Source organism: Zonotrichia leucophrys, chromosome 2 (assembly GCF_028769735.1).
Source record: "Zonotrichia leucophrys gambelii isolate GWCS_2022_RI chromosome 2, RI_Zleu_2.0, whole genome shotgun sequence".
Taxonomy (NCBI): Eukaryota; Metazoa; Chordata; class Aves; order Passeriformes; family Passerellidae; genus Zonotrichia; species Zonotrichia leucophrys.
The window spans coordinates 132,095,949-132,383,503 of NC_088171.1; the positions used below are offsets into that span (position 1 = coordinate 132,095,949).

Here is a 287,555-nt window from a genome sequence, read left to right on the forward strand (position 1 = left end):
ACCAGATGTGCTCATCCTATTTCATCCTATTTCCCATCTTCTCTGTTGCCCCTTCATTGCTCTACTGAGGTCTACTGCCAGGTCCTCCCATTTTTCTCTTTACTCCTGCTGACCCTCTTCTCCTCTGCAGAACTACAAACCAAACAGCTCCCAAAAGAACTTTTCATTAATATAATTTATTAGCTAAATCGTTCCTCTGACCTATTTCTTGTTCAACTAGCATATCTCCCCATCCACTCAATATAATTGGCACAGCACCTGAACTCTGCTGCTGGGGTTTAAATGGCCTGACATGTATCACTGAGTCACAGGATATTAAGAGAAAGGTGAGAGGATTATTGGCATCCTGCCACTGGGATCAGATTGGATTTCTTGTCCAGCCACTGAAACATGTGGTTGTATAAAGAAGGTTTACACAGGCTTGGTTTAGTCCTCACTCAAAGCTTGACCACTTGAAAACAGCATGGGACTTTCACTAAGGACTGGGGACTGGGCCATGTAAGGAAGCCTTTCTTGCATACATTGTCCTGTTGATTTTTGGAAGGGGATGATCTGCTTGAGGCTCTGCACGTGGGGCTGGTCAGGAGTGCTGTGCTGGGGCGCTCTGGAGCTGGAGTTGCATCAACACTTTTCTCCTGCCTGGCTGCAATGGTTCATTGCAAAACCCATTACCAGCAGCCTGGCCTTGTCTGCCGGTCTGTACATGGTCCCAGGTACTCCCATTGCTGTGATTTCTTATTTTCCATCATGGTTCTCTCACCAATGATCCTCTTGCTTCTAGTTTAAGGAGGTACTAAACACTAGGCTGTAGGTTTTCACTGGTGATTAATTTTGTTGTGTAATCTTCTCTCCCTTTTGAATTATAAAACATCAAAGGGTACAAAACACAGCCACCATCCTTGCCGAGAAACATCCATTCTTTTTGTTCTTTTTCCCGGGAAAAAAGGCCTGCTGACATCATCTGCCTTGCTCAGGATCTTTGTAATTGGCCCCTGTCTTTTTGGCTCCTCCTTCCCTCATCTCTCATCCCCTACTCCATACTGAGAGGTAACCAGGGAAACCAGAAACCATGGCAACCCAAAGCAGCATAATTTTTCTCTGAGGAAAAAAATATAAGCATGCAAAATCCCTTTAATGTTTATAGCAGGCGACTGGGTCTGAATCTTCTCTTTCCCTCCTCTTTGGTGCGAGGAAGCCGTGGGCCTGCCTCCTCTTGCTGGGGCTGCCCTTGCCGCGAGCCCTGCGTGAAGCTCACCCCCAGCCCCTTGCTTCACCCACCAAATCCCTCAGCTCCCTGTGCCCCCACAAAGCCAGAGTGGCAGCAGGGCTCAGGGTCCACCAGAGGGCTGGTCCTGACCCACCAAGAGCACCCAGACACTCTAAGGCAGTAAATCCCAGGTTACAGGGAGCATCTGTCCCCACCACCAAGTGCTCCTCAGTCTTGAATACATTTCTCAACAGGACACAGAGAAGTGTTTCTTTCACTAACTGAAGATGGAGAGCTCAGGCCCAAAAAGTTTAGGGTCTGGTTTTCAAAGGATGAGCCAACTGGGCACTTCTCTGTAGCTCTGGACATCTTTTCCTTGTTACAAAATGAGTCTGTGATGAAGGATAGAAAAGTGGGTCCTCCCACACCCACTAAATTGTTCACCCTCATATTCCAAAGTGTCTGGATGAGAGACAAGGATTCTATCCTGCAGGGCAAGGCCAAGAATGTAGGATTCCAGAGCACAGAATAAACATTTTTATTACTTTGTAGTATAATGACAGTATTGGAGTGGTGCTATCATCACTGCTTCTCCAAAATGTGGGAAAGAAGGGCAGCCAGCTGTGGAGGGGGAAACATGATGGCTCTGTTCTCTCTCTCAGCTTTTCCCTCAGAATGTGGCACAGGGTGACGCTGCCTCACTGCTGCTCAGTGCCCATCAGCAGGGCTGTGCTTAGGAATAGGAAGCATCACCCTTGGGCAAAGCACTCAGGGCTCAGCCCCTGCCCCCTGTCCCTTGCCCTTCAGCCAGGCCAGTCTCCTCATGGAGGTGATGGAGATGGGATGGTGGTAAGATCCCAGTCCCTTGGAAACCCCCAGGCCACTCCTTCTGCAAAGGGCTGCTGCAAGTACTGTTCTTGGTAGGGTACAAGAGGTTTTGGAATCAGCTGCGGAAGCTTCAGGCAGCCTGCCCAAGACTGCTCAGAGGCTAAGTCAGCAAAGAAATAACTAGCAAGTTTTGCTACTCTCAAAGTGTACAAGAGACAAAGTGCTTGACTTCTAGCTTGTTTCCAAAATAGAACACTGACTGTAAGTTGCCTTCTTTAGGAGAAGAATGATGACAGAAGTAATAAATTGTACACGTTTATTTTTGCAGAAGAGGGAATGTCAGGCAGTGGTTGGGATGAAAACAAACAAACCCTGGCAAGCAGCTATTTTTATAGAATAGTTTTGTGTTGAAATTTCTATAAGTTGGCAACAGAGTCATCATGAGACCTTTTATCCAGATAAGACTATGCCAAAATCTTCAGGAAACATCTTGCATGTCAATTTGTTTTACTTACAAAACAGAGGAGAGGGAGGGAAACGAAGGCTTAGGGAAGGGAAATGTTTGCAGACGTGCAGTGTCTGCTCTATAAGGCACCAAATGCTTTTTATTCTGTGGATGTAAATGGGACTTTTCCCAAACCTGCCTCTTGCTAAGTTCACATCTGCGGTAGCTCCAAATCGGTCCTTGCAGCAGATCTGCTTGCAGCTGGGGGAGGGAGGTGTCACCAGGCCCAGTAAGCAAAGTTCACCAACCAGAAGGACCAGTCTGGGATATCTCACCTTTAAGGCCAATGAACCTGTTGAGAGAAGATTGGCTCTCCAGCCCCCCCAAATACAGTTGTTTTAAAGAGACATTGTCAAAACTCTGCTGATAGTGTTGTCCCTGCCTCCTGCTTCCCAGCCAGTGCCCAAACAAGGTCTGTGCAGGAGAAGCACTGAGCCAAGAGGACATCTGCTGTGTCCATGACTGCAGCTCCAGGCCCAGTCCTCTGGGAAGCGGCTTCTTTATCGATGTTTGCTGTGTGTGTTTGACATCTGCGAAATTTCTGGACTTTCTTAGACTTCACTCTATGCCATGAAAGCATTGCTGTGTGCATGCATGCATGTGTCTGTTCCTAAAACCTGTACTCTGAAGAAAATATTTTAGATTTAAATGTTGGCACATAAAGAAAAATTATTTTGTGCTAAAAGAGCCCTTGCCGTTGCCCCAAATAGTTTCTGGCTAATATGACATGTCAAAAATCTGTTTATCAGAGTTATTCTGTTGCAATCTGTCATCTGTTGGAATCTGCTGGCAGAGGGGAGGAAAGGGTTACCTTCCATGTGAGAACGGAAATCTAAGACGGGAGCTTTATAACTGGCTCCGTGATGTGAACATTAGATAGTAATGTCTCAAAAGTAAACTATTTAGGCAGCTCCAGTTTCCATGCTAAATTGACTCTAGTGTGTTTGTAAGCAAAGGGACAGCTGCTTCCTGAAGAGCCTCTCTTAACGCTTAGAAGGATTAACTGGTTTTGTGTTGAGATTATTGAGATCATCTCGATGCATTTACTTTATTCTGATTTGTTTTCTCATTTTATTTATTATTAATAGCTTCACTTTAGAAGCATCTTTTCCTTGACTTTACTCCCTTTGTTCAAACTCAATTTCTTTGAGTAAATAGGTCCAGAGGGGAGTCAGAAATGGATGTCATCTAAAAGCTTGACCAACTCCTCCAAATTTGCCCATAGATCCCTTTCTAAAGATTCATAGTAAATTTTTCACTTTTCACATTTTCATGCGCTTTTGCTGCTGCAAGTAGCTGAGCACAGAGGGAAGTTTTCAGAGCAGTGTGTGAGTAGCACACATTAAGTCTTCTGAGTATTTCTGAGGTTTTTTGCAGAGGTCTCACCTGTCCTGAGCAGCAGGTTGGTCTCCTCTGAAGTGCTCTCAAAGGACCTCACATGTTCACCCAAAAGCACATGCCTTATTTACATTCAAGGCATGGCTGCACCATGAGGTTAAATTTAAAACCCCTCAGTCACTAATTAGCTTCTGTGCCCATTGCATACCCATGGAGCCCACACCAGGTAGACAAAAGACATATGCCAAGCATTTGGAGACTGAGGGAGAGGGAGAGAAAATAGAACCAAAGCTGGGGCAAGATATGAAGAAGGAACATAATTCATAGCCATGTCCAGGATGGGGCAGGGTCAGACACATTGAGGGAGCTTAAAAGTCTGTCTGAAATGACCAGAAGCAATCAGCAATCACCACAACCCTTCCAGAGTGAAGGGTCACAGAGAGCAGGTGAGGAAGAAGACAAGGGCAAGACAAGAGCCTTAGGAGGTGCCCATGTGTGCCCCCAAGGAGCCAGAGAGGGCCCTGCTTGAGCCTGGTGCTGGGCAGTCTTGCAGCGTCGCTCCCTTCCAGACAAGAAGGTTCACGTGCACAGCCCTGGGCTAGAGTTCATCCTGTGTTTTTCCTCTCAGGACAAGTCCTTTGACAACATGACTTCCAGCCTTCACAATGGATCTTCAGGTGAATCTTCATAGCTGTCATAGAATGACACAAAGAGGTGATCTTATTCTGTGACATGGGACTCAGCTGCCTCTGATGGACTTGTGTTTAAGCATAATATCATCCTCCTAGGTACCTCTGCTTGTTGTCTTCAGGATGTCTGAACTTCTTCCTTTGAGGTGCCATTTCCCTTACAATCTCTTTATTCCATTATAAAATATATCAAATAATTCCTTGGGCTCCTGATAGTGCTTGCAACTGGGGATAATAAATCTTCATTCTGTACCTAGGTACAACTGGCTGGGATATTGTCCATCCAGTGATGGGTGCAATCACTGGCTGGGTGTTTCTGCCACATGGAGAAGATGTGTCTGTTTCCCATGCAGAGGGCTCGAGTGCATGCTCCTGATGAAGATGAGAAGGAGGAATTAATCCCCTGATGAGAGCCCTTGGAGGCTTGGTGCTGGAGCTGGAAGGCGTGAGAAATGATAAGACATTGATTGCTCTGAGTCAGCAGCGGACGCACCCTTGCTGCTACCAACTGGTCTATTAGCTCTCCCACTTGTTTGTTACCTAACTTATCTTCCTGACTCATCCCAAACCCAGATGACACCAGAGACAGGCAAACTACACACCACTGCCCCTTCGGCAGCCTCTGCTGCACCCTCTGCTGCCCTGTAATGCCCACGAGGATTAACAACTCTTCTTTGCCAAACAGGGGGAAAAAAAGGTAAATACATTGTGAGTGTAAGGAGAAGAGGGAATCCTGGAGGCAAAAAATAAGCTAGGATTGCTCCTGGGAGAGGAAGAGGGTTTTTTTAAAAGAGATAATTCCCTTTTGTGCACTTCTGCTAAAAATGTGTCGTGTTGGCACCAGTCTCATATTTCAGTGATGGTGATGTGCTCACTGTGAACCTCTGTAGCAGCAAGGCACAGGTAATATGCAGTACAGTCTTTCATCTCTCTCTGGATATGACAGGGTTCTGGCAATACTGAAGGTCAGGTTGACATTTCACAGTGCCAGATTAAAGCCAAAGGACCAGCATGGGGGTCATAGTCACCCCAGTCCTGGAGGTCTGTGTGAGCATCACCATTGCAGCCAGTCTCTGCTCCTCTCTGGTTCTGAGCTCATTTGGACTCAAAATAGTCTCCTAAGCTCCTCTGCAATTCCTTTTTAGTTAATATGCTCTAAGATTGGTGCAGCAGTAATGGGCATGGAGATACAGAGAAAAATGGGAAAGGGTACAGAACACTTCCATCTTCTTCCCTGGGATCAGGTAACCTCAAACAGTCATGGGCACCTTTGAAGAAATCCAGTAACTTCCCTCTTTCTCTGAATTTGCAAGGGGAAAACAAGAGATGGTGTGTCCTGCTGGGAGAGAATAGCACAGGGAGCAGATCTCACCTTCCAGCACATACTGTGGGAGCCAATGGGAATCCAGTCAGGCCCAAGGAAACTGCAAAAGGTAATCACATGGGCTTTGGTGGGACTTGATAGCAGGTGGAGCTGGGGATGGGGTTGGTCCAGGTTTGATGGGCATGGTCTCCTCTGCCTTCAGACAAGTGAGTCCATCTCCAGGAGGGGGACAGGTTCTGCTGGAGTGGGCTTGCATCATCCCATAAATGCAGCAGGATGGCTTCTCTGGCCTGGAGATCTGGATCATATTTACTCTGCATTTTCAATGTTCAGGGTAGTCTTGCTGGTTGTTGTAAATTCAGCAGCTCCAGGTTTTAATTCTTGGTGCAGTATTCCCACCTGCTTTGTGAAGTCCCAGTAGCCTGTCTGAAAAAGGTGTCTGGTCATCTTCAAAATGGTGTCCTATTGCTTACAAGGAGCTCTGTGGATGACCAAGGTGTTCCCAGAAGCAAGGAGGAGACCTCACCTCCCTGCTCTAATGAGCAAATATCAGCATTTTGTACCAGGCATAGCAAGCTCCTTCGGACTGCAATTTTTCTTGCCTGGGACAGAAGTCCACAAGTGTCCTTTCATGTTTGAGTTTTGACAAGGAGATCCTCAGCAGCCTCCGTCTGAGGCAGCTCCCCTTTCCTGCCCCTTGTGAGGCTGCAGTGCCAATTCAAAGTGCACATGAAAGGCTCAGCCTGAGAGTATGTGCTGCTGCTATTGCACATGTGAAAACTGAATTCATTGCAAAGGAGAGAGAGTTATGGGGAAAGAGACACACTTTCAGGTTTGCCCCACTCTGCTGCTCTTGGAGGCAGAGGCATTCACCTGAATTGAATCATCTGCAGGAGGTGAAGCTGGAAGTCTGAAAACCATTCTGCTTATCAACTCACAAATATGGGGATGTGATTTCATGTCACAGGCTCTGTCTGGGCTGGCAGAATTTGGTGCTGGCTGGGCACAGGTGAAATTTCAACTTCACCTGCTGTTAAGGTACATGAAGTTTGCTCCATGTTTTGTAGCTTCTAAAATCTATGGGAAATCTCTTGTTATTCAAAGTAATTTCTGCTGCAGTGAGGGGATGCTGAACATCCCTGAATAAACTGCTGGGAGGCTGTGTTAGGCAGGTAATCCTAGACCCCTGAGTTTTCCGTCCTGGAGTTTCAAACTTTGCCTTTACTTTTTTTTTCCCCCCACATTTTTCCACTCTCTCTACAGCTGAAGTGACATGGAAATCCTTATGCATAAATATTCAGGACACTATTTAAATAGGCAGCTATATCTTGCAGATCATCTGCTTTGCTATGTTGCAAATGTTGCATTTGGTATTGTGTAGTGTTAATTATGGATATGTGTTGCATCTAGTCTGGAATAGGCCCACACTTGTCAAGAGATGGCAAGATATAATCAAAGTGGATCGAGTTCACAGTTCTTCCAATTCCTCAGCAGGGCTTATTTTTTTGTGAAAGCAATATATTTGCACACTATTCCCAATTATGGGGATATCTGACCTTGCAAGAGAAGCACTTAGATGGCTGTAGCACACCCTATTACTTATCACTTGCTCAACTGTATTGGTAAATTAACCAGATGGATCCAAACTATCCTACAGCCTAGTGTGAAGGAATATTCAAAACTCCAAATCCAGATTCCAATCTGTTAACAAACAACAAGCTTATGTAGTAAAATGCCAAACAAAAACCTTGTCTTCAAAAGAGTTTTCCACTGGGATGCTCCAAATCCTGGGCCAAGCTGGGGTTGGGTGCTGGGACACTGAGCAGCCCTGTGGTGCCTCCAGAAGCTGCTCATGGGAGCTTTCTCCAGAGGCTGAACCCACTGGGTGCCAGACAATGCTGGGATCTGCATCTGTTTGGCCAAGTCTTGGTGTAAACCCCTGCATAGTGGGATGAATTAGGCCCTCAATGGCTACAGAAAGGCATTGGAAATAAGAGTTTATATTTACACAGTACATTTCATCCCAAAGGACCCTAAATCACACTGCACAAACTTTACATAAACAGCAGAACCGAAATGCAGCTGCGTCAGGAATGGAGGGTGGCAGCCAGCTGGCATGTGTTAGCAGGACAAAAATAAGCCACTATTTTTGGCCAAGGACATCAGGGCAAACCCCTCTATTGCAGAAGTGCCTACCAAACTTCAAAGTGCAGTTTTACTCTAAATAGTCATGGTGGATAAAATAGATCTTTTGTAGTCAGTTGACTTGTTCCCAGGCACATCTGGGGAATTCACTCGCTAAAATAAGGATTTTCTACATTTTATGACAGCTAAGGCTGCAGAACTTCTTCACCCAAGATAGCACATTTCTACTCCAGTCACATTTGCAGAATTGGAAGCCTTTTTCACACAGACCTTACTACTGAGGATGCAGAAAAAGCTGCTCTGGCTCTCTCTGCTGAACTTACCCTGAACTGGCACATCTGGAAATTAACATATTCTGTTGCTAGCTAGGCAAATCTGATGATTAGAAAGACAAATTTTCACTGTGCCTATCAAGGTAACTTTTCAGAATACAACTGACCTTTAAGTACCAGCGTGGAGAGGCCAGGACATTTAAAGATCTTGCCACAAAGCCCTCACAGAGCAGGCTGTGCAGCATCTCTCAGATGTCTGGGCTATCCAAACACTGCACAACACTGACAGGCATGGCTCCTTACAGCAATGTCACCTATGAAATGCACAGTATTTTTACAGATACACATTTACTTTGGGGCCAGGAAGGTATCTATACCTACAGAATGCACTGCAACTCAGAGAACCCTGAATAAACCTCCAGGATAAATTGCCCTGTGGCAACTGGTGGTTCCCTGTGGGCCTCCTCCCATACCTCCATGTGTGTTAAAGCTGAATCCTGCACTCTGGCATTCACCCTCCTGAGCCATCTCATTGTCCTGTCATGCCATTTACCTACTGTTAACAATTTTTACGTGACATTTCTCTCTCAGAAGAAGTGTAGGGAGCCCAAGTAGGACATACACTGCAGGGTCCTGTTAGTAAGGCTTTGATAAGGTTGCTTCCACGAGCCTTCAGGTTCATCAAAAGGCAGCATTAAAGGCCATTTGGACTCAGAGCAGGGCTGCAAGGGAGGCAGGCAGCATTTCAGGTGCCCAAAGCACTCTGCCTGCTCTAGGTTCCCCAATTTTTTACTCTCTCCAACTTTCTGAGGCAGAACATCAGCCTGTCTTTGTTGTAGAGGTACTCCATTCCTCTGGCCATATTCATGGCCCTTCTCTAGACCCACTCTGACAGGTCCATATCTTTTCTCAGCTGTACTCCAGGTGGTGACCTCGTGGGGCAGGCAGAGGGGGAGAACTGCCTCCCTTGACATGCTGACCACAGCTCCTTTGAGGTAGCCCAGGATGCTGTCAGCTTTCTGGGCTGTGAGCACACACTCTTGTCTCATGCCCAGCTTTCATCCCTGAGAATATCCAAGTCCTTTGCTGTAGGACTGATTTCAATGACTTCTTCCAATCTGTGCTTATATCTGGGATTGCTCTGAACCAGGTGCAGCCCTTTGCATTTGGACTCGTTGAATTTCAGGAAGTTCTCATGGGCCACTTCTTGAGTCTGTCAGGTCCCCGTGGAAGTGACCCTGTCCTTCTTTTGGGTCATCTGTAGTGCTCAGCTTCAGGTCATCTGCAAACATGATGAAGGTGCCCTTGACCTCCCTGTCTGTGTCACTGATGAAGATACTGAAGAGCACTGGTCCCAAGACAGGGCCCGAGGGACACAGCTGATTGCTGGCCTCCACCTAGACACAAAGCCATTGATCACAACTCTCTGGCTGCTTTCATCCAGCCAATTCCTTATCCACTGAACGCTCCACCCACTGAATCCATGTCTCTTCAATTTGGAGATAAGGAAATCATGTCGAACCACACCAAAGGCCTAACAGAAGACTACATAACTGATGTCTTTTGGTCTTCTCTTGCCATCACTCCAGCACAGGCCACCAGATTGATCAGGCGTGATTTGCTCTCAGTAGAGATGTGCTGGCTGACACCTCCTTCTCTTTTATGTGCTTTAGCAGATTGTCTAGGAGGTTCTGCACCATGGTGTTCCCAGGATCAGCTGCTCTGTAGTTCCCTGGATCTTCTTTTTAAAAATGGGAGTGATGTCTCCAGTTTCTGGTCACCAAGGACTTCCCCTGACCATCATGACTTTTCAAATATGATGGAGAGTGGCTTAGCAACAACATTGACCAGTTCCTTCAGGACCCTGGGATGCATCTTCTCAGGTCCCATAGACTTGTGGCTATTCAGCTTCATCAAGTGATCCTGAACTGCTCTTCCCTTATACAGGGAGGGGCTTCACTCCCTACCACCCATGCAGAGGGTCAGGGACTTGGGAGAAGTGGGACGCCTGACTATCAGTGAAGACTGAGACAACTCATAGACTACCTCAGCCTTCTCCATATCAGTGTCACCCTTCTGGCTTATCACAGGGGCTACACTCTCCTTGGCCTTTTCTTTTCTGACCTATGTCCTTATGGAATCCCTTCTTGTAATTCCTTACATTTCTTGCCAAGTCCTGTTCCAGCTTTGCCTTGGCTGTCCTGACCCCATTCCTAGACATATGAACCGTGTCCCTGCACTCTCCCCAGGTCACCTGTCTCTGCTTCCACTGGTAGTGCATTTCTTTCTTACTGCTCAGTCTGAGGAGCAAATCCATGTCAGTTTCTGGCCTGCCTTGCTTGATTTCCTGCACACTGGAAGAGCACTTCTGCACTCTAAGAAAATGGGCCTTGAAGAGCTGCCAGCACTGGTCATCACCTCTGTCCTTAGGGACAGTTTCCCAGTGAATCTTATTCACCAACTCTTTAAAGAGCTGGATGTTCACTCTTCCAAAATTCAGGGTTTTGACTTTGTTCCTTTACAGGCTCACACTCCTTGAGATCACACATCTCAAGATCTGGGTCTGAGAGGGCCTGAGAGTGAAGAAAGGGAAAAATAAAGAAAGAAACATTTGGTGACCTTATCTGAGCCCCAAGAAATGTGGAAATGTGCAGGACAGGGGCGTGATGCTCTGGGAGGAGCAGAGTCCAGGGAATGAAAGACAGATGTCTCCCTTTTCAAAGAACCAGTGCAAAAACTGTTCATGGAGGTGGATCCACCTTTGATGCTGTGAGCAGATTGCAGAGCCATGACACACCAAGTCACATGTTCCCAAGATTCCTGGAAAGGAAATCTGGTCACACACACTGCAGGACTCTCCACAGCATGCCAAGAGCACTCAGCTCTGTATACCAGAATCTCCCTTGTCCTTTATTAAGCCCCTTGCCTTTGCTCTGTTTGCACAGCATTAAAGCACTGCACTTTCCAGGGAGAAAAAACTTTTTTCTAATATTTGTAATTTTAAAGCTGAATTTTACTTTTTTTTTAATGCACCAGCATTATCCAGCATGTAATCCAATATATAAAATTGATCATGACCTAGAAAAGAACCTAAGCTTTTGGAATGATGCTGCAGGCAGGGAGAGAGGCCCCACAGGCCAGGACTCAGGCACTCAAACTGATTATGCACAAGTTGCACAGTTTTATACACCCATGAGTGTACACAGGCACTTTGAAAATCTTACTGAACAATAACAGAGAGCCTCCCCCTCTTCTCCACTCCCTCCTCCCAACACAGGACCCTGCAGGGAAATGCACTGTGTAGGACTGGTATTTCCCCAAGCAGACTTGCATCCATGGCAGTATGAAAAATTAATAAAGGAGTACAAAGTGCATTAACAAAGTCTGACATATTTCCCACAGTTAATTGACATCCTTCATTTTATTTAAAAATAATGAAAGCTTGCCAAGCATGCAGAACTTGCACATCATAGGAAAGGAGAGGTCTCACAGAGCTCATCAGGTCATGTCCCTGTATTAGTGATACTGCATACCATAAATCATGACAAATATTCCCAGTATTATGTCAGGCCTGTATCCAAGGCGTTGCTCCCAGCATCAGTGTAGGAGGGCTGTCTGACACATGCTCTGGAAATTGCCACTCTGGTGGATGAACACAGGCTGCTAAGCCAGCCTTATAACATCTAAGCCCTGGTCTCCAGCTGAGGCCAGTCCCTCTCTCTCTGGTGCAGTGAGGGAAGCAATCTCCCTCAGCTCATGGAGCCTGGCTGGGGTCTCCACACAGCTTGTGGTGATGGGGAACTGCCCTATGCTGCTGGCCTCTCACTGCTCCTGCAGTCTTTAAATGGGTTTTTCTATGGCCCAGATGTCCCACCAACACCTTACTGAGCCACACATAGAGGGTGCTCACAGAACCTTCTAGAAACTAAAGAAGAAACCCTGGCAGTGCTAATGACAGTTTTAAGTGGGATGTCAGTCCTCCTTTCTTCCAGCAGTGGAGTCAGGTGACAATCTGATGAATTGCATACACTGTAAAGCTAAGACCTCTTTGAGGTTTTCAGAAGGCCTGAAGCAGAGCAGACAACTCCTAGATGAAGTTGTACTGGAAAGCCGTGGGGCTTGAGGTACCATCAGTGGCATAGCCCAAGATGGGGCTGGTCCAGGGAGGCAGGAGTGATCCTGTTCTTGGCTGCTCTGCCCCATCGAGGCCAGGGCTGCACCCAGTACCTGCACCTGGTTGTATTTGTTAGCAAGCCTTGGCTCAGGCATAACAGCAGCAAGGGCTGTGCCAGGCCAGTGAAATTAGGGACCCTCACAGGTGACACAAACAACACTCCAAGACCTGGGGATTTCCACATGCTGCCCTGACAACACCTTTCTGGATGGTGATGGCTGTGTCCTTTTGAGCAGACAGTCTGATGCAATATCTCTCAGGTAACTGCATGTGAAAAAGTGTCACTGTCATATTTTCTGAAAAAATCTCCTTGCCCAGGATTCTTGTCCTGGGAAGCTGAGAAGCCTCAGAGAAAATGGGAAACAATATTATCTCATTTGCTTCTCCTGTGTTTTGCTGCTTTGGAATGTGTTTGGAGATTGTTTATTCAACAGGTGCATGTTTCATTGGTTTCATGTGAATTGACTTAATGACCAATCACAGGCAAGCTGTGTCAGGACTCTGGAAGGAGTCACGAGTTTTCATTATTATCTTGTTAGCCTTCTGTAAGATCCTTTCTGTATTCTTTAGTATAGTTTAGTATAGTATTCTTTAATATAATATAGTATCATAAAATAATAAATTAGCCTTCTAAGAACATGGAGTCAGGTGCATCATTCCTCCTCCATCTGGGGAACCCTGCAAATACATGAGAAAAGTGCCTTTTCACACCTTGAAGCGCATTCTGTGGGCCAGTGGTGGCCCTCAGCATACTCCTCTCCACTCTCCCAAGCTCATGGCAAAGAGGGAAGACATATGAAATGCACTTCTACCAGAAGAGAACTGTATTGAACTCCTTCTGCTTCTCCTCTGCATCCTTGTACTTGTGGCGCTTGTGCTGCTGGGTGAGGAAGATGAAGCTGGGAAGATGGCAGCTAAAATTGCATGGAAGAGTTGTGCCTGGAAAACTTGCAGCTGTCTGATGCTGGTGTGCCAAGTGTCCCCGCAGTGATGGCCACCACCCCCAGTTACTCTGGGGAGAACTGGGTTCTTCATAGCGATTTGTTGGTAAGTGGAACAACGACAACACCCAAAAGGTGAATCACAGAGATTTGACGGTGCAAACATCTGGGTGGAAATTTGTGACTTCTGGCTATGCCCTGTCCCCTGCCCCACTGGGTGCCACTGGAGCTATCCCACACCTAGCTACTCCACCAGGTGCCCTGGTGTCCAGCTGAAGCATCCTCGCCCTTTTTCTCCAAGCAGAAACAATGACTCGGGAAGAAGCCCTGTGTTCATTTGGAGGCTGCTCCTGCACACTGGTTTATGTGAAGCAATTACATTGAGGCACCACATGTTTCAAAGTAAACTTCTTTGTGTAACCAGCTCTGAAAAGAGAAAAGAGCTTCTCACATCTCAGCTGAGAATTGTACCTGCACTTCTGTGGGAGCTACTAACTCTTTTCATTTAGGCTGTGATGAATTGGCTCCTTTAAAAAGGTACCAAGCCCCACTTTGATTTTCAGTTTCTAGTCTCTACACAGGGGCTGAATCAAAGTAACTTAAACTGTGGCTTTGATTCCTGTTCCCAGAGCTAGCTTAAGATGTATTTTCATGGGCTTCCTGCTATTTGTTATCATCTGCTTGCTGGAGATTCATCCCTGCCTGGCAGAGCTGGTGGACCTGGATGTGTGTGTATGTCTGGGCTTTGATGTTCACAGCTTCCCAAGGCACTATGGAAACACAAGCACTTCTGATCAAGAATACTGGTGAGAGCTGATGAATTAACATATGCCTTGAAATGCTCCCATTCTGTTCTCCAGGATAACATGTTCAGTATTCTGGTTTAGCAATATTTACCCATACCCTGATCCAGCTGTTTGCCTCATACTTGGTAATTACCTTGATGGGGCTATTTGGTTGTTTCTGGCAGTGATGTAATCTTTGCTTGTACTGCTTGCCTACACAGTTTGCTGTATTGAAGGGTTTTGGAGTACTTCCTCTGGTGATTTTATTTCACTGGCTCTTTAGAAAAGCTGTAGCTATTTTCTCATCTAGCTGTGCCCAGAACTTTTGTCTCAGGGAAGAATATGAGCTCAGCCGATTTCCTCCCATTGTAACAGCTTCTCATTGTACAACTGGAGTCGAGACAGATTTATTAAATCTACACTTGCTACAAAATAGGCTGGATCTTCAGCTGTGCTTATGCACTACTTAGTCTGAAAAAAATGACAGGACAAAGGTTTAAACAAACCTTTAGGCCTCTCTTCAGCCATTTTATTTCCCAGAGGTCATGGGGTTTTTTGTTGTAGCCCATGTGTAATGTCTCATCAGTTTAACCAAAGATACAAGGTTGGTCTGGGATGAATAAACTGGTGGGTCTAAAAGCATGAATATGTCCCATGCCACTCCTCCAGGGTGTATGAGGGTGAGTGCAGTCATGTAAGGCCCTTGTGCATGATCTGGGTGGTGGAAGGGGGCCTAGGCAGGATAGCACAGGTTTGGTTAAAGGCTGATTCCTGGATAGGGGATAGGAGGGAGATGCAAGCATTTAACTATGGTCTGTCTCTGCCAGAGGAGTTCACAGCTGGAGGCACTGTGAAGTAAGTGGGTTACTGGAAAGGGTCTAAGGTAACATTTTTTCCAAGTTCTGTAATTTGCTTGCTAGATGGTCTTCATCACATCAGCCATCTACTCAATGCCATTGGTGCAGTGTCTATGCAATGGGCTTAAAACTATCTACCTCCACAATCCCTCACTTTGCTCCTCCTGCCTGAATTTCAGCAGTTAAAGGATCATGGGATGAGACAGAGAGCATTCCCTTCCTTTCCTGCTATCCCAGTCACGTGGCCTGGCATGATGCTGGGCTGTGGGAGAGGAAGGGTTTGAACCCCTGGGGCTGTGGAGCAGCTGTGCTGACTGACAAAGGCTGACAGCCCTTGCTGCTATGTTGGAGGAGTCCCCTCCACAGGTGTTTACTCAGCGCTTGTGCTGCCGTCATCATCACCGTGCTGTGCGCTGGCAGAAATGAGCCTCCCTGTGCCCCAGCTCCTCCAGGGCAAAAGTCCAGTGCCCTCCCACGGGTGCCTGATGAAGGCAGGTGTGTGGGAAGGTTTGTGGGGCTTTTTGCACAAAACCAGCTGAGATGAGCACCCAGGGCAATGGCCACCAGCTCTGCTGGGAGAGACAGACCTCTGGCAAGGGGATGGGAACAGAGGAACCTGTGAAACCACACCTTGAGCTGGCTCTGGGAATGCAAATCAAAGCCATGATATAAGTCAAATTGGTGCAGCTTCTGTGTTCAGCCGAGCCCTCTAATCTTGGAATTGCCAAAGGCCTTGAGGGATCATTGTGTTAGGTAAAGCCTACCAAAGGGCAGGTTGCTCCAGCCTCTTCTTGTTGTCAGCAGGTGTGGAGACACTGTGTGGGGGAGGTAGCAGGGATGTCTCTGGTTCCCTTGTTAGAGGGCTGCTTTCAGATGAACCATAGAGACAGCTTTCTGATCCTTTTCTTTCATCAAAATGGCACAGAGGAGCTCCATGGGAGCCAAAAGCTCACCTGGGCTTTTTTTTTTTTTTAGCTTGTAGAAGGATTAACACAGATTTATGTTTGAGAAAGCAGGCTAGTTCCAATCTAAAGTGCAGGACAATTCCCTCCAGTTCCCAGGAGGGTAACATCATAATCCATTATTAGATGTGCCAGTTACAGTTATTTCCTTCCCACATTTCCTTTTAGGTGTCAGACTAGAATGCAATTGCTTTTCTTCCTAAGAGCACTATTTTTGAATCTGAAGAATTGAATGTTATTAATATAGTAGGTGTTGTACTGTGCAGCCCATTCTGTAATGGGGTGTTTATAGCACCAGTGCTCTTACCCAGTCCATTTGTAATCAGAAGTAATAGCAGCACTTCGCCACTTGCTCTGCTTGAAGACGCTGCAATAAATTCCAATGAGCCATAGCTTGGCTGCAGCTGGTGACTGATGTAGAAGCTTTGTGCATTTTTACTTCTTTAATGTTTATAGCTCTTTTACATTATATGAATATTGCCAGTCCTGAGGATTCAGCTGTCATGAATCAAGCCTCAAAAACTAATGAGATTTTACAAAATGCGTTCATTTGAAGTGTGTTTTATGGGTCCTGAAATGTTTCAGGCTTTGTGCCATGCTGTCAGGCTTCCCTTATTTTGCTGCCACAAGCTTGCTTTAAGAAAGGAAAAAGAAAGCTGGGATTAACATATGATCATCTGATTTCAACAACTGCCCCCTACCAACATCACCTGATATCACAAAACTTAAGATAAGCTGTAAGAGAAGCCAGCACAGTCAAACACACCCTCATCTGTGTGATGGGCCAACACCACTCTGCTAAAACAATGCCACCTTGAACTTATACACCCCTGGTTTTCTGTGGGAATTAAAAACTCTCAACTCCAGCTGCCATGAACTCCCCACGTGAAAGGAGGAAGGAAGAGTTCATTTTGGAGGAGTGAAACAGAAGCCACCGGCCAGCAGGGATGGGCTGAGCAGGGCAGAGCACATCCATGTGCCACCCTGGTCTTTTTGGCAAGGAGCATCCAGCAGCACAGATCCCACCAATTCCATGCCATTGCCTGCTCCACTGATGCAAGTGTCTGTGAGGCTGCAGCGTGAAGTGGGCAAGGGAATCAATCCAGGCTAAAAAAGACCGTGCGTCTCCCTCCCCCTCTCCCAGTCTGCCAGGTTTAGAGTATTGCTTTACACCTGGAGCAGTTTCCTATTCCTTCTTGACGGCTGGCACCACAGCGGTGGCCAGGACACCTCTGAAGCGGCAGTGGGGATGCAGAGCGACCCAAGCAGGAGGCACCACTGAGCACAAAGAGCTTTTTTAGGACTCTTTGCAGACTGAAGGGTGCATGTCCATAGGAAATGGAGAGAAAGGAGAAAAATCAGAGAAGAGATGGTATGTCATTTCTAGTGGAAGTAAGGAAGAAACTAAGATTTGGGAGTGGTGCTTTATGGAAGGACAGGCCTGGCTTTCATGCACTGCTCAGGGAAAAATGACTTTGGAGAGCTATTCAGTAAGTGAGGAAAACTGCACCTAAGAAATGCTTGTCCCTGGCATCAGTTCCTCTTAAAACTCAAGCATAGACCCAGATTTGGTTTGAGACTTCACTGAAATGAAGGACAACTGCAAATGGATTTACTCTGTATTTTGCACATTTCTCAGCACTGCGGTGCAAGACTGCTTGGATCAAGACAGGTGGTCTTAGGAGCAGCTACTCTCAGAATAGACTTAAGTGTGCTGCTGATGGGAAGCAGTGTGGGAGGGGGTGGCAGCATCCTCTTCTGTCCTTGCTCAGGTAGTGCCTCTGTCTTAGTCCCAGTGGTCACCAGTTTTTTTCTGATGCCTCTAGAGCTCCTGAAGCCACCATTTACACATGTTTAAAATTCTGACTATTTTTAATTTTTTTTCTTAACTACCAATGGCAATTTTCCCTGCTTTACACTACAGCTCTCCTAACTCCGTGCTCTGCAATCCCCCTATGCTAATGTTCTCAAATGAAAAGCTTTTCTATTCCTCTTGCACTCATCTTCTTTCTTTCTGTTCCTTCCTTATTCTCATTTTCTTATTTTCTTATCCCCTTACTGGTTAGCCCTTCCCCTCCTTCTCATTTATATTCTGATGATCTGTTTCTGATTAAAAAACTGGATTTCTAAACAAAACACAACCCAACAGGAAAGCCAAGATTAACAATTCTGCTCCAAATATATTTTTCTGGGTGAGATTTATGAGCATGTGCAAGAACTCTCATCATTACCCTGGTACCTATTTGTAAGACAGAGTATTACCTTCCCCCAGACTCATCTCTTTTATTTTTTAAAAATGTTCCCTAGTCACAGAGACCATATTACCCTATCAGTTTGTACAATTTCTAGCACATCTGATCACTCCTTCAATATAAATGCCATATAATAATCAAAATAATACATAAAGCACTCGTTGCCTGCAGTCTTAAGATGTCTGGAGTCGTGCACTTCCTAAGCATCTGTCTCTGTGATCGTCCACCTAGCCAACTCTGAGGAGCTTGGAGCATCCTCCAGAGGTGACAAGGTGCTCTTACCCCCACACCACACATGAGCAACAGTGATGTGACACAGGACACATGACATGTCCCTACAGACTTGAGAACCAACATCTGCTGAGCCCTTGTGCTGTGCTTCAGTGTTTGGTCCCCTTCTCTCCACAGGGTGGTGGGAAGCAGGGATGTAACTCCAGTGGAGGCAAAGCCTCCATGAGCCAGATGATTTCATGAGCCCCCATGAATGCAGACATGGAACTTGGTGGACTGTAAAAAGGAAAACAAGACAGGAATAATGCAAAGTCCACCTCTGTTTGCTGACATCTTTTATTTCTTTTTTAAAATAATGCTTTGATCCAGTGTTTCCCAGGGGAGATCTGGAGGGAATCGCCATCTCCACGTGGACTCGTAAGAAAGGAAGCAGCTGGTGCCTGATATTTATTGCTGCATATCAGCTTGGAAACCTTGGCGTAAACACTGCGTAAACACCCATTTCTCTGGGTTATTTTCATCCTCCCTCCTTTTGTTCAATGAAATAATTAATACCTCAAGGAAAAGAAACCTCTGGGAGTTCATTTCACTCAGGACAGGGAGCGCTGGAGCATAACTGGAGGTAAGATGGGAGTGCTGTAGGACACAGGTTTATTCCTGTTCTTATTTTAGCTGAACCAGCTTACCCTTCCCAACAAGCAGGTGATAAGGCAGTGTGTTTATGGAGAGTATCCCGTGTGGCACAGCTGTACTGTAGATTAGGTAATGTTACTGACTCACTGCAGAGTTATTGGGCCACCTCATTCCTTCCTTTCTCAGGGCTACAGACTTCTCCATGTACACACTGATGGGCTTTGCACACACTAATCAAGCCTCAGAGCTTTTCTGATAGGTTAGGTGTAATTGTAGGCATTTTTCAGATGGTAAAAATGGGACTGCAAAACAAATCTTCCTGCCAAAGACATCAAGTTGTTTTCTTTGATTTTTTTCTAGGGGTGCTTGAAACCTCCTTCTAAAGAACCAAGCCCTCACAGGCTGATGCAGGAATTATAATTTGGTATCTCCACACCTAGGGCGTTCCTGGCCAAAACTTTGATATTTGCCCTGGATAGTGGGCACCTAGATTCAAAACAAATCAAAAATAAATAAGGTTTAGTAATCCTGCTGTAGACAAGAGCTATGCACCTAAAGGGCCCATTGTTTTAACACCCATGTGTTGGACTTCTTTGATGGATTTGGACAGTTGCTCTTCATTTCAGTTTAATGCAAGAGGCTTTTTATTAATGTACTCACCTACCCAGGTGGTCAAGTCCATGATGGCTTTTAGGGACCCAGTATGGGACTTTCTCTGCACAACTGCTAAAACAACACCATCACAGAGTATGTGGCCTAGCATGAGGAAGACTGGATGCTCTCTTTCAGTGGGCATGCCCCACACATCAGGTGCTTTTTTTCCCAGCCTGTGTTCTCAGCTGAGCTGGATGCATAGGAGCCTCTGTCAGCCATGGTTTTTTATTTCCCCTGTTGTTCAGACTGAAGGAACTTGCTTTCATATTATTTCACATCATCCCTAGTCACAACAGAGACCATGGTGAATGAGCCAGGAAGTGGGATAAAAATCTATGGGTTGCTACCCAAACGGTCTTTTAGTACCCACTCCAAATGCCCTCAGATGGCACCTTCACAGACCATATCAAAACTTTAGTAAGTTTTTTACTCTAAGTATAGATCAATTGAAATCATAGGGAAAATGATTGTTCACTGATTTCAGTCTTATTGGGATTTGATGTTGCAACAGGGGGACTAACTGTTGTTCACTGAAGCCAATGGAAAGGACTGTAAATAACCTGAGCCTGTGGTTTGGCTTTTGGTCTCATTACTGCTTTGGAACTGGCTCTAGCAGTTGCTGTTTACCCTGTCCCCATCAGCTGATCAGTCGTGCCTCCCTGCAGCCTCCTGAGTTGCACCAGCCCGACAGTTTGTGTAACCATGCAGTAAAGTGCCTTAGGAAAGAGCCAGCACAGGGATGTTCCCTGGCACAGCTCACTGCCTGGCTGCACAAACAGCTGTGCCAGCCCCTCACACAGGTGGCACGGGGTGCAGGGCAGGGAGAAACAGCTGCTCAGCACTGCTACCAACAAAATGTCCCCCTTGGAAGATATTCCCAGGCTGGTGATGCAAAGAGACTGAACTACGTCAGTAGGTGCTGTCAAGAGGGTCTTTGCTTGAGCCATTTCACTTGTGTTGGCTCTAGCATTTGGAGGCTTCACCAGAGTAACTGAGCTCACTAGCCTGGCAGAAACTAGGCAGGCTGGGTAAAAAAGAGGCTAGGTTCCTATTGGGCTGTTAGATGGTTTAGTTGTCTTGTACAATGTAAACCTCAGTGATCAGATCCTTGATGCTTGCCACTTACACAAGGACACACAGTTGTATCCACAGTTGTCCTTATGCTTGATGAAAACAATCCATGTTTACAATGGAAATACCAGAGAGCACAAGTCAAGAATGTGGTGACTAATTATATTCCTTCAGCATTACTGTGTTGGTATTTTGTTTACTGAGCTCTTCCATTCTAGTTCAAGATTCAACACACAGGCTCATTCCCTGGTCTTTTCCAGGACATCTGCCTCATAGAGGACATCTGCAGAGATGGCTTTGTACATCCTCCACTTGTTAATCCAAAGCTTTTATTGGCATGGACATACCCATCCCATGCAGCACTCCCAGCAGTTTCACTTTTATATCATTCAAATGCAGAGTAGTCAGGGGTGTGGTTTTTTCCTAGTTTCTCCCTTTAAATTCCTAGTTTGAGCCTGAAAAAATATTTACAGCTGTATTATATAAACTAATGAAAAACAATGTTTAAAATGAAAGTGCTGGCACAACTTTATGGAGAACAGCAGTGGAAATGGCCATGTGGTAATAAACAGGCTACCTGATATGGTTTATTGTTTAACTCCTTGCTTACTTTTAGAAACTTAAGCTTATGTTCTCAAATGCCTAAGCCCTCTGAGACATGTACATGTGTTGGGTTAATCTCGAAACCCCAGCCCAGGCTCCCCTGTGGGTACATAGCCTTAGAGTAGATGAGTGAGTAAGGAGCCTGCTCAAGCAGGGACTGCCTGTATTTCTGTGCTTCACAGCACAGAACACACCATAAACAAAGCCCCAGTTTCTAAAGTAAACAAGAAAAAAATCTGATTTTTAAAAAAGGGCAAGAAAATGTCTGGACATTAGCCAAGTTTTCCTTCTTGCAACAATCCACCAGGAAAACAAAAGAGAGTGAGAGATTTTATGTTACTGCAGTGTTGCCTTTCCCATACACAGCCGTGATGGTTTCCTAGTCTGTGATCGTAATGGCATGATGAGATATTTATAACATGCTAGGAAAAATGTTTCCTTTTTAAAGCCCATCACAGTAGCATAATAACAAGCCTTGAAATCTGTCTTTCCTATATCCCCAAATCACTTGATGGAAATTATTTTTATGTGCTGACTGTTGGTGTGCATACTAAAGCCATTTCTAAGGAAAGGCTGTAAAACACACACCCGTGCACTGCTCTCTGCACACATGGCTGCACAAGCAGATTGGGCCACATGGCAGTAAAAGTGCCCCTGCCTGGTCCAACAAGAGCTCCTGCAATTGTAACCACAAGTGAAGCCATGCTGGTACCAGAGCAGGGGTGGGAACAGCTCGAGTGCAGATAAGCCTTTACAGTAAATCAGCCATAACATGCTTTGGCTCCATGCCCAAGTAATAACTAACCAGTTTTATGTTAATTATTTGCTATCCTTCTATGTACAGCAATAGTTACAAGCTTTACTAAGCATAAGTGACTGCTGTGCGTAGTTGGCTTTCATAAAGTCTCTACTTTTTTGACATACTGCATCACTTTCTAACTGACAGTTGTGAATTATTCCAGTTTTTCCTTTTGCTCTGGCTTCTTTCTTGCAGCCTCACATGAAGTAATATTTTCAAGTGTGTTTTTAAGGATGAACAGAGGCAGTCATACATTTGGATATTTCATTTTGTAGTTCCTGTGCATGTTATGTGGTAACTCACCCTTACACACAGACTGCAGAACAGTCATTCTCTCTTGAGCACCCAGGTAAATCTGCTTCAGCAAGAATATGTTTCCATATCTGAAACATAACCACCAAGAAGATGGGCTGCAAAACCACAGAGCCCCTCTCTATCCTTCTCTATCTATCTTGATCACAAGTCTCCGGTCCCCAAATCACAATGCAACACTCCATCGGGAAGCCAATCCAGCTCTTTGTGGGAGTGATTGAAAAACTGGTCCAGCTTTGAAAAGTCAGCACATTATTTACCTCCAGAATTGCTTTTTTAAGCTGGTAGACCAAAGGGCCAGCCTGCAGCAGCACTGGCAGGGACAGAGACAAGTGTCAGAGATGCAAATACCTGCAGTTATCAGTGCCTTGATGATCCCTCTCATGGAGTCGTGGTCTGAGGAACCCACTGGCTATGATGTATGCTCACCCACACACAATTCCACCAAGGGACTCTGTCCCCTTCAAAATCTCAACCACAAAAGTCCTTTATGGGGACCTAAGGGTGTAAGCTTCTCTGAAGTGCTTGTGGAAGAGTTGCTCTAGGTATTACCAGCTTGGTCTCCACTGGTAAGGATTTTGATTCTCCATCATGACTTGTCTATTCCTGCAGGGCCAGCGCACATCTGGAAGGGTTCTGTAGTTCTACACTGCAGGTATGCCAGTCACCTCTGCAAGTGGGTCACACCAAAAGACAGCTTTGGCCAGAAGTGCAGTGTTGCTGGCATGACTTTAGGGTCACTGTAGGTTTTGTGGATGAAGGTAAAATGCTTCTGAATCCCAAACATATACTCCTTCTAAAAGTGGATATACACCTTGCACAAGGATGAATGGCTAACAAGAAACCAAGATAGAAGATAATTAGGCCAAGGGACATAAGATTTATTAAATCTGCAGCTTCCCCTGGGAGGTAATTTGTGCAGTCATTAAATAAAACAAACACTATTGGAATTTCACAAATAAATGACAGGAGGAACAATTTTCCCTTACCTGAGTAGAACACACATTGCTTCAATATTGCTATAGTGATATTGCTACAGTGCAGGGAGATTGAAAAAGTTTTTATTAAAATAAAATGTTATAAACGGAAGGCAAAGGAATCACAAAGTTTCTTCCAGATTACTCCAGGAAGTGCTGCTCTTTGTGGAAAAATGAAGTTGGGAAATTAAGAAGACATAAAAATTGAATGGAAAAGGCTTTGAGTCATGCTGATAGCTTGGTTAACACAAGCTTGTTGATGAGTTTGGATTGTGGAGTGATGGTTGACAACTTTGCTGCTGCCACAATGTACCTGTTTCCCAGTGAGCCTGGGTTCCCTATTAACAGCAGACACTGCTGTAGTAGTAGAACACCAGCAAAACAGGAACAGAACAGGACTTTGGAAAAATTATTCTACAATAAACTTTGATTGTTTCTCTTTGGAGAAACATGGAGCAGCAGTGAATGCTCCTAATTCTTACAAGTTTCAATGACAGAGCAGCTCTCAGATTATGAAAATGAGTCCCTGGTGCACAAATGGCAGATGACCACTGAGGCACACCAAATACACTTGTAAAATCACTGCGTCCTGACCCACCAGCTACTTTGTCATGAACTTTAACAACTATGTACCAGAGTCTTTCAGCAAACTACATCACAAGAAGAAATAGGACAGAAGAAGAACTGAGTACATGTTGTGCGGTGGAAAGGGCAGAGCCAAGATCTAGAACTTGTATTACCCTACAAATGAAATGAAGACTTTGTAAAAAAAATAAAATAGGAAAAGTGTTTGGAAAGAGCCCAGTTCTTGTGGCTCTCATTTTTCTGAATGTTTTTATTTGCCTTATTCTATTTACAGCCTCTAGTTCTCAAGTGTGTCCAATAATGTTTCACCTTAGAGCTTCCCAGCTCTCAAATGCTGGAGCCAGGCACTGGCTGCTGCCCAGCTGGCCTCTGCCCTAGTTACACTCAGCAACGCAGCAAGGGCTGTAGTATCAGTCCTTTTCAGGGCTAAACTGTGCCATGGACTTTTGATCATTAAAGGAAATGAACTTGGGATGACATAAAAAAAAGTAAACAAGACTTGTGTACAAGGACATCAAGATTACAAAGCAGCAGTCTCAAAGGTTGGAAGACGCAGAGTGCAGAGCTGCTGCTTCAGTGATGTTCTTTGGCAGCAGTTTAAATGACAGCAAGAGGTGTGAGGCAATGAAGAATAAAATCCTGAGTTTTCGACTTTCAAGGAAATTTGCAAAAAGCACTGTCTCAACAGCCAAGATTTACACATGTCTTCCGAGAAAGAATTACTTGTTTATGAGAAAGTAATCATCCCCTGCACTGCTGAGCTAATGATGTATAAAATAAGTCTGACAAGCCCAAGTCCCACAGTGACACCAGACAACACACAAGAAAAAATGGAATCCAAACAAACTACTGGTGACCAGAAAACAACTCGAAGCAGATCACTAGCAATAAATTGTAACATGACATCGAAGCTGGGCTCATCTTACAAAGAGCAAAGAGTAGAGAGAGAATTGCTAAGGGCAGATGGCAGTGCCTTTCCTGGTGATATAAACACAGATGAATGCATATCACTTCTGAGAACTGTATATGGCTCTGCCTATCTCAACAGCATAAATAACTGGAAAGAACTTTAACACATTTCTAGGCATTGAGTTCTAATTGTTGTGTGGTATACAACTAGTGGTTGCATCTAATTATAGTTAACATGGCTATGGCTTCAAATATTCCACATTACAGAAATTATGAAGTTCGGCTGGATGTGTTTTACCTGTTATTTCATGTTATCCTGCAGTAGCTGGCAAAACAAACCTACTGCAGCGTTACAGGAGGTTACGTCCTTTACACGGTTATATTTAATCCCTCCTGATGCTTATCTGAGTTGTAGCCGAGTACAAGGAAAACAGATTCTGCATTCAGTTCTTGTAAGTACAAAGAGTAATGGCAACAGCATAATGCATAACTCTTGCATTTGCCTGCCCGAGGAACCAAGGATTTTTTAATGTTTTATATGTAGTCTATCCTTTGTTCAAATATTTTCCACAAAAATTGTCCGGGGAAAATCCATGAAAATCAGGAACCCTGCCTCTTTATAAGAAGTACTGGATGAAATGTGAGCTTGATCATACAGAACATATGATCATATGCATAAAATTAACAAACAAAAAGCTTATAAAACTTCCTTAAAATTCCTTTTGGGATGTCTGTAGCAGTAAGATTTTAAAAAAATTCAGACTGTAGAGTGACTTGCCAAAAAAGTATGTCCATACCATTACGCATTCATGTTTCTATACTATTTATGGGTACATTTGTTTGTAAACCTTTTAAAATGTTCTTTCCACTTCTTGAGATTTACTTGCACCATTTCATACTTCTGTTGCACAAAGCTGACATATCCAGATGGCAAATATAAACATCAAAAGATGGACTGCCACTCAAAGACATGTGGGAAACATTTGCCAAAGCTAAATATGGTCTTAAAAGAATTTCAATATTAATGTAAAAGTTCTTCTGAACATGCCATTAATAGTTGTGCAATAGATCTAGCTGACACATTGGAGGTGATGATCTGCACTCAAATACTTTGCTACCCACGAAATGGCACTTACTTCAGGATAGTTCCATACACAGGAAATAATACAGTAAATCAAACTAACAAATTACACAAACTATGCTATAAAAAGCAGTACACACTAAATAGTATACAAGAAACATGCACATGTGCATAGGGAAGGAAGAGTCTATGGGATTCAGCTTTTTTGCTGAATAAATATTTGAGAGTTTTACAGTTCTTCAGCATTTCTTTTTATGTAATCAGATAACTGCAACCTGAAGACTGATATTTTTACATTATAATGGCATCTTTGTTGCTGCAAACAGTAATATATATATATACAACAAATCAGTTCAGAGGGAAAATGCAAATGCTTTCCATCATACTTGGCTTTGCCTTGTGATCAGAATGAGAAACTATGTGCATGATTTTTTTTTTTTTTCACAAGCAGTATTAGCCTCCTTTACCTATTGGCAGGGGTGGGAGGGGATCTGCTAAAATCCATTACACATTTTGTCCTGGCTGTAATAAGAGAAGGCGTCCATTGGGCACTGGGCAATTCAAAGAGCCAAGGAGTTAATTCAAAAGAAAGAGTTCACTCATTGTGGACAAGCAGTTTGAACTTTGACACACTTTCCAAGAAGAAAATATATTCTATGTAAAGCATTTTACAATGTTTTCTCAGACACAGAAGTCCAAAAAGTTTACTCATCCCTTACACCAGTCACAACAGAGAGAGATCTTTATTGTGACTGGTCCTTGCCTCTGACACCACTTCTGCAAGTCAGATGGTTGGATACAGAATCACACTTTTTTGGAGACTTGATTGCGTGCAAACTCCCAGTGGAACAGTGAGACCAGGCCTTCAGGCGCTTTGGACCAAGGCTAAATGTAGGCACTCTTAAGGTGTTTTTTATCCCCAGCATAACCTATATTTGTTGCTAGCATTGAATAAATTTGGTTTCTTTTTATTCCTTAATCATGTTAAAAGCAATGGATTTTGAAGGTCTGTAATGTCAGCTGACGAGTCTACACTGAGCAGATCTGCCTGGCTCCATTCTGCAAAGGAGATCTGTGGCACCAGTAAGCCCCAGTAACTGCACTGCTGTTGTAGTGGTGTCCTTCCTCTCTGCCATGCCTGTCTATGCTGCAACACTGAATTATGGATAGCCAGCTTGTCCTATACAAGACCCACAATGCCATGCTGCAATTGCTATGTGGTAATTTGTTCCCTCAGCAGACTGTTTTCTGGGAAAAACACTCAATCCGCTAGTGTAGCTGCCACACCGAGCAACTTCTTTAACTAAAAAGCACAGAGGACTTGCAGGTGCTGATGAGTTCAGGGACCATGAGCCATTGAGACCACCACTCCAATGCAGTTTCATGAGAGACTGGCTGCAGCAACCACGTGGGTAAAGTTCCTGCCTATGACCTCCAGCTATTCACTCCTGGTGTGACACCACAGCTCATCACCTCTGCTGTTGCATCACAAGTTATGCACCTTGAGCCACAGCCCAGCTTACAGTCCAGCTCCACAGAGGTTGATTTCACAGACCCACCTGGAGAGGTGATGAATTTCAGCACAAAAGCAAAGCAGTCAGCTGGGCCTGCAGCATTGGAAGGCACTGTTTGAAAGAGCTTCACTACCAAAGTCAGTGTACTGGGGAGACTCCTTCTGCAGGTTTATGATTCAGGTACACCAGACTTAGTAGCTGAAAGAAGTCCCACTCCCTCTCCTATCTGTCAGCCTGGCTTTCTGCAAAAAAAATCTTTGCTGGGATGCACATCAAACCGTAAATAATCCAGAGCAGAAAGCTAAACTGATCTATAACTCAATGCTTTTTTTGCAGTCCCAGTTTTCTGCTGTCTGGACCCTCTGATCTGACTGCCTGTGGCTCCAAAGAGCACCAGAGACAGCACAAGGGATGTGTCAGAAACCCAGAAAGGCAAGCAGGTGGGGAAGGGCTTTCAGCATTGGAAGCAGCTTGGCATTATGTTGGCTTAGTCAGGTTTGGTCATTATCAAATGCCATCTCCAGGATGAGGTGCCATCCAGACTAGCCACAAGTTACACAAGTTACCTTACAACACCCCTGCAAAAGCTGGGATACCTCAGCACAGGAAATATTCATGTGGTCACTCCCTTCTGCTTGTCATTTTCAAGGGGCTTCTTATTGAGCAATGCAACCAACTTCCTCTTTGGGTATCTTAGAAGAAGTTTCCTTTTGGGATTCCAGGACTGCACCGTTCTTTCAGAATTATTCTGTGAAGGAAGAGGAATTTAGATTCACATTGTTTTCAAGAAATTATTTCAGTTTCAGTATATCCTACCTACGTCAGTTGCAGAGCCTTCAATGAGCACAGCACAGAGTGAATGATGGCAGCAGTGATAATGAGTGCATATGGATATCCCAGGAAAGCTTTAATCACCATCATTAACATTTTATTTTCTGCAGTGCAATTCCTACTCTGATGTACCACAATTTGCTGTAGCAGACTGCAATGCCCAGTGCTGATAAAGATGAAGAGCAGGGAAGCCATGAGGAAGAAAGTAATCACTTAGCTGGAACTGCCATGGTTATTTACTGTTTTGATATTTTAAATTATTTTTTTTTTATTGCTGTGTGAGTGTCTTTCAAGTTAGGTGTGATTTTGAAGTAGAAGAAAGGTAGACTCAAGCATGTAGATAGATGATATCTAGTTTCCCTGGTTCCTGGCTTGTTGATCATTTATAAGTTTGTGTCCTCACAAACCATGTTGCAACTTCTGGTTTTAGTACTGCTTTGCCCAATTTACTATCTCATTGAAATGAACGTTAAAGGAAAGTAATAAAAGCCACCAGGCTGCAACACCAACGAATTTTGGTAAATGTGGTGGAGTTTTCTTATTGCAGCTTGACATTCAGTAAGAAACACAAACTTTAAGTAGGGACCATTTGGAAATGGATCAGGAAGGCAAATTTGTGAAAACAGTAAAGGAGGGAACTTCTAAAATATATGAACTCATGATGCCAATGGTACATAATCTAAGGAATGACTTCCTAGCTGAAGATGTATTTTACAGGAAAGTTATAGTGAAAGCTAACAATATCAAGTTCTTTATAAAGTGGCTCATTAATTGAAAAGAGTTTCTTTCTTGGACAAATTGCCTTAGAAATGTTGGCCTTAGGGGTCCTGTCATCCTTGCTAAAATAGCATAGTGCCAACAGAACTACTTTATACAGTTTGAAATCAATTTTGCAGTCAAGAATTCTGTTTATAAGCTCTTTGAACTCAATTTCACTGCAAAGTTAACCCGAGTTGTAAGTTATTCCAGGTGTAACTGGAATCCTTTCTATACAAAAATATGAAACTCAAGACTGTGTTTGCTTTTGATTTGAGGCAGCCAGTTTAACAGGAGGATAAAGGCTGATTCTGAAGTGTCTGTCTTGTCAGCTACTCTGTCCTATGAGGACATTTTTCCACCACTTGAATGATATCACTCTTCCAATGCCTTTCCACTCCTCCTTCCTTATTGCCAGAGGCCTGCTGCCCATGCCTGCCTCAGAATGAACAGCACCAGCAGCTTGTGGTACTGCGAGGAGCCTTTAAGGCTGGCAGAAATCCTGGGGCATGGGTTTATGGTGTGAAGTTTTTTAAGGGTAGAACCTGCTTTTAGTGCTCCCATTTCAACACTAAATGTTTCACACGATGAAAACTTTTCACAATGAGAACAATCAGACATTGCTCACAATAATCTCCCAGGGAAGTGGTGCATCCCCCAATACTGTACACTCCTGAGATTTGGCTGCCAGTGTGCTGGGCCATCTTGTCCAGACTGTGCTTTTAACAAGATAGCTTGGATGAAATGTTCCTTGAGGTCAGTTCTTTCCAACCTCTATCCTATGATTCTACAATTTAAAATCACGGCCAGTTTTTGTGCATGCCCTGGCTGTGAACTGTGGTGGTCCAGCAGGACCCTGGAGAGAGGAAAACTGAATGAAGCAGGAACATTCTCCATATCTCTAATTGTGAGCCAAAGACTTTTTTTTATACAAAAGTCTTGAGAACCCTACACCAGAAGGAGGTAAGTAACATGACTTGTGATACTTAATCTAATTTATGCATTTATAATAGCACCCAAGGATATCATGAAATCTATTGTGATGAACATTATATGCTGAAAGGTTTGCAACATTAAGGGCTGTTTTTCATCATCCACTGAGGGTGAACTTAGCACTAAAAAAACATACAGGAAAATACAGTTGTTAATGTGATGGGAATTATTACTGTGTAATAATTTATGGGTGTTGTTTGTTGACTTGGCTATTGGGAAATTCACTGTCTAAATATGTAGGCTTGATTTTAAAAAGGGAAAAATCAAGCTAACCTAATAGATGGTTGGAAGATAAAATACACAGATAGCAGAACAAAAATCCCCAAACCCCTCAAAATAAGCCACTTCTTCACACTCTGACCAGCAGGTTGAGGAAGGTGATTCTGCCCCTCTACTCCACTGTTGTGAGATCCCATCTAGGGTACAGCATCCAGCTCTGGGCCCCCCAGCACAAGGAAGATGCAGACCTGTTGAAGCGAGTCCAGAGGTGGGTCATGAACATGGCTGGAGGGCTGGAGCACCTCTCCTGTGAGGACAGGCTGAGAGAGCTGCCTTCCAGTACCTCAAGGGGGGCTAAAAGAAGGCTGGAGAGGGGCATCTGACAGGGTACGTAGTGACAGGACAAGGGAGAATGCTTGAAAGAGAGCAGGTTTAGATTGGATACTAGGAAGAAATTCTTTACTGTGAGGGTGGTGATGCACTGGCACAGGTTACCCAGAGAAGTTGTGGATGCACCATCCCTGGAAGTGTTCAAGGATGAGCCCACACAATGGATTACCATCCCTGGAAGTGTTCAAGGCCAGGTTGCATGGAACTCTGAGCAACCAGATCTAATGGAAGGTGCTCCTGCCCACAGTAGGGGGGTTGGAACTAGATGATCTTTAAGGTCTATTCCAACCCGAACCATTACATGATTCTATGAAATGTGTTTGGATACATGCAAGTTACTGGAGAAAGAAGAAAAAAGAAAAAAAGGACTGTAAACAGATCAAAAGGACTATTTTAGGTAAAACAGAAAGGAGCATGTGCAGTGGAATCATGCTGTCATGGACATAATATTTTTAAAGAGAAGAAGGAAAGGTATTTCAAGAAGCTGGATCTATCTGTCTTGTTATAAAGGGCCAATAAGTCTTGAGAAAAATGAAGTTTGTTGGTTTTAAAATCTTTTACTAATCTCTCTCACAAGAAAAAATGGCAGATATTAAATATCATACTGAGTGAATATCACAGTGCTCTGCAGGATTAGATTAAGAAGGAAAACTTAATAGGAATTGTGAGGAATTCACAATGAGATTAGTAATACCACCCCCCTCCCAAAAAAAAAGAAAAAAAAAAGAAAAAAAAAAAAAAGAAGAAGAAAAAAAAGTGATCTCCCCATGGTCAGAGAGCAAGAGAAGGAAATGTGACCACATCTATAACCACTGCAGCTGCCCCAAGAGATTTCTTACCTGAAGGCTGATCATGCTTCTGTGAGGAGGAAATGCAGGGCCTAAGTTGCACTAAGAGCACAGTTCAGACTCAAACCAAGCAGCTGTCAGATCTCAGGTAGTGCCTGGTCTTCATTTTTCTTTTTAAGTAACAGTCATCTTTTTCTAATGGCTTAATGCCAAAAGTATGCTTGAAGGAGGAATTTCAATGAGGAATGCTGGCAGTCCTGCCCAGGTTCCATTGATTCAGTGGAATTGGCTGCAGTCCTTGTGGGACAAGTGCTCCCTTAATTTTAGACAAGTCTACTTCAAATATAATTAGACAGGAGTCTTTTTTTTTCTTCTTTTTTGCCCTACATGCTGAGTGAGACGCATTACTTGTAATCATTATATACTAGTTTATTGATCGAGCCTTTTCAGTATTCACTGTAGAGAGGCTTGTTTTAACAGAACTGTCAAGAGACATGTCTGGTTAACAAACAATTACCAATTGAAGGTATAGAAACAAGCACAGGGATTTTGCCAGGATATACAGAAATGTGCAGGGTATTTTGACAAAAGATGAAAGGGCTTTTCTCTTGAATCTGGTATTTTTAAAGAGATGTTCCTAAAGGCCGCTTAATGACGTTTTAGGAGTGGCTCAATACACTGTTTTCATCTCTGCTTTCTGTATTTCAATATTTGTAAGGATTGAACAAGTGGAAATTATTCTCAGGAATATTGCCTATATGGAAAACCTATGAGAGCCCACACAATGGACTACACCGGCTCATTACTTATAATACAGGTTACCATTAAAATGTATTCCAGTTATTAGGAAAGCTGGAAGTGAGTCAATTATTTGAATAAACAAACAAAGACTTGGTTGCCCTGTAGTTTGGTGCATCCCTGAGACGTCTGTAGGCTCCTTTCCCACGCCTCCTGTCTCATTCCTGAACCAGCAGAGGCTGTTGTGCAAGGCAGCCTGGCAGCTCCTAATGACCAGGGAGAATTCCTGCACTGTCCACTGCTGCACATTTGCTGCAGGCACGGGGCATCCACTGCAGCTTGCGTGTACCAGAGGAGGAAAAAGAGTTTTGCAGCTTAGGGAAAGAGAAGCATCAGCTTATCAGGCCAAAGGAATGTTACTGTGGTCCTTCCAAAGGAGCCCTGCGTTCTGACTGCCTGGACAAGCTGAAATACAGCAGTTTGCTGTGTCAGACACGAGAAGAAGGTGAGAAGACAAAAGAAGGTGCCAGCTTTTTGCAGTCTCCAAAAGACTGGAGAGGGTTTTTTGTGTCTAAAAGATATAAGAAACAGTGATAACTTCAGCAAAAAGAAGTCACTCAGCCTCACAACTGACTGTAGTTTCCAGCCTTGTTAGGAAGCAGTATCCCTACATGCAAATTCTTAGGTAATTGAATGAGGACAAACAGAAACAATAGATGAAAGAAACAAATCCCAAACATCCACTGGGACAAAGTATGCACATTTCAATTCCTTAAGAATGAAAGTCTGTATTTTCCAAAACAACTAATGTTTCCTGTTTCCATTAAGGTCTCAGACTGGGCATCCCAAACCATGCAAAGCTGTTGGCCAACAGGTTTATATTTACCCTGGGAGTCAAGGTGAGATTCATGACACTGCTGCTTATTAAAGCTCTTGTTTTAAAGTCCTTGGCTTTTGCAAGTTATGACACAGTAAATACATTTGTGTCACTTAGCAACCTCAGTTGTTTCTACAGGAATGCCTTTTGTTCTTGGAAATCTATTACAAATGCAGATTACAAAACAATTATTGGGGAATCTAAATTTGTCTTATTTGGATGGTGTTCTGGCCTCTCTGCATTCTGCATTTGAACTGTGCACAGGAAAATAATTTACTTTGCACAAGCACCCTTCATTGGCACTATTGTTATGAAGAGAAACTCTGCATATTGAACAAATATTACAGAAGTTCCTGTAGAAAATAAAGGATGTGAGAAACGCCTGGAGAAAGAAAGGACTGGAAAGGACTGCTAGTCACTGGGTTCACCCAGTTCAAAGCTGTCTTACTGTTTTGTAAACAACACTATAAATACTTTAACACTGTGATGCAACACTACATAGTCTCTATCATGAATTTATCAACCTGATTCATTTCTACACATGCCAAAGTCTGAGATCACAGACCATGCAGCTCCAGCAAAAGGGTTTGAAATGTAAACACCTGCATAAATGAACTATTATTTATCATTTTCACATTGACTGGGTTACAGGGTCTCCATAACAGATTAGAACATGTGCATGATCCTGAACATGAAGTCAAAGGACTGAGATTACACTGGAATGCAGACTTCAAAGGATTTAAGGGTTTTCTTTCTTTTTTTTTAACAAGTTTAAAGCTCTGAATTCACAACCATGTTGTCAGGATCAATATAAAAGGTAAAATATATAAGTTGACCTTTATATTCTGAAATTAAAATGTATCCTCAGGAAACACACAATAAAATTATGTCAAATTTTTATAAATGGACACATAATTAATATGATTAGTACTTGTTTATGAAATTCAGATTTTGTCCTCTTCTAGGAATATCTGAAGGACAAGTATTGCTAAAACTATCTTGAAAACTGTTTTCTAAACATTTGAACAGATAAAGTGAGAGTGCAAGTGAACAATAATCACAAATAGGGACTAATGACTGCTCTCAACTGTAATATCTTGCTAATAGAATAACTTAGACAACAAGCTGCCATGAGAATTTTGGCAATCCCAGCAAACCATACACAGAAATGCATCTGGAGGAAAAAAAAGAAGAAGAAAAAAAAAGAATAGCAGCAATGGTCATTTTCTGCCCAGAAAAATACTGTCAGGGGTCAGAAAAAGTTTGTCAACAGTTTTGCAACTCCTTTTATACTTTCATTTTAAAAAGAACCTACCCCTATGCTTAGTGTTCTATGCTTTGGGGTTTTGGGGATTTTTTAAATTGCAATTACTGTGGTAAACTGCTAAAGAAAAGCAGTGCTGCAAAGCTCATCTCCAGCAGTAGAAGACCAAGTGTGATAACCAGGCTGTGATTCTCCTGATTAAAAAGAGAACACAGTGAGTAAGCTATAGCTTACTCAGGACTTGGCCAAATGACCTGATAGCTACAACTGACGAGGCCCCAGCTTCTTTGGGGCTGACCTGGCAGCCAACCCTGTCACTTATGCTCACAAACTCCACACCAGGACACCTGTGACAGCCCTTTATTAGTTGAAGTTGTTCTTATTTCTTTGGAGAGGCACTAGCAAACAGCTGTGGTGTTTCTGCCAGGAACACCCGACAATGGCTGCGCACAGTTTAGATCTGCCCCTAGCATGGACTCAGGTTTAGTCCCAAAAAGATCTCTGGGTGCTAGCAGACTGACAGCCATTACACAGATATGATTATGATGTAAATTCATATTGAGCCCTCTTTGGTACAGTTTTCCCACATAAACAGATCTTTGAGGGAGAACCACAGATATAGGATGTATGATCTTCTCCAGCATTTTAGCCTTTCTCTCAGCATCCAGTGAAAAGAGCAGATAGTACCTAAGTCATGGCTGAGGATCCCAGCTCCTCTAGGAGGACAATCTGAAACACCCTTCTCCTGAATGCCCACAAATCTCATTTTGTTCAGCTAGTAACCTGATCAATAGCATTCCGTGTAAACATTTGCGGTATGTTTAGTCCTAAAACCCTCAGCAGATACTCAGTCCATTGTCATCCAGTGACCACTAAAATTTTGCATTTAAAAAGATCTGGGGACATCAGGATTCTGCTAATGACTGGCTCTTCCCTCCCTATCTGTGGCACTGATCTGCAGGATCCTGCAAGCTTTTCCCAGCATTGCCGTTGGTTAGGGATGCAGTGAAGCACGATTTGCGATTATCATTCCCGGGCTCATGAAAGCCCCAGGTGTAGATGTAATCACAAGCAGCACTGAGCTTTTGCTGGTATAGCTTATTTTGCTTTTGTGGGAGAAGAAAAGGCTGGAATAAGCTGTACTGGTTTATTGCAGTTTTGCTTGTATAGAATACCAGATTACCTACTCAGAAGTGATCTGAATATAGATCTCCCTTGGAGATCTACTTCAACTCCCTTGAGTTGAAGTAGATCCATCCACTGCATCTGTGTAGGCCTGCTTTCATTGCTTTTGAATAGATACCGCAAAAAATAAGGATTAAAGGTGAAAGCATTTTCTTAAAAATATTTGAGAGCAGGCAGGAGGCAACAAAATCTCACTTTTTCATCATCTGTAGAAAAATGTGATCTGAGTTTTAAGTGACAGTTACCAAAAAGGTGCTGAAAATAAGAAAGTGTCGGTACCTTAAGTATGCACATGAATAAATAATATACAATTAGGTAACATGATTTATGCCCAGCTGATACAAATCCAGGCAGGGGATGTAGTACTGCAGCTCGGACGCCCAGGCTGGAGTGACCAGTACCATGTGCAGACAGCAGGCATGCTCACAAACACGTGCAGCGCTGCACAGGGTCTCCTGCTCTGTACAGCAAGTGCAAGTAGCTCAGGAGGACATGAGGACAAACAGACCAAAGGACATGGCCTCTCCTTTGCCAACCGCTTACTGATTAATCAAGGGCACGGTGGTGAGAGCAGTTATGTGTATGAGCAACTCACACTTTACAAGCTGCTCCCAGCGGAACCGACCGCATGCCCCGTCACGTGAATAAGCGTGTTCCGGACTATGTCCCAAGAGTTCCAACACCGAGACAACATTTTTAAGGCTCATCATAGAAATTCCAGCCCCTGCTTGAATGATGCAGTGACAGAAGCAAGGGAAGGAATGGGACTGGGACATCAAGAGACAGGGCAGAGCCTTGATGCAGGTGATGAAGTAAACCGCAGGCTGAGAGAAACCCCGACAGTACACCAGCACGGAGTTGCTGCACGTGTGCAAATCCTAGCGATGCAAAGCAAGGCTCCGAAGGCATTTATGCGTCACGGAACTACACCCCGAACCAAAGCGCTGCCGGCTGTGGCCACACAGCGGGCACAGCAAGCAGGGCAGAGCCGCGAGCCGAGCGGGCAGAGCCGGGCGCTGCGGAACGAACGCGCCGCGATCCCGGCACGGCACTGGCTGATGGGGACTACCCGCAGAGCCGCGGCCGCTCCCGGTGCAGGCCGGTCGCGCCCCGGAGGGAAGGGCCAGCTCCGCTTCCCGGCACGCGGTGCCGCGGGAGAGCCGCACGCGCGCAACCGCCGGGAGCTCACGGGGCAGCGGCGCGCGGCCGCACCGGCGCCCCGGGGCGGTTAACGGCGGGGCGGGAGCGGCACCGGCCGGGCCCTCACCGGGCGCCGCGCGCGCTCCCCGCTGCCCCGCGCGCCCCCTCCGAGCGATCGTCCCGAGGCGGCGCGGGACCCTCCGCCGCCCGCCCCGCCCCCTCCTGCCAATCACAGCGGCCCCGCCCCCGAGACCCGAGGTGCGGGGTTTGAAAGCGGGCCGGTCCACGCGGCGCGCAGACGTGGGGGGGAAAGGGGACGGGACAGACACCGTCGCGCTCGGTGGTCGCGGGGCGGCCTCGCCCGGCCGACGGCGCCCGGCGGCGGAAGCCGCCCCCGCGCTGTTGGCCGAGCCCTCCCCGCGCGGGGTGCCGGCCTCGGGAGCGGCCGGCGAGCGGTTGGTCCGGAGGGCCGTCCCCCTTCCCCCCCCTGGCCGGCGCAGTGGGAGGTGCCCGGGCGCGCGCGTCACCCATTGTTTACAAACCAACGCCAGCGGGCCGAGCTCCAGCCGCGACCGCAGCGCCGGAGCCGCGTGTGCTCGCGCGCGCGCGGGGCGGCGGGCGGGCGGCGGCCCCGGTCCCGCTGCGGCGGCTGCGGCACGGCGGAGACCCGGCAGAGATGCCGTGCCGCCCGGGCGAGCGCTTCCTGCTGCTGGAGCGCCCGGTCGCCGTGGGACAGGCGGGCTCTAAGGAGGTGGACGCGCTGGTGGCCAAGCTGGGCGAGGTGCTGCAGCTGAGCGCTCAGCGGGCGCCGCCGCCGCCCCGCGCCCCCAAGCACCTGGGGCCGGGCAGCGCCCGCGACCGCGCCGCCCCGTACTCGCCGCGGTGCTGCAGCGGGGCCGGGGCCGGGCTGCTGGCTCCGCGGGGACCGGCCCCGCCGCAAGCCCACTCGCAACATGTTGAGCCTCCGCGGGCGGACCGGAGCGGGCAGCAGCGAGTGACCAAGCAGCTGTGCGGACGGGGCTGGCTGCGGAGCGCCGCCCGCCGGAGGAAGCAGCCTCCGCCGGGGCCGGGTGACGGGCTGGCGGAGGAGGAGGACCCGCACCGGCTCCTGCAGCAGCTCATCCTTTCCGGCAACCTCATCAAAGAAGCCGTCCGGCGGCTGCAACTGGCGGCGGCGGCAGCGGCGGCGGCGGCATCCGCGGCCTCCAGCGGCAGCACCTCGGCGGGGAGCGGCGGCGCGGACGGCGAGGCGGAGGCGGCGGCGGCGGTACAGCCCCTGCAGTAGCCGGCGGGGACGAGCGGCGGCGGCGGTGACCGGGGCGAAGGAGCCCTCGCCGGGCGGGCTGCGGGAGCGCGGTGCGGGCTCCGCCAGGATGTAAGTGTGTCCCGGCGGCGGGGCCCCCCGGCCGGTGCCGGTTCGGGCGGGAGGGTGCCCGAGACCCCGGCCCAAGGTCACCCGCGGCGCGGAGCCCGTGCAGCCCCGGCCGGCGGGGCCGCGCACGCCGCCCGCCCCGAGCTGTTGTTGTGCCCCCCTCCCTCGTCTGCCTTCCCCGGGAGCTCCTCCTTCTCCTCCCCCCGCCGGGGCAGCCGGCCGGGGCCGCGGACCCCCCCGCCGCCGGTCCCCGCCGCCGCCGAGCTGCTCCGTCTCCCAGGAGCCATTTGCAATAATCCTCGCTGACCCCGGCGGGAGGTGTTTCCTTTCCCCTCCCGGGCTGGTTTGGTTTTTTGTTGGGGGTTTATTTGTTGTTATTTTAACGTTTATTGTTATTATTTCTCGTTGTGACTGTATGAAGCAGTTTTAAAAAATGTGAATATCAAAGCTGGAAGGCAGCTGGACTTAATAACAAATAAGTGAATGGAGCCTGAGATGCATTGTTCACATAAGGTAGCCGAAACAAGTTTTTTCTACCAAAAAGAAAAACCCTGAATCCACCCTTCCCGACAAACTCAATGGCTCAAGTACACGATGCGGCTGTTGATTTTAAATATATGCACTTCGTACCGGAGCGTTTGAAATGTGTTCCTGATTTACAGGACTTACTGTCTTAATTAACCTGTCTGTATTGAATAAACGTGGTCTTGTTTTTATTTTTGGGTCTGTGTCTCATTGTTAAGGGGAAATGAATTCTGGTTCCTGAGAACAAAACTGTGTAGGCTCGTTCCCCCTTGGTCTTCTTTCAGTTGTAAGATCTCCATTTTGCAAGCAAAAAAAAAAATCCCCACAACAATCCGCATAGTCTGATGCAGTGGGACACCGGTTATTAATGCACGGAGATGCAACTGAGCCCCTTTGTTTGCCAGCAGCGCTCATTCGCGAGCCATGAGACGCCCCTTGAGCAGCCCAGAATGTGGCTGCTGGAATTTATAAGTCAAAACATACCGAAACAAAATTAGGTGTTTTGTACTGGGGAAGGAACATGGTTTGTGTTGGTCACTTGTTTGGTTTGTTTTGATTAATTTTTTTTTTTCTTTCTCTGAGGATAGAGGTGGGAAAAAGACTCTAGAAAAGAGAGAAAAGGTCTAGGCAGCAATCAGGTTTTTTTTTTTTTAATCTGTAAACCAGAATTTGATAATTCGATGCTGGTCATTAAGTTGGAATACCTATTATGAATAGTTTCCTTTGTAAAATCCTGTGTTGGGTTTTTAGGAGTCATTGAGATGAGAACTGAGCACATCTGACAGACTGGAGCTTAACAATCTCCCAACCCCCACTCAATTTGAGGTAAAAGCTTCTCCTTTGAAGAAGGTAGCAATCCCACATGAAAGAAAATGGAAGATGTTTGCCTTTGTCCAAGAGAGCAATTTGAGCAGCTACGTTTACTTGTGTGATTAGTTCTTTTATGAATACGTTAAATCCACAAAATATTTTAGATTTCTTTCTCTGCCACAGCTGCTACTAGAAACTGATGCTGAAGCATTTTATGATGTCTCATTGAATTCCTCTTGCATTAGGACCAGTATGTGTTGTTATTATTAGCTTTATCTTGACTAATTTATAAGTTGAATGCAGTTTTTCTATATCAAAGCATGTAAAATGCAAAAAAAGAAGTTCAGTGCATTTTAGAACCTCCTTAATTACTAACATCTGAAGTCCTTTTTCTTATAGCTTGGGCTGCTTTCGTGGCATTTTGCACAACTTGGAAAAGATTCAGATCTGCCATTAGTTCTTACTCTGTAATACAATGATGTACTGTGTAGGTTATCCTTCAAATGAATTTTTATTTGCAATTTTCTTGTTTCTTTCTCCAGGAAAAAAAGTTCAGTAGCAGATACAAAGAATATAACCACTAGCCACAATTGAAGAACTAGTTTTTCTTGTGTTTGTACTTTAGATGCTCAGGGAGGTAGGTATTTGCTGTGTAGATGCTGAATTTGAACCCTGGGATGAGTAGCTTAATTACTAAAAAAAGCTGGAGGAAACAAGCTAAAAACTGGGCATAGTTGGTAGAGTCTGAATAGTTAATTATGGTTAAAAATATATGTGTGGGGGTCAGCTGGAATTCTGAAAGCTGGCAAGTTTGACTTGAACTTTTTGCCACTGATAATTATGCATTGATTTTGCATCTCCTTTGCCTCCCCCCCTTCCTCCTCCCCAAACCCCAGCCCCTGTATACTAATGAGAACAGCTAACTTTACAAGTGTCCTTTGTAGTCAGTGAAAGCCTCGAGACATTCCTTTTAAGGATTTTACTAGAATAACACTTTTCAATAAAGTGGCAGTTGAAGTGAGGCGTAGAAAAGATGCTAATAAATTTCACTGTGACTGGCTAGTTTTTAAGCTTCCTAAATTACTTCTAAAATAGCTTTTACTTTCTCCTTTGTGCAAGGCTGGGAGATGTATATATGAACAGGGTTATAGGAAGCTAATATGCAGAGGGTGTGATGATTCAGTAGAAGGAATTTTGGCCCTTGTTTCAGATAACTTGCATAACTCAGACACATCTTTGTCACTTACATCTTCCATATAAGCCTTTGTCTTCTTCAAAATACAGAACGTCACTCCTTCATAAGGGAACGGATCAAACATGCTCATTTTGGTTTTGGAAGACACATTTTAAAAGGTGTTGGACCAATTGAAGTATTGCCAGAAGGTTTCCACTGATTTGTTGCAAATTCTCCTTTTCTTTGCCTTGTGCTACTATGTAGGCATACAAACTGTGGTATGAAAGTCATCATCTGCTTTGTTTCCCAAGCAAGTGTTGACCTGGGAAATAATAATTTTTCTAGCTTTTATAATTCTGTATTTCAGAGGTGGGGTTTCTTTGCTATATTAAGTCTGTGCCAGCCCTCAAATCCCAGCTTTTGGTTTCTAGAGAAAAAAAAGGAAATATATTGGCCTTTACAGTATGCTTACACTTTCTTCATTCATGAGTGAAAATGTAAGTTTACTTCCAGGTTTAAATTTGGAATAAAATTGTATTTTCATGATAGGTATTTAGCTCGGTTTTATCTCTTCTGTTTCCCTGTACCGTGAAGAAACAAAATGTTCAAAACACACAAATTTTGCAGTGGATGATGTGAGCTGTTGAATCAAAAGTAAACCATTTAGATTTTTGTAACAAGTAACCTTTCAATGCATTGGGAAAGAAATCTAATTTCATTATAACTACAGGGGGCTATATGTTTTGAGGGTAAACTTGATTTTAAATAATGTTGTAAACAAATGCACTGAAGGCTCACAGGCTCATCTTTCAATGTGCCTCTCTGTGGTGTTGCACTAGCATGGCACTGGGATGCCACAGATTTTTCATTTGTGGTTTACACTGCTGCTTACCTCCTCCTGAGCTTTCTCTATATGACTGGACAACTGTTTTCCTGACTGCCCAAAACTCAGCTTTGCATCCCGCTTACATCTTGTTCTTTTTACTCCCATGTTCCCTGAGCTCTTAAAAGTACCTCAATTTAGCTAGAAGTCTGGCAGGTAGAATGATTTTTGTCTGCTATTTCCCTCATATGACCCATATCCCTTGTAGCTCACTACTGTGTATTGTACCAGCACTCAGAATCTACTGTAAAAATTACATTGGCATGGTACTTGGCATGATAAACATGGTGGGAAAGTAGGAACTCCACCCTAAGTCCTTAAAATGAGGTTTAAAAAAAGCCTTTCAAGCAAATAGCAATCTCCTCTCATGGAAGGCAGAAGGGAGAAGAAGGATCTATGCTGGTGAATGCACAATTTAAGTTCTGGGCAGCTGGGGCCAATCCCAGTGTTGGTGACTTCTCCTCCAGCTCCATATAAAAAACGTTTCTCATTCCCTCCTAGTCTGTGGCTCCATGATTTTTGCCTCTTCACCCTGCATTCCTTGCCTTAGCCAGGCCATTTTTTTCAGCTTGTGGTTAGAGTATTTCACTTTTACATGTCTTTTGTTCATGTCATATTACTCTTCCCAAATATTAAGTAGCTTTGTTGTCTTCAGTTGCTTTTTGCTGGGTGCTTTTGATGTGCTTGTTCACTTGACTTTCAAATATTGTCACTCAGTCACTTCTTGGTGGCCACGATCTGGTTAATTCCTTACAAACCTTGCAGTGTGAGTTGGAAGGCAAGCTACAAGTGTCCATCTTCAGTTTGTACTGAATTTCTGCATAGGGCAGAAATCAGAGGAGAAATCCTAGCTGCAATGAAATGAACAGATGAAGTTACCAGAAAAATTATTTTCAACTTCTATGGGAATTTCCTCCTGTTTTTTTTTTTTCAGAAGTAGCTGGGAAATACCACTTAAAGTGGTACAATAAGTACATAAACGCCTTTTGGGGGACACAAAAATGACATCAGCACACTCATTTCCTGAGTCAATGAGTTTTGTTCACTTTTTCTCTTCCAAAAATTATGTTCTAGCTGTGTGACTAACCTCAGTCACCTTTGTCAAAGCTGCAGAACTGCCATTATGCAATTTCCTTGGCAAAAGGCAGCTGCTGGAAAAGAATTGGTGCCCATAGAGAGAGGAAGGCTGAGTGTGCCCGAGCTGCATTAGTAAACACTCTAAACTCCACAGCAGAGGAAGCTACAGGAAATCAGGCACCATAAATTCAGAGGCGTGCAGCATTAACTGTTCCTTATGCAATATCCTGTATTTAAATTGTATTATTTTTGCTTCCCATTATATAATATGGTGGTGTCTGGTGGAGTAATACAGCCAGCTAAGGGTGCTCTTCATCACTGCAGGTATTAGGTAGGACATGAGCCATCAAAAGAAATTGTAAAAAACACCATGTCTCTGTGTCCTGCTTGTAATTACTGACTTGGCAGGACTTCATTCATGAAGAGGTGCAAGGATAGGCTCTAAGCTCCTGAGTTGTATGAAGAAGTTTAATATGTTCAATTCCAACCCCAAGAACATCTTTTATAGCAGCAACAATTTTAAAGCTATGGGCAAAAAAATCCTGCTGGAGCTTTGAGCTTGGAAGCCAAGTGGTAAATTCAAGAATAAATGGACTTGCTTTCATTTTCCTCCCATGTAGGTACTTCAGTCCTTATCCAAGGAACTTCACTGCTCCCTGGCACACTACGGGGCTTGTATCATCAGCTGCCCCTCAGGAGATGATCTCTGATTGATTTTACAGTCCAGGGAAGTTGTAGTCTTCCATCTCAATGGGATCACTTTCAGGAGCAGTGCTGACTTAAATACATTTTTCATTTGGTGGTAAGGGATGAAACAGCACCAGGATAAAAATGTTTTAATTAGGGGAAATGGATCCTGGCTGGCTTAACAGTAAATATTTACTGCTGTAAGCATTTTACCATAAGAGATTGGGGCTTATTCTACCCACATCACAATAATTGTCCTAGTTTCAAGGCTTAAATCTACAGGAGCATGGGCTCACAGTTAAAGTGCAAATTTGGGTTATTAGTGTTCTTACATCCACATTGCAATGCCTTTCTTGTTTACAAGACTAACTTAGTGTTCCAGAGGAAACCACACAGGGCTGAGGCCGGTGATGAATGCATGTATGTACATCCCCAGATTCTGCAAAATGGAAGGTGAGGGGATGCCTGATCCTCTCCTGGTGCCAGCAGGCAGCATTGGCACTTGCTGTTCCAGCAATACTGATCTGTCAATGCATGGATATGCTCCACTGGTGTGATATCTCATCTCTACATTGTTTTGGTAGGTAAAAAACCAGACATTTATGTTTTCCCTCTTGCTGTTCTGCTCTGTTGTTAGTTTTCACGAGGCTGCTTTGACAGCTGCTTTCCTCCAATGCCTCTGATGTAAACTTCCTCAGCTGCTGTCAGCTCTGACCTGCGCTGTGGCTGGATTCTGGATCACAGAACATAGAAAACTTATTCTTGTAAAAAAGGAGTAAGTCAGCCTGGAGTGTGCCAGACTGGTAGTAGGATGGAAATAAGAAACATAAATTTCCACATCTGCATTTGTGTAGATCTGTTCTTCTGCTCTTCTCCCACAGGTTTTTTTCTGTTTTTTTTTTTTTTTTTTCCTTTTAAGAGAGGCCACAGATGTCAAGAATCTCTGGAAATCAAACTGCCAACCTCAGCAGGGGTTTAGAAGTGATCCACAGCCCCTATGTTCACTTTTCCTCTTATTTTCTGGAGAGCCTTTCACAGCACATGTGGTTTGTGTTGATCCTGTTCTCCAATCTGCAGTGAAACAAAGATGCTTTGGGGCTAAAGAGCAAACATGCTCAGCCTGGGCAATGTGCATGTGCACACACAAGCATGGACCAGATGCGAGTGGCTGAAACAGTATTGGTGTTCAGGATCAAATGTGGAGATGTTTTATTGACACTAAGAATACTTATAGACTTATACAAAGGACTGCTGTTAATTCGATTTAAAACTAAATTTTCAGGGAAAAAAATCTAGTAAAATCTAAGGAAGAATATAGTTTTGCTTTCTGTCTTGTTGTAAAATTTAAGGCAAATGTGTTTTAGTGTAATACTGCCTATGTCCTGCATATGTCTTGCCTGGATAGCTGTTCCTGAACAGGCCTTATCCTAGAAAAAGCAGATCAAACCCTACCAGAACTACAAATTATTGTAAGAAATAGAATTTCAAATGGATGTTGGTTTCCTTGCTTCTTCTTAAATATAACAAAAATCCTTATTGAAAGGTATATATCAATGATGAATAACTCTTTGAAGAATGTCTTCATGCAGTGGTGACCTAAGTTTGCAGCCAGCATAATGCAGATCTGCCTTATTATTGCAATGGCTTTAGCTTATCTGTCATTGGAAGTCTCAATTATTTTGGCTTCAGTAATTTTAAATATAGTTACAGACATATAGAAGTTGAATTTGTGTTATCCAGGAGGATATGAACTTTCAAGTTCATAAACTTTAGAAAGTTTTAACTTGGAGAGAAGAAGTTAACTTGAATGGTAGACTGTCCTGGTTTAGGGCAAATTTGTTAAAGAATCTGCAAAGGAGGGCTCCTCCAGAAAGCAAAACCCACACGGCCCCTTCCTCCAACCGGTTCGGGAAAAAATTCCTCAGAGAGAGGTGGAAAGAACCTGTTTATTTCAGGCACAGCACCCCCCAGCACACAAAATGAACAATACCCAATGACACCGCTCTGAGAAAGATGACAAAATCAGAAAGTCTCTTTCAGGGGTGGTTGCTCTGTTCTCAGTCCCTCCGGCGCTGGGCCAGCTGCTGCAGCCGAACCTTCGGTGTTCCCGGGTCCCAGTCCGGAGCAGGTTCGAGGTGGTCACAGAAACAGGAGAGGAGAAACAGTCCAGGATGGAATGTGGACTGTTTGGCTAAACTAACTAATAAGCAGAGGCAAAGCAGAGCAGAAGCAGAAGCAAGAGCAGAAAAGCAAGCCAGCCAAGCAGCAAGCTAAGCAAGAAGAGAAAAAAACAGCCCGATGTACGCTCTCTCTGTGTCCCTGATAAAAGAAACCCAAACAAAACTTCCACTCTTCAGAGCCGGTCTTAAAGGCACAGAACAGATGAATGGGGATACAAGCATCATAACGTCACCCCAGGACATAGACCTAAATAGAGTACTGATTTTCCATGAGTAATTTCAACTTCACAAGTTGTTCAGTTTATTTGAGCTCTTGTGAATCAGCAGAGGAGATTAATAAATTGACACCAAATGTGATCTTTTGGAAGTGATAGTCATAGAATCACAGAAGGGTTTGAGTTGGAAGGGGCCTTTAAGATCAACCTGTTCCAGCTCCCCTGCCATGGGCAGGGACACTTTCCGCTAGACCAGACTGCCCAAAGCCCCATCAAACCTGGACTTGAACACTTATGGGGATAGGGCACCCACAGCTTCCCTGGGGAACCCATCCAAGTGCCTCACCACCCTCACAGCAAAGGAAAAGCCATTCCCCCTTGTCCTGTCATTACACACCCTGGTCAAAAGTCCCTCTCCAGCCTTCTTGGAGGCCCCCTTTAGTGCTCCAGGTCTCAGGAAAACAGAGCAGAGGGGAGAATCATCTCACCATAAGTAAACCTTTAAAACTGTAGGGACTGTCATACTGGATGAGACCCGAGCTCTGGGTTGCTCAGTACTTTGATGCCAGGCAGCTGCTTCATATCACCTGCTGTGTGGTGGAACAGCCCCCAGCAGCTCCTGTCCTGGTGCCTGGCAGTTTGGCTGCTTCTTGGTTAGAGTCCCTTCGGTGCTGTTGGATTTTGGAGCTTTGGCCATGGTTACAGTTGATTTTCCTGATAGCTCCGCAGGACACTATGGGTGTTCCAGTGCTTTCCAAGCCAGGAGAGCTGGCCTGCTGTGTGGCCTGTGTCTGCTCAGATTCAAAACTGCTTTCTGTGGATGGCAGTGGAAGGCTGATCAACATGGTCAGGGAGCAAGGTTCTCCCTGTGAGATGCAGAGGGGCTGGCCAGCCCATCAAACCTGACTTCTGCATTTAATGCTGAGGGCTGATGATCAAAGAGTAGGAATGGATGTTTCCTGTGGAAGCTGCCTCCAGAGAGGAATGTGGGACTGCAAGTCATGCTCTATATGAAAGACTTCTGAGGACACACTGGGGCTGACCAGGAAGAGAAACAGAAGATGAGACAGCACTTCACAGAGTTGGATTTGAACCAACACAAAGATGGGAGCAGCTCTGGGAAAAAGTGGTTTTATACACTCTAGATCAAAGGATCTACACTGAAACCCAAGAGGGTACCTAAGCTTCAATGCCCCTTACTAATTCCTAGAGAAAGAGGTTACTGAAACTGACTGAGCAGATTTTGGAGCCCCATCATGAGAGGAAAGATTGTTAAAGACCCATCTGGAGAACTGTCAGTAGGAACAAACTTCCTGATGGGCAAAGCAGTTGCATGGCAGAGAAAACTAGGACAGGCTTGAATAGCTATCCCTGACTGCATACAAAAGTATGGAAATGTGGACACTGACTGTGGGCAGCACTGACTGTTCCTCCTGTTCTGGTGTGCCGTTGGCTTGGGTCTTGCTGGGGTTTTACACTTTTCCTGTCACTGATTGACTCTGGGATTGTGGGTTTGCAGGGCAGATGGCAGGACAGACATAGTCTGGGGGCTTGCCCTGCATCAGTTGCATCAAGTTGCCCTAGCACTTGAGATCTGAACCTTTTGTCTAATGCTCCACTTAGAAGCGTCTGTGGGGAAGTGGGAGAAGTACAGCACTGCCCAGTCTGATTCCTATAATTGTGGCTATAAAACAACCTGTGTGGTTATTGACTCTTGGTTGTTGCAAAGTGATTTTGAAAGCACTGGAGCTGTAGCAGCTACACCTTCCTCTTAACTTGCCTTTTTTTTCTCTTTGGTTAAGTTAGTTGCTACTGCATTTTGACCCGTGTCACAGTGAACGAAATTAAGTATAAGTACTGTCTATTGTCTTGCTGCTCTTTTGACGGTACCTTCAGCAACGATGACAAAATTTTGTTGGTACCAAAGACTTCAGCACTTACATTGTCATTTATAGGTCACAGCTGAAATTCATGGCCCTGGGTGCTCATCAACAGCTTCCCTTGAATAACTGCTGTTACTCAGTTGTTAACACTCACACTCTATTTGGTGATGTCTCTGGGGCACAACAAAGCTGATTATATAATTTACCACATCCTTATGTCCTGGATATAAGAATAAACCTTTTTCCCATGAAGACAGCCAGATGTTGGAACAGGTTGTCCAGAGGTTGTAATCTCTCTCCTTGGTGGGTTTGATTAGACTGGAGAAAACACAGAGTAACATGGTCTGACTTCAGAGCATTCCCTGCTTTGGACAGGTTTCTGGACTTGTGACCTCTTGAGAGATGCTTCTGACCCAAATTATCCTATGATTCCACAAAGTTGGCACATTTGCTTGCAGCAAAATATTCCCTTCTAATGCAGTACATGGAATTCACCCAGTGTTTCCCTAAATCTCAACTAGGAATGAGGAATCCAGGCTATATGAATGTAGTCCTTATCAAGTATGTAATTACCAGGCTTTTTCCTGCCATAGGTACATTCACCTTGACTACTACTCTCATTTAAGGTTATATGACTGAAAGGACCATTCTTCTCAGTTTCTTCTAAGTTTAGATTCTGGTGTTTCTCACTGAAATCTGTGATGCTTCAAAAGCAGCAGCATCCTTTCCCCTGGCACCGATTACTCACTCATCCATGGCAAGCAGGATGTCCACTGTCCTGCTGATACTGCTCAGGCAGACATGTGCACTTTCTTCTACAGCAGTAGAAAAGACAGACAAAAAGGACAGAAAGGATGGCAGATGTCATCTTTGTGGTTTGGACATTCTTACTTTCCTCCATGGCTCACACCTGGATCATTTGGATCATACCTTTGGACTCAAGAGGAAACAAACCACTGCAATGTTCATGCATGCCCAAGGGCAAGGGTTATTCCTAAGAGGCCAAGAAAAAAGCCTTTTCCTGGATTTGAAGGAACAGAGTCCACTGTGTTCTTAGGATTGTGTTCATAGTGGCAGCTCTTGTCTCAGTAAACCCAGTGCCTTGGGACCTGACAAGAGCTGACACCACCTTCTGTATCAGGAAGCAGTTTCCTGTGTACCAGTGATATCTCAGAAATTGTTCTAGGCTGGTGCCTGTGTGGGTGTTTCTGATCACTGTGCCTGGACAGCAAAACCACTCCAATTGTGGTTGTTCAAGATGAAAGTTAAATGTGAGGTCAAGTTTCTGTTTGGTACATAATCAAATTCACATTCTTTGCTTCAGATAAGTCATGAGCCTGAGACCACCTTTCAGACATATCTGTGTGCCCTGCACATGTCTGCTACCCAGCACATACCCTCCTGTTCTTCTCTTGGCAAGGGCATTAGGAAATTCAGAAGAAAGCCCACATGTATGATCTTAACAGGGCATGGCCAGCCCAAGCAGTTCAGCTTGTCCAGATCTCCTGAAGCTCTCACTATAATCCCCAACAGCATAGGCAAGTTGTTCGGCTTTTCTGAATGACAGCATCTCTAAATTCACCTGGAATATTGTCTGGCTAGCTTCCACAGGGACGGCTTCTTCAAAGTAAAACAAAACTCCCTCAAGGTTTCAGTTGTATAAGGTCAATTATTAAGAAAAAAAAAGATGTGTGTGTGTTTTTAGTTTTCTACGGTGGCAGAACACTGTGGGTATTTCTTAGCAGAGTCAGACATTTGTAACAGATACATGGGTGCTTCCAGAGCAGAATGTGTATGGCCAACACATCTCCAAGAGCCAGCTCTGAGGAACCAACCATTATTTCCCAATGAAATATCAAAAATGGGGAATGCTAGATGGTTTAATCAGGCCTGTTGCATAATTTACTCTGGGGTAGACCATTCACATTTTTTTCCAAATGTGTCCCGGCACAAGGGCTTTTCTTGATGCTTAGTTCTCCCCTCTCTTATGTGAAATGCCATTATTCTCTGTTGCCTTCTGTGGGAGGCATGACCAGAGCCCCTCATGGCAGTGCAGCCAGAAGCATTGCTGCCTGCTGTGAACCACCACAGTCCTCTCCCTTGTCTCCATTCCTGCCTTTCAGAAACGAGAAGAGCTTGTTTGGTTTTTTAACAAAACTGCTGGACTATCTCCTGTAACACCCTATCATCCTATCCAGCTGCAATATACTGCTTTTGATTTTTGCTGGCTGGCTTGCTAGCAAGCCCCTATTGCATGTACACGTACTGCACTGGCGTGCCACGAGGCGAGCAGAGATACGTCTGTCCTGCTGCGTCTTTGGCCAAAACAAACCAATCCCTTTAGCACCAACGAGATGCCATTACAGTCACCCTCTGGCCTCTCCCTCAGCAAACGAGGCTATAAAAACAAGCAGGTCTCCAGCCCGCCCTGTGAGAGTCAATGAGGAGCGCTCGGGGCAAGTCAGCGGTGCCGGGGCCTTTCCGCTCCCGGGCCGGCGGCGCCCGGGCAGGGCTGCGTGAATCAGCGCGGGGGACGCGCCGCGGCATCGGCACTGGCACCGAGCGCTGCGCGGCACCGGCCCTGCACCGAGCGCTGCGCGGTGTCTCGGCCCCGCCCGGCACGGCACCGGCTGCGCGGTGTCACGGCACGGCCCGGCACCGGCTGCGCGGTGTCACGGCCCGGCACGGCCCGGCACCGGCTGCGCGGTGTCACGGCCCGGCCCGGCACGGCACCGGCTGCGCGGTGTCACGGCTCAGCACGGCACGGCACGGCACCGGCTGCGCGGTGTCACGGCCCGGCAGGGATTCCCACATTCCCAAGCCGGGCACTGCTCGCGCGGTTATCCTTGCACCTCCGCCAAGTGCGAGGCAGAGGGAGAGCGCTTACAAACGCCGTCTCTGAGCGTGGGGATTGAGGATCTGCGCCAGCGGCTCGTGTCAGCTTTGAGGCTCCGTGTTCTGTGTCGTGGGGCTCTGCCAGGACTTCCCGTTAGATACTCACAGACACCAAAAATAGATGCTTCACTACTGCAGCATGCTAGCTGACAGTAATGATAGGGCTCTGCTTACTAGTTCAGTTACATACTGGCAATCAAGCCTCTTTGCATGCTTTATTTATCAGGTATTAATTGCAATTTCCACTTATCACCCCCAGCCAAAATCACTGCATTGTCTGTTGCAGCGGTCAGACATTTACTTATTTTTGCTTTTATTATTAGCACGAGAAAACTCAATTACAGCAGGCATGCATACACAAACACACAGTAGTAGGTCTGTGCTGATGTTCTTAAAGATACACATCTGCTGATACTAAAAATAGCTCCTTGTCAGCAGCTTGGTAATTTTAGGCTCAAAGAGAATTCATCCCCATGGTAACTGTACAGTTGTTGAATCATTTATTATTTGAGCTTCAAAATCACAACACTGCCAGCAATTTTCAATCTCTGAACATTTTTAAGGACCCTTTGCAGTGTTGCAATACTCCTTGCTCCACACCATCAATATTTATCAAGCAAACAGCTGTAGCTGACTACGTGCTTCTCCTTGGACATAGTGGGGCTGGGATACTTGATAGCAGGATGACAGTTTGAACAGGTTTCACTTTTGTGATAACAGCAGCCCCGTGATGTGGCTGTTTGGCCAGGGATGGTACACACACAGCCCTGCAAACTCCCAACTGGCAAAATGAAACTTTAAAGTGTCAACCTAAGCCACGGTCTTTGTCTCCAGAGCCAGAAAACAAGATATCTCAGGTCTCGGTGTTGCAAGAGGCTTTGTAGATAAGAGGCTGTTAGTTTTTAACCTCTCAGATAGACGCTGTTGACCCCAAGCCGGTGGGGGACACACTGCCTGGCTTTGAGGAGATAAAAGCTGTTTGCACTTTCCCTTGCTTATAGATAATGCTTGTAGCCATCTTGTGCTAAACCCAAGAGAAGCCAGACCCCTAGGCTAGCAAAGAGTAAGGTGAAACTCAGGTTCCCTGAGGCCAGTGGTTGCTCACTCTGCTGTCCTGGAGCTTCCAGAGAGTGGGACCAGGGTAAGCTCTGCAGGGTGGGCAGGAGGTACAGAGTGAGCACTGTCAGGTTTGAAACAACAGGAGTCACTCAGCAGCACAAACACTTCCACAGCACCCAAACTGCATTGAAATGGGGTGCCAGAGACTGATTTCAGGACGGTCTAAATCACAGACACCAGCGCTCCCAGCAGCTGCACACGCGGCTTCTGTTGCACTTTGCTGGCCATTAGATGTACTGGAGTGCACAGTACAGAGAGAGGTAGGAAAGGTTCAATCCCTTCTAGTCTGACAAACTGGGATCTCAAAGTCTGACCCAGAAACACAGAGGCTATTCCCAGATGCCAGCAGTTGTAACGTGATACTCTTAACAGAGCTGATTCTCCTGGGTTAAAATATTGTAGCTGTTACACACTGTCAAGACTGATGCCTTATTTTTAGATCAAATGTATTTTAATTGTGTGAGCTTTTAAGAAGCTCTTGGACAAGGTAATCTGCAAGGTGCTTTGAAATTGCCTTTTGTCTTATTAGTTCAGTGGAGTTGAGCACAACAAAATAATCATGTGCAGGCGCCTTTTACAGCTGCTGTGCAGCTGCCTTCTACCTTAAGCAGCATTCTGTAAATCTGTCAGTACCCCAAGTGTGCTGTGCATCACCCTGGTGGGATTTGTCAGGTGATCCTGGTGTGCACTGCAGGGAGAGCCAGCATCTGCCATCAAGGAAAGCTCAGTTTCCCCTCCAGTGCAAGTGTATGATCATCACTGATGTCAGTTCAACTCACCTACATGCCAAGACAATACAGTGGATTTCTGACAGACAGGAGCAGGAGAAAGTGGCCCATCCACAAAGCAGCCCCCAGCTCTGAAGTTGTCTCCTGGAGAAGCAGCAGTGATTCTTTATTCTTTATTCTTTATTCTTTATTCTTTATTCTTTATTCTTTATTCTTTATTCTTTATTCTTGCATCTGGTTCCTCAGTCTGCTCATTTAATTAAACCAGAAATGGCCTTCCTTCCAGTTGGTTCAGCTGCTGTACATTTATCCCAGAGCACATAGATAGCACAGAGATAGATTTGGAAGACACTGCCTTTTTGTATTTCCACCTCCCAGGCTCCAGCTTCTCGGGCTGGGAAGTGCTCTCTGTGGCACCTCCTCAGCTGGTGGAGGTGATGCCAGGTCTCACTGTGCCACAGACAGACATGGCAGCAGCAGAATTACTTGCTTGTAGCAACAAAAAAGCTGGTCACAGCTCATAGGTTTTATAATGAGTTGGGAGGTGAAAAATTCACCTGCACGATAGGCCATAAGTGGAGTGTATTCTCAAACCTTTCGTGGCCAAGAGCTTTTCTTCAAGTAGTTGTTCCCACTTGCCACACAGTGCTGGGTGGGTGGTTTGATTCTGCCGAGCAGGGTGCTGCCCATGAAGATGGGGTGGCTGTGCCAGCAACTCCCAGCTTTTCCCAAACATTGTTTTCCTGACAAAGGATGAAGATCTGAATAATGACCTAATGACCTCAAATATGCTGTTACTGCCCTGAGGCGTACAGCTAAGCACAGCACCCAGCTTTACATTGTCACTATTTATTTTTTTTACCTCATTATACCTTTTGGATCCTGCTTGGAGAGCGGTGTGGGGGGAAGAACATCCACACTGATGTTGTGTGATGCTCCAGCAGCATTGCAGACCAAGGGCCCCACAGCCCCTGAGCTCCCCAGCTGGTTGTAACCCAAGGTGACAGAAGCCTTCACCAGGCACCAGCGAGGGTGTTACTGAACCTGCAGAGCAGCTGCAGTTGGTGACCACACATGGAAAGGAGACGCAGCCTGCCTGAGACTCCGACATCAGGTTGGGTTTTTGGCTTTGGGTACAGTCACCTTGAACATAGGCTGCTTTTTAACCTGAAGTCAGAATGAAATAATGAACATGTCATGCCATTCCATACTATTTTTGCAGTCACTGTCAGAAAAAGAATCAAGTATTAAAGCTCATGTCTCAACTTTGCCTTACTAGCTTTTCCCATCTGGTTGTAACTGCATTTCAGGGATGGTTCACAAGCAGCGGGGTGCTCTAGTAATGTCACTCTGTCACTTTGTGCTTACTTTGTGATAGCTTTTAAGTGACATTTTTTCCATGTAATATCCCTTCCCACTTCACCTGAAGGCAGACTTGCATGGGCTGAAACTTTTAATACATGGGCTGCTTTGTTCTGTACTTGGCCTGAATCTTGCACTCTAAGTTACACATCAGTCTCCTAAAAAATGCAGGTGAAGCACTGCTGTGTGCCTTTTCATGCAGTGAGCACGTGCCAGATGCTGCTGCTGCTGCCTGGGAGAGCTGGGGCTGCTGGGGAGCTCGCAGCAGGCACCTTCCTCTGCCACCTGATGCTGCCTTTGATGTAGGGGCTCAGACTGGAAACTGAGCAAAGCCATGGGTGATCCTTTGTTTCCTGGAGCCAGATGGACAGGTGGAGGGACATATGGACAGTATGGACAGAGCCAGCAGCCTCTGGATTGCAGCAGCCCATGCAACTACTCCTGTGCATGGAAAGGTACGAGACATGGGATTTGGTGTTAGAGATCTCAGAGCAAGCATTCACAAAATCCCATTCTGCTGCTGATGCTTCTTTAGACAATGATGGATAGATTCTCTCTGCAGGCACCAATGTGTAGCAGCTCTCTAAAAAGCAAACCAGGCTTGCTGATTAACGTAGGCCATCTTTAATTTTCTCTGCTCTTATTTCTGTATATTCTCATTTCATTCCTGTGCCATTATGGTGGGCTCTCCCTGCTAAGTGCACTTAAATGTGACTGCAGCCACTGAGAGAGGACTCTCCTCTGTCCCTTTCTCCCTCTGTCCCTCCCCGTCAAGGATCTCACTGCAGCTGAGTTCATACAGCCTCAGCTCCTGCCCAAACCTCCCAAACACCAGCAACAATTCACAGCAGGGCCTCAGCACTCCTCGTCCAGGCTCCCTGACTGTGGTGAGCCCCGGTCCATTCTTTTATCACCAGTCAGGCTCACAAATCAGCATGAGAGTAGTCATTAATTGCTTGGGCAGACAAGGCTTGTAGCTTTTGAGGTCCAAACCACTCCTGCATTTGATTTCTGTGGTGCAACAAAAGTGGGTGGGAAAAGTGTCTTCCCCCCATTTGCCCATCATAGGAAGTCTTGACTGACTGTGGGATGATTTGATGTGCTATCATCAGGGTGAGAGCCTCCAGCTGGCCTGCCCCAAATTCCCCCCAGATCTTCTCAGGCTGTTTCATTGCTTGTGATCCTGTGATGCTCTAGGGACAGACCTGTGCTGTTGATGGTCCTCCTTGGTTCTGCACTGCTCATTCCTGGCTTGGCTCTCTTGTGTGTGCAGCCACCACTGTTGATCCAGCTCCAAAATGTGTTCAGTAATAGCCAACTACAGAGTAGTGAAAGATCTCTGTTGCTTCTCCATGGCCAAGAATACCCTTGGAGCATCAGACTATGCCCAGGACCCAAGGTGGTGTGTGGTGGCACAGGGCTGGGTGCAAGCATGGCTGGTGAGGGAGAAGGGATTTTCAAAGGGGGTTGCGTTGCTTTCAGACTATGAAATCACAGCCCCAGGATATGATTAGGGGCATATCTTGTAGGCAGAAGTGATATGTTTCATTAACTGAAGGGAGAAAGTTGAAAAATCCCCAAAGTTCAAGTGTGAGATGATATGGTATTTCTGTGTTTCAGACAGTTTGTCACAGGCAATGAGGGGCAGTCAGGGCAGGGCTCACTGGAGTTCCTGTGGGCTCCTTGCTCAGCTCTGGCCACTCAATCAATCATCTCCCTCAAGCCCAGCCAGGCTGATGTGTGCAGCCACATTTCTCACAGGAGTAAATGAAGAAGTAAAATTGGCATTTAATAACTTTTCTCAATGCAGTCACAGTCAGCTTTTGCAGCTGTTTTCCAGCTTGGTTCTGTAGGCAGTGCTTTGGCTGTATATCCTTTCAGCAGGGTTTGCTGCAGCTCTGTTCCTGCAGTGTCTCATTACAGGAGCTCCCAGAGCAGACCAGAACCTCATTCCCTGGGGAGATGCAGGCAGTACACCAAGGAACTGCCACATGACACACCAGAGCCACAGGAGAATAGTTTTTATCACCACGTTCCATTTACACCATGAAAACAATTTTTTTTCTTTGTTTCCTTTAGTACTGCATGACCTTCCATCAGCTTCACAAACCAAGCAGGGCAGAGGTGGCAAAGGTGGGGGAAAGCAAACTCATCTTGCTTACACTTGCTCTGAGTGCCCAGAGTGACCTACAGTGTGTGAAAGGAGCACCTGGCTCCTTTCTGGGGGAGGGTGCAGGAGAGCACAGTTGTTTACATCTCCATTCAAGTGATTAACGATTAAATGACAACAAAGCAAGGAGTTTGTGTGGCTCCCCGAGCTGAGCGTGCCTGTCTGAGCACCTGCTGAAATAACCAGTTGTTGTCAGGGGTTGGCAAGCCCAGCAAACACAGGCTCCAGAAAGGGACACGGTCTGCATGGGAGGTGCTGGGGAGCAGACCATGCCCTTTGCCATCCTCTCTCTGGCAGCACTTTAACATTTGCTCAGGATGGTTGGAGCTTTGGGTCCCCTCTCATCCCCTTCCCTCCCAGTGAGGGGCACAGCCCAGCTCTACCCTACACCCTATACAGGGCAGAGGTGGGAGCATAGAAAAAAGACAAACTTTCTCCATGGAACACAATAAATTTAAATATAGTCTTTAGGAAAGTATAATGTATTTTCAACTTTTTTTCATATTAATTCCAGTTACCTTCATATTATAAATTCTTTACACATTCAAACACATGAGCTATAGATTCCCATCTCAAGTTCAATCAATACTCTTAACCTCAAGAAAGTTACATTGTGAAATTGGACTTTCATCTTTACTGATGGAGTCTCAGCCTTTCCTGCTTAAATAAATAAAATTGCCTCTAGCTGAGGACCTGCCTAACTGAGATAATGGAGATATTAAGGGATAGCAAAACTGTGAGATTTGCCAACTAATTTTGCAAAAAGAAAACAACATACACATTTCCCCCTTCTCCGGGAAACACTTCTAGTTTGTTTTCTAAACCATACATGCATTATAACAGGGAAATAATATTCTATTCAGCTTTAGGTTAAATTATATTTAATGTTGTAATGAATTTCAACAGAGACATATTGAAAACGAATATAAAGAATTCAGTTCTGAAAATACAGACTACAAAAATACCAAAACACAAGAGAGCTTGTGAAAAATAGCAAAATATATACAATCTGAGTTGGGAGCTAAGATGTACAGCTAACTTTACAATATCTGAGGTCAGGGTCCTAAGAAAAAAGCAGTATCATCACACAGATGAACATCTGAAGAGGACATCTTGTCCACATCTCTGCCTGACAGTGGGACCAGTTATACCAGTGCCAGTTTTGATAAGTGCTTCACCAACCAGTCCCAAAAGATTACAAGGGTGGAGACTGCAGAGCCTGTCCAGGCCGTTCAGATCAGTATTTAGTCACTGCTGGTGAGAGAAGGTTTGTTCTGAACCCTTAATCCCTGCCTGTAACTCCATCCCTCACTTTGTCCCATGCACAACGGGAAGAATTTGATCCCCCATTCTTTGTAGCCACATTTTTAATATACTGTTCTTATTCCTGTCTCCAGCCTCCTTTCACCCAAATAAGTAATGCTAATGCCTTCAGCAGGCCTGGGGGAGCTGTTTTCACATTGCTTCTCTTCACTCTGCAGTTTTTGAGCAAATTGTTAGTTTTAAGTTTTTGCTGAAGTTTTATGATTACCCTGTAGAGAACACTTGGAAAAATACAAAGACATCCCAAACAAGAAGACCATTTGTGCAACCCAACATGAAGTTTGCTTTTGCAAAAGCATTTCATTATTTTTGCATTCAGTTTGTGATTTATATTTCCAAACCTCTTCCAGCCCACTGCTTCCCATCCCTTCATTGTCTGTCTCTATTTGCACACTTGAGATACTCCTGCACAGTTAATAGGCAAAAATTCTATTCCCTCATCACTTCCCTAGTGGTTTATATAGGCTAATTTTCCTTATGCATAACTACTAATTTGTAATTGTGCTACATAATTAAAGGCAGAACTATTTTCTCAGAAGGAAAATTTGAAAATACCATTGAAGAGTATCTTGCATCAATTAATCATGTTCAATGTAGTCATGTTTACAAACAGCAATTTTAAAAAAAGGCCCTGTCAAATACTTCAGACTGTAACAGTATGAAGTTTTCCAGGATAAAATGTAAATCTAGATTACTGTGGCTGGAGTGAGCAGGGGAGGGTTGCACCAAGGAAAGAGAAGGGCAAAAATCATGGAAGAACTAAAGGAGGAAACATTGAGTTTTTAAAATTAAACACTAGAAACGAGATTATCACTTTCCTTGTCTGGAAGACTTTTTCTACTTTGTCACCCCACCACCCTCTTTTGTTCTTTCTTCCCTTGTACTTTCAGTGATACCAAGGCACTATTGTGGATTTGGGTTCATGGTCACTAAAAAACTCCTACAGCACCACCTACCTAAAGCGTCTGTATTCCTCAGTTCTGCAATATTCATTTTGAACGTGCCAAAGAACCAATCCAAATTTAGCTTCATACATCTCTGTTTCAGGGCTTCCTTCCCCCTTTCTTCACTACAAATGAGGATTTTAATTGCCATGGAAAGGTGCAGTGATCTACCCCTGTGCCTGAAGCCCAGTCCCAGGGCAGGCAGGGAGAGTCAGGGCTGCTAAAGGACAGCAGTTATTTAGGAGCACGTATAGCATCTGATTTCTCTGGTGAGAGTGAGAGCTGTGGTGCTGGGTTACTGGTATAGTCCAGAGAGCTCAAACTTCCAGCTCTGACTGACCCTCTCTTAGAGCAGACAAGGCACTGGGTCTTAACTACAGCTCACATTACTTTTCTTGCAGAGAAGACAGACACCAAGAAGGGTGGGGAGAGCATGAAGTGGCAATATGAAAGTAGGAGCACAGGAGAGAGGCTAACTGCATTTCTCATTTTCTGAGTACGAAGTGTGATCAAAGTTGAAAATGCCTACTCCTGTAAGCCTTTTAAAATTTAAATACTTCAGTGCATAGGAAAAGCCTACAAGATAAGAATCAGAGACAAAGCATTTAACATCCCACACATTTTTACAAAGTTACAGCAGCTTTTTTCTTAGATAATCCATTTTACATTCCTAATTATTTCTGCACTGTGTAAAATATGCCTGCATATAAAGTTTACAGTGACTTCTTTTGCAGAGATTAGACAAATATATACAAGACAAAAGATTTTTTTTATTAAAATGTCAAATGCAAAAATTAGAGGTTGAAAACCACTTGAATTACAAAGAACTATTTTAAACTGTGCGCAAAATTATGTAAAAAAGACTTTTTTGCTATTTCAAAGAACAAAAGAGATCAGACTTTGTAGGTTCAGGCTCAACAATTTTTGTGTTAAGAGCAGCTTAATACTTTACCAAGCAGAAACCCTCAAGGATTTGCACAATTTCAGCACCTGTGCTCGCAGGGAAGGGCTTAGTGGTCTGTGTGTGCACGTCTGAAAATTGTGCCATGAACTTTAAAACAGTAACAGATCCATTTGGTCACTTCCAGAGTTCTGGTGGTTTTTCTCTTGAGCACAACTGGCTTGAGAAGCAGAAAAGCTGGAAACAATCAAAATCTCCATCTAGGCTTGCTGTGTTTGTTCAAAACATCAGAAAGGGTAGAGGGATCTGCATGAAAGAGTTGTGCAGGTCACTGAACACCATGATAAAAGCAAATATTAATTTCTTGATTTCCTAAATTAAAGATCTTTCCAGAAGAACCAAAAGCTTTCGCTTTCACCTTGCGCACACACAGTTTTAACGACGTTTTCTACTAAAGTTAAGAGTGCTTCAATAAGAGTATACCTGAATTCATTCACTATTACATGACCTTTTACCTTTGGAGGTGAAACTTTAAAATCAAGTCTAACATGGCAATGCCATTGCTATGTCTCAGAGCCTTGTTTGAGCCACTTTCCTGTCTCTGGGCCAACACAGGCAACTAGCACTGCTAAGCTGTACACTGGCTGAAAACAAAGACAAACCCCATGAGTTTTTCCAGCTGGATCAGGAAGCTTCCTGATCTAGTCACTGGATGGCAACACAATAAATGGATGGGAAGTGATGCAGTACAGTTTAGGCCAGGAGTCCACTAAGCAGCCAATTATGGCTCTGTCAGTGCAGGGACAGGATTTAGCTTCATCAATCCAGCCAAAGGCCTGCTGTTAGACAACAAGCTGAGATGGTCACTTAGACACATGCAAAAGTAGCACACTTGGAGCAGATGACAGTGAGGTGATGCTGCAGGTAAAGCTTTTGACCAGAAGAAGATTATACCCTGGGCTAAGATGTCTGTGTCAAAAGCAGAAGAATTAGGAAAAACAGACAGTTTTGTTGCTATTTTTCAGATGGAAGGCTGAGAAAAGGAATAGAGGAAAGAAAGGGGGGTAAAAAAAAATCTAATAACTTTGTTAACTACATATTTTTTTCAAAGACTAGAGATTACAGAAGCATTTTTTGCAAATACATTTCTATATCTTCCTCTAAGACTATGAGCCTTGCAGTTCAACTTGCATTTTTCTGCACAAATGCTTTCTGGGTGACTTCACCCTTTGTTCCTATACAGAAGATCAAGTAATCCAAACTTGAAAGGCTGAAGCAGCCTGATCAGAAAGCTCACAAAAGCAAGAGAGTAGCTGCTATTATACAAACTACTTCATTGCTGCAATTTTACATCAGTGTGAAGCTTAGATATTGGATTCTGTAGTTACCTACGAAAGTGGCTTATTCTGTCTAACCAACACCTCATTTTAGTGCATTGCTAGGAGAGTAACATCATCTCCACACTTTGCTCCACAGAGAAAACTGGCTCTGAGAAGCTTCCTGCAGGCTCTCAGTACTGCTACTAAAGCTTAAAGTAGCATGCATTTGAAGCCCTGGGAAACATACAGAGCAGCGGCCCTTAAGATGACTGGAGTAGTTAAAATCCTTTAAATTATGGCTTTCATAGGGTTTTACATATTGTAGTGTAACATTCTGGACACAGCAAAGTGTAGCCACCTTCTCAGGGCAGCAAGTGACAAATTATGTTGAGTATGGTGGTTATCTGAATAAAACACCATGATACCCACAAGCCCTATCTCCTGGGGTTTGTTATCCTTACCTTCACTAAGGAAGTCTAACTGCTGGGGCCTTTAAAGGCAAATCCATTCTTTGGACACTGTCCTGGCCGCATCACTTGTGTGTACAAGTCCATCCTCTGCTGCATACTACAAACACAAGTTGAGACAGAAGCAATCAGAAGCCAAACTAGTGCAGAAGAGAGCCAGCAGCTGGCTGTGGAACCTTCACCTTTCTCAAGTGCTGGGCAGATATTGAAGTTCAGGCTGCAGAATTAGACATTCATAATGCTCTCACCACCATGGCATTAAGTGCAATTCAACAACAGAAACAACACTGGGGTAATCAGCTTTCCCTAACAACAATACATTTGTACACACAGGATCTTGTTGAAGACCACTGTCCCCAGACTCTGGCTGCCCCAACTGACTGACCTCAAGAGTGTCTCCAGGGACAAACACCTCCTGCACAGCCACACATGCCCAAAATCTCTGAAGGAAAAGTTAACAGGCTCACTACTAAATCGATTTGCATAGACCACTCACCCTTAAAGTTGTGCTAATACTGAAAGATGTCACTGGCTTCTCCTATTTACTCAAGAATTTGGTGAAAGTAAAAAAAAAAATTAAGAACTCACTCCTCCAAGAGCCCATACTTGCTCAAAGCTACCTCAATAATTTTCCTTTATCTCCTGAGCATGGCATCAAGCACCTAACCATTTCCATTGCTATTTCAATGCTGTTCCTTAGACCTGGAATAACCTCTCCAAACCACACTAGAGAGATAGCTCTCAGATGACCTCCACTTCTGTGCTCCCAGCCCAAGACTATGAAAATATCATGAAAAAATTTCTACTGGGCTCTATCAGTCTTCCCTTTGTGTCCTTACACTGGTGTTTCAATCCTTAGCTAAACTAGTGTTCATGAAGACTAAGTTTAGCCCAAAGGCTACTGGCCTAAGATGCTTTGTGGAGTACTCCTCCCTCCACATGAGTCTATAGACAGTCCTAGCCTATATTGCACCTCCCTAAATTGAAGCTCAGCTTCTTGAGTGCCTCTGTAGCTTCCAAGCCCAGCAGGCACATTTGCCCCCAAGCCTATGTCCTCACTGGTTTGCAGTCTTGACCTCACTGAGTTCCCATTATCTGCAAAGCCCTGAGTCATCTTTATGCAGCAAAGTATGAAAGGGAACAGTTTCATCACAACAAGTAGCAAATAAATCCAGCAGCCAAGCCATTCCTGGACATAATATATAGATGTTTATAGCCTCCCTGCAGAGAAATCTCTTCAAGGTGTTTCAGGAAGTGAATGAAACTGACTGAGGTTTAACTCTGCTGCTTCTACAGGGAACAGCTGTCCACGCCTAGAAAGAAAGCTGCTTTTCCTTTTTCCACAGGAACTGCTTATGATACTTGTTTATCCCCACAACTGTGCTCTGGGCACCTTTGTGACAACATCTTCACTGGTGGTTCCACTAGATAGCAGAGATAGCCTGGTGCCAAGGACAACACTTGTAATCATTTTTGTCAATTTTGAGCCTATTATCAGAAAAGACAGGTGTTGGAAGGTAAGACTTTATGCTCTAGAGAACCATCTTCATGCAAACTTGTCACAACACCTGTCACTAATCATTTCCTGTATGCCTTTTCTGTTAAACTAGTAGTAATACAAATCCCTAAAAAACAGTCAGTACACCTTTGTACAACTCAGATTCTCAAACATAATACCCAAGAGTCAGCCCATGACATTAATGAAGGCAAAAATAAGTCTTCCCCACCACTGCACCATTCAGCTTTAGAACTTATAGCCATCACATGCTGTCTCCAACCTTTTTATTTAATGTAGCTATAGAGTAAGGATATGAATCCATGGCAGATATGCCCATCCACAGTTTGGATGCAAGCTCCAGGTCAGTATCTGCCAAATACATCTGGGGATGGAGCTCCCCACAGCTGCAAGCAAGGCAGCATTTGCCTCCAATTACTTATCTTTCATGGACTGTTTAGACGCAGCATCTTTTGTGGTCAATGGCAACTGCCAGATTTTAAAGGTTAGTGCCGCAAAGGGACAGGCTTGTCTTGTTTTAAAGCAATATTAATGCTGCAATAATATAATTTATTCAGGAGTAATAAAGAAAAATCTTTTATTATGCCCAAAATATTCAATCTGTAGATGTTGGAAACTTTGATATTCTTTTTCAGGCCTTTCATAACCGTTCTCAAAGGCTAAGGGTGCTACCTGCTCTGACTCCCTAAGAGAAGACAACATATAGACTGTTCCCAGCCCATTCTATGTTCACCCAGCCAGAGGGGTGACAACCTCCCAGAGGAACAGCAGCAAGTGACTTAGAGTGGTCATGTCTACAGATGGAAAAGAAGTCAATAGAAGACACATGAAAACATTGAAAAGTGCCTAGGCAGGCATCCAAGACAAGTATTCCAGCCTATATTTTCTAACCAAACAAGCCTCAGGAACAAATACTTGCATGTTTTACATCAGGCCAGACAGAATTTCTACAGTTGTTCTTAGCAGGTGTATATCACTATATAATGATGCAGTGCAAGAGCTTGAACTCTTTTTATAGCCTTTAGTTCTTGAAATCAAATGTGAACTGAAGTGTTTCCCAATGCAAACCTTTTTTCCTTATGAACTGATCCCTCTTCTTGAATCTCATCAACAGGCAGATTGGATTTTTTTCCAATCAGTATTTCTGAGATTGTTGTATTCTCCAAAGAATCTCAAAATAAAACTATTAAGTTCAGAAATCAGTTTTGGATGCAAGAACAAGTTTTCACATGTGCTTAAGGTTGATATTGGCATTCAAGCAGCATTTATATACCTCAAGGGATCCCAAATATTCATCACTAAAATATTATGCAGAAACATTGAGGTTCATGGTCTCTCCTGATTTCCTAACAAGTTTTTCCATTATACATTTGGTTAACAGATACCAATATCCAGAAGGAAGCTGTTTATATTACAAGTGGGTGTGAGCTGGGAGCAGTCAGCATACATAACCAAGCAGCTTTTCAGATCTCTGCCAAGTATCTTGCAGGTCCATCAAGAGAACCACAAACATACCCAGCACTATTTGCACATAGGAACAAATATGTGCATATACACCATCTAGAGGTTTCAGCTCTCTCCCTGCAGATTTTCTATCCCTATTTTTCCTTTGACTTTTTTTATCTGTAGTCCTGAAAGTTTTTTTTTGTGAAGTATATTAACTGTTGTCTGCTTTGTGACAGATACTGACAATATCCTTTCATCAAGCTACTGATTAGTAGCTTCTATTAATTTCAGGACTGTAAAGCAGGTCCTGATTGCAAGTTAGTCTTACTTCATATCCCTTACTCTAATACTCAGAGGAGCACTAGCAGTGAAAGAGAACTTGTCAGACTCATCCATTAGTGTTTCAAGATTAAGTTATTTCCCCTCTTTTTGAGGCCTAGGAAGCTCAGCAGACCCAGAGCACCTCTGCAGCACCTCAAAGTGAGACCCTCTGACTGAAGCCAGCAGGAGGAACAGGAAAAGTAAAGGACACACATTGCCAAGTAGCCTTCAGAAAAACTCAACATTTGACAGATGATCACAGACTTCAGTGAAGAGCAGATCATTTCAGAAACTGGTAGGGATTTTCAAGCACTCCTTGGGCAGGTATGGGACATGATTATAATGTGCACATATACACAAGCTTACAGCATAATGTCTATAGTGTTCACTACTGGAAAGCAGCCCATGAGGAAATGCAGCTTCAGTATAAAGCTTTTTTAGAAGTGGTTCATACAAAAGTTAATAGTAAATTTTGTGGTATAATCACCAAAGTTGAAAGTTTTAACATGCTACTTTGCTCACAAAAACTTACAAGACGTGTTACTAGCAAAAGTACTTACACAGCCTGTTCCAACATTGAAATATTTATCCACATTTAAAGAAAGAAAGGCTGCATAACTTGACAAACAGTAGAAGTAGGAACACTAAACCATCAGGTCACCTGTTAATCAAACAAACATTTAGATCCCTGGGACTATATAATCATGGAGGAATATTACAGATGGTATACTCAACAAGGCAGACTTTTTTAAAATTAAAAACTAAAAAACTTTCAGGTCCAAGGAGTCTTATTCCAAGATCAACTCAGCTCTATCCTTGGAAATATCCTCCTTCAAAAAACTCTCCTTCCATCTATCCCTGGAAACAAAGCTCCTTCAATACAGATACCTTCCCCATATTTAACCAGACAACCTGCTGCCCCCTCTGCCTACTGAAATCAACTTCCCAGCAGGATAAGGCCATGGTAGCATGGCAGCAATAAGCAGGGGGAATGGATCCAGAAGCTCTGCCACAGAAGACTGCAACAGTCTGCCCTGGGTAGTGCTGGGACTTCCAACACACCCCTGTTAAGGCTGCCTCTGAGAAAAGTGAAGCACCCAGCAATGTACCTTGGTGCCATGAATAACCTGAGATCATTGCAAGTGTTTTAAAAAGCCACCTGCGTGATGACACACATGCCTTCAGGCACAACAGGCAGATCTTCTCTCCCACCACTGAACTGTGTTGTAAATAGACAAAAGGAAAAACTGTACTCATACTGATCTCTGCAGCAAGCTTGCACAACGCTGCTGTAACAATTAATCCCTCATAAAAATCCAGTTGTTTTACTAGTTAACACAGGAACAGTCAGAAGATGACAATAAGAGGTGGTACCTGAAAATCAAGTCATTGACAATATTAAGGAAACAAAAGGAAGAAGTCCCCACCAGTCTCCATAGCAGCATTTTGTGTGGTGGGCTCAGTAAAAACTTGGACACTGCTACCAGCAACAACATTTTAACAGATGTACCAGCCTTGAAGAAAGGTGGGGTTTGTTTGGTTTAATTTAAATTTTGCTGTCCTGATATCCAGATAGCTGTTGATCAGAGCATTACTGTTCTGCTCTTTTCACCCACCATGGCAGTTTTACTAATTAAAACCTACAAATGAAGGGATAATGACAGCCGATGGAGGCATGCAACAATTAGTCTTCCCAGCTAATGCACTCCTCCTCCAATGAAATATGGTAGTAGTTAAAGGCATCCCTGCTGTTGTAATCTTTGGCAAGCTACATTTATTTTGAAAGTGAGTAATTAAGTGTCCCCTCCAAACAATCATTCTGGTGACAAATTTGTGACATTAACTAAAGAGTTAAGGTTATTTTGACAAATTCATGATGGAGACGAGCTCAACAGAACAAGGACAGGTAATGAAGAATCCCAAATTCAGACACAATTTAAAACATTTGAACTCCATTTATGGGACAGCAACTAAAAGCCACCAATAAGCTTTTATATGCAGTGAGTCTGTCACTGCAGATGTGATTTCATGCAATCAAAGCTGACATACTTAGCATAAAAATAATAATAAAAACAAAATCACAAGAGTTTAAGAGATGTGGCCCAGAGTGTTGATGTGATGCTGTGAGTACAACTAAAAGAGGTTTTGTTTCTGGCTGCTGCTGTTCTCCATCTGTGACAGAGCTCCCAGGCTAAATACACATATGGTTGTTTCCTAACCCAGTTCTGTCAAGTGATGCTGGTTAGCCAGACACAGATATGTAAACAAAGCTGCTGGCAGCAGCTCTGAACAGTATCGCCCACTTGTTCCTAGGTTTGCCAGTTCTGAATTCCCTGTAACTTAATTGTGCTTCAATAAGAATCTGAGCAATAACCAAGGTTAGAAAAGCCTCACTTGTTTCCCATGATGATCATTATGGAGAATCTGATTCATCACAGAGAACAAGTAAGACTTTTTTCTAACCTTGATTATTGCTCAGATTGCTCATTTTACTTTTACACATACATCTGCATGTATGCATACATAAGTATTAGTGATATATGTATGTTGCATATGTATATACTTCTACAAGGTTATAATGTACATGCTCCTACCACGTATAATGAGAAAACCCATACCTTATCCAGAGCAGGAAGGGACATCAGCAGACATGAGAACACTAAGACATTACCCTGTATTTCCCTGTGCAGCAAGTGTCAGAATCATACCTTTATCACATAAAAAGGCCTTTTAACTCAAACCACTCCACTGGAGAGAACTGTACACACTGGTCCAATAGAGATAACCCCAGCTTAGCCACTATTAGACAAACACACTGGAACAGACCCACACTCTTGAGCAGAACCTGTATCTCTCAAGACAAATCCCACAAAGGTGTGAACAAACAAATTTACCTACCCACCTTGGTTCAACAGCACAAGAATTTACCATAGGGGTCAGAACACAAGAACGCACTTCCACTTATTTGGAGTTCAAGGACTTTTTGAGCCAGGTGTGGTTTCTGTGTATTCACTAACTCACAATGAATTTCCTGCCATGGAATTTATCCAGTTTGTTTGAACCTACACCAGGTTTCAGTTTCCATATCATGTTTTGGCTATGAATCATACAATTAAGAATCTTCTCTTTCCACTATGCTATTTAAAATACTTTCTTAAAAAGGAAAAAACAAATGTATTACTACATGTATGGATTTTGACAGATACTTTTGAGGCTTTGAAGGCACTGCTTAAAAGTGATAAAAATGGCATCAGAACTTAATAAATACAACAAGATTCAACTTTGTTTTAAAACTGTTTACCCTGTAGCAATAGCTTTCAAGTTTGTATACAGTAAAAGTTTCTATAGGATGTGTCAGCAGTTGCCAAGTAATGCAGTTATTTCCAATGTACCTACAGCACCTAGTACACGTAGGATTAGATAAAGGAAACCTCCCCCTTCCCATGAATCCTATTGTTCTTTCTTAAAAACTTGAGACTAGGCAGAGAGCAGGACCACTGATTTGCTGTCAGAACATGTTGCCAGATATAATTACAAGCTGAACAGTGATATCAAAGACTGACAGATCCTGAATAACTTGCTCTCCCTCCTTTTCATTAGGAGTTCACTAAAGCTATTTTAATAGCTTAGAAGGCATCCATTTCTTTACACCACTGGTTTCGTCACTAAAGCTGTAAGAGCATTAAGACAAGTCTGAGAGTTTCAGGATATCTGATAGGTACTGAAAACCAAACAAATTACTCCTATCTTCCCACAATTTAAGTTGATTTCTGTGTAGAAAATGGAGCTGGATCATTATAAAGCAACTTGACCTTGTAAAACACAAGTTGTAGAAGATTTTGGCAGCAGCTCAAAGAAGTTTCCTTATTTCAATAAATATTCACCAGTTCGATTTATGAACCATTGTCTGATCATTACCTACCAGGTCTATATTACTTTTCCTGGATGTGCTTTTAAATGGAACACTTAGGACAGAGGCTACCCCATTCTTTCCTGCTGCACATACTTAATTTTTGACTTAAACTTCAGAACCAGAAAGCTACATTTAGGAGAGTTCTGATTGCTATTTCAAATGGACTCTTTTTTGCACTCTGAATGAAGCACAGGAACTTGCCTGAAAGGAGTAAGTATTAAAGAAGTACAAAAAACAAAAAAGAGAAACAAACAAAAAAAAAACCCCAAACCAAAACAAAGCTAAACCCAAAAAAATCAAGTCAAAAACATCCTCTTCAAAGAATCACTACATCTATTGGAATATATACAAGTTGTCTGTAGATCAAACATTCTGGATAGAAAAGCAATACCTAAACACTGAATCTCACAACAAAGAAGCCAATTTGAGTCCAGAAATTTTTCCTTATTTTCTTTAAAAGGGCAGTATTTGTAATTGGCAGAGAGCTTGTGTAATAATGGTTTCCTAAAAACAATGAACAACTGCCAGTTAGACAAGAATATAAAAAGGATATTTTGGGGCGTGGGGTTGATGGGTCTGTGACCAACATCCATGCCCACAGCCTAAGCAGCCAGTGATGAGACTCATGTGGGAACTCCCTCAGTGAGAAATCACTAGGGCCTGACATTTAGCCTGCAGTGGCCAGTCTATTCTCATCTTAAGGAGTGAGTCAGTGACCACAGACTATTACTGCTACTGTGTTTTCATGAAATATAGAACTGTTATTGAGAACCTTATTTTATATTGCCAGTGCAAGTTTGGAATTTTATTTTTCTTAATCTTACATCAACAAGGCTGAGTTTGGTAATATCATAACCATAAGACAGATATTGAAGGCATTATAGAAACTAACTCATGAGTGAAAGAAACATTTTAATAAAAAACCACAACAGTCATTTCACAGACATATAGGCTTTTTTATCTTACAGGTATTGAAGTGCTCATATTGCTTAACAGCTTCCTAAGTAGCTAGTTGGTCCCTGCTGCAGAGATAAAAAACTTGAGTTGTTTAGCAGATTTCCTAACAGAGAAATGGTTTATGGCTTAAAGGGAACATGGCTCCTTCCAAGGCCTCATGACTGCAGAGGGCAACAGGTATCCAGAGAGTTTGTTCTGTAGCAGGTAGCTAGTACATCCAAAAGAATCAAAAGCCCTTTGTGAGAGGTGTTGATGTTGGAAGGACAGGAAGAACACATGCCTCTATATGCCTTACATGTGCATTCAATACAACATGTAGTCATAGAAGTAAACAGTTTTCATCATAAAGGTCAAAAGTTATTTTGTTACAAACACCAAGAGGCAGTATTTCAGAAGTTGCTAAGGCAGACCCCAGTCCACCCATTCTAAAGAGGGGCCAAGGGCTTCTTTATGGACATGGCAAAGAGTACTGCACAGGTCAATTCCCACTGAGGGCATAACAAAATAAACAGGTAAGTTTGAGAGGAATGTTAGGTGAAACAAAAAATATACCACTTAAATGTGTGTACTATGTTAAAACAAACAAATACACTAACCAGCCCCCCTGTCCCCCAAGCATTGCTACCTGCAATACCTTAAGACTTGGAAAATCCCTAGTTATCCTGAAATTGTTTCCCTGAACAAGATACCAACAAGCTGTTTGTGGTATCACAAGTCCTTAGTAGAGCAGACAATGTTCTTTTCTGAGTTTTGTGCATTTGCTGGGGATAATTTAAAAAAAAAAAAAAAAAAAAGAGACTTCTGTGCTGCTGCTTGGGTTCTCCTCTGCTTTACCTGGGGTAATAAGCTGTGTAGTTCATGAAGAGCTGAGCCCCAGCAGGGTAGTAGGCTGTGGAGGGCTGGAGTGTTCGTGGGTTCAGAAGCATGGATGGCTGATAGAGGGCAGCTTCTGTTGGCACAACTGCAGCAGGAGCCGGAAAGGAGTAGGCAGGGGGTGAAAGGCCTACAGGGAGCAAATGGAAAATAGATTAGGACCTCTGAAATTCCAGAGCTAATACATACACACACAACTCCACAGGACATCAGGAACCTTCTCATGCTTGTTCACCACAGAAAAGAAACGTGAGCCACCAATGCAAGTGTGACTACAGAGTGTTACACTTAGCATCCAGCCTATGGAAAAGTCAAAAATACACAAAAAAAAAATCACCTCTTGCTCTGAGAAACAGGGTGCCTTTCTGATACATAGGTCAGTTTTGCTTTTCTAGGCTCATATTTTAATGAAGTCTGCATTCAAAACCTACAAGACTTCTGCACAGTAAGAAGTAAGTGTCTGTGACAAAGATCTGTTTAACATTCAACAAAACAGAGAAGACTTTCATCCTGGTACTGCTTATGCCTTAATTAAATCAACAGCAGAGTGAGAAAAGCCATGGCTTTACAGCTTGAAGTGTTAGCACTAAAGGAAAAAAAAACCCAACCAAAAACCAAAAGTGTACTTTGTGCTGTTTCAGCGAGATGTTAGGCCCTAAATGAATTCTCACTGATGAGAGTTCACCCTCCTCCTTTGCTTAATGCTTCTCCTCCCTATTTCCATAGAACTGAACATAAAGCTTTAGATAAAGTAAGCCTTTAATTTTAGTATTCAGAGTCACAGCCAGCATCTCACTGTATTGTAAAATGTGGAATGACAGGGCCAAAAGGCCTTATCTGAGGAATACATCACAGGCATTTGTAATTGGAAAAGGGAACACTGACCAGTGTGTTTCCAAAAGTTTGTGACTCTGCCCAAGAACCTGTCCTAGAAGCTGTCAGGTTTCAACCCATCTGGAACAGCCTTCACATACAGGACTATCTACTGCTGACCCCTACTCAAGATACTTTCGTTGAAAGAAAAAAAAAAAACCCTCTCCCAAGGATTGCACTCAAAAAAACCATCCCAAAGGAAGTTGGCAGCTGCATTGGCAGCTCTGACTAGCATGTAGAGGACTTTTTTGAAAAGATCTACAACCAAAAAAATACACTTACATAGAGAGACACCGAGAAAGCTACTACTTGACTACCTTGCCATTTATGACTTTGGAAACAAAGTATTATTTTTCCCATAGGCTCAGATTTATGTGGCACAGATGCCTTAGCAAGTTAGCCCTTAAGCTCCTCAAATATTTTCCCCAAAAGTTTGCATAGAAGTCAATGTTCACCCTAGTAGGTCTAAGAGTCAAAATTTAAAAGGAAATACAGATTCTGCAATTCTCTGAGGCAGAAGCCACGTGTATTTCAGTCCCACAAAGCCAACCTCCATTTCATATGAACAGCAAAAAGCAAAGGAAGAGTTCAGTCAGTTGCAGCTCAAAAAGCAGAACATATGATTAACTCTCAAAGGGGAGCATTACCTATGGTTTCTCAAATTAAGTTTTGGAACGGAAAAGGGAAGGTCTCTTACTTGACATGCTCACCATGACAAAAAAATATAAGTACAGATCAGTTAAAATACAAAACGATTCTTTAAGGTCTAGGTCGGGCTTAGAATTACTTTTCAGAATCATCACTCACCCCAACCAATTAAAGTTTCAAGGAGGCGAGGGAAAATTTGCCACTGGAAAAGCAAAAGTAGTTCTTCAGTCATAATAATTTATAACCAAAGGGAAAAACAACGATTGCAAGCTGGTGATGATTTAAGACAGAAGACCTTATTTTAATACCCCCATCTCATGATGCTACCCAAGAACCAGGACAAGAGTCAGCAAAGCACCTCCAGTACCTACCCACACACAGTGTAGAGCAGAGTGGCAAGACCCAAGCAAAACTTACATGGTAACTTACATGGTGGCGGGGACAAGCCATTTCGATTTAAAGTGCCCCCCATTAATACAAAGTTCATCTCTTCAGCAGAACACTGAAAGACTTCAACATATCTGTCCTTCATAGTCTTCTTATGACACTTCTGTGCAGCCAGGAAGGCTCGATCTGCAGATTTCATCTGAATGAAAGCATCTCCTGATGGACGCCCCTACAAACAAGGCAGACAAAAAAGCAATGTTTCTGTAGGCTCCATGAAGGAGCAGAATAGCAATAATTTGTGCTGTTATAAGTCTCTTCAGTCATAAATATATTCATCTCCAAAGTCAAGTACAGCCAGTCATCCTGAGCACTCACCAGCATGTTTAAGCTCTCCTCTCTAAAGTTTTTCCCACTTGTGATAACTTGATTGTATTTATTCACCTGTTTTGATTATGCTACATTGTAACTTGTTACATCTATATCTAAAAAAATAGACACCTATGGGAGAGACTGTAATTCAGTAGTACTTTGGTGCTTTGAGACCTGCTCTTGCAAATTTACTATGAATGCAGAATTGGAAGATCTAGTCTCCATTTATTACCTGTGATTTTTAATATTCATTATAAAAGTGCTCATTGCTAAACAATTTGTTTTAAATTTTATTTTCTGAAGACCAGCATGGGCTGGGATGCTTTAGTAGAGTACTAACTAGCCCAACATTTAGTATGAGCTTGCAGAAAGGAAAAAAAACATCTTTGTATGTGTAAATGAGTGGGATACACCACTGGGAGGAGTTATTTTAGCCACATGCAGCTGCTGATTTGAAGCAGCCAAAGCTAGAGATAAATCTGCAGCTGGCTCCAACTCAAGCTCTGGGCCAGTCCTCCTTGTTTTGGAGGGGATAACAACACTGTTAGCATCCTTTACACAGTCGTTTATGATTACAGGATTGAAACCTGGGAACTTTGAGAAAGATAAAAACCTAGTAGTCAGGCAAAAGCAGTATTTGGGGAGAAAAAAAAAAGTCTGATAGCTTTGGGCAGAGTAAGAGTAGCAGACAGCCCTTAGGGTTATATGCACACACCAATTTCCTTATCCAGGTTCTTTCATTAGTGCTGTCAAGGGCTGATACTACTGTAAATCATTGCTTCTGCTTTAGTATTTGCACTTTTCTTAGTCTCTCCCAGCACTACACATTCATTAGTTTTTTAGCCTTGTCTAGGTCCAGTTTCCACAGACACAGGAATGTCTTTAGATAGACAAGTACTGAAATAACTACAGTCCCTTCTCCATCCCCATATTCCTGAAACACAGAAGTCCTACTTGGGACCAGGAAGTATTTTTTAGTTTTGGTTGACATTCAGCCTAAGCTAAGACAATTTTAGAACCATAATTTTTATAGAGTTTTTTTAATCAGCTTGTTCCATTGAACAACTCAGAGCATCTCCATGGAGTTAAAGGATTCCTCCCCCTGAAGTCACAAGAAGAGAAAGATAAAGATCACAAGAATGCACAATCCTTTGTCTAAAAGGTTTTCATAGAAACTGCTTCCATAAAACAATGGCAAAGATGTGACACTTTATAGACATCAATGAGCCATTAATCTTGGTGCTAAGCTGTGACTGTTTAAAGAAAGCAAGAACACAGGAAACCTTCTGACTTTTGACATGGCAATTCCTGTCTCTAGAAGGCTGCAGTCACATTTGTCCTCAAACATACTTGTGGCACATTGTTCAGCAAGGCAGGGACAAACCACTCCTTTGAGAGTTAACATTGCCCACACTTGTCTTTTGATGGCACTTCTCACCAGGTACAAGAGGAATCATGCACACTGTTGAGCAAGACTCTTCACTTCAAGCCTCCCACAGCTCAGTATCATGGCTGCTATTCCGGGAGCACCAACCCCTCCATAACAGGCTCAGCTTTCAGCACATGGGTCTCAGTGAAAGAAACCACTCTACAGCAAATGCAGCAGTCTGCACAGCAGTCATCTGCTGCCAGCACACTTTAAGAGGAGAGCAGGAGGCACATTAATACAATTACTGCTAGTCCCAAAGGTGCTTCCCTATGGACATCATCATCAGGACTGTATTCACACATACAAGCATTTGGCAGAGTGGCTAGAAACATGTTGCCTACCAACCTGGTGATTTAGAACCATGTGAACTCCATGGGTCCGAATATCTGTAGAAAACTCTCCCAGGAACTCCAGAATGTCTTCTATAGTAGCAGCATAGGGAAGCCCACGCAAACGTATGCAGTCTCTGATGTTAGTGGGAGGCACAAATTGTTGAGGTAATACTGGAAGAATTGGAGGTGTTGGGAGAGGAATGAGAGGTGTGGAAGAGTACCTGTTCAGCACCTGTGCAAAACAAAAACAGATTACAGAAGCCTCCTCACTCATTCTTCAACCTAGAAGGATTAAACACAACCCCAATGCCACCTGTTTTCACTCTGGGCAGTATTTTAAGATACAAATGAGCTAGAGACAAACATTAACTGCAAAATATCTGCTTTCTAAGGACTGTGGTTTAAGCTCAGAATCTAGCAGACTTCTATAGTCATTCTATGATAAATAGTCATGCTATTGTTTTAAAAAAAATTGGGTTCTTTTTTTCTTTAAAAACAGTTTTGTTTTGGGAAATTTACTTGAACAGATAATGCAAGTCTCAATAGAGATCTTAGAACATGAAACCTGTATATCTACAGTATTTTTATTGTGCAGCTATCCTAAAACATTCTACCATTCACAGAGTCACGATGACACTTCTACCCAAAAATATCTCCTCTGCAAACCTTTAGGAGAGTTTGGGAAATAGAAGCACATTTCACTACCACACATCCCTAACTGTGCCTGCCATAGTCCATTCAAGAAACATTAGGAGCATTACCAAGTCACAGTACCCATGACACTTACACTTTGAGATTTCTTTTTAATTTTAACAGCAAAAACCCTGTCTGGTGAAAAGTTGCCTGAATATTCAATCACTACTCCTGAACTCTCTCTGAGCAAGATTAATATTTATTTGCATTTATAAAGCTATCAGAAGGTTTTACTAAACAAAAACATATGAGAGTACTTGAGAAAAATGCAATGACAAGTGAGCACTGTGGCTCTGCCTTCTCATCACTAATGTCATCTTTTAAACAAAGCACTGAAATCTCTACATATTAGGGATAATATATAGAGATTTCTTGGATGCAATGACATGGCCACAATTTGCATCACAGATAACTTCTCGGCATAACTCTAAAAGGTATCTACCTCTACTGAAGCTCTGCAAATACTTTTGGAGACTTAAACAGTCCACTCAGCTCTCCTCCCTTTCCCTGACAGCTTAGCTGCAATTAATGGTCCACCAAGCCCTGTTAATCCAGACTCATCACTTTGAAACTCCTACCACCCTCTGCCAGGTAGCCTGGGCATCTGCAGAAGATGGCAGAGATCTGCCCTTAAAGACAATTTGTGGAATTCTTCAGATACATTACACTGGAGAGGACCACTATATCAAAAGGCTTTGCTTTTTTGTGTCACTAACTAAAGATAAACCTTTTAGCTCAAAATTTGTTGCTAAACACTCCTGAATAGATAATCACTGGACTTAGTCAAATTCAGAATATATGGTGTAAAGCACAAGACCCACATCCACATTTTACAAAGCTATTGGAAGCCAAAATCCCAAAGGTTTGTATATGATTGAGAACATCCCTATACCATAAGATCTTACATTTAAAGGAAACAAAGTCTCACAGAAATTCAGACAATACTCATTCCAGCAAGAGTCAAGAGTGAGAAAAGGTAAAAGAAGCTTTCAAGTCAAGGCCCAGCATTATTTACTTCCTCTACTGCTAGCAAAGAAGTTTGGACTACAAAAAGCCAACATTTGAAAGGTTTGCACCCACCTGCTGAACTTCTGCTGCAGTGCTCCGGAAGAGTTCAATGTACCTTTTCCCCAGCAAATCCTTGTGCTTTTTCAGTGCATTTTGTGCATATTCCTCACAAGCAAACAAGACAAAGGCATCTCCTGTTGGCCTGCTGTCAGGGTAAGTGACAAATAGGACTCCCTCCTTTCCTCCTGTTACAGGGCAGTGCTGGCCAAAGAAAGTCAGCACTTCTTCTGTTGTTACATTGAAAGGAAGACCTCGCATCCTGACAATCACTTGGTTTTCTTTTGACAAGAACTGTGCAACCTCATTAGAAGTACCTTTAACAAGAAAAAGTACAGAAGCACTTCAGTCTAGTATATAAAAATCATGTTACCCCATCATTTAGAGGAGATTGATCTTTATTCAAAGGAAAAATAGGGAGTACTTGCAACATTCAAAGCTCAAGGAAAGCACAATCTGTCAACCTCTTGTGTGAGCGGGACCTGTGCTATTGTTCCCCTTGTCTAACTGTGGAATATCTCTGGCATGCTCTGGAGCCATACTATATGGCAACCAAGTCCCCAGATCATTGTCCTGGGAAAGAAAGCTGGAAGAGCAGGTTGAAAACAGCTCAGGGATTTCATCCTACCTCAACAGAACTGTCAAAGCCTAACAATTCTACTTTCAGTACCTTCAAAAGACCAGTGATGCTAATAACACAACCTTATTCAAAGGTAGTTGCTAACCAAATTCATATCTTAATACAGTCCTTTCACTTACAGCTCTCTTATTCTGCAGAGTTTGGTTGTACCAGACACACCATTCTTCATGAATGCCACTGTGCAATGTCTTTTCTTCCAAACCTATCAGTTAGCTATGGAGTTGACAGCTTAACAGCATCTCCCACTCTGAAGCCTCAAGCTCAGATCTCCAGTTAGTCACTTACAAACCTCAGCCCAAATCTCAGTCAGGAAGCAAAGAGGAACTTAAAGTATTATTGCAGATAAAACAGCTTGTTTGCTCTTAATTCAAATTTTGTATGCTTGCAGACAAAGGGGAAGAAAAAGAGATTAAGAGAGAGTTTGAAGTGCAAATTTTGAAGCCTCTCAATTATCAGCAAATATTTCAAGATTCCCCTTAAATAAGTATTTCCCCTAAATCCTCCCCTTTAAGTCTGAGGCAAAGATTTGATTTGAAGAAAATCAGTTCCATAAATCCCTTGTATTTACACTGTGATATCTGTTTGTTCTTACATGCATGCCTCCACAGCAACAGCAGTTATATTGTTTTGAAAAACTACTCTGGTTTCATTTTTTCAGCAATCAATAGCATTTAGATTCCCACTATCATGAAGATGACCTAACAAATTAAGTTCATATACAAGATCACTTTGCCCAATCAAATCCAGATTGACAGGCTGCTTGAAAATGGCAAGAATGTGGAAGAGAGGCAGACAGATAAATCATTATCATCTTGGACTGCTGCTAGCAGGATACATAATAATCAATACACCAGCCAACTTCTTGTTCAAAGACAGGAAAAGGAGCCACATTCAACAGGAGCATTTTGCAGCCAAAAGTTAGAGATGCTGATGGAACAAAGCATCCCTTTTCATCCCCTAAAAATTACCTCCTGCAATTTTAAGGAAGTCTTCACCTGTTGCCTTGTATACCTAAAGGAAAAAAAAGGAACATGTGATTGGCATGTAATTTGCATTCATTTCAAGAAGAGGATGTCAAAGCCCACCATGTCACCCACCTCTATGTATCGGTTCCCCATGTGATGCTTGTGCCTTTGTAGTGCTAGATCTCTGTGCTCTTCGCTCACGAACCTCACAAGAGCCTCCCCATTCCTCCTACCTTGGGCATTGAGACAGAGTGCAGCACCTCCTCTGCAAGATTTAAATCAAGAGATGAAACTCCATGACCTATGCAGCTGAAGAGCCACAAAGGTACAAGTAAATTCTTCACTACTAACTTGGCAATATTTAGACCTTTGAAGAACCTCGCTATGTCCTGGTCAGACGACTGCCATGGCAATCCTCTTGCTCGGATAACAGCATTGTCATCCACAAGTTCCATCTTGCTGCTGCAGGCACAGAAAGAAGTGGTAATGCAGAGACATCTGTCATACACCAACCTGTCTGCTTGTCATTTACACTCCAGGAACAGGCTTCTGTCGTGCTCCATGTCTGCTGGATAGCAATGCCAAGGCAGTGCGGCCCAAGTCCCACCAACAATTGAAAGCCGTTGTACAAGTCTCTCCAAGGGACAGTTTGCTTTGTTAAGTTGCCCTTTCCAAATTCCCCTTTCATGCTTTACCACATTTACTCTTTGAGCTGTCATCTCTTCAATCATATTCCCAGTTAATTTCCCTTTCCTGACATCATTTGTCCTTCTCCATTATCTGAAGAGGGTTACTGGTATAAAAATCAAGTACCTGCAGTTCCAGTCTAGCTAGGAAGATACTGAAGCAGAACAATTAGATATAACAGACATTAGTGCTTATTATTTCTACTGTGACAGTGACTAAGAACCAGTCACAAGCCAAGACCAAATCTGTTCAGGGTGTACCCAGCACACAGAGGACTCTGGCCTGAAGAGTCAAGCCTTACCATTGCTGGCTGGGGCCATCACTGTGCTATAGAGACTAACATAGCTAAAGGCTACATTGGCTGCTTAGCATGGGAATAGCTTAGCCACAGAAAGCCAGGTTTAATTGGTCATTACTACAGTCCCTTTTGTTCCCTTATTTCTTGAAAGTGTCAAGTTCAACAAAACCTCACAGCTACCCAAGCCTGCCTTTCTGGTCATCACAGGAACAGCTTTTTTTGCACGAAAGAGCTTAAGTGATTGATTAAGTAGATAAAGTGTTGTTCAGTAGTAGAGGACTCTCACATACAAAAGGGCTGTGGCATGCCTGGTGGGTCATGTTTCTCACTCACATTTTAATTTCTCAGGTGGTCTTTCTGTAGATGTCTGTCTCAAACTGTTGCCCCTCACCTCCTAGTTCTGTACTGCTCATTATCTCAAATAAAATGTGAACCTTCCACTTCATCCCAGAATTCCATTAGTGAAAAGGAAAAAGGTTAGAACAAGGCTGAACATAGCCTCTGAGCTAATCTCTCTGAATACTGTCTGCCAATGTTGCATTTTTTCTTACTTTTTTTGACTCAAAAGTATAAGCATCATCTACCGTTATGACAGATCCTTAATCTGAAAGAGGGAAGTGTTTGTGTAAGATGGGAATATAAATAAGGTCAGTTTAACACTAGTATCTTGTGATATTGCAGAGAAATCATTGAGAAAACCACTGAGAAAAATCTGTATTTACACATAGAAAAAAGGTAGTCATACTAAAAAAAAAGCCCATAATCAACTACCGAAGCAACAAAGCAGGCAACAAAAGCAGATAAAGCTTTATGTTTAAAACACATTTGGGAATAAGAATCACCATAGATTAAACAACTGAGTGGTAGCACAGTATTCCTGGCGTGATATCTTTATAAAAGTGTTTTTTCCCTACTAAAAAAATTCTGTATATGCAGTATCTGTGCAGTAAATTGCAGGAAGAGTGCAGTAGTTAGTAACTAACAGGGTTGTTTCTGAAACACTGCTCATTCTTTGTTAATAGCACAACACATTTAGTACCCATTATAAGCACTTATTAGCAGAACACAGACCTTGGCAGCTAACAGGCAACACTGAAGCCTAACAAGAAAACAGGTTTGTATCTGATCATAGATTGCCTGTTCCCTTTCCCACTTGAAGGATCTAATCAATTCCCCTAGCAGTGGGAAGGCAAATAAATATAATGGTAACAGCTATCAGCAAATTGCGAAGAGAGAAGTACAGCTGATCTAAACAGTAACCTTAAATAAAAAGTGGTGGGGGTTGAAACACGTGCAACAAGAAGAGGGGGGAAGTACTTACCAAGGTCCACTTTCAAATTTGTAGTTTACCCTTTCTGGATCTGAAAATCTGTGATCTATGAAATAGAGCACAAGTTATTTCCTATTTTGTCAATGTACAGGACAGGCAGCAAAACCAAAGAGGGAACAAAGAAAACTCATTCATCGTCATCACTTACTGTATGGTTCAGATATTAATGTTAAAATAATATTCCCCATATCTTCAACTTGAGAGGCTCCATAGGGAAATGCTGGACTGCTCTTGTCAAGATTTAAATCTTTTTGCTGGAGTTAAGTCAATCATCACCAAACAGATTTCTAATTGGTTTCCTGCTAGAGCAACACACTTCCATGTTGTCCTTGTAAATTGCTTCTCAGAGGAAGATTTAATCCATCTTCCTGCTGGGATACATTAGCTGCTCTGCCTTGGCCTCGAGTTACTGCCACCTGTGGGAGTGCAAGGTCACTGGAGAAAGCTTCTGGGGACAGGAGACCCCATAATAAGGACATGTATTTAAAATGTATGTTTGACAGATACACTGATGCATGTGGAAGAGACTGGAGCTGTGCTCTTTAATTAACATCCTCTTTAATCTTCAGGGGAAGATTTGGGGCAGGAGAAGAAGCAAACAATCAACTGAAAGATCCAGAAATGGAGGGATATACCACGTGCTTTTTGACCAGGAAAATCCCAAAGCAGAGCAAGTATCTCACCACTTCAACAAAATTCATAAGTGACACCTTGTCTAAACCTTGCCCACTCTTAAAAGTTATAACCCAAGTTTTGTGCTGTTGCACAGAAGCATTTTGAAAATCTGGTTAGAGTCACCAGTCATGTGTTTTGCCAAGAGGTAAAACAGAGCCCCACAACCCATAGCTTCAGTCCAAAGGATTTTGGAAATGACTGCAATAGAGAGCAGGAACCATCCTGTCCCAGGAAGGACTTAGAAAGACTACTTTTTTTTCAGACAACTGTAAACAGTTTACTATGGTATCTCCTGTTTTCCATTATATTTGCCTCTCTCCAACACCAAGCTACAGGACTGCAAGATTATTTGCAGTTCTACTCCATTCTTCATTAAGCAAATTTTTAAAAAGGTCTTTTTCACTCTTTTTCTTTGAGGACTGAAGGGCAAAAAATGTAATCAAGAACAGAATAAAAATAAGGAAATCTGGGAATAAGTGTTGCACTTTTTACTCCCTTTATCAGTTTGCATCAAGACTTCAGAACAAAAATGAGAGTTTCTTAAACAAGACCCATCCTGACATGGAGGTACAATAATGCAACACATTGAAAACAGCCAAGGGCATCAATTATTTGCCCACATGCTCCCCAGACTACATTAAACACATTTCAAATGCTCCAGAGCCCTCATTATGATGTCCAAAGGTTGCTACATAGTCCAAGATAGCACTCCTATTTTAAGAGGAAACCTGCTTTCTCTACCTAGATCTGAGCAACATTTGAGTTGTCAGATGTCTACATGAAGTGCAGGGAACAGAAGAGTTTCTGTTAGAAACAAACACCTCATACCAGCTTTGTTGTATCATCTCATCAACAGGTGAGCCAGCACAAATTTCTTTGTGGGGTAAGGTCTTCCCTATTATTTGTAGGATGACAGCAAGACATCCTACAGAAACAGGTTTTTAGAAAACTGTTTAACAGTTGTCTTGTTGCAAGTGAAAAATAACTTGAACTGAATTAATGCATTCCTCTAACACAGCAAGGAAAGGAAAGCTGCTGTGCCAACAAAATACATTTCAGGCTAATTTGATTTTGAAGCTTTGCTGGTTTTAAGTGTGCATTGGACTATGGAATGTGAGAGGATGATCCTTAGTCTTAGAAAAACATTTGAAGCTTAAGTGAATTATCTTAGTTTAAAAACCAGAATATGTAAACCAGTGATTCCTCCCCTCCAACTGCTGGACTATAAATAGTTTCCTAGTTATTGCCTTTACCCTCCCCCTCCTAGTACTTTCTTTGAGGTAAAGTACTGAGAACATCATATAGTTTTCTTAAAAACCTAGCCAAAAAGCCTGAGCAACTCCAAAGCATGGTTTAAGAGATTATGACTATTTATGACAACAAAAAATTTCTTAATCACAGTCTCTCTTCCTAAGCTTTAAACAAGCTCAAGCTCACTACCTCCTCTGCCCCCAGAAAGGGAAGGGGTTGGAAAAAAAAATAACCCACAAACAGACTCTGACAGAGAGGGTGCCTAAGCAGCACCACAGAGATGTTTCTGGGCACCTTGTATGTCAGAGCAGAGGAGTGCTCCTCCTCCCTTTCCTGACTGTTCCCCCTTAGCACCTAACAGCTCCACACTGGGCTCGTGCGGAGCCTCTGCTGCTCACAGAGGGAACCAGAAGCTGCTGATGGTGCAGGTGTTGGAACCCCGGTCTTGCCTGACCAAGTTTTATGAAGATTTTGGAAAAGTGTTTCCTCTGTCAAAAGTCAAGAGAAATGGGGCAGGAGTTTCAATAGTTATTCCAGCAAGGGACATGCATACACATGTGCTTGGCTGTTAGACTGTGCTGTCAGAACTGAAAAGGCATTTCAATATTTCCTTTGTGCTGAGCCAAAGATCCCTACAAGTGATCAGCATTTAGAGAGGGGAATGAGCAATGTGAGAGGAGCAGGAATTTGAAGAGAAGCCATCACACAAGGAAAAAAACAAGGAACCCACCCCATAATATTCTTCAGTGAAACTGTTTTCTGAAAACACTAGTCCACAGGAGAGGCAGTTCCTGAAAATGCTCTAGTGCCAACAGAAGCTGGTACCAGTTGTAAAACACAGGGAGTCAGTTGTGCCAAACTCTAGAGAAATATAAACACAGTGGAGAGGAGGAAGTAAGTCATCAACATTATTGCAGGCATAACCTCACAGCTTCACCTCTGATTAGTCAGAAGCACAGCTTTTTGACAAGACTGCAGAAGAAAATTGATCATTTTCTGCATGTTTAAAGAACATGTTAAGTAAAAGTCTGTATTCTAATGAACAAGATTGACTACACAGAGGTAGACATCTATGGACAGAGGCACTAGAAATTATGGTACTTGGGAAAAAATAGAAATAAAATAGTCTATAAAGCCTGTTCCTTGTTCTGTGAAGGGATAGGAGACCACATATATGTTTCTGTACATTCATATGTAAGGGATGCTTCTCCTGGGCAATTGGAGAAAATTACAGAGGATAATCCAAGTTCACATTTAAAGAAGTGTTAGAAACCAGACATGGCTATCCAGAGCTAATATATGCAGTAGCATCCACATGTATATTCTTAATAAAGCAACAAGCAAAAGACAGTCCCAAACAAGGCAGGATGGGAAACAAAGAACTACTTAATCCTAGTATGCAGCTGTGGTACCACCTCCTGCAACACTCAGCAAGTAAAAGGGAGCGGGAAGGAAAGGTATATTAGGGTGACCTCTCTAACATGGAAGAAACTTCTAAATTATTTCTTCAGATGTAGCACCACAGCTTCATTCACTGCCAGTGTCCTCCAAGACTTATTCCTTCTCACTCTCTTAACTCCTTTCTCATTGAATAACTAACTTAACCTGAGATGACATGAAATAGCATTGCAATTGTGCTCTGCACTGATGCTTTGCCCTTTGTTCTGTATCTTATTTAAGTCCCTTTAGACAGAAGATTACATCTTTCTACATAATGCTTTGCATAAATGTAATGTAATATAATATTAGCCAGTTCCTGAGTACTCTTACAGGAAATACAAATAGCAATATCCAAGATTCTCACCTAATAACCAATTATGGGCATTTTATTGCCAAAGTTAAGCACTATTGGGTATAATTGTGCTCCATATTATTGTTTCCAAGACACCCAGGTAAAAACACAAAAACAAACCAAACAATAAAACCCCAACAAATCAAGTTTCAGTACTACAATATCCAGCATATTAAACAAGCTGTTCTGGAGTGCCCCTGAGTTTCTACTGACAACACTGGCAGATACTCCTAGTAAGAAGTTATCCTCACACATCCAGTTCAGAAGTGAATGGAGCAAACCAAGTACTGGAGGAAGCAAGAGCTATTTGCCATTTAATAGCTTCTGCACACCCAATCTCGAGGCAAAGGATGAGTCTTCTGCAAACCTAATAGGAATAGTCATGCAAGCTTTATTCACTCCACCCTGAAGGCACTCACAGGCTGAAAACTGGCTCAGCAAGCTTTGCAAATCAAGAAGTGTAGCAAGTATGGGAGGTACAGAGGGTGCAAGAACAACCCTCCTCCTTTGTACGCTTACACATAAAAAAAAATGTCGACAGACCCAAGTTCTTTTCTCTGCTGGAACATGATCACTTCCCTCAAGTTTTGTTACTCAAAATTTCTCATAATTGTCCTGCTGTCATTACACTTACACAATTCTGACAAAGTCTGCCAGAAAGCTGTCTAATACACAAAAACTGTTTTGACACTATGAGTTAGGCAGCAGTAGTACTCAGAGATAATTACAACTAGTCTCAGTTCTGCCTTGGTCCCTTGAATTTCATAGCATTTTAAACATTGCTTTACTTTTATATAAAATAAATGTGTTGCTGTTTGTTGTGAAATGTATAACTTCTTGCAGGGATTGGGAGTAAAGATTTGTAAAGCTTTCACCTGAGTTCTTAAGTTTGGCATGGTTTCATTGCTGCACACAAGTTTCAAGTAGCCTCCTGAGAGAGTAAGTCCACAAAGTACTTTCTAAAGGAAAACCCAGCCAGTTATTCAGTCTATTATCTCTATGCTCTTTTACAAGATTGTGCTTGCCTTGTCTGCAAGAAATACACAGCCAAGCACCTACAATCCAGTGTACTGTATACTGAAATATGTGTCTGGAATCGACTGTGCTGTAGGAAGTTATCTCCCCTGACAGCTGGGAACAGCTGTGTACATTTCTCATTTGCCTGTAATGTGTTATTTGAGCAAAAGTGACCCATCAAAACAAAAGCTTTTGAAGAATTTAGTAACTTCAATGACTGTAGATTAATACCCAACTTTCTGCTAACTATTTCATATAGTAAAAGTTTCCTCTTACTGATCACCACCAGGCTATACACATATAAATGGAGATGTAAGCATATGAAGGGATGTGCCCAAAAATCCTTCTACTCATGCTTCTACCAGTCTGTAAATGCAGATCTCAAATATCCAGTCAGCTCTATACCAAAACCTCTATCCTCACCAAATGCTAATGTATCTATAGTTTCTGTGGCAGAAATCATGGAAGGGTCATACACCCTCTTTACCTGTGAGGCCAAGAAACTGCACTTTCTACCAGAACAAAAAGAGCTTGATCAGATTCTATGAGGTAATCTGCAGCTTCATTTCAACCCCCTGTACTTATTTCTGATTTGTTTTTGTGTCCACACTCCAGCATATCCATACATGAAGGAAGAAGAACTAAACAACTCTGCATACAATTTATGGAATTAGCCTTTAAACTCCACACCTACTTAAACAATCTTTTTATCCTAAACATCACATACACGTCCCTGGTCTACAAGGGCAATTAACCTGTGCAGCTTCTGACACTGAGGAGATTAAGTTGATATATTTCAGCAAGATGAGGAGAAAGAAAATTATCATATTTGCCAATAAAAGAAGAACAAAAATTCTTTTACCCTTTTTGGTCTCTGCATCCTCTGCTACCACACTCATATACAACTAATAGGGGAAAGACAATTGATTTTAGCCATGTTGCATAAACATAGCAAGTTCACAAATAAGAGCCTCAGCAGTCACAAAACAAAATAAGCCACAAAAATAAGTGCAAAACAAGAATGAAGTTAGGTTAATATACCTTAAGAAGCATATCTTATCCAGAACTGGGACTCAAGCTGAGTGTATTTGGATAGACTGACTAAGCTTCTGGGAACTTGGAGAAAATATTATTGGCAATTGCCAAAACTACTCTCAGGCAGCATTAACTCTAACTCCTGACAGTTACCTGGCTGGGTGGTAACAGGTAACAGAGTGGTCTGCTCCCCTCTCCCAGCAGGCAGGGAATACACAGTCCATCACCATGCCCAGCTGACCAGTGACACTCCATGTAGCTACAATCATACAACTCCTTCCACAGTGGAAAAGCATACCCCAGACATTCACATAAGGAGAAAACAAGGGCAACTCTCTGAAACACCTAAAGTAGTTCATTATCTTTAATTTCTCCAGATTGTGTCAAAACATTCCCTAAACAATGTATTAGATTTTTGACCATAACTTTAAGAAGTCTCCATCATCCAGTTTCAATGCACCACAGCATTTATGTCACTTTTCTACATAAAGATTCAGATCCATTCACACTCTAAGTGTACTGCTTTCCTTCAGAATATGGGGAGAAATAATTTTTGCCCCTTCATTAGCCAAGATTATTTTGCAAACAACAAAGCAGAGCAGAATGGTTAAAAATCCTCCCCATATGTGTATTTTATGCCCCCAACAGGTACAAAGCCCAGGCAATACTAGTTCTGCAGTGAAAGCCAAAAAATTTCTGAAGCCACAGACATCACCTCTTAATGGCAACCACTCCAGGGACACAATAAGCAAGTCAGAAGAAAAGTTATTAAAAACAATAGCAGCAGCACCAACCACCAATACCCAAGACAAACATCTCAAATTCCTTTATTCCTCCTTGATACTTGACTTTTGTGACTACTACTCCAATAGCTCAGTAGCTCTGTGTTGAGGAATATTTTTGGGATAAGGACTGAAGCTTGCAGCAAGAGGGGAGACAGCCAGGGAAGAAGGCACAGCCAAATCACAGCTTCAGCTCTCAAGTTCAGACTAGGGAAGAGACAGGATGGGGTTAGAGACCCCTTCAGACTATTCAGAAAGTAGTTTTAGACATCCCTATCACTGAAAATGGAAACCTACTACTGACTGCATCTTGGTGCCAGCCAAGCCTCACCCTGTGAGGTGTAGCATGTGCACCTTCTCTGAGACTGAATACCACATGTTGCAACAGCATTCCTGTGTTAGAGATTCACTACTAGGTCACACCAAGAGTAACCATCTCCTCTCCTGAAAACTAAGGGGGTCTCCCAATATTTGCTCTTGTCTAAAGTAAAATAAAAATCTAACTGATGCTGTAAAGCTCAACCCCCAAACTTAATATTACAATTCACAACAGCAATCTGAAAAAAAAAAAAAAAAAAGTGCTGCTGCACCATCACTGTGACATTTAAAGAGAGACAAATATCAAGATGATAAAGAAAACATACAGAAGTCAAGAAGAAATACAGGATTTTCTCCATGGAAGCATTCATCCTCATATGCTTTTATCTTTATCTTTGTGAGAAAACTAAGTACAGCTCCGAGTCACTCATTAAAGTTATACCACCCCTAAACATGTGTTGCAAGCATTACTCATACACCTCTGTCCTAAAATTCAGCCAAGACTGTAACAGCAACAGAGACACCGTCACTGTTAAAAGGATACATTCTGTCATGGCTGCAACATCGAGTTTGCTAACTTCAGGTGAGCCAGGGCAACACTTCTTGAACTCTTTCCGCAAGTCAAAAAAGGAGTAGAAGCATTCAGGCAGTGAAATATTCTGTAAAAGGAATAAAGTAACCACTGTCAATTAGGGTGAGTTTAACCTACTTTGTGTATAGATACCAAACCTTCTAACAATAGCTTTAGAATAGATAGGAAACACAAACAATCTCTTTGCTACAGATTGCTCTTCATGGTTCTTCTTAGCCAGGTAAGTATGTTCATAAACCTTTTTTTCTTAAACAGCTTTCTCTTTATATTGTTTAATAAGAGAAATGTGCTTTTGCACTGCCAGAAAAACATTTGCCATTATTACTAGAGCTTCAAATCCAACATATATGTAGCAGAGAAAATGCCTCCTATTGCAAGATTTATCATCAGTTCTTGATTACAATTTTAGCTATACGAAGCCAGAGGGTAGTCAGTTCAGTTTGCAGAATTAAGCAAATTTCACAAGACTAGCAGATATTTTAGTTTATAGAAAAGGCTCTTTTCAGAGAATAGTCACACTTCAAATATTTATTTCCAACAAATAAAAAATCTGGCTGTGCAGAAGAGGGTTTGACATGGTGCAGAGGTTGTCAGCCCATGCATGGTAACTGCTTTAACTGCAGCATACAAGGCCAGAAGCAAGTTATGCAGCCCACTAGAAGTCAACGAAACCCTTCTTGCCCACCACTACATCTACCACGTGCTTCTAAGCTTTTTGGGAGTGGAAAGGAGAAGACATGGAGAAGTCTTGGGGGCAGCTGTTACAACCAATGCAAACCCTTATTCCTTCAGCGAGCTCTTCATCCCAGACAGAATACCTACATATTCCTCTGGGCTGTTTGTTGCCTGCAAGGCCTTTGTGGACTACAGATAAAGGCTTTCTGGGATTTAACAACTAGTTAGCATGTTGGCATTGTAACACATAGCAGCCTATGTGAAATCACATCTTGGGAGCCCAAAGAACACAGTTTAGGCTCTAAAACAAATTCTGCTTTGAGAACATTAGAGCTTATCTTAGCATATGGACCAGTGTATTAGGCAAACTATACTCTTTTAAGACTTATGAAAATGCAGATGGGCTTGCCAACATTTCCTGCTCTAGTTTTAGCACGATTTTCTTCCTTGATGTGAAATGAAGTTCTGTACTTCATTTATGTTCTTTTGGAATGGCTGATGCCAATTCATTCTCTGAATACCAGGAGCTGCTAGATGGCTTCAGAATGGATATCTTAGAAATAAATATCTTCTCAAGAGCCTACAGATTTCTGCCTATCTGGATCTTAGTGAACCCACACTCCAATCCCTGCATTAGGATATTCATCAAAAAACTATTACAAGTCTCATAAGCATCTGGTTTACTTAATCTACAGGCAGCACAAAGTAAATTACAAATGAACCATTCTCAACAAAAGAGCAACAGAAGAGTTCGATAAAGATGTGATGCCTGTCTGCGATCCCGTTATGATACAGAAAAAGGATCCCTGACATCAAACCAACTAAAATAACTGTAGGATGTGTCCCTTCTTTTGCTCACATAATTTAAATGGATAACAAATTTTACTTTATTAGCCAAGAAGAAAGTCTCTTAACCTGTTTCCACATTTTCTCATGTTTTATGTGATAGAAGGCAAGTTACATATATAAGAACTGTCCCTTCACTGTGAATAATGCTCACTGTTCCTCTTCTAAGCCTTCAAAACTATCAATACTTAAAGCACAAATAAGTTCTAAAACCAAGCTCATTCAGTATCACTTCTGTAACAGCACAGACCTGCAGCAGTGTCCCTTCAAAGATGGGACAGCAAATTGATGGGCACAGAAGTCAAGTACAATGAGAGGAGCAGAACAGCTCAGTTACAGAGCAATGCATGTTCATACCAAACCACAAAATGAGGTGTCATTAATATTGAGGCAGCTATTTCAGAACCAGAGAGACTCACATATTGCTGCAACCCTATCACTAAAAAAAATGCAGGCAGGACTCCATAACACTAACAGTGATTTGGCAACTCTGAAGTTTTGGAAAACTCCAGACTACAGGACAATCATCACTCACAGCCTGTCTCACTCTACTGTTCAGCTCCTTACAAATATGAACACTACCCTTGGAGTGTCAACTCAACACCCAAAGATTGAAAGTTGATATAACTAGGCACAACTGTAAAATTTCAAAAAACAGTTTATGGTTAAGATGGTTAATTATTTAGCAACAATCTCACATCCTACCTGTTAACCCTGTAGAAGCTACAAGTATATTGTATATATATATAGATACAATATGTTGCACCTTTCTCAAGAGCCTCTTCCTTCTGATTTAACTTAAAAAGACATCTTAAGACCACATAAGGACAGGGCACTGTACATGCCTTCCACACAGACAGGCTCTTTAGCCTCTAAGCACATTACATATGAGCAATGTTTGTGCTGCAGTTGTGTGGAGGTACCCTCATACCAGAGAAGTTGATTTGTTTTGCAAGAAATCATAAAAAGCACATTAAGAGTAAGACTTAAGCTACAACTACATACCTTTTTGGAAGCTTCAGGGTGTAGAACCTGCCTAATGTGCAACTGTCCATCAGTACAGAAACAGAAAGAAGTACCCACACCAATGTTCAGTTCATTGCTCACGGACTGATTAAACTGTTGGCAGGAACAAGAAAAGACATACATGTTACAGAGATCAGAGTGGCACCACTAGGCAGCGTCATCAGTTGGTAACATGTTATTCCTGGGCAGCAGGAACACAGAGCTGGAATTCTTTTTCATATAAGCCTATTTCTTCACTTCTGTAGATTTGTTTCTTACTAGCTAAGCACATGCTAACTTCCATGATAAATCTCTTCACAAGGAAACCACCCCTTTCCCCCCTTCTAATGAGATATGGCTACACAGACAGCCCACACCACAGAATAAAATCCTTTCCAAGATTTGCAAGAGCACTGCAATGAGACAAAGCTGATTGCAAAGACCTGAGGCAGTACTGGGGCAAAAGAGCTTTTTAGACAGGGCATTCAAACATGTCAGAAAGAAGACAGGCTTTCAGCCCTACCCTCAATGGGAATCACACACACTTCCTTGTTAATCTAGAGGCTTCAGCACCATCATCTTCCCAGGACTGACGAGCACAAGCCTTTACAGCGGACACCTAAAGCTGGCTTCTTCCAACACTGATTAGGGCTCACCCTCAGCTGAAACTCACTCAGGGTCCAGCATGGCAGGAGAGTAGGGCAGGGAAATAGCTAACCCTAACCTTCCTCTCTTGGGGCTCAGTTCTTCCCAAGGCAAATAAAGAGACAGCAAGGGAGAAATCCTGTAACTGTAGGGCTTTGTGGGCCTTTCTGGCCCACAAGTGTTTGTGCTGCTCCCGTACCAGGCTCCACTGCTCTGACGGTGGGGGTAAGCAGACGATGATACCACCTCCACCCCACGGGGGAGCTCCCCAAGAAGACCGGCACTCAGCGGCCAGGTATGGGGTGTCACCTGTCTCAGTGCCTGCTCCAGCGGTGGAGCCAGTGCCAGGCTCTCCACATCCACTTGGGTGATCTCCTGGCACTCAGCCGTCAGTTCTGTGTGGTCAGGCCGAACCAGCACGTCATGCAGGTGCCCCAGCTCCAGAGAAAGCAGAGGAGGGGGTGAGTCAGCGCTCCGGGCTGAAAGTCCCCACCTGCAGCACCAGCCCCGACCCTCCACCAGAGCTTGCTCCAGCCTGGGACACCCACTACCAGCCCAGCGCCGAGACCGCCCTGCCCGCACCCAGCATGGCAGGCGCCAAGGGGAGCAGCAGGTCGGGGTGCTCCCCCGTCGGGTGAAAATACCTCCTTACTCCTCAGGTCGACCACTTTCCACAGGAGCTGGAGCAGCTCTCGCTCGTCTGAGCCCAACCTTGCCCCGTTGGTGCCCGCCGTGGTCACGAAGAGAATCACCAGGTAGTCGGGAGACGCCGTCATCGTGCCACCGCACCGGGCCAGCAGAGAGGATAAAAAGAAGGAAAGGGAGAAGAGGGGAAAGAGAAGAAGCCGGAAACTTTCCTTGCCCCAGGCGCTTCCAAGCGAGACCCAAGCGGCAGAACCCCCAGCGGCAGCCGCACTCCCCAAGGACCTGGCCCTGGCGCGGGGGAGGCGCACGGCTCCCCCTCTTTCCCACCCCTTTCCCCGAGGTGGGTGTAGCCGCTCCCGCACTAACTGCACTCCTGGGAAAGGCGCAATGGCTGCGAGCTTTTCTGCGCGGGGCCGCGGCAGCACCTGCCCGCCCCCGGCCCACGTGGTGCAGGTAACACACACCTGGCGCCGCCGCCCATTGGCCCCGCCGGGCGGGGACGTGGCAGCGCGCCGGGGGCGGCAGCCGGAGTGCGGGGCCGGGATTGCGGGGATGGGATTGCGGGGCTGGGATTGCGGGCGGGACGCCCGGCGCGGACCGGGATTGCGGAGATGTTGTGGGGGCGCGACTGTGGAGGAGCAGCCCCGGGCCCCTGAGGAGCCTCAGCGTGCCCGGAGCCTGGCGAGCCGCGCCTTCCGCCGGCGAGGTGCGCTGCACCGGGATGGTGCAACTCCTGAGCGACGGGGCGGGATCGCCCGGTCCTGCCGGGACTTGCCGTAGAGGGCACTTCTGCTCCTGCCCTGCTCCGGCAGCTCCGTCCCCAGGACGGACGGGCAGGGGAGATGGCCACGCCGCTCGTAACAGCCCCGGCGGGTCCCCCGCTTTGGTCGGGCCCGGAGGGGCCAGCGTGGTGCCAGGGAGCGCTGTGTCGGCGTGCGGACCGGCTGCCCCCGGAGCAGCTCCGAGGGAGACCAGCGGCTCAGGGCAGTAATGCCTTTTCCTCTGTCCTCCCTAAGGCAGCGGCATCGCAGCTTCTCTACGGTTCTGGCACGGCGGATCAAGTCGTGTGTTAACAGCTGGCTGGTTTGGCTGTCGCAGCCTTCCCTTGATGAGCCGGCGATTTTGGTTCTTTTGACAATCTCTGTTGTTCTATGGTAAAATCTCTATTTTAAAATCTCTTTTTTAAATGCATAATTCTCCAACACAAATTTTTTTCATGACAAATCACAGAACGCAGACTAAACGGCACTAACTTTCTGCAGGGAAGTCCTGTAATATACTTAATTCTTTAGGACCTCAATTGTTCATTTCCAACTTCATTGAGATGCTGCTTCTTGAAATTTTTACTGAGATCACAGACTCATGGAATATACTGAATTAGAGGGTGATGCCCTTTGAGTTTTGCCTTTTTTTTTTAATATGTTCTCTGTGTTCTTCACACATATATTTGTAACTCTGTCACCTATTCAATTAATAGCTAGTTTTCCCAGTACTTTTCCATGGCCTTTCCCTAAGCAGAAAGACAAAACAAACTCCAGAGCTCTAAGCCCTGGGGGGTACAAGGCCCCAGCGGTTCTGGTTCTTGGTTCTTCCTGGGAACCAAGGCCGAGAATGACTCTTGGAGATACATTCTCATGGACAAAGTACAGCCAGTGCTGAAGGGGGGGCTCCAGAGAAGGGGGGGGGGGGAATTGAATCATCACTTGTCCTTCTAATTAGTGCTTTTAATAAATTTTGCTAATTTCCTAAAACCTACAGAAATGTACTCACCCCTGGAGGAGGTAGGTTTTTGTGGAAGTTTTCCATAACTGCCCCTGAAGGCCTTCATTAAAGATCCTCTTTTATATTACCTCCTTACTAAAATTATCTTGAGTTTCAGTTCCAGGTTGGGAAATAGGCAACAAGGGGACCCATCAGGATCATTGAGTACAACTCCTGGCCCTGTGCAGGAAACCCCAAGAATCATACCATGTGCCTGAGAGTGTTGTCCAAATGCTTCTTGAACTAATGAAGGCTTGGTATTGTGACCACTTCCCTGGGGATCCTGTTCCAGTGCCCAGGAACCCTCTGGGTGAAAAGCCTTTTCTTGATATCTAACATAGACTTCTCCTGACTCAGCTTCATGCTGTTTCCTCAAGTTCTTGTCACTGGTCACAAGAATGAAGAGATACGCACTTGCTCCTTGTGAGGATGTTGAGGACAGTCTCAGGACAGATGTTGAGGTCTTGCCTCAGTCTCTTCCTTTCTTTTCAGCTGCTCCTAATCAAGTTTTCCCTCAAGACCTTTCACTATTCTGATAGCCCTCCTTTGGACACTCTCTAAGAGGTTTACATCTTTCTTACATTGCAGTGATCAAAATGTCAAAAATGCTGGAGGTGAGGCTGCCCCAGAGCAGAGCAGGACAATCCCCTCCCTTGCCTGGCTGGTGATGCTGTGCCTGATGCCCCCAGACATGGTTGGCCCTCCTGGCTGCCAGGGCACTGCTGGCTCATGTTCCCCTTTCCACTGACCAGGACCCCCAGGTTCCTTTCTGTGGTGCTGCTCTCCAGCCTCTCATTCCCCAGGCTGTCTGTACATCCAGGATTGCCCCATCCCAGTGCAGAATCTGGCACTAACCTTTGTCAAACTTCATACAGTTGGTGATTGCCCGTCTCTCTTAATTTGTCAACATCCCTCAGCAGGGCCTCTGTGCCCTCAAAGGAGTTGATAGCTCCTTCCAATTTGGTGCTGTTGGCAAATGTACTTAGTATGTCTTTGAGTTCCAAGTCTTTAATGAAGACATTGAAAATAACTGGGCCAAGGATGGAGCCTTGTGGAACCCCACTAGTGACAGGTTGCCAGCCTGATGTCACCCCATTCACTATAACTCTTTGCACCTGACCTGTGAGCCAGTTGCTCACCCAACATGTCAGTTCCTTGTTCAATGTCTAGCTGTGTGCTGGACATTTCAATGAAGGTGTGCCTTGTGTATTTCTTCATCACTATTCCTTATATATACTGCTGCAGGTTCACAGCTTGCATCACCTTTTATTAGCACAAACACATTTGTTTGTCAGGAAAGGAGCAGATGTGTTTCACCACTGCTGGGGATCCTGTCAGTCACTGACTTGTCCCCATAGTGCCTGGCATCCTCTTCCTGCCCTGCTGTGGTTTGGTGTAGCCTGGTTCTCCTTGTGGGGGCTGCTACCAAATTCCAGCATGGCTGGAGTAATTTTCACTCTCTTTGGTCTGAGATTTCAAAATTGACATTCACTAGTAGCAGCGACTGCAGTTTAAGGGCTTAAAATGTCAAATTAATCCCTGCAGTTTTTAAAAGCAGTAGCTGAAATTTTTCATGTGAATCCAGTATCAGGAAACAACTAAGATAATTGTACCCTATTTGTCCAAGGTTTAGAGCACCTGGTTTTCTTTGTGCATTTGTCTTCTCACTTTTGATGCACAGAGTAAAACATTTGTGAAGGTCTGGGGTGTTTGTCCTCAGTAGTGGCTGCAGGTGATCTGTACTCAGCATCTGAGTGATGTTGGTCCTCACACAGGGAGTTTGTGATCTCTGCTTAGGCTGGAGCAGCAGGATTCAATGGCATAGGATTTCTTTGTGCAGTTTCCCTTTCAGGTCTGAGTTTACTGCAACTTCTTAGAAAAACATTTATACTTTAGTACAAAAATTGAGCACATTTCTGAAATTACTTCACAGTGGAGCATGCCAGACAGAGAGTTCTGGCTTGGCTGGCTGCTTGTCTTTCAGTGAAACTTAATCATATTTCTTAGGCAGTTTCTTTCTCAGTGCCAGCTTGGCTTTTGTGATGCAGCCCTTGTCTTTGTGAGAATGGTTTTTGGATGGGCACCTGTTCCTTTACTCTAGTGATTTGTTGTGTTCTGGCTTACGCACTTTTTTTTTCTTCTCTTCTGCCTTATTGTTTCATCCTATGTCTCTGTCCATCTAGGAGCATGAGAGTTCCCAAATTATTGCTACAGCAGGCTGCATTATGTACAGTAACCCCTTTTAAAAGTGAAACCGTACCCTGAAAGTATTTTAAATTCCCATTATGTATTTTGGGTTACTGGCTAACCCTTGTTTCATTTACTCATTTGTTTATGAAGCTGCTTTTGCTATTGCCACTGTAGAGCCATTACCTTTTATTTTTCTCCTTCTTGGCTAATATATTCCCTAAAACACCTGTTTTCCAGTCACAATTCCCATTCCACCCTCTTTCTTGCATGCTTGCAGCATCTGGTCTAACATGCACCAGCGGGTCAGGTTCCTGTGTTGTGTTGCCCACGCCCTTGGCATTTGTGTATTCCCATTCCAGTTGCTTGTCCCAGGCCATTCCGTTGTCCTGGGACTGGTTAAGGATGGTCTTTGCATGAAGTGTCACCTTCCAGATGACATGGGCACCAGTACAGGAAGGTACTGGCCTGCTCTGAAGCAGGGTGATCTCTCAGGGCTCCTCGCAGCACGCTGTTGCTGTACTCATCTCCTCTCTGGCAGTCCTTTTGTTTCCTGCCTGCTGTATGTCTGCCCAGCCCTTTTGCCAATCTCAGTGTAACCGTTTTTTTCTGTCATTTTTCTATTAGCTCCGGTGATTTCCCACCACGTGTTCTTTTGTTCCATTTACGGTAACAGGGCAGTTCTGAAACAACTCACACCCTTCTTCTTGCCAAGGAGCTCACACCCCCCGCCCCCAACACTGCAAGAGACTCTTATTTATTTCCTCCATTTTTCTGAAGCTTCCTTCTTTCACCCATTGATCCCCTTCCTAACAAACAACCTGTGACTTTGCACTCCTCAATATGTCCAGATTTTTTCTGCCAATTCTGCATCTCCCACCCTGCTCTATTCCTCTACAGGAATTCACCCCAATACCACCTGCAACTGTTATCCTTTCCAGCACAGCAGACCTTTGGCCTCTGACAAGTATCCCACCCATATCACTTTTTCCCAGTTTCCCTCCAGAATATCAACTTCTTACAACTGAAATTGGAGAATCAGCTCTGTCATTCTTTTTTGAATGTGTTAATGTTTGCTACCAGTTTTTTTAATGTCTCTAAGATAACTGCTGTTCGTAACCAAATTCTGTTATCTCTGCTTTCATCAGTGGAGAAAATACCCCCCAAAATACCCAAATTACTTCTTGATATCATGCAACTGTGTGACATTCAAGCACTGCTGTTCTTGCAGCAAGGAGATGCCTGACCTGTAAGCCCAGCCATGTTCTGAAGTCAATGACACTGCATTCAGAGCCATCTAAATGGAATCCTGCAAAGACGATTCTGTTCACATCCAGAGCTGCAGCTGTTCCCAGCAGCGAGGGAGTCACTGCAGATAAAAATGCAGAGCTGGAATTCCCCTGCCAGTTACCAAAGACTCACAGGCTGACCTGGTTGCAGTACTGTTGCAGGCTGTCCCAGCAGAGAAGCCATTTGATAGGGACTGCGCTCCTCTGGCACACACAGTGATGGAGTGTTGTGAAGCTACTGCCCCACAGAAGTCTCCAAAGAGCCCCTAAACATGATCAAAGCAAGCTATGCCAACTGTAAAAAGGCATTGTGCTACTCTAGTAAAATACATATAAAGGGTTTTTTCTTCTTTTCTGCATAAAGCTATTGTATTTTACTTCAGGAGTTTTATCTGGTAATTCATAAGGATGAGATAGGCATCCATGCTGGGGCAAGAATAACAGCAGGGAAATCTACCAGCATGGCAAAGGACGCCCCTTGTTTTTCAAATTGTGAAATATTTCTTTAAAGGGATTTGTACTTTAACTACATCTGTTCAAATAGCATGAGGCAGAACCATGTTTTCAGTGAACTGGGAAGAAATTCTAGCTGATGAGTATCCCTGTACTGCCACAAAACACCTCTTCAGGTGTGCCAGTAGAACTCTTAGGGGAATTGCATGCTGTGCTTTGGGGAATTGCATGTTGGCTCCCCAACACGTGCTGTGGGGATGGGAACTTCCTGAACTAGTTTCACCACCACAAATGGATGTATTGAACCACAGCTTTGTTTAAAGTGATGCAACATTTTCATGTGGAGTACTACCTAGAGGACTGCTGCTCTTGTTGTAAGTGAAAGTTTGGAGTGCTGAGAGAGCAGCAAGCTCAGCTACTGAAACAGAAAAGGGGCTTGTGAAGTCCTGATACACACATAAACCAGTGTATTTCATAAGCAGCTGTTTCAGACACAAGAGGCAGATAGCAAGGGATAATTATCCCCGTTAAGTAAAATGCAGGTATTTGGCTAAGGCTTCCATCTAGAGATGTGACACATCTTTTTACAGCTTCCTCCAAAGGCACATGGTGCAGCTGTGCTGTCAGGCATAGAGCTCGTACAGAAAACTTGTGTAACCAGCATCGCTTGCGTAAGATTAATTCCACATCATTCTCCTGGCCACGGGCTGGCTTTGGCTTCGTGGCGTCCCCAGTGCTTGTCCAGCTTGGCTGCTGTTGCAGAAGGCAATGGATGCTAAACGAGTACGTCTGGCGTTGCGGAAAGGTTGAAAGAAAGGAATTGTGCCTCACGAACTTGAGAGAAGCGACAAGTTCTTCACCTGAAAAGAGTTGCTTTAAGCATGGGAAAAGCTACAAAGGAAATTTCTTAGGCGGGGCTGAAATTAACCAGCACCGGGCTTGTGAAACCGAGCGGAGGCAAAGGCTCGGCGCGGACTGCGGTGACGCCCAGCGGGGACGGGGCTCTGTGGAGAGCGGGGACACCGCCCCGGTGCTCCCAGCCCCGTTTGCGGCCCGAGTTGTAGCAGGTGAAAGGTTGGACTCGACGATCTCAGAGGGTTCTTCCAGCCTAATTAATTCTATGACTCCGTGAGTGCTGAAGCAACCCAAGCTCCGTCTCCCCTGACGGCGCAAGGGGCGGCAGAACCCGCCCGGCCCTCGCCCTCCGCTCGCCCTCAGCCCCGCCCTGCCCTCAGCCCCGTCCCGCCCTCAGCCTCGCCCTCAGCTCCGCCCCGCTCTCAGCACCGCCCTCAGCCCAGCCCCGCCCTCAGCCCAGCCCCGCCCTCAGCTCCGCCCTCAGCCCCTCCGCGCCCCGCGCGGCCCGGAAGCGCTCTCGCGCGCGCCGGAAGCGCGTCCCCCGCGGCCCGGCCAAGATGGCGGCTGATGCCGCCACCGAGCTGCTGTTCCTGGACACGTTCAAGCACCAGAGCGCGGAGGTAAAACGGCGTTCGGGTCCGCCTCTCCTCTCACCTCCCATCCCCTCCTCTCCCTCCTCCGAGGCTGCTGCCGGCGCTCCCCTTGCTTGCGCCGGGGCCTCCCGGAATGCGGAAGCCTCGCTGGGGCGGGCCCCGGCGGCGGTCGGGCGGGAGCAGCCCCGGGGCTGGTGCCTACAAGCGGGAGCTGCCGTCTCCTTCTCCCCTCGCCCGACGCGAAGCCAGGCTCGAGCCGCTGTCCTGGCAGCCCGAGGCGCTGCTGGCAGGGGCGGAGGGTGGTGGGAAAGCAGCGGGGGTTTGGAGGTGGCGGGGAGCAGAGGCGAGCGGAGAACAAAGGAGATAAACGTGCTTCGAGGAGGCGATGTCATGGAAGAAGTTGACTTCTGAAGCGGCCGTGCCCTGCCGCTTGTGACATTCTTGATGCTCTTGTGTAGCTGATGATGAGGAGGGATATTTGTGCGTTTGTGAGATATTCCCTTAGATTTGTTCACTTTACACAAAATGAGCGTGTCAGGCTTTTTTGGCAGTGGTAGATCGTGCAGATATTGCACTTTGAGGGTGTTGGGATCCTGAGCATCTTTCAAACTGCTGATCTTGCAGCAGATTTGTCTGGGGCTGAGCTCCATGTGCCGTTCAGGGAGGACGAACCGGACTGTTTGGGAAAAAGTGATTGTGTACTGTAGCATGACAAAGGCGTTTCAGATTCTTACAATAACTGGACTGCGTTTATGGATAGGCATTAAAGAAAGAAAATGGAGTATTTTGAAATGCAATGAAATGAAGTTGAAAAGTTTTTCAGGAGTCTTCTAGCTGTCCAGATTAGCTAGGCCCAAATGTGTTTTTAATTCCACTATTTAGAACAATGTTAGGTGGGGAGTGCTACCCAGTGTGGGCAGAAACAGTACCCACTCTTATTCTTCTCCAGGACCCTATGTTCTCTTGTTGAACATTTTTAATATTTTAAAATATTTTTTTATCACTTCCATTCTTACCAGTGGCATTGTCCAAACCTGAACCTTAGGTGTGTTATGTGTTTCTTGAAAGCCTTTTTTTATGTTACACTGTTGCTTCTGCCTTGTGGATTATGTGTGTTGCACTGGAACTTACAGTTCTTAGAAAATACTGCTGTGGTTTTGAATAAAATTATTTATTTGACTTAGCTGTGCAGTTTAACTGCTGTTGAGTTGTTTTGATGTAGGGTCTTTTTTAATGTTTTGTAGGAGAACTGGCTTGAATTCACTTCTTGTTTTGGTGATGTTGATGCGTGGCTGTCAGGACATAATCCAGCACCATTTAAAGAGGGATTTGTCTTTATTTGGTGCTGCTCCTGGGGATGAAGCTCCCCAGAGCAGCCCTTCCTCCAGAAATCTGAGTCTCCTGCATGACTCAGATGTTTTTTAGAGGCACAGATGAGTTCCCACAGCCTCAGTCCATGCAGGCTGCACTCAGCCTGTTCTGTTCGTGTGTCTGTGCTGCCTGTCCTAGCAGGATTCCTTTGGTTCCACCATCCAGCTCCTGACACACCAGCCCACAGGCCAAGCTGTTGTGTTGTGTGCTAAAAAATGTCTGCATCGATTTTTTAGAAGACAGCAACACGTGCCTAAAACCGTATCTTAAAAACTGTTTTTAAAACTCCACTTTGTCTGTTTCATTGCTTGCTAGCTTTCTAAAAATTTTAGTACTTGCTTTCTGCTGGTTTCATTGCTTTGATTGTAGTGAAAGAGATAAATTTCAACTGCAGATCAAATTTTTTTTTATTTTTCATGTTTTAGTTGTGTTAATAGACAGATGAGTGGCTTGTGTTTTTTTCCCTATCAGTTTGCTGACTCAGCTTGCTAATTGGAAATGTGATTCTGAGCTTCTCTGAAGAAAGTCTTTATATGTTTACAATTGAACATGAAGTTACATGTATTGTTTAATGAGCATATATATGATAAAATTATTGATAAATGTAATAAGATGTCAAGCATTAATTATTTAATAGCTGCTACATGGAAAGTCACTGTAAATTGGATAACTTTCTAGTTTGCTCAAACATCTTTTTGGAAAGTAGAAGAATTCTTTATACTTGCTGTTTCTGTGTAGTAAACAGAAATGATAAGTGCTAAAGGTTTTCAGGTGTTGCAAAATTGGAAAAATAAGCATCATATGGAAATTTTGTACAGACTTTTGTACTTACTTTTGTGAGTCAGATGTACTGAATTACAATATCGTTATAATGTTTAATATTATATTTGAAATATGAAATTTGATAATGTTTAGAACTACATCATGCATACTTTCTGTTTGGAAAAAACAACCTGTTACTGTTAAAAAGATTATTGCAAATAAAGGTAGTAAATTAAATAAATAAACTAGTAACACTTCCTATGAAAAAATAGTGTCAAATATATGAAAAATGCTGAGATTATATAAAAACTCTATTTTTCTATATAACAGTGTTTATCAGTGTTTAGCATTTTACAGAATTGAATTTTATTATTAAGATTGCTACATGTTCTGTTAGTAGAGGGTAGAAGTGCATTATGTGGTTTGTTTTTTACATTTCCTGACTTTGCTTCCTCTTTGTTTTGCAGCAAAGTACCAACATTGACGTGGTTCGGTTTCCATGCGTGGTTTACATCAATGAAGTGCGAGTCATTCCTCCAGGAGTGAGAGCTCACACAAGTTTGCCTGACAACAGGGCTTATGGGTAAGTGACAGACACCAGGTATCAGATTCAGGAAAACCTTCCTCTTATTGCTCTGTTGAACTTTTGTATCTCAGTGGACCTTCCTACATAAAAATGTAAAATGTATTTATGTGTTTGCTGAATGTGTAGTTATTTTTCGGTGTTCCTTAAACAGTATAATTTTGTGGTAGTCCTGCTTACTCTGATAAGGAACTCATCTAATTTAATTTGACTTTCATTCTGTTCCTAGGGAGACATCCCCCCATTCATTTCAACTGGACTTGTTTTTCAATAACGTCAGCAAACCAAGTGCCCCTGTTTTTGATCGGCTGGGAAGGTAAGTGTGTGACTTCATTGTCTACTTTTTCTTCCTGAAAATTTTTATAGTGCAGAGAATATGCAATAGAAAATCCTGTATCTCCTATGGGTTTCAGGTTTGCTTTGGATTTTGCTAGTTTGTGTTTTTATCCTTTTCCTCTGATCTGTATGGAAGGACAGAGGTTTATGCTAAAGTAAGAAAAATTTCTGTTATTTTTAAATTTACAGAGCCCATATATATTAATGCAAGGAATTCTGTAGAAAGAAGTGATTTTTCTTTCTTGTATGTATTTGTTCAGTATCTTATTGTTGGCTTGTGTGATTAGTATTGCTGTGTTTTACTTCTGCTTTATATTCATGGAAAATGACTTTGTATCTTTCATTGAACAGCCTTGAATATGATGAAAACACTTCAATTATTTTCAGGCCCAATGCAAAGGTAATGCAGTGCGAATTAAACCTCCTCTTTCCCCCTGTCATTTAGGTGTAAATATGGTTTCATGTGGTGTGTTAGCACTGTATAAAGTGGTTTTTGTTTCAAACCTTATCCTAAAACCTGCTTGTAGTTTAGATACTCTTTAGAGTTTTCTTGTGGTTTTTCGTCTTGTCTTTTGTTTTTTTGTTTGTTGGGTTTTTTTCATTAATAGGCTGTAGTAGATCCAGTATCTAGTCAATATATGTACTGCAAGGAATTTATTGCTTTTGGAGAAAGATTATTTGTTGCAGTGATTGATGTGTTTAATGTGTTCTCTGTTTTCAAGATGTGGGATAAAGAGGTATTTTAATGTTGAATTTTTCTTTTGACTAGATACAATGATGCTAGAGTAAGTGTTTTGGAGTTGTGGAGATGTCTTTAAGTGCTTTTTTTTCCCCTTCTTTTTTTTTTAATTCCTTTTCTTTTTTTTTTTTTTTTAACCAACAGGTCAACACAGATGGATTGGTTCTTAGAGGGTGGTACAACTGTCTGACTTTGGCAATATATGGCTCAGTTGATAGGGTAATAACTCATGAGAGAGAGTCACCTCCTCCACCACCCCCTCCGCCTCCACCTCCCCAGCAACAGCCTGGATTGAAAAGGAATCCAAAACATGGTGAGTCTTGGGAGAAGAAAGAGATTTTTTCTTTTACAAATCAATGTTACAGTATCCCATCTGAAAAACAAATCCCCAGTTCTTCCACATTTTAGATTACAGTGGCTTTCATTTTTCTTTATTGTGTCTTTAATTTCATATTTTTTTCTGGATTTATATTGAATGGTTTTAAGTATGGTCTTATCCACTGCTTTTATGAGAGTGGTTTATTTGATGTATTGCTGGTTACTTTGGATGGTAAAAATGCAGTTTAACTTGTGTGAACTTATTACCAGGTAGCTGAATGGAATATAAAAAAAACTGATTAGAATATTATTAAAGTCATAAGAAAATTTCACAGTTGTAGTTAACTTTGCTCATCTGACTTGTGTAAAATACATTACAGAGGAGTGCTCTGCACTGGTTTTGGAACAGCCATGAATAGACTCCATGGTCAAATTCCTGCTTCAGTTTTTGTTTTAGATTTAAAATTAGAACTGTTGTTCAAAGTATGGCTGGAAGACTGCAAAATTTTCATACTATATGCAGTAAAAGACAATTGTAAACTGTAAAAACCATTTGAGTAAAATGTGAACTTTTTTTTAAAGTAATTCAGATATTATTTATAGAGTTACAGTATGTGTAGAGTAATTGGCATTACTCATATAAGTTTTAAATGAGTATTATATTAAAAAAATAAGCTTGTTTATTGATGTAGTTCTTGTTTACATCAAAAATGACTTTAGCAAGTTGTCTTATGTAATGCAGAATATAGATAAAATAAAAGCTGGCAATTGTGTTCCCCTGTCAAAAGTAGCCCCAAAGCACAAAAATTTTCTGCTTTTATTCCTGAGGTTTCATTTAATGCGAGTTTTTATTTTCCCAATAAATATAGTTGATGGAGAGAAAGAAGACCAATTCAATGGCAGTCCTCCAAGACCACAGCCCAGGGGACCAAGGACACCTCCAGGCCCTCCTCCTCCTGATGATGATGAGGATGAACCCATGCCAGTGTCAGGTACAATGAGAAGAGACTGTGTTTTATTTGCTGCACATCACTGCTTAGAGGAGGCAGAATTCTGTGTTCCTGCCCAGTGTGAAGTTTCTTAGCTGCTGTTACTTCTGCTGGACAGATTCAGTTTTAGGAAAGGGATTTGGAGAAAAATAGGCTTTGGGTTTGTTCATTTGCATCATTTTTAAAGATAGTAAATTGGGAATATTGGCTGTTAACCAATACACCGTTAAACAGTCTGCTCATGTTTTATATAGCTGTTCTGTTGAGTCTGGTACCCATTGTCCTTCTGCATTATTCTGCAGCATCTGCCAAGTTACCCAGTCTCTGTATTGCTTAGAAGTGCCAAGATGTTCATGTTTTGCTGAACTAAGTGATTGTGTTCAGTCAAATCACGAGAAGATTTTCAGGATGCTTTTTTTGCATCTCTAGTGTATGTGATGCAGAAACCTAAAAAAAAATATGCTGCCATTAAAGACAATAAAATATTTCTGTAATACATTAGCAAAAAATAAAAGGAGAGCTGAGGAGAATCTCTTTTATTGTATGCAGGGGGATACACAGTGACAAAGGATGTGTAAAAAGCTGAGGTAGTTAATGACTTCTTTGCCTCAGTCTTTAGTAGGAAAAGCAGTTACTCTTCAGGCACCCTGGGCTGGAAGTCACATACAGGGAGCTGAATGAACCCCCGATAATCAAGGAGGGAATGGTCAGGCCAAGTGTATGGGGCCAGATGGGACCTACTCATAGGGCCAGTCCTGTTAAATAGCTTTGGATTTCAGAAAAGTGCTCTTATTTCTGAAACTTTGTGTCTGTTCTTAGTGGTTGGGGAAAAAGAAGATGATGTGGACCACAGGGAGGATTACTTTGAGCCGATTTCTCCTGATCGAACATCCGTTCACCAAGAAAGCCAGTACTCGGACGATGGAGAGGTAGAGGAAGATCAGCCAGAGGAAGGGGATGATGATGATGATGTGGATGTTGAGGAGGAGGAGGATGAGGACGACGATGATGACGATGATGATGATGGTCATACAGTAGAGAGTATTGCTGATGAGGAAGAAGAAGAGGAGGAGGAAGATGATGAAGATGAAGAAGAGGGTGAAGAGGAGGAAGAAGGTGATGGTAAGTTGAAGAGTTTAGAAAAAAAAATAGAGGTTTATGAAATTTTGATGGCAGTACCTTCATGAGTATGTGCAAGGGAACTGAATTTTTTTCCCTTAGTGTCCTGGTTTAGGGCAAATTTGGGAGAAAACCTCCAAAGGGGGCCCTTCCAGAAAGCAAACCCACACGGCCCCTCCCCTCAGCTGGTTTAGGAAGGATTCCTCAGAGAGAAGTGTGAAGAACCTGTTTATTTAACAGGCACAGCACCCCCACCCAGCGTCACCCTAGGACACTTGGTTATTGCAATATTGCCTTATTTGTGGTCCTGGCATCTCTCAAGAGCAGTATCTTGCTGTCGAATATTTATTCCTTTATAGTAAAACTTTCTATAAATAGAGGAAAATAGATACAGTTTTATAGGTGAGAATGAACATTCAATCTTGTTATGTTTTGTTTTAAAAAGTAGGAAAGTGGTGAAAGACTATTTCTTAAGCAAAAACCATGTGAAGTAGTTTATATAATATATTTAATTGTCATCTTCTTGTGTTATTTAAAGATCCCACCCATGTCTATGCAGAAATTGCAGGCTAGAAGTGTTTTTATAGGTGCAATCACTGGAAGAAAATTGGACAATATAGTTGTAGTAATGTGTATTCTAGTTAAACTTCTTGCTTTATACATTCTTTTAAGTGACTCCATTATTACATTAAAAATGCCTGTCAGGTGGGGCTTTCACTCGTATCTTGACAGAGAAGGCTTTTTGTATGTTAGTGTGTGGTTGTTCTCTAGCTAATAATATTTGTGCAAAATGAATCACTACTTGTATTTGGAAGATATTCTCTGCATTTATGAATTGGTTTATTCATAACTGATTTGGTAACTTAATCTTTCTCTTTTTAGGAGATGATGGCTATGAGCAGATTTCAAGTGATGAAGATGTAATTGCTGATCTAGAACGTGAAACATTTAAGTATCCGAGCTTTGATATTGAATATACGCCTGAGGATCTGGCATCTGTGCCTCCTGTGACATATGAACCTTTTGAAAAGGAGCTTGGACCACTTTTATACTTCAGCTGCCCTTACAAGACTGTATTTGAAAATGAAGTTGCTAAAATAAAGGATCAAGACACAGAAAAAGAAAATTCAGGGGCAGTGGAAGGCTCAGTTAAATTAACTGAACTGTTAGAATTGTATCAAGAGGAAAGGGGTGCAAAGTGGGTCACGGCATTAGAAGAAATTCCAAGTTTAATAGTTAAAGAATTGAGCTACCTGCTGGTGAAAGACACAAAGCAAGACTATATTACCCAGCTCGTAGACTGGACCCTGCAGGCTTTAAACCTTCAGGTGGCTCTCAAGCAGCCCATTGCTTTGAACGTTCGACAGCTCAAAGCTGGGACAAAGTTGGTGTCTTCATTAGCAGAATGTGGGACTCAAGGAATAACAGCACTCTTGCAGGCAGGAGTGATTAATGTGTTGTTTGAACTGTTGTTTGCAGATCATGTATCATCCTCCCTTAAACTTAATGCTTTTAAAGCATTGGATAGTGTCATTAGTATGACTGAGGGAATGGAGATGTTTCTAAGAGGTGGCACAGATGTACATGAAAAAAGTGGTTATCAGAAACTCCTGGAACTCATACTGTTAGATCAGACTGTGCGAGTTGTTACAGCTGGTTCTGCAATTCTCCAGAAATGCCACTTCTACGAGATTCTGTCAGACATTAAAAAGGTGGTGGATCAGTTAGCAGAGAGCACTCCTCCTCTTCCTAATCACACAGAGCCAGAACAGGACCAGGACTTGGCAGGACTTGAAAGAACCAACCAAGAATATGAAAATGATGTGGAGGCTCCTATGGATATGGATCATCTTTTGGAATCGTCTAATATAAGCGAAGGAGAGATGGAAAAACTTGTTAGTCTTCTTGAAGAGATCTTCCATTTGATGGAAACTGCTCCTCATACAATGATTCAGCCCCCTGTGAAATCTTTCCCAACCATGGCACGCATTACGGGCCCTCCAGAAAGGGATGATCCTTACCCTGTCCTGTTCAGGTACAGCACTTGTGAATTCAATTGCTAGTGTGTTTCCTCTAGCTCGATTGAAATATATTTCAGGGGTGACTTTGGGACATTTCACTTAATTCTTTTTTGGAAGATTCTAGATTGTGGATATGAAGTCTGAGAGAGTTTGATAAGTTAATGTGCCTGTTATTTTGTTGGCTTTTGATCAACCTAGAATGCCCCAAGCCTGAAGTTAACATCCTTATTACTTTTTTAATCTCCTTATTGCTGGTAATGTGCTCACCCTTCAGTTGCATTCGTAGATGCTGGCCAGTTATGCTTAGTGCTGTCCAGTTTGAAAATGGTTGTAAATCTAGTGTTCCATTTGTTATCTTTGAACACAACTATGTGTATGGATAAAATAAGTCTGGAATTCCTCAGTCTGGATGTTGAGGTGGCAAGATGCAAACTGGTCTCAGATTGATGAAAAGGTCATGCAGTTGTGTCGCTGTGCTCACTTTCACAGCACAGGCAGAGGAGCTGAGGCTTGCCTGCCTTTAGCCAGTTAAAACATCTCATGGGTTCTTACTCTGTTAGCAAGTTTCTGTCTAGAAAGTATTTCTGTAAATGCTGACAGATTTCTTTGGTAGCAGTGGTGTAGGTCATGGCTGAATATAGGTATCTACATGCAAAGAGTCTTCAAAAATTGCCTGCTAGATATGCTGTAATGATTGATTTCCTAGCACATTTAAAACATTGAATCTGACATTGATGATGATTCAGATGCAGTAAATTTAATAAAATACAGTGTCCTGTTTTGTGTGTAGATATAATTGAGGTTTTTATTGTTTGAGTTTTTTTAATGGGGATCAGAATTTTAGGACTTATTTCTTGTAAATATAATAGCAATTACATTTTGTAAGGTTTAAATTTTTTACTGCTTCATAATTAGTTATTATTTCTTGTAGTCCACAGAACAATAAGTGCTGAAGCTAGGAGGTACATAGTTTTATATGAAGTGTTGAAAAATATTTGTAGCACTGCTGATTATTTTCCTGATTTTGGTTTGTTTTTGTTTTTGGTTTTTTTTTTTCAGATATCTTCATAGTCACCATTTCTTGGAATGCATTACTTTGCTACTGTCTCTTCCAGTGACAGGTGCACATCCAGGTGTGCTCCAGGCTGTCCGAGATATATTGCGTTTCCTGGCACAGTCACAGAAGGGTCTTCTTTTCTTTATTTCTGAGCATGAAGCAACAAACTTGTTGGTTAGAGCACTTTGTCAGTTTTCTGACCCAGATCAAGAGGAAGGTCTGCAGTCAGATGGTGCCAACGAGGATCCTTTTGCCCTGTGGCTCCTGCATTCAACGCAGACGTTACAGTGCATTTCAGAATTGTTCTGCCACTTCCAGCGGTGTGCAGCCAGCGAGGAGACTGACCACTCAGATCTGCTGGGAACACTGCACAACCTTTACTTGATCACCTTTAACCCTGTAGGAAGATCTGCTGTGGCTCATGTATTCAGTCTGGAAAAAAATCTCCAGAGTCTTATTACTTTAATGGAGTACTATTCCAAAGAAGCTTTAGGGTAGTGTATGCATTTATTTATTTATTTCCTTTAGTTTTTTAATTTTAAAAGTATCTATCTTTTATAAATAATTCCATAAATCTAAAATTTCCTTTAAATCCTGATGTTTTTATTTAAAGCCAAAACAACTTTTAAGTGGAAGCATGTAATACAAAATCAGGCCTGTCATTTGTATTCAAGTACTTAACACCCCAGATCTGTGTAGGTCATCAACAAAGTTCTTGTAATATATGTAGAGCAAACTTTTGATTATGTGGAAAAATCAGTAGGTAGGGAGTTTTTATTCAAGCATAAAATGTTGTCTGTGAAACAAGTAAAAAGTTTGACTGGGGATGGAGAGTACTGCATGCTGCTCTGGAGTGGGAATCTCTCAAGTCTTCAAGTTCTTGTAGATGTTAAATGCAGTCATTGTTTTCTCTGGACAGGCAGTTGTACTACTTTAGGTAGCAGTGATTTTAAAATATTTGTGAAACAGATAGTTACATAAAAGTATTTGCAAGCCACTTGACTGGATCTCATGGTTTGTTGATGCTGAAATGAATATGAATGTATAATGTGGCAGAAATTGTTCACTTGCCAAAAAATAGGAGGAAATTGTTTCGGTTTCTTTCACTGATAATTATATGGGGCAATCCTCATTGAAGGTAAAAGTTCTGTAGGTAGATTTTTAGGGTTCAAATAATGAAAATCTGGCACATATCCATTTGTGTTAGCTGAGATCTAAAGGAAAACCTTGTTGTTGTTTCAGAGACTCAAAGTCTAAGAAGTCAGTGGCTTATAATTACGCCTGCATCCTTGTTTTGCTGGTGGTACAATCTTCCAGTGATGTCCAAATGCTGGAACAGCACTCAGCACCTCTGCTGAAGCTCTGTAAAGCAGATGAAAATAACACCAAGTTGCAAGGTATAGTGTGTGTAATTATCAACTGAATTGTTTGAATGTATAGAAGAAATATTTTTTATGTGAATAATTAGTGCTTTACAGTTGTCTGGCTTGGATAATGAAATTACTTCTGCAGTTGCATCTGATTAGTTGAGTCACTGAGATAATGTGCAATTTTTTTCTGTTAATGAGAGTTAAATAGGAAATACTTATAGTTAGTTTTTTTTCAAGTAAAATGGCTACCATGAATTCTGGATAATTACAGGAAATTTGAAATTATTCAAACTGTGTTGATAATAGGAGAGCAAATTTCTGTAGAAGTGGACTAACTAGTCAGTGAGCTGAGTCTTAATTTTGTTTACTATTGCTATTGCTGTGGTTTAACCCTCACTGGACACTGAGTACCACACCACTGTTGCTCACCCTGCCACCCACCCCAGTGGGATGAGGAAGAGAATCAGGGAAAAACAAGTAAAACTCCTGGATTGAGATAAGAAGTTAAATAATTGAAAAAAAAAAAGTAATACTAATAGTACTAATGATAACAATAGTAATAATTGTAAAAAAAGGGAGAGAACAGATAAAACCCAAGAAAACAAGTGATGCACAGTGCAATTGCCCACCTGCTGATCAATGCCCAGCCCCTCCCCAAGCAGGGATCATCCACTGCCAGGCAACTCTCCCAGTCATGTCATACTGAACATGACATCCTATGGTATGGAATATCCCTTTGGACAGTTTGGGTCTGTTCTTCTGGCTGTGCTCCCTCCCAACTTCCTGTGCAGCTCCTCATTCACAGAGCATGAGACACTGGAAATCCTTGACTTAGGGTAAGCACTGACTTAGGGTTAGCAACAGCCAAAACATCAGTGTGTTATCAGTATTATTCTCATGGTGAATCCAAAACACAGCACTGAACAACAACTAGGAGGAAAACAAGCTCTATCCCATCTGGAACCAGGACAGTAATGTATTCTGACAGTGTCTTTACTACTAAATAATCCTGGGGCTGTTTCAAGGCACCTAGGCCAGCTGACATGGAATAGTCCATGTTACCCTGTTACTCCATCTTTTGATGTCCAAGCTGTGTCTTGGTGTCTTCCCAGCTTGTGTTGACTTACAGATCAGGCCTGGGACACAGAAAAATCCTGCTGCAGACTATTCTGACCCCTGAACATTGAGACTCTGATGTTCAAAGTTGTGCTCTGCACTGGTTAACCCACTCATATAGACATACCAATAATCTCTTCCAAAACTTAAATGCACTGAAAGAAATCAGAGTTCTTCCAAGTTTTTTAGTTTAAATCTCTCCTCTTCATGCTCTTATTTTTGCTCCTCACCTGATCATCAGACCACTCTATGAGAAGCAGATCTAGCTTCTTAAACCAAATCATGAAATCAGTCTGAGTCATCAATTTATATGCACTTGATCTTCATGTTTTTATAAATATGTTCAGGAGCAATGGTTTTTAAATCTTTAAATGTCTTATCCCAGGAATTTGGGACTTTCAGGTTGTTCCTAGACTAAGACAGAGATTGATAATCTGTAACGACTTCTAGCATGAGTGAGTGCAGGGCAGAGGTTGGCTCTAATTGGGCACTTAATAGAAGTTTTGTGCTTAGTTTGTGTGCTTTCCATTAAGGGGAATGTGTTTTGGTTCTTTTCTTTAGCTTACAGTGCCCCTTAGTGTCTTTTGTAAAAAATCATTTGATTACAGATAATGAGATGAAAATTGCCTTCAGATTGACTTGAGCCAAATTTTGTCAGTGTGCATAATATATATTGCCTGTTCTGGAGTTCTGGTTTTGTTGATGCTTTTCAGCTGGCTACAGCTGCGCTAAATGCCCCACAAATTTTGCACTTGGCTTTAGTGCCTATTGTGTAAATTAGGTACATTTTGATTGGAAAAGGTTTTATGATCATAAATTCACTGACTTAAGTCTTTTGTTTTTTCCCCAGAGCTCAGCAAGTGGCTGGAACCTTTGAAAAATCTTCGATTTGAAATAAATTGTATTCCAAATCTTATTGAATATATCAAACAGGTCAGTAAAATATAGGTAGATGTTATCTTTATTTATGTTCTATAAGCTTAGACCTTTTGTAGTCTGATATTTTGTTTTAGATATGTACTAACATATTTAAAAATACATACTGTTATCCAAAAGAGATGTTTCTATTAAAGCTTATGATCTAGGCTGGGTCTTGCATTGTTATATTTATTGAAACAAAATCTAAGGTAAATATATGATGTAAAGATCTAATTATTTAAATCTTTGAGCTTCCTGTAAAACACAATGCAAATGTTGTTGCTCTTTTTTTTTAGTTTCTGCCTTAATTATGACTGCTTACCAAAAGATGAAATAATTAAACTTAAATTTTGTGACACACAGTAACTAAATAGAGAATTTGAATTCTGTAGCATGAGTATACTGCAGCAAGCAGTATACTCATGAAGTCCTTCCTTGTAATACAGGCTCATTCCTTTTTTCTTTTTCTTTTCTCCTAAAAGAATATTGACAGTTTGATGACTCCAGATGGAGTTGGTCTTCCCACTGCACTTCGTGTTCTCTGTCATATTGCATGTCCACCGCCTATGGTAGAAGGTATGGCTGATGGATTTGTACAGATTAAAGTACAAAGCTTAGTTTTCTGAGTCTTCTACTTAAACCTGACTAAAGTGTAACTGTGATTGCCCAGGAGAAATTAGAAATACAGAAATATTATTTCTTTTCTGTACAGGTCAACAGAAAGACCTTAAGTGGAATCTTGCAGTTATTCAGCTCTTCTCTTCTGAGGGAATGGACACCTTCATCCGGGTGTTACAGAAGCTGAACAGCATCCTTATTCAGCCTTGGAGACTCCATGTCAACATGGGCACCACGCTGCACAGAGTCACTACTATTTCCATGGCCCGCTGTACACTGACTCTGCTTAAAACAATGCTGACAGAGCTCCTGAGGGGAGGCTCCTTTGAATTCAAGGACATGCGTGTTCCTGCAGCACTTGTTTCCTTACACATGCTCCTCTGCTCTATTCCGCTCTCAGGCCGCTTAGACAGCGATGAACAAAAAATCCAGAATGACATTGTTGATGTCTTACTGACCTTTACACAAGGAGTTAATGAAAAACTTACCATTTCTGAGGAAACTTTGGCAAACAATACTTGGTCTCTAATGCTGAAGGAAGTTCTCTCATCAATTTTGAGGATTCCTGAAGGCTTTTTCTCTGGACTTATACTGCTTTCAGAGTTGTTGCCTCTTCCACTGCCCATGCAGACTACTCAGGTACGACTGAGATGTATTTAGTTTTTAAAGAATTTTATTATTTATATATAACGCTTTGACCATTTTTGTAGTGGTGGAAAGAACAGATGTGTGAAAGGATGAATTAAAATTGCAGTAAAGCATTTGGGCTCGCACAGACTCTTTGTAGATAAGTCTTTTTCAGCAGAAACAAAATTGGTATTATTTGGAGCATTTTTCCTAAGTTAACAGTCATGTGTTGTTCTTTTGTCACTTGTGAGATTATCTAGACTCCTGTTCTGTTACTTAAATGACTGTCTCTGAAGCTTTTAATTTAACTCTGAATGCTGAACTTGGTATATTAAGGCTCTTCTTTTTTTTGTCATGGATCTTTAATTTGTTAACTTTATTAAGTAAGCATAAAAAGTGTGTGGCAATCCATGCTCCTGAAGGAATACCTAATTTGCTGGCTCATGCACTGTCATCTGGTGACAATGAAAATGGCATTCCAGATTTTTAATGAGGACAGTAGTTGTACTTTGTTTATACATTGTGATAGAATTCAGATTTTATCATAAAAATTGACAGGAAGAACCCTCGTGCCCTTCTGTTGTGCAGGTAATTGAAGCCCATGATATTGCAGTGGCACTGAACACCAGGAAGCTGTGGAGCATGCACCTGCACGTGCAGGCCAAGCTGATCCAGGAGATCGTTCGCTCTTTCTCCAGCTCGTCCTGCCAGCCCATTCAGCACATGTTGAGGAGGATTTGTGTTCAGCTCTGTGACTTGGCTTCACCTACTGCTCTGCTCATCATGAGGACAGTATTGGATCTAATTGTAGAAGACCTGCAAAGGTATTTTTGTTTTCTCTTGCAAAGATTTTGTTGATGAACTGGTAAATTCACCTTGCTTCTGCACAGTAGATTTAGCAGGAGGAAAATACTTTTGGAAATATTATGCATTATGGGCTGAACAAATTCTCATTCCAGTGCTATATGCTGTTGTGTCCTGATAATGCTTAAGGTTCCCAGAGAACCAGCTCATACCTCTAGGTTTTGATGTAGACAGTTTCATGTTGCATGTTTATGGTAAGTATTTCAGGAAGATTTTCTTCAGGTTGGCTTTGCAAAGCCTCATCTTTGCTGTAAAGGGCTTTTAAGGACCTGTATGACATAAATAAGAAGAGCAGGCCAGTAAAGTTTGCTGTACTGGGATTACATATGTGTACAGATGTTTGTTAACTAGTGGAAGTTGAATGATACAGGTTCAGAGGGTTTGGAAACTGAGTGCTCTTTCTTTAAAACATAATTATCCCCTTAGGTACTGTTTACATAACAGCATATTTATCTTATGCAATTAGATACCCTACAGTATATTAAAGGCACAGTAGATTAATTAATGATGTGACCAGAAGTTCTTTAGTGAAAGTTGAGCGGTTTTCAAAAAGTAAATGGAACTGTAAGTTTAAGTATGCAAACTAGGTGAATTTTTTCTAAAATGCAGAATTATATGACTCCTGTGATGGTTGTTTTTATAGTTTCTTAGATCACTTTAAACCAGCTTTTTCACAGTGCACTGATACCCTTTCAGCAACACAGAAGACAAAGAGAAACAGTACACTGGACAGACCACTCGACTGCTTGCTTTGTTGGATGCCCTGGCTTCACATAAAGCTTGTAAATTGGCTATTCTGCATCTTATCAATGGAACTACTAAAGGGGATGAAAAGTATGGAGAGGTTTTCCAGGAGCTCTTGGCTTTGATGCGATCAGCTGGGGACAATGTCACTCATCAGCAGTGTTCTGAATATGTAACTTCCCTTTTGCAGTCGCTCTGTGATCAGGTATTGGCTATATTTAATGCATAATGTGTATTGATTATTGTAGGAGAAAAATTAAATGAGGTTGTTTCTTAAGTACCCCTCTTTTTCCAAAATTAAAAAAAAAATACTCTTGTTAAAACACAAAAAATGTGCATGGTTTAGGCTACTTTGGCCTTCTTGTTCTTGAATGTAAATACTTTCCAGTTTATGATATGTCTTCTACATTATGTGCACTGTTCTGGCAGCTCATTAGAGACCAGAAACTGAATGGCACAAAGATTTCCTGTCCCATCAACTGAAAGAGGGATACCATTTCTCCTTGTGGGCCACTGACAAAACTTGAGTTGTCACTGTTCACTTCTTACCTAGTTAAATAAATATGTATCTCTTAGTGATCTAACTGAAACCTCTTGAAAATGTATTCCAAATATAAAGATATGTATGCTATGCTGGTACTATAGAACTCCTCCATTAAAAAAAAAACAGAAGTTGGTAGAGCAAGGTAAGAAAATGCTCGTTGAAAGTTGATTCATAGACTGGCCCTGTAGTTTTTCATTAATGTGTGCACAGATTTGCATGCCATCATTTGTCTCACTAGTGCATGTATTTATTTGATCCAATGCTTCCTCAGTTACACAAAAGATGTGGATGTTGTTGGTCAGTAGAGGTAATCAGCCATTTGCATATAAACAAGATATCTCTGTCCATACAAAATCGTTGGGAAAATCAATCTTGTTTTATTTTATGTAAAATATGGAAGTGACAGAAGGTCCTAAACTTCATAGGTGGTGTCTGCAGCCTCTTAGTTTTCACAGAACCTTAGAATCAAAGCATATCTTGAATTGAAGGGGACCATAAGGATCATCAAGTCTAACTCCCCACCCTTCACAGGAATATCTAAAACTAAACCATGACTAGGAGTGTCATCCAGATGTTCTCTGAACTGACAGGCTTGGTGCCTAATCACTTCCCTGGACCCTGTTCCAGTGACTGACCAGCCTCCCAGTCAAGAACCTTTTCCTGATGTCCAACCTGAATGTCCCTTGAGGCAGCTTCATTCCATTTCCCTGTGTCCTGTGGCTGGTCAGCAGAGGGAGGAGAGCACCTGCCCCTCTCTTGTTCCCTTAAGGCACTTGTAGATTGCTGTGAGGTCACCCCTCAGCATTCTCTTTTCCAGCTGAACCAGCCAAGGAACTTCAGCCTCCTTGACCAGTGTTTTGAGATTGAGAGACACATTGACTACCTAGGCAGGAAACTGTGTATGTTATCCAGTGACTATTGGGCTTTAATTTTAGCTCTGCTACAATATTTCAGAATTTGAAGCTTTTATGTTTCAGAAATAAATAATGGTTTGTAACCTTAACAGGACTGAACAAAAAAGATATTCTAGATTAGTATTTTGTTGGTCAGTAATAACTGAAATACTGGAATAAGATGATAGAGGGATAGTGAAAGAACCCAGTGCTTCTGACTTCATGTATGTATGGTTTATATTTACTGCAGGCATATAGAATGCATTTTTACTATATGTATAATAATAATTCTTTTAGGATATTGCACTTATTTTACCAAGTTCATCAGAAGGCTCTGTGTCTGAATTAGAGCAGCTTTCCAACTCCTTACCAAGCAAAGAGCTGATGCCCTTAATTTGTGACTGTCTGATGGAAACATTAACGAATTCTGAGAGCAGTTACAGCTGTCTGCTGACATGCATCCGAACAATGATGTTCCTTACGGAGCACGACTATGGCTTCTACCACTTGAAGAGGTACGGTATTTTATGGTATCGCTGACAACTTAAAATTATGTCAAAACTGTAGTGTGGAATGATTTTTTACATGTTTAGTCGAAAATGTTGAGGATAAGGCATCTAAGCTTTTGTTTGTCATTGGGGCTTCTGTGTTTTACTCAGTATTTTGGCCTTCTTCACACTCTGAATAATTTCTGCAGTATGCATACAGAAGCGCTTAGCTTCAAGAAGGAGACAAAGCATTTGAAACAGGTTTGTACACTCTGTTTCCCCACTCCAAGGCTGGAGGATTAGAATGAGATGTAGTGTTCTTGTTCTTTCCCTTCTGAGACACTCAAAGAGCTCTCATCTGGAACACTGGAGAACTGTCTGTAATTCCTGTCTTTTTAGGGGATTCAGTTTGCACTTCCCCGAGTGTTCTGATCTCCAGACAATTAAGGCTTTAGCAATTAGTTGCTTTTTTTCCACACCATTTTTGTTCACTCACTTTGAACAGAATATACATGTATTGGACAACATGTTATTTTGCTGCTTGATTCTTTGTCCTGGATTTGCACCTGTTTCTGTTTGCTGAAGTTGGAGTGCAGAGGCAAAAAGGTGAGGTTTGCAGAGAGGAAAACCTTGTCAATATAAGGTAGTTCAAAACACTTTACAAGTTGTGGATGCAAGAAGCCATAAAACCACCAGTTAAAAATTAGCAAGTTACAGATGCTGTTCTCGCATCTTAGAGATGCTGGATCCCATGTGTCCAGCTGTCAGCTTCAGTGCACAGCCTTGCTATTTCTGTTCATGTTGCCTTTACAGTTTGTTTTCTGCAGTTAGGCATCAGGAGGTGGAGTGAAATTTGTAGCTGCAAGCATGATCCTGCTTCATACATAAGGTCCTTGTGCAAGCACATATTTCTGTACTTCAGTCCCTTTTCTGCCAAAGATGAAATTGTGATGTCTTGAATGTTTTGGAGGTAGTATATATAGCTGTATATGTGCACTCTGAAATATCTGCAGATGTTCTCACCAGACAGTACTGGTGAAAACAGGAGTCTAGTGTGGAGAAAATAATGAAGCTCCAGCTTTGTAATCAAGGCTGAACTTGATAATTGTAAAATTTGCCAGGTTTATTTTGCATATATCCCATTTTCTTCTAACCAGTTATGGTGGAACAGTCACATTGTATGTACTAACAAAGTATTTGCTCTCTTTTTGTTTGAAAACCAGCTCTCTAAGAAAGCACAGCAATGCTCTGTACACTGTGTTGAAGCGAGTAATAACTAGTTTCAGCAAAGACACGGGTGAACTGGCCTCTTCATTTTTGGATTTTATGCGACAGATTCTGAACTCTGATACGCTGGTAAGCAAATATGTATTGAATGCTTGAACTCAGCTGCATTTTCTGAAATCTGCAGTGTGAGACATGCTCAGGAACAATTATTTCAGAAAGCAGTTGATTCTGCAGATTGCTGGGTGGGGCTTTTCCATCAGTAATGTTAGTGCCATCTTTAGTTTTTAATGAAATGTGTGAAAGCTGGGCAGGGATGTATGTTTAGTAAGTAAGAGGGGTTTTCAGGAGGAAGAAAGGCATATCTGTTCACACTGATTTCCTAAGTGAATAGTGTGCTCTGGTGTCCCACTTTTAGATTCACAGCATCCTGTTAGAGAGCTGCTGTACTGATGTGTGGTATAGAAAAAACTATAAAATCTGTGATACAGACCTCATCTAGTACAGGAAAGGGTTGCATTCATCTTGATGCAGTATATAAACTTGCTTGTTGAAGTGTACTTTGTTAAAATAATTTACATCATATATTTTTAAATCAAGAGAACTCATTTTGCTAATTTGCTCTAATGTGTGTTAGAATTCAAAGGGGTTTGCAGTCCAGAAGTACTGAACATTTATGAGTACTCACTCCCTAACTGTCAAATATTTTAGGGATGTTGTGGAGATGATGGAAGCCTTATGGAAACAGATGGATCCCATTCAGGCAGAACGCTGGGTCTTACCACTGCAGAGTTAAAACATCTACTGCAAAACAAAGAAGAAACCCCAGAAAGCCTGCTTCTTGATCTGGAGAAACATGTTATGGTAAAAGAGTTCAAATAATCAAGTTGATATTGCAGTTTTCTGTTAGCACATCCTATCAGCCAGGCAGTTGATGGTGTCATGGAAGGCAGCACATACCTACAAGCAAAGGGTGTGGGGTAGTGGGTGAAGCAGATTGTTAATGCAATACACTGCAGGAACCCCAGCTTAGCAGTGGCTCAGTGTTACTGGTGACTGGTAAGTGGAATTAATACTGGGGGCTGGATACTTCTGGATGTTTTCATCTGAGGCCTGAACAATGGATACCTTTTCAGTGAGTTTGTGGATGCCAGTAGGATGGGGGGGGTGACTAATCTGACATACAACAAAGCCTCAATCCAGAGAGATCTCAGTAAATGCTTTAGGATTGATTTAGCAGAAAGTTTGTGTGGTTCATTAGGAAAAATGCAAATGTCTGCAGTGAAAGCAGGACAGTCCCATGCCTCGTTGCAGGCTGGGCTGACAAGGCTGGGTGGTTGTGTTGGTCGATAGGTTACAGGTGGGCCAACAGTGAGGGGTCACCAGATACAGGTGAGTGAGTGTGTTCTCAGCCATCCTGGAAGGAGCATGGTCAGCACAGCCAGGGGCCTTGTTGTGTCCCACCACGGGATGCTGCTGAGCTCTCATGTGAGTGTTGTGTTCGCCTGTGACCAGCTTTGCCCTCTCACCAGTTCTAGAGAGACCTGGGAAAACTGGAGAGGGTTCCACCAAGGTGCTCAGGGACCTACAGAACATGTGCTAGATAGAGAGGAGGAAGAAGCTGGGCTTGTTTAGCCTGGTGAAGAGGGCTCAGGAACTATTTCACAGTTTGCCACAGCTGTTTGGGAAAATATTAACAATGATGGTGGAATCAAACTTCTTTTGGTAATTCCAGATGATAAATTAAGGGGCAGTGCCCCCGGATTGTGACTTCAGAGGTTCAGGTTGATATTAGGGAACAAAAAATTACCCACTGAGAGAGAAGGAGAGTGAAGCACTGAACAGGTCAGTGGGGCTCTGGGCTCGGTCACTGGAATTTTTTTTAGACATGACTGGACAAAGTTACGGCTGACCTGACCTGGCTTTGATGATAGTCCTGCTTCAAGCAGTGATGGTGTGGAGTGGACTAGAGGACATGCAGAATTCAATGCATCCAACTTTTCTGTGATTATAATTGCAAACTTAACTCTGATATTCAGATTGATTCTGTGTACCTGATGGCAGCCATGCAGTAGATAGCTAATTTAAGAGAGTCCATGAAACAGCTGCTCCACAGCCTGTTGATCACAAATGCCTTTCAAGTGCTTTATTCCCTCCTGTCCCTTCCCTGGCTGCCTACATCTATTCACTAAGAGACAAAAAGCCAAAGTTGTTCTGAATGAGGAACAGCAGACACAGGACATTGGAATGCTTTAATAGAGAGCTTCTTAAATAAAACCTGGGGCAGTGTCTTCCTTGGGACTGTTATAAAGGATATTGCATCAGTTGGGAATGAAACCTAGGTGCATGGTATGTTTAGCTAGCTCCTAGCTCCACACCTAGGAGCTTTCTGCTGTTGTTTGTGTACTCAGGTGTCTTACTTTCACTATTTGTGGCTGGGTAGACTGTTGTATAGTAACTCCACCTTTTTTAATAAATAAGCAAAACATTATTCCTTCTGTGCAGAGGGGAGAAAATTCTGGTTTGTTCTGTGTTGACATAGGATCGTTCCAAGGAAGATGATGGCCTTGAATCCTTACTGGACAACATTGTTGGAGTAAGGCAGATGTTGGAGTCAGCAGGTGATTCTTGTCCACTGAGTGACCAAGATGTTGAGCCTACTCTTTCTGCACCAGACTCTCTTCAGAACTTGTTTAACAACAGGTAAAATGGTTGAGTGCGTCAGCAGTGATTTATTTGTGAAAATCGAGTATTTTATGCATACGTAAATTAAGTATATTAAAAACAGGATCTAAAGAGCACTGTTGTCACTACTACCCACGAGTCCCAATGTATTTAGTGTCATGTGAGTATCAAGAGTAGGGCAGCAGTGTTCACCCCAGGTCCTGTGGTGCTGTGTATGCTTGCAGGTGGTTGTGGTTCATAACCAAGCAGGCCTTTGGCCTTGTTCTGTTGTAGGACTACGTACGTGTTGGCAGATGTGATGGATGACCAGCTGAAGTCCATGTGGTTCTCACCCTTTCAGGCTGAAGAAATAGACACTGACCTAGATATGGTAAAAGGCTTCATTAGTGTATCTGAAGTGGATTTAAAAATGAGGATTAATCTGAACTAGTAGCATCAGAAATTTATGTGGCCAAATGAATTGTTTTCTTGAGCTCACCTTTCTAACTTGACCCAGATAGAGAGGTTCATTTGTTAAAGGGGTTATCAAATGCTTTCAGATTGACTTGGAAACTGCTACAAAATTGGGATCTTTTGCAGTACCCTAGGGGAGCAGTTGCTGTGTCAGTCTCAAACTGCTTTTGCACTGCTCTTGAGGCTTTTCATCAGTTTGTATTAAAGGAAGAAAATAATGTTATTTAGTTTCTTTTCCTTGCTTGTCTTCTGTCATTGCAGTAATATCCACAAGAGCCTCATAGGTTCACTTTTTTTTATTTAAATATTTGCTCTGAGGTACCAGAAGGGGGAAACGTGGCAGTAGTAAATGAAACTACCTGCACAAAAGCTTTTCACAGTTTTTGAAACTTCTGGATTATAAACTTTATCATTAATAATGAAAAATACAGTAACATTCTGAGTTTTTTAGAACTAAGGAATTGGCAGTGTCTTAATTTCTTGTGTGAGAAACAATCAGTTTCTGTTGACTTCATTGCATTAATTCCTTTTTAGTTTTACTTTTTTAATTTACATGCAAAGATAGTTGTATTTTAATTTCCTTACAAAACCAAAACTGTATAAAAGTGACATTAATAAATTTATAGAGCTCTATCTTAAGCAAGAGAATTTTCAACTGTGGTTCATTAAGTGGCAAGATAGGTGTTCATATTTGAGAGCTATGCCCTTCACTCCTTTTGTGTTGAAATCTGTCAAGATAATTTTTGTGCAGCTCTGCTGCATTTTTTGTTTTGTTACTGCTGCTCGGTTTTTTTTTTTGGAGGTGCTAGTAATGATGTTTTGATTAAATTCTCTCTTTGAAGGTAAAAGTTGACTTAATTGAACTGTCAGAGAAGGGCTGCAGTGACTTTGACTTGCAGGCTGAATTGGAGAGGTCATTTTTGTCAGAACCATCATCTCCTGGACGCACAAAAACCACAAAAGGGTTCAAGCTTGGCAAGCACAAGCATGAGACCTTCATAACTTCAAGGTAAAATGAACCTAATGAGTTAATAGTGTCGTCAGCATTGATTTGTGTGTTATCACATGTCAGATACCTTTCAAATTGCATCTCCAGTATGGAGAATGCCTGACCACCAGCAGTACAGTGTTACATTAGCTAACTAAATCATCATGGTTTGTCACGACAGTGGGAAATCTGAGTACATAGAGCCTGCAAAGAGAGCTCATGTTGTGCCACCACCCAGAGGAAGAGGAAGGGGAGGATTTGGACAAGGAATTCGACCACACGATATCTTCCGTCAGAGGAAACAGAACACAAGCAGGCCACCCTCCATGCATGTGGATGATTTTGTGGCTGCAGAGAGCAAAGAAGTGGTTGCTCCAGATGGGATACCACCAGCCAAAAGGCCACCAAAAGTGTCACAGAAGATTTCTTCGCGTGGTGGATTCTCAGGGAACCGTGGAGGACGAGGAGCTTTTCACAGTCAGAACAGGTTCTTTACACCGCCTGCTTCAAAAGGTGTGTTGGTTCCTGTATTAGAACTGGAGTAGATGCATGTTAAAATTGCTTCAGTCATACTAACCCAATTTCCTAGCAGTTTATCATCCCCAGTGTGAGATCTTCCTGAAGCAGTGTTGTTGCAATGAGTTGTTTAGCACCAGGAAAGGTTCTCTTGAAGGTGAGAACCTCCAAAGCTGTAGATAGCTAATTTAAGAGAGGCCATTAAACAGCTGCTCCACAGCCTGTTGATCACAAATGCCTTTCAAGTGAAACAAGGCTGTGAATTCCCATGCTGCCTTTCTGCCTCTCTTTTACAAAAGGAGTCAGCTGTTTCAGCAACTCTTGGAGTGCTTCCCTGCCTTTTGTGACATGTAGTTACTGAGATCAAGCACCACAGTACATATTTGGGTTAAAATGAGGGTTTGGAATAAAAGGATGGAAGATCCTGACAGGAGTACGATGCAATCTTCAGTGAACCTGGAGATTGTAACCTACAGAGTGTTAAATTTCTTTCATACACAGTCAAGATTGTATTCCTTTTCCTTCCATCCCATAATTAGGGCAAAGTAGAAACAGAAAATACTTCTATTCATAAAGTTATAAATACTAGAATTTATTTCACCACAAAATCTGAAAGTATAAGAGTTTGTCTTGATACGCTAGATAATGTGAATTCTTTTCAACTTGAGTCTATGCCTGATAAATAGATCTGTTCCCTCATTCTGTGCAGAATAACTTGTAGACTTCAAGTTGGAATACTGCAGGTATGTTGATACAGAGTATCTTTATCTATTTGAATTGTATAAATATTATGTTACCACCCTGAGTATTGTGAAGATTGAAATGGGAGAAAAAGCCCCAAACCCAGTGATGTTTGCTCAACAGTGCGTTGGTTTTTCTCTCCCTATCTAGGAAATTACAGTCGTCGTGAAGGTGCTCGAGGCTCAAGTTGGAGTGCACAGAGTACGCCCAGGGGAACCTACAATGACAGTAGAGGTGGTCAAAGCAATTTTAACAGGGGTCCACTGCCACCACTGAGACCATTAAGTTCAGCAGGTACATGGTATTCCTATGGGCATCGAACTATAGAGAATTCCTTGAATTTCATTTTTGCTTTACAAATGAAACCATGCAAGGATGCTGCAGACACCTTGAAATTCAGCAAATGTTTTAAGCATATATGAACAGTTGTCAGTGAGACCATGTCAAATGCGTGCTTTCGTACGAGCTGCCCTGTAACCCATAAAACTTGCTGAATTGAACACTTGATCGCAGAATCCTAATTTTGCACTCAGACTTTTGTCATTCGATTCTCTTCGTACCTCCATGGTAATCATAGCGCAATTAAAGCAGCAATGCTTGCCTAAAAGAAAAGTGAAAATTAAAAGGAGGAAACAGACGCTGTTTGTATCTCATCCTGGTTTTGTTTCTTACGCTTTGGCAGCAGCTACTCCGCCTAGGGCTTTTTTTTTTTTTTTTTTCCAACTGAGTATACTTTTCTTTGCTTTAAGGCTACCGACCGAGTCCTCGCGATCGTGCGTCCAGAGGCCGTGGAGGAATTGGACCGTCTTGGACAAGTGCTAATAGTAGTAGCAGTGGTGGCTCAAGAGGGAAATTTGTTAGTGGAGGCAGTGGAAGAGGCCGTCATGTACGTTCCTTCACACGATAGAATAAGACCCAGTGGTGGAACGGCTCAACCATGTGGACTTCTGTGAAGATGACAAAGAAAGCAGCGTCACTAACGGACCAATTCAGTTTCTGGTATCTGGAGGACACCAAGAGAATATTTTTGTCCGAAGAAAAAGCTTTTGTTTGATACAAGAATTGAAATTTCAATAAAATTCAAGACTTTTTGTGTACAATTGTAAATTTTTTGTTCCTTTTGAAAGAATGTTTCAGTTTTTTTGTGGATTTCAGTAGACTATACTCAGTAAAGCACCTCTTTCAGTTAAGACTTGAAGAACTTCTTAAATATTCATTGTGCCAAAAGAAAGGTGCAAGTGTTTTGTGTGTGACTTATTACTGCAAGAAAATTAAAAAATATGTATGTAAGGCAATTTTGGTTTTTTTTCTCTCAGGTTTAGAGCCATTAGTCCTCTTTTCCTTTGTTACTTTATTAGCCAGTCTGGGTTATTAATCAATGAGGTGTGTCTGCCAGGAGGTGCAGTAGCCAGTGATGGAAGGAAGAATAACTGAAAATAATTAATCTGTTAAAGTATACAAATGTCAATGTAATTTATGTAGGTTTTGTTGTACATCTTGGGAAACGAGATTAGAAACTTCTAAGTCCCACACCAGGTAAAATTTGAATAAAGTCTGTCACTAACTTCAGGGAGAATAAGTCAACATTCCATCATTTACTTTACAACTCCAGCTCATGCATTAGGAGCACAGGAGTTATTTGACTGGAAAGCAGCATATACTTTCAGTTAAAAAGCAAACACTCATACTCTTAGAGTACCTGGAGTTAATTTGTTCCCTCCCTCTCCTCTGCCTAACATAGTTGAGAGGAGGGCAGAGACACAGGTGTGTAACCTGAGCCAACATGTAGTCTATAAAGAACTGGAGTTTTCTTCCTGTGATTAGACTGAGATGCAATGCAAAGAGAAGAAGGAGGAGTAGGAATTCATAAAGAAATATCACTACTCGATTAAATTCTGAATTAATTTTCATATTGAATTCAGTGAGGTAAGGTTTTATGTGTTTGCAGTCCTTTGGGCTCCGTGGGTTTCATAGAATTAACAGATTTTCAGTAGCCATTGCATTTTTGGACAGGGTGGGGTAGCCTAAAGGCCACATGCAATATTTGCAAATGAGCTCCACTGTAAGACTTGGTTTGATTTTCACTTATGCTTGGTCTGTTGACACTACAGAAGTGCTAAAGAGGGGTCTTACTCTACTTAAATACTGCCTGTATCGTATTTCAAGTGTTTCTAAAGTATGGTATTATGTTAAATTGACGTTTTTTTACCTCTATACTGCCTGACTAAATTAAGTAGGTTTTTCATTTGATACACAGAAGGCCCCTATTAGCTGTATTTTTCCTGCATGGAGACTCTGAGACTGTCCCACTGCCTGGGAGGTGATTGAATAACCAATGAAAGTGGGAAACACCCATGAACTGACTGGGTGCACCTGTGGGGAGCAATATCGGTTCTTAAAGGGTTTCACCTTGTTTAAAATAACATGGACAGATTTGGATTGGAAGCTAAACAATTTCCTGAATGGTAAAATACGAGGGAGATGTAATTTTACTAATAATGACTAAAATGGGTGGAGCTTTCACAGGCATTACTGTTATTAATGCTATTTTTTTAAGGAGCACTGCATCAATATTTTTAAAGCTGACTCACTCCTTTATACCATGTGTTTAAGGTGGTTATTTTTTTAGAATTTTACTGTTTTCAAAACTAGCAGGGATATAAATAATTTGATTTCTGTCAGGGAATTTGAAATGAAAAGTAAAGTATCAAGCATGGAATAAATATGTAAATATTCAGTACTGGTTCTTCAAAGTATAAAATATACAGCATGTCACATTAGAAATTTTCAAACTAGGAAGAAATAAAGGGTTGGTTACATTGGTGTATGAACGCTATGTAAATTTAAACTTGAAAAAAGAAGTGTATATATATTATTGTTTTTGGGGTTTTTTACTATTGAATTTAGTTCTGTGACCCTTCAATACAAAGTGGTTCCTTTCATGGATAAATTCAGCATGAAATAATGCTGTTTAAAACTCAGGTGTTACTTGGTTTGCTTTTAAAAATGAGATTGCTACCATAAGTAAATAACACTTCAAAGAAGTGTTCAATTTTGCTTTTGATACTCTGGCTAAAAGACATTTTCAAGTTTTGTTTCCTGACTGGAACACCAGGAAGTGGCTAACTTCAGAGACTCCTGTGCTGACTTGATGAGCAGAACACTGGGAGGAGAGGGAGTGACGCAGAAAAGATCTCCAGTGCAGCATGGACAGACAAAGGCTCAGTTTGTGTGTGGCATAAGGGTGAGACAAGTTGTGTGCGTTTGGTTTTGCTTCCAAAATCCTTCGCTGCTGTGCAGTCTGTAATGTGGCTGAGGGCCAGGTGCTCGTGGAGAGGTGTAGGAGATAAACAGGCTGTCAGCCCAGATCTGGGCTGGTTTCTGCTTGTTCCATGTTGGCTTTCAGCCTTTTTTCTTCTGCTGAGTAACTCCTCCAGCAGGTAAGAATGGGTCTAGTCAGTGAAGGCAGAGGACTGCATGCAGCAAATTCCTGCTTGAGTGCCCCAAGTCCGGATTGCTCATGTTTAAGCAATACAACAGCTCTGTTGTTTTGCTGCTCTTACATGTCTCCACCAGGGTATTTGTAGTGGCCATTAAAAAAATTGCATTAGGGGTAAGATTCCTGCAGTTGATGGACAGAGAATGAGTTCTTCCCTTGCCCCTTCATTGTCCTATTGTCTGTGCAGGACTGGAGTGTCGTACTCCAGGAATTCTCAAATTTTTGCCAGTGCTTTGCCTTCGAAGCTCATCCGATTCAGAAACTCCCATCTGAGGTGGGAGGGAAATCTGGAGAAGGGATAGTCTGACTGAACACTTGCTGTGTTTATTGCTTCGTCTAGGAGGAAAAATGCAGCCTTGCTTACTCCAGGGCACCAAGCCTGTGACTGCAGTGCATTTGTGACTCCTGTGCTCTGCAGGCCAGTGTACCTAAATGTGATAAAGAGGTACTCAAACTTCTGTACAGAATGAAGTGAACCAAAGTGTGTTAATTATGGTGTAGACCCTTTATTAGTTCAACTTTTATACAAAGTGTACTTCAAAGTAATACAAAGTGTTACAATTTCTTATACACGCTAGAGATTAAGATCTGTTGACTGCTGGTTTATCCTTGTGCATATAAAGGTAGAAAATGTAAATAGACTGGCAGCGACCCATAATGCTGGAAGACAGTTCAGTGTTTACTCAGTTAATAGAAAGTTGCATAGAATTGTAGGTCTTGATAAAGGCATCTTCTGCGTGCTAAAATCTCCCTGACCTACCGTACTCCACCTGACAACAGTACAGAGAAAGGCAAGGCTAGTACTGCTCCTGTCAATACTACCCAGCACTTGGAAGGAAAGTGGCTGTAGAGAAGCACCATGCCAGAAACATCCAAGAGGACAGCACATGGAAAATTTCATTTGCAAGGCTACCAATTTCTATAAATTGTAGGAACTCTTTGCAACCAGGGACTATTAAAACGTTATTTCATACAAACACCTAAGAACAGTTCAGATAAAAGCATTTTTGGCCAGCCAAAATACATCACTATAGCAGGTATTTTGCTTGACTGTGCAATTCCCTTCCCTTCTATGCTGCCAAGAAACTCTTGTTTATGTAAGTTCCACATACCTTACTTAACCACTTGCTCTGAGCTCTGTTTCTGAATCTCCCAGGCTTGGTACTGTGACACTGTGTATCCACCTAACTGGGGACCATGATTTAATCTCCATTGAATTCTGATGCCATGTTAACTCCCTGCCACAGGCTGGCAGCTCACACTGGTAAGCTGGCTGATGGCACAAGCTGGTGAGGCCACATCTCTGCTTTTGGGCAGAAGGAACAGTCACACCACACTTTTCTCTCTCTTTGCTCTCCCTCTTCCAGCTGCAAAGAGACAGAAGCTGCAATTCAAAATACAACAATTTGCACAGTTACTGGTACACTTGGAGCAGCAGTTCCACTTGTGAGGAAATGGAACTGATTAAAGAGTGATTTAGTATGAGGACAGTAATACCAGTAATTCCATGCTGGAATCCTCCTGTAATGCACTTTCAGCAGTGTCTCATCTAATGCTAAAGTATGATCATGACTAGGGAAGTATCATTTTCAAGTGAATGTCTTTAACTTATGTCTAGTACAATATTCGGAGTCTTAGTTTTTGTGAACAGGATTAAGAGACTATTTGAAAGACAGAAAAAAAAAATCCCTTGCTGCAGCCAAGTGCTATTAAGAGCTGCATAATACATGAGACTGGAAAAGCAAGAAGTAGATGAAATATTAACATAATGGGCTATTTAATGTCAGTCTAGTCAATTGTAAGAAAGGTCAAATGATGATGATACTTCAGCAATGCCACCCTGTGAGGGGTTCATTAGCAGAGGAAAATCTGAAGTGCAGAACCATTACCAACCCAGAGGAATGGCATAAAGCCTAAAGTGACCAGAGGGACCTGATGCCATTAGCTACTGTGTGCCTATTTAAAACATCTCTGAAAGTGCTTGTTTGCTGCTAAAGAAAACCCAAACTGACAGCCCATGCTGCAGCTGGTGGACCCAAAGCATTGCCACATTTCCACATTGGAAGTTCAGACTGTCAGAGCTCAACAGCACAGCAGGAAGTCCTTCCTTGCACCTAGGACATGTTTTCTCACAGTTTCATGTCCATCACTTAGGAAAAAGACAGCAGGTCAAATGCTAGGTAAACATTAAATAAACCCTATTTCCCATACTAGGAGGAATTTAGTCAGAAAAGTGTGGGTGAAGTTTCTAAAGCAAACAAATGCAGAGATCCCATTATGGGGAATGCACAGAGCAAATAGCTTGCTTTCTTCTGTGGTCAGAACAGAAAAGATTGGGTTACTGCCCTCTGACTCAGGAAAGATGATCCAGCTCATCAAGTTCTAATGGATTCTGAAGTAATTTTTGTTTTTACATTAGGCAAAGTAGATAAAGTCACATCACAACCACACAGTTACAGTACACAGAAAAGCACTAACTGAATCTAATAGCATGAAATCTCTGGTGCTGCGAAAAAGCTTGAAAATTAGTGTGAATGCTGCAATAATGTCACACAGGGCACAGACACTCACAGCTTGCTTGTTCAGAACACAAGAATAAACAGCATTCTTACTTTCTACCTATTGCTTTAATACATACTGATGTAAGTGAAGTGACTCCTGAACATTAAATGTGAATGAAGGTCTTCCCAAATTATAGCTACAGGTTTACTGCTTTAGGTTATTAAATATGGCTGCTTAAGAGATGTGCTATGGCATGAATTGGTGAGATTGCTAGTGCCCCAAATACTCTCAATTACTTTACAGAAGAGCTATTTATGTCAGTTTTTAAACACACAAGACCAGTTTTTAAATACTCAAGACCTGAATATGTGCACATCTGCCTCAGTGGTACTAACGAAAGGACAAGTTAGAAGGATTTATTAATGCCTGAAATTCAGACAGCTCTGACCACAGAGCTTCATAATGCAGACTGTGCTAAAGAAGATTGCTGCCTCTCTCTTTGGTTATGCTATTAGCTATAAAAGCATTGCTCTGAGCAACAGCAAGGCATGCACAGTAATGCAGTTGCTTTCTAAACGATAAAATTAACATATTCGGGTTGTTGAACCTGCACACATCTTCCTGAGCCTCCAAAACTGATTTAATGCATTCAGTAAACAGAAGGCCAGGTATCTCTATAGTTACTCCATTGGTGAGCTGAGAATATGGCTTGGTTACACCACTGAAAGCAACATGAACAGGCTATGTAAAAGTTTGGAGAAAGTCCTTGAACAGGTTTCTCATGCAGTGTTTATAGATAAATGCCTCCTTTATTTGTGGGTCTGTTAAAAAATCCAACTGCAAACTCTGAATCATGGAATCATCAAGGGTGGGAGAGACCAAGTTCCACTGTCAACCCAGAACTAGCCCTGCAACCCCTAAACCATTAACCATTGCTCAGCCCCAGATCCTGACAACTCTTCAACACCTCCAGGGCTGGTAACTCCAACCAGCTCCCTGGGCACCCTATTCCAATGCTTGACCACCATAACAGTGAATTTTTTTCTCTAACATCTAATCTGAATCTCCCCTGTCTGAGCTGAAGGCCATTTCCTCTTATCCCCTCCCTGTGGACACAGTAGTAGAGACCAGTCCCCACCTGGCTACACCCTCCTTTCAGGCAGTTGCAGAGAGTGAAAAGGTCCTCCTAGAGCCTCCTCTTCTCTAGACCAACAAACCCAACTCTTTCAGCTGCTCCTCACAAGACAAGCTTTCTAGACCTTTCATGAGCTTTGTTGCCCTTTGCTGGACATGCCTTCAGCATTTCAATTTCCTTTTTAAAGTGAAGGGCCAAAACCTGACACAGTACTCGAGGTGTGGCCTCACCAGTGCCAAGTGCAGAGGGACAATCCCTGCCACACTTTCTGATACAGGCCAGGATGCCATTGGCCTTCTTAGCCACCTGGGCACACGCTGGCTCACATTAAGCTGGTTGTCACACCCAAGTCCCTTTCTGCTGAACAGTTCTTGAGCCACTCTGCCTTCAGCCTGTAGCACTGCATGGGGTTGCTGCAACCCAAGAGCAGAACCCAGCCCTTCACCTTACTGAACCTCGTGCACTTGCCCTTGACACATTGAGTTTGTCCAGGTCTGTCTGCAGAGCCTTCCTAACCTTAAGCAGATCAGCAGAATCACAGAATTTCTAGGTTGGAAGGGACCTTTAAGATCATGGAGTCCAACCCATGTTCTAACACCTCAACTAGATCATGGCACCAAGCGCCACATCCAGTCTTTTTTTAAACACATCAAGGGATGGTGACTCCACCACCTCCCTGGGTAGATGATTCCAGTATTTGACCACTCTTTCTGTGAAAAACTCCCTCCTTAATTCTAGCCTGTATCTCCCTTGGTGCAGCTTGAGACTGTGTCTTCTTGTTCTGTCTGTTGTTGCCCGGAGAAAGAGACCGACCCCCAGCTCACCACAGCCACCTTTCAGGAAGTTGAAGAGAGTGATAAGGTCACCCCTGAGTCCCTTTTCTCCAGGCTGAACACCCCAGCTCCCTCAGTCGTTCTTCATATGGCTTGTGCTCCAAGCCCCTCACCAGCCTCACTGCTCTCCTTTGGACATGCTCAAGCATCTCAATGTCCCTCCTAAACTGAGGGGCCCAGAACTGGACACAATACTCCAGGTGAGGCCTCACCAGGGCTGAGTACAGGGGAAGAATGACCTCCCTGCTCCTGCTGGCCACACCGTTCCTGATACTGGCCAGGATGCCATTGGCCTTCTTGGCCACCTGGGCACAGCTGGCTCACGTCCAGCCGGCTGTCAACCAGCACCCCCAGGTCCCTTTCCCCCTGAGCACTGTCCAGCCACACCGTCCCCAGCCTATAACGTTGCAGGGGGTTATTGTGGCCAAAGTGCAGGACTCGGCACTTGGACTCATTGAACTTCATCCCATTAGATTCTGCCCATCCATCCAACCGTTCCAAGTCCCTCTGCAAAGCCCTCTGTCCCTCTAACAGATCAACACACGTTCCCAGCTTAGTGTTATCTGCAAATTTGCTAATGAAAGACTCTAAACCCCCCTCCATGTCATCATTAAAAATATTAAACAGAACTGGTCCCAGCACAGATCCCTGAGGGATACCACTGGTGACTGGTCGCCAGCTGGATGCAGCACCATTCACCACCACTCTCTGGGCCCGGCCATGCAGCCAGTTCTGAACCCAGCAAAGAGTGCTCCTGTCCAAGCCACGGGCTGCCAGCTTGTCTAGGAGTATGCTGTGGGAGACAGTGTCAATGGCCTTGCTGAAATCCAAATAAACAACATCTACAGCCTTCCCTGCATCCACTAGGCGGGTTACCTGGTCATAAAAGGTGACCAGGTTGGTTAAACATGACCTACCCCTCCTACACCCATGCTGGCTGGGTCTGATACCCTGGCCATCCTGTAAATTCTGTGTGATGGCACTTTATATAAACTGTTCCATTATTTTGCCAGGTACTGAGATCAGGCTGACTGGTCTATAATTACCAGGATCCTCCTTTGCACCCTTGTTGTGAACAGGTATCACACTGGCCAGCTTCCAGTCATCCAGAACCTCACCAGTGAGCCAGGACTGTTGGTAAATGATGGAGAGTGGCTTTGCAAGCTCGTTTGCCAGCTCTCTCATTACCCTGGGGTGGATCCCGTCTGGTCCCATAGATTTATGAACATCCAAGCATTTCAGTAGTTCTTTGACTGCCTCCTCTTGGATAATGTGGGGACCATTCTGCTCCATGACACCATCAACCAGCCCAGGCGGGCAGATACCTTGAGGGCAAGTCATCTTCCCACTAAAAACTGAGGCAAAGTAGGCATTAAGCACTTCTGCCTTCTCCTCATCTGCAGATACTAAGTTCCCTCCCTTGTCCAATAAAGAACAAAGGCTGGTCTTACCCTTCCTTCTAGCATTAATGTATTTGTAAAAACATTTCTTATTATCCTTTACAGAAGTCGCCATTTTAAGTTCAAACTGAGCTTTGGCCTCCCTAATTTTTTTTCCGCATGCTCCAGCAGCCTTCTTGAATACTTCCTTAGAGACCTGACCCTTCGTCCAACACTGATACATCCTCTTTTTATTCCTAATCTCCTCCAAAATCTCCTTGCCCAGCCAGGCTGCACATTTACCCCGTTGACTGATCTTTCGGCACACAGGGACGGTCTGTTCCTGTGCCCTCAAGATCTCTGTTTTGAGGCATGCCCACCTTTCCTGAACTCCTTTGTTTTTAAGGGCTGCTTCCCAAGGGACACTCTGAATAAGTCTCCTAAACAGGCCAAAGTCTGCCCTCTGGAAGTCCAACGCAAGAGTCTTACTGGTGCTCCTCCTGACCTCACCAAATATTGAGAACTCTATTATTTCATGATCACTCTGCCCCAAGTGACCTCCAACCATCACATTTCCCGCCAGCCCATCTCTATTTGCAAACAGCAGATCTAACATAGTCCCTCCCCTGGTGGGTTCACCCACCAGCTGAGACAGAAAGTTGTCCTCCATACACTCAAAGAATTTCCTGGACTGTCTCTTTACTGCTGTATTAAGTTCTCAGAAGATGTCTGGTAGGTTGAAATCACCCACAAGAACAAGGGCTGATGATCCTGAAACATTACCTAGCTGTTTATAGAATAAGTCATCTACCTCTTCTTCCTGGTTGGGTGGACGATAGCAGACTCCCAGTAGGGTGTCAGCCTTGCTGGCCTTGCCCTTTATTCTTACCCATAGACATTCAACTCCATCATCATTAGTTTCAATTTCTACGGCATCGAAAGTCCTGCTTAATATAAAGCGCCACCCCTCCACCTCTTCTTCCTTTCCTGTCTCTTCTGAGGAGCTTGTATCCATCCAGTGCAGTACTCCAGTTATGTGAGTCATCCCACCATGTTTCTGTGATGGCAACTACATCATAGCTCTGCAGCTGCACCATGGCCTCCAGCTCTTCTTGTTTGTTGCCCAAGCTGTGTGCATTGGTATACACACACCTCAGCTGGGCTACTGACTTCACCCCTAACTCAGCCTTGCAACCCTTGGGCCTGCTTCCAGATAGCTCAGCTGCATCCCCTTCCCCTTCAAACTTAGTTTAAAGCTGTCTCAATGAGGTCTGCCAGTTCATGAGCTAAAAACCTTTTGTCCTTAACAGAGATGTACCCCATCTGGTTCCAGTACAGCAGATTCTGTAAAAGTTTCCCCATGATCAAAGAATCCAAAATTCTGCCGGATGACACCAATGCTTAAGCCACTTGTTGATGATGCGGATTCTCCTGTTTCTCTCATCATTTTCCTCCACCACCAAAGGGACTGAGCAGAACACTACCTGTGCTCCTGCCCTATCAACTGACCCATTACCCTGAAATCCTTTCTAATTGCCTTGACACTCATCTTTTCAATCTCATCACTGCCAGCCTGGAGTATCAGCAGTGGGTAATAATCAGAGGGCTGAATCAGCCCAGGAAGTCTCTCAGTGATATTTTGTACCTGGGCCCCAGGGAAGCAACAGACTTCCCTGTGGGATGGGTCTGGTTGACATATGGGGCCCTCGGTTCCCTTCAGAAGGGAATCACCTACTACGATTACCCTTCTTTTCTTCTTGACGCTAGAGGTAGTGATCCATCTTGCAGATGAACCATAATTGGGGGGTTCACTGGGCAGGCAATTCTCTCCTAAATCATCTAGTTGGGTCTCTCTATCCAGGATCTCATACCTATTCTGAAGTGGTACTTGGCTGGATGATGGGGAGGGGGAGGACTTTTTGCTATTACCTCCCCGAAAGGGGACCCGTTTCCACTCCTCTTCATCTACAAGGTGCCCTTCTGTTACCTGAGAGCGGGAGGCATATAAGTCCTCAGTCTCTTGGTCAGAAGCCTCCCTTAAAGATGACAGGGCTGAATTCCACCAGTCTATTTCCCTTTCACTTTCCCTGATACTCCTTAACCTTTCGACTTCCTCCCTAAGCTCAGTCACCAGTGAAAGGAGGTCATTCACTTGTTCACACCGCAGTCAGGTCTCCTCCACAACACTCCCTGAGGCCACCGATAAGCTCAAACACTCTGGACACGGATGGGTCTGTACAGACACATCCTTTTTGGAGGGCCCGACTTGGTCACTTATACCAGCCACAGCTTTTGACCGTGTAGACACCATTACTGACAAACACCTCAAAAATAACCAGGCAGCAGAAAGACCTCAAACAATACAGAGCACTCCTTACTAGCAAGAAAGCTGTCAACCCTGCCTGCTTGACCTGCCCGCGCAAACTGCCTTGTATACTCCCCAGAGACTCACCACAACCCCGTTCGCCATGCTCTGGGTCGCCGTGCTCCCCAGACACCTCTTATAATCAGCCACTCAGCAGCAACTGAGGAAGCTCCACCCTCTGCTCCTCTCTGACTCACAATGCAATCGGCACACCTGCTCAACGATCTATTATATACTTCAGCCACTCAGCAGCAACTCAGGAAGCTCCACCCTCTGCTCCTCTCTGACTCACAATGCAATCCTTGACCCTTTTGCTGTCAAAGTACTTATACAAACTTCTTTTGTTGTCTTCAACTGTAGTGGCGAAAGCAAGTTCTAGTTGGGCTTTGTTCCTTTTAATCTTCTTCCTACATGACTTTGTGAAGTCCTTACAGTCCTCCCAAGTTACCTGACCCTCCTTCCAGAGACGATGCATTCTCTTTCTTCCCCCCTAACTTCCAAATGAAGATATCTTTTTAACCACACTGGTCTTTTTCCCATACAACTTGTCTTTCCACACATGGGGATAGTCTGTTCCTGAATATTTAACAATTCCTTTTTAAAACACATCCAGCCTTCCTGGACTCCTTTGCCCTTCAGAACTGACTTCCAAGGGACTTGGTCAATCAATGTCCTAAAAAGGGCAAGGTCTGATCACCGAAGTCCAAGGCAGAAGTTTTGCTGGTGCCCCTCCTTACTTCACCCAGTACAGAAAACCCTAACAGTCTGTGGTCACTCTGCCCAAGATGTTCACCCACCAGTTTTTCTTAGCCCACAAGCAACAGGGCCCCTCCTCTGTTAGTCTCATTTACCAGTTGTGTTAGTTAGAAAGCTGTCTTCCACACATTCCAGGAACTCCCTTTTCTGCTGTATTTCCAGCAGACATCTGGCAAGTTGAAGTCACCCATGAGCACAAAGGCTGGTGACTGTGACGCCTCTGCCAGCTGCTTGTAGAAGGCCTCATCAGCCTGCTCCTGGCTCGTGGTCTCTAAGGGACTCCCACCGTGATGTCTGCCCTGCTGACCTTCCCTGTGATCCAGAAGCACTCAACCTTGTCATCTTCATCATCAATTTCAATACAATCAAAACACTTCCTAGTGTACAGTGCTACACAACCACCTCTCCTGCTTTGCCTGTCTCTTCTGAAGAGCTTATATCCAGAAATTGCATCATCCCATGATGATAGTCATCCCACCATGCTTCTGTGAGGGTGGCAACATCAAAGCCTTCCTGCTGAACAATGGCTTCCAGCTCCTCCTGGATGCTGCCCACACTGTGTGTTGGTGTAGATGCACCTCAGCCAAGCCAATGGTTTTGCCTGCATCACAGACCTGCCAGCCTAGGTTCATCTCTAGTGATCCTCCCCTTTCTGAGGTGCATTTGACTGGTAAATTTGCCTCAGGGGAGGCAGAGAATGCTCTATCAGTCAATCTCTTCCTCAGATGCTCTAACATCCCTTAATCCTTCCACCCCCACTTTTGAGTTGTACTGCTAAGCAGAGCAGATCATTGACCTACTTATACCCAGGTGTTCTGTTACCCTCTGATGACAGTGCCAGGCTCTGGCACTCCCTGAAGCCTGCTTGAGCACTAACACAGATGTCTGAAGCCCAAGTGACTGTGCAAATATTCATCTCTTGTGCATATCAAGTAGCCTTAAACCTGCCACAAGAAAATTAAGGATACTCGAGGTATCTATATATACTTTAAAGACATTGAGTACCAAATGACTGGTCTTATGCTTAAAAGATCCTGTAGAAATACCTGATAGTTTCACATACAAAAGCTTCAAAATTTTAAGTAAGAAGCAGATCCATTCCCACAAACCCAAAGTTATTCACACATCTGTTTAAAGGTTATTCTACTACCTCAGGCTTCAGTATTAGTCTCTTAAGTGTGTTATCAGCCTCAGAAATGAGAAGAAGCTCTAAAACAACAGTCAACCTCACCCAAAGCTGTTACATAGAAGAATTACAATTTAAAGTGCTTGCTTTCCACCTTTGAAATAAGACTTTCTACTGACCACAAACAAACAAAATCTTATTAATTTCTATTACTGACTTACTAATTCTACTATTCACTTTTCCCCAAATTAAGTACATCCCAAATGGTCACATTTGCTTTTTTGTTTCAAAAGGAGATACTGAAATGCCTTTTTCTTCCTGGTCCATAATACTCAGTATCTTTGACTTTAAAAGGCTGTAGTTTCAGTCTTGAAAAATTCCTGTAAGTGATGCAGTAAAGAGAGAACAAGTCTCCTTTCCCTTTCTATAAAAACATTAGCTAAAATGATGTCTTCCAATTACTGGTTTTAATGACCAGTATTCCCTCGGGGAAAAAATCTTCTGCTTGTTTTTATGGCCCCAAAGGAAATACAGTTCTAATTTAGACTTAAAAAAACCCGAAGTAAATCAGAAATTATATAAAGTTTGCCAATCATTCAAAGAAAGTAGTTTGCCAGAAGCCAGTATTTGAAGAAAATGCTTTTTGAGCTTAGTACTATTTAGATAACAGTAACTTCCCTAGGTTTTCTTTTCACACTCTCTAGTCGTGTCAAAGGACGGAAATTTGACTTCCTGCTTCCCTCTGTAGTGGTCAATCTGCAGTCCTTCTGCAGCCCCTTCAGCAGCTCCATTAACTCCCGCTTTTCCAGCTCTGCCTGCTCCAGCTCTTGGCGGTGCTGCCTCTCCGCAGCCATCAGAGACCGCACATCTGACATCAGCCGTGACATCTGACTCTGAAATAAAACACAAGTTTACTGCAAGAAACAAACTCTCTTCTAATGATGCTGCAATGAAGTCGAGCTGGCTGCGCGTGTTGGGTGATGGAGTCTTCAGAATAAAAACCACCACAATTTTTTTTTGGATAGTGCAACAAATGTAAACAATTTGAGACACAATCCAGCATTCACCTTGTGGGATGGTCTTGTTCTAAAGATTCCAATATGTTTTACGACAACAGTTTGTTTGCATATTTTGTTTCTCATGAAGTATGATAAGAAACAGCCAATTTACCTACATGCTGCTTTTATTTTCTGTTTCAAGAATCCAAACAAAATATGGTTGTGGTTCTGTTCAGATACATTCTTCAAGGATTTAACAACAAATCCAGTAAAAATAAAACTGTGAACTATAAATTTTTTAAAACTTTTTAAAAGCTTTAAAAACGATTGCTTTAAAAATAATTTTTCTGTGATATAATAAAAAGAGGATGAATAAAAGGATAAGACAGCCTTGCTTGTTACTTGATGAAGTTTACTGTGAACCTTTCCAACCTTCTGATCACAGTGCAAATACCACTCTTGGCAGTAGGGCTCTGTGTCAGCTCTGGACTAAGCCACTTTGGATAGCAATTAAAAATGGAGCTGAATGTTTAATTACATCCAGTTTGTGAGGCATACTCTACATTTAGACACTGAAATCAGTTTCAGATTGATCTGCTGACAATGTTATGCATGCACAGAACACGGGTGGAGTACCCAGGTGAGCTCCAGTGAACCTGAAGCAGTAAACCACAGGAATACAGAATACAGCCTGCTTCTCCACAGAGATAACCTGGCAAAGCTTTGATGGTTTTGTTCCCCATACTTAATGCCATTTTCCTCTGTATGAGACCTTATTTACAAAATAAGAAACTGCAACTGGGAAAAGCAAAAAGCTAGACTGTTAAGAGAGGAAAAAAAATAAAACTGTATTTACCTTTAGTTCTTCAATTTCATTTTGCAGAATACTCTCTTTTTGGACCATATGCCTTCTCTGTGAATCTAACCTCGACTCCATCTCATGTTTTGCCTCCTCCACTCTGCAGATCATTTCTGACCTAAAAAGTTTATTTCTCCTAGTTAAGTCTTGTAAGCAGAGAAAAGAATGATCTTCAAAATCCAGAAAGCCTTCTTGCAGCCAAGCAGACTGAACTGATTCCCATCAAGCTCTACAGGATGCCTCCGTAGAGGTATGATTTATTAATTTAATAAGAAAAACAGCATAAAGAAGTGCATTGTGCCCAGGGGCATTAAAGTGCCCATGAGGAGCCTATAGAGGGACAGTCAAATCATACTCCTCAAATAAAATATTCCCAGAGCTCAAGAAGGTGTATTTATGACTTTAAGTGATTTTCTGGTGTTTGCCTACAGTATGTGCTTGCTGAGTGTTATGAAATAAGAAGCAGCCAAGATAAAAAGTCTGAATCCTATAGTACTGCTAAACATGTAAGGAAGTGAGACAGCCTGTGTGTGTGGACATGGTAGGCACGTACAGACACAGTTTAGTGGTGGGCCTGGCAGCACTGGATTAACTGCTGGACCCAATGATCTTAAAGCTCTTTTTCAATCTAAATGATTCCATGGTTCTGTGTGTAACCTTGTTCAGTTTTATGGTGGACACTAAATGACAGTATGCAGTAAACTGTTACAGCCTAGTCACTCACACAGCTCCACAGCCAAAACCAGATGGCACTACATTAACCTTTTGAGCTCAGAAAGCAGGCAGCAGAATCACTTGTGTCTCAATGCATTTAAACCATATTTGAGCCTGACTTAACAGCAGTGTTCAAAAGCACAACACTTAGGAGCTGAAAGATACAAATGGGAAGGAGCATGAGTGGGGGAAAAAACCAAAGTACAACTGGAATATAGTACAAAGGGAAAGCTACAGAAACCTACGTAAGAGGAAAACAATGATGCTGGTAAGAAGAGTCATATTCACTGACTGTTTATCTACCAGAACTTAAAAAAAAAATCATAATTAGACCTTCAGTGGTTGAATCTACCTGTACTTGCCAAAATACTTACAGATTTTTATCTTCTCAATCTGTAAAAACATTAACTAAATACAATTCTTAAATAATGTGGCTTCATCTGTATAAGAGACCAATGGAAAAATTAAATTGCCAGCTTCCATTTTCTTAGGTTTTTTGTCATTTTAAATAGTAAGCTTGCAATTCTGTTCAACTGCAAGCAATGGTATTTTAAGATTTATGGTAACTTGGAAAAAAACACCCAACAACAAAAGAATCAAACCAGCAAGAATTTAAAGTCCATGCTGACACATGATAAAGTTCTGGCCCGTTAGCATCAAGTAATCAATGGCCCCTTTAACACCTAGCAGAATGCAGTGCTAGTATTTCAAAGTGCTTCATGCAGTGACTTTCAGCCCAGTCCAGCCCAGCCCAGAGAAAGAGAAGCTCTGTACCGAAGCAGCTCCAGCTCAGTCCTCAGCTCTGCCACACAGTTGTGCTGCGTGTCCTCGGCGCTGAGGATGGTGAAGCCGCAGCCGTTGGGGCACTCGCGGCTCCGGTACTCGCACACCGCCAGGTGCCCGTCCAGGTTACGCCGCTCGATCTGCACCGTGCAACCTGAGCAGGGGGAGCAAGGCAAGACAGCATCTACAACAAAAGCACTCTCAGTCATTCCAAACAAAATCACTCCAGAAAGGAAGCTGAGAGAAGTGACTTCCTTAGGACATGAAATACGACAGTTACACATCCATAGCTAATCATACAACGCTCACTAAGATACTTATCCATTAACTGAGAACACTGAAAGGCTGCAAGGAGGTATTTTCTGTATTTTCTGTAAAGTTTTCTACTGCTGGTCCGGTATTAAATCAACTTCAGTAATGACAATCCTGATGCCAAGCTACGACACTAGCAGCTTGCCTGTGCTACCATCATAGATTGCAATGACTGGAATTTATAAAGAACACACATGAGTAAAAAAATATTATGCTATCAAAGAAGTAGTAAAGAGAGATGTGGATGAGATGGAACGTAAACTTGTTTTCCAAACAATTTGTTGGGTCTTGTTGCTAATGTACTAGACCATAATAAGTTAGAACATTTATTTATGAACATTTAATAACTCATACAAAGATAGAAATATTTCCACAGAAATTCTGGGATACAAACTTTGCAGTTCTGTAGTGATTAAAAGTAAAGTGTAAAGAATCAAAAATAAGCACTATATAAATTATTGCTATATCCAGCTCTCTAAATTTGAAGTTTGTAGTCTCAACTTATGAAGTCAAACTTAGGAAGTTTGTAGTTTAATTACTGAGACTGACTTTGATGAAGTACACACTTGCATTTAATTCAAAGAGAATAATGCATTGATGCAAAGAGAATATCAACTTAAGAAAACTGAAGCAATGGAGTATTGAAACTTCCCAATAAACCAAGCCAGAAAATGACAATTGAGTTCTCTAGAAGAGCTTTACTAATAAATGTAATGATTTGTAATTGAGGTACTCAAAATACACTCCATGTATTTTTGGAGAAGAGTTGGAGCAATGTAAGAGCCTTCACACCCCAAACACCAGTGCAGTGTAAAAACATAAATCTGTAAAACACAGTAAAATACATAAATCTGTAAAACACTACTGTTTCTGTAGGAAGTAGAACAGGTGAATCAATTATCTGCATAAGTCACTTATAATAACTTTTAAAATTATAAGAGAAAAATTATAACTTCTAGCAGAGCAATTCTAGTACCTTCATCATCTCATAATTAATTACAATGGCAGCCCTTAGCATCATTAATTAGATTTTATCTTTATCTAGGAACAGACAACATTTCAAATGAATTCAACTGGGAAATTTTAACAGTATGTTCCTTTTTAGAGGTATGTTTCTTTCTCAGGAGGTGTAGTCTTGCTTTAAATAAAAATCTCAATGTGAACAATTCTAACTAGAATTTAGCTTAGAGTAATTCTTACTTCCAAGATATGTTCTTGTTGATGCTATGTCACAGAGCTGACAGCTTCACATGCATCAGGCAATCAGGTATTTTATAAATAAATTATGATCCCCAGGTCTTCTGCAGGGGCTACTGCATTCATTCAAACATCAAAACATGCAGTCAGAATTGGAAACCAAACTCATAATTTGACAGAAAACAAAACTAATGCACTACTACATTTTCATACATTTGAAGTTCATCATATTCATTTTGGTTAGTTTTTGCATAAGAAACAGTTGCTAATCATCATGACTGCCATAAACTGGTACTATATTTTGTTCAAAAACACTGCTGTAGGGCAGATCGTGCCAAAGCTTTGAATTTCTGTTAGGAAATAATGGCCATTATTGCAGTTCTGTTGACAGGAAGATGACAAACGTGTTTGTTTAATATAAAGGATTCAACTTTGAATGTTACTCACCAGCATTGGAGCAGGGTATCTGACTGTACTCACACTCCCTTTCATGCCTGTCTATAGACTCCAGAGAACAAACCATTTCACAGCCATACTCTCTGTTTCTGCAATGTAGCTGAAGACGGTTTAAATCATTTTTCATATATCTACATGCAAAGAAAAGAATTTGTTCTTAAACCTGGGAACATTATTGAAAAATTTCTATTTTCAACTTTTGGGAAAAGAAAGCAAGATTCTAATCTCCATTAGGAAAAATTGTGAGTAACTAGCTGATTTTATTTACTTTCTTAAGAATTCAAGTGACCATATCAAGAAAAAACAGCTTGAAAGAAAGAATGAAATATTCAGTCTCCAAATTTAAATGTGCAAATGAAATCTTTACTTTTGAATAATTTTTAATTGTGACCTTTCACTGGCTCAGCAGATATTATCAATAACAAACACCAGGGCTACTCATTTGCTATTTAAGTTCTGTGTTTCTAAACACGCCAGCCTAAAGGACTACAGTGGGTACAGACAAAACAATCTAAAAATTAAACTCTAGTACTCTGTCTACACTATAGCTAACTTCCAGATAGTAAAATCTCCTGAATGAAAAATTATGTTATGAGTACTAACAATGTTAAATTTACTGTAGCCGGAGACTATATATACATAACTGCTAATCTGAGCAAGATTAGATAATGCAGATGTTAACCAGCAGGCAGCATCTACTGTTGAAACTGTTTTGTTCTGACAGTAGCAGGAATTACAGTTTAAAATAGAACAGCTTGTTTGGGGAAGACCAACAACAATCATATGGTCCAACTGCCTGACCAGTTATAGAAGGCACTAGTGAGAACAGCCCACTTTACACAACAAGGTGGTTCACAACAGACATTCCTATGTCTAAAGATCTTTTTTAAAAAGGATTTGAAGGTCATAAATTTGGTTAATATCTCCAGGAATTGTTAATTAGAAACACCACTACAGCACCTAACTAAGTCTGAAAAGAAAAGAGATACAGAGTGTGTAGTGACTGCCATCAAGAGTCGCTTTGCTTGCTTTCTCTGAAATCAAGTATGGAAAAATTTTGGTGCTGTAAAGGACATTCAGAATAATATCCAGACAGGCATCTGGAATCAACATTCAAGATATAAAAAGGTAGAGAACAAACTAAGTGTCCTTTCAGCTTTGAAATCCTAACACCCTAACAGTTATAATAAATAGAAAATGCTAATGCTTTCCTGTAAGCAGTTGGTGTCTGCCACAGGCATACTGGATAAAGACAGCCTGAGCAACAGTATTGACAGGAGATGAAGCTGTGCAAGCAAAACTGAAAAATCCTAAATTCATGTAATTTCAACACACAGCAAGATTACTGGGTACCTATAGAGAGGTCGTAGCAAAGACACATCAATGACTTGTCTGTCCTCAGGGCAGTTGCTGTGATGAACAAGCCAGCCATGGATGCAGGCAGTGCAGAAAGCGTGCTCGCAGGGAGCCTGCAGCGGGTCCTCCAACACATCTCGGCAGATGGAGCACAGCAGCCCCTCATTGACATAGCCCACGAAGCGCTCAATGTCGTAACCCATGCTCCCCACACCTTCAACCTGCTCAAAAACCCCAAGCACACAGAAATAAAGCAATCTTTGGGCTGAATCTCTATGGGTAGATCCACAAAGAGGCCTGACAGCAATTCTAAAACATGGAGACCATACAGTGAATAAAGAAGTGAATGTGTGAATGCAAACAAACATTTACACACTTTAGAGACTTTCAGATTCAAGGGAATTTGAGAATTGTACTGCTGGATGTCAGAATCACAATTTTCTATCAAGAAATTCTGAACTCTGAAAGCAAAGACTTTGACACAGTGGAGCTGCACTTCTTCTGAATGCTGTTATTGAACATAACTGTAGCAGCCACTCTGAAACATACAGCTTTTTTTTAACATGAATTCTACCTGAAGCAGAAACATCACACAAGTTCAAAAGCAAATGTTTGCTTTCCATTTTAACATCTTTCATATAATGCCTAACAAACTTACAAAATTGTGTTCTTACCAACAATAGCTGTGGCACTTTCAGCTAGCAAATCCTGGATTCATGAACTGCACAACACTAAAGATGTTGTTTTCATACTGAAAAAAAGACTCTCTAGCCACTGTAGCCCTCCATTTCAGAGGAACAGCATGAAATCTCCACATGCTTAACGACATACTTAATATTCAGGAAGTAAAAGAAATCAAAACTGCAGCTAACCCTGAAATCATGAAGAGCTACTGTCTTTTCCTACATGATCTATTTTATAAAACTGAGAAGCTTTTGAATGGATTTGAAAGCTTTGTGAAGAAGAGCTAATGGGCAATCTGCCTTCATCTAAATCCTATAATGAAAAACCTCGTGAAATTTGGCAAGACTCCACAGAACTTGCTTAAAAGAATAAGTTTTAGGCTCCACATTGCTCCTTGACATATAAAGTTACTTTTGTAAACCCACTGAGACTCATGAAAGAGGTTTTCATTAGTTATGAGATTTTCTAAATAAAATAGAAAAGGAAGATATCTTACCTTTGTAGATTTTACTACATATATATGTAGTTTGCCCAAATACTTCAGAAACAGTTTTCTGACCAGTAAGGCATGTAATGCTTCCTTCAGTTTCTCTTCACTGCTTTATTATGCCTATGAGAAAAATTACAAAGAGTAAGGCTCAGTAGTGTTTCCTAAGTTACTGAGTCCTATGCCTAACAAGCCAGCTACTGAATAGATGCTGTCCTAACAGCCCATTAAAACCAAGTTTTCCAAAGCAGAAAACCTACAATTCAACACAGGAGAATTGACTAGGTTAGGGTGAAAATAATCATCAGTCTCTGTTTCAATTACTACTAATGCAGATATTTATCAAAAAACTGAACACCCTGCTCATGATGAATTTTGAAGCCAGTTTTGTTTGTAAGACTGAAGATAACAGAATTAGTATTATTGAAAAGCAGCAACTGAAATCTGATAAAATCATATTCCTGAAAAAGACAGAAGTTCCTTATTGACCTGTTCTAATCCAGTCATGACAGGCAGTTCATTTTTAAAGCAAAACTATTACAGTTAAGTTTGTTGTATTGGCAAATATCATTGCTGTGTAGCAGAACTAGAGTTGCTCACTTAAAACATCATAAAAGATGCCATTACTGAACCATTTAAGTTATGCTAGATCTAATCTGTATATGTAAACTGCATATACAGATTAGATAATATGAACTGTAAGCCTAACACATTGATTTGGTTTGGTGAATCCCAGAGGATTCTGCTTTTAGAAAACTTTCAAGGACAGGTAAGAGAAAAACTAAGCACTTTTACTGTCCTAGAGTTCTACTCTACTGTTCTAGTGGAATTGTGGATGCTGTGAGCTACATTTTGCACAAACACTACTAGTCCCTGAGGATCAAGTCTTCAAGACACTCTTCAGCATATTTTAGCAAGTTTGAAGACTAACAGAATGCAAGAAAGAGTATTTTTATCAAATGGGGAACTAAAAAACTTCATTTGTGCTTAACAAGAAATGAAGTGCAACAGCAACAAAAAATATATATATTATATACATATGCATCAGTATATAAATATATGTGGATGTATAATATAAAACTCCAGCCAAACTGAAGTTCAAATGAAGAGTGGATGGGAACTTTGAGGCAAAAAATACAATCAAGGGGGATTCTTCAGGACATTTTGAAGACTCATGTTGGAGCAGCAAAACACAGCACTAGAACCCTTGTGGCCATGGCTCTGGGACCTATGCCAGCAGCTGTTACTAAGTCCCAGACCTCTTCCAGTAGAAGTTTCCTGACCTGAATAATCAGAGATGTTTTATTTTCTTATCAACTTCAAGAGATGCACCTTAGTCAAGAGATAAGCAGAGGGAGAGCATATGATGAATGTCATGCACTTTAGCAGTACAGATCACATTACCCAGTATCTTTACCACAAAATGAGATAATTTTCAGCTTCTGCTTATCCCCAGAAACTTCTCACTTCTCCATTTGGCCTCAAACTTATTTTCCCAATTGTACTGCAATTCACCAATTGTCACACAACTTTTTTGATTGCACCTAGAAATTATTTTGTTGAGAGATGTCAGTTGCTTAGCTTAAGCAAGTAACTTCTAAATAGAGTAAGTCACATAGAATTATAATACTACTACTAATAACAATACTGTGTGATTTAGAATGCTGTTTGCTTATATCTACTTGCTTAGCATATGTAGCTTGGGTTGGTGGAAGCCTTAGGCTGAAAGCTGTGGACTTTTGCCTGGACATGCTTTTGGCTGGAACTGAGTTAATTTCCTTAGCAATTTTCCCGTAGCTGCTACAGAGCTGTGCTTTGCCTTTAGAATGAGAAGAATGCTGCCGACACACCGATGTTTTAGTGGTTGCTAAGTAATGTTTATCCTGAGCCTAGGACTTTATTTTAGTTTCCCACACTCTACCGGGGAGCAGGTGCACGAGCAGCACAAAGGAGGAGATAAGGAGCTCATGGCCATCAGCAGAAGCTGCAGCTCGAGATAAGAACCATTAATAGCCTGCATGGACATGGAGAGAGAGCCCAATAAGCTGTTAGAAGACCCCAGACCAAAAATCACCACTGCATGACAAGGGCCGTGTGAAGATCGTGTAGGGGAGGGTGCATAAATTGTAAGGGCATCATTGTGCAGAGATTTCTTTGTTTGGGAGAGAAAGCACACAAACTCTGACATGCTATTTGCCTCTTACTGTTTCATATGTTTTATTTTTCCTTGCAGTTCTGGACAAGCAAAAATCTCCTCCAGACTTCAGAGGTATCAAGTGATTTTTCAACAGTTGTCATCCCACACGGTTTGCCAGGCAGATGCACATCCAAAACCAGCCCTGAGACTTCACTGCCCTCAAACAGAGATTTGGTGTGGGTATGGTAACAGGGAGAATACAGGTGGGATGTACCTCCCAACAGCATCATCACACAGCATGCTAAATGCCTGGCACTAACCAAAGCTATTTCACTGTGAAAGTCAGGGCACTGAAATAAAATTAGTGACCTTCATTTTTGCATCTGCAGTAGCTTCAGATTTTTAAAAAATGCTTCTTTTTCATGTGACAAAACAAAGCAAAACTGTTTGAAAGTCTGGAGTGAACCACGCCAGAACTACAGATGTGCATGGCTAAGAGAGCATTTTCAGAGATGCTGCAGGAACAGAGTCCATGCAGGGCCCAGGGATAGGTGACACTGAGAGATCACATTTCTTCAGTCTTTATTTTCACAACTTCTGCTATACAGACCCAATATTTCAGTGTGTTTTTTGGCACTCTGACACTGTAAGCCACTTCAAGCCAGCATCAGCGCCCAAAGGGGCAGACTCACCCCTTCAGCTGTGACTGTACAAGGAAGGCACTTGATGCATCACTCTCAGTAACTGACTTGTTTTAAGACTGAACTGGGGGAAAAAAATTAACTTTAGCAGTTTTCTTATAGTAGTCCAAGCCTATCTATCCACAAATAAATGTGCTCCCCACCTCCCTCCACCCCCTCCTTTGAATCAGTGAGAACATTTAATTTGCCCTTTACCTGAACTGGCCCATGCAACTCACCATACAGACAACCATACCCTGACTTGATTAGTTAGGCTAGAATTTCTTGTACATGGCTCAGCAAAAGCTCTAGGGACTGTGTAAGCAGGGCATGACCAGGCATAAGAAACTGCAGCCAGGGCAGAAAGGGAAGAAAGACAGACAGCAGCAGTCAAGGATGCTGAGGGATGCTACTCCCTCAGCCCAGCTCCCCAGACTGGTACACTGGGGAGTTGGATGAACATTTGTGTAAGAGAAAAGGTACAGAGGAGGGTAAGAATAAATGAACAGCAACACCACCTTACACTGATGCAAACAACGGATTTTTTTTTTTTTTCAAAAAAAGCTTATATAAAAATTATGAGCCAATTTAAGGCCTGTACCAGGAGCTACATAACTACTATAGCTATTCTGTCAAAGAACATTTTTGTACAACACACGCTGTCCTGCAAAGCCTACTCAGAACAATGCCATCCATGACATGCCTGGCACAGACCAGAGTCCAGAGAAGGGCAATGGAGTTGGTGAAGGATCTGGAGCACAAGTCCTATGAGGTGCGGCTGAGGGAGTTGGGGGTTGTTTAGCCTGGAGAAAAAGAGGCTCAGAGGGGACTTTATGGGTCACCTGAAAGGAGACTGTAGCTAGGCGAGGGCTGGTATCTTCTCCCAGGCAGCCAGTGACAGGATGAGAGGCCAGCGCCTCAGGCTGTGCCGAGGGCTGGGATTCAGGTTGGACAGCAGGAAGAATTTTTTCACAGAAAGGGTGGTCAGCCATTGGAATGGGCTTGGTGATCCTAGAGGTCTTTTCCAACCTAATTAATTCTGTGCCCACCTTCGGTCACAGATGCAGGGCCGGGTTCTGCGGCCCCGAGCCAAGCCCAGGGTCAGAGGAGCTCTTTCCCCCCGGATTTCGGTACAGCTAACAGGGGAAAGGCCTCCCGGTTCGGCCCGGGAAGGCGCTTCAGGGACGGACAACGATCCCGGTCACAGAGCACACAGCTGGCCGGGAAACACCTGGAGGAGCGACCCGACACCAAGACAGAGCACCTGCGCTGCCTCGGGCAGCGGCGAACACCCTTACAGCTGCACACGCCCTTCCCGCTCCCTTCCATATACGCCGGGGATGCCGCCGCCGGCCCGGCACAGGCCCTGACAACCGCTGAGCACAAACCCCGCGCGGCGCCTCCCGCCCCGGGCCCGGCCCCACCAGGCCCCGCTGCCCCCGGCCCCCTCGGGGCCGCGGCCCCGCCACTCACCCCACCCGCCGCCGCTCGCCGCCGCGCAGCCCAGCCTCCCTTTACGGCCGCTCTCGCTTGACGGCGGCGCGGCGGGCGGCCGCTCCGCCATGCTGTGTGTGGCACAGACCCCGCAGGCCGGCACTGCGCATGCGCACGACAACGTCTGTCTGTCCCGGGTCCCGTCCCGCAGCGCGGCTCCGGCGCACGCGCGCCCGGCGGGAAGGGAAGGCTGCGCAGCGCGCACGCGCGGTACGGCCGGTGGGGCTGCCGGGAGAGCGCGGCGGGACAATTGAGCGCGGAGGCGGGACCGGAGCGCAGGTACGGGCGGCACGGGCCGTACGGGCGGGGGGCTCGGTGGAAACGACCCTGGGAAAGACCCTACAAATGCTCTAGCTCCAACCCCTCTGCCGTGGGCACGGACATCTTTCACTAGACCAGGTTGCTCAGAGCTTCATTCAAGCTGGCCCTCAGCGATGGGGCATCCACAAGTTCTCTGGGCAACCCGTTCCAGTGCCTCACCATCCTCAGAGTGAAGAATTTCTACCTTACATCTGATCTAAACCCGCTCCCTCAGTTTGAAGCCATCCCCCCTTGTCCTTTCACTACATGCTCTTGTAAAAGTTCCTTACCGCTGCTCCTGATCTGAAGCGATTTTTCAGTAATGTTGATGTTCAAGACTGTGCACTCGCTGCCTGCAAATTAACTGAGTAAAGCCGGTGCTGTGTCACACTGCAGTTGCCCACAGCCCCTGTTCTGCCTTTGCATCTGTGCCGGCGGTGCCTCTTCAAACACTGCAGGAGCAGCTGTTAATTTTGGGCTGAGATGGGCATTGCGGCTGCCTTCAGCAGAGCTCCGTGCACACCGTGTTGAGCTGGATGTGTAAAATCTTGAAACAGTCTTTGTATGTATATTTAATTTTCAGTGCAGCTACAAATGTACCTTTAGGACCAAAGTACTGAAGCGGATTCAGTGCCTGACACAGCAGGGGCAGCCGTGAGGCGGTTTGGGCTGTGGTTTCGTGGTGAGCCGGGTGTGCTCAGGCATGGTTGCTGAGAGCAGCCAGGAGCAGTGCTTTCTGCATGGCTTGCAGCTGCCTCCCTGCCAGACATAACAGCAAGGCAGGTGCAATGTGCCCTGGTGTATCGGTGCTGTCTCTGAGGAAAGGGCATATTTGCATATTCTTTCATTTTGTTGTAGTCTGGAGCTGTTCCTTGCCTTGCTACACTCACTCTGATCTTATCTGAAAGACCTGGCGTTCAGTGGTTTACTGTACATCCCTGATGTTCTATTCCTGTTGGGTAATAGTATAAAGGAACAAAATGTAAACATTTTTGTCATTATTTTTTAACATATTTTTACTATATTTTATGAAAGCTTGTATTTTAAAATAAAAATGTATTTCTGGATGCAGTGTTTAATTTTAAAACCCACAAACCTATAAAGGTCTTTGTAGTTGCAAGTAAGTGATACTGGTAATAGTGAAGTTACTGAGTTATCAAGGATGGTGTCTTCAAATGTCTTAGTAATTTTCAGATCTTCTAATGAGTTTGTTTTTTTGGTTTTAGACCAAATGACAGTGCAGTGGTCAAGTGGATTTAAAAAGCAGAACACTTTAATCATAGATATGTGCAATTTATGAATTGTGCAGCTTCTCTGTCCCACAGAACCTCAAGTGCAGTGGGCATGGTTAGTGTAGCACTGCAGCCACGCCATGCACCGTCTTCATGCAGAGCCCTGGGGTGTCCTGTGCTGTCTTCCCAAGTGTCACTCTGCAGTGTAGGGTTGGGTAGAGAGCTTGCTCAGATTCCTGTGGCAGCTGAAGCTGGCTCTGCTGAGCACTGGCACTTGCAGTCTGCTCCCCCTGAAGGTTCTTGACACCTTTGCACACACACCTAGTGTGACTTTTCACACTACAGATACTCCTGTTATAATAACCAAGCTACTCCCTTAGTGCATAGGGTTAACTAAAACTCATTTGCTATCACTGTTGTCAGGTAAGCCCAACTTGAGTGAACTGCTGTACACACAGAGGCTTCTTTCCTTGTATTTTTAATAACAGCTACAGTGGAAGTGACAGGAGTTGAGACCATTTTGCCCCTGAGATTTATGTCTAGTAACAGCATCATATATATGCTAATTGTGCAGCTCTGGGGAGAGCAGTACTCCTGCTCGCAGTCTCGGCATGTTTGCAAAGTGTTTTGGCAGTGCTCTGTCACTGCTTCAGTGCAAACCCTGGGAACAACGGTGGTTGTGCCCCAGGAAGCCACTGGAGTGCAGAGTAGCACCAAAAAAGGTGCAGAACCACACAGTCTGCTGCAGCAGGATGCAAACATGCTTTTCAGATGGTACAGAAGTTTGATTCTGCAATCTGTATTATGGTTTATTTTTAACCCAGTAGTTGGGGGGATAATTTAAAATAAACATGTAAATGGGGAATTAAACCTATAACTGCAGTGTAAGTTGTGCTTGCCTTCTTCATTTTGGCTGCTGTGTCTTTCTGTTGGAGTTTCCTTCTTTTGTTTGATTTCTGTCTACTGCTTTGAAGGATTAAGACTATAACTGGTTTTTCTATTGGTTGCAAAGTAAACTTTGTCATATTAACACTGACATATGTTTGGTTTTGCCCTATGGTTGCTCAGGGGAATAATAGTTATATTTTGAAGGAAAATCTATAATACATTCCTTCCACTGCTCAAGTGGACATAACATGGAGCAATAATATCCACTGTAATTCAGTGATAATTTTCTCCTGAATGTTAATCTTATTATGGTGAACCTGAGTGACCAATGTAATTGATTGTTTAATGCAAAATGCTGGTCCCAGGTATGAGATATACCTTTAGGATTCATTGTGCACTAATTCATTGTTCATTGTGCTTTAAACTGTCTTTCTTTTCGTAAACTGGTGTAAGTTTGCTAAGTAGCCCTATATTGTGCATCTCTAGAGCATTTATTGCTATTGGGAACTGCATTAGTGGCTTTTTAAATGAAATTGGAGGGGCTCAGCTGCAGAATTTGCTGTAGTTGATCTTTCTTAGTAGTTCAACAAAGCATTGCAACAATACTACTTTTTATTAAATGTTATTACGCTTGTGAGTTAATATTGTTATTTGAAGATCTTGTATGCTCCTTTATATTTTGAAATAGTGCTTTTGTTGTCATCTCTGGATATATTTTTATATTTAGAGCCTATCCTGACTACAGTTGTCTTTATCTGCTTTCTTCCTTCCTGTCCACCCTGCAGAGCAGTACAGCTGAATATGAGACGATCTGCAGCTCCCAGTCAAGTCCTAGGAAATGCTGGCAAAAAGCCAAGGTTTACACCACCAGGAAAATGCACTGCTGTTTGTCTCAAGAATGAAACTAAGGAGATGGACCAAGAAATTAAGTTAAAGGAGGTAAACTGAACACTGCACTAAAAAGTATTTTGTACAGTGCTATGATTAAAAGATAACGTCTGAGCTCACCACAAACAATCTCTGCTTAAAAAAATCTATTTAAAACAAATGTTGACAGCTTTGCTGTAAGTACCTTTGACCTTGCTTCTCAGGTTAGGCTTCTCTCACTGTGGAGTGGTTGCAGAAAAATGTTTTTCAAATAAGTAAAATTAATCAGTATTGAGTCCAAATGCAATTCTCAAGTGTAAATGAGGTGGGGATTGCTTCTTGGCAGGGGCTTTATTGGATTTTTGTAAAAGCAGTTAAAAAGCCAGGATACTTGTCATAAAGTCTCAATATGCTGAGTTGCAGTTCTGCTGCAAAGGGACTTTCTCTGAAACCTTTAATATTGACACAGAAAAGCAGCACAATTTTTATTTATCTACAGAACACTTGTATTAAACTAAATTCATAAACTATTTACACAAGTGTTTGGTACTGTGTGCACACACATGTTGTGATACATATAGTTTTGCAGAGATGGACATATTTATATAACAATTTGATAATGACAGTTAATATGTCTTGAAATCCCTTCTTGTTGCTCTTTTCTCTATTTCTCTTCACCTGCATGCAGGAAATGCTATTGTGAACTTATTTCTCTTTTGCAGATAGATGACAAAGAGGGAGGTGCTTCATTGCTGTCTAAAATAAATATCAAGAATCAAAATGAAAATTCTACACAGTCTGTGGAGTCAACTGGAAAAGTAAAGACAAAAGCATGTTTCAGCATTAACAAGTGTAGCAAGGCAGAAAAGAAAACACTAAATGTGCCCAAAGCTGGTAAGATGCTCTTTCTTTTTCACTACCATGTACCATAACAGAATTTTAAAGCTTATGAATGATAGACTGGATATACTAAACTCTTGTAAAGTACTATTATAATCATTGTGCGATGGTGGCATTATTTGGTGTTATACTGGCTAGAGTGAAGGAAACAAGTGTTAAACAAATTTTTTAATAAAAAAGGAAAGAGCCAAGGTGTTTTGGAAGCCATTTGGTAGTGCTGCTATTCAGGTTTGTGTCTTCCTGAACAGCCTTTTAGTCAACTCACTCTAATCTACAGTTGGTGCAATACAAGAATTGTAATACCTTAAATAGTGGGGAAGTGTTGGAGACCTTGCTGACCTCATGCAGAGAAAGCTAACAATTCTGAATGGATTCAGGTTTTTTTCAGAATTAATGAGGTTTTCTTTTCTTCAGTGTCTCCAGTGGGCACTTAAGGTTTAAGCCAACTTTAGCCACAGAGCAGAACTGGCTTTGCTCATTTGTGGGTGTGCACTTCATCAGCTGTGCCCTGGTAATGAATGCCTCTGACAAACCAGGGTAGAAAGCTCTGCAAAGACACTGAAGTGTCTGAACTATAGTAAGTGCACTTGGATGGACCTGAACAACATTGTGGGGTTGAGTGTCTTCATTTCCCAGTCTTGGTGTGCCCTGACCACAGATGCAGCACAGTTCTGTGTTGTGTGAATGCAAGTGTATGACCTCAGGAGCCAAGTACATCTTGAAAGCCTGGCACTTGAACTGGATTACTAACACTGATGGATGAAAACTGCTCCTTTTGGAGCCAGCTCAGGCATTTAAAACACCTGTCTTACAGTTATTTCACTATTGTATCTTTGTAATTAATTACACTCATAATAATAGTTTAAGGTTCATTTAATTAATAACACTTTGTGTAGTGAGTGAAGTTTTAAAAGAGCATTTCAGGGCCGCTTATCACCTTGAATTATTGGAAGGCTTTAACAGCTGCATTTTATTTTGTTTATAATAAGACCTCTTAAATCTTGAAGCCTCATTGAAGCAAAACTGGCATAGCTCTGTGTCCCAAGGTCCAGCCAATAGTGAGGCTAATTCCCAGAAGGGAATTGTTCCCAACAGGCACACATATGTCCTATATACACATACACGAGTGGTCACATAGGCCAGCACAGATATGGAACACAGCACTCAGGCAAGCACAGACAGTGCCCATGGACACATCCCTTCCCTTCTCTGACTGCTTGGGTGAAAGCCTGTTTGTGGAAAAACAAATGAATGGATTTATATGTAAATATACATGCACACAGAGAATTTAGATCCCTGCAGTAACTGACCTTATGCACTGCCTCTGTTCAGTAGCTGCCTCCTTGATTTGTTGTATGCCCCAGCTGTGGGGACATCAGCCACAGAGGCCCACAGCTCCCAGTCCAGCTCCTGGTACACAGACCTGCACTCCCACAGGTACAAGAACACTGTGGGTCCCACAGTGACTTGTCTTAGCTACTTGGTCTACTTAGTGGTGGGCTCCTGGATTCAGTGATCTCCCAGTTGCCTTGTGCCCAAGACATGCACACGTACAGACATTTCTGGCTGGTTGCTGAACTTACCAGGAGCCAACCCCCAGTGTGTCCTGGTCTCTTGAGTAACTTGCTTGGACTTTTTGGTCCCTTCAGTAGTCAAGTCTCAAACCCTCTGGTCTCTCCAATATCTGGTCCAGACTTGTGGCTGCTCCAGTATTTGGCTTCCAAGCCTCTTATCCTACTTGCCAGCTAGTCCACGTTGGTGTTTGTTAGTAATCTCACACAGTGTGTCCAGGCAGTGCACTTGGTCTCTGGCCTCTCTGCTGGCTGACATAGCAGGTACCTGAGCCCTGTAACCTGTCCAACTCCAGCTTGCACCTGGGGAAATATTTAGAAATGTAGTTTAGTAGGAAGATGGGACTTGGTCTGGCAGGAGGATGTAGTGCATTGCTGAGGAAGCTTACTGACCTTCAGCTGTTTGAAAGTGGCCGCCTTTTCCCTTTTATTGCTACATGCTTGTTCCTGCCTGAACCATCTTTGTCTGTCCCTTCCGCATGTCTGTGTAGTTTTTGATTCTCTTTTTCTCCATCAAAGCCCTTTCTAGCATCTGGGGATTGCACAAATTCCAGGCCCTGGTAGGCAGCAACCCTCTCCATTCTCCAAGGTGCTTTGGAAAGCCTTTCCCATGGACTGTTCTGGATTTCAGTCCTAGAAAATGGGAATGTGATACCCTGCATGGTTTGTGACCCAGAGTGTATGCACTCTGTTTGGCAGAGCTAATGTGGGGAAATTCAGTTTCTCTGTATGTCTTTGTCTTATGGCTTTTGTGTTTATCTGCTGCATGGTGAAACTTCCAGTTGATGCCTGGACTTCAAGAAAATTTTCGGTGTCTATGGGACATATTGAGGGGTAATGCTTCCCTATAGGTACATCTACAAGAATTTATATCTGCTAGTTCTGCTTAGCAGTGCACTTAAAAGATAAATAGTGGATTTAATTCCAGAATAATCTGTGAAATCAGCAGTCATTCCAGAAAAAATGTTATGAAGTAGAAAAGATACTAAATGTCTTTTCCATATCATGAATTCTGGGTGCAGCTGATATGGGTCCTCTGTGATGACTTTAGAAAAATAACCAAAAAGTTGTGGAGTGAAACTGGGTGAGCTGCTTCTGTTGATGTGCTGTTGCCTTTCTGAACAAGGCATTTTGTGCCAAAAGCCTTTCTATGCATGCAGAATGAGGCTAACCCTGCAAGCCTTTGAAAAGCTGCCATGAAATGTGCTATAAAAGAAGGAAGTCCAATGTCTATGTTAGTTATTGTCTTCAGGTTCACTGTTGAGGAGAACACTGTAGTGAGAAAACAAACCTGTATTGAGTCTTCCTTAAATCCTAAGTAATTTTTTAATAACTTAGACTTTCCAAGACACTTTTTGCCCTTTATGTCACTTTTGTCTGCTATTCATTACAGCTAATGTAGCGATTACATTGATTATGTAAATCATAACCTTCTTTGTAGTGTGAAGTTAAATTGTTTTGTCAAAGCTGGCTTTGGTATGAAACTCAGAAGTAATGGAAACCAGTTGTAAAAGCCACAATCAGTTGGGGGCTTTTATTATTATTAATATTATAATGGAATTATATTTGACTGTCAGTCTCTGGAGCCTCATACTTCTCTGTTAAAAGGGCATTAAAATAATTTTAAGATTGAAAAAGTCTGTGTGTATGCATTATTTTGGTCTCAATATCATTTAATGCAGATGACAAACAGTTTGATAGTTATATATCACACTCAAAGCTGCTGTGTTTGGGTTTCCAGTGCAGCAGTGGAATGTGTAAATAAATACCCTAGGTTCCATTGAAATTCTTTGGAAACACCTGTGAGCCATTGGACAACTGCACTGTTCACAGACCTAATCTTTCTGAAACCCAGCCCCTGAAAATGCTGTACATTCTTTCAAACAAAAAAAACAACAAAAAAAACCCAACAAAACTCAGTTATCTGACACGTGGTGTCCATTTCTTAGAGCAGACAAGGATTTTATTAGATGGAATCAATCTTAAAAATAGAGCATATCTGACTTAAAAGATATTTGTTTTTTTTACGCATCTTTAAAAAAACTCTCTGCACTAAAACATCATTAATGAAAGTGAAGTGCAAGGGACTCTGAAATTCTGTGAGATGAGGTATTTCCAGAGACATTAAATAAGTTTGTAGCAAAAGTTGAATGAAACCTATGTATGTGTTGTAATTTTAGGAGTGTTTGAACTGTAAGATTTTGAGCATGTTCCTTGGGCAGTTTATGACTTGTGATTCTAAGTTCTGAATACTGGAAAATAATGTTACATGTTTCTTTGTAGGAAAATGAACTTTATTACTCCTTTAAGAATTGGTATTTGCTTCTTTATAAGAGGAATGAACATGGCAATCTCTTTGGTACCTTTGTTTTGTATTCAGAATATAATACTTGTTCACACAATGGATCTTTGGGAGGGAGGTGATTTATTTGACATTGTCAGTAATACTTTTTCTCACATGCTTCCAAAGAATTCAGCTAAGTGTGCAGGCTCTTTACTACTTGTCCTCATGACATTCTGAGGTTCTATTAGCAATAACAAGAAAATACAAATAATTTGCATTTGAAGAAACAGTGGACAGGCAGATCCCTAAACTATACTTAGTAGTGAGCGGGATTGGCAAGAACTGAGGGTTTTACTCATGTTGCCTTCAATTTAAGGATTTAACATATATTTATTTTATTTGTATGCAGCAAACATAATTTAATTTATGTTTATTGTCTGAGTTTACAGCTTACTTTCTGTTGGTACTTTTAACCTAGGAGAATGTTGCTGTGTTTTGCCCTTTGGGCTCAGTGTTTTGTGTGTGGAAATGAACAGCTCTTTCACCTGAGCACTTAGACGCTGCATTCCAGCGGGACTGAGATTTCATTGTTTGAACCGGATGTAGGTGAACAGAAAGAATGGATAAAGAGGTTTTTCTGTTACCTGTTAGGTTGGTTTTTGGTTCAAGAGTACCTTGTTCTTCATCCATGGCTAACATCTGCTAATGCATCTGACGAGAGGAACTCCGCCAGAAGTCATGGGCAGATACTATCTTTGAGCTAACAGTGAGGACAAATTGTAACTGTATTTCAAAACGTGGTTAATGTGCTCACCCCATGTCTCTAAACAGATATTTCTGATAATATCAGCTGTACTTATTATTTGCATACAGCTTTGAATATATTTTCTCTATCTTCTCTGGAATGTTAATGTCTACTGACTACATTCGTCTGTAAGATTGGGATGCTTTGCATACTTAAGCTTCATTTTTCATAATGTGGTTCCTTCAGCTTTCTAGAACATGGTTACAGGTCTGTCTGATACCTCTTATCACTTGATATCAGTAAAGTCTTTTTAACCAATTAATGTGAATATTAAGAGAAAATCCACTGTTCATTTACCACAGTAGCAAGCAATTACCTGTCACTTTTAATCACAGGATTAAAAAATTTTATTTTCAGGACTTTCATATTGTCTAGTTTCAGTCTTAAATGTGTACTTACTGTTTCTAGTAACAGAACTAAAACCATTCATGCCTGGCATCTCATAATGAAACAGATTATTCCTAGAATTACTTTGATATCTGCAAAAGTACAAGTATTAATTTTAATTTTTTTTGTTGCACTTCACAGATGAACTAGAAAAGATATTTCAGTCAGTCTATTTTCATGGTGGAGCTGCATGTGTAGCTGCAGTTCTCTGTGTCCTTTAAATGTTTAATAAACAGCTGGTAAAGCAGTTAAATCTTCAGGTAAAAGATACTCCATAATCATCTGTAGCTCTTAATAATTACCAAGCACATCTTAGAACAGCTAGATGTGATTGGATGCCTGAGTGTAAGTAATTTATTACTGCATTGTTTGCAAGTAATATTTTACAAGTCTATAAATTTTGTTGTAATTTCTTATTCAAAATAGTATCAAATTAGTCTAACAGATCTTTATGATTTAAAATGTTCTCCTTCTCCCTGCAATGTTCTAGAAGAATAGTTTATAACAGCAAACAGACAAATTTATAGACAAGTTTGTTCTCAATTCAGGACAGTTTCTTTACTGTTTAGGTGTCATCTGTGCCTGTTTGATCAGCCCATCTCCAGAGATGGGGACTGGTTAATAAAACTGGGCTGATGTAAACACATTGTAAGATAAATTGTCTGTATCTGACTGGGTGCTGCTTCCAGAAGTGTTCATTTACACATCAGTCACAGTGGGTCTGGTGTTTTGTGCTCTGTAGCTTTGGGATTCTCTGACATCTCCTCAAGACAACTCCTTTTACTTGGTGCTCTTCCTTGGGGTGTGAAATGATGTCTTCTACTCTGCTGCTGTCCTAAGGCCTTCCCTAGTGCTTCCTCAGCTGATTGTGCACACTGGGTGTTCCCTGGGCTGTTGTCACATCCTAACTGTGTTTATTCATCTTGAATTTGGGATGCCCACCAGCTGAGTGCTTGTAGAATTAGCAAGTGCTAATTCTTGTAGAATTAGCAAGCAAGAGTGACATGGGAAGAAGGAACCTTACAGCAGCTTCACCACCAAAGGCAACATCTCATATAATGTTCAGCAACTGCAAAACTGCTTTCCTGGATGGGGCAGCCTTCTGCAATGCTGCTGTAAGACATATCCAGACTTGCATAATTCTAGTGGGATATTTCCACAGTTAATTTATAATTTGGTATGATCATATCTTGTTGTGATATGAATAACTAGGCTTTATGTAATTATAGATGATATAACCAGGATATTCACACTGGAGAAAAGAGCAGTGAATTGGCAGAGAAATGTACTTTTCATTTGCCCCAGTTAAATGTGCTTTGCATTTGAGCTAATGAAGATAATGAAGGAGAAGGGAAGGAAACCAGGAATCAGAAAGGTATTACATGATCAGAAAATAAAGAAAAAGAATTCTAGTAGATGTAAGATATTCAACATTTTCCAAGGAAATTGCAGGGATTAAAATGAAAGTTTCACAGTAGTAATTTGTCTCTTAAATGGAACTGTGGTTGCTTCTTTACAATGGAAAATAAAAATTTTCAGATTCTTTACTTTTGAGCGATGACATATCCATTATTGAAGAAAGCTGTCCTCCATGTAAAGATGATAGTCTTTCATGCATTTTAAAAAAAGGTATTAAGTTATTGAAAGTGAAAATTTATAAACAAACAAGCAGAAAGACTTAAATACTCATGCAGAAACTTAAATACTCATACTTGGAAACTGCAGATATAAAGCAAATACTCATTTCCAAGGGCTGGCAGGGGATATGTTGGGAAATTAACTTACTATCCTAATATATTTATTACAGTTTAGCTCCCTAGAGTGGTAAGCAAGCACACAGCATATAGTCTGCAATATACAGAAAAATAAATTATCTAATACTGTAACTTCAAAAATGAGGTACTTGAAAAATACCCTGCAGAGAGATTATCTTAAAGAACTCAGATTTATCAGTAATAATTCTTTCTATTCCCTCATCCATTCTGAGGGGAGCTGTACACATAGTTTCTTCTTACTTCTTTTTTGATTTTCAAAATCTCAAAATCTGTTACCAGGCTATATGAATGTAAGATGGGCGAAAAAGAGAAATACATGGCTATTCACATTTTCTCACATGTCTTTATTTTCCTTTCTCTCACCATTTGTTTTCTAGTTTGGAGTGTGGGGATTTGGTGAGTGTGCATATTCCCAGCTCTCCTGTCTCCAATAGATACAAAGGTGGACTTAAGAGAAGATGAGGGAACACAGCTTTTAGGTGGGGGGACAAGAAATGCCTGACTGAAGGGACCTGGGAGGGGTTTTTTGAGCTGTCATGAGTGTTATGACAGACTAGGCCTGAATGCCTTCAAAGCTAGTTGTCACATCTTTCTGTGGCTGTGCTCATTGTTTGGGTCCCCTTTGTTGCCATGTCAGCCTAACTAGAGTTCAGTCCCAGCTTTTGGCTTTGGGCCTTAAGTTTTCCTTCAAACAGAAGCTTTGTCACAATATGACTTTCTTTGAGCCAACAAGATAATGATAAGATGATTATCTCACTGTCTTCAAAACATCCACTGAGCAAGATTAGAAGAATGGAGAAAGCTGCTTCTCTGTCAAATGCAGGGAATAGTGCACAGAGTAGTATTTTCAGGATAGTGTGTAAAAGCATAATCTCAAAAATTTTAATCTCTCTATGAACAAAACAGGAAACTTGCAGAAACTTGGCTTCTCTTTGACTATTTCTTTTTCTAGGGGCTATCTTGCTAGTGAAGGAGTGAGAATTTAGGGAAAATACCCTGGGAAAATCATACTTTCAAACCTTTCTGTATTTCTCAGCTGCTTCTGATTAGTCATCAAAAAGCTTGTTGGAAGAGAGGATCAGAGAAGGTATAAGCATGTATTAGGAATGGATGCATTTCTTAATTTGTAAGTAATGGGGCTCTTAGCTTTTCTATTTTTAAGGACAGCTTATAAAGTGAAGAGCTAATTCATGGAGCTGTACAGTCACATAGTATTATAGAGTCCTGTATTTAAGCCAAACTTGGTTTGAAGGATGGTTACTAATCTGAATGTGTGGGTCTTGGAATGGCACACTGAGATGAAGATAAATTCTTTAAAATTTGGCATTGAGAGCATTTTAATTGGCTAATTCATATATTCCCCATTTCAGTGGGCTAAATGTTGAGAGAATGCCTTATATCAGCAGAGGGGACAGAATTGTATTTATCTTTTGATGCTTGGAATTTTAGCTGATAAGAGCTCTGAAGGATGCTGGAACCCTTGTTCTTGCAGCAGTTTCAAGAACTGTTAGAAGTTGGAAATTAATACATGCTAGATGCTGATCACAAAAATAGATGCAGGACAAAGAAAAGAGGTAAAACTTCACCTTATTTGTCTCACACCCCATGCAGGACAGAGGTTTAGAAATAATTGTGCAGGAGAAAGGAAAGGAGTGGTCTGAGAGGTTCAGGTACATCAAAGATAAAAACAATAAAATATAAAACTGATGGTGAAAGTGCTGATGAAGATGAGAAAAAAAAATCAAGTGACATAAGAAAGCCATTTGAAACACAAATGACCTAAAAATATTATTTCTAAAGGGTCTGGTGTGAATATATTTAAGCCCTATAACTTCCAGGTAAAGTTAAATTACAGCTTTTGGATCACAAAACCTTGTCATCTTCAACCCTCTCCTTAGTGATTAATGCCTGCAACCCTTACCTTTAGACACTGCTCATGAAACAACTGTCCCTGTGAGAAACCTTCTGAGTGGGAAGTTTTCTTAGGCACCCTTTGCTCAGCAGGCTCTTAGAGACAGGCAGATCGAATGACTTGGCACTGCCTTGCTGTCCTGTCAGTAGAGAGGACTATATGATGACCTAATGGAAGTTTTGCAGCCCTTTCTACCTATAGACACTCTCATCTTATGCAGCTGCCAAATTCATTTGCAAGGCTAAGCAACTGCCTTGATACTTGCCAAATGTTTCCACTGCCATAATAGCCCAGTGTATTCAGTGATGTGTAACATACCCCATCCTAGCTGCTGAATCTTTCTACATTTTTTGTAAGCACAGGGGTGCCAGGGTTCCATTTTAGCTTTGATTCAGATCTTGCTATCATCCTATTCTTCTCAAGCATTTTCAGGCTCCTAGGTGATTGCAAATGCTAACCACAGGTCTCTGCAGAGCTGGTTTGCTTGCATATTACTAAACAGGAACAGAAGTCCTTCAGACTTATCCTGGGGCTACTACTTTGTGAGCACAGCACCTTCACAGGGTTTAGCAGTCTGGTGATTTGATAATTTTTGCACTAGAAGGTCCCAGCCTGAATCACTTAAACTGGTGTCCTTCCTTTCAACATTCATGGTTGTTCTCTGTTCCAAATGGCATCTTTCAAGACACATTCCTTCTTAGGGCATCCTCAGTTTTCTCAAATGTCTTTTTCATGTACCTTAGAGTGATTCTTCTTTTAAGACTGTCATGGAGAGAGTCTTCCTCAGTTCTGTGTGACAAAAGGTCCTCCCTCTCCCTCCAAAATGTTCCCCTGATTTAAGACATTCTCCTTCTCAGGGTGTTCTGTCTTATAAAGTGTCTAAATTTACATGGGCCACTTGATGCAGTTAGTGGCTATGATACAAACCTGTCACTTGTCAAATTTGTGGCCACTGAGCTCTTTCAGCAATCCATAGTGATTTGGCTACTTTAATTCCTGACTGTATCATAGCTTGGATTCTTTCCTCTCAATAGTTCTCCAGGGTGCACTGTTTGTATCATTTTCTGGTATTAATTCTATACTTTTTCAAAGCAAAATCAGAAGGTATAGAAGGCAGTGAAGCGATGTAAGGGGTGCATATATGTTTATTTTCTTCAGCGGTGAGCAGAATTTCTCTCCTACCTGTGGTTTGCTGTTCCCTCAGTAGTGATAATACAAGTCTTTAGGAATATGGTTTGCAATTCACCCTACAATGATCCAGATAGAGTCTGAAGAAGCTTTTTCAATATATTTCTTTCTGTGAGTTATTTGTCCTGTGGCATACTGGATTAGGGAACTGCTGGTGATTAAAACTAACCCAGCTCAGAAAAAAATGATTAATATGAGTTGTCCAGGTTTGTGAGTGCTCATATCAGCACAGTTAAGGAGCAGGATCATGACATGGTTGGGGGGAGGCAGAAATTACTGTTTTGACAATGTACCACATCTATGTTGATTTAAACCAATTATTAAATTCACATTAAATTCTTATGCTTGCAAAATAAATAGATTATTCTGTAGCTAGATCATCTTGCTGAACTGGCTGTGCACTGTGTTGCATAAGTGCAAGTGTTGGTGGAAGGTGTAGGATGAAGGGTGGATTGTGGCAACATCTTTGGTTTTTGTAATTGTCTTGGAGCTACACCTGCTGTTTTAGCTTGAAGATGTCTATATGTATCATTAATATCCAGGCTTTTCACATTCTGTAATTTCTTATCCAAGCACTGATATAACCTTAGGCTGATGAGCAGAACTATTTTAAAAAGGGAAAAAAAATAGGAAGGAAAAAACATCTTGGTTGGCAGCCAGCTTCATTTTTAACAAGGGTTATTTTATACTCTTGCAGAACAATATGCAATTCAGGCATTTTATCAAGCTGTTGCTCAAAAGAAAACTTTATAGCAGTATTTGCTATAATTACATTAGTTGTAGTTGCTACATTACATTAGAAACTTAGTTTCTCTAGCAACATTAAGTGCTAAGGTAATAAAGTAATACAAGTTTAGAGAAGTCTAATACTGGGAGTTGCTGTATCTGGTAGCCCATTATAGAGGAGACTGCTGCAGCTCCTGGTGCCAGGACCACAAGGATGTATCTGTAAGAGGCACATGTGCACGCTGTACGTGAATATACAGACAGAATCAACACGTTCAGCCCTCATGCAAATACAAGCAGCTTCAATGGCCTCATCCTTTCCATTCACTGGCTGACTGGGAAGAAAGCTTGCTTCTGGAAATGCTTATGTACACAACATGGATCCTCCAGCAAGGGGCCTTAAATTCTTATTCTGCTCAGTTACTGGTCCCTGGATCCCCATGTCCCCCCAGCTAACAGACAAACATGCATTGGGTCTCTGGTAGCTGGTCCTGGTGTCCCTCCAGTAGCCAAATCTCAGACCTTCTGGTCTCTGCAGCATCTGGCCCACACTCATGGTTGCTCAGCTCCCAAGCCTTCTGCATGGCTGGTCTGGTTGGGGTTTGCCCGAGGTCACACACTGGCGCAGCTACCCAGGCTGTGTGCCTGGGCTCCAGCCTCTGCCTTCTGGCGCCCCTGGGCCCCTGCCACCCGTGGTGGTACAGCTCCAGCTGCTGGCATCTCTGTTTCTGTACATTGTCACACCCCATGGAGATTTTCCTCACCCAGGAAAACAGTTACAAATGTAGTTTAACAAGCCGATAGGACAATCTGCAGTGCTCAGGCCCAGGGCATGGCTGAACCACCATACTGGGCAGGCACTGCTTACATACACCTGGCCCCTGGTAGCCCTTTTCCCCCCCTCCCACTATCCTCCTGTGCTTGTTCTTTCCCAAACCACTTTCATGGTTCACTGTCCCTCGTGTTGCCTTCAGTTCTTCTTCTGAATATCCAGTACTGCCCTCTGCAAACCCAAAATACTCCTTCAGGCATCTCACAATGAGTCCCATACCCTGTGGGCAGTAACCCCTCCCTAGGTCTGTTTGGTGGTCTAGAGAGCCTCTTCTGTGGACTCTGGGTCTCTCTCGTCCCTGGGGCCTGGCAGCAGCCGGACTGAGGGTTTGGTTTCTTTCATTTGGGTTGTTGGGGTTCCTCTGCCCCACACTGTTCATTTGTGCTCTTTGTGTCTGTGGGAAGGACACTGACTTATTTTTGTCTCTAAAATGTCAAGAGTCTGGGTGGGCACTGCACAACTGCTCCAACAGTGGAGGGTGCAGCATAGGCTCACTTGTGACTCCTCAATGATGATACTGCCAGAGTCTGAACTATGTGAAGCACATCCATTTCTTGTTCAGTTACTGAAGAACAACTAAGAACATAAATTTAAAAACCTCAAAACTCTAACCACCAGCTTTATATTCTTAATATTAGTAAAGTGCAAAGGGAGGGGAAATAGGAAAGGATTAGGTGTTTATAAGTAATGGTTTTCATACAGTGCTTCTAACCACAAGAGTATTTTGTTTCTCAAATTTAAGTGTAATAGGCTTCAGACTATAAAATGCTTTATTTAATCTTGGCTTGAAAGCAATGCCAGCGAAGTGGACTGGTCACAATTTTGTTAGGTGGTACTGACAAGCCAAGTCTTAGAAATGGTTCCAAAAGTGCTTGTTATTCTAAATGCTAATTGATTTTTAGCAGTTAAAAGTCTCCCTTTGTTTAGTGTGAATTTCTTGTTTTGAATGTGGCTTGTGTCTGCTTTGGGATTTTTCCCCTTAGAGCAAACAAGTTTATACCTAGATCTTTATAGCCTTAGGATATTTCAAGCTATAATTATTTCTCTTTCCTTCCCCCTACTTCTAGGCTCCCTTGTTTTCAAGGCTGGACATGTTAAGCTTAGGAAGCTGTTGCCACTATCTCAAGTGGTGTTTGTTTCCACCCTCCGGACTCTTTCAGTGGAGTACGTCATTTTTCAAACTTAGTTTTTGCTTTTTGTACTTGAGAACACCTTTCCTTCTATCTACTGCATTTTCTCTTTTCCCAATTTGTTGCTTTAGTTTAGACCACAGAAATTTAAAGCCTTGCATGCGTTTTTATGTGAAGGCTTGCTTTAAGGTGATACGTTGTTGAGCAAACATTAGGAATGGAGGCACATCTTGTTAATAAAAATCTGATTTTTTTTATCCTGAAAAAACGCCTGGATAAATATAATAAAAGTCAGTTGTTTGCTGGTGGATATTATGAAAACCCCAGTATCCACACCCTGTAACGCACTCGGTAATCTGTCACGGCCGCGGGCAGCCCCAGCCCTTGCGGGGCCGGCTCGCAGCCCCGGCCGCGGGCCGAAGCCGGGGTTCGCCCGGGAGCCGCCTCAGGGCCGGCGCGGCGGCGTTTGGGGCCCGCTCGCACCGAGGCGTTCGCGCCGCTCCTCCGGCGCCGGAGCTCGGCCGGGGAGCGCAGCGGGCTCTTTAAGAAGCCCCCGTGCCGGTGGCTGTCGCCGGCTGCCAAGTGCGGGAGAAGCCGAGCTTTGCGGCGAAGCCCGAGCGTAACCAGCCGGCTGGGGGAGATGCCGCCCCGCAGTGACTGACAGCAGGACCAGCTCTATGCAAATGGCGCCGGGGGCTCTGCCGGGGCTCTCTCTCTCCACACGCGCCGCCGCCTCTCGCCTCCCGCTCCCCGTAACGCGCCCTGCCTCGCACAAAGCAATTGTTGCTTTTTGGGGGGGGACGTCGTTACACGTAAAATCATCTCCAGCACGGTTTCAGTTTGAGATTGTGAGAGGGAGCTGGGAGATGTGTCAGAGCTTGTTACTCCAGCTAAATTAGGTAATTTTTAGCTGGGTAACGTGCTAATCTTTAAACCTTTATGTTTTTAAATCCTGCATATGTCTCGTCTCTTCATACAAAAGTGTATTTTGCTTGTTTCTTCTCGCCTTCTTCAGTCTGAAGCCTTATGTAGGTCAGGCTTGGCTTAAGCAGATTTCCTGAACCTGCGTCAGCTTAAGCTGAAGGAATTTTAATAAACCCTCCCTTGTAGGCGTGGGCCTAAATGAGACTAGCCTAGTTAAGCCTGATCTTTTTCTGTTTGTGAAAAAGAGCTGAGCAGAGCTAGGGACTGCATGGTGGCTCCAGGAACGGCTTCCTTAATTCAAAGATAACAATGGTTGGGAAGGCCAGATCTTCTAATTTTACCTTATCTGAAAAGCTCGATTTGCTAAAACTCGTGAAGCCGTATGTTAAAATTCTCGAGGAACATACCAATAAGCATTCTGTAATAGTGGAAAAAAACAAATGCTGGGATATTATAGCTGATAACTACAATGCCATCGGAGTAGATCGCCCTCCTCGTACTGCACAGGGCCTGCGCACGCTGTACAAGAGGCTCAAAGAATATGCCAAACAGGAGCTATTGCAGCAAAAGGAGACTCACTCAGATTGTAAAAGCAGCATTTCCGAGCCAACCAAGAAAGTTGTGGAAATGATTCCACAGATTTCCAATGTGTGTTTAAGAGACAGGAGCGGTGTTCAAAGGTGAGACAATTCTTTTTATTTTGTTACTGAATGAAAATTATGGCGCCTCCTATCTACTTTGTAATGCTTTTGCTTGTGCTCAGGCTCCTAAAGGAAGTGTTTATCAGAGAAAATTCCCAATTGGGAAACAATGACAAAAATAATACTGCTGTTGTTTTATGAGAAGCTTTATGTTGACTTAGCATTGCATTCATTTTTTTCAGCTCTTTCAAAGCTTGTTTCAGAGTCTTTGTCATACTCTGGAAAGTGAGGGTTAAGAGAGAATCAAAGGGAAATAGTAGCTCCAACCTCTACCCCTCCCCTACCTTTTAATAGGCAGATTATTCAAACACTGGCAAAGTGATGGCTATTCTCCTCCATTTAAGGTAATACTGCAGTCATTTTGCAACATATGAAACTGTTACCAGTTTATATAGGATTTTTAATAAAGTTAGTTCACAGAGCCAAGAAATCTTATTCACCTTTTTTCTCTCATTTACTTTGGTGTTTGCATGTTATGTTTTAGCTAATCCCGAACCTTTAAAGAAAAAAAAAATTGATTCTCCACACTGCAGTGCCTTTGTGAGTGCAAATGTTTTTTTAAATTATACTTTTCTTGTACTGACGATGGTTCCCTGAAGCTGGAGCAAAGCTAATTGCAGTCTAAACTCCGAGCAGTTCTGTGTCATATGTGAGGTAGTTTAAATACAGAGAGAAACTGAGAGGTACAGCACTAGAAGTTTTCTCTTTTTTTTTTTGGTAAGGTTTCTTTTTTTTACTGCTCAGTAAAGTGAGACACACTGTCTAGATTTGAGCCAGACATAATACAGGCAGGCACTGTGCAGGCTTTCTCCCACAGCTGGCTAATGCCCCTCATATCTGACTTGCAACACTCTGCTGGTTCTGTATTGGTCCTTGAGGGATCAAAAAATGCCTGGGTCGGATTTTGGTTCCTCCAGATACAAAAACTAAGCTAGGGAGTGGGGGAGGGAAGTCAAATAACTCCCCAGCAACCTTGAGAAAGCTCTGATTTTTCTTATTTTCCCAAGCAGATTAATGGGAAGCGAACTTTCCGTATTTTAATCAGATATAGTGATAGTGAGTGCAGCAGCGTAACGCTCTAAGAAAAGCTGGCATGCGCACACTCGCTGAATTGGATTCATGGTGCCACTGGTTGAACTGAATGGTAACAATTGTCTAAATCCCAACATGCCAGATGCTCTAAAAATATTCTGTTGTGGGTCCTTTGCGTAAAGAAGTCTAAAGCAACTGGACTGTGCTGCTGCTCCTGATGAATGCCCCTGGAGGAACCATTCCAAAGAATTCTCTGGAACAAAATGAGGCTTTTAATTGCTCTAATAAAGGTTGCAGTGTCTTGACTACCAACTTTTGTAAGGAGGGGGAAAAAACCATAGTGTGAGAACTTTAGTTTGTAGATCGGCTTATAAAAAGCACTGACGCTGTTAGTGAATGATTAAGAGCTAATGATCTCCATAGTTTGTCTCCTGTAATTTAAACAATTTTTGCAGTTTTTTATGGGTCCTGGAACACTGACTTGATTACTGCTTACCCAAAATGGTTGTTCCTAGGAACAGCCACTACACTGTGGGCTGAAGGAAAAGAACACAATTTACAAGATTATTTTTTTCCCTGCCCAAATACATAATTATTTGATAGTTCTCTGAGTTGCATTTTATTCTAATTTTATAAACCCAGTGTTGGGTTTCAACTCACCAGGATATGACTTAGGTTTTGGAGGAGGGAAATATGACTTATAAGGAGCCCAAATTCTTAATCGCACCTTTAAGGAATTTCTAGCTTGCTGTGATTAAATGAAACCTGGTGAATCATGGGTGCCTGCAGGCTTATAAACACCATGCCCCAATTGTGGTAACTGTTGTTTGTCTTTCTTTCAGTCAAGTTGTCAGAAACAACATTAGTAACCACCATACAGGCAGCTCTTTTGTTTCTCAATTCCTTCTTTCTCTCTTTGCTGTCTAATTGTTTTCCACTTAAGAGGCTGACTAAGGGGAAAAAAAAAAACAAGCCTCATCAGAGTTACCTGAAGATCTGGTAATTTTTCTAGTTCTGTGTGGATTACACTATTAAGAGCTGGATTTTTTTCCACTGTTTAGAGGCTTTAGTCTATGCTACACAAAATCTCACCTTTCTTTCTTCTATTTAACCTCTCTTACTTTCTCTTTGTGCTCTCTCTCCATTTCCTTTTGTCAGAATGACCTGCTTCTCCTGCTGGTTGTTTCCACTTTTCTCAGGCTAGAAGCTGGCCAGGAGCCAGCAAATAAGAAGGAGAGAAGCTTTATTAGAAGCTGTGGTTGTGAAAAGGGGGAAAACTCAGAATTACACTCAGCACAGGGGAAAACAAGTGAAAATTTGTGTGCAGGATAATGCTTCCTATGCTGAGAGAACTAAAACAATGTGAGAAAGAAGCATGTAGGAAAAAGTGAAGCTTCGTGGCATGAGGTAGAAGGGAGTAAGGTGATATAATTGATTCTCTATAGGCAGCTCAGGTAACAGTCAATAGAATGAAGCTTATCTTGGTTTTTTTTTCAGGGGATTAATGAAAGGTCAGTTTTTAATACCTGCTTCAGATGGACAGTACTTTTAAAAGAATTTTAAGATTAAATAGTTTGTGTGGTTGACAGGCTTTATTTTTGGAAAATATATTGCTCTGACCCTCATGGGCCTTTTTGCAAATAAGCATTGAGAAACTTTCATGCTTTTATTATAGAAAATGCATTTTCATGTTAATGGATGGCAGGCTAGGTCACGGTCCTTCAGAAAATGCAACTATGATTGCTTATTTCTTTTAAACCCAGAGTTTTGAAGACCATGGGAGAACCAGAATTAGGATCATGCTACCTTTTCATTAAGGAGGTAGTGCATTTATGTGAGAACAGGATGTCTAAATTACGTTTCTTCTTTGCTTCTGGGAATTTGAACCTACATCTCTTACTAACCAGGATGGTGTTTTAATAATCAGATAGTTTCTCAGTGTATGGCTTGTAGGGCTCTGAAGGCATTTTAAATTGTAGAGAAACGCCATGGCTCACCCCCAGATTTAAGATGGCAACTCAAGTCCTCCAGGATTGGGGAGCATCTGTGAACATTATGTTCATCATGGATCCACTTGCTGCCTTTGACTGCTAGGAGCAGTTTTTGAAGGGTTCAGAAATGTTTTGAGTCTGCAAGCACCAGTTACAGCCTCTGTTTTAGACAGTCCTGGCCAGAGAGTGCGCTGACTTGGCTGTCAATCCCAAGTTAATATATTCGTGTTCCCATGTAACTCTATACTGCCATCCCAGTCATGCTGCAAGTATTCTTTGTAGATCTGTACAGTAATAGATCAAGAAGCTGATCTGGCTTAAAAAAGCATTACCTGAATAAAGGAGTGATGTGCAGAAGTGTAGAGTTTCAAACACAACTGATGGTAGACAAGTGTCAGGAACAGCTTGAGCCATTATTATCATCAAAGCCAAGGCAATGCCAAATCATGATTTGAGATGCTGCTGACTCAGGGATTTACACAAAGACAGATGAGTCAAGTGGGTGTTGTTCTTTAAAAAAGAAATGCACAGGACTATAGCCTGTTCTTAATGGAAACATTTCTGTGTCTTGAACCTTCAGAAGAAATATTAAGATGGATGATTCAAAGAGAAGGAGCAAGGATTAGCTTGCTTCCCAAATCTACTGGCAAGGGTTGTCCTTTAGGCTGTGGTTTCTTTTCCCAAGGCTCTTTGTGTAATTTTATTTAGTGATTATTTTATGTTGAAAAAAACCCCTAAATACTTGGGTGCATGAATCGGAAACAGAGCACGTTAAAACAGGGGGAGACAAATAAATTTGGAAGATGGGAATGTTTCTGCCATAGTTCACTCCATCTAAATCAATGTCCTTTTAAAATCACCTTTTACATTATATAAACATTTTCCTCTCTTACTTGCATGCCTTGGTGCTGCTTTTTTTTTTTAATATAGTTTCATGTGTCATTAATAGCCCTTCTTGCTTCTTCAGTGTCAGAGAGGCCTACCAGACGAGGTCTCTATTTTCTGTACTGCCTTTAGAGCAATAAAATCTGAGTGAGACAGGGCTGTGTCTGTGTGGTAGAAAGAGGGGCACAAGTGGTGTTCAGCTAATGGAATAGAGTCCTGGGCACAGATAGCAGAGTAGTATTCAAATGAAGCTTTGGTTACTTACAGCTATGCCTTTTAAAATAGTTTTTAATGGATTATTTAAATATGATTTTGTGTGTTCTAGTGCTAGTATCGATAAAGAAACAATTGCTGGTACCAGTTCACCACAGGCAATGTTGGATCACCATCCTGCGACAGTCATGATGGACTTGCAGTCAGAAGAGGATGTCAAACCTCCTCCTTCTCTGATTATAGACTCCCAGCAAAATGAGAACTTAGAACAAGAGGAGGAACACCAGCTGGTGCATATTATGGAAAGGTCTCCTTCAACATCAGTGTCTTCAGTCGATATGAGAGTGATGATGTCTCCTTCCCCTGTACCAAGAAGAGATGAGTTTTTTAGGCTTGAGGTTGGAGAACGCTTTAGACCAATGTGTGGTTATGACCCACAGATGTTGCAAATGCTGAAGGAGGAGCATCAAATAATATTAGAAAACCAAAGAAAGATTGGTCTTTATGTCCAAGAAAAAAGGGATGGTTTGAAAAGAAAGCAGCAACTGGAAGAAGAACTGTTGCGAACAAAAATCAAAGTAGAGAAGCTGAAGGCAATACGACTACGCCGTGATCTGCCAGAATACAACAATATCTAAATATTTTATTACTTCTGTCATATTCTTTGAAATACTTAATAATAAATGCAGAATTGTTTCTTATGTTAATATGGATGAATCAAAATCTGGGCTTGAGACATGAAAGCATATGTTGTTTAAGTACCTTAGAAAAATACCTCGTGTGGGTTTGAATGCACCAACTCTTCTGGTCTAAAGTATAGTCAAATCCATGTTTAAGTGTTTAGATTGATAAAAATCCAAACTTTAAAAACACTTCCACTTATCTCTAGAGTTTTGATGAGCTAATGGAAATTTAATTCAATTCTTGTTAAAAATTTTGGTCATATACATTATTTTTTCAAATAATCACCTTTAATATCTTAATGAAGTTGCAGGTAAATAAATGCATATAAGAAGGAGAAATAAGAGGCCATGTTTAAATGTTTTATTCTTTTCAAGTTGGTAAATCTTATGACAGTAGTGACGTTTTGCTGATATAACAGCTTGGAAAACAAAATCACTGGATTGTTATATTTTTTTAATGTTCAGTAGACATTTGAATAAATGTACATCTTTTTAAAAGTTGATACTTTTTAATTGTTTCCAGTGGAGAAGTGTTTCCATAGGATGTTATCAAAAGAGAGACAGTGAATGCAACACTTGGTTTTTAAAACTGCATGCATGTGTAATTTGTGTGTACAGTTACCATGATTGTGTATTCAGTTATAGTAATTATACTGGTGATCAACCATATAAATATCTACTTTGCTCATTTGCATGCATAATTACTGCAGTGCATGTGCAACCAAGACAGTTGCAGGTGCCTTTGATCAATATCACTATGACTATAAGCTACTGAAATAAAATAGTTTCTGTATGTAAGTAACATGTGACTTGAAATCAACAGCAGATTGTGTTATTCTGGGTCCCTTTTATAGATCCTGTTGTTCCCATCTTTCGATTAGTTTCAAATAAAAAGCCCCAAATGAAAACAAAATTGATTCTTCTGTCTGTCCTGGTAGCAGCTGTTTCCTCTGTAGTTATGATCAACTTTAATAACTGGAAGAAAAATACATGAAAAATATCAGTCCCAGATGATTAATTTCTTCATAATTCTTAGTCTCCTGCCTGTTGTGAATGTATCCACAGCTGCCTTAGACCTCTGGCTCCTTATTCCCTGTAACAATGCTTTCCCCTTCCTCTAACCTTTATAGCAAGAAGAGGAAATGAAGGACAGTATCAAGGAAAAAGACAGAACAAAGGAAATATAATTCCTCTGGTGCCTCCTATCTCAGAGGCCCCCAACAGCAGTATGAAAAAAAGCAATAGGAAGCAGACTATTTCTTCCTTGCTCCTGTCATCACTGTTTTCCCAAATGGGTTTCTTTCTCCACTCCCACAAACCCCTGCATGCAAGCATGGGGCAGGGGTCAGCATCAGCAGACTCTCAGTGAGGTAAGCCTCACACCTTGTTGGTCTTCTGAGTAAATCAGACACCACAGGGGTAGGTACTTACTGAAAACGGAAAACTGGAAGCATGTAAGCATAGCTGAGGAGCTAATGGAGCTTAAAGAATTGTAGTTAAATTTTGTGATATAATAATCTTGACTGACACTGCCCAGGATAACTTTAACAAGTTTCAGGTAGGAAAAGTAAAGGGAAGCAAGTCTTTTATTTACAAACTGAGGAAAACTATAGAACCGTGAAAACAGGTGTTGACAATCTGGAGTTCCTCAAAACTTTTTCAGTTGTTTTCTTGAGAGGAGAGTACTGTAAGTGTTCTGGGAATTTTTGTGTGTACTGAAAATGATGATGCTTGGATAAGTGGCCTTTGTTCCAGTACAGTCCTTGGCTTTCTGCTGTGTTTCTTAGTTCAAGGACATTGATCTGTTTTTGTGTAGCTGGAAACGCTTCAAGGAGATACTCACTTCTCTGAGTTTACAAGAATCAAAATGCTGGCTTTACTAAATAAATATAGATTTTATTTGTTCTGCTTCTCAGAAATGGGAAACAGTACTAAATTATCTGCCCTTGTCTTGTAATTTGGAAATGTCTGATCTTATCCTTTCAGTTGAAAATCAGAATTCTGGTTTGTAGTGGCAAGGAATTAAGTTCTAGTTTCTTTTCTTATATATTATGCAAATGACCAAGTTTTTAAAGTTCATAAAATAGTTCCCATATGGCTTATTGTCTTGCAGTGGTTTTGAATTCTAGGTACTCTTAACACTGGCCATCAAAATGCTCTGGAGACTTTAGGGTGTTTTCTTCTGATGCTGTATGAGGAGGTGACTTCCAGGGTTTCTACTAGCACGGTATTTTTATTTCAAGGACTAGAACTAGAGGAGTTTTCAGTCTTGGAAAGCTTATAGTCTTTTCTCAAATGGCAGGCAAAGTAGTTGCAAAAATAGGACCCTGCACAGAGCAAAGTCTCCCTTGTGTTCTTGATGTTGGAAGGGGAAGGATGCAAATGAGTGAAGAAATAAAATGCACTGTCCCTTATAGTTGGTGTTCTTCCATGTTTCATTGTTCTGACTTTGTGTCACTTGTTAGTGGAAGACTTTGTTCTTTTCTGCAAGCAGCACCTCTAGTTCAGAGATCTCATGTTTCTCATTTGCTGTGTTCTCAGTTTTGTTTCTTTTGACTTTTGGGGAGCTTGGGAAAGGGGGAGACATCTCCTGAATACCCATGGAGCTCACTCCTTCCTTTACTAGTGAGATGATTATTTCCCTTCATTAGAGAAATGTTTCCTCCTTCAGTGCCATTGTATTGCCCTCTCAGTTCAGTGTGGTGCTGACTAGATCTTACACCTCTCTGTGCTGGTGGATTTGCATTTCTTTCCCACTCCACATCTGCTTTGCAGTATCAGGTTGTCTTTCTGAGTCAGACTTCTCACTTCTCCGTGCCTGTTCCTGTTTTTTTTTCCATGTATTCCTAATGTTGGGTACATGCACCACAGCTGTGGCTGGTCCTTCTGGACCATGAAGTGCTATGAATTTTTACTGTTCCAGCAAATGATACTGTGCTAGCATGTGTGAAAGGGATGGAAGGAAGCCCTTCCCTCCTTCACCCTCATTCTTATCCTCTTACTCCCTCTGCTACATCTGGCAGTGCCATTCCCTGTCTGCATGTTTATAATGTACAGAGTACAAGCAGAGTAATTTTAGGCAAGGACAAATTTCTACCATATGTTCATGTCCTTCTACTAATATAACTGCAGCAAACAGGCTGTAGGAGTAACTTAATTCCAAACATCTAATGGATTTATGTTTAGGATTAGAATAAAAATTGTGCCTATGATAACTTTTTGATAATTGTGATAGCATCTTGTGTCATTTCATCTATCCAAGTAACTGGTTAGCAATCAGTCTTTGCTGCTACCTAATTATCTTGCTGTTTTTGTTCCTGCTTCCTCCTGTAAGCTTTTGATTCCTGTGGAATGCTTGCCTAAGATGAGAATTCTTATCAGGTAAAAATGGTAAGAGAGAACACTCCAAGACCGCAAGAGATTGCTTGTAGCTAATTGCAATTGTCATACCCCTGTTTTCTAATATTTTCTACTTAACTAGCTTAAATTTATTTCTTTCATTCATACTTCTACACATTTTCTGACTTGGGATCCCCCCCCCCCCCAATTAAAACTTGAGCTTGCATACTGTCTTCTTTGGGCAAACTTGTGCTCACTGGATTTCCAATAGTCAAAGCCATTAACTTCCTTACAATTAGATGATAGTTGTTTCTGAGTGGGAGGAAGAAACAAGAAATTGTGCTACTCAGGCTGCCTGGCTAAGGTGTCTTTTAAAATTTCCTATGTCTTTTTTTATAGTGCTTTAAGATGCTCCCATGTCAATTTCAACTTCACTAAAAAAATAAAACAGTTACTCAAGAAGATGATAAAGTGTTGTTTTCCTTAGATGTTGATTACTTTTCCATTTTGCTTATAAAAATAAAAAGAGGCCTCTAAAAAGAACACTTTCAGCATTAAAATGCATTAAATATAGCTTCTCAGTGTGTATACCTAACAAGGAAGGCCATTATTCTGTTTTCAATATCCAGGTCTTAAATAATTTGAGAAATCTTACTACCTGTGTCTTAAAGTAAAAAAAAAAAAAAAAAAAAAAAGCTGTTTACAGTAGTTAAAATAATGTCTGTTAGCTGTCTGTGTAATACAGGACTAAATTTCAATCATTCTGTGACCTCTGTTTCTGTGTTTTATCTCTTGTTAAAACCACAAGTGTTTGCCTTGGTGTCAACCTGTGTATAGTGATGCTTGCTCTTGAATGGCATCCAGTTTGTCTGGGTAAAGTTTTTCTCCAGCTAAAGATGCAGTTTCCTGAAGTTCCACTGAATGCTAGCTAACAAAATATGGATTCTTCCTTGTAAAACCTACAGTTGTTCAGTGGTAAAATAGATAGTTGAAAACCTTGCTTTTGATTTGTGTGTGTGGGGAGGTGGATGAGGGTCAGAGAACTCAAGGAGAGCTCAGCCATCTATAGGCATTGGCATTCCTACTGCCCCTGCCTTTCTTCCATGCTATGGGATTTTCACTCTGTTTTATCCCAGTGATTGCACAGAATGATTTGTTGATGCATCCAAATATCTCTTCAGTATAACACCTTGTTTGACTCTGTATTACTCACACAAGAAGAATATAATATAATTTTAATTGAATACTTAATCAGCAGTTACTCCACATCAATTATGATTTCTATTTGCTCTTTAACAGAATTGCAGACTTGGAAAATGCTGCTGATTTTTTTTGTATTTTACACATGCAATTATATAGTTTTTGAAAAGGAGTCATTGTTTCCTGGCCATTCCCTTTAGACTCTTGATTTTCATTTATAGTTAGGCACAATAACTAGCATAATTTGACATAAATATAATGGAAAAACAATTCCACTGGCTTACATTGCCCCTCCAGATTTGGTTGACTTCAGAGCCCAGTGTGGTTAGGGCTGTCATTTTGTTTACAGTATTCTGTGTCGCTATTTGCTTGCTTTGTGTGTTGGTGAAAGAGTCTTGTCTGCATTGCTAATACTTTCTCAAAATATGTACATTTTCAAAGCTTGGAACTACATGCTTGAAATAAGTAAACCAGCTTATAAATGACTGATTTTTTTAAACTTTTTTTTAGCTTTCATTTAGCAGAAGCACTTGAACAAAGTGTTTATCTAGTTTGGGGATGGGGAGAAGGGATGTTGGACTGCCTGTGGTTAGTTGCTACAATATTGTTTGTCCTGCATTGCATCACATAACAACTTGCAGTAGTGTCAAGTTGTGGTTGTTGTTAATCACTGCATATGTCATGTGAAAGAAGTAATTCATCACAGGTCCACAGCAGTTTGCAGATACATTTTCCATAGGCCACTTGTTGATGCTATAAAGAACACCATTTTGTAAAGTCAAAGCTTTTATTTGAGGTACCTAACAGAGATACAGGATTAAAACCAGTATGTTATATTGCTATCGCTGTGTTCTCCATTCTAATATGACATTTGTTTCAGGCTGCACTGTAAGCCACCCCAGACAAAATTGAATTGTAAGCTCTGCAGGTTTCACCAAGTAATGTCTGCACTGCTTTGCGCTATGAGGAGGCTTTGGCAGAAGGTTGTACATGACAAGATGACCTTAGTAGCATTAACTGGCAGTTTGACCAAGCTACTTTGTGCTGTTACCTCCTCTCAGGCTAGAGTGTGTGTGTTCTATATATGTGTTTGTTGATGACTCATCTTTTTCCTGTGAAGCAATTTGCAGGGAGAGTACTCTGTTTAGCATATATTGAATTTTTCTCATCTTTCCTTTGTAGTGTTCCAGTTTCCCTGTGCTTTTGAAAAAGTACTTGAAACTTGGCATCAAGCTGGTCTTTGGGCATTCATATAAAACCTCACTCAAGTTTGTCTGAAGTTGTAAGTCATTAACAAACGCAGAAGGTGGTCATTTTCAGAACAAGTTTTTTACACTTTGGATGTTGTCCATAACAACTGATTCTTAGGAATCAGGCCTGTCTAGTCTGAGCACATTGCACTCTTGAGAGTGGATCAGGGAGTTCTCAGCTCTGAACACCTTGAGTGAAAGCAAGAAAATGTGTCTGTAGTTCTGCCAGTAATGGGACAGACCGCCTCAGTGAGGGAGCCATCTGTTTAGGTCCAGAGGGTGGCAGATGACAACAAGGATCTCAAGCACATGCACCTTTCTTTTGGGGCAGTAAAGATTTCAGAGCTGTTGGGCTGTCCAGCTGGATGGATAATGGCCCCAGCTCTTTTGCAAAAAGATCAGCAGTAGCCTGGAAAATACAGATTGTAGCTCTGTGGTTCAGAGTGCTGCATAGTGTGTGTGCAGAAAAGGCTGGACTAAGTTAATTTAGGGAGTTTAGCCTTTGCTGTTAGTTATAATTATTTCTGCTAGATAAAATATATTCCTTTCAGAATTGTTTTTGTTATGTAACTATATGTGCTAATTTGCTGTACTTGAGTTTTGAAAATACACAATTCCTAAGTGAACTTCTGAGATGGCACTAAAGACATTTTTCAGCAGTGCAGAACTTAAATCTACTCAGAAAGTTTCAGATACTTTAGCTCTGAAGATCTAGTGGGCATCTCTAAAGCTTGTTTTTAAAGGAAACAGAGATAAATTTAATCTTTTTCTAAATCTCATGCTTCTCTCATGAGCGTGCCCATGCACTTATGTTCGTAGGCACTCATTTACCCAGTGAGACACACGCGGGGCAGTTGGTAAGAAGAGCTGCACGTGCTGCAGAGGCTTTCCAGTGACACCAAGGGTCAAAGCAGTCCTTTGGGAATAGCAAGGAGAGCTGGGCTGCTGATGGAAGGCTGCCACATCTCCATGTCTTCTAGCGTTTCCTTATGTAAGTGGTCAGCTCAGGACCAAAAATAGGCAGGGTTGACATAAAGTAGGGTCTGTTATAGGCATCACGAATTTAGGGCTTCCTGCATGGAATCATCTTATTAATTGCATTGGAATTTCAATGCAGTTTAAATTGTATTCAGTTTTCTTACATCTAGAGCCAACAAAGGCAGCACAGTAAACACCTTGTATCTTCACAGTGATGAATTTCTTCTGTTCCCTCCTTCATTTTCCTGGTTCTATTTTTCTTTCCTAGTAAGAATTACAACTAAAGCTCTAGGTTTTTGTGTTTGGGCCATAAATATTACTTTTCTGCTTGGACTACTGAATGGATTACATTTATGTAAATCAAAGTTATGTAACTTGATTTGGAAAGATTACTTTTTCCCTTTCCAAATATTTCGTCAGCCACTCTGCAAGTAATCATTGCTGCATAACACATGAAAGTTCTAAAAAATATGACTCATCCTTTGTGTGCCTCTTCACAGGGTAATGTCATAAATTTTAAACAGTTCTGTTTAAATAATTTAGGACAGGAATATGTTGTGTTTCATGCTTGTGACAGTGGACATAAGTTTTATTGATTATTTGTATTTGAAGGACTCTACTACAATCCAGGAAAATCAAAGATGGCCATTAACAAACACAAACAGGACATTAAAAGTGTTTTACTTCCAGTATGTGCTAAAACAGATGTTAATATGCAGAATATGTAATCTTAATAAATACTTTTCTGCCTGCTTGCTTTTTGTTACTGATCTGTCTTTGCATTTCAGAAACAGAGATTCTGTACAGTACAGAAATAGTTTTCTAATAGTTTTCTTAAAAAATGACAGAAGTAATAAGAAATGCTTAAGAGAATGCCAAACCACGTATTTTCAAAGTACCACATATGGGTTTAGCTGAATACCTTCCATTTACACTTAAACACAAAAGGATGAGCACTTACATCTCTGTAAACTGCTTCCAAAAATGACTGCTTTTTGAGAAGGCTACAATTAGCCTGTGATTGTGTAATAGTCTATTAACTGTTTTTTAATAATGTGGGGGTTTTGGTAATTTAAATATTTGGAATATTTTCATATCACATTTACACTCTAATTTATTGCAATAACATTCAAGATTTACAGAATCCAAGAATAAAGTTTGCTTTTGGGTCTCACTTCTGCATTTATTTTTTGAAGTAAAAACCCCTTTACTTGACAAATTAATCAAAACAACTTTCAGTGTGGATGGCAACATTAAAAAGTATAGTAAACAGTCGATTTGGATGGCATTTGACTGGTTCCAATGTTTTACTGAGCTGATCTGGCTCACTGCACCGAATGATGCCTGCAGCCTTTCAGAATTCTCAATGATGCTGCTTTTTCCTTTGATAATAGGACTTGCACATCTATTTCTGTAGACCTGACAGAAGCTTTCAGCTTAGTTCATTAAATTTTTACAGTGAAAGCTGTAGTCAGTTGGATTTTTAGACAGCTGAGAGGTTTAGGAGGAATAGTTTTCTGCCATGGAGCTGTAATTTTGAAAGTATGTGCTCTCCATCCTCCCTCCTCTACAGCTGATACCCTTAAGAGGTAAATGTTTCATTAAATGGCGATGAGAGGATTGTTCCTACAGGTTTGAATTAAGTACATCTGGCAGCTCTGTTATTGTATATAGAAGGCTCCTATTTGAAAATAAAGGTCACTACTCAAGTGTTCAAAAACTCACAAATGACACAACCTGAACCCAGTTTTCACATTCTGTTGGCTATCACCATTAGGTACATGATTAAGGATTGTATTTCTGTGGGCTTCCTTGCCAGTTCACAGAATGGACTGTGTCAACTCAGTGAGTCACTATTCCGTATTTTCTTTCCACCTCTTTGTTCAGTTATAGAGCTACGCCTTGTTCTCAGCACATTTTTCAAACTATTTTGAATTATTTAGCTAATTTTTTTTTCCTCTGGTGCTCATTGTGATAGTATCTGAGTGCCTAAGAGATGTAATTGCGTTTCACAACATCCTTGTGAGACGAAAAGTTGATGCAACCTCCACCTTCTAGGAGATAAAGTGCGAGTTGAGGCAGAGAGAAAAACACCAAGAGGCTCTACTTTTATGGATGGTGCAGACTGAATCATGGAGGGCTGCATTGTCCCAGTGCTTTAGGATACTGTACAGTTAATCTTCCCCAACCACAACTTCCAGTTACACCCATGAGTGTTCACTATTAATACAAATGAGACTGAATCACAAGTCAGGCGCTCAGACAAATATTTGTTGCTGAAAGTTGGGGTTAAATGATTTTTTTTACATCACAGAGAAACTCCAGAAGGCATTCAAGCAAAGTCCAGTCCTTTAAGATATTATTCAGCTTATCTAACCACAAGATTTGACTATCTGTCCTTGCAGCCTTGTCCATCCCACACCTTTTGCAATTTACAATCAAGCAGTGCAGGGATGGCAGAGACAACAGCAGCCTTTTTTCCTACCACCATTCCTGCCTTTCCAGCAGTTCAGTTCTCTGCACTGAATGAAGAAGAGGTCCCATGGCAGTGTAGTGCAACATGCTTTCTCTGAAGACTTTATCATGGATATTTATGCACAGTGGGGCTAATCAGATCATTGGAACACCTTATTTTTGACATCTTCAAACTGTGCTTGACTTCACAGCCTTAGAACTATTCACTTGATGAAGATGGGTCATAGGAGTCGTGGGCAGATGGGTGGCATAGTTTCTTACCATAAGGCTGTTAATCTTTTGAGTTTTGGAGCAAATTAACATTTCTAAAAAGATTATTCCATATAATTTGGTATTTTCATCTATGTAAGACAGGGTTGAGAACCTTATCTTTCCCCTTTAAAGTAATAAATCAAATTACTGCAGTAAAACGTCACTGAATTCAGTGTACAACATTAATATCAAGGCATGCAGTGGTTTGCCCAGTGAGTTTTGGCCAAGTTTGATGACAGCAAAGAAATTGAAAGACAGATAATTTTTTGTGTTGAAGAGCAGAAGGTACTGAGGGGACTTCGGGGAAAGTGATATGATGATTCAAGCTCTAGCTCCTGCTTTGCCTATGTGGACTTGTCCACTAAAAGATATTTGTCTGATTCTGGGTCTTCTGCTGGTCCTAAAGTCAGAATTTATTTGGATTTGTCTTGCAGGGAATGATCTGTGAAATGGATCTGGTTCAGGAGCTTAATTACCTCCATCTCTTACATTGCATCTAAACTTTCCATTGCAGCCTTGTTACTATTCCCATTCCCAAAGGAGCAGCTACCAAACCTGAGTCTGCCCTGTTTACCAGGATGTTGTGTTAATGTGAGTGCCCTTCATGTCTTTGTGCAGTCAGTGCCCTTCTGTGCCCAACTGCTTGCCATTTTTTATGTGACAATACCGTGTTGTCTTTAGTTCGTTTTTTCTGTTGTCATTTTCCACTTCTATTTTCCCTGTCCTTGCCTAATCAGCTCCTGTTCTCATTTTTTCCTCCCAAGTTGTCCTGTGATTTCCCTCAGTGTTTTCCAGCTGTACATGTTCCTAGTGAATCTTGCATTTTGAGGGTCAGAGATGAGATGCACTAAGTTGTTTTTTTTTTTTTTTCACCATCTCCTACTCAGAAAATTCTCTGTCTGGTCCTTGACTCTTGTACTGGACCCCAATCCCAATAGTGGTTCTCCCTAACCATCTTCCTAACATATCCTGTTGTTTTCTTACTCTTTTACTCCCTGTCTGGTTCCTAGCCTTTCCCTGCATGCTCTGCTTCTAGCTTAGACTTCCAGTCTTTTACCCAGTTGCCAATTTTCCACTGGTTCAACCTCAGCCTTCCTTTCCAGCAATAGTCTTTCTTGTTTTCAGGCTTCATCTCCAAAATTGCTTTTCCTTGTAGCTGGTCCATGTCCCTTCTGCCATCCTTACTTGTTTGGTGTCAGGAGGGGGGAAGGTGTTCTGAAGGAGAGGGCCATGGAAAAATTCTCTGCTGGAATTGTGGAAGAAACTCAGCTTTGGTCTGAGAGGTGAAAGCTGTGACTACAGAGAAACCTGTTCTCAGCCTCAGTTAGAGCATGTCCAGTGTGTAATCCTCAAGAAATTAAGCTGTAGATACTGTACAAACTGCATTTATTTCTAAGAGATTTTCGCTTTCAGAAATGGAAAAAGTTTTAGCTTAGCAAAAAAAAAAAAAAAAAAAAGTGTTATCTCCTCCACAGATTTTTAGATTCTTTGCCAGAGCATTGAGTTAGTAGAGCTTCTAAAAGAAATGAGTTCATTGTGGCTAAGAGTGGATTAATCTGTGATTATTTTTCTTATTAACAGTGATTTTTCTTTCACTGCCAGTTTTTATGAACATTGTGCATGTGTGTGAATATGTGTGCTTAAATTGAGACAGCTAGCATGGAAGATGTACTATGGACTCATGGAGGCCTGGCAAAGTTATTAGCTATGAAGCCCTGGCAAAGTTATTAGCTTTGTAAAATAAAATCTGTTAAAGGAAATCCCCATAGTATTGCATGGTCAGGAATCGAGAGGCTAGTTTGATTGGCATTTCAGATTGTTAAGAGACTTTGAAACAGAAGTTTAAAAATATTAAATTTTTTTATCATTTGCATTTTTCTTTAAAAATAATTTTGGATTTAGAACAATTATGTGTTTTCCAAAGAAAATATTCCTGCTTGAAGAATCAGTCTTTAGGTGAATTTGTTATCTATACTCATGCATGAGAAATGCATTACAAATGCATTTTGTCTTGGAAAGAGAGGTACAAAGCACTGGCTTGTAATCAAATTACTCTGAAATGTAATCCCAATTGTCATTGATTCCTGGAGGTTTAGGGCAAGCCAGCTTGACTCTTACTTTTTGCACTCCTCCTGAGGTCTCACAGAAGTGCCATGGGAAGAGTTATTACATTTTTTTTCCCATCTTGGAGGCACGCTGATATACATTTACATGCTAGCATAGTATTAAGTTTATTATTAGACTGAAATAGCTTTGCAAGTGAAAGATAATGCTATCTGACTCATATTTCTTTAAATATGCCTGGGATATCTTCGGAGTGTGTGACATATAGATCTTCCATAGGCAACTAGACATTTAACTGCTGTGTAAATGTCTGTTCTCAAAATGTTAGAAATTAATTAAGGAACTTTTTGGTTGCTTCCTCAGCTCAGAAGGAGGAGATGGTGCAGGCTCCATGGAGCAGACTGATGGCACCTGAGCAGAGTCACTGCCGAGGCTACAGCAGAGCACTGGCATTGAGTTTGGGCTGTGGTTCATTCAAAGCCTCAGTCTCCTTTTACTGCAGTTCAGATTTTTTTATTTGCCTCCCTCTACTTAATTATTCTTTAGTGCTACAGAGTGCAACTTGAATCAAAACTGTCTTCTCTAAGCTGTACATTGTGCCAGTACTTTTGATTGAGAAGATTCAGAGCAGTTGAGGGAAAACTCACCTGTTGTTTCATACGTGCTTATGTCATGGAAGTCCAGGTGTGAAGGTGATGGGTAACACAGGACCCATGGTTTGAAAATCACCCCAACCTAACAGTAGCTGCTACAAGAAAGATGGGCAACCTCCCAGCCTCCTTGGTCCAAGCTGCACATACCCCTTCCCTGTATTGGCTGTAGTGATGGGATTCATTGGGCTGGCTTTCCTGCAGCTGGTGGATGAGAAGCAGAGCGGGAGAGGGAAGGAAAGGTGAGCTCATGGCTTTGGCAGCAGGCTGCACTTGGATGGGATTAAGGCATCCATGAAACCACACCCAGGCCAAGGTGCCAGTGCTGGGCTCACTGGAGTGTGTCCCTCTGGAGTGTGCCCTCTGGAGTGTGCCCTCTGCAATATTCACTGGAGTGTGCCCTCTGGAGTGCTCACTGGAGTGTGCCCTCTGGTGTGCTCACTGGAGTGTGCTCACTGGAGTGCTCACTGGAGTGTGCCCTCTGGAGTGTGCCCTCTGGAGTGTGCCCTCTGGAGTGCTCACTGGAGTGTGCTCACTGGAGTGCTCACTGGAGTGTGCCCTCTGGAGTGTGCCCTCTGCAATACTCACTGGTGTGTGCCCTCTGGAGTGTGCCCTCTGGTGTGTGCCCTCTGGAGTGTGTCCCACTGGAGTGTGCCCTCTGGTGTGTGCCTCACTGGAGTGTGCCCTCTGGAGTGCTCACTGGAGGCCTCCCCTCGCTCCTCAGGGCACCGCGTGCGCTTAAGGTGCTGAGCCGCAGTGCCTGGAAATGGACCCTGGGGTTACTCTGGGGACTCTTTCACAGTGCAGCTGCTTTCTTGCTGCTTTGGGAGTCACCTAATGCATTAAATCGATGCATTTTCTCTAAATCCTGCTCATCAGAAACTGGTTAAACCTGTTTGCCATTGGAATGCTCCCCGTCCCCTCTCCTGGATCCCGTCCCGATTTCTGTAAATCATCACCTTCCTGAGGCTGCTGAAACTTTTCCTCATATCAGTGAGGCTATGGTTTATATCTTGAAACCTAAGCCCTTGTTTTCTCAACCACAGAGAGAAAGCTTTATTTGTGGGAGCTTTTCAAAGCCTTGTTAGCCGTGTCTTTAAAGTTCCCAAGCCCTTCCTTTGGGAGGAAAGCCATGCCCCTTGCTGCTGTTTCTTCATGGTTAAACGAACCTCACTGCCAGGCTGGGCTTTTGGCTGCTTGGGAGAGAAATGAGGGAGCATGATTTCCTGATGTTTCTCATACCACAGGGTATGCACGGTTGCTGTTACTTATTAGTTTCACTCCAAACTCATTAACAGCAGAGCCCAGAAGGTACAATTGCAGTTTGTCTTCCAGGGTCTCAGCAAATCCAGTTTTATTTCAGATACTGTCTATGGTCTCAGAGCAGTAAGGGGTTTCTGTTGAATCCACTGCTCACTGTACCCCTATATCAAACACTGAACTTAGTTCCTGTGCATAACATACCATTCTCATTTCAATTCCTGAAAAGCTCATGACACTGTAGTTACTGAATTTAAATATTCTGCTATTGCACTGTAATAATCTTTAAAGTTAAATAGGTGTGAAGCTGAATACAAACAAAACTGATAAGATAAAAAGAATGTTGAATGCAAGCACCTAATCATCATTGCTGGTGAAAAGGTTTAGGTTTTCTATGCAAGGAAATTATGTGAAAGATAATTTTGAGAGGATGTAATTACTTTTACATAGAAATGTTAATAAAAAAAAAGACCTTACATTTTTATCTGAAAATATACTGTAGTTATTGGCAAAAGAAAGATAATTTATGTAGCATAGAAACAAATTGTTATTGAATATTTCTGAAGTTATGGTAATTCAGAAGACAAATTGAGAGAAGAAATCTGAACATTGCAGAAGCTATAATTTTTCATTTTCCCCAAAGAAACATGGTAGTATTGCATGGAATATTGGTGCCCAGTTTGCTTCTTACTGGGGACAGGATGCTTTGGAAATCTTCAGCAAAAGTCACTATAACAAAAGGCTGTTAATTTCCAACTTTGTTTCTAAATTATTTGTTTTCTAATTATTTTAAATGAAGCAGGGATAAGAAAAGTTTGAACACTTGTTATTGATTTCAAAGTTAAGCTGCTGGTAATTCAGATAATACCATCCAGGATGGCCTGAGTAAAAGAGCAATGACCATAACACAGATCTCAGGGGTCACCAAACTCATGTGGCAGGTCAGTGAAGGAGACAAAGAGGTGGTCATTTGTTTGTGGATTGCCATCCTTCAAGAAAGAAGAAGAAAATCCTGCAGTGAAATCTCCAGTTCTTGCAGTAATAGTTTAAAATCTTAATATAAGGAAAGTCGTTGTTGAATAAACTAAGAGAATAATTTTGAAAAACAAAAAGAAAACCATCTTGCATTTATCTGTTGAATCAATTTACAATTAGAAGCTCAATATAGAATAAAATTAATCTTTTGCAAGGTACAGGTTTCCTCTCTTCCCCCCTCTCTCTTTCACTTCTCTAAATCTTACCACTTGTGATTACTGAAGATCCAATGGAGCCTTTTAACTCTTTTACAGAGCTGCAAGGATTTTTTTGTTACTGTTTGGTTCATTTACCAAGATTCATCTACAAAGAATCCCCTACATTTCTTTGTTATGAATATGTTCCATATTCTTATCCTTCTGTGAAATGCCAGTGTTCAGTAGCTGCTCTGTTATTCCTTGGAGATGGGGACACATCTGCTGCATGAAACTACAGATGTTGGCTAATGCACCGAAGGAACATCTACGTATGGAAAATCCTGTCTGCTGTAGACATTGTGTCAGCACAGAGTTCTGTACAGACAATACAACTTCTGGGGTGTTTTGGAAAGAATATTCAACTAGATAAATGCAGCATTTTTCACTTAGATAATACCTTTTTAGTAAACACCAGTCTGAAAAATTGAACTCATTTTAGATGTGTAACTTAGGACTATTTTGCAGTTTTAGGAATATTGATGTAGAAGTGGTAAAGCTGCTTCTTTGTTGGACTGTTACCGTGAGCAAGAATTTCCTCTTGCTGCTTCTCCTTTAAATACCAGAACACTTGCAAATTTTGGAAAAGTTAGTCTGTGGCATAAGTGCTTTTTTGTAACAGATTTGTATAGTGTTGAATCCCAGATGGAATCAAAGGAGCAAACCTATTTAAGATTTTAACCAGCGTGCAAGGGTATTTTAATGAAAATTAGTCTGATTCTCCTTTTGAAGCTGTGCATGTGCTGAAAAGGAATGCTGCAGATATTCCTTTAGGTAATGCTGGTGACTTCTCTACCATTACTTGTCTCAGATTGCTAACTCTTGAAAGCATGTGTTTATTCTAAATCAATGTTATAATCAACTGCTGTCTGTTCTGTTATCATTTCTTAACCTTATTAACCTAAATATTGCTTATTAATATTGACATCCATGGCACTTCTAACTGGGTAACTGCTGACAAATATAAATCAATCTAAGCCTAGTTACAGTGTTTGAGTTGGTGCATACTCAAGAGATGGTCTGATTCAAGATTTGCACAATTAGTTATTTTTGAAGGGTGCAAGGAAAGAAGTTAAAATTATATTTTGTATTATTACAGTTATGGTTATTCTGCTACTTTGTACAGATGACGTCAGCTCCAGATCTGGTTCCTGGACTCCTTTGTTCCCTTTTCTGAGTTCTGTCTTCCTGTGCTTGCTTTCAGAACATTGCCCAGCACCATCTCACGAGGACCCTGTTTTCATTTTCTCCTGTGGTCATTTCCCTTTTGCTTTTTTTTCAGCCTTTCCTTTTATTCTTTTTCCATTCTTAACATTTTGTATATATGTCAAATTAGGAGGTCACTTACTAATGCAACAAGTAATCTTATTTCCCTGGAAGTACATACTTTCTGAAACAATGTAATGTTGTTTTGGTTTTTTTTTTTCAGGATTGGTCCTTGTGTGGTGTTCTGTCTCAATCCAAATTTACCATAAGGAAATATACCACTTTGTTTATATAAGATGAAATTTATAGATTGGTCTTGATTTTTTTGAAATGCAAAAGACTGTACACTTTATTGGGAGAACCTGAGATATTCTTTGTTATTTTATTTCCCTTTTAGATGCAGTCTATTTGCCAACCTCAGGGACTGCAAAGGAAGAAGCAGCTCAGGAAGCACCTGACTGCCTTGTGAAATATTTCAGTGTCGTGTGGTGTAAGGCATCAAAGAAAAAGCACAAGAAGTGGGAAGGCGATGCTATTCTTATTACAAAAGGAAAGTCAGTAATATTGAAAGATATGGAAGGCAAAGACATTGGCAGAGGTACTGTAGAATTGCATGCTTGCTCAAAGGAACACCTGGCAGAAAATCACTGTGCTTTGAATTAAAAGAGACCCAGCTCTTTAGATATTTCAGTTCTTCATACTAATGGTGACCACAGGATGAAAAAACAGTGGAGATTTTGGGTTTGCTTTTGGTTTGTCTTTTTTTCTCAGAGTGGGGGGGAAGACTGCAAGACAGCTTTATATTTATTACATATAAGGCAGATGCATGGGGGAGGCTGGAGCAGGCTGAATAACATAATTCACAGAAACACCAAATGCTAGTCCTAAGGGAGAATCTGGAAATCAATGGCTGTACTAATTCAGCAGCGATGCTAAATGAGGGATGAGTAGTTGATTTTGGTTGCTCACATAATATAGAAGGGAAGGAGTTAAAATTTAGGGAAAAGATACAGGTAGTTTTCTTGTAGATATCTTGGTCAGCAGTAGGGCAATCAGACATTTCAGAAGTTGGACCTTTATTTTTCAGCCTGTCAAACAGCTAAAAATATTATGTTTGTTGGAAAGACAGGCAAACAGCAAAATTTTCCTGCCCAGCCAAAGTCAACTGTGTAGCAATTTTTAGTCTTGTAGTTTTAGCAGCAGCTGCTGCTGTAAGACATAGTTTGGGTTGATATCAGAGTTAAAAATAAGACTTGCAAACCATAGGCTGCCATCAACTTGGAGCAGTAATTTTTTACTGAAAGCAAAGCAAGAATTAACTTTGCTAATGGAGCCAAAGATATTCTGTAAGGGAGTAGGATTGGACAATGTTTTTGCTAAGCATAATTCGATTTATTTTAGGTCAGAGATGGCGTCTCTGCTCTTTTGTTACAACCATGACATTGTGATCTCATGACATTGTGAGCCTTGTTAGGACCAGGCAGTTTTGATTTGCAAATCAGTCTGTGACTTAGAAGTTAATTTGAATTTATTTATAGCAAAGCAATATATGTACAGACTTGCTTGTTTTTAAAAAGGCAGAGTGAAAGAGAGTAATGCCTGGAATGCATCAGCCACCACCCTGTTGTTCTTCTGTTTTTTCAAGTCCTGTCTTCTTGAATTAGCAGCAAACACAATAGAAAAATGAACATTGTGATTTTCTCTTAAAACTTCACTTAAAAAAAACTTAAAAGTTTTTTTACCATGTTTGATGGTGTCAGAGAGCACAATACCAATGTCATTAGTGCTAACTTGCCCATTCAGAATTGCTTTCAATTCATATTGATTCTAAGAAGGTAATACATGGACCAATTTAAGCAGTGTGAGTGTTAAATTTCTGCAATTATTTAACTCACTGAGTGAGAAGGAAAGGTCCAGCAGTGGTGCTTGCCTCCAAAATTGTATGTAATACTGGGAAGTTTATAGTGTGCATGAGCCCTTGGGATTATTATTTTTAAATGGGAAGAAAAAGGCAAAGGAAGAATTTTTCTTTTTTTCCTTAGGCTTACCAGGGCAGGATCAAGGATGGCACAAGGGAACCTAAAATCAGCACAGCTTATAGCTCATTTTTTAGGCAGCAGAACATCTTACTGTTCTCCTCTGCAATGTCCTAATTCCTTAATAATGCATTGCAAAGAATTTAGGACGTGCTCTCTTGTAAATTGCAGTATGTTACAGAAACGGTTATTTCTGGCAGCTGCATAAACAGTTGAGCTTTGTAGTTTTGCTTTTTGCCTTCTCAGTTTCTATCTACCCTTAAAGCCCATCCAGTATTAGAATTAGACTCTTCTGACCAGAACCTGCACAGGGATACGCCTGTATTCAGTGTGTTCAGCCTGAAGCTATGTAGAGGTAATAACAGAAAACAAAAAAGCAGAGCAAAGAGGATCATAAATGCCCTCCCTAAGCATCCTATTTAGGAAGACACATGTATTCTTTTGTGTTCAGGCATCTTCAGCTCTTTCCTGAAAGCAAGTCCAAGTTTCAAGAGCCAAACAAGGTTCACTGTGTGCTTTCTGAATACTTCCAGAGGAGAGGAGGAGAAGTGTCTCCCTTTCCCTTTTGGCCAGACTGTTTTTCAGCACGTGCTTAGACTCTTAGACTGTGAAACACCTCGGTAATTTTTCCTCTTAAAGGAATTCAGATGCAGAGCTTCACCTTCCAATCTTTCACATTCTTAGAAGCGGCAGACCCAAGCTTTGCCAACAGTTTCCAGGAGTCTTTATACTTTATATATGGTGTTTGATGGATAAAATGTGCCTTGGGAGGCCTTGCTTCTTTCTTTTTTCTTCATAGCTGAGTGATTTAACTGCTGGTCTACACAATCTTACCTTTTTTTTTTGTCTGAGGTTTTTTTTTGGTTTTTTTTTTTTTTTTTTTGTGAGTTTGGTTTTTGGTTTTTTTTTTTTGGCCTCACTAAGGATTGAAGCCTGTTTATCCAAATTTATACAAATTCAACAATTGAAGTAAAGAATTCTGAAACAGAGATGTGGCTTTGACCTCTCTGAGTTAAGAAAATAAATTATATGTCCTCTGATTCTTATGTGAGAGCTTCAACCAGTAGACTGCTATTTAAAAGAAGGAACCCCCACTCTTTCCTACACTGTTCTCTTAAAAGGAAGTGGCAGCTGTAGCTGTATTTTGTAATGATACCAGCTGTAGCTGTGTTTTGGAATTGTATTTGTAGCTGCAGTGAGAATGCCCACCTGACCAAGCCTAACAAGTTTTGAACTTAACTTACTCATAAATCTTGGCAATAATCAGAACATGTTCCAGAGCATATGTAGAAGTGAAGATTTCAGAGGCATCTGAATCTTTAAGTGTAAGAAAACTAATGTAGAATTATTTAAAAAGTAGAATACATCGTTTAGATCAATAGCAGGAGGGGTTAGGAGACTTCTTTTGGGGGCATGAAAAAAAGGGAAAAGGACTTAGGATGGTTATTAAGGGAAACTTCTGGATTTTACCACATGGAGCTACTTTTTAAAAGCTGTCTTAAACAGTTGTTTGACATTTAGTAGACTTGGTTGGTGATGAGGATGACTGAGTCTTTGCTCATATACTTTGCTAATTCTGATTATTAGCACTCACATGTCACTCTATTAAGGAGGGAAAGGCTTAAAGGTGGAACAATTAAATGTTTCAGAATGAGTAACTTTTTCACAGTTTTTCCTTCCTGCAGATGAGTACTGGTTTTAAGGAAATAGTACTTGCTGTGTTGTCCTAATTATTTTATTTTTATGTTCTTTTAGGTACTGGATATAAAGCTAAAGAGTTAGACAGCCTTGATGAAGGTCAAACACTGATGGTTGGCGGAAAAGAAATTGAAGTGATGGGTGTAATTTCAGCAGATGATTTCAACAGTGGCAGGTGTTTTCAGGCTGGAATAGGGACTCATGAAACAGATGCATCTGCATTATCTCAAACCAGTACAAAACTATTCTGTAAACCATTCAAAAATGTCTGTCAACCCAGTACTAAAGAGAATATGCTCAGAGATTCCCAAAGCTGCAAACCTCGCCATGATCCAAATGCCACAAGTAAGATTGAAATTTTAAAGTTTCTTTAAACATCCTCTGACTCTCAAAAAATATTGATTGTGTAACCTCAATGTATTACTGAAGTATTTCTGACATGCAGTATTATTATCTAACCATGCTAGGATTTTGTCATGTGTGTTTCTAACAAGTAAAATACTCTACACTGAACCAAGTTTTTCATAGTTGTTACAGATGGCTATGGAAACAGAGTAGTTTCTAAGAGTTTTGCCGAAGACAATGAGTTTACTGATCACTGAAACAATCTGACACATACTAGGAGTTCTAGATGAGTTCCAGCTTCCCACTGGGGTCAGTGGCATACAGCCATAATGTGACAGCACAGTAATTGCAGTGGAGGATCAGCAATAGAAAAGTTGTGCCACTTTGAGAGAATTGCTTCTGTCAATGCCTGATCCTTCACAGCCAGTGAGTGTAACTAAAACTCAACCAGATATGTTTTGGAATAAATGTTTATAGTTTTGTGCTGAAGAGCCATGAGAGTTCACATATTGTATAGGAGCAGGCTGGTTAAGCAGTTGTGTAAGTGGTGTTGATTATTAAGCAGAACTGTTTTTTGTCTACAAACCATATAGGAGCTATATTCTGCTGGTAGCTCTGTCTTTCAGATGGAAGATAAAAATGAGCATAAAAAAATGTTGCTAAGCAGAGCTGTGCTTATTTAAAAAAACGCAGCTCTTTTTCTATATTCTTACTGTAATACCTCCCTCTGAGTTCTTACATCATTTCCTGATACTGTGAGACTTCTGGAAGCTGTTACCTGGCTGCTATGTAAATAAACAATGAAATCTTAGTCAAGTGGTAATTATAAAAGAGCATCCTTATTAACACCAACTTCTGGTCTTAATTTAGCCTGATTACATTTTATCTAAGAATGTTCCTTCCTGAGATTGCAAGATGATGCTGCATTAGCATTCTAACTGAAAATCTGACCAAAGAAGGCCAATATATTCAGCATGTAAATTAACAACTTTGCTGTTTCTGCACTAGTTTGTTAAAGAGTTAAAAGTATTCTAGTTGTCTTCTGTGACTCGTAGTGAATTTGAATACCTTGTATCATATTTTGGGAGCTCTCAACACATCAATGGGTTGGGCTCTCAGGCTTTAGGTTTGCTTACACAGGAGGATCATGCTATTTAATGCCTGATTGCATTAACTCTTGCAGAAGTTACTGAGATACTTTACAAGACCAGGACCTTGATATTGGAACAGTCAGAGGTTTTCACTTCACCATGATGTCTATTATTATAGTTGATTAAAATGCAGCTTCTACAGAATGGAAAGCCAGCCGAACGGAGCACAGTGGCAAAGATATAAAGCTACATCTTCCACATACAGTTTTTAAGCTTTTAGTCCAGTGTTTATCCAAGCCTTGTTTCCTCCTCATTTTCATGCAGATTTTTGTCAGAAAAGTTATCTGTTTGTTTCCACTGGCTTTTAAATATATGCACATGCAATTTGATTTAATCCATCAGAACTCAACCCTTTGTCAGTAGGAAACAAAATCTCCCTGACTGATATAAGCCTTCAACCAACCTATTCCCATAAATAAATTATCAGTATAGGTTTACGATAGTGACATAAAAATACCAGAAGCCATAAATTGCTTTCTCATTCTGTCCTCTGACAATACAGTTTTTCAGTGAAGGTGTGTAGCAGCAGCAGGAGTAACCCAAGAATAGACATTGTCTAGCAAAATCATAATGTTTGTAAACTGATTATGGCAAGCAAAACTGTTATTTAGATGTTGCTCAATATTTCATTCTCTCTTTGCCTCTGCATGTCTTCAAACCCTTCAACTTCTTTTATTCATGCACTGTGGCAGTCTTTGTCAGCTCACACTCAATCCTCTCTTATTTTTCTTTAACAAATCAGTGGCTGTTTCTTGGGCAGGGAAGACTTTCTGGGCTACTGCAAGACTATCCCCTTGAAATATATTATTTAGAGTATTTAGATTTTATGTAGGTCATTGTTTTTTTTCTTAGATTTTTAATTCAGAAGTATTTTGGAACTTCTTCTAATTTAACTCTATGAATTTAACTTTATGAATTCAAAGTTATCAAGCAACTTTTATTAGGTAGGCAGTTTCACCTCATCCAAAAAAACCTCCTCATATTTCTCAGTTTATCATCTTTACCTTTGAGAAAAAAACTATTTGGAAAGCCTCTTTAAAAGAATGGTTTTTTGTAGAAGGCAATCTAGGTACTTATAAATGTGTTTTCAGTCTGAGAATGGTCAATATAATAAACGGTATTTTTAACAGTAATTAAATCATTGACTTTAATAAGTTTAGCTAACAGACTGAAAGTAATGCTTGATTATGCTTTGAACTTGAAGATTCTCTGGTTATGCCACGACCAAATGCAAGTCATCAGTGGATGTTCAATAAGGCCGGTTTACCTGTGGTGGATGTAGTTGTAGATCCTTACATTGCAAGTAATCTCCGCCCACATCAGAGAGAAGGAATTATATTTCTGTATGAATGTGTAATGGGAATGAGGTAAGGTAATAATTATCCGTGTAGCTTTTAATACCTATAATATTTTCCTGCCCATGTTTGAAATGTGACATCTTGGGAAGTGTTGAGCAATTTTTCAGTTAATTAATGTTAGTAATTTTCTCCCAAAAGCGGCTGCACAAGTTTTTTCTGACCTAAATGTAGCATCATACTTGCCATGCCTTTGCTGGATGTCATGAGAAGCTAGTGCACCGAAAGGCCTGTCATTTCTACGTACCAAATTTTGTAAATACAGATATAATCAAAACCATGCTGAAAAACACTGTTTTATGGGATTTATATTTCATATAATTCAAAATTATTCATGTAATTTATAATTCTGGCATTTAGAATAAAAAAGATGTTATTTCAACCTGTTTCAAAAAATACAGCATTGTTTTCAAAAGTGTTTTCCCAAGCCATAGATTCCTTAAGTATTGGATAATTCTAGTTCTAAAGGCAGATTTAAACTTTAGTTTTAGAGGACTACTGAGTTAGAGAATGTAGAGAATGAGAATTTTCATTCTAAGATCTTCTAGTACAACTGAATAAAAACCTACAGGAGACATAATAAGTATAAATAGGTTTTTATACTTCAGAAAACAAGCACAGAAGCAAATCCCTGAAGCAGTTGGGGATAGTTACAGATATGTCCTTTAAAATGATACCAGCACCTCGTTCCCTCTTTCAGAGTTAGTGGCAGGTCTGGAGCTATTCTGGCTGATGAGATGGGCTTGGGCAAAACCCTGCAGTGCATTGCCCTTGTGTGGACTCTGCTGCGCCAGGGGCCCTACGGATGCAGACCTGTGCTAAAGCGAGCACTGGTGGTCACCCCTGGGAGTCTGGTGAAAAACTGGAAAAAAGAATTTCAGAAATGGTTGGGAAGCGAAAGGATCAAAGTCTTTACAGTTGATCAGGTAAGATTTATTTCCAAAAGTGGATTAGGTCATTTTTGGCTCAGAATATAGAAATTATGGGGTTTTTTGTCTTCTTTTTTTTTTTTTTTTAACTAGAGACAAAGCCTAGTAATTCTCTGTTAATGTTAATTTGTTGTACTTTATTTCTTCTTTAGATAATTGTCCATATGAGTATTTTGCTGTCAGTCTTCAGTCATAACCCAAGCTCACGTGTAGCATATGTCTGTCTCACCTTTTCTGGTTTCCCCTTTGGAGTTGTAAAAGGTGACATGCTCCTCCCTGTGCCTCTTCAGCTTAAGGAGTTTTCTGTAATGTATCAAAGTGCACACCTTCCCTGTTTACATACCAAAGCCTCCGCCTGTTTCTGTGGTAGTTGCTTTTGTTCTGTACTGAAAACTTCTAATTTGTTTTGGCTGCCTGTTTTGGGGTACTTCAGAAGGTTATTCCCTTTAGTGTCACAGTCAAGAGTTAGATCTCTGTTGGGATGATTTAAAGTCTCAAGAGTTACCAAGCCTAGAGTCTCAGTGTTAGGTCATGAGACTATCTCTTGTCTCTAGAATAATGCAGGCAAGTACAAATCTTATTAAGAAGCAGGATGATGCTGATCCCTGTCCCCTCCTGTAGTGAAACTGTTCCTTCTGCTATTAACATTCACAAGTTCCAGGGAAGTGGAGAGCTTGTAGTACCTCCATTGGTGCTTGCATCAAAGATGAAGATACTTGTCTTCCAAAATTATTTTTTAATCTAATAATTTCATACAGGTAGACTGATGAAACAAACAGTTCTTCATTCTAAAGGTTATCCATTTCTTACACCAACCAGATTTGCCTTTAGTTTCTTGAATTATCCTTAATGGAAGAATTAATATTTCAGGTGAAGCAGAAGTTTTCAATGGAAGTTTACTTCTTGGTAAACTATACACAATTTTGTAACAATAACAATTTCTTTAAATTTGACTCATTATTGCCAAACTCTACAAACTGTAGGTCTTCCACTGAAGACAATGCGTGTATAATAGGTGCATTGTGCATAATTTGTTTTTCTTAGTAACTTGTTTCAGGTTGTGGAAATGAAGCAAACTGACTTGCCAGGAACTCTAATATAATATAGGGTGGGATGGGAGAAATGAAATTTCCTAAAAGAAATGGATACAAGGCAAAATATGGCAACCTTTTAACCTAAAAGGCGAGTTAGAGATAATGAAACGTTTTCTTGCAGTTCTTATGAATAATGTTGGGAGGAGAAAGCCTGAATGTGATGACAGTTACTGTGCCCCAAAATGACAGTAGCTTTCACTTCCTTTAAATTTAAATAACTTTAAAACTGTTACTCATCTCATTGGACCTATTTGACTGGGGACACTCAGCAGCTTTAACAGCTGCGTTCCCAAATACCACAGAATACACTGTCATGCAAAAGGAAGACACAATATGACTTGCCTGGGGTATAATGAGGTATTTCACAATAACTTACTGTCTATCTTCTCTGGAAAAACAGCAATTACCATGCTGTTATTTCTCCAGTATAACTTAAAGAAAGAGCTTTTCTCCACCATTTTCTTCTGTTCTTGTCTATAAGGAATGCATTCAAAGAACTGCCAGATGTTTTAAAATGTTTTCCTCACTTTCACACTGAAATGCCATAACCTAATCCTAACCCTTCAGTAACAGACTTTTTAACACACCAGGATATTATCTTTTAAAATGTGATTGCAGTTTAATTATGTTAATATGCAAATACCATGTGGAGAACATTGCTTTTAAAAGGAAGGTATCTCCACAAAGGTTGCTTTTAGGTCTTGTTAATTCCTATTTTAAGCATTTGCAATGTGTTTGAGAGAATAATTCCTTTATCTGTCTGCAGAGTAGCACTTCCTACTGGAGTTGTTTTGATTTGGTTTTGAAGTCAAAATATCTGGAAAAATAATTAATTACAGGTCTACATTGCTTTATGATTCAGCATTTTTGAATTCACACTTTACCAGCTACATTGGATTTGAACTAGTGCAAAGAAAGGCCTGTTCAAAGAGGAAGTCTGGGACATTATGGACCTCTAATACTGATTGATAATTGCTCCATATGTGGCTCCAGGCAGCTCACTTAAATCTGTCAAGTCACTTTGGGTAATTGTTAAAATGGAGTATAATATAGACATATTCTGCAGCCAGTTAAGAGTATGAATTAATTACTTGAAATTAGCTTGTAAATTTATTTTAATTTTTCATCTTTCAACCACTGCTGTTGTTACATACAGTAGGAAATACATTATATTTGACTGCAGGAGGCTTGTAAGGGACTCTTCTGCTTTTTTTTTTTTTTTTGTAAGGAGTTCAAACTCCCCTGCATACTTGATATTTTTCCAGGGGAGGGATGTTGGTGGCTGTTCCCCAGTGCCTCAGGCCACTTTCCCCATCTCAGCTCACAGCCTGAAAGTGTACAAAAAGAAAATGGTTTCTGAACGCTGGGCATCTTCTGGTGCTTGACCATGCCAGGAGAAGTCCAGAGAGGCATTGCCTCTGTCTTCAAGGCTGCAACGTGGAGCCTGTATACTGGGCTGGGACAGCATTGGGTCTTCCCTACAGGGCTCCTCTGTGACTCTGTTCCTGTGTTGGGAAATTTTCTGCTTCTGTTTTGAAAACAGCAGTAAAAATACAACAAGAAAACAGGCAGTTAACTACAGTCTTGGAAACAACAGGACTGCTCAAGTCCAGTCCCAAACACCTGGAAAAATGGGTGCATGTCCTTGTTACCTGGTCCTTACTACTCCTTGCTTCCTCTGATGTGCTGGGCCTCCTTGTGAGCAGCATGTGGGCTGATCTGCTGCATGGTACTTTGTGAGATTAATGTGCTGGATTCATCCCATGGATTCATCTGAATCACCTGCCAGGAGGCTCTAAAGGTTGTGATAATTAAGTTGTGCTGCTTTTACAATGTATTACACCATCTGGCTCCAGACTTAGTCGTCTGTGTTTGGTAACTGATCTTGTTTGGAAATAAAAAAACCTTCTAAGGCTCTAGACTGATTTGTTTTCACAATTAGAGAGGTTGCAGCTTGTCAGCTGCACCCATAGCCTGCTTAGTTAGTGAACACCTTTAGGACATAGGAAGAAGCATTCAGAAAATTAGCATCTGGAGCTGAGTGGAAAGGTAAGGGACATGCCCACAGGAGATTTTTGATTTTTCCAGTTTTATGCATAATTGCAAGACAGGTAGACAATCCTAGTACATTTACAAGTCTGCACAGAAAAACAGCTGTTTCTGTTTTGGAGGAAGCTCTCTGTACCATTACAGTGACTATTTAGTGTGTGCATTTCCTTCAATAGACAGGAAAATTCTTGGTGTCTTTTGAAGGGAAAGGGCTTGAGGGGTATATAAGAGAGGGGATGGTTGCAGTCGTTTTCTGACCAATAATACAGAGATTAGAAATCTATCAGTAGACAGACATGTTTTCTGGGGCTGATTATGGACTCTTTATTTTCTGAATCCCAGGGTGACCTTACTTGTTGGCCAACCCATCAATGTTAAGGGCTAGTAACAAAATTAATCAGAGAATAATCGTGAAATATCCCATTGAAATGGACCTCAAGGATCATGCAGTCCAACCTTTCTTGGCAAAAGCACTGTCTGGACAAGATGGCCCAGCATCCTGTCCGGACAAATCTCCACCACTCCCCTGGGGAGATTATTTCAGTGGCTGGTGATTCTCATTCTGAAACATTCTTCTCATGTGCAATTGGAACTTCCTCAGGAGTAACCTTGTACCCATTATCCCTTGTCTTTTCCATGTGACTTCTTGTAAAAAGGGTCTCCATCTTCACTTTAAATAGTGGAACATGGTGATAAGGTTCTCCCCTAAGCCTTCTTTTCTCAAGGCTGAACAAACCCAGTTCTCTCAGCCTTTTCCCCTGTCACAGGCTTCCCAGTTTGTGGCTCTTCTTCTCTGGACCCTCTCCAGCCTGTCCACATCTTTTCTGCACAGCAGGGACCAAAACTGAGCACAGCGTTCCAGTGTGGCCTGATGAGCTCTGAGCAGAGTGGGACAATGATTTCTGGATCTCTGCTGGTGATGCCCTTGTGGATGCAGCCCAGCACCCCGTTGGCTCTCTGTGCCAGCACAGCACTGTTTGCTCATGCTGATCTGATTGTCCACCTGGATCCCCAGATCCCTTTCCACAGAGATGCTCCCCAGCTGGGTGGATGCCAGCCCTATGGTGCTGCACACCTGGGTTATGTTTTCCCAGGTGCAAGATATGATGATTGCCCTTGCTAGACTTCATCAGATTCTTGTTAGCCACTCTCCAGCCTATCCAAATCTTCCTGCAGGGTGGCTCTCTCTTCCAAAGCATCCACTTTCCCACTCAGTTTGGTGTTGCTGGGAAACTTCATCGTGGTGCACTTGATCCCATCTTCTCAATCACTTTCTGAGGATATTAAGCAGAGCTGGGCCTGACACCAATCCCAGGGGACCCCACTCGTGCCACGCTGCCCATTTGAGGAGGAGCCATTGACCAGCACCCGCTGGGTGCTGCCTCAGCCAGTTCCCACATGGAGCATCCATCCACACCACAGCCCATCTGCTTTTCAGAGGGAGGCTGTGGGAAACCATTCTGAAGCCTTGGAGAAATCCAGGAGGCAATGTCCACCCAGCCCACACCAACCAAGCAACTTGCTTTGTCACAGAGGGTGACCAGGTTTGTCAAGCTCAGTTTGTCATTGGTGAGTTTATGTTGGCTTTTCCCAACTCCTTGCTTTCTCTGACATGTGATAGCTCCCATGAAGATTCATTCCATAACTTAAGAAGTTCCTCCTTTAAACCCTACTTGTAGGTGGGATTTAAACCCCTTTAAACCCTATTTTTAGATGTCCGGTCCTCTGGCACATTCCAGAGGATTCGATTTGACTTCGCCAGAAGTTATGCATTGGCCTTGCAATGATGTCAGTCAGCTCTCTTAATACCCCTGGGCAATGTCAGGGCCCATTAATCCATAGGGGTCAAGCTCCTGTAAGAGCTCACCCCCACCTTCCTTCACTGACCCTGGTTGGTCTGTAATTAGCCTGGATTTTTGTTCCCAGGGCTGGGGGCCCAGCAGTGCTGGTGAAGACAGAGGTAAAGAAGGTGCTGTGACTAATTCACCTCCTGTTTATTGGTGGGCCAGTATTTTCCTTCTGTTTCTGCTTCTTTTTTACGTACTTGGAGAGCTGTTTCTTGCAGTTCTCAACATCTCTGGCTAAATTAATTTCTAGCTGAGCTTTTGCTTTTCTGTCTGCATCTCTGCAGGCCCTGGCAATGCCCTTGTAGATCTCAACAGGTATTTATCCATATTTCCATCGCTGGTGCACTTTGCTTTTGATTTTGATTCAGAAGCTCTCAGTTAAGCCAAGGGGTCTCTTGCTCCATTTGTTTCCCTGATCTTTAAAGGGAATGGACTATTTTCATGCTTCCAGAAGAGCATCCTTGAAAAAATCCCAGCACTTGGGAGTTCCTTTGACGTCCATGAAAGCTCCCTGCAGAACTCCTCCCTGCTGAGCTCCAATCAAGCTGAACTTTGCTCTTCTATGTCCTGAGACCTAGAACCAATTCAGTAGGTTAAATAATACCAATAGGATATAATATTCAATAATATAAAATTCAATTAAAATCTACAAAATTGGTAGACTGGTAGACTGCGGTAATTTCCTACTGGACATTACAGGCTGAGATCCAAAGTGAATGTACCAGGAGCTACCTGTGGCCCTTCATTATCTTGGCTTTAATTATTCATTTGAAGCTTACCAAATTCCAGCAGTGGAAAGCTATTACAAGAACTCTGTGCTTTTCACCTTCATCTCAGAAGGATTTAATGTAGGAAATGTATCTCAGAGGATTTAAAGGCTTAAAAGAATAATAAATTTTCTTTTAATGAGGTGGTAAAATTCTAAATTGCTGTATCAGATCTCTTTCGCAAATTAGGAAAGAATCAATAATCTGAAGTCATGTAGGAGATAGTAAATACCTTGTCATGTGAGAAGAAATTTCTGTAGCTACTGGATTTTTAAGGAATGTGATGATTTTTAAGGAAGTGATCTCCAACGAAATAGTTGTATGATTTATTTTCCTTTATGCCTGCAGGACCACAAAGTAGAAGAATTCATCAGTTCTCCACTTTATTCTGTTATGATAATCAGTTACGAGATGCTGTTGCGATCTTTGGATCAAATTCAGGCTGTAGAATTTAACCTCCTGATCTGTGATGAGGGACATCGGCTGAAAAACAGCACTATTAAGACAACTACGGCCCTTACTAGTCTGTCTTGTGAGAGGAGAATTATCCTTACTGGTTAGTATCTACAGTTACTTTCAGTATTTTTTTATGTTGATAGTGCTAGGTTGGGGTAAAAGAAAAGCACGAGATCAGTAGGAATTTTGGCAATGGGTATTAAATGAAGAAATCTCAGGTGTTTAAAAACAGGTTATTTCCAATTGTTTTTACATAAATATGTAAGTCTTCAGGGGCAAGCAAGGAGCCTTAGATCTTCTGTAAGGGAATTGGGACTCTGCACTGAATGTTTTCCTTTGTAGTTATTTAATTAAATTTATTTAGAACTTGATTTTTTAAATTCCTTTGTTAGAACAATTATATCTGCAGTCTGTTTAGTTAGGAGTGCAGTATCTTGTTATTCATGGTAAAGTTTTAGATCAATTCAGGACTCTGAGTAATTCACACAGAAATAAAACATCTGTTACAGGATACATTGTCAATATTGACCCCTGCTTTCAATGTACTTCCTTCAGTTTAAAGTAAAAATAACCAATTGCAGATTTTTTTTTTTCTCTTCCAAGGTACTCCAATCCAAAATGACTTGCAAGAATTTTATGCATTAATAGAGTTTGTGAATCCAGGAATACTTGGTTCTTTATCCACGTATAGAAAGATATATGAGGAGCCAATTGTCAGATCTAGAGAACCTTCAGCAACAGAGGTATTTGGTTAAAAAATCAGTTCTAGAAGAAAATTCATGGTAAAATGAAATTTGTATTCTATGGAGCAAAGTGAAGCTCAGGACTACTAATAGTAGCTGAAGCTTTTCACCTTCATATTGACATGAAGTCACTTGTTTTTCAAAGGGAACAGAAGGAGAACACACATGATCAAATCACCTCATTTCAGCTGCCTATTAATTATCAGGCAACAGCATTCCCCAAAAGGCCATGTGCATTGCCATGTGACAATACTTTATCCATTCTTAGCTTCTCCACACCACTGCAAAGTCTGCATGCTTTCACTGCATCTTGAGAATAGAATTCTAGAATATAATTCAAGCCTTGGATGTCATCTGGGACATTATTTTCCTTTGTTTAAGACTTTAGAAACCAGACATAGAATTAATGCAGTGGTAGTAATTGGAGAAGAATTGGTCATTACAGTGGATGTCAGAAAATGGTATCATACTTTTAAAAGGTTATTTAAATACCTAATTAAAATCATACAGAAGATTGTTCTGATGAAATGCAAGATTCTAATTAATTTTGTACTTTATTCTTTTAGGAGGAAAAGGAATTAGGAGAAAAAAGAGCAGCAGAACTCACACGCCTCACTGGACTCTTTATTCTAAGAAGAACACAGGAGGTTATTAACAAATTTCTGCCCCCCAAAAAGGAGAGCATAATCTTCTGCCGACCAACAGCGCTGCAACTTGAATTGTATCGAAAACTGCTTAGTTCTCGTGTCATTACATCCTGTCTGCAAGGCAGGCTGGAAAACAGTCCCCACCTAATATGTATAGGAGCTCTGAAAAAACTTTGCAATCATCCATGTCTTCTGTTTAAAGCTATAAAGGTATCTATTTGCACGGGGGTGTGTGCTTGCAATTAGTCATTTCAGCAGACACGTGTCACTAAAACTGTTATCAATGTGCATGTTGCTTAAGGTCATTTCCATACTCTCACATGCAGCTTGCTCTAGGAAGTCTGCTTTCAAAAGCACAAGTGTTAGGAAATCTGAATGTGCTCAGGAAGAGTATCTCACCAGTTTCCTATTGCCTTATGCTGTTTTCTCTTTCTTAATGTATTTTCCATCTTAACCTTGTCTCTGAATATCTCTAAAAATACATAGAAATGTGAATTTTACAAAGAGCACTATTAACTAGGGATTAGTAGTCTAGATTACTAGTATTACTAGTATGTCTGCTGGTTTCTCTGAAAGCTCCCTGTCCACATGATATTTTCACTTTTTCAAGCTTAATGACCGTGGGAGCTGCAGGCTCAAGATGTCAGTGGTGCTAGATGTCCCCATTACCGCTTCTCCTAGGGTTGTACATAAAAAAATGTTTTTATTCCCATAGGCAAATAGTATGATAATTAGAATGTGGTAATAGTAGGGCCACTAGCTGAAGTCCAAGTAAGGTGGGTGCAAATGTAAGTCTTTCTTTAAAGATGTACTTTATGACTTTGGTGGAATATGCACAGTGCAGTATCCCTCTAGCCTTCAATGCTGCCAAGTAAAGTTCATTACCTTTACTTCATAGTATAAGCATTAGAAACCTTTCATATGCAAAAACACAAGCCTTTATTAAATATAGGGATGCAGAGGACTGTATGTACAAATAATTTATTACCATTATGGTTTTGGCATTTGAGTGGTCTTTTTCCTCCCTGTGAAACATTGATTTTCTAAGTACAGCAAAATATTACCTGTGTTTCTACTATTTTATTGGTTTTGTTTGCCAGCTTTTCTTCATTTCTAGTCTTAATTACAGTACTTTCCCAAACAGAGTGAATGATTGGGAAGTTTCATAATAATTATGGGATTTAGAAAGAATACACAATGTATTGATTTCCTCCTCACTCCCAAGGTTTAGATATGTCTTTACTGTGGAAATACATTTGTATGGTTGTTTAAGTAGAGAACTTGTACACATTTTTCAGTTCTAAATATTTCAACTTTCTCCTTAGCTTCAAACAATGTCTTAGATTAGAGAATGTAAACTAATATAAACTATAAGTATTTTAAAACTTCACTTTCAATCCTGTGTTGGAAGGTTGTCATGCTCACATGCCACATTGCTTTGTGGCAGCTTTTTATGCCTCCTTTTGTCTTTGTGATAGAAATACAGCAATCTTAAAAATTTTATGTTAGAGGGGATATGGAATTTTAATCCTTTTCTTTTCAGCAGGAAAAAAGCTGTGATCCTATGTCTGAGCAATACGATGAGTCCAGCCTCTATGAAGGTGTAATAGATGTCTTCCCACAAGATTATACTTCAGACACTTTCTGTGAAACTGATTCAGGAAAATTGCAGGTGCTGGTGAAGTTGTTGGCAGCAATCCATGAGCTCAACTCTTCTGAAAGGCAAGTGTGAAAGAAAGGTACAAGGGAGGTAATGGGAGTGACCTTCTCGATATTGATTTGCCTTTCAAGTGCATGGGGGTATAACATTCAAAATAAAGGTATTGCAGCTGTTTGCAGGGGTGCCAAATTAATTTAAACCTTGTAGTCCTGGCTTTCTTGTTAAATTGTGAATTCAGAACTTATAGCTGACATAATTTTTAAAGATGGTCTTCATATTTTTTCCAGATGTTTTTTCTATTTTTTACACTCTAAAGCAAGTAAGATGGTTTGCTGCACCCTGTACTTGCAGAGGCTTTCCAGTTCTTTGTACCTTCATGAGAAGATGTGTTAATCTATGAAATGGCACTGAAATATTTTCATTACTAGATTATAAGTTATTTCCTCTTTAATCACGCTTAACTGCTCGCTGCTTGCTGCCTTTTCTAAAGTTCAGGGCAAACATTCTCCACAGATAAATTTGCCCAGCAACCACTTATTTCCCCTGTGGTAAATGCCACTGACTTGTAGGAAAACTTCTGGCTATCATGGAGTAATAGGATGCACACGATTAATTTCTGTGCAATTGCTGATTTGTGGGAATCTCACATGATATGGTGTCCCAGGATAATTTTTTATGGATTCATTCCTTAAAGCCCAACTGTTCCAAAAGTATTTAACTTTTATCTTTTATTTCAAGTGATGTTTGAGTAGGACACACTGTAATTCAGTAGTGGGAAGTAAGAGCAGATCTCTTGACACTGATGGAATGGAATCTGAAGATACTTTCTTTTCACAAATCAGAAAGTTGAGCCTGTTGCTGGAGTTTATGTACTTAGCATCCATTGAAACCAGTGACAGCTGAATATCTAAAAGTACTGGCCTTAGTTTGTGTAGGTCAGTGAAACCAGGAGTGTCAGTAAAACCTGTATGAGGTACTCTGCAGCAGTACTTTAGGGGCTGCTGATTTGAGGCATTACTTTATGCCTTTAAGTTTTGTTGCATTAATACAGTGCAGCTCATGTTTATTTTTCTTTGGTTTCTCTGCTTTCGTTGGTACTGAATAGTTTTTGCAATATACAAACTCAATTCTAGTCCTAATCTGAAATTTATATTCTATTTTTGAGTGCAGACAAAGATGTGAATGTTATGTTGATTGACAAAAAAATAAGTCTTGCAAAGTCTTTACAAACAGATCATGGATGTAGTTCAGCTGTAAAGTGTAATAATAAAAATATTCTAAAACACTTCTAAAATGTTAATATTTTAATGTCCCCCTGAAGTTATTTGTCTATTCAGAACTTGTTTTTAATCAAAATTATTTTTAAAAAATAATAAAATGTATCATTACTTTTAAAAAATGAAATATATTGCATTTAATTTAGATGACTAAAGACCTCCAAGTGAAATCTGGCAGAAAATGCCCTGTTCTTTTACTTATGGCTTAAATTGAAAAGATATTTTTCTACTTAATAGAATCATCCTCAATATTTGGGAGGATAGAAATGCTGGATTTTCAAACCTTTGAAACCTAATTAGACAAAATTTCAGAGAAAATAGACCAACATAGCTTGGGCCATTACTGTAAGGGATCAGACCTTTCACTAGTCATCCCTGTTCTTTTCAGCCATAAAATGTAGGAAAGTCTCTCTGCTGTTCTGCTCGACTGATTTTTGTTGGAATTTTCTGAGGTTTTCTGTAGAAATTCATAGTAGCTTTTTCAGTAAGCAGTGTTTTATACATACATTATTTATTAGCTCCTACAACATCCTCTGCAAATACTGTCTTAACAACAGTTATTTTGTATAAACAGATTTAAAAAAAATCTATCTTTTTGATTGGTTCTGAATGCTGCAATCTGCATTATGCCATATTCTGTTGCAAAAGGAGACATTAATTATTTAACACTTGAATGCTTGACTGTAAGTATAAAGCATCCAGATCTGGTATGTGCTTCTAATTAACTGGAAATGTTTTATATTGTAGAAAGTAAAACTAACACTGAGTTGATGTGGAATTTTTCACCTTAATTTTATTTTCTTCTATGTGTTCAGTGATTTGTTGTTGGACTTTAATTTTACCAAGGTCTGTGTTGATGACTTTGTTTTACTGTTTGACAGAGTTGTGTTGGTATCCAATTACACTCAGACATTAAATGTATTACAAGATGTATGCAAACATTATGGATACTCCTATACCAGACTGGATGGCCATACTCCTGTCTCCCAGAGACAACATATTGTGGATGCTTTCAATAGCAAATTCAGCCCAGCTTTCATCTTTTTGCTAAGTTCAAAGGCTGGTGGAGTGGGACTGAACCTGGTTGGAGCATCTCATTTGATCCTATATGATATTGACTGGAATCCAGCTACAGATATTCAGGTCTGGTAACAACTGTGTACATGTGGGTTGGGATGGGCATCAAATGAATTCTTGACTGAGTTTGAATTGCCTGACTTTACATGTCTTACTGCTACCAATTATCACATTGTGTCTGGACAAGTACAACAATGAGGGAAAACTCTTCCTGAGAAGAAAAGAAGAAATATTTCTCTGTCATATTATATATACTGGGATCAGTAGAAGCCCTCTTGCAGTAAAAAATAAAAAGATTAAATTCTAGTTTCGTCAGAGGAGTGAGTCACGTATCCTCTTTGTCTCTTGATGTCTTTTTATCTGGAGAGTTGCTGTGTTTCTAAAAAGAAAAGGAAAATGGGATTAGATTGCATAGCAAATGTTGCTGTTGATTTGCAATCCCTGAGAAAAAGGGAGAGACTCTGATCACAATTGCAAGAATGAGAAAATCACATGGCAGTGATGCCAAAAGAAAGAAAGCCAGTGCTGTGCTATTCTTGTAAAGGCACTGTTGGCCTCAAGGGATTATTTAGTTGGCATAAGAGTCTTCACTTAAAATAGTCCTTAAAAATAACAATTAAAGAAATCTTTTTATGAACTCAGTAAGAAACTTTTTATTGTAGAGTAATGCTGTGTCCTTAATACCTGAAATAAGCCCTTGCTCCTCTTCCCAGGGTGAATTAGTACCCTCATGTGGTCACTTGTCTTGTTGCTTGAAAAAGTCTGGTAAATCAGACAAAATTGCTACAGGTTGCCAGAGACTGCAAGCCTGTTGTGTGTGTTTGTACTGAGGATGTAGGTGTAACCCATACATTTTTTAAAAAAAGATAATTTAGCAGTACTCAGTTTCACATTTTGTTTGTTTAAGAAATAAAAGAGGTGCAAACAATAATTTTTAGAATTTCAATAGAAATGTAAAAGTAACTTTTAAAAGCATATTGTGGAAAAAAACAGTTTTGAAGATGGGGAGAATGATCAGTATTCCTGAAATATTAAATAGTTGTTAATGCTTGGAAAACAAATATGAAGAGGGGATTTCTTTGAGGAAATAATTGAAACACCTACTTTCCTACTTTAGTGTACAGAAAGGAAGAGAAGCATAAATGGCAGAAAGTAAAATATATTTTCAAAACTGTTTACAATTAATACTAGAAAACTTATAGAAACAATCACAGATAACTACTGGGGAATGCATTATCCAGACAACATCTCTTTGAAGAAGTGGGCAGAGCTGGTAATTCAGTCAGTGAAGGCTACAAGCTTTAGTGAAGTATCCTTGTAGAGCAGGCTGTTAATTCTCTTCATCTTCTTGCTTTCCTCAGGCAATGGCTAGAGTGTGGAGAGATGGTCAGAAACATGCTGTCCATATCTACAGGCTGCTAACCACAGGTCAGAGATGGTGCTCAGCTTACCCAGAGTGGGACAGATGTTGATATTTTGTCCATAAAATAAAGAGAGGGAATAGTTTTGGAAATAATTTGTTCTTTAAAAATATATATTATTAGTTCTTTAAAAATATATATTTGTTCTGAGTTCAGTTAAGATGGAGAGATCACACTGATTCACTTGCCTTTGCTTTGCTTTTTCTGAAATAACTGAAAATAGTGACTTAGCATTTCCTGTGTATATTGCTATCAAGAAATGGATCTGACTTCTTTGTAAATACTGGTCAAAATTATCCCAATTTATCTGTTTTTCTTTTCAATACAGGTTCAATAGAAGAAAAGATTTATCAAAGACAGATCAGCAAACAAGACCTTTCGGGGGCAGTTGTAGACCTTTCCAAGACATCTGAGCATACACATTTTTCTATTGAAGAGCTTAAAAATCTCTTTACTCTACATGAAGATTCCAGCTGTGTTACTCATGACTTGCTTGAGTGTGACTGTATGGGAAAGGTTGACCATCAAAGTGAGTTTGTTTTTCATTATCTCTGGCCACTGCTGTGGAATCCATTCTTTATATATAGTCTGTCTCTGGAGAAAACTTTGATTCTCAGTAAAAGAGGATTGAAATAATGAGGTTCATTATGGAATCTTCCACACACTGGCTGATTCATCTAATCCATAAGAGTCCCTCATAAAAGGAGGAGAAGATTATTTTCTTGCAGTAACAACCAGTTCATTTATCATGCAAGTAGCAAATATGCACATCTATCCTTTCTGTAGGGACCTGTCTCCTGTTCTTCTGGCATATCAAAGTTGTTTTCATACCTTGCTCTGTACAGGTATATAGGTTTAAGTTGGAAACAGGATTTAGAAAAAATAAATTATCATAAGTTATGTTTGCATCTTAACCATTTTTGTTTTTATAGCTCATCTAGTCTCTTAAAGGAAAGAGTGTCTATTGCCTTGGTGTGTTTCTCTTTTGGGGCGTGAAATATTCATGTACAGTATTTGCAGGAGGGATAGTGTGGTACCAATACTGATGTCTTCTAAATGCACACAGAAACCTCAATAAAAAGAGCTCAAGAAATGTGTACAAGAGTGTGTATTCTCAATAGACAGGGACAGGAAAACAAGTAATGTGGACCCAGTACTTTTTTCCTCGAAGGTTTGCATGTTCCCAGGTAATAGGTTAGACTTGTACTTCTTTCTCATCTCATTCTAACCAAAATGAGGAAGACTTGGCTAGTGATAGCACAGGGCTTCTGTAGACATAAGAATTTGATTTTCTCCTTTATTTTTTGCTCCATATGCTGATTTAATCATCTTTGTATCTTTCTTTAATGATTGAAAAATTAGACCTTCTGTTTCTTCATAAGTGATTTTCTAAATTTATCATCCTCCATTTAAGTACTATTACAGGATCTGTGTGGGAAAGGCACCTTCTGAGTTAAATGTTGGCCACATTTTCCCGGTGGCATGCAGTGAGACATGTGTGGCTCCTGGATTGCAGAAATCCAGAGAAATTTTGTGTTGCTACTGTGATGAACACTGGTGCTTGCAATTGTCTTAACATCTTGAATTCTTGTCTTATGCTTTGAACATACTTTGGTTTCATCAATTAAATCACAACATTGGCCTCTTGGGTTCTGTGACTTTTTCAAGGGAGTTCCTGTTCCCAGTGAACAAAACCTTTTGGCAGTAAATCAAAGAAAATCCTGAAGGCCATTATTAGACTTAAGGGGTGGTAATGATAGTGTGAGGGGAAGGTTTGACTTCCTAAAGAGCAGAGGACAAGCTGGCTCATTGTCTCCCTAATCAAATTGTTCTGAGTCATGGCATTCCGTTTGATCACCCCAGAATGCAGCTACCACTAGCTGGTCTCTTTGCCTTTCCTAAGAACAGAAAACTCAAATTACTGCATCAAGAACCAGATTCCAGGTTACTGGGGATAGATTCTGCTATACAGAAAAGTCAAGAATTTCCAGTGATTTGTCTCCTCCATTTCTAGCAAGTTTGATTCAAAAGATGAACTAAAGAGGAGGCAAACAATATAATGCAGGTCTCACAGCCATCATCTCCTGCGGTCCATTCACACTAGGGTCATCTTTAGGAAACTACAGGGGTCTTGAGAGGAGGATATTTCCTGTGCATGGATCATGCAGATGGGTTGCTTGCTATTCTGCTGCCCTTCACATTAGCTACAAAGCTATAAGCCTGTTGTTTTACCTGATCATAGTGTGCTTTAGGAGTTAGGAAGGCAGAATCTGTAAATGCATCTATTCTAAATTTTCATCTGGCCAGTAAAAAAATGTATTTCAAGTCTACTTCAAACATCGTATGTCAGTCAAAAGGAAAGTTTTGTGCTTATGAATCTTTATGGGCTCTCAGAAACTTAAAAATACCAGGAATAGTCTGAGTCATGCTGCTCATATCACTGGTGTTTCCTAACGAGCACATAATACTGCTATGAAAAGATTTCATGACAAGTTTTAAACCAGTAACTGTACTGATGCAATTTTTTTCCATACAAAATTATTTCTTCATTTATCCCATGCATCAGGTGAATCATAAAGCCATCAATGTGTGACGTGCACTGCAATGACCTGATACTATTTGGGGCTTTAGAGTCCTCTCTTAAAAGTGAATTAATCTCAGAGGAATAGTCTTTTCCTTACTGTGATATACATTATTGTGTATATTGAACAAGTTGGCATAATCTGGATGTACAGACTTTACACATCTAGTATGCTGAGTCAGTGAAACAGCTACTCAAATTATTCTTAGCTGGCTGGAGTGATTCCTCTGGGAAGAAATTGAAGCTATCATGAATTTTGCTGCAACATACAGCTAGATTCAGATTTACCCAAAGAATGAGAGCAGGCCAAATGTCACAGAATTAGGAAGACAGAGGAAGGGAAGTTGGCAAATAAGATATTCCTTTCCCATCCATGTGTAAAAGGATTTGTCTTTATGCTAGCATGTGGTAATTTTGATAACCTTGACCACTGAGCAAGAAGCAGCCTTCCCTCTCTTACTGTGGATATATGTTTGGATGTTGTTGGTACCGAATGATTATGTGTGCTGTTCTATTTTCTCCTGTTTGTTATCACCAGCTGTCTTATTGATTCAGACTGAAATTTTCTGCCTTAGTTTTCTCTGATTAGTCTACTGCATCATTTTTTCAGATACTTCCTCAGAAAAGCCTCCTGTATCTAGAAGCTGCCAGCTTGAACAAAACCATGGGAAGCCTAATTCAAAGAAGCCGCTTTCCATGTCACAGCTGATGCAATGGAAGCATTTCTCTGGGCAACATCAGACTCTTGCTGATCCTTTCCTTGAAAGGATAAAAGAAAATGTTTCTTTCATTTTCCAGAATGTAACCAATCCTACTTCCCCACCTAATAAAACTTGAGTGTCTTTTTCTGCATCCTCCTTGTCATATAGGCCTTGTAAACAACTGATGTGCAGTTACCTATTGGTTTTTTGCCCAGTTCTGTTTTGTGTGTTTCTCGTGAGATTTCTGGGTAAATGTGATTCCTGGGGTTTATACAAAGTTACAGTTATTACTAAGTTAATCATATCTGCTGTAATTATAATACAGATTTTTAAAACCAACTTTGCTTTCCAGTATTTTGTTCCTCTGATATCATATATGCACATTGATTTTAATGCACATTACTACTGTAAGTCTACTTTGATTTATAGTTTTCATTTGATCATAATAATTTATTGCTTGTAAAGCTGGCAACTCTTCAGCCAAATTTTATAAATTAGGCAATGCTATATACATGTATATAAGGAGACTGGTTGGATTTTGTTATAACAATGTTATGTGTCTGTATAAATGCAGCTTTATAACAAGGTAGATTTTTTTTTTCTGTTGAATTTGCAATTTAATGAAATTCAGAGCAATAGTCACTAATGTCCAAAATTCTGAGGGCATGGCTTGATACTGTGTCAAAATATTTTAAAATTCTCCTATTTTTTTTACTTAGGAAAATAAACTATTTCTTAGACATACATAGTACAGGATTATCTTCATTTTGTTAGCTCCTTTTAAGAATGTGTTTTGTCAGACTGAAGTACTGAGCATTTTTATGCTATATTTTATAATGACTGTATTACCCCTCTTTGAAGACATAAACATTCAAAATCAGTTTGTAGCTTTTAAGTTAAGCACTTTGAAATGCCTACAAGAGAAGAAGAATGGATAATTTTCAGAAATACTGCAAACTTACAGAATTTGAAGGACCCTGAGCAAGAAGAGAGCTCCATTGTGATAATCCTGCATTGTGTTTGATATGATGATATATGGTATATGAGGCAACAGAGCCTAAGTGCCCAACCAAATTTCAGAAGCATTTAAAATTATTCTCTGTGTTACTGTTAGTACTGCCTCTTTCCCTAGACTGGCATTGAATTCACAGCCCATCCTAACCCATAATCAGACATTCTCCTTGCATTTTGATGCAGTTTTGGAACTTGAAAGCCATGTGCACTGACCTCTACTTGCCATCCATATTTATTTCAGAGGGTTTTTTGAGTTTTCTTCCACTCTAATGCAGGTTGGCACCTGGAAGTAATGAAGACCAAAATGAGACAATGATTGAGAAAGTCCTAAATTCTGAACATATTGTGTTCTTGGTAATAATTAGAATTGTGCGAATAGGTAGAGTTTAAATAACATTTTAGGCTGGCTGCTAAAGAGCTCTTTGAGTGCAACACCCTGTGAGTGTTGGTGGGGTGGCCACACTTATCCAGCTGCTGTGGTGCCCATTTGCTGTCAGACAAAGTTCACACAGATCATTTTGCTTAGCAAGGACAAGGTTTGCAGCTCTGGAACTCAAGGTGGAGATTCCAGGCACTCTGTATAATGATAGTTATTGTAATTAATAATTATCTGAGACTGATGATACTTAGATCTGTGCTGCCCATAAATCTCTGTAAGTTCTCTCCTGTCCTTGTCTGCAGGAGCATGTCTGATGCTGTCACAGTAAGTAATGCTGCCTCGAGGTCAAGAAGGCCAAAGCAGCCCATGCAAACACACTCAATGCCAGTCACAGCCTCACAGTACAATTCCCTGTCTGTGCCCAGCTGTGCCAAGCTGCCCCAGACCTCTGGCAGTGGCAGCTGCAAGGTGATGCTCAGGGGACAGCTCCTCCTGCGTCACCCAGTGCGTCACTGCCAGCCAGGTGTGTGTCCCCCTTCACCTGCCACGGCTGCAGGGCATGGGGGAAGCGTGCATGTGCTTCTTGGTGTGGGGGTGAGACAATACCAACCCAGTAACAGGTTGCTCATGGCATTACACGTGATGCAGATTGAAAATCTGATTCAGAAATTTTATTTATCCTGAAAAATTATGTTTCTCACTGGAAGAATACATTGTGGAAAAGATAGGAAGCATGAATACAGACTCTAATTTACTGTGCCATCTGTGATTCTCTCACAGTAGTCTGCAACAGCCTTCATAGTGGGACCAGCCCATCCTGCACATGTTTTATCCTAGTATAATAATCAGCATTTCCATACAGACTGCAGCAAGTGGACATGTGAATTCCTTCACCCTTAGCAGAGAAATGCCTCCTAGGAAAAACCCCTGTGGTGAATTTACCCTAATCTAACTGTTGACTGGTAAGTTATATTGGGGATTTCAAGTCTCCAGCTGTGCTATGTTGACCCTTCTCTTAACAAGTGTGGAACCTGAGAGAATGGGGAAGGTGCTGAAAGACAAATATCAGGAGGATCTGATACTTGGTCTAGCAGATGGTCTCAAATGCAGCTTCTGGATTCCTTGCCAGAGCTGCCAGCTCTAGAACCCTATGTAATTTATGTTGCATGGTCTGACAAATCAGTATCTTAGATCAAAGACTTGCTCTGCAGAAAGGGAGAGGCAAAGGATGTTGAAGCAATGGCTGTGTTGTAGTGCAATGCTTGAAAAAGCAGGTGTTAATTAATGTACTTGGTTGCCTTTTCCAGTGTTTGAAGGAGGCAAGCATTAATCCACCTAATGGTAGTTCTTATGGACAGATGCCAAGGAGCCAGGCAAATCTGCCTAACAACAGGGCTCAAATTACCTCTTCATTGCAGCACAAAGAGCAGCAGATACTACAGGTGTAAGCACAGTGGCAAGCAGCATATTCTTTCAACAACAGCTGAGTATAGATTGTCAATATTTGACATTTGGTAGTGCTATGGGACCAGTATAGAGGAATGCCTGGGGCAGCAGGTGGTGAGTGCAGTGCCAGCTGAACGCCCCAGTGCCTCTATAGGTGTGAGATGATGAGGGTTACCAGGTCAGGGTGTGCTCCAGCTGAGCTCTGCCTGGAATAACACTGATTTGAGCTGTTTTTTACCAGTGGTCCAGTGCTTGCCCTGTCAGAAGAGAGATAGGAAGACACACTCTTTAGGGAATTGACTGCTAATCTTAGAATAGCTGCTGCAGGTCTGTGAATCACACTGGGCAGGGAGGCCTGTCAGCCAGCCCTCAGATACAGCAATCAATGCTGTGCTTGTTCCTTGCCAGGTCCTGGATGGGAGGAGGGGATTTTGGAGGATTTCAATTACTTCTGGTGCAGGGCATGCTGCCAGAGAGACAAGTGTACTGTGTGTTCCTGCCTGAGACCAACCCTGATTTTAAAAAGCAGAAGGAGTGGTGTTTTATTTATTTCTGTATACTGCAGCAAAGTTTTTTTTAATGGGTTTCATGTGACTGTTTTTGTTGATTCAGCTTTTAACCATCTTGGCAGGAGTTTTCTTGTCACTGAGATGGTAACCCTTAATCATTATTCTCTTAAAGAATGACAAGCTGAATTATAACTCCATTCACTTTGGTGTCATACAAGTTTGTATGGCAACTGCCATACAAATGTCTTGCACTCTGACAAGAGGTTGACATCAGGTCCAGTTAAGGGTCTGCCTTTTTCAGAGGTCATAAAGTTCTTTCACTTGTCATCTGGTACAGAAAGGTGCCAAATGGTGACTGAATGATTCTGTAATGGAAAAAAACTCATGGGAAGTTCTTAAAATGCCAAATATGGAACAAGCTTTGACAACTGCTTGGGTTTACCACCAGGAATTTGGAAAGACATGTTCCAGCCCTTGCAGGCAAGTAACACACAGAAGGAAAGTAGCTCTTTCATGTGCTTTCCATTGAATGAAAAGTTGACGTAAATCAGGGTTGTTTATGTGTGGCTTAAATAAATTATGTGTTTGTGGCCAGAAGATCTGGGAAGGCTATAAAGAACAATGAGAAAAACCACTTTGGGCTTTATGGAGTAACTGAAGAATAAGCTGAATTGAGAATGGTTTTTAACATGGCCTTGTGTGCTTTTCCTTGGTACAAAAGCAAGACTGTAGGCACAGGTACTCACAGGACTTAGGATGTGTGATGCACTGTTCCACTCCTGCAAGGTGGTACATGTTTGCACAAGCAGCACCAGGCAGGACCAGGTAAGTAATCCTGAACACTGCAACCAGCTTGTGAGTATTGTGCTAGAAATTTCCTTTCTTGGGCGCATTGGTTGCTGCTACCTTTCTCCTGGCTTTTCATCAACATGTGGAAATATAAACAGATTTGGAGAAAATATGCCCATCTCTCTGGCTGCTGCTGCTTCCAGCCTTTTCTTCTCTCTCAGCCTGAGTTCTCCCTGTACTCCTTTGTTTGCTTAGTTTGATTTACATCCACTTGACAACATATGTTCTTCATTCCCCTCTAATTAATTTTCTTCCAAGCGGGCAAAATGTCAGTCAGTGTGACAAAAGCCTGGCCCCTGTGAGTTGGCTTTTTGAGTGTTTTCTGTCAGCTCGTCATAGATCCTTTCCCTCTGTTCACGTGTCACTACCTTGGCCCAGGTTTTAGTTTGCTAGAGTGTGAGTTATGACATGTAATAATGAGTTCTCTCTTGACCCTTGACTTTTCAAGGTTCTTTTTGAGGGATAGATTTGCTCAACAATAGAAGTGCAGTCTGAAATTTCCTCCCTCTGCCCGGAACATGTTGCCTTTGATGAGGTTTTCATCCTTAGCTGGTTTGGACAGACAGGTCTCCACAGCCTCATTGAGTCAGAGTTCTGTGCAGGAATCAAGGCTTAGCCAAAACTTTGCAGACCCAAGATCTAAATTCAATTCCAGCAATAAATTCAAGCAATGTGTTAAGTAGATGAACCTTTGTGTGTTATTCATGCCAATGTCACATTTGATGTGTGTACTACAAATGGAGAAGGGGTTAACAGTACTTCCTAACGCTAAAGCTGGGCAGCACTTCCTGCTATACACCACTTTCCTCTTTCCTTTGCTGCTATGAAATTTTTCCTCTTTTTTCCCTCATTGATTTTTTTGCTGCCAGGCTGATTTATGTTTGTGTTGCATCAAAACCTTCAGCAAAAATATCTGATCTGTTCCTGAGACAGGGTAGGAAAAAACATTTTGTTTTGTCCTTATTCCAGAACTGGAAACCCTTCTGCTGAAATGCCTTCTTGCCTTCATATTTTGGCTAAGGACTTAAAATAGAGGTGGGAAAAAATAGGAGGAAAAGGCATGGCTTCTGCACTAACATGTTTTTCACTGTTCCCCTTAGTTTCTGCACCAGTTTATAAGTATTTGCAAAAAAACAGGCAGTAGAAATGTTCTTTCTTTTGAGCAGCTAAAATGTCCCCTGATTTGTCCTACACTAAGCTTTTATAAGACTCAGAGCTGCACAGTGTTATCAGTTTGAGCAAGCTGCAATCCCTCAGAGTTTTACCAGTGATCAGGCCCTGAATGTCCCACATCCAACAGAGTGACTAAATGCAGTCTGACCAGAGTTGTTTAAGAGATTCTTTCTGCAATTCTTGACTCCAGTTGCTCTCTGCTGGGCAGGCCACAGTGCCACAGTTGACAGCAAGGAACTGTCTCATCTGTGTCCTAAATCAGCCGTTCCCTCCACCTTCAGGAGGAAAAAAGAACCATGTCACTCACTAAGTAACACTATAGCCAAGGTGGTTTGGGGTAGGGAAACTGGAGAGATCAGGGTTGTCATGGAGAGAGAAAAGGAAGTGGAGGGGACTTGGGAAAGCAAGGAGATGATAGGAGAGAGGAAAAGACTGGGCAAACAAAGGCTTACATGGTGACCTGCTGATTGAGCAGGATGTGTGGGGAGGAAGGGTAAAAAAATAATAATCAAGACTGGAACCAGATACTGCTACTAAACAGAAAGAAGGATTGAGTTTGGTGAAAGGAGTGAGAGTGCTTTCCTCCAGGTGCTGTAATGGACTCCTTAATTCCTGGTCTCACATTCTGCTTTCAGTAAATGCTCATTGTGGTTGGTTAACCTTGACTGGACACCAGGTACTCACCCATCACTCCCCTCAGCTGAACAGGGGTGTGAAAATATGACAAAAGGCTCACAGGTTGAGATAAGGACAGAGAAATCACTTGCTCATTGCCATCCTGGGCAAAACAGATTTGACTTGGGGAAATAAATTTAACTTATTGCAAACCAAATTCCAAGTAGGATAATGAGAAATAAATCTTAAAATAATTTCCCACACTCTCACTTCTTCTGGGCTCAACTTCATGCCCAGTTTTCTCTCCCTCCTCCCTCCCAGTAGTGCAGGGGGACAGGGAATGGGGGTTGTAGTCAGTTCATCACAAGTTATCTATGCCTCTCCTTCCTCTTCAGAAACAGAACTGCTCACACTCAAGTCCTTTTTCAGCATGGGGTCTCTCCCATGGGACACAATCCTCCACAAACTGCTCCAATGTGAGTCCTTCCATAGGCTGCAGAGGGGTACAGTCCTTCAGGAACAGGCTGCTCCAGGGCTGTTCCCTGCATGGTCACAAGTCCTGCCAGCAAACCTGCTCCCCATGGGCTGTTCTCACCATGGGCCCACAGGTCCTGCCAGGGCTCTGCTCCAATGGAGGCCTTCCATGCGGCCACAGCCTCCTTCATTTCCCCCTGCCCTGGCCTGGGGTGCTCCAGAGGCTGCAGGTGGATCTCTGCTCCACTCTGGACTCCATGCTCTGCACCATGGGTTCCAGGCACCTGGAACACCTCATCCTCATCCTCTGCCAGTGTTTCTCTCACATGTTCTCTCTCCTCTCCTCCAGCTGCTGTTCCACATTTCCAGGCCCTCCCTTTCTGCCTCCCCCTTAAACACATTATCCCAGAGTTATCACCACCGTTCCTGATTGACTCAGCCTTGGCGAGCTGTGGCTCTGTCCTGGAGCTGGCTGGCATTGGCTCTATCAGACATGTAGGAAGCTTTCAGCAGCTTCTCACAGAAGCTACACCTGGAGCCCCCTGCTGCCAAAATCTTCATACTCAAACCCAATACACCCGTGGAGTCACTGGCAAAGCAATTGTTTCCTCTCAGCTCATGTCTGTAAGCTTCCAGAGTCATTGACTTCTTTGCTATTGATTTGTGCATCACTGGAAATTTGAAAGTATAATCCAGATGAAAAAGTTTGCAACTTTCATTGCAGCATGACCTCTTAAAGGACACAGTCTGTTTTGCAAGCTGTGGACATTCAGGATTATTGCTGCCTTGTAGACATTTAAAGACCTTGTACATGTGCATCCCAGTGAAGTCTTGTGTGAGCATGTATTCTATTTCCTTGCTTCATCCAGCTAAGAGGATGGACAGCAACCTGGGAATAAATTGTGTTGCAGCTGATGTGAACGGAATTGGTGTTTTCTACATGTACAGAAATCTGGTGTAATTTCAGAGCAGTCATTCCAAATTAGCCAATATCTTAGTCACAGAAGTATATGAAAGATATTAAAGTATTAAAGAGCATCCAAAGGAGGGCAACAAAGATGGTGAATTGCATGGAGGGGAAACTGTATGAGAAGCAGCTGAGGTCACTTGGTCTGTTCAGCCTGGAGAAGAGAAGACTGAGGGGAGACCTCATTGCAGTCTGCAACTCCCTCATGAGAGGAAGAGGAGGGGCAGGCACTGATCTCTTCTCTCTGGTGACCAGTGACAGAACCCAAGGGAATGGCCTGAAGTTGTTCAGGGGAATTTTAGTTGGATGTCAAGAAGAGGTTCTTTAACCAAAGGGTGGCTGGGCACTGGAACAGGCTCCCCATGGAAATGGTCACAGCATCAAACCTGACAGAGTTCAAAAAGCGTTCAAAAAGTGAAAACACTTTCAGGCACAAGGTGTGACTCTTGGGGATGGTCCTGGGCAGAGCCAGGAGTTGGACTCGCTGATCTTGATGCTCACTCCCAACTCAGTTTATTCTGTGTACTTTTAATTGCTGTCTCTAGTACCTCTGCTCCACCCCTTAAGTGCAGTTAGGAACTCTTGGTCAGATAGCAGTGATGTGAAGATAAATTAGTCAAATTCTGTGCAACACTTGTCTATCTATGGGAGAAATCAGTAATCCAACCTGACGTTTAGAGAGAAGGTGGATCTGAATTCTTATCAAAGATGCACAACAAAAGAGTAATAGGAGACAGTTATTGACTGTAGAATGAGAAAATCTGAAATCTGACTGGAAATAATAATAATAATAAAAAATAATAATAATAACAACCACCCCACACAGCAAAAGAGATCAACATTGAAAGAGGCCTCCCAGAAGTCTGTGGAAGCTCTATCCTTAGCAGCTTTTGAAATCAGACTGAAACAAAATCCCAAGTAACCTGATCTAACATTGAAGTTGGTGCTTTTCTCAGTAGAAGGTTAAACTAGAGGACCTCCTAAGGGTCTTTCCAATGTAAGTGATCCTCTGGCCTGTATTAGGAATATGGAGAAAGTACAGATCTGTAAGGCATGTGACTGACTAATCGTCACCAACTATTGTCAAGGGTACCTTGGGTTCTAAAACCTGTGATAGATGTAGAACAAAATAATCTGCTCAGGAGCAGTGAGGTTTTAAAACCTGACATGAAGAAAGAGTTCAGAAATCCTGCTTTGTGGAGGATATGAAATCAGCAGGCTGAAAGATTTGTGAGGTCTTTTACCAACTGTGTGTTAGCAGCTTCCAGAAGCCAGAGTAAACCAAGGAGCCTGAAGCTGCAGATGAACAGTGGAAGATTGCCTAAGCCTGAAAGCCACTCGTCAAGATGCTTCTAGCAATGACTCTACTCTTTGTCTAGCCATTGACAAACTGTGTTGTTTTGAATATTTGTACAATAAAGAAAAGCTTAACTCAAAAGCAATAGTAATCTGTATCTCCTCCCAAAGATGTTGCAAGTTTTAATGGTCTCAGAAGCTGTTGAAGAAACTGGTGAAGTGTTGCAAAAAAAAAAACATACCTCACCTTTGATTTGAAAGCTAAAGACATCCCAGAAATTACCTTGAAGGGCTCGGACACCAACAGACACTGTATTGGAAGGGAAGAACATGCTGGAGATCAAAATACTGCTGAACTTGACACTCCTATGAACAGAACTCGTTTGGAAAATAATTTCTGCTTTCCCTCTACTTTGGCATGCAAGTAACTTCTGGAAAGAAGCTTCCAAGAAAAAAAATCTTACTCACCAGCATTCACCTTGAGCATACATCATCAAGAGAACATGAAATTTCCCCCAGGACACGACTTATTTAGTTCTGCACTGAGATGTGCCTGTAAAAGTTATCCTCATACAATATTCTATGATTCAATGATTTCTTTTCCTCTCCATAGGAGAACTGCAGATGTATCAGAGTGCTGAAAAGACCACAAGTATAGCAGGAGAGCAATAAGAGCAAAGATTTGGCTTCAAGTTGTTTTTTCTTTAACTGGCTAAGCAGTAAAAGTCCTGGCTGCAAAGGACTGCCATAGCCAAGTTCTCTCCACCAAGCTCATCCCTCCTCCCACAGTGCAGCAGCTCTGGCAGTGAGGAGGTGCATTGCTTGCCTCTGGAGTGATACCCTGCCTCACAGCACTGGAAGTTCTCTCCCCTGTTCTCTCTCATCTCACCTTTGTCAAGGCCTATGCCCCTCAGCTGGTACAAGCTGATGTAGGAGGTGCTTGGTGGCACAAATGCAGGAAAAACACTTGTTCAAAAGCAATTAGGATTGCTTGATACTGTGCTCTTGTCCAGCTTTGGCTGCAGCAGTGGTTCTGGCTGTGAAGAGAAGCATAAGGGTGTGAGTGTCTAATTTCAGAATGGGGATTTAGCTGGGGCGTTGGTAGTGGGGAATTAAGGTGATTTGGGACCTCCTTCTCCACCTCTGGTTTCCAGTTTCCCTCCTGTAGTTGCAGTCCTTGCAGATATCACGCTGCTGGGGCAGGCACAGCTTGTTTTGAGCTGTGTGTTTCTGCAGGCTGCATGCAGCTGAGTTGCCTGTCTGGCTGCCCAGGAGCACTGGGCTGGTTTTGGGAGAGCTGAGGCATCGTGCAGCAGAGAGGGACAGCGTGCTGCTCCCTGCCTGCAGGCCTGCACTGCAGCCCCGTCCCGGGGCCTGAAACTCAATCATGAGCACACTCAGGCACTGAACAGTCTGCCTGGGAGAGGGATGGAGTGGCACTTGGGGACATGATTATTGCTCTACTTGGTAGTGCCGGATTAATAGTTGGAATTTATGATCTTGGAGGTCTTTCCAACCTAAACAATTCCATGACTCTATGACTGTGGCCCTGCTGGTCCTCCTGCTCTGCCCTTTGATGTCAGATGCTCCTGCTCTTGCATGGAACATGTTCGATGAAACCTCTTTGCACATCCACGGGAAGCAAAGCCAGCCCTGCCAGCGAGGTGTGAGAGCCCTGCCAGCAGCCCGGCTGTGTTCGCTTTCCATTTCCTTTCTTTCCCGAGAGCCTCCAGCAAAGGCAGCGAGCGAGGTTTCCTCGGAGGGTGACCTGAGGGTGGCAGCAGCTGCTCACGGTCCCGGCGCTGCCGAGCCTGGGCCGGCCACGGAGAGCGGGCCCGGGAATGGCAGAAGGGACACAAGGCCAGCCAAGCACCGGGAGCACTGCCAGGGAGGTGCCTTTGTGTCAATCTGAGCGCTCCTTCCGGGCAGCGACACAGCACAGCCTCTGTTGCTGCACTGAAACCAGGGCTATCTGGTTTAGTGACCAGCTCTGTCCCAAGTGATGATGGGATGATTGATGGGATGATGGGATGATACCTCCCTGCCAGGAATAGCAGCCTGCAGGTTGGTAACTCACAGGAATGACCAGAGTCTGCAGATCAAAGCTGCAGCCAACACCTGAGCAGGGCACCTGACAGCTCCAGGGAACAAGAGCAGACACTGTGGGCTACAGGAGCAAAGGAATTTGGGTACCCAAGTACTGCCCTAGTCCTGCTATAGGCACTGAGATACTCAGTCCTGAAATCTCTTTGCAGCTGCAGCCTGAGCTGTGAGACACCTGAATACATGAAACACCCATCCCAACCAATAAATTCCCTGAGGAAAATCTCAGGTTGCTGTTTAGTTGTCAAAGACTTGGCACCATGATTAAAATGCCTTGGTGTCTTTCTTTTCTCCTCGTGCTGTAGGCATCTGTGGACCCCAGCTGAGGTACTCAGCTCTCCCCAGGCATTGCAGAGAATGCCCCTGCACTCAGCTTGGGGCTGTGATTTCTGAACCTGGGGAGAACACTGAACAGCTTGGTGCCATAATACTGAGTTTCAGAGCATCTGTGTCTCTGCACATCTGGCTGATGCTGGCATCCTTCTCCAAGGTTTGGTTACAAGCCAAGAGGAAAAAGTAGAAATGGCTGCATAGAGCTGCTCTGTTCCTTTCATTTCCAGGGCCAGCAGTAGGATCTTGCAAGTGATTTAAGCCTGAGCACTTCTATGAATTACAATGTCTCATAACAGTTTGAAGAGGTTGTTCCATCACGACATTATAACCTTCAAACCTTCCCTCACTGGTAGTTAAGACCATGGAAGGTCCCACCTCTATCCATTACCAAATTTGGCCACTTTGCATCATTCTATCAGGATCCAGGATCTTGGAGTTTCATTTGGGAGGGTCAGAGTCCCATGGGACGTAATTAATTCTTACTGCATTACAGTTAGGCAATAAAATCTTGAGACCACACACAAAATTTCTTTCAGGCCACACTTCTCCTGAAATCCTTGGGTAAGAATTGAGCTGAAGAGGATCAATGCTTCAAGTTTGGCCTTTTGTTCTTTTGCTGAATCATGAGTGTGCCCAGAGTCAGTTCAAGCAAGCCTGGCATTCTCCAGCTGGTTTTTCTTGTTACCTGTGAGCCATTGCACCTTAGGAGTGCTCAGATGCAAACAGAACAGATACAGGTGGCTGATCTGCTGTGGAAGGTATCTGAAACCACTGTGTCCTGCTTGTTTAGTCAGATATGACCACTTTACTCCACCTTCAGTGCTCACCATGTGGTCAGCACACATCCCTCTAAGACACATCTTCTACAGCATCTAAACCAAAACTGACTGGGTTGATTCCAATGTGCTGCCATCTGAAGTGCATTTGTAAGAACTGAGGAAGTGCCACCTGAGAAAGGTCACAGGGAAAAGTCTGGCAAAATGTGGGGAAACATTCTCTTGCATCACTGATAACTGCCTGTCAGAGTGGGTGCTGTTGCCTTTTCATTTGGCAGTATGTTGGGCAGATAACTTCTACTGACCAGAAATCCCTTGCAGATGTTGTTCATTATTAGCCAAAGCTGTGTGCTGCTCTGCTTTGCCCAAACCCCTGAGTGCCTGGAGCTGGGACTGATGAGAGCTTGTGTTTGAATGAGTACAGCTTTTAGACAGTCTCTGCCAATGATGTACAGACTAGTTTAATGAAAAGTTAAGAATTAATTACCCAATGTCCAGCCCCTGGCTGCTACCAGCAGCTGTCAACAGCAGGTCCTGTTTTGGTTGGCTGAGGGTGGTTGTGCTGCAGAGAGGCAGGAGCTGTGTCTGGACCCACTACAGGCTTCTGCTGAGCCCTGCAGAACATCTGCAATAAGAACCCTTTCTCTCTCCTTTGTCCTTTCTTACAAGGAAATAGGTCAGGAAGGAAAAAATCAGGAGCTGGGAAGGAGGAGGAGAAGTTTCAGGGAGAAAGTGTTCCTCTTAGACTGGAAATGATGCACTCTCAGTGCTGAGCTCCTTTGACACTCTCCAGTTCCCTCTCTGACTGTGGGAGCACCCGTCCTGCTTGTGGCCATGGCTGATACCTCGGGTTGTAGCTTTTTATTTTTTTATTTTTTTCAATTTTGTGCTGCTCTGGTGTGTGGGTCTGGGTTTCATATAAGAGGATAGTAAGGCGTGGGTCTTAGTTTCATATTGGGGGATAGTAAGCTCTCTTCACAGAGTAGGTAGACAAAACTATTCCTTCTCTAACTGGGGACCCAAGGATGGCCAATCCAGATCTGAAGCCCAAGAGCATAAACAATGGTGGACTGAAGAGAGAAAAACAAGAAGAATGGGACTTCATGGGCTGGGGCTGTAATTAGACAATTAGCTCCAATATGCAAATGGACCAAAACTTTTAAAAATGTGAGATCTTGTGACCAAGCCTTCCTTTTCTTCCATCTTGGAGCCATCTGGGCAGAGCCATGGCTTTGGCTCCGACACTGCCTTTGAAGGCTCTTCAATAAATATCCTTTTCATTGCCCTTAACTCTGTCTAGCCTCTGCTCCAGCTGCTTAAGGCATCATGGCCAGCAAGGAGTGGTACCCAGGTCAGGGTATGGAGACCCAGGCCAGCCCTGGGCAGGGCAGAGGGAGGCAGGGTAGGAAGGGTAATGGCTTCCTTTCACTCAGACAATATTCAAAGTAACTTCTCCCCCCTCCTCCAGCTTCCCACATGATTTGTCAGGCCAGGAAAGAATGCAGAATGTGATTTGCATTGAACAGCAGTCGTGCTGATGGGTTGTGCTGATAAGGAGCTCTGATCTTGCCCTGCCTTGGAGCAAGGGCAGCAGTCCCTTGTCCCCCAGCCCAGCTCCTGTCCCAGCGCGCCTGTGGCTCTGGCAGTGGACTGGGGGCAGTGTGGGGATGCTGTTTGTGCAACCCCAGCCCAGGGGCAGTGGCTGCTGCTTTCTGACACCCCACTGTGAAAACCCACCCCAGTATCTTCCCACTCCCACCTCGAGTTTTCCACCTAATGCTGCCGTGAGGGGTCGGACTTGGGAAAGAACAACTTTCCTGAGTCTTTTGGCTGGCTATCCTCAATAAAGGGTGTCTCTGCCTTTTTTAGGAGGGGAGACACACATTTGTGGTGCTGGAAATGTGTGTGAGAGGAGCCCTGCAGAGAAGATGACATTACAGCTACCGACCTGATGCACTGCTCAGGGGAGACAAGTCTGGTGAGGAGCCATGCCAGCCTCCTCAGGGCGTAGGGCAGTGCAGCCTGCAGGGAGCAGTGCCAGCACCTCCCACACCGCTTTGGCATCTCATTGCCAGAGAAGAGTTCAGTGACAATAAAATGCATTTTATTATAAACTTACAACGCCAGATTTCTAGAATTCAAAAATTATTTGCAAGTGTTAAAACAGGAACATCAATTTATAATCAGTGGTTTTATGGGTGAGGACTCCTGATACACCCTTTTATGCACTCTGGGCTCACAGAATTAACCTGCAGCTGTTACAGTTGTCCCAGTCTACCAGGTGCAATTTCATGCTTCAGTATGTGATGCCAGGCAGGAGCCTTAATCCTGAATATTCTCTGTGTATATTCTTATTTCCTGGACATCCATTGGTTATAAACATTCGTTGGATTTTCTGGTAATGTAACATGCTGAAGTTTAACTAATTACTGTTTAAATTTCTGCTCCTCATGTTAATGAATTCCATTAGAGAAGATGTAAACTGACCCCCCAGCTGGGCAGCACTGCAGGTGGATGGGCACACCAATGTAAAGCAGTTACTGGAGGTAAAGCAACAGCACTGGGGGCACAGTCTCCTGGTTTGTCTCAAGTGTAAATGCTGGAGACAGATACTCTTCTCCTCAGACTTCAGGATGGCTGAGACGCCTCTCTCTGCTAACTTTGCTTAACTAGTATTTTCTAGTAAAAGTTGTATTTTGAAAGCACAAGGTTACAGACATTCTGAAGTAGTACCTTAAAAACCTGTCGATGCCAAGGCAGGCAGAGGGATGTAACGCAACATTGCAGGGAGTGGTGGGATGTGACACTGCCCTCACTTGTGCATCTGAGAAGATTCAGTGGTGGAAGCTCCAGTGGTGTTGGGACATGGAGCCTGAGGACTACTCTCAACAGATAGTGTGTGTCAGAGTGACAAAAATCCATGGAAGTTGTGAATTGTCCTGCATGTGAATTGCCTTGCATCCTGGATGAGCCCTTCTCCAGTTGTTTATCAGCACTTAACACTATACAAACTCACTGACACAAGTTCAGTGGTTTAGGTGCCTTCCAAAAAGGCCAATCATCTCTAGAATTTCCTGTCATTTGCTGTAGTGGACACAGAACTAAAGCCTAACTGTGTGGCTTCATCTCCTAAAAGGAGAATGGAAGAGTTGCTAATTAACTGCATATTTTATTATCAGACCTCCTCTTCCTGCCTGCTGTGACTGTCTGTTGGTCATGCTGTGTGTCCAGACACTGATGGCATCTCAGAGAAAGCCTTGAGGTAGGTAAGGTTTCCTTTAAAGCCCTGTGAGCTCATGAGAGTGAGATAGTGCATTCCCATGTGGTTAAGTTATCCACTTACAAGCTCTGGCTAGAAGTGTTAGCATAACAGCCTTGGGTTGCTAGGAGGTGCTGTGTGGGGATTAATTAATCAGGATGGTTGTGCCTTCTGTTTGCCATCATTGCTGATACAGAAGAGAGGTTTTCAAAGCCAAAGGCTGTGATGGACTCTTGTCAGGCTGACAGATTTGCGTAGAGAAGCACACATTAAGGCAGTTGTGGCAAAAGTTAGTCATTGCAAAACACTGCACAGGGAAAAAGCTGAACTGTGGGGCCCACAAGAGGCTCTGTCTGCTCCGGGCTGCTCCTCTGTCCACATTGTCACGGGCAGCAGCAACACTGAAACAGCTGAGACTGCTGAACAAAGAGACTTTCCTGTTGCACTAAATGGGTTAAAAAGGCTGAGATTAAGCTCAGAGATTTTTGGTCCAGTTTTGAAGCAACATCCTAAACTTTCTCAGTGCACAAGTAAGAGATTTGGCTTGTCCCTTGCAAGAGCAGGGGATGCTACCTCAGGTTGCATCTCCTTTACTGTAGCTGGTCGAGCTGCCCAGATGGTCACTTTCTGATGTAGTCCCACCCATATGGCTGAAGGCAGCAGATGGGAAGGAGATGGGATAACAGTAAGTCAGCAGACAAAACAGAAAATCTATGAAGAGAGTGATAAAACCTAATGGAGCTTGGAGCAATCTCTTCTGCTGGACACCAATGAGTGCCCAAAGCTCCAAACTGCAGTAGACACAAGACAGTCTTGATCACATGCACACAGGGGACTGAATCCACACAGCTTTCAAATGATTTTAAGACACTAAATTCATTTGACAAGCAAGCTTGCTGCTAGTTGTCTCCAAGCATCCATTCCCTGGGAGGTACTATCGAAACAAAAATATTTTGTTTTCCCTCAGTTGAAGTCAGGTGTTTGCTCAGCTCTTTGAGAAGAGTGCAAAAGGAAGGCAGGCACAGTGCTCCGATTCCAAAAGCCCTTTGCAGGTGACCCTGCATGAGGAACTTTAAGACAGCTGGCCCCAAGGGTCCTGTATTCAATATGCCCCTAACCAGGGATGAGAGCTCTAATTCTCTCTTATGCTTCTCAGAACTGCTGCCTGGAATGGGCTGTGTGAGACTGGGGCTCAGAGCCCCCTACCAGTACTGTGTGCTGACTGGAGAGCTAAGCCAGTGCAATCACAGCAGCATGTCCAGCACTTGGTGAGGGTGTCAGCAAAGGAGAAGGCTGGATCCAAAAATGAACATGAAATGAACTCTTCTGCTGCACTGTAGGGGCAGCATGGGGGTGTAGCCTTGGTAATACAACCCACAAGATCACACCTAATGCCTGTGTGCTCCTTTTTCTGTTATCTTTATTTCTCTCAGCCATGAAAAGAGGGACCTGCATGGAAGGCAGGGCAACCTTTTGGTTAATAGTCAGTTCCTTTCAGTATTCTTCCATAGGGGAGCTCCATATTCTGAAGGAATTCAGCTCTGCATCTTCCTCTTCTCTATGCCTGACCCCCTGGCTCATAGAAGAATTGCAGGTGGCCGAGAGCAGCTGAATGCCAAAACTCATGCACAAGGCTAATCATCCTCATGGAAACAATCTGATATATAAAAGCAGGAATGTACAATAGTGGTCAAAAGACTTGGTTTGGAAGGGAGGACATGATCTTCCTCTTTGGGGCCTGTGTCATTTCCTTGGGGGTACAATGCAACAGCCCGGGATGTGCATGGCTCTGAGTCCCTTCCAGGGAAAGAGAGGAATACATACTGCTTTCCCTTTCCTGCAGGAGTGCAGCGTCCACAAGTCTGCTATGAAAACCCTGTTGGAATTCCTTTCAGGACAGAAATGATGACTGTTTGGGGTGGGTTTTTTTTGGTTTTTTTTTTTTTTTTTTTTTTGTTTTTTTTTTTTTTTTTTTTTTGTTTTTTTTTTTTTTTTTTTTTTTTTTGTTTTTTTTTTTTTTTATTTTTTATTTTTTTGCTAAATGGATATTGCTGAGTGCTTTACATGTGTGCTAGAAGTCCCTAAGGGACCAGGCTGTCAGATAAGTGACTAGCCTGTGGTTCTCAGCAGAAGAGTTATGATAATCTTGGCCACAACAGTGGCACCTGAGGGCACACGCAGTGCAGAATGCTAAACACCTGAGAACATTGTTAAGGAAAAATCCTATATGCCTTTAGTCCCTGGGGTGTACTGTCATTGTGGTATGTTTTGGCGGCTTGTTTTGCTAGTGTTGGTCACCCAAATTCCCACTTGTGTTGCATTTAAAAGCTCATGTATACATTTTACTCCCTTGCACCATTGCTAGACATGAGGATGGACAGCCAATGCCTTTTCTGCACTCACAGCCGTGTACAGGTCACAGGTGCTGGATGTGACCCCAGTAACCTCCCTTCCTGTGTGCTGCATGCCTCAGTGCAGAACACTCCCTGCCCAAAGCTGAGAGGGGGGAAGGCTGAGCAGGTTTGCTTTTGCTCCCTCCAAGAGGTTTGAGCCCAAGCCCTGCAGGATCCTGTCCCAGCTGCTGCTCTCACTGCTCTCAGCACTGCAGTAGCAGTGTGGCTCCTGTGATAAGCTGTTTCCCAGCCTGCAGTGACACTCTGCTATTTATAATGAATAGTTACTGGAATAGCTCAGGCAGCAGCCACAGACCTGCAGAGCAGGCACTGGAGCTACAGTAAATGAGGCTGTGGAGTCTCATGAGCACTTCCAGGAAAAGAAGGTTATGCTGATGCCAGAATAACACATTTCCCCACTGGAGCTGGCACCTCTTTCTGGGCACTGCAGCTTTTAGCAAAAGGTTTGCATAAGAGAGTTGTTACTGTACAAGCTTCTATTTCACATCTGTCATTACCTGCACCTACTGGCCTTGTTTCTGTGTGCCCATCTGCCCAGACATCAGCTGCCTGCCAGGGTCATGGAAAGCTGGGGCTTGTGGAAGTCTGATCAGTGCTGCTGCTGAGGTCTGTTAGCCACTGGCGATGGTGGCTTTCAATGCAGATGGCTGCAAACTGTTTTTTACTTTGTACCTCTTCAGTGAGTGATGGTAGCCCCAATTTTGCAAGTTATTTAGGTTCCTGCTACTGAAATCTGTGGGGACATAATGTCTAAATTTAATCTTTCAGAAGGTGGGACTGTTCTGCTTGCTGCAATTCAAATACATAGAAGGATCTCTATAAATATTTCATGGCCTCAGGGACAAACTGTAATGTGGCTGCAAAACTAGGCACACATACATCTCCACTAGAAAAATCACATTGCAGCAGCAATGCAGAAACTGTGCTCCTAGCCTGTCAGTACTTACCGACAGATGCAGAAAGACAAAATATAGTTAATGTTTTAGAATTAGGCTTTGCACCAATATAGGTTTTCAGTTTCCAACATGTTTTTAAATGAAGCAGAAATTACATGCCTCTCTGCCCTCAGATTTTCCTCGTTAGCATTAATCAAGCACACTTGACTCACTTACAGATGAATTTGATTAGGATCATGTATACTCCTAGGAACCAAAAATAATGAATCATGACCAGAGTGTACGTGCTGTTACAGCCAACATTGCTGGTTGGTGCCTGCTGCAGCAGTGAACTACTAGAAAGCTCCTGGAACTGGGTTCCAAACCATTGGCAACAGGAGGTGGTAAATGGCACACATGAAATAAAGCAAGACCACAGAGAATGGAAAGCTATGAAGTGCACAACTATTTAAATGCCTATATAATTGGTTGAAATTCTTTATTTTCTGACATAGGAAAAATTAGAATGGAAACTTGACTGTGTCTACATGAGTACACAAATATTTTTTGCATATGTTCCAGACCCTGGCTCACAGTTGCAGCTTTTAGATCTTTGAGCTCACTTACATGTCTCATTTCATAATGTCAACAGATTCTTCTGCTTGTCTTTTAGCACTATGGAAAAAAGATGCTTTCCAAAAAAGATCCCAAACCCCCAAAAATCTACCTACAGTAGTATAGCTCTGTGTGTAAATCTCATTTTACACATCCACTGCTGCGCATGTAAATTCATGCAAAGCCATGTGCTCAAGCACTGGTTCAGAAGCAGCCAGGGGATGCAACATTTCACTGCCTGTAAAAATGTTTGTTGATAAAAAGACAAACACAGGAAAGTGTTTCTGTTGTGATATTTTATTGATGTTCCACATAATTTATTCTGACCTTCTGTCATCCTCCATTTTTTCTTCTTTTACAGTTACTTTTATTGTACAGTAATTCTTTTTACACTCATCTCACCAGCGAGGTCCATGAGGACCATCTGTATGATGAAAGAATATGTAATATCTGTAATCTCTATTATCATGACAACTGCCTGGGCCTTTGACAGTTCTGCAATCTACTTAATCATTTACCTAAGTGACTGAAAATGCCTGTAAGAGGAAAAGTAGGCATATGAAAAGGGAATAATACATAAAGAAACATCTGCATTGAGATCATTTGTCATTTTTGGAAAGGCTTTGGAGAATGATGCATACATTTAGTATAGCGTCATGCTCATGACACTGTGGATCTTTTATTCTACTTGCAGGCCTTATCTGGCATGTATTGAGCTTTTGCCATGTCTACAAGTTCCCTGCTGTGTGGCCTGGCTGCAGGGCCCTCCCTGATCCTGTCCAGTTCTTGCACTGGGTGAGGAGGGACTGCTCTCCATACCATTCCAAGCTTAGCAATGCTTAGTTTGCAGCAGGTGCCTTTTCCATTAGCTATTTGCTCTTTCTCTTCCACCATCTCCCTTTGCCCAGCAAGCCCCTGGGGCTCCCTGTGCTGTCCCTGCTTCCCAGCCCCTGTCACATTGCTGCAGGGTGACTCCTCTCCAAACCCCCTCTGTCACCCTGTGCCTTCAGCTCCTCCAAAGCACAAAGTTTTAAGAACTGGCTTTTCAGAAGCAAGAATATATGTGTAAATATATGCCATGACCAGAGCAGGTAACTGTGCTGCTAAGGAGCAGAGGATGCCTGGGAAGGGAGCATCAGTAAAAGAATTCCACATTAATTCAGATCCCTGCCAGGGAGTTGCAGTTACCTTGAATTCTCTTTGTGATAACAGCAACAGAAAACCTCCCTCACTCCCACTGCTTGCTGGTTTATGGAATACTGGAATGGCCTTGAAGCCAGGTCACTGGCAATTATCAAGATATTAGGAGAATATACAAAGAAAGGAAAGTTTGAAAAGCATAAACATATTTCATGCATGGTTTTTATGGACATTTCCAAGGGTAGATGTGCCAAAATGTTTCCACTGGAAACTTTATATAAAATTATTGATGTGAAGGGGTTCTGCAATCCTGGCATGTCTCTCCCCTCTCCTAAGAGCTGTTGTAGCTCATGACAACTCTGTTCTGTGTACTGGGAGCATCAGCAGCTGGAATTTATCATCTGTTTGTCTTAGTCTTTATGTAGCTCATTTTAGAGACTCCACTGGTAATGACAGCTCCTGCCCTTTCACCTTCAGGACAGCTTGGAATTCATCTCTTAGGGCCAGAAATCACCCTAGCATCAAGTTTATAACAAGAAGAAAAATAACCATTTATTATAGTATCAGGCCAATTTTTGGCATTCTTTAAATTCCTTCAAAGGACAGTCAGAGGGACAGATGTGTCATTGCAGCTCTGGGCTCTCTTTCACCCCTGCTCTGTAATTGTGTGATGCTCTTCTGAAAACCTTCCCTTTGCTTTTTTCACTCTTCCTTGCCCATCTAAAGATTTTACCCAAGAGTTTTCTGATGCCTCATGGACTAATAGCTACCTTTTAACCTCAGGGCTCCCTAATAAAATTCTGGGGTTTTTTTTGAAGCTGTGAGCTGCCTTGGAGGTGTGACTACCCTTGGCTGCCCACTGCAGCTCCTGAGCTGGTGTCTGTTTTGGTGGCCATGCAGTGGAAGGTATCTTTCTCTGAGAGGAGGAGTTTGGGGATCTGTAAGTTCAGGAAACACAACTCCCAGGGCTTCTGATAAGGTGGGTTGTGGGACATTTCTTTTGATTACACTTTTACCATCATGTCAAGCTGTACTGGACAGAGGGGTTTCCTGGTGGCTATTTCCCAGAAGGTGGGAAGAGTATATTTTCTCTTCTTGCTTGGCTCACAAGAACTATTTCCATGTAAAGGCTGGCACAAATTGAATTCCTGCATAGTAACCAGAGGGACTGCAGTGATGGTGTCAGTCCTATTCTGCCAGCACATGCTGTGTCAGAGTTGTTCTTGTTTATTCTGTAGAATAAACAGGGTTTGTTCAAGAGATTAAAGCTGTCAGCTACAGCCAGTGACAGCCAACAAGGTGGCCTTTCCTTTTTCACATTCCACTGAGTGTTGTGCCCTCTCTGCCTCCAGATGGCTCAGCCTGTCCTCTTGAGGAGCACAGCATCCTGAGTCCTCATGCCCCAGGTGCTCTAGACCCAGGAGGCCTCGTGGCTCATGAGTATTCCTGTGTGGAATCCCCTTCCAGATGGGAGGGGATGCACATCCATGCCTTGTCCTCAGGAGATTTCCAGCCTGTGCTGGCTGTGGGAGAGCAGGGAGGTGGCACTGCCAGCAGGGACCCCACTGCCATGGGGAATCCCCCTTGCCAAGCAGCTCTTTCCAGCCCTTTTGTCTACTGATGCCAAGGATGTCTGTTTTAAGGAGCCAATGAATCTGCCACAGGAATCTCTTGTATTGGGATTACATGTGCTATTAATAAAAATTGCCTTCAACTTCTAAATTGAGGCACTTAAAACCCACAATGAATGCATTCTGCAGTAATGAAAAAAAAAACCCCAACTTTTTTGTTGAAATTTAAATAGATCCATGAACTTTTGTATCATGCAAGCTATTTTAAAACTGTAAATCTATTCCATTTTTTCCATTGTGGCTGTTTTTATGTTTCATTGTGCTCCTACATAGGAAAGGCTTTGGTCTTTTAATAGGAAAGATTTTATGTTTCCAGGCACAGGTTTTTGTGCCTAGCTCAATAGGCTTGGTAAGAAACTAGCTTTTTGACACTCCTTTTTCTATGGTACAAGATTTAAGAAAGGAATGAAAGAAAGTATTAAAGTAAAATCGTATTAATAAATTAGTAAGTTCTGGAAACTTAGATCAAGGTGTTCTAAATATTTCTTTTAAATAAAAAAAATAAAGGACAAAATCTAAATAGTGGCAAGGTGTTCTTTTCTGTGATTTCTGAGAAATCCAAGCATGACTCAGACTAACAGACTGTCTGAGGCCAAATGTTGTATTGTTACAAACATGGCCTGAAACTGGATGATAAATCCTACAGGTAGTGTAAAGGTGTCCTAAAAGCCCAAAAGCTGTTTAAAATTCTGCTAGAAAATGTACTCAACTCTGCTCCCCCACCAAAAAATCTCTTATCTGTAGACATGAAGGAGAATTTATCTACAGTTTTCATTCTTCCATATCTTTTTGTCTGCTGTCCTTTGTGCCTAAAAGATCCCTACAAGATCACAGAGCTATTTCACTCTCTGTTAGTTTGCATAAAAGTAATTGACTATTCTGCATGTATTTGATGCCTGTTGTGATGATGATTTGCTCTGGCCATTGCCTTTCCTGTTGACCAGCGCTCTCTCTTTGTTTCCTTCTGTTTTCCATGCCTCCAGTTTAATAATGAGGTTGACAGTTGCCTGGGACAATGGTTATGTTTTTGATATATGTTTGTGTAGTGCTTGGCACAATGCAGCTCGTGCAGCTTGGTCTCTGACTGTGTATGTCAACCAATAATGATGTTGTTTCCAATTGTTTCAGTCTTCAGAAGTCTTCTTTTAAACAGTTAGAAGCAAATTATTATTTAAACAATATTTTCCACATCAGTTATGATTTCTTTAAATAATTTAAGTGCTTTTTCCAATGCTCCTCACAAGCACTGCGTTATGCCTGTGTAATTTTACTGATTTAAAGCCAAAGATCCAATGATACAGAGATCTGCTCCAGATGTCTGAATAAAGCTGCACAGTGCAGGCACTGAGCACCAAGTGCTGCTGCTCTGAAGGCAGTGCCTTGCTCGTGAGAGGCAGCACAGCAGGTGCCTTTAATACCTGGCGCATGCACTCAGTGTCAGCAATAATTAATCCTCAGCATTATTCCCTTGGCGCATTTACCTGTCTCAGTACTTAAGGGATGCCCCTTTTAAGCACAGGAAATGACACAAACAGCAGAGCTGTCACTGGAAAACATCCCTGAGCAGGGGAACCCACGATGCGCTGGTTCGTCACTGTGTGCGAGCTCTGCTCTGATTGTCACGTTAATCTCTTTCTATTTCCTAAGAGGAAATCAGGATCTACTTCTGTACTAAGCCAGTCTCTAATCCTTGTTCCCAGCTAAACATAACAACAATCTATTTATATATTGGGCTATCCCAAATCAAACCAAAAAATAGCATAACCTAGTTCAGCTGTTGGGTAACACCAAGTATTAGCAGTGGTTATTTATATCGTTAAGATGTTTTAGACTTCTGCATTAAATAAAAGCTTATACTGAGCTTTTTAATGTTTGCTGTCACTTACAGCCACACTGGCTTGAATATGTAACAATGTGATGATGGCCCCCAAATTTTCTGGTCTGGCCTGGCTCAGCTGTGACCTCCTGCACGTTCCCTGCCTGGGGTGGCAGCTGAAGTACCTGGCTTGCCTGAGCCCTGCAGGACACAGCCTCTGTGGCAGCCGGGAGTGTTGCCATGAAGCTCTGAACTTGGCAGCTCCTTCCCTCCACTGCAGCTGGCGGGGTGACAGCAAGCAGGAGGGTCTGTTCAACCTGCTCAGGAATTTCTCCATGTATGCTGGTGTTTGATAAATCACTTTTCCCTCAAATGCATATAGCAGAGTCTGTGTATTTGAACAGGTGGGTTTTGGGAACTTGCTGCTCCATTTGCAGGAAAGTATACACTCCACAAGTGCATCATGGAAAGACAATAACTAAAGTAGTGACGCAGACTTTAAATAAATAAAAAGGTCACTACCAGGTGATTTGTACAGCTCTAATATAATTAGTAATTAATTTTAGAGACAGTGCATTGCATTTGACTCTGCAAGGCACTGTATCTTACTTTCTTGTGTCTGAGTTTGGGTTTATTCTGTCTTTTGCATTGCTACAGAATGCACAGAGCTGGTGTGGCTGTCAGTCTTCATGCATTACTATGACTGTCACTGTCACTGGATTTAATTTTTTAAAAAAAATTATATGTGATTGCTACTTCCATTACTTCAGACCAAGCCAGGACCAGGATAAGGCAGCTCCCTTAGTATTGGGTGCTGAACTGGTGAAGGTGGAGAGGCATCTTCAGCAGGGACCAGGTATTCAAGGTATGGAGCAACCCATTAAATAGCTCACTTCTCACATGTTGTCTGTTGACGGTCTGCTCTTTCACTTCCACGACTTTTTATTACACTTTTCTAAAATGAAGGAACTTTTCTCCTCACTGAGCAAAATGTTTTCCAGTGTTCTTCAGACGTGGGGAAAAAAAATCCAAAAACGAGCGGCATGTAAGCCAGGCATGTCCTTCACAGAAAGTTGCACTATGTGTCTGATACCTCCAAAACTTGACTGCATCCTGGGTGAGGGAGAAGTAACCTCATCTTCTCTCAACTCTCATCACTGATAAAATGCTGTTGATGAAGGCTGTCCTCATCTCCACATCCTCATCCCCACTTTATCCCAGTTCCACAGACTATCAGCCTCAAGCTGATGAAATGTGCAGGTTCTCTTTTCTGTAGAATTTGAACAAGCCCACACATGACTTTGTACATTTGCTCCTGAGCCCCAGATGGGAACAGAGCAGCTGATGATCCCTTCAGGTGGGTCTGCGAGGGTTTTGGAATCAGCCAGTGCACGGGCACCCACAGGGAAACTCCTGGTTTATCACCAAGCTGAAGAACTACCTCCCCTGGCTGTGTGCTAGGTGAAAAGGGTCTGTTCTGTTACTGATGGTTGAGGAACACTTTGGAAAGCTGAAGTGGTGCAGCACTTAGGTCTCTCAGAGTTCCTTTGGGCTCCGAAGGGTTAGTTCCTTAGTTCCTTGGTACAGTCACACGACTGTAGCAATAAGAGACTGAGACACTCGGAGTCTGGGGGCCTCCAAAGAGAGCACTTTCCTGGGATCCTGGCAATGTAAAAAGTGAATTACACGCTGTAAGTGATATACTATCTGCAAATTCAACACTTCTTGAACCTGCATGGTCTCAAGGAGTCTATTCTATGAGTTGGACATGTGTCTCTGACAGTCTGTCTCTTGACCTCTTTATCTCATCAGGTTTTCTTTTTTTATTCAGATAGAAGGTTAACAAGGGCAAATTTGTGAGGAAACTTCTGAAGGGGTCCCTCTAAAAAGCAAATTGAAGCAGCTCTTCCCCCCCCGAGCTGTTCGGGAGATAAAGCTCCTTTGAGGAAAGTGGAAAAAACTGTTTATTTAACAAGCAAAGTATTCACAAGCGCAAGAAAATGAATAATATTAAACAATGGAACCTTTCATTGTTCTGAAGAAATGGCAAATTCCAAGACGGCCCTTTTGCAGGTCAGAGTCCTTTAATGGGTGTGTTGTGGGTGTGTCCTCTCAGTCTCTCGCAGTTTGGGGGGACCCCAGACCACAGTCCTGGTGTTCCCGGACAGAACAATGGCTGAACAGTTCCAAAAACCCTTCTGGCCTCAGCTAAAGAGAAGAACCAGCAAAAACAGCAAGGGAAAGCTCCCCATCTGTCTGCAGAACGGAGAACTCCAAGGGCACTGCTTATCTCTGTGCTTTGAATGCAGCCGCGAAAAACATTCCACTGCTTTTCCTTCCCCCCCACGTTTGCTCTCAGGTCTAGTTTTAAAGGTGCAGAACTTATTTCTGAGCTAAACAGACAAATGGAGATGCAACTCAGCATCATGAAGCCCCCCAAGGACAAAAAGTTAACAAGCTGCATGCAATGTAATCAGAAAACAATCCAGTGGTGATGTTGAAGGCCTCTAATGAGGCAAGTGAAGATAGCAGAGAGAGTCCAGGGTAGTGAAGGCAGTAGAAATGTTCTGTGCTCTGTGAGAAGTGTAAGCATCCAGCACAGGTGCTGTGCAGTATTGTTGAACCAGAAATGTGCAGGTATATGGGGCACAGAGTCTTCATTCCCTGTGGAACATATGGACTTACTACTGTTTTGCCTTTCCATAACTTGGACATATTTTTAAATCTCAGTTATGCTTGACTCTGACTAAATTTAAGGGTGGTTTCTGATGTATACCAGTGTGAGAGAAGAGAGAGGTATTTCATAGGAGCAGATATTTGAAGATGCTCAGGTATGCTGTCAGACAGAGTTTTTCCATATGATCCTCTAACCAAAGAACATTTTGTACCCTAAGGGTGCTTCTCATTTTAGCCTCATCTTTTCCTTTAGCTGTGAGTGAGGGAGAGCATAGGAATCAATCCAGTGCCAAATCCTGCCTTAGCTGCTCTCCTCTCCTTGCTGAAGGAGCCCATTTCCCTCCACTGCCTCACTGAGATGAAATTGCTCTTCTGCATACCCTGCTAATGAGGCAAAGAGCTACTGGAGGCAGAGTTACACTGGCCAGCAGTGGTGATGTAATTGTCAGCAGCAGAGTCTTGGGTCAGAAGTCAACCAGGAGTGGACTTGTAACTAGGAGATAAAAATATTTTCTTTGCCTTTTGCAAAGGGACGTGTCTGTATTGTTCCCCCTTGCTTCTCTCTTTGTTGATATGTTTTATCATTTCAGTTCATGTTTGTGGGTCTTACTTGACAGTGTGACAGAATTGTTTAAAATCTGTCAGAGCAGGGCTGCAGAGAGGGCACAGTGTGGTGGGAGGGACACAGGGGCTATGCAGCTGCCTCCCCTGCTCAGCTCCAAATGGGAGCTCATAGAACTGAGACTTGGAGAGCATCAACAATCAGATCTAGTTTAGAAGTCATGCTAGAAATACATTCTTTGAGCTTGTGACTTTGAATTAGCTATTTTGCTTTTAACTTCTCAAACTGTCAGCCTGACTGTTGTGTAAACTCCCAGTAACAGAGGATTAGTGAAAAACAGGGCTACTTCCACAGCCTCAAAAAAATCAAAACTTTTTCCCACCAGTTTCTCAAATTTTGTACTTCACGAAAACAATGCATGTCAGGTACCCAGTTCAGAGCAGCTCACCTGAGAAAGGGGCTTGACACACAAGTGACACTTTTTCTTTTCTAGTCACTTTCATCTTTTAATCAGTAGTATGCTCGATGAGATGATGAGAAAAAGTCCTCCCTTATTCATAGGAAATTTTAGTGTAGAAAATGCTCAGAAAGTATTAAAAGATGTATTAATGCTGTGAAGGAGGGAAACAATGACAGAGACCTTGTAGAGTCCACTGCTGAGAAGGATGGTGTTGTCTCACACTATCACAGAGAGGCAGAAACATGATTTGCACTGGAGCACAATGCAGTGAAATTATTGGAAGTTCTGCTAGTCATCAAGATGGTTGATTAGAGTTATTAATGATGGCTTTTTTTCCTATGCCCAGCTCCTCTGTTTATTGCTTGCTTTCAAAATGAATAAATTTGATTAAAACAATAGAGAAAAAGCAAAAGACAAACTAGAAGTTGTTGTAGGAGGTCACTCTACGTGCTTGATCATCATCATCATACACGTGTGCATGTGTGTGTCCTAGCTAGAGGGCTCAAGAAGATCCCGCTGCAGCTGTGCCTCCCTTTTCTGGCTCCTACAGAATCCAAGAGCCTTCAGTGCCAAGGAGCTGGCTTCACAGCATAAGATTGCAGCTGACAGCATTGTAACTGCTGCTGTTTTACTGAGTGTGTTCCCTGAAAAACACGCTGGCTGTGATCTCCCTTTTTCAGGAGGCCTGCTGGACGGAGCAGCACGTGTCTGCAGTGATGCACTGACAGCATGCTCTGGCTTGCAGAAGCAGGGCAGAAAACTCCACAAGCCATGTTGCCATATGTCTGAGGCTGTGAAAGAACAGCAGTTGGTGCTTGGTCACTGGGGATGGCAGCAGAACTAATTCATGCACCCTCTGTATGAGAGGAGGAAAGTTCTAACCATGTGCAATGATTAAATCTTAAACCTTGTCATGCTTATTGCCCACCTGAAAAGGACATCAGTAAAATCATCATCAAAATTAGCCTTTAGGCCATTAGGGATTTCTTCATTTCACTTGACTGCCAGTACAGTTTTCAGACAGTGCAGTTTAAAGCCAGCATTAGCACAGAGACTCATCTCCCCAACCCTCTGTGGTCAGTGGGGAGAGAGGCATCTCCATGATTCATCAACCTGTGTTAGATGAATCACCGTGGAGCTCCTTGGTTAACCCTGTCTGCTTCATTCTGGAAACAAGGCAAGCAGTTTGAATGAGGTGAAATTAATCCTACCTGCAGGGGCCAGTGCTCAGTTCACCTGCCATGAACACCATACAACAGAGGTGAAGAATTAGATCTTCAAAAAGAAAATAAACAATGTATCTTCAGTTATAGGTTTATTATCACATCTTACATTTTGGAAAGCGGAAAGCACATGATAAATGACATAAGGGTAAAGCCATGTAAATAAAAGAGATGCTGTTGTTCAATTAAGTAGACATTATTTATGCCTGACTGTGTAGCGCATCTTGCTCAAAGGCATTTTGTATGGCTCCAATCTGCTTAAAGCCTGACACTGGAGAGTGTGTGTTTTGCTGATAAACATGAGCCCAGGAGCCAGAAAATCCAAACAAGGCAGTGAATCACTGAGCAATCACATGAAGCATCACTTTACTAGGTGCTAGTGTGGCAAGCAGGCAGCCGAACGCCAAACCAGGGACTCTGGGTGGATGATAGTGTAAACGGGGGAGATCAGAGCTCCCTCCAAGAGACCATATTTAGCTGTGGTTTTGCTGCTGCTGGTTGACTGCACAATAAGGAGAGCTGAGGAAGGGTATGATGCCCAGACACCAGACCCCAGCTGTGACCCAATGTTTGGAGGAAGAGCTGGTTTAGCCACTGCCGTGTGTTTTGTGTGACATGTGTTTCAGCCCAACACTTTTCTCCTGGTGCAAATGTGAGTGAAAGACCTGGTGTGGCCTGGACTGAGCCAGCCCAGGCAAACCCAGCTCTGCCTCAACCACGTGCCACCACCTTTCCTCCAGGAGTGCACCAAGTGGGGGTTGGGGTCCTGGGGACACCCACAGCCCTGCCCATGTCAGCCTTGACCCAGGAGGGGGACTCCTCCACTCAGACAACGAGTCCAAAACATTTTTTGATTATGCAAAACAGAAGGTGTTTTGCAAGCGAAGGTGAGTCAGAGAGCTCAACAGTGCTCTCTTGCCATCCTAGGATGGCTTGTTGTGTTGATAAATGCAATCTAGGACCTGAAAGTCAAGATCTGGTCACCATGTGGAATATTTTTAAAGTAGATTTGCTTCTGTTGGCAGGGCTTCCTTTGTATTTCTGTGTGAGTATGCCTGAGTATTGATAATTATTATTGGCTGCACTCAGTGTAAGAGTCTTGGAAAGCAAGGTGAAGAAGAAATTGCATTTGGAGCAAAAGACCTTTTCCTGCATCTCCCTTCAACAGGTCTGCAGATCAGAATAAGATCATTGTTCTGCTGAAGTTCCTAACCTATGGTTTGCTGATGCAGCAGTTGCCTATTGTTAAATTACTATCTTCACTTAGTGGTATAAAATCAAGGTGTAAAACTCTGTGAATCCTGTAGCTGCAAAGGACATAGTGGCTCCTGAACCTGATTGCACTGAGGACTGTGGCATACTACAAGGATCCCAGCTACAAAAATATCTTCTGTGCTGGAGCCATTCATCTAAAGGTTTTTTTAGCTCAGTATTTGAAGAACATTTATGGCTAGCTCACATTCAACTATTGTTACTATATTACAATTTTTTAAAATTTGCATTAAAAAGCATATTTATTTATGTCATATATGACTTGATCCCATTCCCTGGACAATTATTGGTAGAATTCATTAACGTCATTGAGTGCAAGACTGGGAAAAAGGCAGTCCTTTAGCTAAGTAACTCTTACTGAAATAATCCAGTTCTGCCATTTACTGTTTATCATTGCTCTTTTTTCTCCCCTCAAAGCTGACAGTTCTTTTCATTTCTTTTCAGTTAACTAGACTAAAATGTAACTTGTATTTTATTATGAACTGAGCTGCATTGTTTCCCCTGGCTGCTCATTTCTCATTTTCTGCTGAGTCTTCCACTGTGCTGGCTTAATGCATTAATGAGGAACATACCTTTGGACACTGGTTATAGCCAACAAAGCTCTGCAGTGCACAGATATAGAACACACATTCCTTTTGGTACATCAGAATCCAGATTATCTGCAAGTAATAGACTAATAAGAGGTTCTCCAATGAGTCAGCTGATTAAAGGCAATCCTATTCCCTGAGAACTCTAATGCTGGCTTTTACAGCTAACTTGTGCAGATCAGTGCTTCTTCCCTATCCTTGTGCCCATCACCAAAGGGTCATGTTCCACTTTTAGTGCTCAGTTAAAGAATTGTAAAAGTGCTGCTGTGATGTGGAAGGAAAGGAGCTGGTGGAACAAATCCAGTACTCCCTGCAGGCAGCTCTAGGAGCAGGGCCTACCAAATCTACTCCACTGAAAAGAGCAATTTTTTAGATTGGATGCTGGCACTTCCAGGTGCTTCTGATTGCGTCCCTTAAAATGAATCAATATTTTATTATTCCTTAATTTCTCAGTGTCTTTCTCTGCCCTGTCCCCCTCTTAAAACCCTCAGTAATTTACTTAAGGCATATAATCCTTCACTTCCCTACCTCATACATCCCAGTCTCAGAGTGTTTGATCCCTTGTGCCTTTTCAGTCAGTAAGGAACTTCACACTGAGTCCTTGGATGTGAATTGGGATTGGCAAAGGCAAAGCTGTGGACATAAGTTGGTGTAAGTAATCCAATGGTCCCACTGCTGTGGGCCCAGTGCTGCCTCATCCCACATCTATTTTTGCTTTTTGCACTACATTTGCTCACCAACCTGCCTGTGGCTGCCTGTTCAGTAGGAATGAATGGTGACAATGGAGTAGCTTCTCTAGGGAGGGCATGCAGTGACTGTGGGGACTCCCAGTGTGTCCAGCACTATCCAGCCCAGCACCCAAATTCATTTCTGTCCATTTCTGTTTTTGGTAGGGTTGAGAATAGCCAGGGGCCTGCCAGCACTGCCAGATGCGAGAAGCAGAGCAAAATGTGAAATGGTCTGGAGGAGAGGCAGATCTCATTCACTGCCTGTGCAGGCAAATCACTGCTGGGAACAAAGTCTGCTCAGTCAGGCCTTCTGAGGGGAAAGATGAAGGTGAACTTCTCTGCTGGATGCATGGAGAGAAAGTGCACTTTCCAACATGCTGCATTCAGTTTTCATTGAATGAAATCTGAATTTTGTTTTTCCTGCTTTTTTTAAAAATTTTTTTCCTCTCGTGAATTTCCCTCCCACTCTGAGATGGTTTATGTCCTCTCTGTGGACAACTCTTACACCAGAAGGTTTGAGAAACTACTACTTTGTCATCATATACATAAATTCAAACTGGCTAATTAAGTGTCAGCTAAAAAGCACTTATTTTATATCCAATGGAAAATTTCTGCCTAATTGCTCTGAGCATCACCTGGTCTAATTGTAATTGGCTGGGGAAGGATTGCAGAGCTGCTACTCTGCAATGTTTACTTCATCCTGGCTGCAGGGAGAATTCCTTTAAGATGTGATTAATGAAACAGAGAGTGGATAAGATGGAAGAAAAACAATGTCCCTGATTTTGGTATTGCACCAGGCAGTTACGTTCGAGCACTCGTGCGCTTTGCGACAGCGCTGGCCTCATGGTTTGTCTCTTCTCGTGCCTGAGTCCTGGGCAGGCACGGGACTTGCAGGAGTGTTGACCAGCAAAGAGTGCAAAAGGGCAGAACAGACCAGGACTGCAATCTGTGGCATTGCTTTTGTCCCTGAGAAGGACTCAGTTCATATATTTCAGTAATCAACCTGCTGTTATCCCTTGTAAGTAAGTATGTGGAGGCTAAAAAGGCTGCATCTCTCCCCAGTTTCTAAAACAGTTAAGAAAGTGTTTCCCCCACAGACAGAGTGAGTGAAGTTCATGAGTGCTGGTGGCAATCCCTGAGGAGCAGCAACGCCACATCCTGTGGGTGTGTAGTGCAGAATGGGACCTGGAGAGTGAATTGTCCAGCTGGAAAACCAGAGTAGGCTCAGAAGAGCCAGTACAAAGGAAAACACACGTGCAGGTTCCCCAAGTACAAGTGCTTCATGCCATGGTGGGACAACTGTTCTGGATGGCTTTAGGGAAGAGATACATTGTGTGGTTCTGGAGAGATGTGTTTTCTTTGTCTGTCTTGAATTTTAGGCAGAGGATATGAAAGATGACATCTAGCAATTCCTAATCTAACAGTAACTACAACTAAACACAAAGGCTTTTCTGAATTTGGTTTATTTCTTCTGTCTGTACTTTCTGCTGTGATATATGTTAAACATTTGGGTGAGACATTAGAGCCTGCAGCTCTGCTGCAATCACTCTGGCCATAAATCTCTCCAGTCCTGCAGAGGACAGGTTTTGCTGTTTTACTCAGCAGTGACAAATTACAGACAACTTACACAGAGCTATGCAAACCATAGTACTCCACTCACCTTCATGCTTTCCAGCATGTTTCAAAAAAACGATCAACTACAGTTGGGTATGCCAACAGGAAAGGTATTTTTGCAAAGTAGTGTCCATGCCACAAACCTTCCTGGACAGAGATGTAGTTACATTTTGTGCAGTAAGTGTTACAAGCCCCTCTGTACAACCTACACAGAGGGATGTGGCACGTTGTGCTCTTTGGGATTTTCACTCAGCAGCAGAGGCCCAGAGCCTGATGAGCAAGAGACAGGTGAGGTGAAGATGCAGGACCTGGGGCCAGTTTAGCTGCTACCAAGCACTGAAATACATGTGAAGGAAAATCAAGGCATATTTTTGCTCAATTCTACCCTCAGTAGATCTGCATAATTTTCATGTATATTGATGAGTACCTATTAGTTTGTAAAAAGCTCTAGGCTTTTAAAACTTGAGATTGGCTCAGGAGGTCCCTGAAAACCCTCATGAAAGACACAGGAATGCAATAAAGCCAAAAGGGAAGCAAAGCAAGGAGATTTCAATTGCAGTGTTAACAGGAGATGTTTCCTGCACATGTGTTCCCTTCAATAAAGGTACATTGTCAGTTAAAGATTTTCTTGCCTGTAGAATGGAAAAAAAATAAAATTCCCCTGTTTAAAGCCAAAGTTGTTCAGATTTTCTAGGATAAGAACTTGTCCTATCAGATTCAGGGACCAGGAGATTGTAAATATAAATGTAAATATAAAATGTAAATATGTAAATATGAGAGAAGGTGGTAGGACGTCATTATATTTCATCCACAGTCTGGATAACTGGGAGCTGACTACAGGGTTTGTGTATACTTATATAAAAGTTGTGGCAGCCCTAGCAAGTAGTTCTGTCACAGTTTCTTACTCTTCCTTTGCTAACGAATGTTGTTACAAGTTTCAACAGGTTTGGATTTCTTGCCTCCTGGCAAAATTTCTTCTGCCAGTCCGCTGTGAGGCTGTAAAAATTTAAGGACCAGACCCTGGGTTTGGGGCATGTACACTATATAGTGATTGTTCCTGTACACAATGTCAACACTGTGTGACTTTGTGCAGACTTTGTGTGCTCTGATGCATCTTTGCCAACATCCAGCTGCAGTAACACTGAATTCATAGCTGGATGTCTTTTCAAGCCCTTGGTAGTAAAATATTGAAGCAGAAGTGCGAGAGAGATGGTTATGCAGTTCAGGAGACTGGGTACAGTCACTTGGAGGCTGACAGAGAATAACAGGTTACTTAATATTGGAGCTTTAAAAACAAAGAAACAAACAAAGCTCCAACAAAGCCCCAAGAATAATATTCCTAATTCTAAAAAATTTCAAAATAACATTCAGATATTTTATTCCAGAGAAATGTTTTGTCCAGCAGGGGGTTAAAGTGTGTTTTGCAGACAGAGAACAGATACAGAATACATTTACAGAATTTCATGCATTAAATAAGCTTAGGTAAATTTTAAATCATCATTAATTTTGATAACATTTGAATTAAAAGCTGAGGCTAAATGACATCTATTATTTATTTTTGTTCCACTTTCCTGTTTTCATCATGCAAGAAACAAAAGTGTTTATTTTACTGGCAATATTAAAACAATCACATGATTTTGAGTAAGTCTTTTGAGATTGTTTTGAGAGAAGTTTTTCTCTTCTGCATGTCTGCTTTCCCCCAGCTGGGGGCTGGCTGTTGTATGGAAAGTCCAGCCACGTCACGGAAAAGCCCTGTCTCTGATCAGATGGGCTTAATATAAACCAGGTTTGCTGAGAAAGAATTAAAGAGGCAGTGGCAGAGCAGGGGAGGATTGACTTCGGCAGAGCTGCTCGGAGTGCACAGCCCAGCGAGGGAGCAGGGCAGGAACAAAGGACTGCTCTGGCTGCGGGAGCCTGGCACAAGTAAGAGTGCTTTTGGACCCACTCTTTTCCTGCGGGTGCTGCAGACCAGGCAGCTGAATGCAGTGTGGGGTGGTAGCAAAACCAGTTTGAGCTTGGAGCACAGTGTGTGACAGGGACTCGTTTGGCTTTTTATAATGAGGGATGACAATTTGTTAGAGGCTGAATTGTAAAGTGTTTGTGTTTGTGATGGTTTTGTGAGTGACTGCTTGTTGCAGGTTGTGAGTTACTCTCTGTTGTTTGACTGAATCAGATCTGGCTTTTTTCATCTGGTCTTTTCAATGGGCATACTGCAAGGAAAAAGTGCATTTTAGAATTCAGCCACACTAAATATTTAATTTTGTTTGTGAAGAAGCCTTTGCTTGTGTATGATTTCTTCTTTAGATGTATTTCTTGCTGACAAAGTTACTGTGGCTAGGACCATGTAAATGATCTCCTTTTGCTCCAAAGTACTGCACATCACAGAGAAAGTATTGTGTATTCTGTAGGAAATTCAGACAGTGCTTTTTCTATATATTTGTCCTGGGTCCTGCTGGGAATTTATTCATAGAAGTTTTCAGACAGTTTTGTGTGAAGAAGAATAGCAATTTGTACCTGTTGCTTTACTGTTCTTTTTATTGTTCATGACCTATAATTGAGGTTTGAAAGTGTTTGGGTGAATTTTATGGACAATTATCTTATTTACTGAAATGGAGGAGAGAGCCGAGAAACATCAGATATAGGGCAAAAAGGAAAATGTCTAAATAATGGTCACTTTGGGAGCTGGAATGCATCAAAGTAACTTTCCTAAAAATGGTAGGTATTGGCCTGTGAGAATGACATCACTCTTCTCTGCCTCCAAGCAAGGCAAAATAGAGTTTGCTGAGTAAAGTATAATTAAGAGCTATGATTATGTAAGAAGAGTGAACCTAACTAATTAATTGTGTGGTAATGAAGTTATTGATTTAATATCTATAAATTAATGAGCCTTTACTCCCAGTTGTATCTCCTGTAGAAACTATGACTTGTATCTCCTCAGAAGAGTTGTTGGATTTCACTACATTCTCCCTCTTACCAGCCAAAAAGTCACTGTCTGAGGCAGAATCATTCTTTGTTTACCTGGCCACAGACAAGACCCAAATCCACCCCATCACAGCAAGGCTTGCTTGCGTGACTTTTTGTACCAGGGCTGTCTCAAGAGTGCAGTGAATGATGCCTTACTGCTTTCCCAAGAGTTTCAGCTCTTAACAGAGTCAATGAGAAAGATGCTGTGCACCAGCAGTGGGAGGCAGCTGAGACCAGAGTCCCTGTTTGTCCCCAGTGATGCCAAAAGGAGGTGAGCATTGCCTGCAGCACAGGCAGTGTCTCGGCAGGGCTGCAGCTGCTGTGTAGCACCGGTGTGCTGAGCACTGTGCCCTCCTCCTCCTCCTGGGACACAGCAATGCCTCCTTTCCAGGACTGGGCTGCACCCAGCACAGCCAGGAGCCAGTGAAGGCTAAGCAAGATAGGATTTAGCATGTGAGGGTGGTATTATCCCTGGGAAACAGGCTCTGTCTCACTAGCTAATGACTAAAATACTTCTTTGTGCGTCACCAAGTCACTAGAGTGCAGAAAAACTAATTTTTTCTTTTCTCACATATTAGGTCCCTACAGAGGAGCAAGATGTGGCCCCTTGAAGCTAGTAAGAGAGCATTTCTAAATATTTTGTGGGTAACATTTGTGATTTCCCTGTTTTTCACTAGGGGTTGAAAAAATGACTCTCAACAATGTTACCATGCGTCGCACCCACAACAGCAGTCTGCACCAGCAGCAGCAGCGATGGAGCATCCCTGCTGATGGGAAGAATCTGCTGGTCCAGAAAGACTCCAATGAGTACAACCCACAGAAACGATACACCATCAGCCCTGATGAATATTACAGAAGGAGCTGGTCCTCGGAGTCATCCGACTCCGTCATCTCCTCCGAGTCTGGCAGCAGCTGCTACCGCGTGGTGCTGATCGGGGAGCACGGCGTGGGCAAGTCCTCGCTGGCCAACATCTTTGCAGGGGTGCACGACAGCATTGACAGTGACTGTGAGGTGCTGGGAGGTAGGTAATTATTAGATGTTAAGTCCTGGGGTGTTGGTGTTTGCTTGCAGTCAGCTCTGCTGGTAGTAATTGGCACAGAAAAAGAGAGAGGATGTTTAATGTAAACCAGAATTAGCAAGTGATTGAGTGTGAGTATCAAAACTGATTGAACTCAAGCACCTTCTTTAAGAAAACAAGAAAACAACAAAATAAGATGAGTAAGATACTCTCCAACAATGAGTGAAAGCCACTGAAAGAGAGCAATTCAGATTCCCACCCTAATTAATTCCAAAATACCTGTTGGAAAATCTCTCATTCCTACTGGTGATAATGCTACACAAGAGTCTGCTTCAGCTTTCATGCTGGTCCAACATTTGTGTCACCACTGCCATCAAAGGGCTGACTCCAGCTTTCCTTGTGGGAGAGAAGGCAACTGAAGGTCCTCATGATTTACAAGAATTAAATACTTTAAAATCATATATAAAGAAAAAGTCACTTCCAAAGTATTTGCCATTAGAAGTCATCTCAGCCTTTCTGTATAAACACATTGCTTTAGTGCAGGCTGTATGGACTTTGAGTAAAATACATGAAATTTTGAGTAAAAACCTTATTTCATGTTATTTGCACTGTATGGGCTCCTCCAGGAGGAAAAAAGATATAGGTCCTTCAACAGAGTAGGAAAAGTCCTGTTGCCCACTGGGGGAAAGACACAAGCTGTAGGGTTCTCTTTGATGCTTGCCCCTAGTTTCCCCCCTTTGCTTTGTTTAGGATTGCAAAATGTTCTTTAATCCCAAAGATCAGACCATGCCAAAGGTGAAGCTGTAGCACCAAGTCCTGAGCTATACTGTGTGCAAGATGTTCATGTGGAAGGGCTGTGCTGCCACAGAAATCCGCTGTGTCTCCAAGGACATAGTTGCTGCTGCTTTCAGGGGACATGCAGTTTGCTGCTGGGTTTTGTTTGTCACTGTGCAGGGCTTTCTTTGTCTCTCCCTTTTGTCTCCTGCTCGTATTCCCTTGGTGTGATGGTGCCAGTGCTACCACAGAGAATTTCTGGGCTTCTCTTCCAGCCTTCAGTGGGGCATAGGCAGGACAGCTTATTTTTTGTGTGTTGAACTCTCCAGTTAGGGGAAGTTTTGCCCAGGATTTAAAAAAGCCCAGTATCAGGAAGGTGTGATACACATTTTCCTTACTTGCTGTCTCAGACTGGGGACACAGAGATTTGTGCCTTTGGGGGATTTCAAATTCACTGATTTAGGTGTGCTCTGCCTTCAGTTTCTGCCATCAGCTTTTTCCATAGTTCTACCAGCTCCTCAGCCTGGAGTATCTCTGATAAAAGTTTTCCTAGTGCTAAATGACTGAAGTAGAGTAGGATCCTTGGACTAGCCATCAGGAAGTGCAGCTGATTTGCTTTGCACACCCCTGTCAGGCAGTTTTGCCTCATGTGAAGCTTTGTGGTTTTCTCTTTCCACCACACTCCCAGCAGCATTGCTTGGACTATAGCAGTGAAAGATTTTCAAGGCCAGCTCTGAAGAGATAATTGGAAGTCTTGCTGTTATCTCTTTTTATTGTCAGCTTCGAAAACAGCATGAAATGAACTAAGTGCTCACTTTCAGTGTTTTTTATATTCTATGGAAGTTCCTTAGGACAGACCATGGTGCAAATGAGTGCTGAATATGACTATTTAGGCATTTTCAAGGAGTGTGATTATGAATTTGTAGCTTTTCTATATGTAATGCAGTGCAGAAGGAGTCTTCTGGATTTTGTCCTCTAGTGTGCATGGAGCTTGTTCTCACACAGATACAAAGTCACTTGAAGGAACTATTTACTTTAGCTTTACAAACTGGAACTTTAGCTTACACACTGGAAATTTAATTACATGACAGGATAGTTTCAGGGTAGCCAGCATACAGAGAAGTACAGCTGCTTTTATGGAGAAGCTTTGCTACTGAGTGTAAGATGAAGCTAACTCATGAACACAAGCCTCATACTCTTGGGACCTCAAGGGAAACCACTCCTAGTGATTTTGTCTTTTTAGTCTTGACATTTTAAGCATGGCCCCATTTGACTTCATTTTAAATGTGTAATATTTTTAGCTTATTCTTTTACTGGGATGTGGATCCCTAGCTCTGAGGAAAGGCTCTGATTACAATTTAGGGGAAAGTTCACTTCATCAGTGCCCAGCAGAAGTCTTATGAGGCACAGGTTAAACAGTACCCTATATACAAGTGTGGTTGGGACAGATCCTTTAAATGCTGCAGTACCTTAAGACTGGCTTTTTTTTTTCCACTGGCTGCTAGTGGAAGATTAGAAATGGGTCCAAACTTCTCACTGCTCATCCTAATGTCCCCAGCTTTGGGGAAAAGAAGAAAGATTGGTATTTGAAGCAGATTTCACAGCAAGGGTTGATCAAAATTCAGAGTGGCAACAGCCCCCTAGACCTAGGCAGAACTTTGCCACATGGCATTTATAATCTAGATATGAATTTTTATGGCTGCAGTACAAAATAACTGACCTGTGCTTTTTTTGTTTTTCTGCTATTTGACATCAGAGGTGATGTGGGAAACAGTGTAATGGGAGAGAACGTGCAATTGAAGTCTCAGTCTCTCTCAAACTCAACAGCTGTTGTCTCACAACACCCTGTCCTCCTCACTTGGTAGGCTGTTTGCTGTATTGCTCTCAGCTGCAGTGACTGTTCACCCGTAAATTGTCCATGCTAAAGCGAAAGCAAATATTTTCCATTACTCAGCCTTGCTGGCCTCTGCTGCTCCCATGGGGCAAATGTTCAGCCTTTGGTTATTTCTTCCACTGGTTCTATTTTCTCTCTCCCACATAAGATAAAGAGACTATCAGCCAAAATAATGAACATTTTGTTTCCTGATCTTTCATCTATCATGGAAAGTAAGGCAACCAATAATGAACAGAGTGCAGATTCAGTGCGGATGGAAATGAGGAAAGAACTGGATGTGAGCCGGCCTAAAATTTGGCTCAATAACTCTTCCAACAAATCCCCCACATTCAACAACTTGGATTTTTTAATGTATATGATGAAACACATTAATATATCACCAACCTTTCTGCTTTTCTCTCCAGAAGACACGTATGAAAGAACCCTGATGGTGGATGGGGAAAGTGCGACTGTTATACTGCTCGACATGTGGGATAATAAGGTACTTTAATTTGTTCCAGTCAAATGCTGACAGGAAAGTGTATATGAATAACTGCTAACATAAAAAGCGAGTTTTCTTTGTGAAAGAAAATAGGTGTTTCCATACACCAGAATCAGGGAAGATACAGGATTAACCCTACCCCACATCAAGGCAAGCATGCCTAATGGCTCTGCACTGTGAGTCTGAGAAGTGCAAGTCTTCATTTTTTTTAATGATAAAACAAAACACTCAAGCTTTCTTTCCAGACCATTTCCATTCCAGCCTAAAGCCAGCACAATAAATTATCTGGGGCAATTTTTTGCCCTCCTTTGTGGTGAAGTATTCATACCATCACCACTTTGGAATTACTCGTAGTATAACTGTGATTCAAACCATACCCATTACAGTTTACAGCAGGAATGCATTTGGATTCTCTAATGTTTTACTTTCTAAGTAAAATCTGCTCTGGGCATAACGATGTCTGACCATTTCATTTGAACAGCGGGAGGGAGAATGGATTCGAGAGCACTGCATGCAAGTGGGAGACGCCTACTTGATCGTCTACTCCATCACGGACCGGGCAAGCTTTGAGAAGGCCTCTGAGCTCAGGATACAGCTCCGCAGGGCGCGCCAGAAAGAAGATATCCCCATTATTTTGGTTGGCAACAAAAGTGACCTTGTCAGGTGCCGTGAAGTTTCAGTGGCAGGTAAGGAAATGATGAGCATAAACCCGAGATAAACATTAAAAGTCATCTAGTAGCTTTTGGACAAACTGCAGTGCTCTGGCTGAGGGAGTACATTGTGATCAGGACTAGGCAATAAAAGAGTAATAAAATAAAAGAGGACTGGAACAGAGGGCAGAGGACTGGGAAGGGTCTGCCAGATCCTTAAGCCTTCCTTGGTAATACTGTTATATGTCAGATGATCCCTTTTCTTTATTTATTAAGTGCCATCATAAATGGGATTTCTTCCTTTCCAGATCTTAGTGTAAGACCACTGCAATATAGGATTTCTCTGGTAGCTGGAAATCCTTTGTATTCCCAATGCATGTTTATGCATAACAAGTTTAGCCCCCTTTATTTTGCTGCCAAAAATTCTCTTCTTTATAACCAGTTGTCTGTCCTCCCCGATGAATTAAAATTCCCTCTCCATCTTTGTTTTGCTAGTCTGGGCAGGAACTGTGCAGCCTTTTAGAAGAGGTCTCCTTATTGCCTTGCTTTGGGATGCTAAATCAGCCTTCCCTTGGCTGCACACAAATGAAGAACCACTAGGCCCATAAATAGGAATGGAGAGATTGTTGGGAGCACTGCTGCTGGCTCTCAACATCTGCAGCCAGTAAAATATCTTCTTGGAGAGTCTTCTCTGAGGCTGAGGTGGCACACTGTAGTACACAGCTGTGCATTAGATGTTCTTATCTTGGCCCATCAGAAACATGGGTTCTTCTCCTCAGCATTTTCTTCTCTCTGCAGCTGTTCTGCTCTTCCATTTCCCAGTTGAGCTAGACTTTTTTCTTTGCTTTGTGGAAGTGTGCAGTTCCTCTAGCTCCTGTCACAGCTGCCCCAAGTGAAGAGCTTGAACTGAGGGGTTCATAGGCAGCCCAGGGTTGCCCTCTCATTCCTCTTTGCCCAGATTGAAAGTTCCTTAGAAAGATGGCAAGTGAATCCATGTCACTTTAATGGCCCTGGCAATGAATTCACAGCAAGCCAGAAATTGGCTTGTGTGAAAGACAGCTGTCAGGTTTAGCTTAGGCTCATGTAATTGAGAATAAGAACTATGACTTCAGTTATACCCCTAAGGCCATGGACACCCTTTGTTAAGGCTTTTGTACATGTGTCTGTTCTCACTGAAATTGCTAGGGCTGTGGTTTACACCCATGGCCCATGAAGGAGGAAAGTGCTCTGCTTCCAGTGCTGTGCTGTATGCCTGGAGAGTGCCACCATCACCCTTCAGGGCAGCTTGAGGGAGCCTGCATTGCAGATGGCCAGGTGGTGCTGAGCCATTGCTGGCCTCCCAGCCTTCAGTGGCTCAAGTCCATCATTCTGCGCTACCTTCACAGCCAGCACTGCAGGCTGGGCTGTGCTGGGAGGGGATTTACCCCCCCATACACCCCCACTCCCTCTGGGAAGCAGCTGTGACACAGGGCAGATGGATGCTGGGCTAGCAGGCAGCACCAGATGATTAAAAGCTTATCTGTGCCTATATCAGGCTTGAGGAATTCCCTGGTGGCTCTGACTCCCCGCACATGGCAGCTTGTCCCTGCTCTCCCCGGCCCTGTGACACCATGTAACGTTCCCACCTTGGGATTTTGCAGAGGGGCGAGCCTGTGCCGTGGTGTTTGACTGCAAGTTCATCGAGACCTCAGCAGCTGTGCAGCACAACGTGAAGGAGCTCTTCGAGGGTATCGTGCGGCAAGTCCGGCTCCGCAGGGACAGCAAGGAAAAGAACGAGAAGCGCCTGGCGCTACAGAAGCGGAGAGAGAGCATCCCCAAGAAAGCCAGGCGGTTTTGGGGCAAAATAGTTGCCAAGAACAACAAGAACATGGCCTTCAAACTCAAGTCCAAGTCTTGCCATGACCTCTCAGTACTTTAAGAACACTGGACTCTGCCAGAGCTTGCGGCATTTTGCCGACATTATCTAACTTTGTCATAGGACAATCAATCAATCTATATTAGATTGGGCTATCAGTGACTTAGGTTCACAGCTGTGTTTGTGATGATATGTGCTGGCATAAGAACAGCACAGTGCATGGAAATAGCTCTTCCCTTTTTTAAAATTTTTTTCTGATTTTTTTTTTTTTGTCAGTAGTTTTAAAAGAAAAGCATAGACCAGAATGACCCAAAGTTATGCTGGGAGCTGTTCTGGAATACACCTGTTCTTTCTCTTCTCACCTTTGGACAATAGTGTAAGAACCTCAAACGCCATAACTTGGGAAGTGAAAACTACTGTCTTTACTCTTTCTTCTTGCTATTAATTTTTCTTTTTTAAAAATGTGTAAAGAATTGAGGAACTGACTGGAGATTGGTTCCTTGTCAGTTGTCTAGTCAGGCTTGAGCACCCACAGCTGAAAAAAAAGCATTTTTGTAGAATAACCACAAAGACACCTGTTTGGTATTTTTTCTTTATTTTGAGGATTAGTTTCAGTGAGTTTACACATCTCTTACTTTGAAAATATTTAAAGGAAAAATCCTACAGTCAAACAAATTTTCCTCTCATGTTTTCATATTATGGGACTGTTTAAAAATCATAGTAAAATTAAAATTAAAGTGCAAATTGTATCAAAGTGCATCAAGTGCAGGATGCCAAACCTTTAAAAATCACCTGAGCTTTTTTATGCCACCACGTGGACTTCTTGTATCCATCCTTGGCCTTTCTCTATGCCAGAGCTATGCTGTATTTATTGTTGTGCAAAATAACAAGCATTTTAATGTCAAGGGGAAATGTATTTATTACCAATTTTCTTAAGATAATAATGTTAATTTTATTACTGTTTTCTATCTAATATCTTTTTCAGATATGCAAGTTTTTACTTACATGCCTTGTAATAAAATAAATAAAAGATATGACTGCCTTTGAGCCTCAGTATAAAATCCCTAAGAATGTTTTCAAGCAGAGAAAAGATTGTTCATGCTGGGCAAGTTTGCTTCTTGAGAGGTGCAGAGAGGATTCCTTACATCTCTGAGCACAGGCTGCATAGCAACCTAGCATCTCAAGGCAGGAAGCACCAGGAGCCTCAGAGACAAGTGCACAATATCCCTCACATCAAAATGGGGTTGGGGTGACAGAGTTAAAAATAAATCAATTCTAGCAAAGGTGTTTGGCTTTTAGCCTAGAAACACTTTAGAAATGTAGATGAGTACTGTTACCCCAGTTTTGGAGATGAGGAGAAGTGAAACGGACAGAAAGCAGGGAGCTGGCATGGTGTGCCCTAATCCTCACTTGCTGTTGGGCACATTTGTGCTATTTTCCTCTTGGTTATGCTGGTCAGAGGTACAGTGATTACATTTTCTGGTGACTTAGAAAAGCCAAATCTCCAGCCTGGCAGCTCATCTTCCCAGATGATGAAGGTAAAAACGTGCAACACTAAAAAGGTGGAACTTGGATTCCCCATTTTGGGCTGCACAGTTTTCTGTACCAAATGCTCTGGACAGGAATGAGCCTGCTGAGTGTTTGCCCACAATTTCCTCTGCTGAGGAGATGACTTCTAGCAGTTCTCTAGGGGTAAAACATCCCATTACAGAATGACTCAATGCTTGTGTGGTATTAAGATCTCCCTGGAAGGAAATTTCTGATCTAGAATAAAGTGTTGACAAGAACAGAAAAAAACCCTTTTGAAAGGAGCACAGACAAGATCCATATTGCTGCATTTTGGCTGAATGCTTTTGAGCCAGCCCAGAGCAGTCTAGAGAATTTAGTTTTCAGAACTTTTAAACTCTCCGAACCTTTCCCCCATTCAAAAATGAAAACAAAATTGCACAAATTAAGTTTTAAGATTATATTTATGAAATGACAGTATAGCTGTAAGCAAGCAGCACATTTCCTTAGTCTATGCTATATCTGTCAAGCTACAAATCTAAACCAAGCAGGTTTTGAAGAAATGCAAAATGTCCATGTTGATCATACATACAGCCCTTAGGAATAAAAGGATTCATACATGTTCATATGTTCATAACATCATTATGATATCAGGATACATTTATGGCATGATAAAAATTTGGAATTGCCCAGTAAGTTTTCATATCCTTGCTCATCTCCTTCCAAGATAACATAATTACTTACTAAAACATATGATTTTTCAAAGAAAAACATCCAGTGAGGTTGGCGCATTCCCCCGAGATGTCACAAGCTGCCACAAAGAGCTGTGCATTGGGCATGGCGTGTCATCTGACTTTTCCTGCTCACAGCAAGCAGTCATCACTGCAGTTCTATCTTCTGGGACTGCTGCTGGTGTCTGAAGAGCACAGTACTGCCTTTGGACCAAAACAGTTTAAACACATGCCTGCACCTTTCCTGTGCCAGGCAACCTCTCACCAGCCCCCTGGTTCACCCTGCGGGCTCCATGCTTGCCACAGGTGCTCAGGCAGAGCGTGGGGAAGCTGTAGGGTGAAAATCCACAAGCAGCAGCATTTCCTCCATGGGGCTGGAGCTCAGACACCACCAGGGTGTGTTATTTCTGGGGATGCGGCTTAGAGAGCTGGGGCTGAGCATCTACACTTTGTGCATTTCAGGGCTTTTCTTGTTTTGAACCTGGTCTGGTCTGGTCCTGTGGATTGAATTATTGAATTATTAGTTCTGACGTGGAGCTGCAGTGCCTGAGATGCACTCCTGAAGGTCACTGTGAGTTCCACCTAAGGGAACCCAGGCTTATGCTCTGATCTAAATGGCTGCAGCAAGCTGGGCATGGAGGAAGGGCTGGGGCTTTCCCTTGCAGCTCATGAGATTAATCTGAGTCATGGCTTTAGCTGATCATCACCAGATTACCAAATACAGCAACTCTTACTATATATAAAAGCTAGTGTACCTGGAATGACTGATTAATACTAATTTACTCTGGAATGCTGATATTTCAAGTCTTTAATATCTTTAACAGTCCCTCTGTTCATCTCAGATGTGAGTGTCCAAAACTGTGGAATGGATCAATCATCAATTCTAATCACTGTTTGCTATTTATGAAGTCAGGGCTACAATGACAGATCCTGATGTGATAATTACAATGCTGGACCCAGAGATTTGGCAGTGGCTGTGGAATACGTGAGTCACAGCACTGAGAGCACCAAGGCCAAAACAGCAAAACTCACAGAGTCCAAATAAAATAAAAGAAAATAAGTACAGAAAAAAAGAAGTCTAAGAACACACAAAATGCCAATTATAGTGAAATAGCTGTTATAAAAAGCTCTCTTCAAGAAGATAGATCAGATTTGTAAGAGGAATTATAGAGCATGTCCAGCTCTGTAATCTTTAATCGTGACAGATGAACTGCATGAAGAAAAGTTTACTTATGCTTTGTGAGAAAACAACTTGTTATTATGGCACTATGTGGATTTGCATGGTGCTACAGGATTTTGGATTTGAGAGAATTATTGATAATACTTAAGTAAAAGAAAGATATTTTCAATAAAATTAATGGATGTACTGTGCATTTGACCCTCACATATACAAGCCTCTCAACATCAACCCCATGGAAAGCCATAAAGACCTGAGTTCTCTCTCTTGGGCTTTTTGGGGCTCAGATACAAAGGGGAGAAAGGGCTCCTTACAGGAGCAGTGCTGGTGAAGATAGGGGACCTACAGGGGGCTGCTGCAGAGGAAGGAAGCAGTTCAGTGTCTCTACAATCTGCCACAGCTCTTCTTTCTCCCTGGGAAGGCTTTTCAGAGAGAGATGTGGCATGCAGAGAAGACACAATGTACTGATGAGATCCCTGGACTAATAAACTATTGACTCTCCAAAAGTGAGCCCTGAAACTCATTTCTTGCAACACCTCTGAAAACTGTGGAGCTGAATGGATCATGCAAACCATTCCTGTGTCTGACTCACAGGCACAGGAGATAAGTGCCACTGTGAGCTCTGGAGCTGCTTCTCCTCCAGCTCTTTTCCTGGACTAACTCATTGCTCAGTTAGGAGGGCAAACGCTGTGGGCTGAGGTGGTGTTCAGCACTCTGTAGGTTTTGTCAGATATGGCTTCCAAGGACATTAAATAATATTTAATGAGACCTGTCTGTCTTGCCTGCAGTCCCACCAGTTCTGATTCACTGTGGTAGCAGAGGAAGGAGGACAGAACAAAACACTTTCTTTTGTGTTTTCTCACTTGTAGGACCCTGCAACAGTAGGTTTGCAGTAGCACCCAAGACAGAGATGGCATCTTGTGTTAAAATCTTGCAAAAATGTCACATTGCTGGTCATACACTGCCAGCACTTTTAAATATGGCAGACTCTGTGGGAGGTTTATAGAGTGACTTCTAATTCTCTAAATGTAACTCCCTGCAGTTCAAAAAAGGGAATAGCTCGTTATTCTCTTCACCATGCTTCAGAAAGCTGTGGAGAAGCCTTGTTTCTGCCATTGCTCCCAGAAGGGACCACGGGCCAGATGCAGGGATGCAATGCAGGGCAGGGATGGCTGCAGGAACAAGGGTGAATCCTGGTACACAGCATGACCACAGAGCCCATGATGTTGGTGTGCAACCTGACAGCTTCCCCACCTGCCCCTCCTGGTACTGTCACTGCAGAAATCTCCCACAGATCTTGCAGCAAGTCCCACTCCTCCCTCAGTGACCACCTCACACAGGGGCCTGCAATACTTCTACATTTATCCTCCGTAATCACAATTGTGAGATCATCAAGGTAATGTTTGGGGTTTTTTTGCCTGGAGCCACTGAAATTCACTGTGCAAGTTCCTTGTGATTTTAGCAGTTTTGCTGCAACAGGTTCCCTGCAGTCAGACAGTGGGGACAACACACCCAGGACAGAGCACACAGGTCCTGTGTGCCTCATTTTACAGTGCTACCTGGAACATGGTTAATAATTTGCTGAGAAAATGATTAGTGTAATAATACACTTCCTCCAAGTCTTGAAAATTATGCATGAGTCATTTTAAAGTGAAATTACTTTCTAAATGGGAGTTGTTTCTGATACTCTGCTTGTGTGCACTCAAAAGCCTCCTGTTAGACACAGGATGCCCAGAGCTGACCTCTGACTGCTCTTTGGGCCAACAGGAGAAAGGCAGGTGGGAATTTCAATGAGAAAATGCAGACTGTCACAAGGATACACTGAAGGATGCCTGACTTCAGCTCCTGCATCTGTACTAACTGCATGCAGGCTCCAGCCTTTCTTCCCCACTTGCACTTGGTGGGTGAGACAAGCCTGGGACACCGTGTCCCCCACCAGACCTGGTGTGGTGAGCAGTGGAGAGCAGGGGAGCAAGGGGAAGGCTCTGGGCTGGTGTCCCTCCCACGCAGGGATGAGGGGGAGCTTGGTGCTGCTCCTCTGGAGCCCTCCAGCTCTGCTGCTGTGAGTATTCCACTGAACTGCTCACTGGTTGAACTTCCACTGAGCTCAGAATGGACCACAATATTTTGGCATGGCCAGGCCACTATTTTTGTGTCTACCTGTGTTTTTCATTTCTGCAGTCCACAGCTTTGCTCTCACATTGTTCAGGATGAATTCCCTCTCTACACGCCTTGAATCCCTGAGTGGTGCCCTGTGGAATGCTCTCAAGCTTTACTGCCACAATGCTACTTTAGTTACTTTTAAACTGTATTCTCAGTCTTCTGTGCTTTCCTCCTCCATTTGGTGCAATCTAGTGTCATCAATGGCTGCATTTGCTCCTCCTTGCCTTGCTCCATTCCAAAGTAATCCACTGGAGCTGGAACGCTCCCTTAGCACCCACGGTAGGATTTTTGACAGCAGTAGTATTTGGAAGTTGCCCAGCCCCACCAGGATGTATGGCACATGGACTTGGACAGAAGCAGCTCTGGCATCTCTGCTGGGGCTGGGATGGTGTGCCCAGCTGATGAACCCCTGGGAACAGAGGTTGCCAGTGCAGCTTGGCAAAGCAAATTGATATTCCTTGGTTTATGGACTTCAGACTGACCCTGAATAACTATCAAAAAAGAATCTAAGAACCCAGAGAGAAGAAATGCCCTACCACTTTGACTTGTGGTTCTTCTAGCTCTGTGCTGTCTCAAAGCAGCAATAGGAGATGCTGTTTGGAATATCACCCATGGGACCTTGTGAGAAGCAGTTTTTCACTCACTTTCCTCACTAGATTTGTGAAACTGAAATTATCTGCCATTTCCCCTCAGCCTTCTCCTCTCCACACTGAAAAGTCCAAAACCTGCTAGTACTTCCCCTAAGGCAACTGCTCAAACCACTTCTCTGTGCCCTTCACTGTTCCTTTCATGCTCTGGAAGAGAGAGAGAGAGAGGCTGCAGTTCATTCTGCTCTAGATGCTAAATTTTAGAGAATAACAAAATATAGATTTTTTTTCCTGTGTTAGAGTGACAAAATATAATTTTCTTTCATGCTTTCAGTCCACTTTTTGACTATGTCCCATGTGTGTTGACATGTCTGTTGACATGTTTGGCTGCCGTGACACACCATGTTTAGACCACAGTGAACTGTGACTGCTCACCTGCCCTCTTTCTACCCTCTCAGTCTTATGAGATCCTTCCTCATCAAAAAATAGTTTTTATGTTAACTATGCTCCATTCACCTGCATCTCTTCCATGCAATATTTTGAAAATTACCAATTTGTAATGCACAGCTTTTGTCTAATTAGGGATGTAAATACATATGTTTGGTTACAGGTTACAACTTCTATATGCTGAGTGCAACAAGATTTTTCCTCATAAGTGTTATCAGATCAAGACCTTGTAGATAAGTATCTTATATGGAAACCTGGAAAGAAGTGACAAGTTGGCAAAGGGCAGCCAGGGTTTGGGATTGCATCATGCAGTGAGCAGGAAGACAGATGCCCTCAGCAAACACGCTTGCAGAGTTTTGCTCAAGCAAGCAGTCTGGCTGATGTTACTCACAGTAATGGTCTTCTGAGGACCAGACTGTGTCCTTTTTATTGAATCAAGAAAGCACGAGGTGCCAAAAAAGGATCAGTGCCTTTGTTTGTGAGCAAGAAGTTACATCACTGTGCTGCATGAGCAGGAAGTTTGTCGTGGTTTCACCTGGACCACTTCCTTGAAGGTGTGCTCTTATCTCCCATGGGTGGGGGCCTGGAAGTACTCTGTACTTTGGCACACATAGAAACAAGATTGTACTGAGAATAAGCACAAACTTTTCTCTAAACTGCTTAGAAATGGAGGTATGTTGGATGAAGGAAAATAATATTTCTGTGCAAGTCTAATTATCCATTTAGTTTGTAAAGGCAATGTCTTTAATAACTTATGGTCCATATTTCCAAAAGCCATTAAAAAGAGCTACAGTCCATGTGATACCATGTAGTCCACTAGTTAACTCACATTTTCCCTGAAAAAGTAATTTCATTAATAGAATTTGGTTGGAAAGAGATCCCTCTGAGTTTATAGCAACTTCAGTGCTAAGGATGATGTCTTAATTTAAATTATAATCTGTTCCTTGACTTCAGATGCAATTATAGACAGTCTGCTTAACAAACTTGTATGTATAGGAATGTGCTTTTTGTTGATGGAGTGATAAAATTATCTTTTGTCTTCTTAAAAAGGAAATAAGCTCAGAAGTTTCTCTTTTTAATTAGGTGAAAAGACATCTCATAGGACCTGGGGGACTTCAACGTTAAGGATAACTAATTGGACAGAAGCCAAAAAGTCCCGCTTTAGCAATTTACTCAACAAAGAAGAGAACAAAGAAACTAATCGCTTTTGTGAGGTGTTTTACTAAGGGCAAAGGCTCTTACACCCAGCTCAGTTTTCCTTTGTAAAGAGTTTTGTTATTTTGCCTTTTATTAAAACCTCTTTGTTTCCAGCACTACCACAGAAGCCATCCTGCTGATTTTATGCCTTCTAAAGTAGCTGAACTATGTAGAGTGTGAAGTATATCTCCAAAAGCTTACAAGGCCTAGTTCAAAGAAACTCATATTTCACTTGTCCCTCTTCGTGCTGAGAGCAGTACTGCCTTGTGTGGTTGAGAGATGTCACTTTGAGTGCCAGTGCAGGACTCAGTGCTGCCCGCTGTGTTTGGGAAGCCTGTTCCTCAGGAAGAAGCAGGCCACCTCCAGCCCTGGCAGCCACATGTGGAGCATAGTGGATTTGCTCTGCAGGGACATGAGGATGATAAGAAACATGGGCTCTGCTATGAGAAGGCTGAGTACTTACAGACCTGCTGCTGGGAGAGGTCCAGACAAATCTTATTTATGGTCCAACTCCACATCTGAAGGCCACTACTTTTATAGTTTCTACTTGCAGTATTTCACCAGTGTAGTGATTGAGAATTTCTGTTTAAATAGGAGAGACAAATGACCAGAGTGCTTCAGATCCAAAAAAAGATTTAAATACTTTTCCCTGGAAAGCAGGATTTGCTACGAGTGCCACAGGGACTGTGCAGAACATCTGCATTCCTGGTGGATGGCACCTGCTGCAATGCTGACATACAAGCTCTCAGTGATAACCCTGGTTTCTGGGGGGAAAATCCTTGTTCCTGTTCCACCTCTGTGAGGTTACAACACTCTAGAGTGATGTATGCTACATGATAGAGGAAACCCTTTCGAAGAACTGTAGCCTCAGACAATGTGTAGGCTCTGCCACTGTGCAATTACAGCAATGATTCTACCCTTGGCAAAATCTTTGCCAACATTTGCTGCAATACAAGTAAATCAGCAAACTCTTCCTTCTCTAATTAAAAAACTAATTTAGCATGATGGCAAGAGAATGCATGTAAGACATAGAGTTATACAGAGTTGAGATTTTGACCTTGAAACATCAGATTAAGAATTACACTTGTCTTCAGAAGTCACATTGTTGCCTGTATGCAATATATATTTAAAGCAGTTTCAGAAGTATTAACCACATTTGCAGAAATAAAATACCATATGCAACATGTATTTAAAGCCATTTCAGAAATATTAACCACATTTACAGAAATAAAATAACCTTGGTCAAATGCTTACACGTATGCCAAAATCTATGATGAATACCACTCTAGCTAAAGAAAATTAAACTGCTTTAAATGAGAAAATACTGCAGTGTTTCTACTGTGCAGATTCCCAGACCTGCATGGATTTTGGTGCAGCAGAAGCCTCCCAGCACAGCACCTCTGAACACCCCTGGAAGACCACGTAGCGCTGTGGCCCTGCTCTGCCTGCTGAGTCCTGCCCTCCTGGGCTCTGTCAGGAGCTCCAGTGCAGCAGGATTGCTCTCCATCGCAGTTGTTGCTGTTTTGCAATAGCCCTTTGCATCAAAAGTTCTCAGCAAACCCATGAAGCCAGTGGTGCTGCCCAGTTGCCACCAGCTGGTCTGACAGCAGCCCCTGGCTCCAGCAGCCTGTTAGGAAGCTTTCCTGTCAGACACTGGGATGGTGTCGGAACCCAGGAAATTCCTCTGGCTGCCCTGGGAGGGCTGGAGCCCCTGCCCGGGGGCTCAGAGACCTTGGCACAGGGCCCAAGACCCCTGTGCCTGTGATTTAGCCCTTGGAAAAAACAGTTACCAACCTTTATATGAAGAATTACAAGGGAAAAGAGTTTAAGTAGAATAATAGTTTGTCACGGGACGAAAAATATATTTTTTGGGGTTTTAAGAATGGGAGCTTGGCGTCCCAAGATGGAGGAATTTGGGTGTGCCCTGTCCTTCTTCCTTCTTCTTCCTAGCCTCCATCTTCTGGGTGATGTTGGCATTTTTAGATTGGTTTAGAGTAGAAGCTCACTGTCTAACATAGGTGATAGGTATTGGAAAGTAATTGTAAATAATGTGTATGTAGTTTTTAGTATAAAAAGATAACACCACCCTGGAGCAGGCAGAGTGCCTCTGATTGTCCTGCTGAGCAGACCTCAGCAGTCCAGGAGAAAGAATTTTATAGATAAGATACAATAAACAACCTTAAGAACGAGAACTGAAGAGTTCTGACTCCTTCTTTGACAGCTGGGCTGAGTGCCTGATCACCTGGCTGGTGCCGCAGGTGCCCTGGCCTGAGCTACCTGGATTGAATGCATTCTTCTACAGGCTCAGCAGAAGCCACTTACAGAGATCCCTAATGGCAGGAAAATATATTTCTGGAAGAGCTCTGATGAAATATAAGATGTTTTTTCAGATTGGGTAAAAATTAGTTACAAAAATTTAGAATAGTGCTACAGGTACTGTTATGTAGGTATAATGGTATTGTGCTAAAGATATGAAGTGTTTGTATTATGCATATGTGATAAAGAGCAAATATGTAAAAATTAATTAAGGACATATGAATTTATATGTTATATGAATAAGCTCTTTATTATTTAGAATAGACAATAAAGATATGCTATTTAAACAGGATTTATTTAACATTCATATGACATTCCCTTATACTTGTGCTTGCTTAACAAATTACTTTTCTTTTTGTAGGCAACCTAGAACATGCCTATGTAAAAATATGGACTTAACTTCCATAGAAAGCAAAGAAAGACAAACCTTCGTCCATTAAAACTGACATTCACTCTTAAAGAGTAGCAGGAAGTCTGCAAATGTTTTTAACAGGACTCCATAGACAGCAAAAAAGAAAGAAAATGAATTTGTTCCTGTCATTCTCACCAAACTGAATTCAGCAAAAGCTTGTGGAGACATGAAGTGACCAATTCTAAGAGTAATTAGTACTTTGTAGAAATTTACTGTAAAAATCCCCTTGTAGTAGAACTATACATAGACAATTTCAGCCTTTATTTTTACCTGAAATGCTATACCATTTTCAAAACCTGCCACTTCTCTCAAGGCTGCTTTTAAAAACAACCAGAATTAAAAACAAGCATTATTGCTTGTTTTTAATTCTGGTTGTTGCTTGTGCATCTCTCTTTATTTCTGAGTCAAAGCTATTTGCATTTATGTAAAGAAAATTCAATTCTTAGTAAAAAAGATACTTTTAAAACAAAACTTCATTTAAAGAGAGAGCAAATAAAAGGGTCAATGTCTGGCCAAGGTGGTCTTGCCATTAGTTGATGCCATTGCAGCTGAGTCTTAATGAGAACACCTCTCTCCAGCAAAGCTGGCTGGGGTGAGCAGGGTGCACATCAGTGTCCACCTGGGAGTGCTTGTGCAGTGGACCAGGGTGGAGAATGCCTGTCCCCCTACACCACCACCCAAGGGCAAAAGTGATGGACACACCTCCTAAATACAGGATATAATTATTAAAAATTAGACACTTTTTATGGTAGTGAAGCACCATAACCAAAAGATGCAAATAGGTTAAGATTCCAGGTCCATCTGAGGGCTGCAAAGATGGTTAAAGGACTGGAGCATCTTTCTTAAAACTCTCAACAGAGTTGGGCCTGTTCAGCCTGAAGAAGAGACAACTGATAGGGGACCTCACCAATGTCCATCAGTCTCTGAAGGGAGGGTGACAAGAGGATGGACCAGGCTCTTCATGGTGGTGCCAAGCAATAGGACAAGAGGCAATGGGCAGAAATGGACAGGAAACTCCACCTGAATATGAGGAAGATCTTCTTTACTGTGTGAGTGGCTGTGCACTGGAACAGATTGCCCAGAGATGTTGTGGAGTCTCCCTCACTGTAGGTGAGCAGGGAGGTTGGACCAGATAACCCACTGTGTCCTGTTCCTTCCAGCCTTACCAGTCCTCTGATTCCAAGAGAAGATCAGCAAAGAACTATACAACACAGAAATCTCAGGACTGAAGTAAAATGCTTTAAAATGTAGCTAAACAAATTTTGAGCAACAAAGGACAAAAACCTCTCCTATTTTATTAAAAGAATGTGGACAGGTGCCCCAAAGGAAGGCAACATCCCATCCTCATCCCATCTCTCCTCTCTGTGATCTAGTTACAGTAGGTTGCATGAATACCAAAGACATTGGAAATGTATTGCTTCTCTTTTTGCATTAACTGCTCATTGTCCTGTTTAACTTATCAGCAAGTCATTCATAAAAACTAACTACCAGAACTACTGTTTCATGAACATAACTCAAAGGCTGATAACAAGCTCTTTATGCTTTAGATTAGTTTGAGATAGGAGATAAAGATCTCTGTAGTTCCAAATAGCTCAGTAATTCAATTGAAAAGTACACAGGAAATACAGAAAAAACTATATCTTTATTTTCTAATCAAACTGTGTTGAAACAGTCTTATTTTTGTTTGATAGATTCTACAAATTTATGAGTATGTGAGAATATTTCTGATGCTCAAAAACTCTAATCTCCATATTTGTAATAATTGTAATGAAACATTAAGGGTTACACGGCAATGGGTGAATAAAAATATCTTCCTTCCTTCATTCATTCATTCATTCATTCATTCATTCATTCATTCATTCATTCATTCATTCATTCACATTGTTGTTCTTACTGAGACCTTTTTAAGACCACTATGATATTTTGGAGCCTGAATTTCTATTTTTGAATGCCCGGAATTTATGGCAGAACCACTTTTGTGGAAAGGAGATGGTTTTTCTTATAGATCTTGCAGAATTTGATTAATCCAAGTCTACAAAATACTTGGAACTCATATAATGCATTATATAAATGTATTTATTAACCAGTAATTGATGCAACTTATTCAATATCCCATGAACTGCTGTGTTCACTCAGCACTTAGACAAGACACATTAAGAGCAAGAATTTCAGGCAAAGTATTCTTCATCAGGCTGGTTTTGGTTTAATAGATGTGCTCCGAAGTGTGTTGGTCTCCCTTTGGACTGGGAGGAGAATCCAACCCACGGCACAGAGGTTGCTGGGAGCCAGGACTCTTGTTTGCTCAGCCCTGCCCTGCTGTGCCTGTGCTTGTGATATGGCCTGGGCTGCACCTACAGGGAGGGAATGCAAGCCTGAGAGCAGCCATGAGGTGCTGCCCTGGCGCCAGCCCAACCTGCTTGGACTTTGCTTGAGTCCAGGGGAAAAGGAAGCGGCTTTGTGCTTCTGTCTCTAAGTGAAACCTTTGACCTCACGTTTGGGCTTCTCAAGCGGAAGTCTGTCCTGTTGTCTTTGAGCATGAAATTAACCCCTGAATGCACAGCATTTAGTTTCAGCTTTGCTGGGCTTGGATCACTGAGGTCTAGGACGGATATTGGTGCCAGCAGCCGAGGCCAGCAGCACAGCATCCCTTCTCATGGGCATTGTTGAAGGCACTGGTTCGTTCTCTGGCTGCACTGACCTTGAGATGCAAAAAGGCGGAGGTATTTCTGAACTGATGAATTTACCCTGCTGGCTGTCCTTATAACTTGAAAAGTAATGAGATAGATGCACACTTGAGGCTTGAAGATGGGAGATGATGGAGGGCATTAAGTCATGGAGCTTCCATAAATGTCAAACAGAGGTGTATGTCCAGGGAGGCATTTCCATATAAGTCACAAGGGAGACAGAAAAAGAGCTAAAATGGTTGCACTGTAATCTTTGGAAGTCCAGAAGTGAACACGAAGTACATACACTGATAGCCCAATACCACAGTTATTTAGTCACAGAAATCAAAGTCTCACAGAAAGTCCCTTGAGGTCCAAGCTTGTGTATGGTGTGCCAACAAAAGCTGACCATCCATAGCTGGCAGAAGTTAAAATTATGTGGTACTTTTGACATTTTCTATTCTGAGCACAGGAATTAGTTCTTTAAATAGTGTCCACTGTAGGTGGTGGCAACACAAAATGTGCACCCTCCTCTCCTCAGACCACAGGCTTCATTCTCTAATGGCTCGCCCATATGACCAGGTCTTGATTACCAAAGTGGGTAATTGAAATAAGTGTGATTATTTGTGCTTGGCTTGGCCTCTAATGAATGTAGAATTGCTTCCAATAGCTAAAGGTCAGTCTCAGCAATGATTCAGGTTTATCAGGTGAGCCATGTAATTTGACTCTGAAGTGAAATTGCCAAACCCTAGAAGGTTTGACTCCCATTTTGTCACTTCTTTGGAAGTTTGTGATACTTTTAGTGGAGGGCACAGCTGCAATCAGACCTCATGGTCCTGCTGAGATGAGTGGTAACACAAATGATTTGTGGCAATTTTTGCAGCAGAAATCACATTTGGGGTCACTTGGAAGCTCTTTTGAAAAGAATGTGTGCTAAAATGATCCCCAAGTTTGATATTTGGACATGAAGTACCTTCATTGCATGTTTGAATCAATGTGAATATTCAGTCCCTTGCTATCTATTCCTACCCTTGTCAAAGGCTTCAAGGAAGCTAATTCAGTGTCAGAAATGCAGGTATCATTTAGAGAAACGTACTCTGGAAACTCAATTGCCTGTAAGAACTCCTGATGACCTGAAGTTTGCTGCTCTTCTTGCTATTATGATTGCTGGTACAAGTATTTATAAGAAATCCTGTGCTCAAGGAAACACTTGGTATCTTATCAGCTTTGAAAGTTCCACCCTGTGATGTAAGGCAGTGTCAGTATGAATATTGTCTGCATGGGGAAGAGAAGAGCTAAAACCAAGGGGAAAATGAGCCATGTCTGACTTCTCTGTGTAAGGCTAAAAGTATCTTTTTTAACCTATCCCAGGACAACAAGCTGGCTGGTTATAAACTATAAACCTCAACCAGTTTTTCTTCACTGGGCAAGCTCTACAATTCTGAGGCTTGTACTTGTATGGCAACAATAAACCCTGCCCTTTAGAGGAGTCATCAGAGTTGAGATGAGGGTGTTTGGGTGGTGTTCCTTCTTGTTGCTGGTTTTACACAGTCATGGCAAAGGGAGAGTCAGGTAAGCCTGAGCAGCAGAAACTCATTCTGTATTCACAGCTGGGAAGTTGGGAGGGAGGGACGCAAAGAGCATCAAGTTCCCGTCATTCGTGCTGGGTTTTGAAATGTGTTTTCATTCAAAGATCAGTTTTCCAGGTTCTGAGCTGAAGGACATGGACTGCCCAGGCACTGCAGATTTGTCTGTATGGTCCACTGAATTTCAGTTTACTTTGTAAGTCAGTCACTGTAAACATATTTCATATCTCATATACACAATAATACTAATTTTTAATTAAGAAATTAAGAACAAGATATAATAAAATGTTGAAACACTGCTGGGCTTTTGTTTTTCTCAAGCACAGAGCAAAATTCATTCCTAAAGCTCTAAGCCTTCATTCCTGACTCAGCTAACAGGGCCAGCAAAAACCTCAGGAGGGCAAACCCAGAAGGTGAGGAGGTGAAGCACTGAGCTGCAGTAGTGGGGGCTTCCCTTTCAGGGAAGGGTAAGCACAGGGCTGGCTGTGAGCACCTGCCCCAACTCTGGGGTTTGTCCCTACACCTGGGAGCCAGAGCTGCAGATCCTGCCCAAGATCTGAGGGGATTACCTGGCTGTGATTTCTGATAAGAGAAAGAGAATGAAGAGCACCTAAATCCTTGCTTCAGTTTGAAGGAGAAATCTTGGAATCTGGGCTCTGCTCCTGACTTTATTTCTGATTTTCATGCAGTGATTGCTATGTGTAATAATTCAGACAGCAGAATCTGTGATTACAGTGATAAATAAAGCCCTAGAGACTACTTTGTTTTATCATCCATATTTCAGTGTCTTACATACACCCAGATGATAGACTCCTCTAAGACCATCTGCATTTATGTATGTGTGTGAATAAAAAAAGAAGCATCAGTCTGCCAGCTTGATGGTTATTTCATGTCATAATACTATCAAGCCTTGTAAAAAGACTATAGATGAGGAAAGACTTGCATTTTCTTTTTAGATTTTACACAGTGTTATACATATAGTGAGCTATGCAAATTTGGACATGTCTATATAGGTATTGAGTTATGGATGCAAGAGGTAAAATATTGTTTCTTCTGCATTTATGAGGAAAAAATTAATTTTGAAATATGCAGTTTAAAAGTCTTAATGTGTATGTCACCTTAAGACATCATGTTGCAGGACACCAGCATCCTGAAAGAAAGGGAATATCTCCATGGTACAGTATGCAACTCAAGTTTTATCTTCTTTGGAGGTCTTGCATGTAGAGTAAACACAAGTAATCTCTAGAATATGCATTGTTTATTCCAGAAGAGCCACTTGGTTCCATTATGTCATTGCTTGCAAGAAGAAAAAGGAAAACTAAAATCTATCATCTTGACCTGTGCAAGTTTAATAGCTGAGGAGCTCAAGAGCATTAGCTCAGCAGCTAACAGGGGCCAGGGCCTGGCAGCAGCAAACTGGGGAACTTCTCAGCAGGCCTCTTGTGCCAGTGGTGCCGAGGGCAGGACTGTGAGGTGTGTGCAGAGGGAGAGGTCACACTGCCACGCCTGGGGACACAGCCTGGGAGTGCCCCATGTGTGGGGCACCTTCTGCAGGGATGGGGCTGACCCAGCCCTCCAGGGAGATCCTCTGAGAATGGAGGTGGGCATGTGCTGCTCATTAGTCACATGTGCTGCTGGTTCAGCTTCCTCCTGCTTTGAGAGCAGCCACACCTACCAACAAGCGAAACCAGCTTAGGAGACATCTGTCAAGCTGAGAGGTGGCATCACTGTTACTGCAAGCCAAGAATGAGGCACCATGAGGCTCAAGGGCTGCTGGGGTTGTGGCTAGGCTGAGACACAGCAGGGGCTAGGAGAATTACACCAGTAGAATGGACATGGAGTACTCTGAGGACAGCCAAATACAGAAGCTGGAGATACATGGAAGCACCAACAGGGAAGGACTGTGCCCCTCAGTGGGGTTAAAACTGTATGTGAACTTCCCTGAGAAAGAGCAGAGCCCATGTCTTCCAGCAGATGGGCAATCCACAATGACAGCTGAGAGGAAGGAAGCAAGCAGGAAGGGTCTCTGCTTCTAAGACAGTGTTGGGGAACCTTTTCAGGTACCTCTCCTGAGTTCTTGGTCATCTGTTTTCTGCCACCTCAGACAGGAGGACTGATACAACTGAGAATTCAGATTAGCAGATCAAAACTGAAGAGCCGATTCTGGGGGCAGGGGTGATAGAGACAAGGTTTTCATCATCCAAGGCACACACAGAGCAGTCAAAGAGCCACATCTCCTGGACAGGGGAACAGGGCCACACTAATGATGTGGCTTCACTCACTCTGGCCAGCAAGTATTAGTACTGCGAACTGCTGGATACTCTGCCTTCCCTCTTTTGTGCAGAGCTTGCTGAACAGTCAGTGCCATGCTTTGGTCCTATCCCAACACATGCCCACCTGGTTTACCTCACCCCCTTGTGCCCTTTGTCATGATGTCTCTTGTTTTGCATGATTGCTCACAAAAACATGTTCATCTGCTTTTCTTGGTTTGTGCTTTTTTGACGAGGTACCCTCTCCTCAGCACAATTTTCACACTATTGTATAAAGACAAATTATCTCAATGTGGACTGGGGTATAAACAATAGAAAGGGCAAAGCTACAAAAAGAGAGTGAGAGATGTTAAAGGAAGGTTTGAAGAGTACTTTAAGTGGAAGGAATATGTGGTCCTTTAACGTTTAATATATTCTCATGATTATGAGAACTACAGAGATTTGGCTGAATAATTTAAAACTGAATTGTTTGTGTAGAAGGGTAATTTAAAATCGAATTGTTTGTGTAGAAGGTAAAGTGTTTCAGAAAGAATTGCCAGGAAAATAGAACTGTCAGGAAAAAAGTGAAATGTTGATGGGGATGCACGTCCTTATTTTGAAGTGCAGGATACAAGAGAGAGCAATGATATCAGTGTTGGTAATTATAGCATGATGAGAATCCACAGTCCTCACAAAGAAAAAGAGGGAAAAGTAGAAAAATCACAGTGAACTTGGAAAAAGCTGACTTCTATAAAATAAGATTAGTGGTAAGAAGAATTTCATAAGAAATAAACCAAAGAAAAGCATTAGCAGGAATGACTAGGTCTCTCAATAAATAGAGTGAATAACATATGTCCCAAAACAAAAGTAGTATTAGGAAGGTTGGTAAAAATAAACTAAATCAGAACTAATCTTTGCTAAATCAGAGATCATCACTGTTCTCAGTCTCTCAAAGAAGTTCAGACAATTATAAGTAGGTTACACCACTAAACTGAGTATATAGAGTAGGCAAATACAGACAAAACCATAATTATGCCAGTGCAACTATCAAAGCAACAAAGATAACATGAAAATACATTATAAGTGCACTGGTCAGAGGTACATTGTTTGAGAGATAATTTCTGTAGGAACCTTTCCTCAGCAGTATTGTGAAGTCTCATCTGGGAGAATACGGCGGCACAGCTCATCAGCAAGGGTGGAGTGACTGAGCAATGTACAGAGGGCATCCATGTGAATGAGCAGATGCTGAAAGTCCCACAGTATATTAGCTATGGAAACTGAGACTGGTCATTATTTGCATCTTTTACAGTCAAGGAGGATGCAGGTATAGGTGATTCTGCCACATGAGAAGTGAAGGAACTAGGTCAATAGAAACTTAAATTTGTTTTCAGCATTACTTTTCCATGCTTCTTTTTCCTCCAGTGGTACTATCTCGTGTTGACACACATTAATTATATTGTGAAATTATCATACCCTAATAGATCCATAAAAGAAATATTTTCTAAACAAACAGAAAGGGAAGGAAGCTGAGGTCAGGCAGGTGCAGCTAGTTTGGGAAGTGGAAGAGGTACAAGGAGAGATGTCAGCTGAGTGGAAACCAGGAGTAAAAGTAAAAAGACAAAAAGAGAAAATGAAAAAGGAGCGGGGGAGAAATGACAAAGTTGATAAATGGGAAGGGTAAAAAGGATGTGACTAATGATATGAGAAGAGTTGTTTCTGGAAAAACTGACTCGTTGAACAATGATTCACACAATAAACACCTGGACGTTTGCCTTTTTTTCTTTGGATTTACTCAGAGAAACAGCTGGCTCAAGGGCCCAGTCTCACTGCTGAGTTTCTTCTTGTGATTTTATCTGTGGCACCATGTTATGACTGTTGTAAAGCCTTAAGTGCTTCTGGACTTTGTAATACATTTGACATGGGAGACTTTTTTTTTTTCTGCTGTGCAGTTGCAACCTGTAAGCAGTTGCTCTGTGCCTGGGAAACTTTTTCAGCCAGAGGAAGGTACTGGGTATGACAGGCTCACCTCTGACTTTAAATAATGGGGACATTCAATTAGGCATGCTAGGTACCTTACCTCTGTGTATTTGTACTTCAGGTAATACACTGCACTTCCTGGCAATTAAACTTCCAAGCAGAGACACTAGCACTTGAAAGACAAATGCTGGTTTATAGGGATTGCACTTCTGACATCATGACTTGAGTTACTCTACACTTGTCATGTGAAAGAGGACTAAAAATGTCATTAGGAATTTGTGGATGTGAATTTGGTTCTGCTGTGTGAAGTCTCATCTCTCTGTTAATACTTCTTGTTGAAAGTACTGCTCATTCAGGTCCAACTAGTACACAGTTAATCTGCATGTAGGTCACTTAAAATCAACATATTTCCGAGAAAGTTAATTTTCCTCTCCTTATATTTATTTAGAAATCAACAGCAATGAGTTTTAATGCTTTATTCAAAACTGATTTTGAACTGTGCTCTAATGATAACTCACTGCTAGCAGACAGCTTTGAGGGAGTCTGAATCATTCTGAATGCATGAGTGAATGGAGAACACTTGTGTTTTAAAGCATGCTGAAAGCATAGCCTAGAGGTTTTTTCCTGGAGAAACAAACACTGATTTCAAGGGAAAAGATCTGAAACCCAAATAGAAGGCCTAACTTCCCAGAACTGTACACCTTAGAGATGCAATCAGTTCTAAACACTTCTTTCTTTAGATACATAATTCAGAAAATGTACTGCACAAATAATCTAACAGTGTCCTAGAGCAATCTGACAGACTGAGGAAATTGGAAGCAGAAGTTAGAACTTGGATGAAAAATAACATTTCTCAAGACAACAAAATAAGCCTGTCCAAAACTTCTGAAATAAGCACTATATTAAAAAGTGAGACACAAAAAAGCATAACATTTTAAGAACTGCAATTTAAAAAAAGTAGTTTATTTTTCAAATATATTTTATTGATTATTTGTTTTACTATTGTCCTTTACAGCCCAATTGATTTCAAGTCCCTTTACTGCAGGTGTTGTAATGCAGAGACTAGTGGGGACTAGTTTCCTGGAAAGGCTGCAAACATGAAACAGACATGAAAGACGGCACAAAGGGAAAGAAATTATTGCATCCAAAGGGCAGACAGACTGATTTGCCCAAAGTTACCTAAAATTTTTAGCAGAGCTCAGACAGAATCTGAACTTTCCAATATGAGGACTGATGAATTATTTTAACTTGTCTGGTTCCTTCCCATGAAAGGATCTGCTGTGACAACAAGCCACCTTGATGTCCAAATTCTTGTCTTCTGAATGTGAATTTTTCCTGTGACTAGGCAAGTAGCAAACCTGCTCTCCACCCAAGGCCCATGCCCTCTCCTCTCCACCTTCTCTCCCACAGAAAGGCTCTCTTTACCCTGTGCCTTCAACCCATGCCCTGCATGTTCCTTTCTCACAGCCTGACAGAAAAAAAAAGTCAGAGAGAAAATCACAAAGGATGTAAAAAATATTGAAGACTGTGAATTACCTTGGAGTTACCTTGCTTCCTTACAGGGCTGCTGTTTCATACCACACCTAGTCATTAGAATCAATAATTGTCCTGCAGTTAATGTTTGAGCTGCTGAATCTCTGAGGGCAAGTCTGAGGAACTATAAACTGGATAAGCACAGACAGACATCACCAACCTGTGCAAAGGTGATTCACACAGCTGAAAGAAAGAAGCATTTTTAGAGCAAAATAAGCTTTTCATGTTACAGGTAAGGGATGATCTAACTGACATTTCACTGAAAGATTTTAAAAGCTGAAGCGGGGGTTCTGCTAGAGGATTTTCAGGCAGTGTTAGGAACTCAGCTGTCCCTGTAAAATGGATGACTGCTGTGCTAAGGCTTAGTCTGGTTTATATTTGATTTGGATCAATTTCCTCTGTTTTCTCTTTGCTGAATTTGAACATCTGAAATCAATCAACTAAAGAAAATAATATTTTTTTCCATGGAACCAAATACTTGTGATTGTTACTGATCTTTTATCTCTGGGAATATTCTTTGTTCTCCGAATGTTTATTATTGAAAGTCACTGGAATATTTGTATGATGGTTATCCTAGAGATTTCTCTTCAGTCATGGGAAGCGTGAGGGATTATTAGGGATATAGCACTGAGATGAAGCTAAGAAATGAAGGAGAAAATATGGCTCCAGTCATCAATCCAGATCTCAAGCTGCTTTTAGTTAAGCTGATGCTATTCCAATCCTGAAACTGCCTGTTACTGAAAACTTTTAAATGAGCCTATATATACAGGAACTTTGTTCTGAGTGACAGAGGAGTATGGATTTTGGGGTTTCAGTCCTTGGCAGTGAGGTGGCTCATGAGACTTGGTAACAGTTTCCACCCAAAAAGAAATGTTCAAGGACTGATCAAAACTTGCAAAAGGCGCCATAAATGACATGACATAAGGAAATGATGTTTATGTTCAAAGAGAAGGGAACATCAAAGGCAGTTGTCATGCAAACTGTGAAATGGCTGAATTTCCACTGCTGCATTTGGTAGTTGGATCTGGATAGAAGAACCTGGCCATGACACAGCCACATTTAGCAATTAATTTGACAGCATTTTCTGTCCCCAAAAGTAAAGTGGGATGTTTCCCCTGAAAAATTCTCTTCCCCCGGTAGGCCTTGCTGCTTCTTTTTTCCCTGAATCCAGACCATGATACCCCAGACCACCCCATACTGTTTTTTCCCTATTTTCATGGCCTCCCCCAATACTTTGAGCTCCCTGGTGTTCCTCCACCACTGGCTGTCAAAGGGGCACTTCCAGCCATGTCTCCTCCAGAGGGACAGACAAAACCCTGCAGGGAGCCCTGGGCACAGACTGCTGCCTTACAGGATGGACAGGGAACACCTCGGGCACTCTGTCCCACCTTCTGCCACAAATTAATAAGGAATTAGTTTCTTGAAGTTCCCACATGGCTACTAAGTGCAGCAGGAACAGGCCAATATATTCAGGAGAGGGTGGCAGGAGGGGAGGGGAGGGGAGAGGTTGTATAGGCAGAGGAACAGAAAGAATTTTCATTGACTGTGTAACCGGAATATCAGCAACAGTTTTGGTTTGAGGTTCAAGGGGTATTCTCCTTCTCTCTGCCCTGCCTGTGCCACCTCCTCTGGCTCCAGGAGGTCTGTGAAGGACCCACTAAGGAGGCATCACAGCCAAGCATCTACAGGGAGCTCAATTTCAGCCCTTGTCTTCTGACAAATTTAATGATTTTTCTGATCACTTCTGGTTTCAAAAGTGCGTCATATTATTTTCCAGTACTCACACAGTTATCCAAGGAAAGAGCCCAGTATTTCAAAGGCTGTAATTGCACACACAGTATAACGCAGCTCAGAATGGGATTTGGAAGATAAACTCCTGTGGCAAGTCCTAGAATGGGTGCTCAAAAGAACAGCAGTGTGGGTAGCAGTTTCTGTATTTACAGGTCCCCTTTTTGTTCAGCCATTGAGGAAAAAAAAGAAGGGGGGAAATGGGGTGATGGGAAGCACAAGTAGGAAGGCATCTGGAGGGAGCTGTGCCTCCACACTGTGTTCTCCCCACTGGGGGCCTCCTTGGGGCAGATCTGTGGAAGGATTTCTGTAGGTGTGAGCCATGTAACATGAAGCACCACTGAAGATGGCAGCACTATATGCCACCTTCACCTCCTTCCAGAACTGGCCCCATCCTCTTTGTAAAAATCTGGAGGCCGTGAGTAAGCAGGATAGCATTTTGCAAAAGCCATCTAATTTTCAGGAGGATGTAACATAAACTGTGGTCGTGTGTGCTCAACATTTCTTTGAAATTTGAGGCAGAGAGTGCTCCTTGGACTTGGAAATTTTGTTTCCAGTAGCTATGTAGTGCAGACACCTTAGGCTTCCTTTGCCTCTGCAATCTGCAGGAAATTTTTGAATTTGAATTTTTGGAACTAGAAGACAGACACCTCATGACATTCTCTGCAAGACTTTTGTGCTGTGGTTATAGTATTTCCTGTGAACATCTCATTGCTTTCAGTAAAGCAGAAATGGAAGTGGCTTCTCAGTACAGACTCATTGTAAACAACGTGGTTGCACGGCTTTTTGGTGCTGGGTTCAATCTTCGAGAGCTCTTTGGGAATCTCACATATTGCCTCTCTTGAACCATTAGGCAGAACCTGATGGGCACAGCCTTCCTTGGCAGCCCAGGGGTACCAGTGCTCTCGTCTGTCCTGAGCAGATCTGCAGCTGCTCCTTGGGGACCGACTCCTCAGCTCTCTCCCTGCAGCCTCAGGAAACCTCAGCCTTGGTGCGCAAACAGCCTGGGCCAGCTCTGTGGGGCTAAAGTGACTGTCATTTCTTTGCAGGAGCTGAAGCAAAGCATATTCCAGTATGCTTAAGCTGTGTGGACTTCAGTTTCTGCTTCTCCTTCACTCGGTGAGTTACAGGTTTTCCTTTGTTTATCTGTGAGCAAATGGCAAAGGTTGCCTGGAGCCTCTGAGCTCTAATCCACGGGTGTGCCAGCCCGCAGGTCAGGCAGCCCTGGTGCCAGCACAGTGGCTGTAACTCTGGGTGTGTCCCCAGCACAGGTGTGTGGCCCCCGCAGCAAGTCGAGAACACATCTCAGTCATTGGGGGAATAAAAACTTCAAAAAGACTAGAAAGCACCAATTTACTCGTTTTCCCTCTTCTACTTCCTCTTTAGATATCACTGTTTCCAAAACATGAATTTTGTGCTAGAAAAGATTTAAACATACTGCAACAAATCACCAAAGAGTGAAAACATCAGTATCATGAGTTCTGCATTATAATCCATACATGTGCTGACATATTAAGTGTATTTTAAGACCTATAATGCCTCATAGCTTAAACTGTGCATGTTAATTTTGTATCCTTATTATTTGATTCCTGTGAATCCCATTTCAGAGGATTTTCTGGAACTGAAATGTATTAATTATGTTCTTTATGTACCTTATGTATTAAATGCAATAGATTTACTGATGTTTGTAAAGGTTACAGCAGTGGTGACTTCTACTTCACAATGAAAATTAACAGAAAATATTGAAAAAATGCATGAAATTCAAGTTTAATAAAAAAATGCCTCAGAATATGGGGACCTTGAGGGGTGCTTCATGAGCACCTCCTTTTCCCTTCCCATTTCACAAGCTGCTCCTTGTGGCAGTGCTGGCCCCTCCATGAAGCCAATCTGCAAGCCTTATGGCCATCTTCAGAAGATATACCAATGCATATGGACCAAGAGGTAAAGCCTCTTTCCCTTTCAAGCTCCTGAACAGTGATTCATGTGGTAGAAATATGTTTGGAAATATTTATGGTCCACATAAAGTAATTTTAATCAACAGAAGTGATATCGCTTACTTGTTTCACAGGCTGCACTTTGAACCTGTTGGGTTTTATAGCATCAGCCTTTGTTCCTCCATAGCAGGGAACATGATAAAGCAAAATCTGTCCATAAAAGAGACCCAGGAGCAGCCTGCAGGAACCAGGCTGGGCCAGCCTCTGTGACATGGGAATAGCTGTAGAAGGTCAGGCTCAGGGTCCTGATATCTGGTCCTTGGCGAGGCCAGCAGTCAGCATTTTGCAAAAATATTAAAAAGGTAGCTGCAAAGTGCATTTTCCTGGATGCATAACTATAAGATTGCATTTGTTGATATTCTCCTGCTCACACTATTATTCACTACCATCCTTCCCTCTCCTTCCCCAGCTCTCTGCTTTTCCCATTTTCAAAAGGAGTCACAAAGCCTTATAGGCAAGCGGGATTGCATCTGTGGCTATTATTAAGAACAATATGGAATTATTGAAACACAACTTGTGACATACAAACACAGAGCAGTGCTTTAGGGTGAATTGTGCTGAACTTTGCTGTGTTTTTGTCATAGGCAGAATTAAGTTTTCCCTTGGTAATATGCAGACTGCTTTTCTGTGAGAAATTGAATAGCTGTCCCAGCAGCAATAGGATCAAATCCAGAGGAAAAGTCATGCAGCAGAGAACACACACTGAAATCTGTGGTGTGATGGACAGGGTGGCAATGGTACTCTAAGTCTGTAAAGCAAAATAAATTAATTTTTACTATTGAAGAAAAGAAACTTTACTTGTTCAGCCAAATAATGGAGCCCTTATTCTGACAGGCAGACACTCAGTGTTGTCTAGATAGGTGGTGAAGACAGGGGAATTGGGGAATCTTGGTCTTTCCTTTGAAGAAACAGGTTGATTATCTGAACCATAGTGTGAATTGTCTTGTGTGCACAGCCTGCCCTGAGAGGCTCAATTTTGCTTTGTTTCTTTTGTTTGAAAGCAAGAACAGCCCTGAAATGTTAGGGCAGGAGTGTGGAGGTCTTTGGGCACTGGGGAGTGTGAGGTTAAAAAACATAAAAATTTGGCGGTAAAATCCCATGATGTTAGGACATTGCTAGCCCTTAGGAGGACAGAGGCTGAGACAGATTTGTGTGACAGATTTGCCAGCAGGTAAAAGCCAAAGATCTGAAGGTCACACTTGCTCTCTCTGTGGCTTGCATTCACATGCAATTGATGTGAAGGCACAGGCTCAAGTGGCTTGCCCAGATGGCTGTGGTGTGAGGAGGATGCTGTAGGAACCCAGAGAGGGCCGCCTTATTCCCATACCTAAAAGATTTGATTTACTGGGGAAATTACAAGGGGTGCAGCCACAGCTCCTTCTCATCCCCAGGTGTGATGTTTGATTTCCAGACACTTCTTTTTACAGGGCTTTGTGGTTCTTGGATAGGTCATGGATGGTTCTGCTGGGGACACAGGGGAGATCCAGCAATGATTTTATGAATTCCCTTTTGCTCTTAGTCTACTTTAATCTATTTTCTTCTTCTGTTTGCTCTTGAAGGTAGATCCAATCTCATTTAATTATGTAGTGGCCAGAAAAGGGCAGGGCACAAGCCTTTGTTCTCTAATTAATTGATAAATCTCACTGCTTTTAAAAATTATGTATGCTAAAGAGCCTGGAGATGTTCAGGGCAAGCCTGGAAGAGTCTCTGCCCTTGTACTGTAGCAGAAGAGCTCAAGGAGGCTCAGGGGTGGGGAGCTGCTGTTTGTGTGTGGCGGCAGCAGACATCCCGCACGTGCTTTCCTCCATCCCTCTCTCCCTCTCTCTCTCACAGGCCATGTGGCTTGGTCTGGAGGGCCTGAGTGTAACTGGGCCTCTGAAGGACATGGACTTCTCCGTGCAGGAAGGAGGAGGTCCACGCATCCTTCACCAGGTAACCAAGCGTCTCGTGTTGTCCACTCTGGTCAAGCACCCCACAGCCTGCACACAGACACCACATGTGAAGGGCTGTCTCTGTGCTGGTGGGAAGAACAGTCCCTCAAGGGGATCCAAAATTAATTTTTAATTCCTCTCTCTGGGAATTCAAGAGGCTACATGCAAAGAGCAGGAGACAACCCCCTCTCAAACACATATTTAAGAGGATATCCTAAGACAGGGATTAATAAAATCAACATTCCTGGAGAATTTCTTTCCATGTAACTTGTGTCATCATTTTCCTTTGACTCTGAGGTTTTCCTCCAAAGCCATAACCACAGAAGGACAGATCCAGCTCCCAGGCAAATGGAGGATGTGTGTCATTTTTTTCCATTCCCATGCTCAGACAAAGCCTGTCCTAAGCAGACATTTGCTTTGGAAACAAACTGAAGTCGGGATTTCTTGCAGCATTCAGGAAACAATGTGAAAACTCCTCTGCTGAGGATCAGAAAAGAGCAGACTTGTTTGAGCAGACTCTTGGAATATCATTCTCCCAGCCAAACACATTGCTGGCAATAGATTTTAAAAGTCACAAAAGCATGAAATTATTTTTATTATGGTGAAAATGCTGAAAAGAATGATGATTTTTCCCTCTGTTTTTGGTTTGGTTTTTTTTTTTTTTTTTTTCCATTGTAGTTCAAACTTGAGCCACCTGCTGTGAGTTTCAGAACATCTGGTGAAAAAGCTGGAATTATTGACATTGAGCCGAGGACAGGCATCCTGTATATCAATGGGTCTCTGGACTGGGAGACCCAACAAGTGCACAAGCTGCAGGTAAAATCTCAATGAAAAATAGGAAGGGAGAAGTATTCACATTCATCCTCTTTGGGTATACCTGGTAGTAAGAGAAATCAGTTGGAATTTGGAATCCTTTATTTTGCCTATGTTTACAGGCAGGTTTTTCATTTTAATACCAAGATTTACTGGAAGACATACGGCTTGGTAGCTCTCAAAGACTGAACAGGAAAATGCTTCTTAGCAGAGGAAGGCTATGTTCAGAAAACAAAAATTGTGATGCCAACACAACCCTTTAGCTCTCCTAATATGAGGGGAATACTTGACTGGAAGTAAAATCTAACCTCATGAATGAGCTTTTCTTGTTATCCCTGAAGGCTGATAGGGTGAATTTTATTTCTGGAGTGGAAAAATGAACTATTGTAATAATTTAGAAAGCTTACAACATACACAGTGACCAACTGAGATCAGCTCAGTTGGTTAGAGCATGGTGCTAATAATGCCAGGGTTTGATCCTTGTATGGGCTATTCACTTCAGGGTTGGACTTAATGAGCCTTGTGGGTCACTTGTGGGTCAACTCGGAATATTCTGTGACTCTGTGAAACAATGTGAGTGAAAGACATTTAGGCAGGGAGGCACAGATCTAACCTCTGTCAGATAACAGCAGAAAGCTGTTGGGCAGATGTTGGACTCTAAGAGAGGAAAAGCTCTGTGTGTTTGTCCTGCTATTATACCTTTTTCATGAGGATCTCACTAGTGCAAACGCTGTTGGGAATGGAGCAGTGGATGGGCAGTCTTTGGGTCTCAGTGCATCCTTGTCCTCTTAAACCATGTCAGAAATGGTGCTGTCTTTTTCTGAGGCAGTAGCAGCTGAGAAAAAAATGATCATGAGAGGATCAGTATCTGAACAGACAAAGTACATGATGATTTTTTTAGCCAGCCTTAGCAGTCTTTCTAAAGTCTATCACTTCAGGTTTCATGGTTTCACATTCTCAGCTCTAAAGCACCCTTGGATTGGAAGTAGAGAGGGCAATTTCCTAGCCCCAGAAGTTAATAACCCAAAGCGTGTGAATCATTTATAGACAAAAAGTGATGACAGAATGAAAAAGTTATGCTTGGTTAGGCATAAATAATCATGATTTTATCTATTATGTGCAAACAAAATTAAGTGTGACAGATAGAATATATTCTTGGTGATTTAAAGTTAAGGCTGGAAAATAAGTCAAATTGTGTAGAAAAAAAAAAGTCATTAGGATTAAGAATTCTTTTTTCTTTACTAACCCTTATATCAGACTATTTTTCTGATTTATATTTATAATAGCAATTAGTTATAAATGCAATATCATGTTGGGTGTTCTCCTTGTTTGCTAGAAAGTACATATTGCTTTTTAAAGAAAAACATGAATTTAAGGCTGTGCAAAAATACGAGTAGTCTACTGAAATGGGAAGTGGGAAATTGTCCTCTGAAAAGTGTCATCAGAAGCAGGAGCGGGTTATTTTGTTTTGTTGGCATTATATACTGTGACAAATTTTTGTCAGGGAGCTACAGTGGCAAATTTGTCCTGTTATGTGGAGCTACCGAGTGGTGGCTCTTGCCAGATTTGCATGACAGTAAGAGTGACCTGGCATCTGACACCTTGATATTAATTTATGCCTTTTAACCTGTCTGCATGAAAATATTTACTTGCTGTTCCTTCTTTTTTCAAATCAGGTGGAAAGTCTGGATGAGAGTGGAGAGAGAGTTAAAGGTCCATATGCTGTTACAATACATGTGGAGGATGTCAATGACAACCCCCCAGAATTTAACCAGACAAAGTACTACGGAGTAGTGAGGCAGAACTCTCGTCCAGGTAATTGCCACCATAATTAAATATTATCATTAATAGGAAGGTAGGTAAATTAAGCTGGAAGGTAAAGTGGTTGCTATACAAGCTGGAAAAAGATCAGTTTTTCTTCTCACTGGACTGTACAAAATAAGAATGAAAGCTTCTATAATATAATGAAAGGGCAAAGAGGTGGCCACTATGTGGTGTAAAAGGATGAGTGCAATCAGAAATATTTTTTAGTACTTACTCTTCTCTGTCCATTGCTCTGGAAAAAAAAAAACAAAACACCAAAAAACAACAAAACCTTATGCTAGAAGGGGTTTAAAATTTAAAGACTACCAAAGACTATACAGAAAGAGAAGGCTAAGACTATCTGAGTCTTTACATATCAGTGAAAGAAAGTGCCAGGGCGGATATAGGGTATGTGCTTACCATGAGTGATGCTTCTCAGAACATGGGCTATACCTCAACATTTAGAAGAGAGTCTTGGATTATGAATTGCAGTGATCCAGACAAAAAGTCATGCAAGTATCAAAGAGCAGTAAGTTGAGACTTACATCTTGGAAATAAAACAAAGGACTCATAGAGTTGTTATTGCTGTGGCTATGGACTCAAGAAAAAGCTTTTGCTAAATAATATGCATATAAACCTTCATGGAGTCAGAAAATTATTCTGAAACATATTACTGTATATTCTTCAGTGCATCCAAGTCAAAAAGATTTTGAATGCAGCCCTGGTTTGCAAAAGGTAAAAGTTGACTTACATTACTGGGTATTTCCTTATTTTTTTTCACTGTATGATTGTTCTTTTATTGTGTCTGTGTTGCAGGTCATGCACCATTTTTATCAAGGTTCTTTGGGTTTCACTGATTTGTGTAGGAACTGCAAAGTGGCCTTAAGGAGAGATCCCATTGAGCTGAATTCTGGGTTCAGGCACTCTTGCGTGATAGATAGCTCTCTGCTGATTTAACTCTGTCGCCTTCTTCACCAGCTGGTCACCACACCTGTTGTGATCCTACTAAGCAGAGCTGGTGGAGGGCTGACTCTGGGATGGCATACAGCAGTGTAACCTCTGCACATGGCTTCCCATGGGAGGTGCATTATGGAACAATGGCAGCTCCCCATAAGTTGCTTTCCTGGTTTGAGAGCTCTGCTCAAATGGATTATGTGTTAAGGTTCAGTCTCTTCTCTTACCACTGTTTCTTCTCCAATCAAAACAGGCAAGCCTTTCATGTATGTCCATGCCACTGACCGTGATGATCCTACAACTCTCCATGCACAGCTGTCTTACAGCATTCTCCATCATTTTCCCAACCCTTATGCAGAAATGCTTTTCCAGATTGATAACGCAACTGGAGCAATCTCACCAAGCAGGAAAGGTACGTAAAAAGATTCTTGATTGCTAAGAGCAAGCATGAGTTCTGGGATATGTGTAGGAACAAAACAGCAACATGGGTCTGATGCTATATTGTGAATAAATGTAGTCAGTGGGACATACTCCACTAAAGCCCTAGTTTTGGGGGACTTGTGTTTTGTCCCACCAAATTCAAGGGAAGCTAGCAGAAATGGAGATTGAGATCTGAAAGTACACTGAGAAGAGAGATAGATCCTCTGGCCTTCAGGACTCCACTATGTCTTATCTTGGAATTAATTCTCTGCCATGAAATCTAGAAACCCAAAAGCAGTAACATGAAAAATGCAGAGAAAACTCAGCTGGACATGTGATCCCAACTGAATTGCAATGATTAGAAACTCCCATCTATTCTGCTGGGCTGAACAAGTGCCTGACTGGGTCTAGGGCTGTTCAGGGATGCCTCTGCACAAAATGAGACCACAGCACAGAGGCCCCATATGATTCCATGCACATGAGGCTATGCTGTTCAGACAACCCAGAGGAAGTGGCTTGCTGAGGTTTGTCCCAAAGGACCATCTAAGGAGTAAGTCTGAGCCACTTAAAGAACCATAGTGCATGTAGGAGGCAATGGGCAGATGAACAGCCCACACAGCCTCTGTGTCATTTCTCTTGACTCTTTGCTCTGTCTCTAGGCTCTTCTTACTTGGATCCTCAAAAGCAGGACAACTTCATACTTGTTGTCTCCGTGAAGGACATGGCAGGGACGACAGCGAATGCTTTCACCAGCAGTGTTGATGTGAGCATCACTGTGAAGGAGAGCCTGTGGAAAGCTCCCCCCACCATCTACATCAAAGAAAACTCAACCCAGGTCCACCCTGTCAACATCAGTAAGGTAGGGTCCTTGACCACACTCCATGAACTTCTCCTTGTACCACACAATTGTTTCCTCACAACTAACTGTGAAGGTGTCCCCGCTGCATCCAACACCAGGTTCTTCAGAAGGACTTTGACACCTCCCAGTCATTTTTTTAATATGGCATCCTTTGGAAATGATTGTTAGTGGAGGTCTCATTGATTTTTTGTTAGCACAAAAGTTAATAGTTTGGAGGTGACTGAGATACAGTCAATACCAACACTAGAGTGACTGAACTTTGCCTTTCAGTTTGGGACCAAAATCCAGTTATGGGTCCTCCAGGCTTTGAGCAAACCAAGAGATTTTTGGAGCTTATTTTGTGGTTAGTTTCTTCCACCTGCAGAAGAGCAGGGCAGGGGACCAGCTCCACAACAGCCCTGCTGTGGACAGTCCCTCACACTCAGGGACGCCTGCTGTGACTGGTTTTGTATCATGCAGCACAACTGCTACACCAAAAGTACCTTGAAAGGACTGAAATACCCTCCTTCATTACCATCCTGCATTCCCAATATTCCTCTTTTCACAGTTCAAGCACAAAATATTTTGCTGATAACTGCAGACCAATAGCAGTGTATACATGAGTACATATTAACCAACAAGCCAACAGCCTTTCAGAAATATTTGACTTTGAAAAATGCCTTAGCAGTGACACCCCTAATGCTGTCATCCCTTGAACATGGCAGGATTCCATGGATCCTGTTCACAAGAGTAACTGGCTTGGTGCTATTCTTAGTGGCAGCCCAAGGAAATACAGAATGAAACCAGGTAGAAAGAAGACTAACATGTAAGGATGCACCCATTTTGGGGTCACTTGTATATACATTTCATTTGGGAGCCAATGTCATGTTGATTCTGCCTAGGGGAAAATGAAATGTAGCTGCTGCTATATAGAACATAAATGTTAATACTGAATCCATTAACTAAACAGTCTGTGTATTTAATTTCATTTTAAATGTGCGGCACCCCAAAAAAGAGCCCTTCTCATGAGCGTTGATGAATGTAAAGAGTGTGCATGCACCTATTTACAGATAGGTACCAGCTATTTGTTTGCACAGAATCACAGAATCATAGAATATGCTGTATTGGAAGAGACCCATCAGGATCATCAAGTCCAACTTCTGGCCCTGCACAGGACACCCCAAGAGTGACACCATGTTCCTGAGAGCATTGCCCAAATGCTTCTTGAACTAATGAAAGCTTAGTACTGTGACCACTTCACTGGGAATCCTGTTTCAGTGCCCAGGAACCCTCTGGATGTAAAACCTTTTCTTGATATCTAACATAGACCTCCCCCAGCTGAGCTTCCTCAAGTCCTGCCTCTGGTCATGAGAGTGAAGAGGTCAATCCCACCCCTCTGCCTCCCCTCATGAGGATGTTGCCGTCTCCCCTCAGTCTCCTCCAGGCTGAACAAATCAAGTGTCCTCAACTGCTGCTACTAAGGCTTCCCTTCCAAACCCTTCACCATCCTTGTGGCCCTCCTTTGGACACTCTATAATAGCTTAATGCCTTTTTTATAATGTTGTGCCCAAAACTGCACACAACATTGAAGGTGAGGCTGCCCCAGCTCAGAGCAGAGCAGGACAATCCCCTCCCTTGCCTGGCTGGTGATGCTGTGCCTGATGCCCCCAGACAGGGCTGGCCCTCCTGGCTGCCAGGGCACTGCTGGCTCACATTCACCTTTCCACTGACCAGGACCCCCAGGTTCCTTTCTGTGGTGCTGCTCTCCAGCCTCTCGTTCCCCAGGCTGTCCGTACATCCAGGACTGCCCCATCCCAGGTGCAGAATCTGGCACTTTGTTACAACTTCATACAGTTGATGACTGCCCATATCTATAATTTATCAAGGTCTTTCTGCAGGGCCTCTCTGTCCTGGAAGGAGTTGGCAGCTTCTTCTAATTTAGTGCTGTTTCGTTGTTCCATTTCTCTGAACGAAATAAAACCAAGCAACAGGCAGGGATAGAGAGTGTTAGGAGAGGAAATCATTAGTATCAAGATATTAAAACAAAAATAATGCTTTTTTCCTCATAATGACTCTTTATCTCCACATCACCAAATCCTTTTATAAAAAGGTATGTGTTGTATCCCATCTGGACAGATGGAGAAACTGTGGCAAAGTGGCTTCAGCACACAACTCAGAGAGCAGAGGTGTATTATCAGTCTGATTTTCTGCAGTTCATCCTGAGAGCCCGCCAAACTGTTAATTTTCTGGTTTATGAAGCTAACAGGAATGCAGTTGTTTCTGTTTGTGGTCCAGAAATAATCCCTGTTAAATCTCACTCTACACTTCTAACTTCCTATCCTGATTTATTTTTTGGGGTTTTTTTTAGGTGCAGTCAAATGAACCAGATGTAATTTATGGCATTTTTGAAAAAGAAAAGCTGCCAAGGCTTCCATTTTCCATCAGTGAGAATGGGGATATTTATGTGACCCAACCATTGGACAGGGAAGAAAAGGATGCTGTAAGTAAACACATAAAGCTTCACTGATGGCAGAGAGCACAGCAGGAAGCTGATTATTGGTGTGGGAGTAAATATGACAAAGCTCAACAGAATGGAAGGGAGACGGGGAAGGGGAGAATAGATAAAAGTTTTGTGTCTTGTCACTTCTGTTTGGAAATGATGTGATATATGTGAAAGTTCATCCACCTATTATACTGTAAACAGGCTTCAGGTCCTTACCCTAGAGAGGGTCTGGCAGTAGCAATCCCTGCCCCCAGCTTATGTACAATGCACAGCATGGACCAGCTATGGCAGGGCTGTAGGTGCATGAGTAAGAGATAGGCAGTGGAGTGAAGGAGATCTGGAGGTTTCAGATCTACTTCAGACCTTGGGGACCACAGATTTTAAAATCCTTTGAGAACTCAGCCCTCAGAAGCTAAAGGGTGATGGAAGAGCTCTGATTTAAACAGAAAACACTGAGCAAACTCATGAGAGGATATTTCATATTCCTGTAGTTAGATACTAAGATGCAAAATATTGTCACAGTGGACATTCAAACCATCTAATTGCCATATTCTTGTTGCAGTATACATTCTATGTGGTGTCAAAAGATAACACAGGAGAACTGGTGGAGAAGCCTTTGCAAATTCACATTATTGTGGAAGACATCAATGACAATCCCCCTGTGTGTCAGCAGGACCTCACCATAATTGAAGTTCAAGAAAATG

At 42.1% G+C, this 287,555-nt stretch overlaps 8 protein-coding genes across 15 annotated transcripts in view; 6 read left to right on the forward strand and 2 right to left on the reverse strand.

The window, feature by feature from the left end:
• The first annotated feature begins 37,383 nt into the window (after nt 1-37,383).
• On the forward strand, nt 37,384-38,917 carry LOC135443363 (GSK-3-binding protein-like). Its single transcript, XM_064703581.1, has one exon. It carries the CDS (start codon nt 37,506-37,508, stop codon nt 38,112-38,114), a length of 609 nt encoding a protein of 202 aa, XP_064559651.1. The 5' UTR covers nt 37,384-37,505; the 3' UTR covers nt 38,115-38,917.
• Nucleotides 38,918-58,926: 20,009 nt separating this feature from the next.
• ESRP1 (epithelial splicing regulatory protein 1) lies at nt 58,927-91,303 on the reverse strand. Of its 3 annotated transcripts, none has more exons than XM_064706493.1 (15): nt 90,883-91,262; nt 90,548-90,676; nt 89,594-89,707; nt 87,020-87,134; nt 79,754-79,852; nt 79,597-79,651; nt 77,642-77,752; nt 77,423-77,555; nt 77,294-77,336; nt 75,701-76,002; nt 73,941-74,159; nt 71,828-72,026; nt 69,851-70,019; nt 60,858-60,963; nt 58,927-59,383 (listed from the first exon to the last, which is right to left on the reverse strand). In XM_064706493.1, exons 1-14 carry the CDS (start codon nt 91,012-91,014, stop codon nt 60,873-60,875), a joined length of 1,911 nt encoding a protein of 636 aa, XP_064562563.1. In that variant the 5' UTR covers nt 91,015-91,262; the 3' UTR covers nt 58,927-59,383; nt 60,858-60,872. The 3 variants fall into 3 exon arrangements, with proteins under 3 accessions (XP_064562563.1, XP_064562561.1, XP_064562560.1); XM_064706490.1 differs by having other exon boundaries at nt 59,248-59,383; nt 71,840-72,026; nt 90,883-91,303; XM_064706491.1 differs by lacking the exon at nt 60,858-60,963 and having other exon boundaries at nt 59,223-59,383; nt 90,883-91,303.
• Nucleotides 91,304-97,910: 6,607 nt separating this feature from the next.
• On the forward strand, nt 97,911-123,400 carry VIRMA (vir like m6A methyltransferase associated). Its single transcript, XM_064706494.1, has 24 exons — nt 97,911-98,048; nt 100,622-100,737; nt 100,967-101,053; nt 101,425-101,473; nt 101,957-102,125; nt 103,000-103,122; nt 103,939-104,241; nt 105,121-106,273; nt 107,319-107,810; nt 108,559-108,713; nt 110,653-110,735; nt 111,203-111,296; nt 111,433-111,977; nt 112,554-112,789; nt 113,526-113,778; nt 115,308-115,525; nt 116,722-116,854; nt 117,434-117,586; nt 119,265-119,425; nt 119,681-119,777; nt 120,703-120,869; nt 121,030-121,361; nt 122,256-122,399; nt 122,855-123,400. The coding sequence occupies exons 1-24, from the start codon at nt 97,986-97,988 to the stop codon at nt 123,010-123,012; spliced, it is 5,484 nt and encodes a 1,827-aa protein (XP_064562564.1). The 5' UTR covers nt 97,911-97,985; the 3' UTR covers nt 123,013-123,400.
• Nucleotides 123,401-136,359: 12,959 nt separating this feature from the next.
• On the reverse strand, nt 136,360-147,976 carry LOC135444593 (RING finger protein 151-like). Of its 3 annotated transcripts, none has more exons than XM_064706501.1 (7): nt 147,837-147,976; nt 143,556-143,669; nt 142,373-142,596; nt 141,011-141,150; nt 139,046-139,238; nt 137,555-137,675; nt 136,360-136,593 (listed from the first exon to the last, which is right to left on the reverse strand). In XM_064706501.1, exons 3-7 carry the CDS (start codon nt 142,576-142,578, stop codon nt 136,360-136,362), a joined length of 894 nt encoding a protein of 297 aa, XP_064562571.1. In that variant the 5' UTR covers nt 142,579-142,596; nt 143,556-143,669; nt 147,837-147,976. The 3 variants fall into 3 exon arrangements, with proteins under 3 accessions (XP_064562571.1, XP_064562573.1, XP_064562572.1); XM_064706503.1 differs by having other exon boundaries at nt 139,046-139,208; nt 147,837-147,974; XM_064706502.1 differs by lacking the exon at nt 147,837-147,976 and adding an exon at nt 146,376-146,446.
• A 38-nt stretch (nt 147,977-148,014) lies between these two features.
• Nucleotides 148,015-211,112, forward strand: RAD54B (RAD54 homolog B). Of its 4 annotated transcripts, none has more exons than XM_064706495.1 (15): nt 148,015-148,136; nt 151,063-151,216; nt 151,867-152,038; nt 187,384-187,584; nt 190,778-191,065; nt 193,421-193,583; nt 194,272-194,497; nt 200,606-200,813; nt 201,317-201,456; nt 202,023-202,313; nt 203,647-203,825; nt 205,922-206,183; nt 207,479-207,545; nt 207,867-208,067; nt 210,730-211,112. In XM_064706495.1, the coding sequence occupies exons 2-15, from the start codon at nt 151,079-151,081 to the stop codon at nt 210,954-210,956; spliced, it is 2,763 nt and encodes a 920-aa protein (XP_064562565.1). In that variant the 5' UTR covers nt 148,015-148,136; nt 151,063-151,078; the 3' UTR covers nt 210,957-211,112. The 4 variants fall into 4 exon arrangements, with proteins under 4 accessions (XP_064562565.1, XP_064562566.1, XP_064562568.1 ...); XM_064706496.1 differs by having other exon boundaries at nt 203,650-203,825; XM_064706498.1 differs by lacking the exons at nt 148,015-148,136; nt 151,063-151,216; nt 151,867-152,038 and adding an exon at nt 172,104-172,453.
• On the forward strand, nt 165,357-171,996 carry FSBP (fibrinogen silencer binding protein). The gene is made up of 2 exons (XM_064706499.1): nt 165,357-166,258; nt 170,513-171,996. Exons 1-2 carry the CDS (start codon nt 165,888-165,890, stop codon nt 171,036-171,038), a joined length of 897 nt encoding a protein of 298 aa, XP_064562569.1. The 5' UTR covers nt 165,357-165,887; the 3' UTR covers nt 171,039-171,996.
• Nucleotides 211,113-245,447: 34,335 nt separating the features above from the next.
• GEM (GTP binding protein overexpressed in skeletal muscle) lies at nt 245,448-253,449 on the forward strand. Its single transcript, XM_064703582.1, has 5 exons — nt 245,448-245,549; nt 247,268-247,612; nt 250,682-250,758; nt 251,240-251,444; nt 253,049-253,449. The coding sequence occupies exons 2-5, from the start codon at nt 247,279-247,281 to the stop codon at nt 253,324-253,326; spliced, it is 894 nt and encodes a 297-aa protein (XP_064559652.1). The 5' UTR covers nt 245,448-245,549; nt 247,268-247,278; the 3' UTR covers nt 253,327-253,449.
• A 23,220-nt stretch (nt 253,450-276,669) lies between these two features.
• The window catches only part of CDH17 (cadherin 17), a 22,289-nt gene continuing 11,403 nt past the window's right edge, over nt 276,670-287,555 (forward strand). Inside the window, exons 1-8 of the mRNA XM_064703583.1 lie at nt 276,670-276,714; nt 279,423-279,521; nt 280,199-280,336; nt 282,010-282,148; nt 283,344-283,502; nt 284,170-284,369; nt 286,717-286,848; nt 287,414-287,555. The exon at nt 287,414-287,555 is cut by the window's right edge and continues 9 nt beyond it. Coding sequence (XP_064559653.1) covers nt 276,670-276,714; nt 279,423-279,521; nt 280,199-280,336; nt 282,010-282,148; nt 283,344-283,502; nt 284,170-284,369; nt 286,717-286,848; nt 287,414-287,555 — 1,054 coding nt within the window. The remainder of the gene's footprint in view (nt 276,715-279,422; nt 279,522-280,198; nt 280,337-282,009; nt 282,149-283,343; nt 283,503-284,169; nt 284,370-286,716; nt 286,849-287,413) is intronic.

Coding starts and splice junctions, on each gene's coding strand:
- GEM (XM_064703582.1), top strand. CDS start 247,279: ATGACTCTCAACAATGTTACCATGCGTCGCACCCACAACAGCAGTCTG. Junction 250,759..251,239: donor TCGACATGTGGGATAATAAG/GTACTTTAATTT, acceptor TCATTTGAACAG/CGGGAGGGAGAATGGATTCG. Junction 251,445..253,048: donor CCGTGAAGTTTCAGTGGCAG/GTAAGGAAATGA, acceptor GGGATTTTGCAG/AGGGGCGAGCCTGTGCCGTG.
- LOC135443363 (XM_064703581.1), top strand. CDS start 37,506: ATGCCGTGCCGCCCGGGCGAGCGCTTCCTGCTGCTGGAGCGCCCGGTC.
- ESRP1 (XM_064706493.1), bottom strand. CDS start 91,014: ATGACGGCGTCTCCCGACTACCTGGTGATTCTCTTCGTGACCACGGCG. Junction 77,556..77,641: donor AAAGGTCTAAATATTGCCAA/GTTAGTAGTGAA, acceptor TAAATCTTGCAG/AGGAGGTGCTGCACTCTGTC. Junction 76,003..77,293: donor CTTCCTTAAAATTGCAGGAG/GTAATTTTTAGG, acceptor TTCTTGTTAAAG/GTACTTCTAATGAGGTTGCA.
- LOC135444593 (XM_064706501.1), bottom strand. CDS start 142,578: ATGGGTTACGACATTGAGCGCTTCGTGGGCTATGTCAATGAGGGGCTG. Junction 141,151..142,372: donor TTGCTACGACCTCTCTATAG/GTACCCAGTAAT, acceptor CTTTGCATGTAG/ATATATGAAAAATGATTTAA. Junction 139,239..141,010: donor GATACCCTGCTCCAATGCTG/GTGAGTAACATT, acceptor CTTTTGTTGTAG/ATGCTGTCTTGCCTTGCTCC.
- VIRMA (XM_064706494.1), top strand. CDS start 97,986: ATGGCGGCTGATGCCGCCACCGAGCTGCTGTTCCTGGACACGTTCAAG. Junction 103,123..103,938: donor TGAACCCATGCCAGTGTCAG/GTACAATGAGAA, acceptor GTCTGTTCTTAG/TGGTTGGGGAAAAAGAAGAT. Junction 112,790..113,525: donor ATTGTAGAAGACCTGCAAAG/GTATTTTTGTTT, acceptor ATACCCTTTCAG/CAACACAGAAGACAAAGAGA.
- RAD54B (XM_064706495.1), top strand. CDS start 151,079: ATGAGACGATCTGCAGCTCCCAGTCAAGTCCTAGGAAATGCTGGCAAA. Junction 194,498..200,605: donor AAGTCTTTACAGTTGATCAG/GTAAGATTTATT, acceptor TTATGCCTGCAG/GACCACAAAGTAGAAGAATT. Junction 203,826..205,921: donor GAGCTCAACTCTTCTGAAAG/GCAAGTGTGAAA, acceptor ACTGTTTGACAG/AGTTGTGTTGGTATCCAATT.
- FSBP (XM_064706499.1), top strand. CDS start 165,888: ATGGTTGGGAAGGCCAGATCTTCTAATTTTACCTTATCTGAAAAGCTC. Junction 166,259..170,512: donor GACAGGAGCGGTGTTCAAAG/GTGAGACAATTC, acceptor TGTGTGTTCTAG/TGCTAGTATCGATAAAGAAA.